General features: G+C 40.0%; 2 protein-coding genes, 2 long non-coding RNA genes and 1 other non-coding gene across 6 annotated transcripts; 2 read left to right on the top strand and 3 right to left on the bottom strand.

Annotated features, from left to right (window-relative positions):
- Window positions 1-6122: 6122 nt before the first annotated feature.
- Window positions 6123-8005, top strand: gdpgp1 (GDP-D-glucose phosphorylase 1). The gene has a single exon (XM_039773037.1). The coding sequence runs from the start codon at window positions 6157-6159 to the stop codon at window positions 7324-7326; it is 1170 nt and encodes a 389-aa protein (XP_039628971.1). The 5' UTR covers window positions 6123-6156; the 3' UTR covers window positions 7327-8005.
- Window positions 8006-30138: 22133 nt separating this feature from the next.
- LOC120541805 lies at window positions 30139-30243 on the bottom strand. The gene has a single exon (XR_005636080.1). It is a non-coding gene; the product is annotated as a U6 spliceosomal RNA (small nuclear RNA).
- A 6129-nt stretch (window positions 30244-36372) lies between these two features.
- LOC120540835 lies at window positions 36373-39392 on the bottom strand. The gene is made up of 3 exons (XR_005635886.1): window positions 39301-39392; window positions 37257-37967; window positions 36373-36507 (listed from the first exon to the last, which is right to left on the bottom strand). It is a non-coding gene; the product is annotated as an uncharacterized LOC120540835 (long non-coding RNA).
- Window positions 39393-40074: 682 nt separating this feature from the next.
- Window positions 40075-142625, bottom strand: LOC120541424. 2 transcript variants are annotated; one of them, XR_005636004.1, is made up of 5 exons: window positions 142465-142625; window positions 136001-136076; window positions 123359-123469; window positions 90057-90191; window positions 40075-40230 (listed from the first exon to the last, which is right to left on the bottom strand). It is a non-coding gene; the product is annotated as an uncharacterized LOC120541424 (long non-coding RNA). The 2 variants fall into 2 exon arrangements; XR_005636003.1 differs by lacking the exon at window positions 40075-40230 and having other exon boundaries at window positions 89445-90191.
- Window positions 142626-142715: 90 nt separating this feature from the next.
- LOC120541423 (ammonium transporter Rh type C 1-like) lies at window positions 142716-213853 on the top strand. Its single transcript, XM_039773035.1, has 11 exons — window positions 142716-143000; window positions 185153-185345; window positions 186591-186741; window positions 189488-189629; window positions 192055-192221; window positions 194254-194391; window positions 197857-197993; window positions 199350-199474; window positions 204037-204110; window positions 207476-207585; window positions 212125-213853. Exons 1-10 carry the CDS (start codon window positions 142811-142813, stop codon window positions 207557-207559), a joined length of 1401 nt encoding a protein of 466 aa, XP_039628969.1. The 5' UTR covers window positions 142716-142810; the 3' UTR covers window positions 207560-207585; window positions 212125-213853.
- Window positions 213854-244306: the final 30453 nt, after the last annotated feature.

Here is a 244306-nt window from a genome sequence, read left to right as displayed (position 1 = left end):
AAAGTCTGGGCACCCCTGATTTGGTGCCTTTTGCCAACACAGCACGTCTTAGCGCTCTGTTAATTTCTGCTGCCATCTACTGACCTTTTTTTGCATTAACCTGTTTTAGTGTTCTCTGAGCCTTTATTTTGTGAGTTATTTTATGTTATTGTATTTGTTCTGTTTCAGAAACCACACATAAATATTTGTCTGCAAATAAACATTTAGCTCTATAAAGTCATTGCAACGATTTCTTCCTTTGCGACGTTCAGCAGTTAATCAGCAGTTATCTTTCTACCTTAATTCTGGTCTGGGATTAGGATTTGGTGCCACAGACGCACACCAGTTTGACGCACGCACTGTTTAACAGCCATTGTTGAACATAGTGAGATTTATTTGGGCAGAGAGAGTGAAACCTGTTGAATTTCACCAAAGGATTGGCGATTCTAAATTGGCCCTAGTGTGTGCTTGGTGTGTGGGTGTGTTTGTGTGTGTCCTGCGGTGGGTTGGCACCCTGCCCAGGATTGGTTCCTGCCTTGTGCCCTGTGTTGGCTGGGATTGGCTCCAGCAGACCCCCGTGACCCTGTATTCGGATTCAGCGGGTTGGAAAATGGATGGATGGATGGATGTTGGTTGGCTCAGTTTGGAAGTGAAAACAGCATGACTTAACAAAAGGTTTATGAATGGGCAGAAAGGTTTAAAGCAGAAAGAACAAGTGTAACCAACGGAGCTCACGCTGGTCAGCCATCAGCATCACACACAGGCCTACATGGACATGGCAAGTACCTTCATCAGAGAAGACTGACGGATTATGTTGTCTGCTGTTGTTGCACATTTGGATATCAGTTATGGACCTGCACATCCCATAGTGCATGATGACTTGGGGTACCATACAGTTTTCATAAGATGGATGCCCAAACAGCTTACTGATTTCTGCAAACCAACATCCTTCAGTGAATTTCAGCAGTGTTCACTCCCTCTGCCCAAAGAAATCTCACTATGGTGCGTTGTTCAACAATGGTGTATATTCCACAGTCATTTGACCTCGGCCTCAGCTAAACTAACAGCAGAGTGCTGTGCTGTGCTGTGCTGTGCGTGTTTGAAGTACCCATAAGCCATTATGAATGTGTTGTATTGTGTCAGTCTCTATCTCTATATTACTGCGTCATTTTCAAATGACCTTTACTTTTTGAGTTACCCTCGCCTTGTTCATGTATACTTTCATTGCTCGATTGATGTATTTGCTTTATTGTTGACTTGAGGATTGTTTGTGGGGAGTGTAACATTCACAATAGCTTATTGGCAGCTTGAACATGTGCAGAGCAGCACTCTGCTGTTAGTTTAGTTGAAGCCAAGGTCAAATGAACATGGGTGCACCTCTGTGGGATTTCACCATTATTGAACATTCACAAGGGAAATACAGTCTGGTGAGCACTGATTGGTAAGGCAGGCTGTAATAAAGTTCATCCTGTTTATAAAAAAGCTTCTTATTTTTTGTTTTTCATCCAAATTCATCAACTTAAATTCTTCTTTGAACAATGGATGCCCTGTTGCTTCATTTCTGGATCCTTAGCATCCACCATATGCAGACTTTGCCCACATTTAATTTTGCATGAAGAATGAAGTCAATGGCTTGTTAGGCAGGGATTATTGACACCTGTCATTCAGTTTTCCAGATTGAACATCATCTCCATATGTGAATGTATTAACTATCTTCCTCAAGGGATAAGTAGAACTCTTCGTAAAGATGACCTAATGCCAGTCCATAGCAGTTCACCCTCAGCCAGTGGTAAATGGTAGGTGTATTAATGTAAGCCATAAAATAAGTCTGCCCAGTGTTCCAGGAGGGCACCACATTCAAGTGAAGTGCAAGGAGAATTTGACACACTCAGGGTTACAGTTGTACCTTCTTGTAACAACAACATCATTCCCGTGTCACATCCATATGAGCAACATGTGCTGCAATATGTCACAATTATGACCTAACTTCCCAAAACTGACAACGTGGTCCTCACCAGGCTCACTCAGTAGTGTGTACAGTTGATCACTCGGTCTTTACAGTACCTCTAGTAGTTCTAGTTGCAACGTTTAAAATGGCCGGACTCCGTCCGGTGATTGACCTTTAATGCTATGCACAATACACAGACTTCTAGCGGTAGTCATAAACATAATAGCCGTGTAGACCTAAATATTTGTGGATCAGGTCATGCTTTGCATTATCATTTTCAGGTAAGTTGGGCAACTGCTTTAGGGTGCGACTACTTGTTTGTTCTAGAGTGTACAGTAAATAAATAAAGAAGGCGCAGAATATAAAGAATGAGAGCAGACGAGTTAAAACTAGGGTCACCTGGAGAATTGCAAATACTCAAAGACAGCCATCACTTGAATCACCACAACAAACCCTATCAATAAGCCTGGGATCTGTTACTCTAAATGAGCCCCCCTTGTCAGAATCGACAGAATAATCTGATTACTGCTATCAACAATTCCATAAACAAACTGTGAAAAGGGATTAAAACATGATGACAGATACTTTATTAATCCCAAGGGGAAATTCATATAATCCAGCAGCATCATACTGATACAAAAAAAAAAACAATATTAAATTAAAGAGTAATAAAAATGCATGTAAAAACAGACAATAACTTTGTATAATATTAACAATTACCCCCCGCCGGGTGGAATTGAAGAGTCGCATAGTGTGGGTGAGGAACGATCTCCTCAGTCTGTCAGTGGAGCAGGACGGTGACAGCAGTCTGTCTCTGAAGCTGCTCCTCTGTCTGGAGATGATCCTGTTCAGTGGATACAGTGGATTCTCCATGAGTGACAGGAGCCTGCTCAGCGCCCGTCGCTCAAACTGTCCAACTTTACTCCTACAATAGAGCCTGCCTTCCTAACAAGTTTGTCCAGGCGTGAGGCGTCCTTCTTCTTTATGCTGCCTTCCCAGCACACCACTGCGTAGAAGAGGGCACTCACCACAACTGTCTGGTAGAACATCTGCAGCATCTTATTGCAGATGTTGAAGGATGCCAACCTTCTTAGGAAGTATAGTCGGCTCTGTCCTCTCTTGCATAGAGAATCAGTATTGGCAGTCCAGTCCAATTTGTCATCCAGCTGCACTCCCAGGTATTTATAGGTCTGCACCCCCTACACACAGTCACCTCTGATGATCATGGGGTCCATGATTGGCCTGGGCCTCCTAAAATCCACTACCAGTTCCTTGGTCTTGCTGGTGTTCAGGTGTAGGTGGTTTGAGTCGCACCATTTAACAAAGTCTTTGATTAGCTTCCTATACTCCTCCTCCTGCCCACTCCTGATGCAGCCCACAATAGCAGTGTCGTCAGCGAAGATTTGCACGTGGCAGGACTCCGAGTTGTATTGGAAGTCTTGTGTATATAGATTGAACAGGACTGGAGAAAGTAAAGTCCCCTGCGGTGCTCCTGTGCTGTTGACCACAATGTCAGACCTGCAGTTCCGGAGACGCACATATTGAGGTCTGTCTGTAAGATAGTCCACGATCCATGCCACCAGGTGTGAGTCTACTCCCACCTCTGTCAGCTTGTCTCTAAGGAGCAGAGGTTGGATGGTGTTGAAGATGCTAGAGAAGTCCAAAAACATAATTCTAACAGCACTACTGCCTCTGTCCAAGTGGGAGAGGGATTGGTGTAGCATATAGATGATGGCATCCTCCGCACCCACCTTCTCCTGGTGTGCGAACTGCAGAGGGTTGAGGGCGTGGCGGACATTTCAAGGTCTGAATGATAACATTATTTTGATCCTACAGAATACCTGTTACCATACTGCATCACTCTAATCCACTACAATAAATCATCATTATTCATACACAAATCAAGAAATCCTACCAGAGACCCCAAACAAAATGGAAAACAAATCCAATTTTTTCATCCCTCTCATCTAAGCTATTTACATTACAAAGCAATATGAAATACCGAATACGTACTAAAACCAAGAACAAAATGTAAAATACAAATAGGAAGACTCAAGTGCAGGCTGTGGCCAAGATGAAGAATGTCCACTTGGGAAAGCAACAGGTGAACTTTAAAATGTGACCACAGACAGTTCCTGCATACATCTCACCTCCCATTCACTCGTTCATATAATAAGCTTATCAGGCCAGGCCAGTCTGAAATAAAAACTGTTTGTATGTGGGTGGCTTAGAGTCCTATAAGGTGGCACTGCCTCTTGAAGGCAGCTTTTGAAGTGGATCTCTACAGGTTATGGTCTGGTGCTGATTTTTGAATGGTTGTTATAAATCTCTGGATTGTCTTTTTGTCTTCCAGTTTTAAGCCCACCTGACAAATCACAGTAGTGTGTAGATTACTGCCTCACAATAAAAGAATAAATAAAAAGACAGAAACACAACATAAATAAAATGTAGAGTGTCTTTATCCAATGATGATATCAGTCAGTAAAGTGGATTAAATCTGGTGGACACCTTAATGAAAAGTACAATGAAAGACCAACCTTCACCCCCTCTGTCACACTAATCATTGGTCTTGTGAAATTCACCTTGATAGAGCCTAATATATCATAGCCATGAGTTAACACAGATAACTAAAATCATGTTTCAAACACAATACATCCTGGACATACCCCAAAACACAGAAATATGGCATGTGTGACTGTGTCCTACTACTGACTGGCCCCCCATTTAAGGCTGTGTCTTGTCTCCACTGCCACTCGTACATGCCTGAATGACTTTATACTGCTACAATGAATACATGTATGGATATCTGTTTCCTTAAATTGGATAGAATGATTACTTATACAAAACTTTTGGTAAGCAAAGAGAGCATCTAATTCTGGCAAAGTCATCTGTTAGTTGTTAAATGGATTTTTTGGATGAGAAGCAATGACTGAGCATCCTTGAACATTTTCTTTTCAGGTTTATATATATATATATATATATATATATATATATATATATATATATATATATATATATATATATATTAGCCATCTCTTGCGACTCTGTTCACGTAGAAGTGGAACAGGACAGTGAGGAGGGCCCAGCCCAGCTCACCACTTCTGACATGACGCTTCCCCCTTCCCTTGGCCCACAACCTCTTTTTCGGATTAGCACAAATATATCGTTATTGCAAGCAAACTCTGTTTCTTTGCGTGATGAGAGAAGTCGCAAAATCAACCGGAATGTATAAGCAAATTGTAGAAAACCCCGATCTAAATCTGTTAAGTAGTTCTCTCGTTCTCTAGCTAAGCGGAGGTAAGGTACTCCCTGAGGCTGGCACTTGAGTGAGTGAGTGAGGGAGGAGGACCCCTGCCACCCTCCCCTCGGCCCGCTGCGTATCTCTCGGATTTACACAAATAAATCGGTACCACAAGCGAACTATGATACATAGCGCAATGAAAGAAGTCGCAAAATCAACTGGAATGTTCAAGCAACTTATTGAAAAAAAAAACCCGATCTAAATCCGTTAAGTAGTTCTCTCGTGAAAAGTGGACAGGTCACCAGTAAATTATTAAAGTCACCAGTTTCCAGTCATATCCTAAACTTTAATGGGTTATGATGTCACTGAATGCACCACTCGCTGCAGTAGTCTACACGTCATAACTGGACATTATTTAATTGTCACTTTATGGGCTTTTATGCAGCCTGTTTAGGGAGTCACTGTCACTTTGCCTTGATAGCCACTGCACTGACAGCATAAACAAAGCAGGAATGTTACACTGAAAAGGTGTCATAAAAATATTCAGTTTTTAAAGTAACTTTTATTTTTAATTATTATTATTGGGTTAGAGGCCCTTCCCAATTCCCACAATGCCACGGATGATCCTTCTGTTCCTTCGCACTTTAACGCCTACCCACAGATACTTGGCGCACATTAACAGCAATCCAGGCGCATTTACAATCAACTAACCAGGAGTTGTTGGTTTCCTCACACGCTCAACTCGTTCGACGATCGTTCCTCCGTGTCTTTCCTAGGGGGCTTGAATAAATTGGATGCCGGTACATCTGCCAGTAAACTCGAAAGAAAAGAAATTCATATGGCACAATCATTCTGTTTTTTTTTTAATCGTCAGATATAATTAAAAGCTTTAGTTTATATCTTTTTTTTTTATGTCAGGCATATTATAGGACAACCGATCTCTTTTGCGCATGCGCCGCTGAAGAGACTTTCCGGAATTGAAATAGGCATGGCGTTGCCAGGTGAAAATGCCGCTTGCTCTAGTGATTTCCAAGCTCAGTATATAAAATTTTGTAATGGTGATACATCTGTGTACATTTTTACGTATGCTGAAGAAGACTTTATCCGGGGCAGTGTTCAGTGTCTTGACGATGATGTGCATTCTCGCTTCGACAAAATTCTGAGGTCCAAGTGGCAAGAGAAGATGGAGCGAGGCTTCTTTAAATATCATCTCGGAGAATTGCAAACGCGTATCTTACCTGGATCGCGGCATTTTGTCGCACAGTTAAATATTCAGAGAGGCGCCCTAAGACGTAAACCTCAAGAAATACAGAGCATTAAGCAAGTATTCGATCCCAGTCAATTTAATTTTAATAACATTAAATCAGGCGAAATTCTCTTTGAAATTCGAAGAGAAGGACATCATCGCCCTTGTGATTTTGACTATAATGGAGTAATTTGTGATAAAATACTCTTTGTTATTAATGTCAGCCCTCTGGAATTTTGCCACTCTTTGATTGTTCCTTACCCCGAACTTTGCCTTCCGCAAATTCTGACAATGGATGCCATCCGAATTGGAATCGAGTCCGTTTTGCTAAGTTCAGACCCGGGTTTCCGTGTCGGATTTAACAGCTTGGGTGCCTTTGCCTCAGTGAATCACTTACATCTGCACTGTTACTACCTCAGTCATAGACTTCTGCTTGAAGCTGCACCAGCAGTGCCCCTGTCCCCACATCATAACTTCTACTTTCTTCCCGACTTTCCCGCAGGTTTTCTGTTTTACACTGATGGCGATGATCTGGAAAGGTTGGTGGACAGCATTTGGAAAATCACACAGGTTTTGGTTGAAAAAGATATTGCTCACAACATGTTTATAACCCGGGGCTGCCAGCCTGATCATCACCGCAGTGACACATTTCTTGTTCGATCAGGCATCCGCATTGTGCTATGGCCACGAATGTCCTGCTTTGGTGCCAAGGAAGAATCTGCCTTTAACGTTGCTCTTTGTGAGTTGGCCGGTCACTTACCTTTCAAAAATCGGAAAGATTTTGAGTCTATTACAGAGGGGACAGTAATACAGATAATCAAGAAGTATCTTCTTCCAGAAAATCAGTTTATTCAGTTACAGAGTGAACTCATCAAAGTTTTTGATGCACAAGAAGCGCCAAGTTCACTTTAAGTAACTAAGTTATTTTTCTTTTGTGTACTGTCTACAAGTGGATTTTAGATTAGAATAATTACTTGAAATGGCAAGAGTGCAATGAGAATATGATTTTCGATTGGTAGCCTAATGTTTCAGGTATTCCCCATCTGCTGCTGGAATATGCGGTATATTTTTAAAAATAGGTAATAAACCTCTTATTAACCTCAGTTATGGGCAACACATTTAAAGTCATTCCCATTTTGCACTGTTTTTTAAAAAGTGACCAGTTAATGATTATTTTTAATTTTTTGCTCCTGGGGAAAATGCTCAAAATGTACAAACCTAAGCAGACACCACATGATGCCAAAGATTGCCAGGTGTCTGTTACAAATAATTGTATTTTATTTAAGCATAATTAGACACAGCTTGTTTGAGGGGGAAAATTAACACAATGCTTAAAGGGATTCCCAATTGATCCACGAGAACCACAGTGACTGGTACTTGTTCCCTTGAGTTTTGGCCTGAACACTTAACAAATCTACAAAGAGAGGAGGCTTAAGTTTATTAATTCATGTGTGACATCGTACTAATGTCTTTTTCTTACCAGAAAGCTATTTTTTTGCCTTAAAATTAAAGAAAATGAAGTGTGGTGGTTTGCTAGTTGGCACACGTCTGCTCTAGTGTTTAAAAAAATAAAGTCAATTGTCACTTGGTCTCCCCTTGAATATTCTGCACTTTGTGGTGTTGCAGATGGTGATGATTTTGGTAGATCAGAATGATACACTGGTAGGAAGTTTGTTTCAGCCCCGGCCGGGACGCCCAGGAGGACGTGAGGAGGGCTTGTGCCTCCTCCAGACCGCGAGGGGGCATCCGTCCTGGTTCTGTTGGGAGCCACGGGTCGAGGGCATGGAAGCCCTACCCTGTAGGGGCCCGTGGTCACCGCCAGGCGGCGCCCCGATGCCGGTTTATCCCGTACGGTCCTCGGCTGGGGCTGGAGCCCGGCCAGGACGCCTTGGAGGACCAGAGGAGGGCGTGTGCCTCCTCCAGACTGTGTGGGAGCGTCCGTCCTGGTTATGCAGGGGGCCTCGGGTACAGGGCTTGGAAGCCCAGCCCTGTAGGGACCCGTGGCCACCGCCAGGCGGCGCCCCAGTGCCTAATTGTCCCGGGATCCTGGTGTGGCGGAAGTGCCGGGGGGAAGACTTTATGTGGCGCCCGGAGAGCTGCCAGGAAGACAGCCGACACTTCCGCCACGCTGGGGCGTGGCTAAGGAGCGAATGCTGGGAACACCTGGGGCTCATCCGGGAGCGTTATTTAAGGGGCCGCCTCCCTCCAGTCATTGGTTGAAGTCGGGAGGCAGAGGAGGCGAGGAGAGGCCCGAGTGTTGTGTGAAGAGGACTGTGTTTGTTGACTTTGGGGAACTGGGGGTTTGGTGGCGGTGCACTTAACATTTGTGACTTTGTGTTAATAAACGTGTGGTGATGGAGCAAATGGTGTCCGCCTGTGTGTGTCCGGGCCATCCTATTTCACAACGCATACACTTTGATATGGTTTTCATGTACTGGTACCAGATTAGCGTCAATTTTCTGAAGTGACTGCAGTAAATGTCAACTATAGCCATATTGCAGAGATTTGAAAACAGTGCAATAGAAAACTAAGTAATTACTTGTAAAAACCAACAGCTTTTAGATTTCTGAAAATCTAAGAGAACAGACACAGCAGATCATTCCAAATCAGGTTTAGTACAAACTCTGTGCAAACCATAGTGAACTACAGAATGCTCCAAAGAATAAAAGAAATGACTTATAGGTGACAAGCAAGCGGACCGTCAGATATTTGAAAACCTCTCTTAGCTAAGTGGTGCCCCAAGCTTACTTCTTCTTACACCTTTGCCAGTCTGTACTTGACCTTTTCCACAAGTGATCGAGTGTGCCCCATATCATATACTTCAACAAGGATAGGGCCATAAAAAGCTAAGATATTTTAATAAGTAATAGATTGCTTGTTTATGCGTATTGCTTAGGCATCAGAACCAAATTTCTTTGTCTAATCGAAGTGTGTTTTCTTTTGCAGCTCTTTGTTTTGTACAGAAGTACAGTAGCTCCTTAAAAAAGGCAGGCAGTGTTGTGTTGTGGTTAAGGATTTGGACTTCAAACCCTGAGGTTGTGGCTTCGATTCCCACTACTGACACTGTGTTACCATTGACCTGCCTGTGCACCAAGTGAAAAATCAAAAGTAATGTAACCAATTGTATCATAAATGTTGTAAGTTGCCTTGGATAAAGGCGTCAGCCAAGTAAGTAATTATAAATCATCCACTGAACAGAACCAGGATGGTTTTTCCTCCCTTATTTTGTACTCATGCTGCACAGTGGCAGAGGCTGGGCATCAGTGTTGCTGCCTCGTACCTACTGAAAGGTTTTCTCTGTGTTTTATTTTGTAGATGCCGTATGCCAGGGTTCCTTCCATTGCTGCCCTCCTCCTCCTCCTCTCAGGGCATACCCTCCATCACAGATTTTGCCCCCATATTCAGTTTTTGTGTTAAGGGAAGCTAAGAACCCATTCAGGCAGCAGCAGTTGGAAGAGTGAAATAAAAAGTGTAACCCAGTTTTGAGGCGCTGGAGCCTGTTCTGGCAGAAAGCAATTCTTACTAGAGTGCTGTGGGCTCCTCGCTGAGCCCACTCAGAACGCCTCTCACGCGGCTCCTTTTAACCTAACATGCGTGTCTTTGAGATGTGTAGAGAGGCTCTTGAAAATGTCTCTGTAAAGAGGTTGAATGTGTAACCACTTCCAGCAGCACAAATTTGAACCCAGGACACTGGCTCAGTGGGGCAGTAGCACTGACCACTGCACCACCATGCCAGCCTTATTTGAATAAATATATTTAGAAATAAAGGTAAACAATATCAGGTATTAGAAAATAAAAATGTTTAGCAATTCTTTACAGGTTACTGAGCACAAAGTCTTGTCAGGTATACCTTATTTTTTTACGTTATTAAGGCCTATGTGAACCATTTATAATCAAGTAAAACAATTAAAAAACAAATATTCCGTTAAAAGCAAAGTATTTCTTAGCTAAGAATATTTTTGTATCGTCTCATCCTGAACTCCTTTACCTGTTTTTGCACCCCTTTAAACCCATCTCTCATTTTTCTTTTACACTCCATGTATGACTGGCTTCATAGTCAGTAGATGGATTGGGAGAGCATAGGGGTCATGAAGTCGCTGGAAAAGGGGTGTGTGGCGCTCCCGACATCTCTGCAAAAGGACGAAGGTCCAAGTCTTCCAACCTTTATCAGATATGCAGAAGGAACAATGGGAGGATAGATATAAAAAATACATAGAGGAAAGGGAGACGAAGAGAAAATATAAAAATAGAAATAGGTTGTCAGTGGTTTTTTCTTTTGCTACTTTTTTTCTTCCACTCTCCTTAGTTAGAAGGATATAAACAAATACATAATAGAAAGATGACCAGAAATAGGGACTCGCATAAAAACCAAAAAAACAAGAGGATTGTCAGTTAAGTTAAGGTTAGCGTAAGGGAGGGAAACGCAGGAATAAAAAAGGATAGAACAAAATAAGAACAGTGTTAATTGGAAAGGGGAAATTATATAAAAGGAAATGGACCAGAGTGGACCTCAGGCACAACCATGCAGAACCACAACTGGAACCACAGCCTAATGTGTGTCCCCTGATACCAATTGATAACGTCACAAACACAAAAAGTGAATAGGACAGAAAAAGGACATTAAAACAGAGAATAGAGAGAAAGCAAAGGACATGTACAGAGGGAACGGGACCGAGAGTTAACCTCAAGCTCACCCGGGCAGAACAACTCTTGGAGCCACATCCTAGTACATAGGAATTTAATTGGATGAATAAGGAGGACAACATAAACAGATAGGGAGAAAGGGATAAGACCAGGGATGAAACCAAGCCCATCCAAGCAGGACATGCAATGGAACCATACCCGGACTGTGGGGAAAATTCCAAGGAGCATGAAACAGATAGGAAAGACAAACATAAAGCAAATGTAGGGGGGACTAGACAAATATAAGATGAACTAAAAATAGGAAGAGTCCTGGTGCTTTCTGTCTTGTTATATGTATGCGAGACATGGACGCTATCCAGTGACCTGAGACGAAGTGTACTGTGTCTCTCCGGAAAATCCTTGGGTACCATTGGTTGGACTTTGTGTCGAATGAGCGGTTGTTGATGGAGTCCTGAATGAGGCACATTACCTGCATTGTGAGGGAGCGTCAGTTACGGCACTACGGCCATGTGGCACGTTTCCCTGAGGGTGATCTGGCTTGTAAGACCCTCATTGTTGGGGACCCGAGTGGCTGGACCAGGCCAAGGGGTCGCCCACATAACACCTGGCTGCAGCAGATAGAGGGTGGGACTGGACTACATGTCTGCCAGGGGGGTTGCAGCCCGGGGTCCTGAGTTGTTTTGTCGTGTAGTGGGTGCGGCAACGCGCTGTACCAGTGTATGCTCCCCAACTTGACTCCGTATATCCAGGATAACAGTAGTGGCCTTGTCCAGGGAGTTTAGTGGAAGCTTTGTCCAGTATGGCCCACTGGAGCTTCTTTATTCACATAGCCCCCCCCAAATTTTTTAGTTGGTCTTGAAGGGCCAGGTTCTGTTGGTCACAGTTGTCCTGCACTGCGTTTTTAGAAGCTGGATGTATGGTAGTGTATCCTGATTTTGCCGAGGAGCTTTTGCAGTTGTGCTCTGACCTCTGCAGATACTGGGAGACGTATTAGAAGCTTCCTTCTTTTTATTTTTTCTTTGCTTTTTCCCCTTTGGGAAATTTTTGAGATATAATACTGTATAGATGGTAGTGTCCTGATGAAGGAATGCACGGCCAAATTTCAGGTGTAGCTTAAAGAATGTAGGATGCAATTCTGCACTTCAGTGTTTTGTTTAAATCAGTCTGGAAAGTTCTCTCAGTGGTTTTGTTGTCTCGTTAATCCAGCTATTTGGGGTCCGCATGTCTGGTGAGCTTTGTTAGAAACAAATGCTGGTCCCAGCAAATAATATTTTAGACATGACATACTGTAAGTTTCAGAACTGTCACAACACCCTTATTACTATCCACCAAAACCTGTCTTAAGGAATACCGTTTTATTAAAATGCATACAGTGTAATAAACGGGCGTTACCCCCCGGGGTCGCTTCATCCATTGTGCCTGATGCTGCCAGCCTAGGCTCCAGCCCCCTGTGACCCTGAATTGGATTAAGTAGGTTTGAAAATGTTTACAGAACATGGAACAAAGTGAAAAAATTAAGCAAAGTTCTAAAAGAATTAGGCAATAGCAAGACAGAGAATCAAAGCTGAACTCAAAGTTTTAAAGTAAAGGTCAATGCTTTTAAATATAAAACATTGAGAACAGAACCATTTTGAGAATGCCATTTAGCCCAACATAACTGACAAATTCTGATCCATCTAGTCAGTAAGTCAGTCATTTTCTAACCCGCTATATCCTAACAATGGGTCATGGGGGTCTGCTGGAGCAAAACAGGAACAAACCCCGGGCAGGGCGCGCCAGTCCACCGCAGGACACACACACACCTCACACTAGGGACAATTTAGGAACAGCAGTGCACCTAAACTGCATGTCTTTGGACTGTGGGAGGAAACTGGAGCACCCGGAGGAAACCCACACGGGGAGAATATGCAGGGAGGACCCGGGTTGGCACCAGCAGACCGCTATGACCCTGTAGTTAGGAAATAGCTGGTTGGATAATGGATGGACTTTCCCGAATAGTGTTCATCAAACAAACATTAATGAAAGGATGCAAAAGCCACGCTGGTCTATGTGTGGAAGTTCTGAGTACTTGATGATCTGCTTGTTTCTCGGCAGACATGTTCTTCCTGGTTGTATTGCCGTGAGTCTGTATCGTGGCATGCCAATTGGCCGGAGTGTCAGAGCACTGCACAATGACTGTATATTGAGGCCTGCCTCTTACTTTGACATACCTGGCTGTGCCATGTCATTTTATGGTTTGTCACTGAAGCGCATGTTTGACCTGATGCCGAGCAGTGTGTCGTGGGTCTTGGATTTTCTTCGCGGAACTCCACTGTGTGTCGCTTTCTTTGAGATGGGGCTTTTTTTGCCATGAAGTGTGTGTCTCGTCGTTGATGGTCAGCAGATGGCGCTGTTGTTGTTCTTGTTCAGGTCGTCGGACTTCATAAAACACTTCACAATGAGCGGCTGGAAATCTCACCGTCACGAAACCCTGCCAAGAATGTGGCCACCTTTTTTATGACCTGGCAGTGTCCATGGCTTTTTTGTCCGTCTTACGTGTGCGATGAACGTCGTCAGTCTGCGTTAAGCCAGACAATTGCCTGGGCTCCCCTCGAGGACGTCGATTTCCAACTCGCGACAACAACTCTGCAAGAACTCTCATTGAAGTATACGATCTCCGCTGTGAAAGTGTGGTGAATGTTACTTTTTTTTTTTAGATAGATACTAAAAAAAATGATCAGCTTAATGAATTCTACAACCACATCAACACAATATTCCCTGCAATCCAATTCACAATGGAAAAAGAAATTAACCGACACATCAGCCTCCTGGACATCTACATCGAAAGAAATAATGACGCCCCCTGACCACTAGTGTTTACCGTAAAGAATGCTACGCAGACATGATATTACACTTCACCACCAACCACCCGGTATCTCATAAATGGAGCTGTGTTAAAACTCTATTCAGAAGAGTCCACACCCATTGTAATACGAAGGAAACAAAAATGAATGAGAGACGCTGTCTCTTCCATCTTTTCACTTCAAACGGATACTCAAAAACATTCAATAATCGAAGCCTACACAGAAGACGACGAAAAACTCAGCAAACAATTGACATGAATCAGAACCCCCACCCCACCTGGCACTCACTCCCTTATCACCACAAGGTGTCTGAAGGTGCAGCGCGCATCCTGGCCAAGTCAGGTGTCAGAATAGCACACGAGCCCACGAACAATCTGCGCACGGCCCTCTTTAATGCTAAAAACAAGAAACCGGCAGCAGAAACACGAAATGCAGTGTACGGCATTCCATGCAGTTCGTGCCCAGCGGTATACATTGGACAAACCTCAAAAAGAATCGCAACACGTATACAGGAACAGCGCAACGCCGTCAGACCCACTATCATTGATCTATACGCATACTAAATCAACAGGACATATATTTAAGTGGGACAATGTACAAGTAAAATTCAAGGCCAGTACGAAAAGTGCCAGAGAGCTGGCCGAATCCTGGTTATCAAATGAGAACGCCATCAACAGACGCGTGGACATAAATCCAGCATATGCAAATTTAAGAAGAACATATTCATAATAGACAAGACTTTACACCCAATACCACCACCACACTGACTTAGCCAACCCCACCCCACGTAATGTTTTGCTGTATATTGCCTCTGATTCTTGTAAGTCTAAGCATTATCCTCTGATGAAGACCCCTGGCAGGGGGGCCCTGAAAGCTCAGGAATAAAAAAAAAGCTACTTTTGATACGTGATTCATTTTCTCCCTTTGTGAGTCACCAGCTGCAAATATTCAAACCGTATCACAGACCTTCTTTTCCATACATAGATAGATAGATACTTTATTAATCCCAAGGGGAAATTCACATAGAAAAGTTTTTATAAAAGTTAGAAGTTGATTTACACGTCTGAAGGCAAAAAGGGAGGAAAAAGAGCAGGAGGAAAGGACGGTGGGTAAGTAGTAAATAATCTGTCATGTTAACCTGGGCATATTTAAATTAGTAAGAATTAGAACTGAACTGCGGAATCGGAAGGAGCTTCTAACACACTCAGAAGGAAGTGACAGCAGCCATGGAGAATAGCTGATAACCAATCTGGAGCGAAAAAGTAATCAAATCCGCCAGTAAAATCCAAATTACAGATGGGATAAAAAACCGACATCCGAGAAGGGGAAGAAACCAACCACCTGAAGTTGATCATCCAGTCGGAGGTGAAAGCTCGAACGCCAAAGTCTCACCAGCCAGCGATGAATTTCAGTTCAGTTTGCTCTCTGCCTGCCGTGGACGCGTGTTCTGCGGTATGGACACCTTTGGGCTTTGGTCCGCAACACGCGATTTGGAAAGTTACAGTAATATGTTTACAGGACTTTAGAAAAAAAAAAAAAAATCTATTATGTATAGTTTATTTTTTCTAAATATTAAGATATGCAATTTATATTTATTTTTATTACCATGTACACCCATAATTTATTTTGCATTTTATTTCTTTTTACTCTTTAGATTTTTAAATTTACTTCATTCTTTTTCTTGATTTGATATACTTTGTTAGTCACTAGTATTATTGCATTTCTGTTTTCTCTACAAATGTTTTTATTGTGTTGTTTTATTTATACTGTTAGTGGAATGGTGAGGATGCAGGGAGTAGAGTTGGCGAAGGTGGATGAGTTTAAATACTTGGGATCAACAGTACAGAGTAATGGGGATTGTGGAAGAGAGGTGAAGAAGAGAGTGCAGGCAGGGTGGAATGGGTGGAGAAGAGTGTCAGGAGTGATTTGTGACAGACGGGTATCAGCAAGAGTGAAACGGAAGGTCTACAGGACGGTAGTGAGACCAGCTATGTTATATGGGTTGGAGACGATGGCACAGACCAGAAAGCAGGAGACAGAGCTGGAGGTGACAGAGTTAAAGATGCTAAGATTTGCATTGGGTGTGACAAGGATGGACAGGGTTAGAAATGAGGACATTAGAGGGTCGACTCAAGTTGGACGGTTGGGAGATAAAGTAAAGAAGGCGAGATTGTGTTGGTTTGAACATGTGCAGAGGAGAGATGCTGAGTATATTGGGAGAAGGATGCTAAGGATAGAGCTGCCAGGGAAGAGGAAAAGAGGAAGGCCTAAGAGAAGGTTTATGGGTGTGGTGAGAGAGGACATGCAGGTGATGGGTGTGACAGAACAAGATACAGAGGACAGAAAGATATGGAAGAAGATGATCCGCTGTGGCAACACCTAACAGGAGCAGCCGAAAGAAGAAGAAGTATTTACAAAATACAAATACAGGATTTGTGTTTATTAAATGATTTAAATTTAGTGCTAAAATAATGGTAATAAATTCTACCATTTTGGAACTTGGGGGAGGCTGAGTTGGAGGGAATTTTTTTGCTTAGGGACCCCAGACTTCTGTGTACAACTCACCTCGCCATGAGTGGCTATCTTTGCTTGTCAGATATGCTGGACCAAAGCGCCTTGTGAGCACCACATTGCTTTTCTTGAATATGAGAAGGAGTTGAACCCCGGGCTGGCACAGCCTGTTTGCCCAATTGCACATATCATGGAGTAAAGCTGCTGTTTGAGACCATGATCCAGCTTCGGGGGCCAAGGGTCCGACAGTTTTTGTCTGACAGACAGATAATATGTAGCATTTTATATATGTAACACCACACAGATAAATCAATAAAACATAAACCTCATTGCAAGCTCTGCAAAGTTGAAATAAAATACCTTGATAGCATAACCATCATCATTGCTTGCTGTTTTTTTGGTGTGTTGAATATTATTTTATTGCAGCTTATGTAACGTTACTTCAATGTAGGCTAGACAACACAGACTTTCCATTCACAAAGATGTTACTTTCATGCATGTGTGTAAACAAATCATTTCTCTAAATGCCGCTTTTGTGGTATTTAATAAATTGATCTTTTTTATTCAATTGCCTTATAATTTGCTAAAATTATTGCTATGATTTTATAGGCTATTCAACAGAGTTTGGCAGCATGGTGGCGCAGTGGGTAGCGCTGCAGCCTCACAGTAAAGAGGCCTGGGTTTGCTTCCCGGGTCATCCCTGCGTAGAGTTTGCATGTTCTTCCCGTGTCTCTGTGGGTTTCCTCCCATAGTGTGTGCTTGGTGTGTGCGTGTGCCCTGCAGTGGGCTGGTGCCCTGCCCAGGGCTTGTTTCCCGCTTTGCGCTCCAGCAGACCCTCGTGACCCTGTGTTAGGATATAGCGGGTTGGATAATGACTGATGAACACAACAGGGTTTGTAGTAGACTGCAGCGGGCATCTATCTATCTATCTATCTATCTATCTATCTATCTATCTATCTATCTATCTATCTATCTATCTAATACAGTTTATTTTTGTATAGCCCAAAATCACACAGGAAGTGCTGCAATGGGCTTTAACAGGCCCTACCTCTTGACAGCCCCCCAGCCTTGACTGTCTGAGAAGAAAAGGAAAAACTCTCAAAAAAACATGTAGGGAAAAAAATGGAAGAAACCTCAAGAAAGGCAGTTCAAAGAGAGACCCCTTTCCAGGTAGGTTGGGCATGTAGTGGATGTCAAAAAGAAGGGGGTCAATACAATACAATACACAGAACAGAACAAATCTTTAATACAGCATACAAATAAAAATTTTAGAAGTACAGAGCAGAATTTAACAGTAGATGATATCACATAATAAGATTTGATAAGATATTTTTAGAGTCCTGGAGACCTCATCCATCAAGCTGCCACCCCCATTTGGCCATTCCACGGCTGAAACAGTGCTGGGCCAGCCAATCCGATGAAAGGACCCCTTTTTCCCATGATTCCTGTGATCCTCCATCAGGGATGACTTTACCACAGGTAGGCAAACAACTTGTCAGGTGGGTCGTGGCACCAAGTGCCACATTTGAGTACCGAGAACAGAAACAGAATAGGTGAGGGTTAGTATTCAATTCTATCTATCTATCTATCTATCTATCTATCTATCTATCTATCTATCTATCTATCTATCTATCTACCATATAGTATATTCTATCTATCTATCTATCTATCTATCTATCTATCTATCTATCTATCTATCTATCTATCTATCTATCTATCTATCTATCTATCTATCTATCTATCTATCTATCTATCTATCATTGTGATGTAATAGACTTATGAAAAGGGTGCCACAGAGCTAATTGCTTCTTGGCTGCATAAAATGGAGGACACCGTTTTTGTAATTGCATGGCTCTTTAAGTGGCAGCTGAGGTGCCCTTAAGATTTTCAAGTGTTTTTCCTCGATGTTGTCCCTGATAAGTGTTTAATGCAGGTCTGAGAATGTTTAACTGTGATACGTTTCTATTACTTGCTCTTACTCACTCACTCTTATGTTAGCATTTTCTATAACCTTTTATTTTTCATCTCTTGGCCTCCTTGATCGAATATTGGCACTCTATAAAAGCGCTGGGTATCATTCTCAGTTCACACTGTCCTAATTTGTTTTTTCCTAACTACTTACTTTTCTCTTATACAAGTAAATTGTTTCCTCTTCTTTACTTCTGTGTTTGCCTCTTTTAATTTTTTGTATTCTTATTCCATCTTTCTTTCTTTTTTCTGTCATTTTTATTGTATTGTTTCTTACTTTATTTTTCCTTTTCGATTCTTTGTATCCTAACTATATTTCCAACTATCATTCACATTTTTCTTGATGTGATTATTTGGGTTTTTTCTATAATCCATTTTCGATGTTTCTCATTTCTCTCTCTTGTTACCATTTTCTGTTTTTTTTTTTTTAATATTTCTTGTTCCTGTTTGTTTTAAACAATCGGCTCTTCTCAATCGTCTGCTAACTTTTCCTAACCGCTTACCTTTCATTTTATTTGCGCAGTAGCAGAGACTAAGGGCCTGCCTATTCTTGCCCTCTTTTTTAAGGCACAGACTGCCAAGTAACCAGATGAAATGTGCGAGGCCCTTGTTGCTAAGCAACTGGCGGCACAAGGCACTGACTTGAGTAAATCCACGGGCACCGTACACTGTGGGCTTTACTCTTCCTGTAGGCTTTGTGTCAGAGGGGGACATTGTTTTGTACACTGGCTCATTCCATTTCTGTCTTAGGAAAAGAAACATGTCAATATTACATTTAAAACCCAGCAGATGAACAGGCAATAGGCACCCATTGTTGGCACTGGGGGTGAGAAGTTAAAAGGCTGTCTGCAGGATGTTGGTATTTGCTGTATTGCAAAGGAGTCGCCACTTTGAAGTTTGTGGCTGGTTGAGATTACAAACAATACCAAGTTGTGATAACAGAACTGCGCCTTCCTTGGAGGATGTCTGTATTGACCTGACTTGGCAATTAACATGTTTGACAATATTGGTTTCTAAACAGCATATCTGTACTCATTACTGGTTGGTAACAATACATTTTGTTAACTTGTGTTTTCATTAATTGTTAAACCCAGGAAATATAGATGTGCCATTGTTTAATCTGATTGTCCAGAAGTGATAATGGCAGGAACCAAAGGAGATTTAAACTTCTGGGCAGGAGAAGGCAAGAGAGGGACAGTCCACTGAGAACGCTGCCAAGATATTCACAGAGAGCACAGGGGCTCGCTGGCAGACTGGGGTACGTGGCTGGCATGATGTGAGGGACAGAGACGGCAACACTTACCCCGAGGGAGGAAGAGATAGCTCCACAAGAAGATGGTTGTGGGTCCAGCGAGAGAGGGAAGCTGCATGAGAGGACTGAGCAAAGCTGGCGGACGAGAAGTGAGGCGTGCCGAGATCACAGCAACACAAGGAGCCCAGAGTGGGAAAAAGAACGACAAGGTGACGCTGACAGGGATTCCACGATTTGACAAAACTTCTGTTGGGAAACGAGTGTCCGGTGAACAGAGTGCATCGGTGGACAGTTGGACGATTAATTGTTGGAGTAAACTGAGCTCTGCACCACTAAAGGTTGCATCCTCCAATTCTGTTTTTCATGGACTCTTAGAGTGTGGACTTTGTGTTTTCCTTTTAAAAAAAAAAAAAAAGAAAATTGTTCTTGATATTGTTAGATTTTGTTTATGCTCATTTATCTTTTTAATGTACTTATTATTGCCTGGTGCAATAGAAGTTACTGTTGCTTTTCCTGAAATTACTGTTGTGTCTTTCATTGTGTGTTTACGTACCGCCCAATTTAACCAAACCTGTGTGCTATTATCGGTAAATTTCAAGGAGTTCCCAGTCTCTTAATAAAACTGGGTGGCGTAGTCGGATATTTAAATGGTGTCTAAGTTAGATTACCTGTAAGTGTGACCAGATAACTGTCATATTTGGAAAGGTAGACGATTTTTCACGCAGAACTGTCTGTCAGGCCCCTTGGTGAAGCACATGAATGACTTTCTTTGGGGTCTTCACTTTTGTCCAACAGTCCAAAGGTGTGCTGTCTGGTAGACTGGTGCTACTGAGCTTGGCCCATTGTGAGTGATTATTCCCCATAATGGTCAGGTTTTTCACCCAGTTTCTGTTTCGTGCTGCTTTTCACATTCCAAAGCAAGAATAGTGGATATGGGAAATTATTGGATGGATGGCACACAAACTCAATGAATGAACACACATACACAAAAGACAAGGTTTTAGGTGCTCCTCGTATACAACAATCTCTGTCTTTATGACAGGAATGGAACAAAGACGACACGTTACATCTCCTCTTGTGAGTGACTGGGAGGTGAGGGTATTAATAAAGTATCTATCTATCAATCTATCATATAGTATATTCTATCTATCTATCTATCTATCTATCTATCTATCTATCTATCTATCTATCTATCTATCTATCTATCTATCTATCATATAGTATAATCTATCTATCTATCTATATATCATATAGTATAATCTATCTATCTATCTATCTATCTATCTATCTATCTATCTATCTATCTATCTATCTATCTATCTATCTATTGTATCATTATGTCCCCTAATGGCTTCATTCAGTAGATGGCTCAGACAAGTCATGTCATGCTTAACATCTTTTCATGTCATTTTTTTTCAGTTTTCCTATTGCAGTAAGTGTTTTGAATCCTTTTTGGAACAAAGATTATTGTTTATTAATTTATCCTGTAGAGCAGTGGCCCTCGGGTTTAATTTGGGGTCTCGCTGTTACTGCAGGTTTTTATTCCGCCCAGTTTCCCAAATCGGTGAGTCACTTTTATGTGTACTGAATTTAATTGTTTGATTAGCTGGCCTTTTTGCATTCAGAAGAGTGTTCTAGTATGATATTTCCATTTTGAAGAAACTCAGAATTTTACATTTTTTGCCGTATCTTTAAGGTCTCACTTTCTTTTCCCATTTTTAATTTCTCCTTTTCTGTGGATTCTCTTCATATGCCCACAATTAGTGATGAGCTGTAACTGTAAGTTTATTAGAATTCACTATAGAAAGTAACGTAACTGGAGCTTAACATAAGATAGTGAAAAATGTAACTAACATAGAGAAAATGCCTTCTGTGAGTGTTTAAAAACTCATTTTTTAATTATCTTTTTCTTCTTTGAATTTTTAAAAGAAATGTTTTTGGGCTGTTGATTTTTCGTGTGACATGTCATTGGCACATGTTGGGCCTTACCCTGCTAAGTCAGTAGCTGCATCGTTTAGGGAACTTGGAAATGAAGCAGCCGCACCTGGAAACCAAATTTTCTTATAGGACAAAAGCATAGCAGATTGAGAAGACAACTTTATTCAAGAAATTTCAAAAATCATGGTGAGCGACCTGCAGCACGGTGGCACAGGGTTTGCTTCACGAGTCCTCCCTGCATGGAGTTTGCATGTTCTCCCCGTGTCTGCATGGGTTTCCTCCCACAGTCCAAAGACATGCAGGTTAGGTGCATTGGTGATCCTAACTTGTCCCGTGTGTGTGTGTGGGCTGGCGTCCTGCCCTGGGTTTGTTTCCTGCCTTGCACCCTGTGTTGGCTGGGATTAGCTCCAGCAGACCCCTGTGACCCAGTAGTTAGGATATAGCGGGTTAGATAATGGATGGATGGATGGATAGATAATATAATATAATATAATATAATATAATATAATATAATATAATATAATATAATGTGGTGGGCTGACACCCTGCCCTGGGTTTGTTTCCTGCCTTGTGCCCTGTGTTGGTTGGGATTGGCTCCAGCAGACCCCTGTGACCCAGTAGTTAGGATATAGCGGGTTAGATAATGGATGGATGGTGACTGACTCCATTGCTCTTAAACTTAGTACTCTTGGCAAAAAAAAAAACAACTCCAAAAAATCTTATAGAGCAACAATTCCTGTCACAAAGACTGGATCAAATTAATTTTCAGATAAAAGTTTTTATACTGAAAAGTTTAGAATGATGAAGAATTACGGTAATTGTGTAGACTTACAAATAGGTTGTAAATTGTCTCACATTTCTGGTTAATGAACACTAGAGGGCAATAGTGGGGAGAAGAAACGGTTAAATATATGGAATAGCTGCTGGATTTTATGATAAAAATATCTCATTGCATGATGCCAGCAAAAAACCTGTGAAAACCTTGTGAAATCACAGTGACAGAGGGGATGGAAAGATCATGTCTATCTATCCTGCTCAAAAAAATTAAAGGAACACTTTTTTTAATCCGAGCACAGCATCAAGTCAATGAAGCTTCTGGGCTATTGATCTGGTCAGTTTAGTAGCAGAGGGGCTTGTTAATCAGTTTCAGCTGCTTTGGTGTTAATGAAATGAACAACAGGTGCACTAGAGGGGCAACAATGAGACGACCCCCAAAACAGGAATGGTTCAACAGGTGGAGGGAGGCCACTGACAGTTTTCCCTCCTCATCTGTGTTTTCACTAGTTTTGCATTTGGCTATGGTCAGTATCACATGAGGTGATATCTGGAACCTACAGAGGTGGCAGAAGTAGTCCAACTTCTCCAGAATGGCACATCAATACGTGACATTGCCAGAACATTTGCTGTGTCTCCCAGCACAGTTTGAAGGGCATGAAGGAGATCCCAGGAGACAGGACGTTACTCTAGGAGAGCTAGACAGGGCCAGAGAAGGTCCGTAAGCCATCAGCAGGACCTGTTGCTCCTTTGGGCAAGGAGGAACAGGATGAGCACTGCTAGAGTCTACAAAATGACCTCCAGCAGGCCACTGTTGTGAATGTCTCTGACTAAACAATCAGAAACAGACTTCATGAGGGTGGCTTGAGGGCCCAACGTCCTCTAGTGGGCCCTGTGCTCACTGCCCAGCACCATGGAGCTCAATTGGCATTAGCCATTGAATACCAGAATTGTCAGGTCCACCACTGGTGTCCTATGCTTTTCACAGATAAGAGCACATGTGACAGACGTGAAAGGGTCTGGAGAGGCCATGGAGAATGTTATGCTGCCTGTAACATCATTCAGCATGACCAGTTTGGTGGTGGGTCAGTGATGGACTGGGGAGGCATATCCATGAAGGGACGCACAGACCTCTACAGGCTAGACAATAGCACCTTGACTGGCATTAGGTATTGGGATGAAATCCTTTGACCCATCATCAGATCCTATGCTAGTGCAGTGGGTCCTGGGTTCCTCCTGGTGCACAACAATACCGAGCCTCATGTGGCGAGAGTATGCAGGCAGTTCCTGGAGGATGAAGGAATTGATATCATTGACTGGCCCCCACGCTCACTCGCCTGACCTCAATCCAATAGAACACCTCTGGGTGTGACATTTTGTTTCAGTCCATTCGACGCCGCCAGATTGCACCTCAGACTGTCCAGGAGCTCAGTGATGCCCTGGTCCAGATATGGGAGGAGATCCCCCAGGACACCATCCGTTGTCTCATTAGGAGCATGTCTTCCCCCCCGCCACTGTCAGGCATGCATACAAGCACGTGAGGGTCATAAAAACTGAACTACTGAGTACAATTTTGAGTTGCAGCATTGAAATTTCAGTAAAATGCACTAGCCTGCCTGCCTGCCTGCCTGCCTGCCTGCTGCATCATTTTATCACTTTGATTTTCGGGGTGTCTTTGAGTTCAGCCCTCTGTAGTTTGATGTTTTCATTTCCATCAAACGATGTGCCATCCTTTCGTTCCTAACACATTACCCAGTCCATATCAGTAGAGATATCCAACAGGATTTTGTGTTTTCAAAGTGTTCCTTTAACTTTTTTGAGCAGTTTATATAAAATGCAACATCTGCCTGCCTGCCTGTCTGTCTGTCCGCTTTTCACAAGAGAACTACTTAACGGACTTAGATGTGTTTTTTTTCTACATTTTCATGAACATTATAGTTCAGTTCTGGTACCGATTTATTCCCATGAATCCGAGAGACAGGCTGCGGGCCGAAGGGAGGGGGAGGCGGGACCTCAGAAGTAGTGAGCCGGACAGGGCCATCCTCACTCACGCGCCAGCCTCCGTTCTAGTCGCTCTACCTCTTGCCACGTGTTGTAGCGTATCTTACCTCTGCTTAGCTACCGATACTTGTTTGTTCAGCTGACATTATCATCTAGAGATTGTTAAAGAGTAACGTTTGACGTTTTTGAGAGAGACAGAGAGAGAAAGAGATAACAGCTACATGTGTTTTAGAGGGTACCTGCTCATTGGCAGAGATATCATGGCCATATGGGGGCGCTTTCTCATCAGAGCTGAACATGATCAGATACAGTGCAAAGGTTTGACCTTCCGCTTGGCCAGAGATACCTTACTAACTTTTTACATGTTTGGAAAAGAGGTCACAGCTAAATTCTTGCACTTGATAGCAAAAACAAAAATATTGTATTTCAAGAGGCCGTCGGATACGAAAGCTATCAATATAAATTGTTCATCCATCCATCATCCAACCCGCTATATCTTAACTACAGGGTCACGGAGGTCTGCTGGAGCCAATCCCAGCCAACACAGGGCGCAAGGCAGGAAACAAACCCCAGGCAGGCTGCCGGCCCACCGCAGGGCACACCCAACCACGGGACAATTTAGGATCACCAATGCACCAAACCTGCATGTCTTTGGACTGTGGAAGGAAACCCACGCAGACACGGGGAGAACATGCAAACTCCATGCAGGAAAACCCGGGTCTCCTAACTGCAAGGCAGCAGCGCTACCCACTGCACCACTGTTCCGCCCATATAAATTGTTCTCAATACAAACTACATTTTTAAAGTTTGTCCTGTATTACTACTACGTGGGAAGAGCCACAGTCTGTAATATAAGATTTCTGTAAGTACTTGTCTACATTGAAAAGCATGCGTTGGCATCTTACTGGCAGATAGATGAATCTTTTTGATCTCTGCCCTTCCCAGAGAATTTTAAGCATCTTGTGGTATTAATGAATCCATTTCACGTGGCCATGTCAGTGACAGAACACACAAAAGAGAGGGATAGACGATTCCAGCAAACTACCAGGAATCATGCAGTAAATATGAAGTTCCATTTTCACCAAACATGGAATGACCAGCAGAATAAGAGGTGTTCTTCTTCCAGTATTGATAATCTTCTGTGATTCAAGCATTTGACCTTCTCAGTGGTCCTCAGCACATCCTACACTACACACACTGACTTGCATTTTAAATCAGGACACCAACAGGTCTTTGTTGCTTTGAGGAAGCTGAAGGCGAACAACACTAGATGTGCCCTCTGTGGTGTGATGGATACCCCTGCTCAATAGATATAAAGCTTAGTTGAACCAACAGGATGACCAGGCCTTGAAAAGCTGACCAAAGATGGCAGTTTGAGTACCAAACTGAAAAAATTTCATTTGCTTCAACCTCAGCAGACATAATGATATTACAGTCCAGCTGAATGTGGAATATTAAAACATGATCTGTAAATTTTTCTTCTTTCAAGCTAGGCAGAATTATTGTCAGAAACTAAGCAGCGGTTATTACCAGTGAAATTCGAATATGGACAAGACAAAACCTGAAATGAACAATAAAGTTGGGATGTCCACTCTTGGGGAATGGGAGAGGCTTATTGATCGGGGTCATAAATCTGCCACAGTTTTTGCAAGAGCAAGCAGTCAGACCCAAGTGACATTGGCCTGGTGATACTTAGGAGGGATTATCCACTTGTTTAGGGAAACAAAAATGGGGCAGACATGACCAGCTGGGAGATGGGCAACTCAAAAATGAAGACTACACGACCACAGTGGGGATTTGGCTGACTGGCACTTTGGACAAAAAGGAGCTGAAGTAGCTGTTGATGTGTTTGGCTAAAATAGACAAGGATTAGGAAATAGAAATTCATCCCGGAGCCTCTGGAAAGAGGCTTCGTAACATAGGAGGCTGTAGAAAGCCAGCAATAACAACAAAGCACAAGCAAAATGTGATTTACATGAACACCGGAAAATTCTAGAAACAACATGAAAGCAAGGCCAAAGCCCAAGTGATAACCCTGCAAGTGAGGCATATTTTATTAGATAGATAGATTATTAATCCCAAGAGGAAATTCACATACTATTACTGATTAAGGAGACACTGACAAAGCTCCATGGACAACAAATATTTTACAAGACAGGACTTCCTATTACAGTGGACCCTTGACTTACGGACTCAATTCGTTCGCGAGGGCTGGTTGTAACTCAAGTTGGTTGTAAGTCAAGACTGTTTTTCCCATAAGAAATAATGGAAATACCCATAATGCGCTCCGAACCTCCCACAGCAACACTTACTTAACCTTTTCATAATTAAAACTGGTTGTATAATGTGTATAATTTACCAAAAACACCAATAATGTTTCTAATGTACTCACCAAAAAGTTATACAAAGTGCATAGCCTACCAGAAACAATTTCATACTGTACTCACCATTTAATTTGACATCTTTGGGAAGGGAGGAGGAGGAGAATGAAACGGAAGGTGGTTATTGTTTAGAAGGAGCCTCCTTATGCAAATCTTCCCATTGTAAAATTGTCGAGATGGTGGATTTCGACATGCTGTACATATTAGCGAGATCGGTCACGAACACCACTCTCATATTTCCGCACAATTTCCTTCTTCGTTTCGATTGTGATCGCTGTTTCTCAAGTTAATATTGACAGTAGTGGAGCACTCAGTTCAAAGCTGGTCGTGTTGTGAGCTGCTGTAATAATATACTCCAAAGCAAGCTGGTGCCGACTCAGCCTGATGACATCATCATGTGCCGCGCCAGCCCGCTAGCTAACATACCTTAACAATCGCTTTCTTTACCTTCATTACCTTCTCTTCCTTCCTTAGCAAGTATGCGTCTTGCTTGCCATGGTCCAAGTGAATTATATATATAGATAAATCACTGCACTGACCGAAATTACGTCCACAAACACATGTATCTGGGCTCCGACTGACGCTTACGAACGCTCTCGGCTGTTTGTTTACAATCGCACAAGCGGATACACGTGACCGCATTCGGGTCGTAACGCAAGATATTGGTCGTAAATCAAAACAAAAATTTTGGTCGTAAATCAAGTTGTTCGCATGTCAGGCCGGTCGTATATCAAGGGTCGACTGTACTTTTGTCGCTCTATGAGCAGTCGTTTGTTTTAACGTACGCAAAAGTATTGGGACACCTGACTGTTACACCAATATGGGAATTTAATGACATTGTATTCAAATATATGGATTTTAATATGGAGGTGGTCCCTCCTTTATAGCTATAACAGCTCCCACTCTTCTTGGAAGGCTTTCCACAAGATTTTGGCGTGTTTCCGTTGGAATTTGTGCCCATTTATTCTGTAGAGCAGTGGTTCCCAAACTCATTCCTGGGGACCCCCTGTGGCTGCAGGTTTTTGTTCCAACCAGATTCACAATTTGGCAAAGCAAATTACCTAGAACCTGAACTTTACAAATCAAACTTTTGATTTAAGAAAGGCAGATCCGTTGCATGCCACCATGGTGCTGCAGGCCACCAGTTAGCATAGCTGCTCACATCTTCAGATTTCTTGACTCAGATCCCATTAGTTTGCAATGGAGTCTGCTTGTCCTTCCTGTTTCTGTGTTTTGTCTTCTGTCCATGTCACAAACATTTGAAGAACCGTTTAATTTGTGACTCTCAATTCACTTGGTATGAGTGAATGTGAGTATGTGTTTGAATAAATGGGCTTCAACAAATTTAGAGAAGTCTTTGGGAAATAATCTAGATAGAGCATTTATGAGTTCAGGTACTCATGTTGGACGAGAAGGCCAGGCTCCTAATCTCCACTCCAATTCATCCCAAAGGTGTTCAATGGGTTTGAGGTCAGGCATCTGTGTAGGCCAGTCACGTTCTTCCATACCAAACCCATCCAACCATATCTTTATGGACCTTGCTTTGTGCACTGGGGCACAGTAATGCTAAAATAGAAAAGGGCCTTCCCCAAACTGTTTGCACAAAGTTGGAAGCATAGCGTTGACCAAAATGTCTTGTTGCACTAAAGCATTAAGATTGCCCTTCAATGGAATTAAGGAGCCAAGCCCAAATCCTGAAAAACTGCCCCACACCATGATGCCTCCTCCACCGTACCTCACAGTTGGCACAGTGCAGTCAGGCAGGTAATGTTCTCCAGGCATCTACCGAACCCAGACTCACCCATCTGACTGTCAAACAGAGAAGTGTGATTCCTCATTCCATAGAACACGTTTCCACTGCTCCACAGTCCAGTGGCGGTGTGCTTTACACCACTTCATCCTACACCTGGCATTGGACTTGGTGATGTGAGGCCTGCATGGAAACCCATTCCATGAAGCTCTTGCTGCACAATTTTGTGCTTACATTAATGTTGGTTGAAGTTTGGAATCAGCAGAGTATTTGGCGACGTTTACACACCATGCAGTTTAGCAGTTGCTGACCCCACTCAGTAACTTTATGATGTCTTCTGCTTCATGGCTCAGTTGTTCTTGTTCCTAAATGCTTCCGCTTTCCAATAATATCATTTACAGTTGACCGTGGAATAACAAGCAGGGATTAAATTTCATGACCCGTCTAATTTCAAAGGTGGAATTCTACCACCCTTGAAGTCACTGAGTTCTTCAAAATAACCCGCTTTGTTTCACAAATGTTTGTAACTGGAGACTACATGGCTAGGTGCTTGATGGTTAACACCTATGACAATGGGTTTGATTTAAGCACCTGAATTCAATAATTATAATAATACTTTGGTTCATATAGTGTATTGCCACTGTGCTTGTTGTTAGCTCCTACAACCTTTTCAGAAGCAAATCTCCCAACTTCTCGGCAAACTTACAGCCATCCTAAACCATCAGGGTTCAAATTCACTGACACACATCATTTAGTCAGCCAATACTCTCAGACTCCTTGGCTTTATCACCAGTTTGAGAGGAAATCAAGACAGTAACACACGGGTATGTGTTTGGTGTGTTTATGTTTAAGGGTCTGGGGAAACCAGCCACCTTACCTGAGCTGACAATGTCTGTGTATTATCTGAAGAACATTTCAGGCAACTAGATATGGCACACATCCTTTGAGAACAGAAGTTCTTAAGTAAACTCCCTCACAGCTCTGGTCCAGTGCTGTTTATAGACTGAGAAGCTTCAGTGTCAGTAAATGCAGCCTCCAATGTACGTTTTTAGATGGCCGCTTACACAATCACATCCTTCGAGATAATGGAAAGTACATGTTTTTCTTTCCTAGAGTGCCACAGAGTCAAGGAATGCCTACATGAAAAAGATTCTTTAACTGCAACCTGGACTCGTGATCACCTGAGGAGTCAGGATTTTGCAACCGCAGTCCTCTGATTCATCTTGTAAAGGCAAAGGTGTGTTATGAAAGGCCTAAACTTGTTAGGTTCAGGTGACACAATACTGCAATGATTAGGGCCGCTACTCATGTTTGTATATTTTCTCTATCCATCCATCCATTGTCTAACCCGCTGAATCCGAATAGGGTCACGGGGGTCTGCTGGAGCCAATCCCAGCCAACACAGGGCACAAGGCAGGAACCAATCCTGGGCAGGGTGCCAACCCACCGCAGAACACACACAAACACACCCACACACCAAGCACACACTAGGGCCAATTTAGAATTGTCAATCCACCGAACCTGCATGTCTTTGGATTGTGGGAGGAAACCCACGCAGACACGGGGAGAACATGCAAACTCCACGCAGGGAGGACCTGGGAAGCGAACCCGGGTCTCCTAACTGTGAGGCAGCAGCGCTACCACTGCGCCACCGTGCCGCCCAAAAATGAGGAACGCTTCACGAATTTGCGTGTCATCCTTGCGCCAGGGACCATGCTAATCTTCTCTGTATCATTCTATGTTTTTCTATATGTACTCTAGTTTTCCTCCCATGTGCTAAAGATGTCACACGTTAGCTCAACTGGGGATTGAAAGATTGAGTATGTGTAGGCTGACATGGTCTGATACTGTGTTCTGCTTGGATTCCCATCTTGTGTCTTATGGACGGATGAAAGGATGGACTTCTTTGATTCACTTTCAAAATAATTTATCCTCCTAAAAAACTGGCATCAATACTGATGCTTAGTCCGAACGTCTCTTCTATGGGTTTGCACCAGAGGGGAAATGGAACTGGCAACACAACCTAATAACATCTTTGACAGACTTGTGTGCAGATGTTCCACCATAATGTCACGGCTTAGTCAAATTACAGGGGCTTCAGGCAATATTGTGCCCAAGACTAAAGTCTCCATGCAAAGCTGAACTGCCTGGAATGTTAGAACCATTAACTTTGTGCTTTTAAAAATCTTCCACCACGGCTTATTGTTGACTTGCTCAATGACCATGTGGGGGCTTCCCCTATGCCATTGCTGAAGTTGGAGGTTTCCCCTTCACTCTTTAAGATACATGTGTTTTATTGGGTATTTATCAGTGACTGGACCCCAAGATCTCAACATCTTAAGACACTTTTTTCTAACTGGTTTCTGCATTTGAGGACTGGCCTTAATAGATTGATAGAAAAGAGGAAAATGGCAAGATTAGAGGTCACCACAGCTTAAGCTGTCCATCCACTCCACAATGCTTTATTCTGTAGAAGTTTCAGCTCCTGGCTCATGCCACCACAATGTGCCAAGAGGCACTGCAAGGTTTGTTTTTGCCCGCAGTGATCACACTATATTGTGTTACCCACCCTGTGCTTGTACTTAGCTTAGTCTAGCTAGTAAAAACAGACACATTGAAATTGGGACAATGTTTCTTTAGGGACATTAAATATAAACTGGGTGTATTGTGTGACTAGCTCTGGGTCCTACACTTATACATTGGTTTGCCTTTCTTTTATATCATTTTGCACTTTTCTTTATGCGTTGCTGAATCTTTTGAGATGTCTCGGTGTTTTTCAATTGCCGCTCTGTTTGACTGTTGTTCTGTCCAGAGTTTTTTTCTGCCTTTCCCCCAATTGCTTCCCACAGCCTGCTATGACCCAGACTTGGTTTGAGAATACCAGGTATGTAATTTTAATGATTATCAGGCTCCAGGACGAGGAAATAGGATGCTTGCATTTCTGATTAATGGCCACTAGAGGGGAACATTAGAAAGTGAATGAAATCAAATGCCTGCACTAATGAAGTCATGTTAAAGACGATGCATTTCTTAAGAAATATTCAGCTTTATGGTTGTTTCAGCTTATGGCATTGTGAGGTGTTCAGTATATCTGACAAACACAGTAGGTTTTCCAGTAATTATGACAGAACAGGTAAATTATTAAAAACAAGTGATCTTTGGGATTTACTAATACTGAAGTACGATCATCATTCATATACTCTATGGCAATACCTTCTATTCATTTGTTTTTAAAGTGACTTGATAGCCAAGAGCGAAAACCCTCGTCAACCTGTAAAAAGGTTTTGCTGTTGCTGTCGTACCAAAACAGAAAAAGAGCAACACACACGGAGTTCGGGTGCAGGTAAAGCACCTTCGTAGGGATATCGTTTAATAAGACAGGCGGTGTACTTATATAAAAGTGAAAAGGAATTTTTGACATTTTAATATCTAAAATGAGCAATTACAATAAATTGAGCTTTCAAATTTAATTAAAAGTGTTATTTTATCTGTTTTTTAGCTTTTGTATATAGGGGAATTATATCAAGTTTACAAAAGGGCTTGCAGCCCATTGATCTTAACTTTATAACACAGAACAAGTCACTCATCTATTTTGAATAAGAGCCTTTTTGCATCATTCTAGTCATTAAACCCCTGGGCAGTGAAATACCAGTTGAACATTTTAAAAATATATGAGTATTCAAAATTTTTACTTGAATCTGAATTGAATTCTAAGTAGTCTGATATGGTAACATTACCAAGTATATTATATTATATTATCCATCTTTCCATCACCCAACCCGCTATATCCCAACCACAGGGTCACAGTGGTCTGCCGGAGCCAATCCCAGCCAACGCAGGACGCAAGGCAGGAAACAAACCCTGGGAAGGGTGCCAGCCCACAGCAGTATATTATATTATATTATATTATATTATATTATATTATATTATATTATATTATATTATATTATCCATCCATCCATCATCCAACCCGCTATATCCAAACCACCGGGTCACAGTGGTCTGCCGGAGCCAATCCCAGCCAACGCAGGATGCAAGGCAGGAAACAAACCCTGGGAAGGGTGCCAGCCCACAGCAGTATACTAATATTATATTATATTATATTATATTATATTATATTATATTATATTATATTATATTATATTATATTATATTATATTATCCATCCATCCATCATCCAACCCACTATATCCAAACCACAGGGTCACGGGGGTCTGCCGGAGCCAATCCCAGCCAACACAGGGTGCAAGGCAGGGAACAAACCCCAGGAAGGGCACCAGCCCACCGCATTATATTATATTATATTATATTATATTATATTATATTATATTATATTATATTATATTATATTATTATATTATATTATATTATATTATATTATATTATATTACACGGGGAGATTCACTCGAAAGAGGCCCCAAATATTCTGTAATAACTCTCACTAGAACGAAGCAATCTGAACGAAAAAACATATAATGTGCTCCTCAGTATATGAAACTTCGAACAAGCCGGGATACCCCTGTGTCAGAGTGATGAGGTGGATGCCAGACAGCCATCGAGACGTTTAACCTCCGTTTGCAGCTTCTGGGTGCCTACCACCCATACCCCTTCACTCAGTCAGTCAGCTTCTCATCAGGATGGTGGTGTACAGTATTGAGCAGTATGTCTTCATGGTGCGAACCTATTGGGTCACCAATTCGTTTATGTGATGTCAGAATCAACTGGATGATCGTGAGTTAAGAGAAGGTTACTTCTTGCAAGATGGAGCAACATGCCAACTCTAAGCATGATTGTAAGTGTGTGCATGTGAGGCTTTGGCTTGATGTCCACTCCAAAATTGGCTCATACTTCTTGCATTGGGCCCAAAGCTACCAGGATAGGTATTCCCGATTCCACATTCCCGATTTGCATTTTAAGAATGTTATGTGACTGTTGTATTATCCACCCAGTTATCTACTTTTAATGTACTTTTTTATAAAGACACAGGAAGTCATATATAATAATGAGAGCAGCACAGAATCATCTATGAAAGAGACTGCATTTCATCACAGTACAAATTCACATACACGATTACACACCCACTCTCACTGAAGCCAATAGCCAAAGTTCACCTCTAATCTATATATTTAATCTTTAGTTATCACATTTCGAAATGTTCTAAACCCTGCTTTCTCCAGATTTGAAATATTGCAAAATTAAGGAGTTTTCTTATGTAGGACACAGAAAAGTGAGTTAATTTATTTGTTTTAGGCAAGCTTGACTATTGTAAAATTTGTTTATTAACTATTCAGTTGCACAATTCATTGAAAGCATACACTATATTGCCAAAAGTATTGGAATGCCTGCCTTTTCATACACATGAACTTTAATGACATCCCTTTCTTAATTGATAGGCTTTAATATGGAGTTGGCCCACCCTTTGCAGCTTCATCTCTTCTGGGAAGGCTTTCCACAAGGTGTAGGAGTGTGATTATGGGAATTTGTGACCAGGGGCCTCATGCATAACGCCGTGCGTAGAATTCACACTATAACATGACGTAAGCACAAAAACAGAAATGTGCTTATGCGCAAAAGAAACCAGATGCTTAAATCTGTGCGAATGCCAACTTCCACTCCATGAATCCCGGTCAGCGTGAAAAGTAACTCACGTGCACACCCCTGTTGTCCCGCCCAGTCTACTCCCAGAATCACGCCTCTTTGAATATGAAAGTCAATATAAATAGCCCTTAAGCTCAGCGTTCTGTGAAAAGGCAATGGCAAAAGCACGGGGTGGGGGGAATAGAAAAAGTTCAGCGAATACCAAGTGGAGGCAAAGAAAAACGTACTATTTGTTGGTTTAAACAGTAGTATAAAAAACAAAAGGAAGTTCATCGAGTGACAGAGTGTTGGAGAAACTTGAAAGTTCAAATTCACAAAGTGAGTGGCTGAAATATAAAGAAGTTGTCAGATAGCAAAGTCGAAGCGAAAAGGCGAGTCGTAGTCCACCGTCTGAGTGTCATATGAAAGCTTATTAGGGTACAGAGAAAAAAAAGGCACACAGTGGGAAAAAATTACGAAATGTTAACTTTAGTCTCGAAAATTTCCACTTTAATCATGTAGTTTATTTTAACATTAAAGTAGAACATCATAAACTTCATCTTAAAATCATTTAATTTACTAGTTTCTCAAATCCCATTGTAACTAAAGTAGCACGTTAAATGCTTTGTTTTGTATTTGATCTTCTATGTGCTCTATGTGTGTGAATCGCTACGTGCTTCCGGGCTTTCTCTTCCTCCAACAGGACATAGAATCCATTACATTCGGAATATTACAGCTCTCTGAATATTTAAAATACTGAGAAGTATACGTGATATCATTTTCATGATGATAGGAGCTAAAGCATGTTATTAAACATGGGAACATGGTGGTGCAGTGATTGTGCGCGACCTTCGATGAAATAATTTATTGCAGCAGTACTGTCTCTTTCAAATGTACTAACCTCCGATTTTTGTCCTTACTTTTTTTTCTCCAAATACCCAATTGCCACACAATCAGCTCTGTAACAGACATTAAGCCATCTGTATGCTTACAACGCCGATTCTTCAAAACTTTTAAGGAACATTGAAATATCTCCGTAGTACATGTTTAATTATTCTATCCTTCACGCCAGTCCCAGTGAAGCATACAGTGAAAGGCAGGAACAATCCATGAACAGAGCACCAGATCCTTGCAACGCAGCGACACCGTGTCCTTTAATTATTAACAATATAGATTATTTAAATGAAGTTAAAGTTTTATATGTATAATATAATAAGCATATTTTGCTGCATTTCATCTTAAAAATGATATCGTCATCATATGTAAATACGCGCTTTATAAAGTGGCTCAGGTTGTGCAATATTATAACTGTAGTGCAAATTTACAGTGAGGTGATTGTACTTATAATTCAAACAGTTCTACAAGGAGCACTTGATGGACTGACTGAGTGCGTTTAGAGTTCTTGGGATGAAACTCTTTCTAAACCGCGAGGTCCATACAGGAAAGGTTTTGAAGTGTTTGCTGTATGAGAGCAGTTCAAATAGACAGCATGGCTGAGGCAGCGTGTGCTTGATGCTGTATACCGATAATTCTCTTTCCAATCAGCTGCTCTGAGTGGTGCAGTGAGAGTAATATTGAAGAAGATGATCCGCTGTGGCAATCCCTAACAGGAGCAGCTGAAAGACTAAAAAGAAGGTGCAGGGCAACGCTAAAGCAGACAACTATGGGATACTAGCTCCAAGGGCCCTTAGAAACTCTTCAGATGCCTCAGGACATGTTCTGCGCTTTTTGCAGTATTGAGCTAGAATTGTGAGGACTAGGACATGTTTTGGAAGGGAAACTAGAAACCTTCAACTCAAGACATACTGTAGAAGTTCAGAAGTTAAGGTTGGCCTTCCATGGGCTGCTTCTGGAGTGAATTTTGGAACCACCTCTTCTGGTTACACCTGTGAGGAAATTAATCAACAAAACACAAGAAAAAGATTTGGGGAAGCTTCCCCGTATAAAATCCGACGCTTCAAGTATTCAAAAAAGGTTTGAATCTGGTCAAAAAGTTGTAAAAACATTTGACAAACAAGAAAGAGAGTCAGGGTTATTTAAATAATGGAGACAGGAAGGAAGTTGAGGGCAGACAGGATACGATGTCATCAAGGCTGACCGGAAGTGGTGTCATCGGGGTGGACTGGAAAGTGATGTCATCAGGGGTGGACTGGAGGTGACATCATCAGAGGCAGACTGGAAAGTGACATCATCATGGCTGGACAGGAAAAAAGTGATGTAATCAAAGGTGGACCAGAAGTGAAGTCATCATGGCTGGCCAGAAGTGATGTAATCAGAGGTGGACCAGAAGTGACTTCATCATGGCTGGCTGGGAAAAGTGATGTCATCAGAGGTGGACTGGAAGTGATGTCATCATGGCTGGCTGGAAAGTGACGTCATCAGAGGTAGGTCAGCAGTGGCATTTTTATAATGAGTGGTGCTGAAGTGGAAAAGAATGGTTAGTCTTCTGTTGTTCTGTTAAAAGAGGGAGAAATGGGTTAGGGCTTCATTCCAATCCCTTATCTTTAATTATTTCATGCTCACTTGGACCCTTTGACTGCCCCCTAAGTGCACATTTGTGACGCACCTTTTTAAATACTAAACAGAATTATTCCTAATGGAATTCAGTTTGCTCCACTCCTTGAACAAAAACAGACCACTCTGGTAGAGGCTGCTCTCTGCATCTTTGGATGAAATTAAATCACCTGCTAGGTTCACAGCATTGACAGAGTGACAAATAGATTGCTGATGGTTAAGGTTACCATAACATGGTTTGGCAGAAAACCCCAAAGAGCTTCAGCACAGTCATGAAGATGTAAAGTCACCAGTTACCCTAACACACGCACATTCTTGGGATGTGGGAGGAAAACACAATCATTCAACATCCAGTCCCACCAAATGTAGAGACAGAGAGAACACACAAATTCACAACCATTTGGTGTGCTAACCACTGCACAATGAAACTAAATATTCTATTATATTGTACAGTGCATGCATAAAAACCTGTTGTGTACCCCAAAAGTTAAGCAGTGATCGAGTGTGAAGATTCAAGCCTGATCTCCTATTATCCTTTTTTTAAATTTGGAAACATCTCCTGTGTCCTCATTCAAATCCCGGCTAAGCACACATCTATTTTTAAAATGCTGCCTCTATTGGTTCCTTTCTTTCTATTTATAGTTTTATTGGGTCATTATTGTCAAGTGCACAGTATATTGTTTGATTACCTTGAGTTGCAACAAAGCAATGGCAGATGTGCTCTTCTCTCTCTCTGCATTTGTGAGTAATGCTGTAGGACCGATGCTGTCCATCAGAGAGCCAGTGGACTTCCCTTAAATGCTCCACCAGTAGGCACCACAGACTAAGTAAACTTTGAAATCATTCTGCTCCATGTAACTAAGGGTAGAAAATATTCTAAGTTCAAGTTTTGAAGAACTACATTTAAGAAAGATTCATATTCATTGTTAATGGTGGATATTATATGTGTGTGTATTTGTGAAGGAAAGACTGAGAAATTAACTTCAGTAACTCCCCAAGAACAATCTTAAATATGCAACCTTGTAAGTCAAGCTACCTCAACACATTTGAAAAAGAAAGAAAGAAAGAAATAAACTCATTTAAACTTCCTCTTCTTATATAAGTTACCAACTGCACTTTAATAAACCTTAGTGCCCTGACATGCACCAAAAAATAATCCAAGGCCTTCATCAAAGACACGGTAAGATGAACGTGAATGGGGCGTCTTGGCAAGACAATCACTGTCTAGTTAATGGCATTTGAGACCAAGCAAGATGACTTGCCCTGGAAATTTCGGAGCTTGCCAAACCAGAAGATCCTGCTGCAGGTGATTGCCTTGAGTTGTGCTGTGAGTCACATTTCTTGAACACTTGGGAGTGCCTTCTTGTTATTTGCTTCATCTGTGGCTTCACTGACTTTTACTAAAAAAGAACAAAACTTCACATTAGTGCTAACAGCACAAAGAATGATTGCACTGCAAAAAATGCATATGTAAAAACTAGACAAAAAAATTTAAATAGGTGTTTTTCTCTTAATTAGCAAAAAATCTGCCTAAGGGGGCAGCAAAATTTACTTGACAGGATTTATTAACGTAGGCTAACATAGAATCGAAAGAGTTAAACGATCAGACGAATTCGAAATTCTACAGCCAATAATGGACACAAATCCGTACGTCCAAAAGTATTGCACTTTACACAAAATTTATCTGAAAACCACGGAGAAAGAAGTTTTCTTGGATTTCTATATGAATCTGAAAGATCACGCGAGTATATATGATAAACCAACATGTGACGAATTGTCAGTGATAATAGTTTTGAAAGACTGAGCTATCAAAGGCACAAAGAATGATTGCACTGCAAAAAATGCATACTGTACGTAAAAACTAGACAAAAAAAAACTCCAAATAGGCGTTGTTTTGCTCTTAATTAACAAAAAAATCTGCCTTAGGGGGCAGCAAAATTTACTTGACAGGATTTCTTAAAGTGGGCTAAATAATCATAAATTAAAATGTTTTTGGATAAATCAATAACTCTTACAATAAGGAAAACAAGATTTAATGTCATGATATAAATACTTTTCACTTGCTTAAATTTCAGTTTTTGCAATGTGATAAATATATTTGGCTACTTCAAATTTGACAACTTTAAACTGCCTAGAAGATCTTTTTTTTATATAAACACAGAATGACTAGCAAAAGGAGAAAGAAGATGGTTCAAGATCAAGAAATCGTGTCAGCCTTTTATCAGTAACATGTCTTCATGCTATAGGTTTAACATTTCCCTGACCAATATTGATTATTAAACAGAGAAAAATGTAAGTCAGAATAACAAATACTGTGCTTTTCAGGTAACTGGAAATTCTCTATTAGGTATAGCTATTCACCAGGGTGTACTGTTCACCTCAGTATATCAAATGAGGGCTAAGTGGTCCCTACATTATATAATATATATATAAAATAAATAAAAATAAATTAATCATTTCCTAAAGCTTGAAGAGAAGCCATTAAAGACATCCCCAGCCTGCCCACTCAGTCTGGATGTGGCAGTATTGCAGGCCAGCCATTATGTACTATGTAAAAAGCTTGTGTTCTAAAAATAAAATACAAATATTTTCAAATTTTCAGTGATTAAATGCTAGGCACTGGAAGTGCTTGTGTTTGAAGCAATTTTGCCCAAGAAAAGAGAAGAGAGAGAGAAAAAAATAATAAGTGTCTCATGATGTTTTGAAGCGTGAACCACAGAAGTTCAGCCTAACCTTAGAGCAGCGCTCTTCCCAGGACATATTCTTCTGTTTCTTCTTCTTCTTCTTCTTCTTCTTCTCCTCGGCTGCTTCCATTAGGGGTTGCCACAGTGCATCATCTATATCCATATCTTTCTGTCCTCTACATCTTGCCCTGTTATACCCATCACCTGCATGTCCTCTCTCACCACATCCATAAACCTTCTCTTAGGCCTTCCTCTTTTCCTCTTCCCTGGCAGCTCTATCCTTAGCTTCCTTTTCCCAATATACCCAGCATCTCCTCTGCACATGTCCAAACCAATGCAATCTCGCCTCTCTGACTTTGTCTCCCAACTGTCCAACTTGATCTGACCCTCTAATGTACTCATTCCTAATCCTCGTCACACCCAATTCAAATCTTAGCATCTTTACCTCTGCCACGCCCAGCTCTATCTCCTGTTTTCTGGTCAGTGCCACCATCTCCAACCCATATAATATAGCTTGGTCTCACTACCATCCTATAGACCTTCCCTTTCCATCTTGCTGATAACCACCTGTCACAAATCACTCCTGACACTCTTCTCCACCCATTCCACCCTGCTTGCACTCTCTTCTTCAGCTCTCTTCCATAATCCCCATTACTCTGTACTGTTGATCCCAAGTATTTAAACTCATCCACCTTCGCCAGCTCTACTCCTTGCATCCTCACCATTCCACTGACCTCCCTCTCATTCACACACATGTATTCTGTCTTGTTCCTACCATCCTTCATGCCTCTCTTCTCTAGAGCATATCTCCACCTCTCCAGGGCCTCCTCAACCTGCTCCCTACTCTCCTACAGATCACAATGTCATCAGCAAACATCACAGTCTTCCCAGGACTTATTAGGCAGGAAATATGTGAGGAGGTCCTGAGTAGATTCTTTCTCAACTTTATTTTGTTACTCTCGGAGCAGGTATCAGTTTCCTGAAAAAAGAAAAGACAATAGTTGATCATGTTTATACTCTTGAGGAATGTAAAATGTATCATCAGTGTTACTCTAGTCCTTCATCATTCCAGATGTTCCAGCCTTTCCTTGTAATTTTAATTTTTTTACACAGTAATAGAATATCAGTTTGCTATTCTCAAGGGATGCTCTGTTTTCAATTCCTCAAGGATAAGTGAAAGAAGAATCAAATAGTGGTCAAAGCTTTTGTGATACACTACTAGCTATTACTGTTGAAACTGATCCTTTTTCTTAGTAACTACTCAAGAAAGCAGAAATTGATATTCTACAAAAAAAAAATCTGTGGAAAAAAAAGAAATGCTAATCTTGAGAGTGATTGCTCAGGTTTAACTGTGCTAGTATGAGTCTGATTTCACAGAAAGCATGAATAAATACCCTCAGAATCTTATTTTCTGTGTTTATTTCCTCTCCTCAAACCTTTCCAGACGATTCCACGAACCCCTGCTACCGTTATTAATACTACATTTATTAAAAAGGGAAAGATTGTGGTGGCTTGAGGCTACTTGTGGAAATTGAATAAGAATTTGTTCAATCAGGGAACAAGCAGCAGACATACACAAATGTTCAATTTGTAAAACCTTTGTTGGCATTTAACACAACTTACATAAGCAGTGCGCTCTGATGCTGCAGACTCTCCGTTAAAACGACTACCTCTGTAGCAATGGCCCTGGTGTAAGGAGTGTGGAGTGTGGAGTGGGATCACTTTTTGGTATCTGTTGTCCTAAGACACCATTGCAAAGATTTCCTGGTGCCTTTGCACCAATTTTTAAGGAGGCATCAACATTCCATGAGTATTCACACAAGAGGTGCATTCATCAAAGGTTTTCTCCCTGGTGTCTTAGGATCTCTTGGCTTCTAGCATTAGGACTTAAGATGCATTGGTGCTTAATGAAGATTCAGTATTCTCTTATTTGGTTTCAGCTCTTATGCATCGATCCACTAGATACAACAATTTTCTTAGTTCTGATGAGGAAGGAGCATCTGGTTGAGTTTCTGCCCTTCATTATTTATCACCCCATGCAGTAAGGAGTTTCCAAAATAAATCTCTCTATTATATTAAAAAATCCTGGGACGACACAAGACTTTTTCAGAGAGATAATTTCCAGTCCTGTGAGATGAGACTTTGTGCCAAGAGATTTTGTCATGCCCACGGTCCACTCACCTCTCATTCGTGTGAGTGCTATTGTCAGACACAGTACCTGAGCTCTCAGCTCTTATACATTTTTACGTTTTCCTCATTTTAATACATGACATACAATCTATTCAATTCCTTTGATGTAGTCTTTTTCTAGTCAATAATTTTATGCGTTCTAGGTACAACGTCAACGACTAAGCAAAGAAGAAAGGGCAGCGCGTCGAAAAGAGGCGTTGGAGAGAAAAGAATTAAAGAAACAACAATAATATAAGTGCAAATTCGGAAAAATAAGGAAAGTTATAATCAGCCTGGACCAAGTGGAATTGAAAATCTAACAGGTTCAAGCTGGGGGAATAAAAGACAAAGAGTAGAAGACAAAGTAGAGCATCGTAAAGACGTTCAATAATACATGTAGAGCAGGTTAGAGATTATGAAAGTACTAAAATTAGAAAGTCTCTGATAGAAAAGATTGCATTAGTGCTAACAAATGGAAATTATTACTCAGTGAAATAACAGAACAGCGAAAAGAGAGCGACTATATGTTCATGGGTGATATGACAGAAGTATATTGTTCGGCTTTAAAGTCGGAGACTTGTAGATCATCTAATTCGTGTTGCCAGCAAGTAAAAGTAGTGTTTCTTCCCAATGAAGAGGCGTATCTGTGAGAAATAAAAGATTTGTTATTTGGTGAAAGTGAAATCCACAATCACTACAGGCAAAATATTCAAATCTACAATAATCTGTTTGCGTTCGCATCATTCAATGCTCAAAATGTGGATTTACACGATTCAGGACCATACGCGATGAGAATCTGTGATCCTGCAACAATTAAAGCTACTACAAGTTTAATTTCAAAGAAACCACAATTCGGTAAGGTTTATATTTATGATCATGGAGAAGCGATGCAACATAGAATCGAAAGAGTTAAACGATCAGACGAATTAGAAATTCTACAGCCAATAATGGATACAAATCCATACGTCCAAAAGTATTGCACTTTACACAAAATTTATCTGAAAAGCACGGACAAAGAAGTTTTCTTGGATTTCTATATGAACCCGAAAGATTACGCGTGCATATGTAATAAACCAACATGTGAGGAATTGTCAGCAATAATAGTTTCGAAAGACGGAGATATCAAAGGCAGAGTTGATATTCGTGTTTATCCAAAAGCACAGCACGATTCGTCGCAACCGGCAGATCCGGGAAATGACTAGCACGTAGGGCCTGCACAGGGGTTGGTGAGTGAAGCGAGCAGGGCCCCTAGCAATAATAATAATAATAATAATACATTTTATTTAATAGGCAACTTTCTTCACACTCAAGGTCACCTTACAATGAAGTTAAACAACATTAATAAAATAAAAAACAAAGAGAACGATAAAATCAAATAGCAATAAGGTACAGTACAGAAGTAGTAGCAAACATACAAAGATATCTGGCAGTAACAGTGTTAAATTCATAATTGGTTTGGCAGTTTGAAAAGATAACTTTTAAGGGCAGTTTTAAAGTGTGTTATTGAGTCTAGATGACGGATATGAGAGTGAAGAGAATTCCCGAGTTGAGGAGCACAATGAGAGACGCTCGAGATCCCATAGAACAGAGTTTGATGTGTGGTACAGAAAGTAAAGCTGCAGATGAGGATCTGAGTGAGCGAGACGAGTGTCAGTCTGTAGGAGATCAGTGAGGTTCTGAAGAGCTTTAAATGTTAAGAGCGGTATTTAGTATTGTATTCAGTAGTTAATAGGGAGTCAGTGAAGTTGAGAGAGAATAGGTGTAGTATGTTCAGTGGATTTAGAACAGCAGGTTATTATCCTAGCAACAGAATTTTGAATAAGTTGTAAGCGATGGATATGTTTTTGTGGGATGCCAGATAGAATAGCATTACAGTAATCTATACGTGAGGTGACTCAGGGATTAACTAATACTTCAGTACTGCACTGTGTTGCATAAGAACTGGACAAAGTATCGAAATCTTTCAGAGGTGGAAGAAGGCAATCCGAGAAACATTACTTATATAGAAAGAAAAAGAGAGGGTACTGTCTAGAATGACGCCCAGGCTCTTAACCTGGGAAGAGATGTTTGTGACAGTGTCGTTAATTAAAATAGAAGAATGGTTAACCTTACCAAGGGTGGATTTACAGTAGAACCAATGAGGAGCACCTCAATTTTATTGCTATTTAATTGGAAAACATTGTGAGTTATACATGACTTTATGTCTTGGAGACATGCCATAAGAGTATCTGGATGAAAAACAGAAGTGGTTTTAGTGGATAGATAAAGCTGTGTGTCATCAGCGTAACAATGTAATTTAATACCATGGTGCCAAAAGATATTACCTATTGGGAAGATATAAATGAGAAAAAGAAGTGGCCCCAAAACAGAATCCTGCGGACCTCCCCGAGTAATGACTGCATTCTCAGATTTAAAGCCCTTTATTTGAACAAGTTGCATCCTAAAGTGTAGGTGCGCTTGATCCTGCATGTTTTTCAGCTCGTACAGCAAGTTATGCCATGTTGTTAACTAAATAACCAGGGTATCTGCAACTTGCCAAAGTAATGAAAGAGGGCAGTGACATCTCCAGCTGACATTAGATGCCAGACCAAACGTCTGTTTTCTTTTTTAAATTGGAAGCTCTGGGGAAAACTCATTCATTTTAGTGACCATGCTGTTAATTTTTGACCAGCAGGTCCAAATGGCTGTTATGGTCACCCTTACATTTAGTGTCAGTCTCCTACAGGTCAAGTGGACCTAAGCAGCACCACGAGTGCAGTTGTGCCTCTTGAACGTGTCATTTTATGAAGTGTACATTTCTGTACGTGTTGCTGTGCCAGGAAGTGGGAGAGTGGTAGGTAAAAATTGTTACATCAGTCAACATTGCGATTGGCAAACCATTACGATTCCTGCTAATGACTTTCATTTGTCAGCTGTACTGCATTTTCTTATTAGACATTTGCCTGGAATGTCGAGATATTTTGGGTTTGGAGAGGTATGGGGTGCTGTCATTCTTTGATTTCCTGTGGTGTGTTATTTCGCAATGCAACCTCTCTTTTCTTAATACAAATATTTAAAGAAGCACATTTGTGACATATGCCGCATAGTTTTAACCCTGATTATGCAATTTTTACATTCTTAAATCTTTCATTGCATTTGATTCTTGATAAAACCTGTATGAAACTTACTTATCAGTCTAAATATTGACTGTACCTTTGTGATTTTATGAAAGACTGAATCTGAGTATGCTGTTTATCCAATTTATAAAGAGCTGCATGACATTTGAGAAAGTTCAGTGGAAGATACGTCTGTTGCTAAAGTTAGAACACACACGTGTCTAGAGGGGGTGAATGAACCATCTTTCAATAGCCCATTAGGTCTTTCCTGCCATTTGCTTTCTGGTATTTTGCTGAGATTATGATTTTGATTTAAAGCAATAAAAAGTTTAAAGTTGTTCGACTACTCTAGGACGCAGTGTCTAAGGTTCTGGACTTCAGGAGACATGATTTTAAACCCTGGCATCAGTAGCTATCATTCCCTTGAATGTTTTGGTTGCCATTCATATTTTATTGTTAGGTTGTTTGTCAAATCTTAGTTTTCTCAGTCTTTGTGTGTTAGCATGTTCTGAGAAAGACATTGACCCTTGCCTTGCTCAGCTTAGCTTCATGTTCTCTGAGACCCTAAACTGGAAAAAGCATTTTCAGATAATGAATAATGAATGCTTTACTGCTAAAACTGTATTATTTTGGTGGCATGGTGGCATGATAGTAGAACTGCTGCCTCGCAGTAAGGAGACCAGGGTCCATGTCCATCGTGATCCCTCTGTGGATTTTTTTCTCCCCGGTCGGCCGACCATCTTGTCCCCAAAGGCAATTGCTGCACCGTCACAATCCCTTGCATGCAATGACTGCTTGAAGTCTGCGATTCACAGAAATCAGCGGGTGCTCAGTATTATCTCTAGTGGTGCTCTGCCAAGCCTCTAAGGCAGCCATCTTCAGCTCCTGCTTGTTTTAGGGGCTTGTCTTCTTACGTTTTCCCTGCAGCATATGGAAGCAATGCTTAATTAGATTTAAATCAGATGACTGGCTCAACTATTCAAGAAGTATCCATTTTTAACTTTGAAAAACACCTGTGTTTGGCTTAGCCGTATGTTTGGATCATTATCTTATAGTAGGATGAAGTGCCATCCAAAGAGTTTGGCAGCATTTACTAAAACCTGAGCAGATCAGATGTTTCTGTACACCTCGGAATTCATTCTGCCACTGCCGTCAACAGTTACATCATCAATGAAGGTAAGTGTGCCAGTACCTGTGGCAGCCATACATGTCCAAGCCATAACACCCCGACCATCATGTTCAACAGATGAGCTGGTCTGCTTTGGATCTTGGGCAGTTCCCTTTCATTCTCCACACTTTCCTTTTGCCAGCACTCTGATTCACATTAATCTTTGACTCCTCTGTTCACAAGACTTTTAACCAGAATTCTGCACCCTCTTTTAAGTGTTTTTTTTTGTAAACTGTAATCAGGCCATCCTGTTTTTGTGGCTAACTAGCATATTCCAGTGTGGCATCTGTATTACTCCTCATGAAGTCTTCTGTGGATAGAAGTCTCTGTCAAATGCACATCTGCAATGTGCACTTTAATCACGTCTGCATTGTTTGATTTATCAATTTAAACTGTGGAGCAGAGAGGTAATCAAGGAAAATGTGTCTTTGTCCCAAACATTATGGAGGGCATGTAGTTGTGGACTCTTCATTGGAGTAATGTGACTGAGTGTAGATGAGTGCCCTGCAGTGGAAACTCATCCCAGTCACAACTGTTTCTGGCCTGCCTTGTGCACAATACTACTGTGATAATCTCTAGAGCTTCAAGGCTGCTCAGGGTCTCAAAAGGAGTTGTTGGACAGATGGACTCCTTTTGTGTTTGAATTATAATGACCCTTAAATGACATTCTCTACTGTTTATAGTACACATCATTTATAGTGTTCATTCTGTCTATATGTTGATCCATATCTGAGCTTTTCTATTTAATTCTAATAATTCACCAGATATTCACAAAATTTCTATCAGCTCAATTAATACCGCCAACACTTTTCAAATAATGATAAGTCATACAAACATGACATTTTTTCAGTGGGGAGAAATCTACTCAGCCTGTCTATTTAACTTGGATAGTTAATTACTAAGTTGTCTCAAAATCATATCCAAATATACTTAAAAAGCCTTAGGGTCACTATTTCATCTACATTACTTGGTATTTTTAATGCATTAAGATGGACGTGCATTTATTGCAGATCAGTAATAATTAACAAGTAGAGAAGAAAATCCTAGCAAGCAATTAAAATTTGGAGCTCATGTTTTGTTATTTTAATTAGCATATACAGTACATGCTACCCTCGTTCAGACATTTTGGTGATGTTGTGGTGTTTCCTGTTTATTTATTCATACTAGGGGGTTCTGCCCCCTGCTCGCTTCATTTGCCAACCCTCAGGTGGGCACTACGCGCTAGTCACTTCGCGGATATGCCGCTTGCGTATTGGACCTCACTCTTATTCTATGTTAATTAATGTTGACTTATTTTATTGTCTTACTGTGTCTCTTATTTTTCTATTCTTCATCATGTAAAGCACTTTGAGCTACATTTTTTTTGTATGAAAATGTGCTATATTAATAAATGTTGTTGTTGTATGGGGAAGCAGATGTACAATTTAAACAAGTTGTTATTTTCATGGGAATTGTTACATATGCATAATTAAACTAACTATTTTACATTACAGCAAATAATTAACCATAGTAAAAAATAGTAAAACGTAATAAATTGAAAGAAAATTATGTTTCATGTTGCGTTAGAGGTGTTCGTTGCGTTATACGCTTTTGTTCTGTTTGGCTTTGAAATTAACACGCAAATACTTTTTAAACTTACTCTTTTATGGTAAAAACAATTTTTGAATGAACTTTTCATCAATATCACGTTGAATTTTGATTTCATGTTTGGACTTACATCGTGACAATGCAACGTATAACTGTCTGTATGTGAATATCGTTTCTTTCTCTCAAATAAATAAATCGACTTTATCGAATGTTTGTCCCTGTGAGTTGTTAATTGTCATAGCAAAAGCTATTCTAACAGGAAACTGTAAACGTTTTAATATGAATGGCATATCAATATCTCCTTTGGTGTCTAATGTTATCCGCAGAACATGTACATTATTTTTTTTTTGTCACCTGTTACGATACATCCTTCTTTCAACAGTAATTCGGCCAGTAGTAAACCGGATGGTGTTAACGGTTATAGATATTCTATGAATTATTTCAAGATCTTCCACATGATCACCACCAACTGTTTCAGCCTAATCTACTGATACGCATTTAACCAATTTTCCGTTTAACAGATTGATAATGTTTGTGTTAATTCTTTTGACTTGTTTCTTAATGCTAGGATTGCCTGTGTACTCATTTCTTCTGTTGATAATCCTTAGGAATAAAATTCTTCAATAAGATTTTGACATAACAAGTCTTCTTTTATTGGGAACTTAAAAGGAGGAAAACGTAAATATTTATAAGAGCTAAGAGTGCAGGAACTGTGTCTGACAAAAGAAACCACATGAATGAGAGGTGAGAGGACAGTGGCGTGGTTGAAAAATGGTCAAGAGGAGGGCAGCACTTGAAAAAATCTCGTCTCAAGATTTTCTTTCATAATAGAGAGATATTTTTTAACGTGACTGAACATTTTTCTAGTGGTTCTTGGCCTGTGATAAAGATTTTTTTTTATGATTAATATTTTTCAATTAGAAATCAGATTATCAGCTAGAGTAAAAGGGAAGGTCTACAGGACGGTAGTGAGCCCAGCTTTGTTATATGGGTTGGAGACGGTGGCACTGACCAGAAAGCAGGAGACAGAGCCGGAGGTGGCTGCGTTAAAGGTGCTAAGTATTTGTATATATATATACAATATATATATATTTTATATTATTTGTTTTGTTGTTGTTTGTTGTACCGTTTACAGATGTAGCTTTCACAATTTTATTGTACTGGTACAATGACAATAAAGGCTTTCTAATTCTAATTCTAATTCCAGTTTCAGAAATATCAAATCTTTGAATATTTCCAATCTGAACTGAATTTGTCAATTTAATGGCATAGATCTTCCCCAGTTTTTATTGATTCCTTCTGGCTAGCTAGTTGATAATCAGACATTAAGTTGAGTCTCATCTCTAAATTTGAATCATACTGCACCCAAAGCTTGAAACCAATTAGATATCACAGCCTGACACAATAGATTTAGGGATTTCATGACATCAAAAATTTTCCCATATGAATATTTTAGTCAGGTCAAATGTGTGACGGAGCTTATTCAAAGGTGCAAAGCGAGCATCCTTGGAATACTCACATATCACCACTAAAATGCAAGTATAACTTTCGGAGGATAGTAAATTGGTAAAGTACCACAGCAGCAAGAAGATGCCCACTAATGGCAATTGACTCTGCCCCAGACAGCTAGAGAACTTTAAAATAGTGGACACCCCACATAAGATGTCTCATTTTGGACCCAAACTGCCAGCAGTATGGAGCTCTCGATGAAGACTTAATCTATTGAGCTAACACCTTTAAAGTGCTTCCTGAAGACTCCTATTTGTTTTTCTTTAACTTGCGTTAGGATTTAAAGGGGTGACCGGGTTGGCACCCCAGCACTTCCTTGATGTCCACAAGTGACTTTGAACCTGGAAACAATATATATAGTTTACTGTCAAATAATGCAAAGAGTACGCTACACGTGTTTTGCCCTCATTTGGGCTCATCAGATGTACACACTCTATTGTTCCCCTCTTGGGGATCGAACCTCAGACATCAGAGATGAAGCCGCTTTAGTCTGAGCTACGGTGTGTGGTTCGTTTATTTGACAGCCTGTGGGTCCGGAGTAATTACATTCATTGCATTCGTAGTATGAGTCCCGACCTGAATTGTGTGGATGGTTACCTACCAGGTAACACTTGTGGTTGGTCTGCCATTCGGCAAACATCCGCCATGGTGCCTTCTTCAGTTGCGTGAAGCAGATCATGGAATGTTGCATAACAGGTTGGGACTCAGACTACGAATGCAATGAATATACAGTATATACATATATAGTGAATAAGGCGCTATATAAAGCGCCCGGCCTGGCATAGATTCACACTGAGGCATGTGTAAATTGAATAGAAATCTTTTTTTTTATTTTTCTCTTCACCCATCTTCCCCATGTCCCACAGGCCCAACACAGTCCCAAACACTTAAACAGTTCAAACACTCTTCCCCTGTGGGGCACATCTTCCCCGTGAACACCATAGGTATAACACAGTCCCAAAGCACCTTACTTTACACACAGCAATCCTTCCGTTGGCACCACCACTACTCTCAGGCAACCTCGTCCTCTTCCTCCCGATTCTGGCCCAGAGTGGTGGTTGCTGGCTCCTTTATGGCCCTCCCGGGAGTGCTCCTGTTGCTTGTTCACCTGTTCACCTGCACTCCCGTATGGGCCTGATGATTAAACCAGCTGGGCTTAATTATCTCTGTCTCGTTTCCTGGCAGCCATCCTGGGTCCCCACAGGGTTGGGGAGAACTCCATTTCCCATGAAGCCCTGCGGGAAACTGAGGCATCATCAACCAGGGAGGCTGCCACCAAGCGTCTCGGGGGAGGTACTGAGAAGTCCATGGCTGCTCCCCTGGACCATATACAGCAGGGTCGTCCCGACCGGGCATGGGACCCGGCTGTCCATTACACCACCCCTCTTCCAGATGAGTCTCGTGGGACTCAGCGGCCCGTCCCGCGAGGGTTGATCTTCTCCATAATGGGGAGTTGGTGTCCTCAGCACTACAGATCTGCCCTGTGGAAATATAAGCAAATGGTCTGGGGGTGTTGCCCCGACGTCGCTGCCATATGGACATGCTCACAGGACAACATCGCCAGATGTGGCCACAGTTGCCGCAGTTGTAGCACACTCGACTCCCTTTGGCTCGACCTTTGCGGGAGTGGAAGCAGGCAGGAAACTCCTGCCCGTTCACCTGCTCAGTTGAGGGTTCCAAGTGTCCCGGGGAAATGTACTGCGGAGTCTCTGGTGACTTCCCCGGAACATGAGCAAAAGGGCCGGGCGTGGAACCCGGCCATCCATTACAATATATACATATATATATATATATATATATATATGAGCCCCAAACCCTAACACAATCATACAAATGAAAGCCCAGGTTCAAATAAACTTGTGTTTATTGCACACAATACCTCACAAAAGTAACAAAAGCACAAGCACAAGTAATTTACCTCATAATTCCTCTCCTATCACCAGTGCACTGCCCTCCTCCAGTCAAGTGTTGCTTTCCGTACTCACAGCTTCCACTTGCATGGGTAAGAGAGTGTGGTTCCTCTTATTGACGACCCGGGATTACTTGCCTGGTCATACGGAAGTATGTTCATTTTTTCCCTGTACTTAAAACTCATTAAAGAAAGTGTTTTTAGTGAGCGGTTCATAGCGCTATAGCGCAAACTCTTGCAGTGTTAGTTTTCTCTGTTGTTCAAGGTTTTCTCAGTGTTATTCAATGTTTTTACATTTAGTTTACTATTACGCTGTGCATTCTATGGTGTAATTAACTATATTTGTGCTTAAAAATCTTTAAATAAATATATTTACATACAGTTCGTACGGTCTGGAACGGATTAATTGTATTTACATACAATCCTATGGGGGAAATTACTTCGGTTCATGACCAAATCGGTTTACGACCAGAGTTCTGGAACGAATTATGGTTGTGAACCGAGGTTCCACTGTATATATATATATATATATATATATATATATATATATATATATATGTATGTTTTTGGTATGTTTTAGTACTTTGTATATATACTGTAGATGTGTCACACATTTGGTTTCTCCACATATTTTATTTTGCATGTTTTTTGAGTACTTAGTATTTCTAGACACAGTTGATTTAGCATTCAAAAGCATTTTGCCTACTGACTGTACTTTTTCTGAGAGATTTCATATGGGCAATGATGGAGATACTGAAATAGGCATGACTGGGAAGAATACCCTGTGTTATCTGAACTTTTATTATATTTCTGTCTTTAACAAACACCAGATCTAAATGTGTGATTCTGCCTTACATCCTGTATATCACTCTGCTCTGAGTTCAGGGCCTTAGCACATGTACAGCTATAAAATGGTATGTTTTTTAGGTTTTCCTATGCAATGGTGGAAAAACCTTTACTTTCAAATGGGATATCACTGTAAGGTGAACAGAATATTTGAAGACCTCTGAAATGCAGTGGACACTTTCTCTTTCTCTGATGGGACACTTAGGAAGTGTCTCATTAAGCTTAGCCTGTTTCTCTAAGCTCTAGGTGTAGTATAGATCCAGCCAGAAGAAGTCAAAACCCAAAAACACTGGGATAGTTTGTTGGTTTACACGCTGCTTTAATGCTAAATGTCATAGTTACTTTCCAAAGTCCACAAATATGTTGTTGTAAGCTGATGTGATTTGTAGGACAAAAGATTAACTAGGCTGGGAAATGAAAACACAAAATGTGGCAAAGCAAAGCTATAGTGATAAGACAGACCACGAGTCTAAACCAAAACCTAAACATCTATTACCTATTTAACTAAGCACAAATCATTTCTTATGAAGTTTTTATTCATTTTCTTGGATGCTGCAATAATTGCAAAATTGTCTTAAATGACATGATCATTGTGATGTTATATACAGCATTGCCATCAATGCACATGACATGCAAAAATGTTGCTGCTAACAACAATTGTCACACACGTGCGATTGGGAGAAAGCTAAAGGGACTGAATAATGGTAGCACCATGCCAGACCAGGGGGTGGTGAGCTGCACTGACGTTCTCTCTCAGTGCTCTGCAAACCATCCATGGGAAATCCCGCTAGGTTCTGGCACCATTGATGATGTCACTTCTGGTCCCATAGACGTCACTCACAAGTCCCGTGCAATGGATGACATAACTTCCGGTCATGATAACACCACTTCCGGTTCTGGCCCCACAATGACATCACTTCCTGTCCCAGCCTTTAAAGTCAGCATACTTTCAAACTCAAATCAGTTCTGTTTTAGACTCTGACTGGTGAACATCTCATTACTATTTACCCTTTTGCAGCCAGGGCATATTATATGGGTGGCTGCCCCAAACCTTTTTGATGTCGTTTTGGCTTGTTCCATTGTTTGAATTTGCATATCCAGGCACAGCTGGACTTTCTTATTTGTTTCCTATGTATCTGTACAAATGCTTTTTAACTTTTTCTTCAATCAAGAAGAAATAAATGCCTTGCAAATAGTAATACAATGTTTGTCATTTTTATTATTTCAGAGAGTCTTTTGTGTTCTATGGTACTTGGAGTGGGAGAGGAGCGCTCCTTTCAGGCATCTATACTAATAAAAGGCAAAGCCCTCACTGACTCACTCACTCACTCACTCACTCACTCACTCACTCACTCACTCACTCACTCACTCACTCACTCACTCACTCACTCACTGACTCATCACTAATTCTCCAACTTCCCGTGTAGGTAGAAGGCTGAAATTTGGCAGGCTTATTCCTTACAGCTTACTTACAAAAGTTAAGCAGGTTTCATTTCGAACTTCTACACGTAACGGTCATAACGGTCGATAACGGTCGAAAACGTTCGCCATGTTGAACTTTCTTATTTATGGCCCCATCTTCACGAAATTTGGTAGATGGCTTCCCTGTGCTAACCAAAACCGATGTACGTACTTATTTCAGTGGTATGATGCCACTGTCGGCCGCCATATTGAACTTTCCAATGTCACTAATGTTTCAACTTCCCGTGTAGGTAGAAGGCTGGAATTTGGCAGGCTCATTCCTTACAGCTTACTTACAAAAGTTAAGCAGGTTTCATCTTGAAATTCTACGTGTAACGATCATAACGGTTGACAACGTCCGCCATGTTGAACTTTCTTATTTATGGCCCCATCTTCATGAAATTTGGTAGGCGGCTTCCCTGCGCTAACCGAAACCAATGTACGTACTTATTTCGGTGGTATGCTGCCACTGTCAGCCGCCATATTGAACTTTTCAACTGTCTTTGTTACTTATGGGCCCATAAGGGTTCCCAATGCTAACTGAATCCTACTTACGTACATATATACGTCCATAGCCTGCAGCTCGGTCACCGCGTGGCGGCATTGGGTCCCCCATCCCAACACCTCCCACGTTGTTGGCTGCCTGCCTATATAAGGCCGTCTGTCGCTCCAGTCTCTACATTGCCTTCCTTGCTTCGCCACGGGATTCACGTCTCACTGCTGATAACTACAGCCTTTTTATTTAATTCACGGCTTCTCCACTGTTTTATTGTTCATTTATTACAATTGTAGATATTGTTTAGGTATTTTAGATTTACTTTACATTGTTCAGGTACCCATTTCCTTTATCATTCCAACCATACCCCTATTAACATGTCTATCGAGGTGATCACCATCGATCAAAGAACTGTCACTTACCGAGTGGTTTCCATGCCCGGAGATGGCACCTGCCTTTTCCATTCTCTGTGTTACATATTGCACGGACATATCAGGCTCACTCTTGATATCCGGAGGAACATTGTGTCTTATGTATTGAATGACTGGGACAGGTTCAAGGTGTGGACTGATGACGGTACAGGAGATAATTATACTACACAGGAGCACTAGAAGAGTGAAATGCTTCAGCTCTTCACCTATGGTTCTGCATGTGAGTTGATGGCTGCCGCTGAATTGTTCGGTTGTCGCTTCAAGTGTACTGAAATGGCCACATATTTTACACCTTTCGACAACTGCCAGTGCCTCTTAAACATCTTAGACTCTCAGGTGATGATTTCAGTAGTGGACACTTTGATGTTTATGAATGTTTAAACTCTCAAAAGCTGGATGTGATTTTATCGATGAAACTGGTTGTATGCTTACAATGCTTGACAGATTCCGAATGTCACATCAACACAAGTCCTACAAATACTGTCGTAATTGAAACAAACCATGAAACTCAAACCGATTATGACAGCAGCAATCCAAGCTGTGAGATTTGAAACAAGATTACTGTTCACATGGCCAACTGTAAGTTACATGCTCAAGAGTAAGCTCAGCGCACAGCTTGGTCATGTTACAACCGGACGGCTGAACTCACAATGTGGTATACAAAGAGATCCTTAACAAATAATTATTGGTATATTTTCCCTCAGTTTAAAAAGGTTTAATTTTCTTCTTAATAAAAATTTTAAGACAGTACTTCGCCGCTGCGAAGTGCGGGTATTTTGCTAGTATGGTATAATTAGCTATGCAGCGCAGCGCTGCAAATGCACAGGGCTCACTTTTACTGTATATATCTGGTGGCAGTACTCAATATTCTCATCATGATCATAATTTGTAGGCCCAGTTTCAATTCCTGGGTCCTCCCTGCATGGGGTTTGCATGTTCTCCCCGTGTCTGTATGGGTTTCCCCCAGGTGCTCCGGTTTCCTCCCACAGTCCAAAGACATGCAGGTTAGGTGCATTGGCGATCCTTAATTGTCCCTAGTATGTCTCTCTGTGTGTGCGCCCTGCCGTGGGCTGGCACCCTGCCCAGGGTTTGTTTCCTGTCTTGTGCCCTGTGTTTGCTGGGATTGGCTCCAGCAGACCCCCGTGACCCTGTAGTTAGGATATAGCGGGTTGGATAATGGATAGATGGATGGATGATCAAGATTTGTATCTCTCAATTAAAAATACTGCTTTTTTTTAACATATGCGGATTGGAGTACTGTTTAGATTGTGACGTCATACATGCATGAGGCAAATTGACAAACATTTTACAGTAAGCACCCATGAAAGTTCTGTGCATGGCTGCTACAGCTCTGTGATGTCATCCTGGCATCAAAAAGCATCATGGGGCTGTAGGAAAAAAAAATGTTCCTTTCAGTTGACCACACAGAGAATTTCCAGGAAAATATTTGGCAAACAAGGTCACTGGTAAACACAGCATATATGCTGTGAAAAAAATGATTTGGTGACTTTCGCCACTATTCGTGACCAAAGTGTGTAGAGATTTGGATGAGAATCAGCACCTCAGAATCTGAGGCCATGTAGTGGCTTTCTATCTGCAGGTTAAGGGGAGTTGTGGGCCCAAGAACGAGGGCAGAGGCTGCTTTGAGGTTGACCAACAAATTGATGCAAAAGCACTACACAAAACTCTGGAAGTATAGCAGAATCTAAATCATCAGATGAAGCTTTTAAAATCACTGGTCAGCCTAATTTTACAACTGTAGCTGTAGTCAGAATCCTTGGATAGTGAAAGGAAACGGAGGGTATAAGCACCCAAAACAGGGTTCCTGCAATTTGCTGGGTTTATTGTCTGTTGAAAGACAGTAACTTGAACATTATAGAAGGAGCCAGAATTAAAACTGTTGCTTTCCTGTATTGAGAAGGAACAGTGGGTTTGAGATTATAGAGAGGATAGTCTGTTTATCTGTCAAGGTGGAGTGTACTGTTCATGGTCCACTATGTGAGGATCTAGAGGTAAACTCGGTGCATACTGAAAGGATTATGTCTCTTGGCTGATAAGCTAGTGTTGTTTGGGAAGCTGACATATCTCAGAGCCACAAGAGATAGAAATCAGCAAAAAAGTGCTAGAATGCCATGGTACATGCCAACAGTTGTGCTCTTTCTAATTTCATCACTACTCCTATCACCTAACTGCTCTATACTAGATGTTGCTTACCAAGATAATAAGAGAGAAAGGATCGTAGACAGGCGACATGTCAGAGGAGGGGCAGAGTCCAGAACAATACCTGACAGAGACATAATCAAGTCTTTATCTCCTCTGCATGTTTTTTTCTATGGTTGCTTTACTAGCAGATAAAAAGAGGTCTTTGAGGTTTACTAGCCATGTGAAACAAAGAGTTTATTTATAGAAAGCATATGTTTTTCACATTGGTAGAAGCCTTTAGTTGACCTGGTGGTTGAAAGAGGAGTGAGGCGATGTGCTTATAGCATGGACAATGCTGACAAGAACCCGTGGAGCAACACAAAAACTCATTCTATAGGAGCAGAGCTCAGTTGATTTGATATTTTAGAACAAAGGAGGTGTTCCAATAACAGTGTAAAGAACACACCAATCGAATTTCCCAGAGCTCTTAAAATTGTAATAATGTCACTTGAAAAAAAAAAAAAATGCTTTAGCATTTACAAACCAGATATTCCCGTTCTATCTTTACATTTCTACAGAATACTACACAGTTCAAGTGCATATCATTTATCAACAATATGTTCTTACTGTAAATGTGGTTAGGATGGGACAGTAAAGCTTATCTTAGTCATTTTCATGTCAACAGAAATAAGGATGACAAAGTAAATTAGTGTGAGCTTCACTTAATCTTTTATTTTATTTGGCATTTACATTTTAAAAAATAGATATTTAATATTTGCCAAATCCCAAAATACTGGAAACTGTTAAAATAGGTGTAAAATATATAAGGAAAAGATTAGGCAATATGAAGTAAACATTACAATATAAACGTTGATTTATTTATGTACAAAACTCAGACAGTCCATCAGACCTCTGCTGGCAACTTGAGCCTATCCAGGCAGAAGAGAAGAACTACAGGGTGGCCCACGAGAAAGTGGCCTGCCTCCACCGAGACGACGCCTGTCTCATCTGCCACCGGATAGGCGGCTGCAGTCGTGTCGCCTGCATTGTTTCCTTGCTGTCTGACCCCTGGAAATCACTTTTGTGATGGCAGTGTACTGAAGTGGTCAGTACGTAATGCACTCGTCTTGGTGGACTTTATCGTGGGCCACCCTGTATGATACAATCAACAATCAAGCAATTATTTACCAAATGAAAAACTACTGTACTCTTTCTGGAATTTTACCTTAGACGGTAGGCAGTCAAGGTTATGTTTCATGAACTGTAGCAGTCATTAAAGAATGTCAGCATGCTGAGATTTAACAACATTTGTTTTTGAGGTCTGCATTATATTAACTCCATTATTGACTTTTTCTTTAACAAATGTATTGGAAGTCTCACTTTTAGCCCCTTAGCTTTCAAAATCCAGTCCAACAATGGAGCCAAGTTTTATAGACAAAGCAACAGTTGAAAATAATACTCTCAGCTTTCCTGTGCTGCTGTTTACTACTTTAGAAGAGTAGGACTGTCTATCAAGTCAACGTTATACGAGTCTTCAGAATTTCATAGTGCACTTTTCATTTAGTTTTACTCTTTTCACATTCAGCCTCTTTTGAGTTTACAGATAACTTGAGTTTTCGTGGTACCATAAGATTCTGAACACGTTTTTACAGGAACTACCATGTCAGTCTCAGCCCTCAGCTTAAATTAAAATATGCATAATATACAATTCACTTCACTGGTTGCATTATGATAAACACTAAACTCTGTCCGTCTACTAAGAATAATAGCAAACCTTAAGGCAAATGCATATTTAAAATAACATATTTTAAAAAAGTTCTGCTCCTTAATTCTAATCACAGATATTGTTACACCAACAAAGATGTAATAATGAACTGATATGCAGATGTCCAGGATCTGTGTCACATCTATGTTAAGTCCAAATTCCCTTGTGTGTTGTTTGGGTGACATGTTGACTCTGATCAAAATAATGCAGAAGGTTAATAAACTTTCCTGCTTTGTGGTTACATTGATTATTCTGCATAAAAACTGAAATCATCTACTATTTAAAAACCTGTAATACCTAGTTATTAAGCTAGACGATAAATCTGAACAGTTGTTGATAAAGGGGACTTTAAATGTTGGTAGATTATAAATGGTATCTTTAAGAGAATGTGATACTCCATGGATAATTACTACAAGATGCGTAAAAGATGTAAACCTGAGAATGACCTGAGAAAATACGAACTAAACCACTGCCTCTATTTTGCAGCACCACTTCTACTGAGCCATGTTTCACTTAAACTTAGAAAAGCTATTTTCCTATCACTGTTATGAATCATTGATTGCTTATTCACTCTTTCATAGGCTTGAGAACATTTTCTCTGAGAACAGTGTATTTGTTGTTGTGGTTTTAAATTATGAGGAATATGTTTTCACGTTTATTTTTACCTCGATTTTGATTGTAGACGTGTTATTTTATTTTCTAACTAGCAAAATACCCGCACTTCGCAGTGGAGAAGTAGTGTGTTTAAGAAGTTATGAAAAAGAAAAGGAATAATTTTAAAAATAACGTAACATGATTGTCAATGTAATTGTTTTGTGACTGTTATGAGTGTTGCTGTCATCAAGGATTTGATTAACATTATTTCTTTCAATCAGGTTCGTATTTGGAGGATGTGTTGTGTTCAAGTCACATTCCGTGTTTGTCAACCGTTGTAAAGATAACAGGTTTCATTCATCGAAGTGTTCACTACCCAAATCGGTACTCGTGAATCTAAGATGTTTAACAGGCATTCCCAGTATTAAGCTGTGGATTTGCCTGCGAATATTTAGCGGCAGCGTGTCTATGAACTTAATTTAAACGTAAGCTTTACACCTTGCTTTTCTATTGATATGTCTACAAAGGCTTGTTCAGCTTCAGAGGGTTGTTCCTTTCTTACTGCATCGATAAACAGCTCGTCTTCCTCTTTATCTGAGATATCACACACTGCATGCACGTGTTTACCTTTCCCAGTCCTGCAAACTTTAGCGAAGTGGTTCAATTGACCACATTTTTTACACTGTCTTCCTTTTGCTGGACATTGACTTTTTCCACTGTGTGCTTTGTTTCCGCAGTAGCTGCACTTATGAATATGGTTATCATGCGTCACTCACTTCATATTATTTTGCTGCCTTCTCAATTGTGTAATGCATTTTTTGTTCAGCGCTCTTTGGAGCTCTTGCTTGTTGTCTGCGTACTGCGTTCACAGTCAGTTCATGTGAGCCGCTCGGAGTACATGCATCGAAGGTTCTCAGCTATGCTTGTGCTATCTCGTGCGATCTTGCGATGTCCACGGCTTTATTTAATTTTAGCTCAGACCTGGCACTTAAAAGTTTCTCTCGCACTTTTGCTGAGTTTGTGCCAAACACTATTCTATCCCTGACCATCTCATTTTCGTTTGCATAAGCACAGTCCTTCACCAGCAATTTTAACTCTGTTACAAAGTGATCAAAAGTCTTGTTTATACCTTGTGTCTTCTCACTAAACTTGTATCTCACAAAAATTGTATTCGTCTTAGGCATGACAAACGCCTCGTAGCGGCAGCGTGTCTATTGGATTGCTGCTGACGGACGGCCTTATATGGGCAGGCACTCAATTACGTGGGAGGCGTGGGTATGGGGGACGCAATATAGGCAGGCAGCCAACTACGTGGGAGGCTTGGTGAAGGGGGACGCAACTCCGCCTCACATGGCGACCGAGCTGCAGGCTATGGCCCTATATATATATATATATATATACTAGCAAAATACCCGCGCTTCACAGCGGCGAAGTACTGCCTTAAAATTTTATTAAGAAGAAAATTAAACCTTTTTAATCTGAGGGAAAATATACCAATAATTATTTGTTAAGGATCTCTTTGTATACCACATTGTGAGTTCGGCCCTCCGGTTGTAATATGACCAAGCTGTGCGCTGAGCTTACTCTTGAGCATGTAACTTACAGTTGGCCATGTGAACAGTAATCTTGTTTCAAATCTCACAGCTTGGATTGCTGCTGTAATAATCGGTTTGAGTTTCATGGTTTGTTTCAATTACGACAGTATTTGTAGGACTTGTGTTGAAGAGACATTCGGCATCTGTCTATAAGTATACAACCGGTTTCATCGATAACTTCACATCCAGCTTTTGAGAGTTTAAACATTCATAAACATCAAAGTGTCCACTACTGAAATTGTCACCTGTCAATCTAAGATGTTTAAGAGTCATTGGCGGTTGTCGAAAGGTGTAAAATATTTGGCCATTTCGGTACACTTGAAAGCGACAACCGAACAATTCAGCAGCAGCCATCAACTCACATGCAGAACCATAGGTGAAGGGCTTAAGCATTTCACTCTTCTAGTGCTCCTGTGTAGTATAATTATCTCCTGTACCGTCATCAGTCCACACCTTGAACCTGTCCCAGTCATTCAATACATAAGACACAATGTTCCTCCTGACATCAAGAGTGAGCCTGATATGGCCGTGCAATATGTAACAAAGAGAATGGAAAAGGTAGGTGCCATCTCCGGACATGGAAACCACTCGGTAAGTGACAGTTCTTTGATCAATGGTGATCACCTCGATAAACATGTTAATAGGGGTACGGTTGGAACGATAAAGGAAATGGGTACCTGAACAATGTAAAGTAAGTCTAAAATACCTACACAATCACTATAATCGTAATAAATGAACAATAAAACAGCGGACAAGCCGTGGATTAAATAAAAAGGCTGTAGTTATCAGCAGGGAGACGTGAGTCCCGTGGCGAAGCAAGGAAGAGAATGTAGAGACTAGAGCGATGGACGGCCTTATATAGGCAGGCATCCAACAACGTGGGAGGCGTTGGGATGGGGGACCCCACGCCGCCTCACACAGTGATCGAGCTGCAGGCTATGGACGTATATATGTACGTAAGTAGGATTCAGTTAGCGTTGGGAGCCCGTATACCAAATTTCTTCAAGATGGGCCCATAAGTAACAAAGACCGTTGAAAAGTTCAATATGGCGTTGGACAGTGGCGTCATACCACCGAAATAAGTACGTACATTGGTTTCAGTTAGCGCAGGGAAGCCGCCTACCAAATTTTGTGAAGATGGGGCCATGAATAAGAAAGTTCAATATGGCGGACATTGTTGACCGTTATGACCGTTACGCGTAGAATTTCGAAATTAAACTTGCTTAACTTTTGTAAGTAAGCTGTAAGGAATGAGCCTGCCAAAATTTCAGTCTTCTACCTACATGGGAAGTTGGAGAATTAGTGACATTGGAAACTTCAATATGGCGGCCGACATTGGCATCATACCACTGAAATAAGTACGTACATTGGTTTCGGTTAGCGCAGGGAAGCCGCCTACCAAATTTTGTGAAGATGGGGCCTTAAATAAGAAAGTTCAACATGGTGGATGTTGTCGACTGTTATCGACTGTTATGACTGTTACGTGTAGAATTTCGAAATGAAACCTGCTTAACTTTTGTAAGTAAGCTGTAAGGAATAAGCCTGCCAATTTTCAGCCTTCTACCTACACGGGAAGTTGGAGAATTAGTGATGAGTCAGTGAGTCAGTCAGTGAGTGAGTGAGTGAGTCAGTGAGGGCTTTGCCTTTTATTAGTATAGATTCCCCGCTTCTGACTTTTTGTGTGTATAATTTTGAGTTCGAGTTTAGTTTTTCATTTTGTCTTTGGCACAGGATCATTTTATCTTCTTGCTTTGTTTAACTGACTTACAATTCACCCGACTCACACAGGTACCATCTCTATAGTTCCTTCCATTCCTGGCAAACTGAAAACTCCTTCCTTTTCTCATGGCTCCTCAGACTACACCACATCTGCAGCTGTAAAGCTGAGTTCTATAATAAAGCACTCAGAAAGAGCAGGATCTTCATCGACAAAGAATACTCTTCTCAGATTATGGACAGTGCTCCCATCCAAGACTCATCTAACAAATAATGGAGCACCAGCAATGAAACCTATTTCCTTCAATTCTTTATTTCCTTCCAAACACTCTATCTTCCCTGCAGGTCATTAACTCTTTTTAGGCTGATGTCAACTTTTGTTGACAGCAGGGGTTGAGGTTGGATGTTGACTTAAGTTGACATCCAGGGGCAGAGGGAAATAATCAGCTGTAGACATCGACAAAACTCACCATCACGTTAACAGTAGACCCTCTTTGCTAGGAGGACTGTTAGACTCATTGACTTGACATCAAATCCCTGTGTGTGTGTGAGGAGCGTAGGGTAAACAACGTCTAGAATGGCATTGGCATTGGGCAAAACAGCAAAGAGAATGCGCAAAGTAAAATCCTCTGTGGGCATTATTAATTTTTTTTTTTGCTTTTTGCTATTATTGTTGAATCAGACTCTGACTCATCAAACTCCGATTTTTATGCAAGTGATCTGGAAATCAAAAATGAAAGGCAGGTAGCTGTTTCTTTTCCAGAAAGCACCCTTCAGAATATAAATGGTTAGACGGTGTGTAGTAAGTATGTAAGCAGTGTGACAGCCGATCTTAGAAAGATAATGTTTAATGTTAAAGGCATATATAGTGTTTGCTTTGTATGCATTTTAGAAAACTGAGTTTTTGGGAAAAATATTTAGACCTGGGAGAAAATGAAAAAAATAATTAGCCCTGAAAGAGTTAAACAATTTTGTTGACTCAACCTTCCACATCAGTTTTTATTTCTTAATCCTCCATTAATAGTTTTCCATAAACCACCTGACATGTGCTGACCTCTTGTCCACAGCCTATTTACCCTCTGGGCACTTTCGGTTGATACAGGAATCACTGTATCACCTGTAAATATGTCACTTATAAATATTGTCATATCTGCTTCCTTTGGAAAATTGTATAATAAACAACGGGTCACTTTCCAGTTTAAAGTTTTACCTAATGCAAATGTTGTCAAAATTGTCTAGCAAATTATACAGGAATAGCAGAGAAATGGTTTATACATCATGTCAGGGAGCATGTTCAAGCCATTAGGTTCACAACGCCCGTTGTGGAACTTTCACATTACTTGATTATGGCCACACTAATTTATCTGTTTTCTTTCACAGATTTTCAACGGCACCTATCAGAAACAAATAGCAGAAAGTACAGTTGTGGCCAAAAGTTTTGAGAAAGACACAAATATTAATTTTCACAAAGTTTGCTGCCTCAGTTTTTATGACAGCAATTTGCATATCCTCCAGAATGTTATGAAGCGTGATCAGATGAATTGAAATTAATTGCAAAGTCCCTCTTTGCTATGAAAATGAACTTAATCCCTAAAACCCATTTCCACTGCATGTCGGCCCTGCAACGTAAGGACCTGCTGACGTCATTTCAGTGACCCTCTCGTTCACACCGGTGAGAGTGTTGACGAGGACAAGGCTGGAGATCACTCTGTCATGCTGATTGAGTTAGAATAGAGAAGTTCAATTGTTGTGAAGAAGGCTTCAGGGCACCCAAGAAAGTCCAGCAAGTGCCAGGACCATCTCCTGACGTTGATTCAGCTGCGGGCACTACCAGTGCAGAGCTTGCTGAGGAATGGCAGCAGGCAGGTGTGAGTGCATCTGCACGTACAGTGAGGTGAAGACTTTTGGAGGATGGCCTGGTGTCAAGAAGGGCAGCAAAGAAGCCACTTCTCTCCAAGAAACACATCAGGGACAGGCTGATATTCTGCAAAAGGTACAGGGATCGGACTGCTGAGGACTGCTGGGGTAAAGTCATTTTCTCTGATGAATCCCCTTTCCTAATGTTTGGGGCATCCTGTCCTGTGTCATGCCAACAATAAAGCATCCTGAGACCACTCATGTGTGTGGTTGCTTCTCAGTCAAGACAGTGCAGGACTCACTCACAATTTCGCCTTAGAACACAACCACAAATAAAGAATGGGACCAAAATATCCTCCAAGAGCAACTTCTCCCAACCATCCAAGCACAATTTGGTGCCTTTTCCAGCATGATGGAGCACCGGGCCTTAAGGCAAAAGTGAGAACTAAGTGGCTTGGAAAACAAGACATTGACATTTTGGGTCCATGGCCAGGAAACTCCCCAGACCTTAATCCCATTGAGAACTTGTGGTCAATCCTCAAGAGTTGGGCGGACAAACAAAACCCCACCAATTCTGACAAACTCTAAGCATTGATTATGCAAGAATGGGCTGCCATCAGTCAGGATTTGGCCCAGACGTTGATTGACAGCCTGCCAGGGTGAATTGCACAGGTCTTGATAAAGAAAGAAGTGCAAAATATGGACTCTTTGCATAAACTTAATTTAATTGTCAATCAAAGCCTTTGAAACTTATGAAATGCTTGTAATTATACCTCAGTACACCATAGAAACATCTGACAAAAAGATCTAAAAACACTGAAGCAGCAAGCGTTGTGAAAACCGAGACTTGTGTCATTCTCAAACCTTTTGGCCGCGACTGTAAGCTTATTCTCAGACTTGATGCACACATTTCCAAAGCAGTAAATGACTAACTTTTTTGTTGCTTCTTTTACCTTCTAAAATGGTACTTGTCTTTCAGACTTTCCTATCCATTGCCTTTGTTTCCTTCTCTTCCTACTTCTCCTGTAAATGTAACCAAATGGTTTATTTGCCAGCACACAACTGATGAGGGCTTCACTGCCAAAATGGGTCTCTAACCTTATTTTCTTATATTTAAATGTGGGACTGTCCTTTACCCATTTTCAATTTTGGAAGTCGATCACTGATACAGCCCTTCTCTAACTCCATTGTTTCTCACATACAATTTGACGGTCCAACAGTACACCTCACAATTGCAACACCAGAGTGAAGCTAAGGCCACAGCGATTCCAATCTCTATGTTTACAGAGAGTGCAGGGGACAGGCAGATGACAAAGTGAGAGATGGAAGATAGACACGTGTTATGCAGGCTGTTTTCTGAAACTGTGAGGTCAGTAATAGGCTAAATCTGATATACACAAGACTCGCCAAACAGGAACATTTCAAAATGAACAAGAGTTGAATAGGTTAAAAATTATGTTACATAACACACAGTTCCGTTTTTCTTTTGAGTCTTGGGCACTTAGGGAATTTGGAGTGGTAGAACATGCCTTCAGCACTGCTTATTATGCACTTCTTTTGCTACACAACACCAAGAAACAAATGCTGAGGGAATGAATCAGGGCCAGTCCAACAGTAATATCGGTAAGTGGAGGTGCCATCAGTGAATTTCAAGTAAAATCCTTTCCACTGCAATTTGCCTTACTTACAGGCTGCAGAAGATAAAGGTAGCTGAACAAATAATTCTACAATGTAAAGCCAAAGTTTGGAGTGGGAGCCTCAATATCCCATCAAGCCATTCTCATGTCCTTTGCTTATAGGGGGCCCTATATTTGTTTTTCGTTCAGTGTCTGGCGTAATTCATATGGTAACTGCCCACATCGTGGCATACACTGGCCATTTATTATTCACTATGGAGTTAATACCCAGTTAGGCCAAAAGAGACCAGGTAGCAACTTTCAGTGCTACCATTTGGTGGCCCTTGGATATTAAATTCAATATTTTTTCATATAGCACCTTTCACAGAGTTCCCACCTAGTTATATAACCCATTTTTTTTCTAAGTTTGTTAACAGGTAGCTTTCACCCATCATGTAAATCACTTTAAAACCAAGCAACACTCTAAGCCTTCATTTTACAGTATGTGGAGCTTTCCATAGCAGACATCATCCAGAGGTACTTTACAGGAACAGACGCAGATTACAAAACATGTAATATATGGAATCAGGAACTTTGTAGTGTAGAGCTGAACTTCTTAGGCACTACGCCTCTTAGTCTATAATGGTTGAGCAAGAGTTTGCTTAGTAGACTTGGGGTCCATTTTTTAAGATGTGTAATTTTAATGTACAGTACATGAACAAAAGGAAAAGTGCAAATCACCTTTGTTTGCTTCAGTAATACCAAAAAGGTGATCACTAATGTTTCATTTGGACCATAAAGGAAGTGGGACTGCAATTGCACAAAACCTAATCTTAGAATGACACCAGCAGGAGTGCCAACTATACTTAGTCATCTATTACAAAAACGCACCAGAAGCTGTGAAGAACCTGAAAACTCAACAGAATGTTTTGAAATCCTGACACGGAATGCCATAGACATTATTATGGCCAAAAAAAGTATGTCAAGCCTCCTTTTGGGAAGCAAAAGTCAGACATCCCAACATCCTGCTTTCAAATACACACCAGGCTTCCAAAATAAAAAAAAAATAAGGAGAGCTAATTTGAAAAGAATTTACATGCTAACTCACAACTGAATAGTTTTAATTAAAGGAGAATGAAACCGGGAAGCATATCAGATTGACAGTTCTGATTCTAATCCCAAAATGGCTAACCCTGCTTCCTGCCAGCTCCAGGGCACAGCCACAGTCTTTTGTAGACCTTGCAAGTTCTCCTAACATGTCGTTTTTCCTCCCAAATCTTAAAGTCCTGTTTGTTGCTGACTTTCTATTGCACTTGCATGAGTGTGAATGTGTGCATGGAAATCTTGTACTGATGCCCTGCCCATGGTTAGCCTTATCTTAGACCTTATAACTGAAATCAGTAGATTTCCTAAATGGATGCTTGAATCTTAACCTCGTTACAGAGATCACCATCAAATGAGAATATAGGGAAAACAATATCTGCAAACGCTCACCAAGCCACAGGTTACTGTATGCCCTGATTAGCGTTTCTGGACCCGACTCGACCCGGACCCGAACCCGCCGGATAATGACCTCAAAACCCGGACCCGAGACTCGGGCTTTAAACCCCAGGGTTCGGATACCTAGAAATTATTTCAAGGTTTAAAATTAAATATTTTTTGTAAAAATCAAAATGTATTATTACGTTTAAATTGTTTTAATTGTAACTAACAATATTTTGGAAAAAAAAAAGAATAAAATAAATAACATGAAATATTTGACCAACGAGTGCGCGTTTGAAATAGGTTTTTACTTGTTTTTGCTTGCATACCCCAGGCGAACTGCACCATAACAAAGCTATAATTAAACTCTAGAATCGATCGATTTCAGACGTACAGATGTTTGCGTTTAGCTACGGGTAACTTTACAACGTGGTAATTCGGTAGTACTATTAACGATTCGACGAAATATTAAATAAATAATATGATAATTAATAAATATATAGGATACGTAACAGCATTTATAATTATTTAACATTTAAAGTTACCCATAACTACACTGTAAAAAATAAATCTTGCATGTGTGAAAAATAATAATAAAAAATAGCTAACTATACGCAAAATAATCATTACCTTAATTAATAAAAATGGGTTTTACCCTTTTTCTTGATTATTTTAATTCTAATTCAATAAAAAAATTAAGAATAATGTTAACTTATTATTTTTCTTAAAATGTAAACAGTTTTTATAACTTATTCTATGTAACAAAATATACTGTGAATTGAACACATTTAAGTTAAGTTAAATTTAATGACAGGGCACTTCCTCTCACATCGAAATGTGAGAGGAAGTGCCGTGTCATTACCTTGATTTCTTGGTCTTTACAACAACGCATTCAGCAGTAACGCTTATCCATAAGAGATATTTTACTACGAATGTGTAAGTATAAAGCATATTAATTCCGTAATGAATAACTAGTATTTCATCTCATATAGTTACAGATGTAAGCATTTGTTGTTTTCACGAAAACTTTCCCTTCATGTGGGAAACATGGCGGGCAACGTAGCGTCTTTCTAACAACTTACCTTGTTGGTTTGCTTTAAAAAGCAAGCACATTTCTCGGATAGTTACGTATGTTCATATGTTTTTTTTTATCGTTTAAAACTTTTATTTTACACAGAAAAAGAAAATGACAATTTGAGATAAGTTTGAGAACGATATGGCGTTTGTCCTAAACTACGACCTGTAAACAACATGTAAAGACGTTTGCCTAACCGTCACCTGTATTATTTGACCTCTTATTTAATTAGTGTTCTACAGAGGCCATGTATTTTCTGGTTAATTTTTAACACTGATTTATTTAGCGATGTTTGATTTCCTATTTCCTATTTTATTTCAGGATTTTCGCTATCGCATACTGAAAAGTAGTGAAAAGGCGGCCATTCATTTAAGAGGACATGTTGGCGTAAATGCAGGAAGTGTTTAAAGAGCGGTGCCTGCTGCAGGATTTCACGCTTTCACTCTCTGTTTCCTTCCCGTTTACCACTCATTCCTGGGACATTATTTGATTGAGATATACTTTTGAAGAAAGTTTAAAAAAAGAAAAGACAATTTTCATTGACATTTGAATGTTAGTAATTCAGTAAAAATTATCCTCAGACATTTGATTTAATTTTCCTTTGAAAATATAACTCCGTTGTTGTGACTCTCTGTATGTTCAAATAAATACAGATATATGGATTTTTAGCATGTATTTGTGTTTGTTAAGTCATTACTGTCCAGCATTGCATACTCACTTTTTTTGAGTACTTTAATTCAAATGAAAATCAGAGTAAAATGAAACCATTGTTGCCACTACTTATATTTAATCAAACTCATTTATTTTAGGTAAGTTTGAGTTAATTATTAAATTAAGTTTACTCAATAGTGCAGTACTGTATATTAAATCTACTCAAAAATATTGCTTGTAATTTGTTGCCTTATTTTTTTTTAAGTAATTTTAACGCAGTATTTTTTACAGTGTAAATGCACACGTCTGTAGTGCAGCAAGCATTGGACTTCAAAGCGAGAGATAACGCTGCGTGCTCGATATACCACAAAGGCGGAATGATTTATGGCTTTTTTTATTCTTGTCGGGTCCGATGTCGGGTTGGGCATGTAGCTTGGCCTTTAGTATGTCACCGACAGCGGGACTGAGAAGGCTTATCACTGCATACAATCCGTCATCGGCCACTTACAAGAAAGGTAATTATCGAATGACATGGTCTTAAATATAAATATAATGATTATATCCTATTTAGATTATGATCAACTAAATTATTTCTAATTATTTAAAATATTTTTAATTTTTAGTGCAACCATATCACACAAGAAAACATCGAAAGTTTGGGACTATTTCACACCGCTGGCATCTTCGTCAAAAAAACAGAACAAAGCAAGTTGCAACGTGTGCAAATCCAATATAGCTATTCTACTGTAGATTCAAGTACATCAGCATTATTGAAACATCTTAAAACGCATGATTTTCATCCAAATAAAGAAAAACGAGGCAGAGAAACGACAGCTCATTCTGTGATTGAGGACCCTATTAAAAAACAAAAGACAGTATTAGATTTTGTTCAACGGAAAAGTCTAGAAGAAATCGTAGCGAAATTGGCCGCTGTAAATGGCATATCCATAACAGCAATCACTAGATCTGAGTTTATTCCGGAGTCTATAGCAAATCGTGGAGATAAGTTGCCTAAAAATGAGAGTGACATTATGAATCTGATTCACAAACATTATGAAGTCAAGAAATCGGTAATTATTTCAGAATTGTTGGAGAAAATATCTAATAATTAGTGCTTCAGTTTAACACTTGATGAATGGACCAGCACACGAACTAAGAAATACATAAATAGAAATCTTCATAGTGCCCCAACAGAAGATTCGTATAATCTCGGGCTTGTACGAATCATTGGATCGTGTACAGCAACAAACTTACTCAAAGCGGTTACTAAACATTTAAAATCGTTTGAAATAGATTACCAGCAACATGTCGTCGGATCCACAAGAGACGGTGCTTCTGTTATGACCAAATTCGGTAAATTATGTCCTACATTTTACCAACTTTGTCTTAACCACGGTATTCACCTCGGAGTGTGTGATACTTTATATAAAACAAAACCAACTGTGATTATGGATATGGAACGCGAAGCAGAAACAAATGATGCAGAAGATGATAATGCAATGATTTTGGACCCGAACCCGACCTGGGCTCCCCGGGTTTCTAAAATATTGGACCCGGAATTGTCGGGTTTTAAAAAGCTGGGTTTTCGGAAATGCTAGCCCTGATATCTTGTCTGTGAAAAAGTTGTCTCCTTCCCCACTGAGAATGATCCACACTCCCATAAGCTTCTTCCTCTTTGGGATTGGCAGTTACATAATTAACACTGCTTCCACCTATGAAGTGTGTTTTGTGTGCAGAGAAATAACTGTAAAGTAAAAATGGTTTGGCATGACCAAGCATGTAACTTGTCAACCTCGGGGAGTGATCCCAGTTGTTACACCATTAAAGGGCACGGTCAAATTAAGTGAAACCTACGTTTTCATGGGATATGGGACCCAAATATGGAGGCAAACTACACGGGTGGTGCTTTCTAATGAGTCCCTGATGGCTTGGTTGAGACCTGTAATGCCTTGTCAATTCAACTTAACCTGCTGTAAGATTTTACTCTGTTAGTTCATCAGACTTAAGGTGAAGGGTGCAATGCTAGTCAAGTGACATTAATGTGTGTGACTGAATTAGATTGAGGAGGTCAATTTTTTTCTGTGTTACATTCTATCTGTCTAATGTGGACACCAGGGGTGTGCAGCCACCCTAACCTGACACAGACAGGCAGAGACACGAGTTGAAGCAGAGCACATGTTTTCATTCATGTGGAGAATGCTATTTTCTTGCTCCCCATAGCACAGTACACAAGCACCAAATGCCTAGTCCAGTATAAAACCCTTTCTTTCTTCTTCTTCTTTCTTCACCTCCATTCCTCTCCTGGAAAGCTTCGTCCACCTCCTACCGACTCTGACTACCCGAGTAATAGTATTTGGCTCCTTTTATAGTACACCCAGAAGGACTCCAGGTGTCCAACGAGCTTCTTCTGGCAGAACTTCCGGGTGTGGCAGAGGTGCTGCTTAACAGGGATCGGCAAAGGTCTAGGCGACTCCTGGTGGTGGTCATGGGAACTAAGCAAGGTTGAGCTACCCTGCTCCAAACCCGTTGCTCCGCTACAAGCCAGGGAGACTGCCCACTAGTGTTCCGGGTGGGATAGTGTCTGGAATAAGGTCTCTCCTAACACCAACCCTTCCATTATCAAGGCATCCTGGCCTGTTAAGGGCTCCAGCGATCCACCACACTGACTGATTACCTTCTGTCAGAATCTAATAACTGCCTTCTAGAAATTCCAGGCTACTCAGTGTCTTTTCTGGTTTTATATCAGTGGTAATTTTTTAAACTATGTAGTGATACAATTCTAATAATACACACTCCATACATTAACATGTTGACTGCTAAATACAAGTTAACTCATAGTAGGTGATCTTGAGGGAGAGGCCCCGAATATTCTGTTGTAACTCCTCTTAGGATGAAACAATCTGAACCGAAAAAATACGCTATATACCTTGACGTATGTGTAATCGATTGTGCTGTGCTGTGCAATGCTGGAAGTGGTTCGTTTTTTCTGCCAGACACATTTTGCGCTCCATGTTCCTGAACGAATCGGCAAGCATCTCGGGGGAATAACAGCAATTTCACGTTGGATGTTTCCTTCAAGTCTTCCACAGTGCAAGGCTTGTTCAGATCGACTTTTCCTTTGAACATACTCCAAAGGAAGAACTCTGGTAGTGTAAGATCCAGTGATCGTGGTGGCCAAAGCACCTTTGAAATTACCCTGTTGCCAAAGAAGAACTAAATTTCTGCCATGCTCCTTGCCAATATGTAACACGTTGCTCCATCTTGCTGGATGTAACTTTCCATTAACTCAAGATCATCCAGTTGATTCTGACAAAACCTACAGACCTATAAACAAATTGGTGACCCAATAGGTTTGCACCATGAAGACGCACTGCTCAATACTGTACACCAGCATCCTGATGAGAAGTCGAGTGAGTGAGTGAAGGGGTACGGGTGGTGTGCAGCCAGAAGTTGCAAACGGAGGTTAAACATCGCAACAGCCTCATCACTCCGACGCAGGGGCATCCAGGCTTGTTCGAAGTTCCAAATACTGAGGAGCACATTGCACGTTGTTTTGTTCAGATTGCTTCCTCCTAGCGAGAGTTATTACAGAATATTCGGGGCTTCTTTCGAGTGAATCTCCCAGTATAAACAGATCCTACCTACGAGTTATCTCATACACCATCTTTGGGGCTGTAGCACCAGATATGAGCCTATTCCTGGATAGGCAATGGATGTAAATAGAGGATAGTAGGCAATGGAAATAAGAATGAAATATCAGCGTGGTGTCACACTTTCCTTTCACTTTCCTTAAGTTTTTTCTTATTATCCATATTTTGGATGACCTTTATTTTTCACAAAAATAATTTACGTACGTAGAACTACAAACATCTGAATATTCCTCCACGTTAGCGTCTTGCCACTACAAAGTTCAAATGGAAATTGCGACATTCATTTGCAACAATTGGGCAAGAAATGATGCAGTGAGTGTGCATATGGAATTTTTGGTAACACTTTAGTTTAGGTACTGCAATAATGCATCTATTACTGATTACTGAAGACCTTGACAAACACTTCTTTGGGCCTTCACAACATTTAAACAGCACCAGTAAAATGTTTATTCATCTCTGCAATGTGACCTACTAACAAAACCTCATTTTGGAGTGGTCTGAGGTGGCTTAACCGAGGTACATTTCTCTTGAATTTACATATTCAGTATAAAATCTGTGAATCATTCATATAATAAGTCATCATGTCAATATACCACAATGCACAAAGATGAATAACCCATCTGCTGAAGTTTTAGAAATGTTATGAAGACCTTAAGGTCCTTCTGCACTTTTATATTTTCATTGGAAATGTGTGTTTGGTGTGTGTGTGCGTGCCCTGCGGTGGGCTGGTGCCCTGCCCAGGGTTTATTTCCTGCCCTGCGCCCAGTGTTGGCTGGGATTGGCTCTAGCAGACCCCCGTGACCCTGTAGTTAGGATATAGCGGGTTGGATAATGGATGGATGGATGGATGGTGAAGGCGGGAGGAGGAGTAATTGGTCGTGTCTGAGAGTGTCATGTGACTAGTTCTGTCTGGCAAACTGCCCTTGCAGTTTAGTATAAGAGTTGTTTTGTTTTTGAAATACTTAATAAATAGAGTTAAGAAAAAGTGCGGAAACTTTTTGAATGTCCCTCGTATTTTCACTGTGACAGTCAACGAGTTAAAAATAGTTATTGAATATATTACTGAAAGTTTTTTGTTTTTTAAGACCCGTGTATTTAATGATAGTTTAACATCTGAGGTGTTATGAACTGATCCCAACATGCAGTGCTACAGTATATTTAAGGTTTTTAGTTGTGAAATTCGATTATCCATCTCTCTCTATATAAAATTCAATGTCTGTCTGTCCGTCCACTTTTCATGAGAGAACTACTTAACGGATTTAGATTGGGTTTTTTCTATAATTTGCCTGAACATTCTGGTTGATTTTGCGACTTCTCTCATTGCACTATGTATCATAGTTCGCTTGTGGTACCGATTTATTTGCGCGAATCCGAGAGACAAGCAGTGGGCCGAGGGGAGGGGGGCAGGGCCCTTCTCACTCACATGCCAGCCTCAGGGCGTATCTTACCTCTGCTTAGATAGTGAACAAGAGAACTACTTAAAAGATTTAGATCAGGTTTTTTTCTAGAATTTACTTGAACATTCCGGTTTATTTTGCAACTTCTCTCGTCATGCTAATAATCATAGTTTGCTTGCAGGAGGGATATATTCGCGCTAATCCAAGGCAGAGGCGGAGGGCTGAGGAGATGGGGAAGCGTGACGTCAGGAGTAGGGAGCCGGGCGGGGTCCTCCTCACTGCTCTGTTTCACTACTTCGCAGACAGAGCCATGGGGGACGGATAGTATTAAATAAAATGTAATAAATTTTATATATTACTTTTATGAGGGCGGAGTGGTGGCTCTGAGGCTAGGGATCTGCTCTGGAAATTGGGAGGTTGCCGGTTCAAATCCTGTAGATGCCAAAAGTGACTCTACTTCGTTGGGGCCTTGGGTGAGTCCCTTAACCTACAATTGCTCCATCCTGGGTATGATATTAATCTCCATCCAGCCCTACAAGTAGGCCCTCCAACATGCGGGAAAAACCCTGGGGGTTGGTGGCCGAACTGGCACTTCAATCACCGTAAAAAACTTCACACTGTTTCTTTCCATCTGAACTAGTGTGATGCTGAGGTGTCACCCATTGCATGGCTGGCACTTAGGTCCTAATCTAGGTTCCTGAAGTGGTTTGTCATGCAGTGGATGTGGCAACGCACTGTATCAGCACATGCTGCTAACCCCTCTCAATTACTTTTATGAACATCTATTATATTTGGGGTGGAGTGGTAGCTGGAGAAGATTGCTGGTTCAAATCCCATAAATGCCAAAAGTGACTCTATTTCATTGGGCCCTTAAGCGAGCCCTTAACCTGCAATTGCTTTGTTCTGGCTATGACATTAATCTGTAAGCAGGTCCTCCATCATACAGGGAAAACGTGAGGGTTGGGACAGGACTGGCACTCCAACCACTGTAAAAAAAACCTCACACTGTTATAGTGTGGTGCCAAGGTGTCACCTGTTGCATGGCTACACCCGGGTCCCAATCCAGGTGCTGGGGTGGATGTGACAACACGCTATCAGTGCATACTCCAAAATTCTCTCTCTATTATATTTATGTTTTTTATTGTAATGTTAATTGATGTAATATCTAATATAATTTTACAAGCACCTACACAATAAAATAAATTGTATTTTCTGAAACCCGCTTAATCCAATTCAAGCCTGTCATAGCAGCAATGAGTACATATGGAGAAAACCAGCCCTGCAAATGGCAGCTCTCCATCTAAGGACCCAGACACACCCATTGGAGCAGTTAGAATTGACAATCAAGCTAAGAGGAGCATTTTTTGAAACGTGGGAAGAAAACCTGGATTACCTGAAATCTACAGAGATATGCGGTGAAGTTGAAAAGTCCACATACTCTGACAGGGCTCAGGATTTGAAACGAGGGCCTGTAAGGCCCACTGTGCTGCTCTATTCTCAAATAAATACAGAACAAATACAGGGTGGTCCAGATCTAATTATGCAGATCCAAATTGTCTGGATGACTTTGATTTATGCAGGGACGATTCCAGTTCGACGTGAAGACAATTCTTCATGTCTTCAGTTCACACACTTCTCGATGGTCCGGGACTTTTTGGGTGATTTTCTATATAATAAACTTAATAAGTTATAGCGTAACCTCTGCTCCTTAGGGACAAGCTAACAGAGATGGGAGTAGATTCACACCTGGTGGCATGGATCGTGGACTACCTTACAGACAGACCTCAGTATGTGCGTCTCGGGAACTGCAGGTCTGACATTGTGGTCAACAACACAGGAGCGCCGCAGAAGACTGTGCTTTCTCCGGTCCTGTTCAGCCAACATACATCGGATTTCCAATACAACTCGGAGTCCTGCCATGTGCAAAAGTTCACTGACAACACTGCTATTGTGGGTTGTATCAGGAGTGGGCAGGAGGAGGAGTATAGGAAGCTAATCAAAGACTTTGTTAAATAGTGTGACTCAAACCACTTACACCTGAACACCAGCAAGACCAAGGAACTGGTGGTGGATTTTAGGAGGCCCAGGCCCCTCATGGACCCCATGATCATCAGAGGTGACTGTGTGTAGAGGGTGCAAACCTATAAATACCTGGGAGTGCAGCTGGATGACAAATTGGACTGGACTGCCAATACTGATGCTCTGTGCCAGAAAGGTCAGAGCCGACTATACTTCCTTAGAAGGTTGGCGTCCTTCAACATCTGCAATAAGATACTGCAGATGTTCTATCAGACGGCTGTGGCAAGTGCCCTCTTCTACGCGGTGGTGTGCTGGGGAGGCAGCATAAAGAAGAAGGACATCTCACGCCTGGACAAACTTGTTAAGAAGACAGGCTCTATTGTAGGAATGGAGCTGGACAGTTTGACATCTGTGGCAGAGTGACGAGCGCTGAGCAGGCTCCTGTCAATCATGGAGAATCCACTGCATCCACTTAACAGTGTCATCTCCAGACAGAGGAGCAGCTTCACCGACAGACTTTTGTCACTGTCCTGCTCCACTGACAGACTGAGGAGATCGTTCCTCCCCCACACTATGCGACTCTTCAATTCCATTCGGGGGAGTAAATGCTAACATTATTCAAAGTTATTGTCTGTTTTTACATGCGTTTTTATTATTCTTTAATTTAACATTGTTTTTGTGTCAGTATACTGCTGCAGGATTATTTGAATTTCCCCTTGGGATTAATAAAGTATCTATATCTAATGAAAATTGCATAGTTAGATCTGAACCACCCTATATAAGAATGAAACATCAGCGTGGTGTCACAGAACAGAATATTTCACTTTCCGTAAGTTTTTTCACAGAAAGTGAAATATTCTGTTCTGTGACACCACGCTGATATTTCATTCTTATTTAGGGTGCTCCAGATCTAACTATGCAAGTTTCATTACGCTATAACTTATTAAGTTTATTACATAGAAAATCACCCGAAAAGTCCCGGACCATCGAGAAGTGTGCAAACTGACGACATGAAGAATTGTCATGCAGTTGCTATTTTAAACGAGTGCAGTGCAGGGCTCCTTATATCATTAAAAATGATGTATACTGTACATTAGAAGTAGTCATTAGTGAAACATTCACCGTACACATTTTCAGGCACAGTAAAGTGTTTCTAATTACCGGATGGATAAGTGCAATTTAAACTTAAGTATAAAACAGATGCTCACAAGTTCTCTAGGTGATGAAAAGCTTCAATATTTGAGCCCCTTGACTCTCTGATTCACGTGTCATAATTTATTCAGTGCTGATTTTTGTCTTTTGCTATCATTGGCGACAGCACTGCTTTGTAAATATGCAGGCATATTTTAAGGTTCACTAAAGTTTCTGAATGTCTGATTACAAGCCTTGCAAATTAGATGGGCTTGAAGCCAGTTTCAGTGTTCCAGCGTTGGGAGTGGCCATTGTAGTGCTGGAGGGAAGGGGGTGCGGATGAGAACGGATATTTCTGCTTTACAATATTACACTTGTAGCAATGCAATGAAATTATCTGACAATAGTGGGCAATGACATATGGCAGTTTCAGGCCTCATTCAGCCATGGGATATTAAAGTGTAATATTTAGTTAAGAAAGCAGCGGCTTTGGCAACATAAATGAACCATACATTCTTCATAGCCACTCATGTAGAAAAAGACTGACCACTGGATATCAAACAAAAATGGGTTCCTTATCTTAGCTGTTATTTGAAGGAAAGCCATACTGTTTGTACATTCTACATTTGTGACCTAATTTATCTGACAAAGTCATTGATTTGTTCTTTTGATTTGTAGAATTTGTAGCTTCCATTTAAACCATTACAAGTAGGAAACTCAGACTGTCAAATGTAGTTGAACAATTTTCATTTTCAGAGTGCAGCAGCAGCATATACAGTGGGTACGGAAAGTAGTCAGACCCCCTTCAATTTTTCACTCTTTGTTATATTGCAGCCATTTGCTAAAATCATTTAGATTAATTTTTGTCCTCATTAATGTACACACAGCACCCCATATTGACAGACAAAAGAAGAATTTTTGAAATTGTTGCAGATTTATTAAAAAAGAAAAACTGAAATATCACATGGTCCTAAGTATTCAGACCCTTTGCTGTGACACTCATATATTTAACTCCGGTGCTTTCCATTTCTTCTGATTATCCTTGAGATCACCTTCATTTGAGTCCAGCTGTGTTTGATTCTACTGATTGGACTTGATTAGGAAAGCCACACACCTGTCTATATAAGACCTTACAGCTCACAATGCATGTCAGAGCAAATGAGAATCATGAGGTCAAAGGAACTGCCTGAAGAGCTCAGAGACAGAATTGTGGCAAGGCACAGATCTGGCCAAGGTTACAAAAACATTTCTGCTGCACTTAAGGTTCCCAAGAGTACAGTGGCCTCCATAATCCTTAAATGGAAGACGTTTGGGACGACCAGAACCCTTCCTAGAGCTGGCCGTCCGGACAAGCTGAGCTACCAGGGGGAGAGGAGCCTTGGTGAGAGAGGTAAAGAAGAACCCAAAGATCACTTTGGCTGAGCTCCAGAGATGCAGTCAGGAGATGGGAGAAAGTTGTAGAAAGTCAACCATCACTGCAGCCCTCCACCAGTCAGGGCTTTATGGCAGAGTGGCCTGTCGGAAGCCTTGTGAACTTACCCATTTATTTATGCCCCCCCATAAACATTTCCAAAAGTATTTGGTGAATATAATTTTTTTATTCTTTATCTCCAGCTCATTTACCAATGTGTAGGCTTATTTAATACACTACCAGATTTAGTTTATGGTCAAACCAAAAGGCCCGAGGCTTCTGCACGGTAAGTCCATTTAGTACCACAACCTGAATGGATCGTCCCACTCAAAGATCAGACTCCCATAACAAATAAAAAAATAAGGGTTGCCATCTATGAGTTCTCCAATAAAACCTCTAAGCCAGTCATTAAAAAGCAAGGTGATTTTCACTCGGCGTTATTACAATACTAGCTGTCCTCCGCGTAGTAGTGAAACAGGACAGCGTGGAGGGCCCAGCCCGGCTCCCTACTCCTGATGTCATGCTTCCCCCTCCCCTTGACCTGCAGCCTCTGTCTTGGATTAACGTGAATATATCTCTCCTGAAAGCGAACTATGATTCTTAGCACGATGAGAGAAGTCAGTCGATCTAAATCCATTAAGTAGTCCTCTAAGTGTGTGAGTGAGGAGGGCCTCGCCCCTCTCCCGCGGCTCATTGCATCTCACTTGGATTCACGCAAATAAATTGGTACCGTAAGCAAATTATGATGCTTGCGCGATGAGAGAAGTTGCAAAATCAACCGGAATGTCCAAGCAAATTATAGAAAAAAAACCCGATCTAAATCCGTTAAGTAGTTCTCTCGTGAAAAGAGAACAGACAAACAGACAGACAGACAGACATTGGATTTTATATGTGTACATAGAGATGAGTGCTGTGAATTGTCCAGCTTATGTTAGAAAAATGGAAGACTGCTTCAGACTACCTCAGAGGCGTAGCTAGGGTTTTCAGCGCCCAGAGACAACTGAAGATTTCGCGCCCTCTCCTGTTTGTCAAAATGCAATGGGGAAGGGAAAGAAAATTTTTTAAACTGTATTTAAAATAATAGTATTTTAAGAAAAAAATGTCATTTTTTTTTAAAAAATAGTTTTAACTTAGACAATGATACACTAATGCCTCATGTTAGTCGCATGACCTGTTTAATAACGTCAAAAATGTTTCTGGGTGGGAGTCAAGCATGTTAGAGTAGTGGAGGCTATAAATTATTGTCTGTTGGGTATATAGAACTAATACGTGCTTTGAAATCAGAAAGAGACAAAAAACATAGGAAAAAGATATCCTCACACTGATGGAGTGATGGACTGAGTATGCAAATGTTTTTTATTTACTTTTTAGTGCATTTAAGAATGGAAAACATTTCATTCTAAAATTTTGTAACATCAATTTGGCGCCCCCTGGATGCTGCGCCCGAGGAGAGATGTCCCCTCTTGCCAAGCTACGCCACTGGATTTCCTTTTCATGTTGACTAAAACAATCCAGAAAATGAATGTATTGCTTCATCTGTCAAGTGAAAAATCCCAGTACATGAGCAGTGTGCCTCATCTCCATAGTGGACACACTATGATATGGCTAGGTGGCTTGCTCTGGCTCTGTGTTGGCTGACTCAAAATTAACAACATAGCTACTCTTCTTCAAAATTCAAAAATCTATTGCTCTTTACATTAGTCTCCTTATTTTTATTTATTTTTTTTGTCTGGTGCCTCCTGACCCACCAGTATGATATACCATTCCACTCATCTTCATGTCTAATTTGCTAAGATACCTGGCTTTTTGAGGCTCCCCCTATTTTTGACCCTCTAGACCCAAATAAAAACCATTCTTTAACCATATGTTGTGCAGAAACCTTATAGAAAGTGTAAGCAATAAGCGTTTTCAGTAAAAATTAATCAAAAGGACTTGAAGTTATGCATGGCAGGATTAGGGCTCCAGTGTCTCAGAAGTAGAGGGTAAGGAACGAAGATGGATGGAAACAGCTTGAGGATTAGGTGTTGGACTGTTTTTATGAAACCTGAAGAAAGGACTTATTTGAATATTGAACTTTTAATGGACTGTGTATTTATTGTATAGTTTTAAAAGTTATTATTCTTTTAATGTCTTGTTTTATACAAGGGGGCATGGATTTGGATTTAGTATGGATTTTAGTATGGCCACACCATGAACCTTGACCACCAGTTGCACTGGTTTGGGTGGAGTGTGAGCCACCCCATGCAACTGATGGCTAATGAGCAGTGGGGTCTTTGTAATTGGGGTATCAACATCGCTCTTGCAGTGGCTGCCGGATTTTGTTCCAACGCAGTTGCTTAATTAGAAAACAATCGTTGCCAATATTTTAATTTTACGGCTTCACAGTGCTTTACCACTGCCATGTCAGGTCATTCTCATATCCTAGATTTTCTTTCCTTTTTAAGGATATCATCCAAATCAGTTGAAGAGTAAACGGATCAGTAATTCTCAGTCCTTCACTTTTTTCTCTTCACTTTACTTCTAAGTATTTAAGTAAACCAAAGAGCACACAATAAATACATACAGGTTTAAATGGAAAAAAGCTAAATGGAGAGCTGCTGGTTTATTTTGTCACTTGCTTCTTATTGCTAATAAGGATTACCACCAAATTAAAACCCACTAAAAGAACTTCCACTTCTTCTGAATATAATTCATTATTTCACTTTAGTAAAACAGTTATTTTTTGATCTAATTCAATGTTCATTAGTATGTGCAAGTATGAATTGACCCTATGAACCTTGTCACAGCTGGCGGAGGCTACGGAGGGGGTGCTGAAAAGGCAAGTCTCGGGGTGCTGGTAGGAGGGGGGAGCGCTGCCTGTGCGAGGCATGTCAGGACACTAGGTGGTGGCATCCAGGCAGCGTCTCCGCCCCTGTTTCTGTCTGTGTTGCAGGACCGGACCCTGGACGAGCAGTAGGACCCACTTCGGGGGTAAGCTGCCCTCGCGGGAAGTGCCACTCTACCCGACGGGTCTTCGCTGGTGGTGGGGCAGTATCAGAGATGGCTGGGGGGGTGAACCGGCCGGGATGCCCAGGAGGACCGGAGGAGGGCTTATGCCTCCCCCAGAGCATGTGGGGATGACCGCCCTGGTACCTTTGGGGGCCACGGGTGCAGAGCTTTGAAGTTCAACCCTGTATGGACCCGTGGTCACCGCCAGAGGGCGCCCCTATGCCTTTGGAGCCCTGGACCTCAGCAATTCTGCCACACCCAGAAGTGCTGGGGCGAAGAGGAGCAGAAACACCTGGAGTGCTTCCGAGGATGCAGCCGGCACTTCTGCCACACCGGGGAGTGCCGGTGGAAGATTGCTGGGAAGCACCTGGAGCGTAGATATAAAAGGGACTTCCTCCTTTCATACAGGGGCTAGAGTCAGGTGGAAGACGGACAAGGTCTCTGGAGGAGGCAAGGAGGCGGCCTGAAGAGTGAGAAGGCATTGTGTTGTGGCCAGGACTTTGGGGTTGTGTGGCACTATTGTAAATAATGGATTGTGTAAATCAACGTGTGTCGGGTGATTGCAACATGTCCGCCTGTCTGTGTCTGGGCCGGTCTCCACAACCTGTAACTAAAAACTTTCATTAGGTGATATTTATAAGTGTAATCAGCCTATAAAATCGATAATAATTCCTTTTTCACATTTAATAGTGAAAAAAAGAATTGTTCTTAACATTAATCTGTGTTGCGAGCCCATTACAGAAAGAGCCCACACAGTCAGAAGACCAATTGGTCGTTAGAGGGGGAAGATGGCAGAACTCTGCACTGTGAATCCTGTAGCCTCGAGCTGACATCCTGCAGCTGCAAGTGGGGACCCACAACAAGACAAACTTGCATCAAAGGCCCGGTGTAACTCCATGTGGCAATGAGACAGTCGTGTCATCCAAATTCTGTGCATATTGAAAACAATCTGATAAGCAAAAAGTGAACACACTAACAGCACTGTCTGATTAGACCCACTGCATTTTTTAGGCTGATGCAGAAAAATATTCTGGTCAATAATATCAACGCTTAAATCTAAAAGCATAATGGTGGTGGTGTTTCCTGCATCAGAGAAATATGGGATATCATTTACAATAAGGTCTTTATGCTTTTAATACATTTATTTTTTAAAACAGTCTTTTGTTAGTGTTTGACAAAGTGCACTTTATTCATCCATTTTTTTTTCTTTTGGAAAAGGAACCAATGTCTGGTCAAGGCCATTTTTAATTGTTTTAAAGTACACTCGTATAATGAGAAATCTGTTGTCAATTTTTGTAAGCGTTATTTCCTTTTACACACATGTAACTGATGAGCTATAAAAGTTATTAGGGTGACCAAAAAATTTCTAAGAAAACTCTTTATTGTAATACTCCATTTGGGTTTATATTAATGTATGTTGTTGGCTGAATGTCTTCTTAAGCAACATAATCTTACATTCTCAAGTTTGCTTAACTGAGTTTGGGGCCACTGCGGCCAGTGCCTATCCCAACAGTAATCGGTCTTAAGCATGAAACGGCCCTGGACAGGTTGCTAATCCATTGAAAAACCCATTTACTTGTACTGGTGGCAGTTTGGAATCACCAGTCTGCCCAATTAGCATGTCTCTGGGGGTGTGGAAGGAGAATCCACACAGACAAGGTGCGGGACTTGAACCCAGCATGGCGCATCTGCTAGGTGGCAACACTACCCCTGCAATGCCCTGTTGATATGGTCAGCTACATCAACGATAACTCCAAGAGATCCGTCTACCTCTTTTCTAAACTGATTAATTCAATACAAGTTCAGGGGAGAAAAGAGGTATTCCGGAAGCATTTTGTATAAGACTGGGAACGGCCCTAAATTGGACAGGTACAGCACATACACACCTCCTTCACAATCATAACACATTCCTGTGTTTGGGAAATGAAAGCCACACACAATATAAGCAAAATAAACATAGCAGACAAAGGGAGAGCTTGCAGACTCCACATAGGCAGGGATCAGGATTGAACTTGCATATTTCAGCAGAGATGTCGAAGAGCTAACCACTGCACCACCCTGCATCTATTATCAAATCAATCGGTTTATTCTTTTTTAGAGTTCTTCATTTGAGAGAGCCTCTGAATGCTCTGTATATACAAATGTAATATGGTAAAATAAAAGTGATTTCTAGCCCTGTGGTAAGTGATCCACTGATCCATTTTCTTAACACACTTATTCAGGAAAGCGTTGCGGGGAAGCTGGGGCCTATCCCAGCAAGCATCAAGCACAAGGCAGGAACAATCTCTAGACAGGGCACCAGTCTATCACATTGTGAACACACACACACACACACACACACACGCTAGGGTCAGCTTAACAATGCCATCTCACATAACCTACAGGTTTTTAAACAGAGTGAGGAAACCCACACAAACACAAGGAGAACATGAAAACTCCATGCACAGAGCACCAAGAATGCCAACCCCAGTCTCCTTATTGTGAGGTAGCAGCACTACTATTGCACCACTGTGCCACCCTAATATGATCTAATATGACACATTTGTGTAATAATTGAAAATTATTTTCCATAATTTACCAATAATTAATGTACTCATTAGAACAGCTAAATGTGGATTAATGAATAAAAGATGAACTGCACATGGTTGGGTTCAGACTAAGAAATTTCATCCATCCATCCATAATCCAACCCGCTATATCCTAGCTACAGGGTCACGCACGGGTAGTGAATCCATTCCAGGGCTCCCGATTACCGGGATCCCGGGATTCCCAGACATTTTTCATTCCCGCATTCCCGGGACCGAAACTGCTGTAATTCCTGGGAAACCAGGAACGGCCAAGCTCACATATATAGAGTGTAAAAATCGATCAAGAAATAACAGAGTTATAGTTGAAAATAATTAAGTGGCACGGTTTTTTGGCCCACGGTGTAGTGCATTGCCGATTAATTCAGTCAACCAGCGGCAGTCGTCAGTCTCCTGGCTGCCACTAAGACGGAGCACAGTGGACTGGGAGGAGTCTGCACTCTGCAGCTCATGAATGCCTGGATGGGGCAGACTTCATTGACGTCTGTCAGACAACAGCAACTTGAAATTGCAATGCATCAGTCTGTTGCATCCGCATTATCTGTGCCAAGAAACTTGCCATCACAGAATGATGACAAGAAACTGGATGCATCAGCTGAAATGGCGGTGTTTCAGAGCAACAGCAAGCGCGGGCGTTGTTTACAACAAGTGTATCAGTATCTGATGACTGTGCCGCCTACTTCAGTGGAGGCAGAGCGTGCTTTCTCAGCGGCTGGCGTACTCTGCATGAAGGTGCGCTCTCGCATGGACAACCACACGCTGGACACGTTGTGCTTTCTACACTCTGATTACCGCAACTAACTAGATACATGTACTTATATGACAGCATAAACTGCTTGTAGATAAGGTTAGTCTTTTATTGGTGTCAACATATTGCAGTAGCTTTATTAAAAATAAGTGTCGGTCATTCTAAAACCGTTCACATGTGAGATGCCCGGGAACCCGGTATTCCCGGGAATGACGTGCGGGATTCCCGAATTCTCGGGAATGGATAAACCCATCCGGGAATGGATTCCCTTGTCATGGGGGTCTGCTGGAGACAATCCCAGCCAACACAGGGTGAAAGGCAGGAAACAAACCCTGGGCAGGGCGCCAGCCCACCACAGAAGAAGAAAGTCGTGTTTTCCTAACATGCTCAAATTCTATGAGAAAACAACAAAAGGATACACTCAAAGTGGAGCTTATGATATTATTTATCTTGACTTTCAGAAAGCATTTGATAACATGTCACATGAAAGGTTGGGTATCAAACTAAAAGCGGTGGGAGTTCAGGGTGTAGAATTGACTAAAATACAGCAAGCAAAGATGGTGGTGTGAGGAACCTTATCTGAAGTTGGTAATGTTAAGAATGATGCCCCTAAGGGGTCATGGCTAGGACCTCTGCTATTTTTAATATGTATAAATAATTGGGATAGGAGTATAAATAACAAGCTAGTTAAGGTTGGCAGATGATGCTGAGCTTGGTGGATTGGCAGACAATTGAGAATCTGTTGAATCATTACAGAGAGACTTGGACAGCATACTGGCTTGGGCAGATTTGTGGCAGATGAAATTTAATGTAAGTAAATGTAAAGTACAACATAAAAGAAGTAAAAATGTTAGTTTTGAATTCATAATGGGAGGTCTGCAAATCGAAAGTACGCCTTATGAGGAGGATTTAGGAGTCGTAGTGGACTCTATGCTTTCAACTTCCAGACAGAGTTCAGAAGCCATTAAGAAAGCAAACAGAATGTTAGGTTATATAGCATGATGTGTGGAGTACAAGTCCAAGAGGTTATAACACACTGGTGAGGCCTCATCTGGAGTACTGTGTGCAGTTTTGGTGTCCACACAACACAAAAGACATAAAAGTCCCAGAAAATTTAGAGAAGAGCAACTAGTCTGATTCCAGGACTTTGGGAGGAAGAGTTATGAGGAAAGAAAATCGAGAGTGGCCTCCCCTAAATTTTCTCGTATACTCAGATATGGGGATGGATATTTGAGGAGTAAACCGCAAGACAATGATTATATTTTTATATTATGTATATTAAAGAACCATCAACAACAAATCAAATTAATAATATATTGAACAATTATTATAAAAGTTAAGTTGAATAAATTGGGTTTGCGGAAATAGCCCAAATTTTCATATAAGTGTACGGTTTTCTACCTAATACTTGTATGCAAGATTTGGTTGACCTAAGTGAAAGTGTACTCAAGTTATCGTGTTTATACACACACACAAAGACAGACATAATTCCAAAAATGATATTTTCAGACTCAAAAATCTCGACATTGAATCTTCAGACAATTACAATTCTTTCCCCATACTTCGTATATGAGAAAGTAAAAAAAAAGAAGCTGAGCCTTTTCAATTTAAACAAAAGGATATTAAGGGGTGACATGATTGATGTGTTTAAAATTATAAGTGGATTTATACTTTTATTTTAAAATGAGTTTAACAGGAACATGGCAACACAATTGGAAACACCTTCAGGGTAAATTTCATACAAACATTACAATGTCTTTCTTCACGCAGAGAACTACAGACATATGGAATTAAGTTGACAAGTAGTGTGGTAGACAGTAGGACTTCTGCAATGTTGTTGAAAATGCAGTGTGCTAAATATGACACGTAATATTTAATATGTATGCTGCATCGTTCTGCGTATGACGTTAATCTGCATGTAGGCCCTCCAACCTGGGGGTTGGTGGCAGAATTGGCACTCCAGCCACCATAGGACACCTCCCACTGGTTCCAGTCCATCTGAACTAGTGTGGTGCTGAGGTGTCACCCCATTGCATGGCTGCACTCAGGTCTTAATCTGGGATCCTGAGTTGCTTTGTCAAGTGGTGGGTACGGCAATGCGCTGTTTCAACACGCGCTCCTAACCTCTCCTCTTTATTTTCATATGCTGTTATTTTATAATTATTTAGATAATGGCTTATAAGTCATGTGACCAAGACTATAACTATGTCTTACAGTTCATAAACTGACATTCTGTTGAATTTGGGAAGTAGATCATTTCTGGGATGTGTGCAAAATAGACGTAGACTGGAATTCTGGGAAATAAGTTTAAAATTATTAAAAGAGTGGCATTTTTCATTATCATGTGCATGTTTAAGCTTAGAACAAGTGACCAGTGTGTATGCCTATAAGAATATGTGAAATGGGGGCTTTAATATTAATATGTTTCATGTCTAGCCAAAATGAACAATCAGTCAGACCATGGGAACCTATCATTTGTCCCGAATGTTTGATTGATGTTACATAAGGCAGCCAGCATCACTCTTATAAATCCTAGGGATTTTAAAATAAGCAGGAGAAATAGAGTGAGAGAAACAACTGCCAAAGACAAGACATCGCAGTGAGACTTTGCCACCTCCAGATTGCCCATTCACTTCTATGCACCATACCTGGTTGAAAAAAAAAAAAACAAAGACTGCAACAATCAAAGGTACCGATACTAAGCTTGCTGTGGGACCCCTTGAATCATTCAGGTTGTATGTCTTCATATCTAACACGTATACCGGCTGTCCCTTTCAAATAAACATAAGTAATGATTGAAATGGTTTGAATATGGCTTTGTTGAAGTTGTCTTCTTGTTTACTGACATTCAGCAACAATCAATGATCGTTCATGAAACAAACCGTGTCCGCTTAGATTCCGTAGTGTAGATGGTAGTGATTAGCAAGCACTTGGCTTCTTTTAGACTGTGTAGCCCTTTCAAAGATAGCCATCGAGATACAAAAACCAGACAGGAGTAAGCGTTCCTGGCTTTTGCTAGGGGGAGCAATGTGAAGACAGATCGACATGTAAGTGAATCCTGGCAGGGACGCTTTGTGAGCAGAGTGGTTTCTAGCTCCTGGTAAGATATCAAAGTTGAAGTAGCTCACCTCGGCCAGAGTTTAAATATCCTTGCTTTATATTTGAGCTTATCTGTGCTAAGTGAATGGTGAATAAGAAAGATTTAAAGGATGTGTATGTGAATCAAGGCTAACAGGCATTTTTGGTGTTAACTTGTCCACCAATATAAAAAGAACCGCAAGGTTAAAATGCTTTTCCTGGTCACTTTGATACCACAAAACAACTTTTCAAAACTCGACTTGATGTTATTTTGGAAGAATTAGGAGGATAAGGCTGACAGAATTGTCCAAAATGTCCAAATTGTTCTAATGTTCTAATGTAGTTTAACAGCAATCAGTGCAAGCGTAATTGTTTTCTCAGTCATGGATATGCATGTACAGTTCTTAAGGAGCCATTTCTCTTTTTCATCAGACTAGACTTTCATTTCATTTATGTGTCTACCGAGAGAAAAAGCAATGACTCTGAATCCCTTTGGTGTTTAACCTGGGGCTTTCCCGCTTTCATTACACATCAGAAGCATGTAATACTAAGGCCTTCTTCTATGGTGTGCTGCACTTATAGGAAAAGAGAAAAGCAGTGACAAGTTTTTAGAACAGACGTGAGTCCAGCATTTCTTTATTGGTGCTTTTGGTGTGTACACTTTGTAAGACACACTTCGACCTTTGCATATTTCATAGCTTCAGTGTGCACAAATGTGCAGTATTCTTCCTTCCTGTGGCTGGATTCTGCATGGTTTGAACAATTTTAGATTTACTGTGCCATGTTCTTATTTCCAGTAATGGCAGCCTTGGTTTAGACACATAATTTTAAACACATGAGAACAGAAATCAAGGTTCCAAACAAAAAATTCACATGTTAAACACACTTCAGGTGAGTCCCAACAAACCATCTCTTCTACTCTTCCATTTACTGAATCTATTTATTTCAATTTTAGCGTCCCTGGGGCTGGAGCCTATCCCAGTCAAATTCAGGTGTAAGGTAGGAAGCACACCCAGATGAGGTGCACACTCACGTACACAGTCTGTCACATCACTCTCATTCCAGCAAGGCTGCCCACAAAACCCATACTGGCTACAATCAGACACCGAAGGGTAAACAGCCTGGAATAGTCTCTTTATTATATGAAAAAAGTCCTTCGACTTTTTCGAAGAGAAATTTTTTCAAGTCCCACGAGATGAGACTTTTGCCTTGACATTTTTTGAAGTCACGCCCTCCTCTCGAACATTTTCAAACAAGACTTCAACTCTCATTCGAGCGAATGCTTTCGTCAGACACACTTCCTGCGCTCTCAGCTCTTATAAATTTTAACGTTTTCCTCACTTAAATTCCCAATTAAAGAAGACGTATTATGTCCAAATTTTATTTAAGAATTTCATCACGAAGGGATATCAACAAAAAATGAATACACACGCAATCCTAGCACCGAGAAATGAGGAAGTCAAATGAATTAACGCTAAAAATGTCAATCAGTTACACATCACATTGGTTAAAAGCGTCCAAAAATGTCGAACGGATACAGGGCAAATTGGTTAAATGCGTATCAATAGACTGTGCTGAAAGCTGGTCATGATTGTGTGGAAGATGAAAACAGCAACTTACAATATCCCAAAGAATATCTATAACCATTAACAATGTCCGAACTTACGATGCACAAATTACTGTAGCAAGAAGGATGGATCCAAGAAAGGTAATCTAGTACATCTTCCGCGGATAACATTAGACATCAAAGGAGATCTTGATATGCCATTTGTATTAAAACATTAACAATTTCCGGTTAGATTAGCTTTTGCAAAGACAATTAACAAATCACAATGCCAAACATTCGAAAAAGTAATTTTATTTAATAGACAGAAAAAACGAATTCAAACACTGGCAGTTATACGTTGTGTTGATGCATATTTAATAATTCCCATGAAAATAAAAATCTGTTTAAATTGTACATCCGCATCCCCATACGCGAGCGGCAGAGCCACAGAGGCTAGCGCGTAGCACAGGCTGGGGGGTTGGCGAGCAAAGCAAGCAGGGGGCAAAGCCCCCTAGTTTATTATATATTCATTATGAAATTCCTTTTAAAAAGGACAAATGAGCAAACATAAAGAAGCAGTAACAAGGACACTGCAAAACTGCTATCTTGTTTGCCCTAAACAGTAAGATGATTAGCAAGGCTTTAAGTTAACGCTATGATAATTGTTTCGACTTGGAATTAACTTTATGAACCCTACAAATCAAACTGAGAGGTAGATGACATTTATCACGTGTGGTCAAGTAAAGGACTGCAAGTTATGAGGAAATGTCGGGTTGCCAACCCGGTCGTTCCCATTTGATCGAACTAAAGAGAAGGTAAATGAAGGTAGCCGCAATGGGCACAAAATGAAACAGAAAACTCCAAAATAAGCACAGGAGCTGTCGGACTTTGTAATTCCAAAGTTTCAGTCACCAGGTAGGAACTTGTCTTGCGGTGTGGTTCTGTTCACAAAGGAGAAATGCCTCCTTCTGGTGGCCTCTGGTTTTTTAGGGGTCCCTCAGTGGACATCTTCTCAGTACTGTGGATGGAACAGAAGAGGACAAAGGTAGCACAGGCACCCCCTCTTGACCCAGGGTGGTAGTACATACCTTAGATGAGCGATCCACTGAGGCACATGTGTGACACATGGTAGACAGGATGGGGATATGCAGAACTGCTGTAAGTGGACAGCACTGATGTTACTGAGAAATGCTCTCCTTTTATATCACTCCTTCTTGCCAAGACTGTGAATAGCAAAGAAATCACAAACATGAAATTTACTTTATATAAAACACTTTAATGTAAATAAATCCACACAGCAACAAGTAGTAGTTCCTCAAGTCAACACTCAGTTTGGCAAAATTGTATTCGAATGTACCCAGTGTTTATAAATTGTAGTGAGGGAGGGATGACTCTAACTGAAAGGAGCACAGGGAGGCACTGCAACGACAGGCAGGTTTCCATCGTATGGATATCTCTGAGGCATTTGTGTGACCTTCTTTATGGATTGTCAGAGCTGAACTGAGACGCAATCTCCTTGAGGTATCCCATTTTTATACTGTCCAAACCAGAAGGGGAGGGTGGGGGGGTGTGGAGGGCTTCTTTGGCTTTGTTGCCCTTCAAAGGTTGTTCCTCAAGGTTGTGAGGGAAAAAAGAGACAACACTGTGCCCTCTCTCGTCTTGAAGTGGTACCGCAGAAGGCGATCCTCTGATGCACATGCATGACAATATGTTACATGGAGAATTTTTTAACTTTGATTTTAAGATTTTTATCATTATCATGATTTTCATTCTGCTGTTCTGGATAATTAATCCATCATTTACTACTGAGGATGTTAGGGGGCCTGACACTAGAGTAGATGCAGTCTTTTAGCACTCAGTGTCATTTGCCTGGGGGTTTGATCTGCTTATTGTTAATTGTCATTGACTATAGTCATGCATGGACATCTGAGGATCACCATCCATGCTCAGAGAAGGTATGCAATAACCTGCCGGGACAAGCGGGGGCGCCAACACTAACAATACCACCTCTTTTCCCCTCCTTAACTCCAAGATGCCACTCAAGAAGGGCACCCCAGTCGGTATAAATCCAAGGGTTTCTGTCAGTCAGAGGAACTATGTCCCACATGTGCGAGCTCCCAGACCAAGACCGGCTCAAAAGAGCCAAGAGTTTAGAGAAGCTGCTGAGGCTGAAGAGGCAGATTTTACACCAGTTTTCTGTTGCGCCACCACACACTCATTTTTGTTCACTTTTCTGGACATTGGTGGTAAATGGAGGGACCCGGTTGACACCCCAACTTTTCTTTGGTTCTCTGCTTCCTTATTTGCCTTTCACACTATGCAAAAAAAAAAAGTCAAACAAGGGAGCATCGAAAGAGACTTACATTTTAAAGCAAAAATACAAATGTTTCTAAATATCCAAAATGTAAAAATCACACTAGCTGCTGTGCTTTTCTGAATGCAGAATAAGAGAAGAGACATTAGATCAGATAATTAAATGAGATCAATTTGAGGTAAAATGATCCATCGATGGACAAATTGGCTGGCACAAAACCTGCAGCCACATGGGGTGCCCAGGACTGAATTTTTAGTCAGAATGTGATTTTTGAACAGCTCACTATTTTTCTCTTGATTGCTATCAGTCATTATGATGCTGGATCTTCCCTGATTTTTGAGACCATACATGAGGAAACAAAAATACAGTAACGATGCTTTGTGTTGTGATCCAAGTGAACAGAAAAATATAATCTATTCTTTTTTTGTTTGTTTTTACTCTCACTGGATTATCTGATCCTACATCTAACTCAGAGAGCCATTATTATCTGTGCCCAACATGTTGAGTAAAAAATTCATATAGTGGATTGTGCTGGGAATGAAGGCTGGCTGTTGTGTGCTGTGACAGATTTAGACTTGATGAGGCCCTAAGCATAAAAAGCTCGGAGGCCCCTTGTTAAAGAGTTCCACCAAAAGGTCTCACAAAGGTGCACACCAAAGCAGAGCCTTGGGTCACCACAAAATTTTTATATATATATATATATACATATATATATATATATATCTTTAATTATTCAATAGCAAGGTACTTAAAGTAAAAAATACAAATTATTTTTAAAAGAATGTATTTATTGGTTATGTATTGTGAAAGACGCCTGGAAAACAGGCAGAGACGGACTCAGAATGTCCAAAACACACACTTAAATTTTCTTTGCTGCCTTTTCCAATACAGAATGCACAAATCACCAATAAACAACTCACTGCTCAATCCTTTCTTTTCCTTTTCCTTTCTTTTCCTTTGCCACCTCCATTCCTCTCTCGCAAGCTCTGTCCTCTGCCACCCGACTCCAGCTCCTTGAGTGGAGTGAGGCGGCCCCTTTTATAATGCACCCGGATGTGCTTCCTGATGACCTTCCTGCAGCACCTCCTGGTGTGGCGAAGTCCTGCAGTCCATGGCTCTGGAACCATCCAGGCGCCCTCTGGCGGTGGTCACGTGTTCCCACAGGGTTGAGCTTCCCAGCTCTGTGGTTCCCATGCAATCCCGGAGGGTTGCCATCTTGCATGGGAATTGCCCTTCTCCCAGTCCCCTGCTTCTCCAGGTCTTCTGGTGGGGCAAGGCCCCTGGCCATCTATCACAGTATTGAAAAACTACTGTACACATAAAATCCTCATAAAATTTTAAAAGTCAAAAAAATTCTGAAATTTGGTGATGTTCTAAGCTGTAGCTTGTTTAGCTTATGCCTTAATCTGGCACTGGCTGGCTGGTGTTGCCACTTCAATATGGCTTAAAGGTTACCAATTTTATAGGGCTTGGCTTACAAAGTGTACATGTGATGTTTTTGTTTTGCAAATTGCTTTTTGTTTTGCAAATTTCCTTTCAAAAGTACATTCAGGTACTTCACCACTTTGGACAGGCTTGCCTTACCTGGATGGGGCTGGTAAGGCTGCACCTTGGGCATAGGAAGGACACCAGTAGTGAGTCAGGAAAACAAGTCTCTAGCAAGTTAGATGTGATTGAAATTATTATAATTGTAAACAGCTCCTCCTCAGCTTAATGGACAGAGCTGTACAAGATTTAAATGCTAGAAGAGGTTTAAGCACTATGAGCACAAGGCTGTATGAAGCTCACCCACAGTCAACCTGAACAACACATACTTCCACTAAAGCTGTGCCTGGGGCAACACCCTTCACTTCTGAGAAATGGAACAAGATATCTTCTCTCAGCTGCTGATACTTAGGAGGGAAAGCCTTTCCAAATAAATTTGGCTGATCAGTGTCCTTTGGTTTCTGATACTTTGTTAACTTTGACTGGGCATGGATGCCAAAAAGAGGGTATAGAAAATATGTTGCATATATATCATTCCAGGAAAGAAAAGGTATTCAGGGCTCAAAGTCCAAGATGCTAACTTTTAGAGTGCACCATCTGTGGAATTGTAAAAGCAATGCATTTTGATACACACATAGCAAAATTCATTCTAATAGATGGCATCCTGAGAATGTTCACACTGCTGCCAAGAGTCCAACGCCTAATGCTTGACATATATTTGTCCACAATAAAGTTTAGTGATCTAGTTCACTCTGGCTTTCACAATATTACAAGAATTAGGTTAGATTGGATAAAATATATTAATCCCAAGAGGAAATTCAAATGCATACAATAGCAGAAACATAATAAACAAGGATTAGGGCTCATGGGACAGATAATACGACCAATCAATCAATCACAAAAAAACCTAGTAAGTACATCAGGTGGAAGCATTGAATTGCTTGATAGAAGTGGGCAGAAAAGACCCCAAGAGGCACTTCTTAGCACACGGTGGTGAAATGAGCCTGTGGGTAAAAGTGCTCCAACAGAGCGCCTCCTGGAGAAGATGGAGGGGATTTTTCATGATTTTGCCTCTATCCTTTTTTCTTCAGCCGCCTCCAGTGTGTCCAGAGTTGTGGAACAGGCTTTCTTGATATGTTTATTCAGGTATTTGTGCCTCTTTTGAGCTCAAGTTGCTTCTCCAGGGGACTGTTAGCATAGAACAACACACTGGCTACTATGAAGTGCTCTACTGATTTGAAGTTTTATGCCAGATATGCGTCAATCTATAAGTTCAAGTTGAACCTCACTGAGGGCACTTTGAAGTCTTTAAAGTGCCTGGAAAACTCACCAGAACATGGCTGTATATCTGTTAAGCTGATCAGCAGACAGGTTCCTCCCTTTATCAATGTATCCTTCCTGTATGTCTTGTGAGAGAAACAGCGGCTTCCTCATGAAGGCCTTGACTAGGCTGTGCATATCATGTGCAAAGAGGCATTTGCCTTGCAATTTTGTATTCAGTTCATTCATAAGTGTAGTCACATCAACAGCAAATGCTGAATCTGATAGGTAATCTGATAGATTGACAAAACTCTTGAATCTCTGATTTCAGATCCCAGGCCTGTTTAAGCATTGTGCCCAAGCTTAGCCACGGGGCAGGTGTGTGGTAGCCCAGATCAGTGTGACCAGCCTCATGCTCCTCCAACACTGTAACAAACTGTCTGTGATTTAATGCCCAGGCCCTGATGAATTTTACAGTATTTATTATGAGATCAACCACATCATTAATTTTCAGCACTTCTTGGTGAATAATACAATGTTACAGTATAATACAAGGAGTTTTTGGGCTGAATTAGTCTCAGCCTCTTTTCCCTGCATCCTTTTTAAAAGTCCAACATTTTTATCTGTACAATTAGGAGAGCCATCTTTTCACACCAACTAACGTCTAACCTTTGTAGTCCTAAATTTTTGCATGTAAATAAGTCTTTACCAGCTGTTGGGTCTTTCATTATTCCTTTCACAACAAATCAGCAGTTCTGCTGTGTCATGACCATCACAGCTCTTATCCAAGGCCAAGGAGAAGAAGCTGACATTTTCCACCATGCGTTTCAGCTCTTCAGTCCTCAGTCCGTCTTGTAACCGTTCACCGTGAGAAGGGCAGATGTTCAAACGCAGCCTTCTTCTCTGGGCAGAGGATTGCCACCAAATCCAATAAGCACTCTTTAACAAATTCTCAATCAGAAAACGGTTTGCTTCTTTTGGCAATTTCATAGCTAATATATAGCTGTTTCTTACTGTTGCTGTATGATGCTTTGTAAAAAGACTTTGTTATTTTTGCATTTTAGTTAACAATTCCTCTGCAGTCCTCACCTTCTCCTCGTCAGATATATTATATTATAGGTATTTTTTGACATGCTTGGTCTCAAAGTAACAGCTTCAGATGTAGCCTTTAAATGCAGTTGTGTCCATTTGTACTATAGACATATGAGCGCCGACAAAATAGCGGCGATTAAAACGCGGCGTCAAAATCACGCAGACAAAATTACGCCGACAAAATCGCGAAAGTTTCATTAAATATGAATTACTAGTTTAAAGCATATATAATAATGTTTATTTTAGAAGTCAATATTATGAGACACGGCACGCAGATAGTCCTTAAGATCACGCCCTGCATATGTAGGAAGAATTGCAGCAAGACGCCCCAATAGTTGAGCGTATTTAGACTTGCTGGCTGCCTGACTGCTGGTAATTCCGCTTTGTATGCGTTATGCCAACCCTCGACTGAGTTATTTGTTTGCGGCATGCCATCCGCAGTTATAACAGTTATAACCTAGCACATAATGTGTACATAATGCGCAAGTACGCGTCCCACTCTCTTTGCCTCTCTCGCGATTTTGTCGTGGCGATTTGTCGAAAACCAGTTAGCGGGTTTGTCGGCACTCATATGTCTATCTGGAAGTCTACCACCAGCTCTTTTGTTGTGTTGTTGTCTCAGCACCACAAGATTAAGTCCTTCACAACTTTCCTGTTATAAATAAAGAGCTTAATATGAAACATAAAAGTTATGAATATTTTCATTATAAAAGCAAGTACTCCAGTACACTATAAACAAGGGCTTGTTATGATCAGTCTAAAATTGTTAATTTTTTCCCCTCTGGTAGTATTTTCTTTATTTTAACCAATATTAGTTTTTATTAAAGGTTTGAAGTTTAATTAATGCAAATGTATTAGTTTTTTCTTTCACTTTCATTTTTAACAAGATTAATATTTTTCATTTTCTCAATGCTGCCATTTTGTGTTGGTCTCTGTTTACTGTTACTATGGCAGTTGCCAGGGTAGGACAACCTAAAGTATTTGGTTGAACTTTAATTTGTCTCTCCGATCTCAAGGTCTTTTGTGAAATATTTTTTTCTCTCTGTTGTCCATCCTTAGCAGAAAGAAGCTGTCTCTTCAGTTCCTGCTGACTTGACACGCGTATGTGATGGTGAAGTTACACTAATTTAGAATTCACCAAATGAAGTAATCAAAAAGAAAGTGGAGGAAGAAATGTAGTCTGAAATAGCATATCGTATTTGGCTTCAGTGTTCTACAAGGTCTACATGGCACGTTGAGAGCTCTGTCACAAGAAAAGACGGCCAATGTCCTTAAAATAAAAACAAAAGTAAATAGATGTGAGGCATCTGAGGATATTTATTCCAAATTCTTAATGAGCATGGAGCATTTATCAGTATTTGAGAATTGAATATGGCTTATCAATGATTGCTTGGGTCTTCAACAGTTTAGAGATCTTTCATGATCTACATGGACCTACATTTATGTAGCCCAACAATTTTAAAAGCACATTTGCACATAATTTAATCTTAATGTTTAAATATGATACATTCTAATCTCAGTTGTTAGGTGACAGCCCTAATATGACACACAAGAACTCACCCAGAGCTAAATTTAAGCAGTATGCCGATGCGTGTATTAGTCTTAATTAACACTTGCATGTTTGTCTATAGGGATATGACTTGAACTGTTGAACTTTAACTTCAGTCAGATAAAACAAGAACACTCGATTGCAGAATTGAATTGCAAAACCAAATATTTTAGAACATGAAATTGCAATTTAATCCTATTGTGATCCAAGGATCAAGATAATATTTTATAATGTGGTTCTTAGCAATTCTCATCCCTTCATAGTACTAAATAAAATCAATGTCAAGTAAGAAAGCAAGAAATATCACATACAAATACATGTTATAAGACAGCAGTCTGGACTCTGATTCTGAGAAAGAGAGGAGGAGAGGTTAGGAGCACACACTGATACTGGTACACTGATACACCCACCACATGACAAACCAACTCAGGATCCAGATTTGGACCGGAGTGCAGCCATGAAACGGGTGATACCTCAGTGCCACACTAGTTCAGATGGAATGCAACAGTGTAAGGTTTTTTATGGTGGCTGGAGTGCCAATTCTGCCATCCCTGCAGGTTGGAGGGCCTACATGCAGAGCTGGATGCAGATTGAGAGACTGCCTTCAAAATCAGGAATGTGCACGATGAATCGCGATGCTACAGCTAAATTACTATATATATAGTAACTACTAGGGGCTATCAATAATCCCACTGACACAGTAATACCCACTCTTCTAGGTTCATATTAAGAATTTCTATTTGACAAAATATCTTCTTCATACAATGACAAGCAAAATATACTATACACAATCCTCCTTCCTCCACCAAAAGACCATTGCCACCTGACTCAAAGTGATTAAAATAGTTCAAATTTATATAAAATATTTGCTATCTCTTGCCCGACATGAACTTTCAGCACCTTTCCTTTCTGTTTGTGTGTATCTGAACCTTTCTTGACTGGAGCTCCCTTTTTTGAGCATGTTCCTGTAAAGTCTACTTCTCAGACTCTGTCATTATTCATTCCAGGTGCCTCTTTTGTCTCCTGTCTGATTTTAAACTTTCCATCTTTCAGGATGCTCCTTTGTGCATCTCACACTTGCACTTGTATCACCAAAGCCAAAGTGACCAATCAGGTTGCTCTTTGGGACTGGAAAAACAGACCTTGATGTTTTATTTTATAGTATATATACAGTGTCCTCCATAATGAAATGCAAAGAATTATTATTATTATTATTAATGTTTAGGACAAAGACACTTTTTTGCTTGCTTTACTGCACAGTTTATTCACAGTTTAGAATTACAAACCAAACATTTCAGATGTTATTAAAGTGTACATTGCAGAGTGTATACATCTTGGTCGCACCACATAGAAATTACAACAGTTTATATATATATATACAATATTTACTGCATTATATAGAAGAGTATACATCCATTATCCAACCCACTATATCCTAATTACAGGGTCACAGGAGCCAATCCCAGCCAACACAGAACACAAGGCAGGAAACAAACCCCAGGCTGGGCGCTAGCCCACCACAGCACACACACACACCCACCCAAACACATTTTTGAATCACCAGTGCACCTAACCTCCATGTCTTTGGACTGTGGGAGGAAACCAGAGTACCCGGAGGAAACCCACGCAGACATGGGGAGAACATGCACACTCCATCCAGGGAGGACCCGGGATATATATATATATATATATAGTCACACACGTGAGAATAGGAGGAAGGGCGGGGTGCATTAAACCTTCTTCTGCTATCTCTACAGACCAGCCGCGGGAAAACCTATCTGAATCAAGAACGTCACTTCCAGTTCCGGCGCCTAGAACGACATCACTTCCAGTTCTGACGCCCAGAAGATTGATACTTCCGGTCCCAGCACCCAGGCTGATGTCAGAGAAACATCACTTCCAGTCAACATACATCACTTCCTCTCTGACCATTTAAAACTGCCATCTTTTCAAACCTACACCAGTTCTGTTTTGGACTCTGTACTGTCATCATCATTATCTGAACTTAAAAGAATGCTTTGCAGCTAGGAATATTATACGGGTGGCTGCCCCAAACCTTTTTCTATGTGTGTCGAGTTGCTTCCTTTTACAATATATATATATATATACATACAGTATATATATATATATATAGAAAAGAAGGTCTGTGCATATTTGCAGCTGGAGATCCACAAAGGGAGAAAATGAACCACGTATCATAAAATAGTTTTTATCCTCTGATGAAGGTCCCTGGCAGGAATAAAATCTACTTTATGATACGTGATTCATTTTCTCCCTTTGTGGATCTTCAGCTGCAAATATATATATATATATATATATTGTGGTCCCAGGAGGACGAGAGGAGGGCTTGTGCCTCCTCCAGACCGCGAGGGGGCGTCCGTCCTGTTTATGTTGGGGGCCCCGATGCCGGTTTATCCCGTGTGGTCCCTGGCCGGGGATGGAGCCCGGCCGGGACGCCCAGGAAGACCAGAGGAGGGCTTGTGCCTCCTCCAGACCGCAAGGGGGCGATCGCCCTGGTTGTATTGGGGCCAGGCGGCACTGGAGCCTGAGGAATCCTGGAGCCCAGCACTTCCACCACACCAGGAAGTGCTGGGGGGAAGACTTATTGTGGCGCCTGGAGAGCTGCCGGGAGGACAGCCGGCACTTTCGCCACGCTGGGGCGTGGCCAAGGAGGGAATGCCGGAAACACCTGGTGCTCATCCGGGAGCAGTATATAAGGGGCCGCCTCCCTTCAGTCTAGAGCGGAAGTCGGGTGGAAGAGGACGGAGCTAGCGGGAGGACTGGAGGCGGCCAGAAGAGAGAGAGGCATTGTAAGGCCTGAGGAGAAAGAGAGGCATTGTAAGGCCTGGACTTGGGGAATCGGTGCAAGAGGCACTGGGAAGTTGAGCGCAGGACTGCTTGTAAATATTGTAAATAAACGAGTGTGTGGTGAATTTAAGATGTCTGTCTGCCTGTGTCCTGGTTCAAGTTCACTATATATATATATATATATATATATATATATATATATATATATATATATATATATATATATATATATATATATATATTCTTGACAATGGAAGGATTGGGGGGGAGAGGGAGCTTATTCAGACCATAGCCTCGCCTGGAGCACTAGGTGGTGCCCCCCCTCCCTGGGTGGCAGCTGTGTCACAGACTCCCACAGGGCTCCTTGGAAATTTCGGAGTAGCCCTGCTGGGTTGCGTGGGTGCTGTCAGGGGACACTGCAGAAACTGTTGAGCCCTGTGTGGCAGCACTTCTGCCCCAGCCAGTGCAGCCAGAAGAAGGTCATTGGATATCCGGAGAGATTCCAGGAGCTAGGGTCAGGAGGAGGTGGAGAACGGTTGCTGGAGGAGTAGTGGAGGCAAAGAGAAAGAGAGAAAGAAAGGAAGAAGAAGAAGTAGAGTGTGTTTTGTGCTTGTGTTTGAACTGTGTTGTACAGGTGGGAAACGGGGAAAGGCGTTTCCCACAGGGAAGAAAAAGAAAAACTAAAACCGTGTGTGCTGAACTTGCGTCCGCATCTGTCTGTTCCGGGGTTTGGGCAGCAGAAGTGCCCGCTAGTGGCCACAATGTATATATATGTATATACAGTATATAATGTATATGATTTTAATTTTAAGACTTCCACTATGAGGAAAAAGTAATGGAGGAATGTAACATAAATTGAACTTGTTTATTGAACATGTTTATTCCTAAAAACGAACACTAATCTTTTGTCTCAAGCTAAATAATGAGAGCGTTTCTCTTTGTGGCCTACTTTTGGGATATCAGTTTCTTTATTTTATTTCACACTCTGTTTCATTTTTACTTTTACTCTCTTGAAGTATAATTGTCCCACTAACCATTAAATGAGAATGACATCTGAATTATAATTTCTTTTTCAGCCTTCATCATCAATAGCTTTAATTTCATCAGATTTCTTTTAAAAGCATATTTTGTTTCCTGTTCTACTTGTTCTGTTTGTTTTTCACTTTGGGGGTTTTCTTTCTAATTGCTTGAGTTAGTTTTTTTAGGGTGCAGTATTATTTTGCAAATGGTCCCCAGTAATCTTTAGCAATATTTCAGAAACAGGAAAAAGACAACTGACCCATGTGGTAGGGTGGAAGTAACATGCCATTAGAATTGTTATTTTGGCCACTTTTGTTTAACATTTAGAAAATGTTCAGCATTTCTGCTTTGTTTTTAGTAAAAAAAAAATCTTAAACAGAATGTTCAAAACGTAACCCTTCAGGCAAAAAATCTCATCAGTCTTCCAATCCAATGAAAACACTTAACCTGATGGTATCAGTCCTAGCCTTTTGACATCACACACACCTCCAGCTTGTATGCCACTGATTGGCGGAGCCGACTTAAAAGAACAGGGCTGAGCACTTATGTCCGTTGCGTGTATTCAAGACAAATTCAAATTCTTTAGTTATGAGCTAAGAGCTTCCTTTTGAAGAAGACAATGCAGATGTGTACATGCATGCTACTGCCAAAATATAAACACACCTTAAAGCAGATTTTTTTTCAAATGAGCCTGATGATATATCATTCAAGTTGTGTTTAAGTGTTTGAAGTGTGGTTGAGTTTTTGCCACAGAAGTTCCCCAGCTACTGTAAGGAGTGTTGTAAAGTGTCATGCCAGTCTGAACTTGACTACCTTATCCGAGCCTGGGGTTTTGTCCTACTGTTTTAATTCATGATATTGATTGGATAAGTGTATGAGAGTGGATAGCAGACAATGCTAGAAGTTAGATCCTATGCCAGCATAAGTGCACATTCATTTTTTTATATTTAGAAAGATCAAGAAATCAATATGAAGGATGAATACATTATTTTAACTTTTGCACTCTTCATAGTGGATTGGCTCAGAGTGCTGTATATACCAAACATTGAAATCCACAGATAATATATGCCACCAGAATCTGAAAAGAGGTTTTTTGAAACCAATACACTACATGAGAAAGGTTCCTTCATTGGGTAGGCCAAGATCACTGGAGTCCTTTCAAAAACAAAATATGTTTTAATGTCCCAGAAATCATACTTACTCAGACATTAATGAAGGAGACAGGACTTGTGGACTAAGCAGGCAGTTGAATTGGGCTGTGAAGGTGAGATTGTGATTGAGATTGCATTGCGTTTTTATCACTCTTTAATTAATATTGTTTTTATCAATATGCTGCTGCTGGAGTATGTGAATTTCCCCTTGGGAATTAATAAAGTATCATGATGGACAGGTTGACAGATTAGACATGAGTCCCCATGAACTATGATGTTTGCTGAAGACATTATGATCTGTAGTGAGAGTAGGGAGCAGGTTGAGGAGACCCTAGAGAGGTGGAGAAATGCTCTGGAGAGGACAAGAATGAAGGTCAGTAGGAACAAGACAGGATACATGTGTGTAAAAGAACAGGAGGTCAGTGAAATGGTGAGGATGCAGGGAGTAGAGCTGGCGAAGGTGGATGAGTTTAAATACTTGGGATCAACAACACAGAGTAATGGGGCTTGTGGAAGAGAGGTGAAGAAGAGAGTGCAGGCAGGGTGGAGTGGGTGGAGAAGAGTGTCAGGAGTAATCTGTGACAGAGGGGTATCAGCAAGAGTGAAAGGGAAGGTCTATAGGACGGTAGTGAGACCAGCTATGTTATATGGGTTGGAAATGGTGACACTGACCATAGAGTAGGAGACAGAGCTGGAGGTAGAAGAGTTAAAAATGTTAAGATTTGCATTGGGGGTGACGAGGATGGACAGGATTAGAAATGAGTACATTAGAGGGTCAGCTCAAGTTGAACGGTTGGGAGACAAAACTAGAGAGGTGAAATTGCATTGGTTTGGAGAGAGAGGAGATGCTGAGTATATTGGGAAACAGATGCTAAGGATAGAGCTGCCAGGCAAGAGGAAAAGAGAAAGGTCTAAGGGAAGGTTTATGGATGTGGTGAGAGAGGACATGCATGTGATGGGTGTAACAGATCAAGATGTAGAGGGCAGAAAGAGATGGAAAAATATGATCTGTTGTAGCGACCCCTAATGGGAGCAGCCGGAAGAAGAAGAAGAAGAAGAAGAAAAAGAAGAAGAAGAAGAACTGGTACATGAATACATGCAGATTTGTTAAAACAGACAGAAAACAAGATAGAAACTGATTAAACATAAATGAAAACTGACAATATCTGTCCATTTATTAATTGACGAACTGTGGCCAGTTGACAACAAAGAACATTAAAACTGTAAAAGAAAAAGTCAAAAGCTAAGTCATAGTCCTATGGACCTCGGCCAACTGGCCACCTACCCCCTCCTGGGTTTTCAATAGTGGAGTCTGTGTTGATTTTAATAATGCTCCTTTTTCTAAAATTACTTTTCTATATGCAGGAGAGCAGCCTGGCAGTAGACCAGTGTCAACACATTTCTGCAAGTACTGTTAACGATTTGATAAATAAGAGCTAAATTAGTCAAGCACAGTTCCTGTGAGCCCAATGTAATCTTCCAACCTCTGTAAGAAAACAGAATGCTCAATGGTGTCAAATGCTGTGCTTAAATCTAACAACATAAAGTAACTGCTGTGGAATTTACTTCATCTATCTATCTATCTATCTATCTATCTATCTATCTATCTATCTATCTATCTATCTATCTATCTATCTATCTATCTATCTATCTATCTATCTATCTATCTATCTATCTATCTATCTATCTATCTATCTATCTATTGTGCTTCAAGAGGATAAGAGCTTCAAGAGTTATATTTATGGCATTTCTGTGACAGAGAAACAGTCATGAATGCAGAGTTTTCAGGGTAACAATACAACAACATGTCTTGGTGATCTGTAGAATATTTTTTATTGGCTTTATTAAAAGCAAGTAACATTCCATAGTCAAGTTTAACAAAACTAAGTTCAATCCTGACCCAATGGGTTTAGAGGCCACCAGAAAGCAGACACCACTTAGTCCAAAGCTGGGAAGTGAAATGGAGAAAGATTTTATAGCAGGTGGAAGAATGATTAGGATCAAGTAATGGAAAAAGGCAAACACAGAAGAGCATTTTTGTGGTACTGGAGTGGCTGGGCAAAGAGGCAACAATCAGAAAGACAACCATTCTTTGGTTTAATTTTCACTTTGTATTCCTCTTTTATGTGTCCTTTGTTAAAGGCACTATTTTTTAATTATTGTAGAGGGAATATTATAGGTTCAACTTCATGTTCAAGTTGTTCTGAAACTCAAAAAGGTTCTGCTAATAATTGCACAGCATTTTAAAGACTCCTTCTTTAATTCCTATTATGAATGCTGCACATCTACTTAAAACAGCAAACATAAAACTGGCACAGATGCTGTGTAACGTGCTGTAAAGCAGAGCCCACCTTGCTGGTTCACTCTCTTCTCTGCAAGTCTACAGAAGTGCCTGAAAATATTGGTTCCCTTTCCCTTAAAAAAATCACATTTTAGTCTAACATAAGCAGAAACTGACAAAATAATTTTGTATCTGCAATTCCTTATATCACATTTAATTGAACAGAACCTTTGCCTATGATTTATGACCCATCATACTCTAAGGGGCTTTGCCCCCTGCTCACTTCGCCTGCCAACCCCTGGGCCAGCACCCTGCACTAGCCTCCTTGTTGTGCTGCCGCTCATGTATAGGGATGCGGATGTACAATTTAAATAGATCTTTATTTTCATGGAAATAATTACGTACAGTATACATCAATGCAACATATAACTGCCAGTGACTGAATTTCGTTTCTTTCTCTCTATTAAATAAAACGACTTTTTCGAATGTTTGGCTCTGATTTTTGTTAATTGTCTTTGCACAAGCTATTCTAACGAGAAACTGTTAATGTTTTAATAAGAATGGCATATCAAGATCTCCTTTGTCTTCTAATGTTATCTGCGGAAGATGTACTACATTACCTTTCTTGGATATATCCTTCTTTCTACAGTAATTTGTGTAGGTTGTAGATATTCTTTGGGATAGTGTACATTGTTGTTTTCATCTTCCGCACAGTTACTACCAACTTTTTCAGCATAGTGTATTGATACGCATTTAACCAATTTGCCGTGTAACCTGATCAACATTTTTGGCATTAATTCATTTGACTTCCTCATTTCTCAGTGCTTCATGATGAAATTCTTCAATATGATTTGGACATAATATATCTTCTTTAATTGGAAACTTAAAGTGAGGAAAACATTAAAATGTGTAAGAGCTGAGAGTGCAGGAAGTGTGTCTGACAAAAGCATTCGCATGAATGAGAGTTGAGGTCTTGTTTGAAAATGTTTGAGAGGAGGGTGTGACTTGAAAAAATCTCAAGGCAAAAGTCTCATCTCGCGGGACTTGAAAAAATCTCTTTGCAAAAAAGTCTCGTCTAGCTGAAGGATTTTTTTTATGCATTAAAGAGATTTAATTGAATCAATGACAATGTTTGGGAGCATGCACTGATTGTGCGTTGCTGCACCCACCATACAACAAACTACCAGGATTGAGACCTGAGTGCAGTGGGTGACACCTCAGCCCCACACTTGGACGATGTGAGGTTTTTGATAGTAGCTGGAGTGCCAATCCCACTAAAAAAACCCTGAATGTTCCCAGTAAGTTGGAGGACCTGCTTTTAGGGCTGGATGCAGATTAACGTCATACCTGGGACGAAGCAATGGCAGGTTAAGGGCTCAAGGGCCCAACAGAGTAGCCCCTTCCCATCCCTAGCCTCAGAGCCACCGCTCTGCCCTTAATGACAATGGCGTGAACAAAAATATTCTACCCTTAACCTTAACCTAACATTTTGTAGCTCAGCCTTTGGAGACTCTAACTGCCACAAAGCACTTCCTGTGGCTCTTAGTGAGATTTCTATTCTTCTGAACTGGTTGTTTGGCCCGCTTTTCTTCAGTTCTTTCATGATTGATGGGCACCTCCTTCCAACTGTGACTTTCAGCTCTTTCCACAGATATTCAATGGGATTCCGATCAGGACTTATAGAAGGACTCTTCAGAACAGCCCAATGTTTTGCTCTCATTCATTCTTGGGTGCTTTTTGAGGTTTGTTTCTGGTCATTATCCAGCTGGAAGACTCATGACTTGCAACTGAGATACAGCTTTCTGAAACTTGGCTGTACGCTTCACCACAAAATGTCTTCTGAATTTATTGTGTCCTGCAGCAAAGCAACCTCAAAACATCTGTAACAGGTGTCAGGTCACACTTTCTGGTAATCTAACTAGACACCATCCAAATATCCGACTACGCCACCCAGTTTTATTAAGAGACTGGGAACTCCTGAAATTTACCAATGATAGCACAGAGGTTTCTTAAATTGGGCGGTGAGTAAACACACAATGAAAGACACAACAGCAATTTCAGGAAGTAACAGTAACTTCTATTACACTAGACAATAATAAGTACATGAAAAAGGTAAATGAACATAAACCAAATCTAACAGTATCATGAAGAAAATTTCTTATCTTAGAAAGGAAAGCCCACAGTCCACACTCTAAAAGTCCATTAAAAACATAAATTGGATGATACAACCTGTAGTGGTGCAAAGTCCTGTTTGTTCTCAGTGTTACCCCAACACTTAATTGCTCAACTGTCCACGGATGCACTCTGTTCACCGGACACTCGTTTCCAAGAGAATCGTGGAATCCCTGTTGGCGTCTCTTCGCTGTTCCTTTTTGTCCACTCTGGGCTCCTTGTATTGCTGTGACCTAAGGCACGCCTTATTTCTTGTCTGCCAGCTTTGCTCGGTCCTTTCATGCGGCTTCCCTTTCTCGCTTGACCCACAACCGGCGTCTCCTTGTAGAGCTGTCTCTTCCTCCCTGGGAGTATTGCCGTCCTTGTGCCTCACGTCGTGCCAGCCACGTACCCTTGTCAGCCTGCGAGCCTCTGTGCTGTGTCCGAGTGTCTTGGCAGTGCTCTCAGTGGACTGTCCCTCTCTCTTGCCTTCTCCTGGCCAGAGCTTAAATCTCCTTCAGTCCCTGCCATTATCAGTTCTGGACAATCAGATTAAACAATGGTACATCTGCATTTCCCAAACAATTCTGACACAATCAGTAACTGGATTATCCAGCCTCCTCCAAGGAAGCAGCAGCTCTGTTATCACACGTGGTATTGTTTGTAAATCTCAACAAGCCATAAACTTCAAAATGGCAACTCTTTTGCAAGACAGCAAATACTTACATCCTGCAGACAGCCATGACACAATCAGTAACTGGATTATGCAGGAAATTGAAAAACAAGGTCCCCTTCTGACACATCTCTGAGCCACCTTCATGTTTTGCGGTAGAGATAGTGTTCTTTTCTTTGAAAACATCATTTTTTTATTTTTTATTTTTTTACTTTGAACACAAAGTTGGTGTGATTTACCGAAAAGCTCTTTTTTGTTTCATCTGTCCAAAGGGCATTCTGTCAGAAGGACTCTGGCTTGTCAACATGCATTGCAGCAAACTCTACACCTTCTCTGTGTTTCTCTCATTGAAGTGGGGTCTTTCTAGGTCTTCTACCATGACGTCTGTTTCTAACCAGACAGCAATGAGTGGTGCAGCTTGAAACTGTTACACTTTGAGGGCAGCTTGGACCCGTGTTGAAGCTTTACTTATTCTTTCTCCACCATTTATACAGTCTTTCTTTTTAGTCTTGGGTCAATTTTCCTCCATGGATGTTGGCTACATCTGCCTGGGCCTTCAATTTGATGGTGATATTTGCAAAAGCAGTAGCATGGTTTTGCCTCCTCAGGCATCTCTTTTCTCCAGTGTTCAGTGTGGCACAAGACAGTTGAGCGAATTCTTTTCTTTGTTTAAACTGGCTGAATGAGCAATTACAAGATTTAAGACACCTGTAGTAATCATTAAAATGCATTAGTCTGCCTGAAGGATTACAAGACAATTATTTCTTATAACTTGTAAAGGGTTCCAATAATTTTATCCCCACCATTTTAGATGTCAAGAGGACATTCAGGTGATGGGTATGACAGGGCAAGATATAGAGGACAGGAAGATATGGAAAAAGGTGATCCACTGTGGTAACCCCTAACTTGAGCAGCCGAAAGAAGAAGTAGAGTCCTTTTCACAGTTTTTTTGTTTTGTTCCACTGCAAACTGAAGAAATGCATGTTTGGATGACAAAAGATCTTTTAATGTCAATACTTTTCAGGACCAATGGTGCAATATTTGAATAAACTGTAAAATACCTTCAGCCTGTATGCCCTCATATTGTGCCAATGTGCCTGTATCTTTTTTGCTTTTTAACAGCTGAGAAAGTCTTTACCATGATTGTCCATGGGATCCATCTTCATTAAATCAGGCTGTCACCTTCAGGTCACCTAAGGCATTCATTATTTCTTGTCAGTATTCACAATGCTAATGAGCACCTTTAAATTTTTTTCAGTAATCGTTAATCCTTTACTTGCCAAACATAATTTCTTGTATTAGAAATTTGTCATTTTTCACATACCCCAGCTTACTCTCCGGAGACCCAAGGAGTTTTAGGGTCAGAACGCAGGGTCAGCTATTTGTACAGCGCCCCTGAAGCAACTGCAGGTTAAGGGCCTTGCTCAAGGGCCCAACAGACTAGCATTCCTCCTGTCATTGCCAGGATTCGAACCGACAACCTTTGAGTTACCAGTCCAGATCCTTTAAGCAGAGGGCCACCACTCGGCAGTCACCCCAAGACTAACAGCTTTAGAATTATGATGGTAACTTCAAGAGTGTGCTGTGGGTCTTATTTGTCCTACACTTCATCACACAGTAACATTTGAACAGTATAGGGAATACAAAAATGATACAAGTGGATCTTACTAAAGGATTACAAGGAAGACATTGAATTTAAGCGCACACTGTGTAGAATTTTTGAACCAGAAATACTTGTTTTTTATTTGCACGTTTTGTCTGTTACTCATCTGAACACTAAGCCCAATATATGGCCACTATATCACATTTCTCAGGCGTAAAAAAACACTCACTCCCATTCTATGTTACACCCCTAGGTCTTTTGTTTTGCCTGGTAGCTGAAAATTCTGCCTTTGCATCATTAATATCCTCTGACACTTAAGAAAAGACCCCAGGGTGTGCCTTTTACTTTCTACTCAGAAATAAACAGCTTGAAAGCAGCTTCCTTTCTTGCTTATGTTACACAAACGAAAAGTAATCTTTTAATGAGCACCCACACATGTTGCTCACTCGACTACCTGCTACTGATTTGTTCACATCCACCCGACTCCAACTCAATGGCGAACAAATTGAGCCAAATAAAAGCAGTTCTGTCTTTTTCTTTCTTCTGTTCTCAGGGAGGGATGGCACCAGAACAAATTTTGTAAGGGGGAACTGGGTTTTCATCAGGGGCTGAAGGGTAATTACATACTCAATAAAACCCACAATATTCAAAGGGTCAATCACCATAAGTGGTTGGCAGCTTTTTAAAATAATCATTTGTTAAATAGCCTGATGCTGTTTTTTCTACCTGATCTTGCTGACCTCTTCCTCATCCACCACCAACAGCAATTCAATGTCTCCCACTGTACACACAGGTCAAAAGTAACTGCTCTCACTCACTCACCAACTCTGCAAACAGATCTATGCCAAGAACCTACCTGAGATTCCCCAAGAAAAACTGACCAGGACTAATTGATTTTGTCAAAGGAGAGACTCTTAAGTCCTTGTGTTTGAAAACAACAACAACAACATTTATTTATTTAGCACATTTTCATACAAATAATGAACCTCAAAGTGATTTACATGATGAAGAAAGAGAAAAAAAGACAAAGCAAGAATTAAAATAAGACAAAACTCATTAACTTAGAATAAAAGTAAGGTCCAATGGCCAGGAAGGACAGAAAAAACAAAACAAAAAAAAAACTCGCCGGAGAAAAAATAAAATCTGCAGGGGTTCCAGACCATGAGACCACCTGGCTAGCCCCCTCTGGGCATTCTACCTAACATAAATGATCCGTCCTCATTGTTTTTAGGGTTCTCATGGACTTGATGATGATGGTCATGTGGACTTCTGGCCTTTAATCCATCAATGTAGGAACATCATGGTGCTTTGATTAGGTGGTGGAGGCGCAGATCACCACCACAGAAAACCAGGAAGAGACCAGAAGAGATAGTAGGGGTTAGTATGGATTTTAGAGCCACCATGAATAGTTATGATAATTAATTGAATATACAGAGCATCAGGATTAAACTAAAATGAAGTTATGAGAAAGCCATGTTAAAGTAATGTGTTTTCAGCAGTGTTTTAAAGTGCTCTGCTGTATCAGCCTGGTAAATTCCTATTGGTCTGCTATTCCAGATTTTAGGTGCATAACAGCAGAAGGCCGCCCACCTCACCACTTCTTTCAAATTTAGCTCTTGGAATTCTAAAGATTGAACATCTAAGGTTACGATTTGGAGTGCAAGGTGTAAGACATTCCAAAATATAAGATGGAGCGAGATTATTTAAGGCTTTGTAAACCATAAGCAGTATTTTAAAGTCAATTCTGAATGACACAGGTAACCAGTGTAGTGACATCAAAACTGGAGAGATGTGCTCGGATTTTCTTTTCCTAGTTAGGATTCTAGCAGCTGCATTCTGCAGTCGTTGCAAATGATTTATGTCTTATTTGGGTCGTCCTGAGAGGAGTGCATTACAGTAATCTAGCCGACTGAAAACAAAAGTGTGAACTAATTTCTCAGCATCTTTCAATGATATAAGAGGTCTAACTTTTGCTATATTTCTTAAGTGAAAAAATACTGTCCTAGTGGTCTGATTAATATGAGATTTAAAATTCAGGTCAGAGTCAACAGTTAACCTTAAATTCTTTACCTCCGTCTTGACTTTTAATCCTAATGCATCAAGTTTATTTCTAATAACCTCATTATATCCATTATTGCCAATCACTAAAATTTCTGTTTTCTCTTTATTTAGTTTGAGAAAATTACTTTTCATCCATTCGGAAACACAAGTGAGACATTGTGTCAGTGAATTAAGAGTGTCAGGGTCGTCAGGTGCTATTGATAAATACAGCTGCGTGTCATCAGCATAGCTATGGTAGCTCACGTTATGCGTATAATCTGACCTAACGGAAGCATGTAGATCGAAAAGAGCAGCGGACCCAGGATATAACCTTGTGGAACACCATATAGAATATCATGTGCCATCAAAGTATAATTACCACAACTAAAAAAGAATTATCTACCTGCCGGGTAGGATTTAAACCAATTTAAGACACTGCTAGAGAGGCCTACTCATTTACTAAGGTGATGGAAAAGTAAGCGGTCTGTTTCTGCAGTCTTTCCTTTTGCTGTAAGAGCTTTATCAATGTCTGACTTCTCCATAAGGCTCCGTCTCTTCTTATTATCCACAGACACCTTAGCAGGGTCTCCCTGAGAACACTGGAACATTAGAACAATCTAGATGAGAATAGGCCATTCAGCCCAACAAAGCTTGCCAGTCCTATTCACTTAATTCTTCTAAAAAAACATAAGGTCTTGTTTTGTAAGTCCCTAAAGTCTTACTGTCTACCATGATATTTGGCAGCTTATTCTAAGTGTCCATGGTTTCCTAATGTTTGTGCGAATTTTACCCTTAACAAGTTTCCAAGGATTAAAAGTTTAAATGATTAAAAGTTGAAGTGAGACAGGTTTTGGATATCGGTATATCAGACCACCTTTTCATATTGTTTAATGTAGAAATACTGATAACTACAACTAATGAGAAGCATATTGTTAAAAAAATGTTACTTTAATACATCTGCAGCTTCAAAGTTTGATAATATTTGAAACTTTCTGTACTTTAGTTACCTCAACAATGCTAACAATGTTAATAGCAAGGTGGAAAATATTTATGCTGTCGTGAGAGCTGCAGCTGACATAGTCGCCCCTGAATAGATAGTTAAGAAATCGTCCAACACTACTATATCCTGGGAAACCCAAGTAGTGTCTGATTTAAAGAGAACATGTCAGAAAGCTGAGTGTAAATGAAGAATAACTAAATTGATAGTCCATTATGAGATACTAAAGGCTAAAATAACTGAAAATAACAACGCAGTCTGCCTTGAGAGGCAGTCCAATTTCTCTAAAATTATAAATGACCAGGAGAGGGACAATACCACATCAGGGCCACAAGAGAGCAGCTGCCCTGGTTTGCATCAGGGCCATGGGATTAGAGTTTAGAAGCTAAACCCTGTTGGGGCCCGTGGCCACTGCCAGCCTTGGAGTGTATCACTTCTGCTACACCCGGAAGTGGTGCCGGAAGTGAACTTGCGAGAAGAGGAGTAGAGGCAGCAGAAGACTTGAGAGAAGAATAAAGGAAAGAAGGGACTGTGAGCTAACTGTAGCTGATTTAGTGCATTGTGTGGTGCTGCAAAGCTAAAAAGGGAATTAAACGTGTGTATTTTTGGACATCTGGTGTCTGTCTGTGTTCGCGAGCTGAACTTCCACAGCTGGTGATCCAAGAATTTTATTCTCAACTGCTGATCGTCTTCTAAACCCATCTCACTCAATGGAGTGCCTCCTAAAAACTACTAGCTAAACTTGTGAGGCTTTCGCTACATTTTTTAAACACAAAATTAATGACATTAGAATTAATATAGTACATACCCCACAAAGTTAAACCGACTGAACCACAGTATTCCATTTTAAGCGAGTGAAATTATCTCACCAGAATAGATCTATCTAAAATACACAGAATACTTTCTCAACTGTAACTCTCCACCTGTGTCCTTGACCCAATACCAGGCTTTTTCAAAGAAGACTCTGTTGTGCTAATTAATAGTGTAGTTGACATAATGAACTCATCATTAGATACAGGGGTCTTCCCTGATTGTCTTAAGACTTCTGTTGTCAAACCCCTGCTCATGAAAAAATAATCTCAACTCTTTTGTTTTTGACAATTCTAGACCAATATCTAACCTGCCTTTTTAAGTAAAATTCTAGAAAAGGCAGTTATTATGCAGCTAAATGATAACTTGAATAAATATTCTATTCTTGACAAGCTGGGTTTGGTGGACTTCCAGATGGGCTTAACATGAAAAAGGACAAACAAATTGTAATCGCCTTTAATTCAGTATTGACACGTAGATTTATCTTGCTCAACTGGAAGAATCCTAATTCACCTCTTTTAAGTCATTGGGTAACTGATGTGATGATATTATCTGACATTGGAAAAAATCACTTAGAGGATCTGTTCAAAACTTTTTTTTTAAAACCTGGCAGGAACTAATCAATAACATTTTAGAATAAGCATTTAAATTAGGGTTAGGGTTATATTCCATTTATTTATTTACTTTCCTACTATTAAAGAGTATTAAAGTTTTACTCTGTTGGCCTAGCACTCTTTGGGTGGGGGTTGATTTGATTCAAACCTAGTTTTGTAAAATTGGACTTGCTTTTATGGAATGTTATTTGATTTTAACAAATTCAATAAAATGTTTCAACAATAAATAAATAAATAAAAAAAGTAGTAAATGACTTGTGGGATAATGCAGACAGAGGCTATATATCTGTTCTTGTTTTCTTAGACTTGAGTGCAGCATTTGACACCACTGATCCCAGTGTGCCCAGTTCCCCTTGAGGGCATATAACCTTTATAACCAGTATATGCTATGCTCAGGAATTAAGTGACACCTCTAGGAAGAATCATTTGATTGTATTTTATACACTGTGATCATACAGGTTGTCCCAATAAGAATATTGGAGTTTCAAAGAGCTATATTTATTGAATTATACAAGCATATACACAAACTGTTATATTCATATGTTTCCCACATTTCCTATACTGTAAATGTTCTATGTGCCCCCCCACGAGAAACTGTAACAATATCGAGGCGGTATTCAAATTCTTGCTAAACTCTCTGTAACATATCGGGATTGACGCTCTGAATGGCAGCCATTATCTTCAACTTCATTTTGTCCAAAGTTGTAGGCATTGGTGGTTGGAACACTAATCCTTTGATGTATCCCCAAAGGAAAACTTCATGTGGGGTGATATCTGGGGATCTTGGAGGCCAATGGTGGAGTGACAAATCTTGATTCCCAGATCTTCCTATCCAACGTTGGGGATAGGTCTCATTTAGGAAATGCTGCACTGGAAGAGACCAGTGAGGTGGTGCCACATCCTGTTGAAAAATGAAATCGGCTGGTTCTTGATCTTCCAATTGAGGAAACAGCCAATGTTGCAGCATTTGAAGGTATACAGCCCCTGTTACTGTGGTACCTTCAAAAAAGTAAGGCCCGTAAACCTTTGACTTGGAAATCACGCAAAAATGTTAGTGTTGGGGGGAGTCTCGTTCATGTTCGATAACTGCATGAGGGTTTTCTTCACCCCAAATTCGTACATTATGACGATTTACCTTCCCATTAATGTGAAAACGAGGCCTCATCACTGAAGATAATCAAGGGACAAAAATCTTCATTGGTCTCCAAATTTTACTGGATGAAAGTTGAAAACTCGACTCAACGCGTCTTATACCCTCGTCTAAGGACCTGAACCAACTGCAGATGATACGGTTTCATAACCAACCGGCGTCAGAGAATTCTCCATACACTTGACTTTGGTATCTGTAACTCATGACTTGCTTTTACCTTTACAGATACACCCAGTATCCCGAAATTGCGGGTACCATTGATGGATTTTATTGTCATTTGGAGGGTCAGTCCCATATTTTTGACTAAATGCCCGCTGCACAATAACAACCGACTGAGTTCTGGCGAATTTGCAAACGCAAAAAGCTTTATGTTGTCACACAGCCATAACTGCAAACGTAACTAATCGAAACAACACACTGTTAGCTTTTTGATAAGCACTAGCACCATCTACCAGCAACGAAATGAAACTAGATTAATTCCTCAAGACGCCACTAGATTGCTCTTCAGTCTCTGATGAATGGGTGCCAAGCTACAGCTCTTTAAAATTCCGATATTCTTTTTGGGACACCCGTTATTTTAAAAATGCATGTTAGGTTAATTAGGCTAGGTTCTAATTAGTTTGGTATTCATGAGTGTGGCCTGTGACAGACTGATATTTTGTTCATTGTTGGTTGATGCCAACATATGCTTGTGCTTTGTACAAGGATTACCCTTTCCTTCCTGAGATGAGATATACAGTATATCTGTTATATTTTTGTTTAGGACTCTTCAAAACTCCTATCCAATCATAATGAAAGATACAATATTAGAGAATACTGAACTGGTTACTTTACTGAGAAAAGCTTCCAAGTATCAGAAGCTGTGGAAAGCCTCAGGCAATCGGTGATGCTCCTGGCTCTGTGGCTTGCAAAGATATCCAGTGTAACTCAAAGGAAGTGGAGGGTCTTGCCCTAAACACAACATCACAGAGTGTGTCCATCAAGGCTGAGCTTTGTGAAGCCATGCATCTCAGGTACTTAAATCTCTTACAGCTCCAGCCACTAATGGTTTCTTACTAAGAATTATGATTAATTTCAAAAGTTGTTTTCATTCATATCTATCTGGCTAGACACTAATTTTTCTGATGCACTGCTTGTACATGCCATCTGTGCTGATGACCATGGTAGGCATTGTTAGGCTCTCCCTTTTATGATGAAAGTGAGGCCTGCCCAAAGTGGCAGAAAAAAAGCTGTGTGGGGTTTTTAAAGGAAAGTTACAAACAAAAACATAACATATTTACTTTTGAGGCATGCTGAAGTGGAAATGCCAGTCTGCCTTGTGGCTACTTCACTCTCGGTATATTCTGCTAGTGCAGAGTTAGGCTCTGGCCTCCTGTAACTCAATTATTAGAATATCAAAGCATAGAAATAAAAGGATAGATGAACAGATCTGTCCCTTAAAATCAGTCACTTAAACAAATGTCTCTGTGATTTCTGTTTATACAACCGCTGCCTTCATTTGAGTACTAATAGGCCCCCATCTTAGTAATGCCTTCTTGCCAATCTCAATCAAGCACCTTTTACATAATCAGAAGGCAAATAACAAAATCCAAACTAACATGATAAAAAGTGTAAAGGGTTTTTATTCAGTGTGTTTCATTGTGTAGAGAAAATGTTTACTCGACACAAGTTGAAGAGCTCCACTCTTAAAACCTTTGCTTTTGTGTCCATCTCTCCAGGGTTTAGTTCTGCCTCCTTGTTAATAAGCAAACCAAATATAATGCTGAGTATCCCTGGATCGTATCCATTATTTGGTGCATTTAAGGGACTGTGGTCCTAAAATACAATCTCACATGTCTGTATGTAGAATATCAGGCTTCAGGGCTGTAGGCATCTTCTCAACATTAATACACAAGTGCCACAAAGTAACACAGCAAATGGATATATTTTTAAATTATATGTTATTCATATTATCTATACATATAAAAGGCAAAGCCTTCACTGACTCATCACTAATTCTCTTTTTCTCTTTTTCCATATAGGCGGCTCGTTCCTTGCAGTGTACTTATAAAAGTTAGGTATGTTTCATGTCTTATTGCAACACCCAAGGGGGGAAACGGGTGTACCCCCTAAACTGTATATATAGATAGGGGAAACCCCTCCTCACTATTTCTGCGACTACAAATATATGTAGGAAGCCCAAATTTCCCATCCTCATCCTTTAAACTTTACTTAACAAACATTAAGTATGTTTCATTTCACGCCTGCCCCGTACTGAACTTTCGAAAATAACGTCTTCTTTTTGGCGGTTCTCACCATTATGCCGTAAGGAACTTTTGAACCTGACCTCTCCTTTTAGTGGTTTCATTTCCTTATTTCTGTTAACAGACGCTTTATTTCACGGCAGAGAGGCACAAGGGCTGCCCCCGGTCCCCATTCCTTTTTCCGCACGGCCGCTGTCCGCGCACCTACCACGTGGTTGGCTCCCTGCCTATATACATTAACGACATCCTGCACTCACGTGCCTCCTCACGCGCTTCCTTACTTTCCTCAGCTGTTTATTTTTAATAATTTTTTCATCAATTCTTTAACACACTACTCCGCTTTTGCTAGTTACTATTATAATGTTTACAAATATGTTTGTAGTTAAGATATTGTTGTGTGCATAGTACCTAATGTTTTGAGTTATATATGGTACAGTCAATAATTTCTAATACTGGTCTATCTAGGGCTTAGTGGCTGCAAGCCATTGGTACATGAATATTACAGTAAATGTATTAATATAATAGCTCTATTTGCAATGCTATGCATTTATTCACTCATATGCTTGCACTTGTTTAATGAAATTCAAATAAATGCACGAGTAACTTGTTGTATAACATTAATCAATGACACAACATCACCACATTATTTTTTGCCAAGTTCTCTGTAAAATGAAATACTACAGCACTGTAACAGACAGCTTTCCACCCTCGTCCCAATGACATTCCAGTTAGGTTAGCTAGTATCTTTAAACAGGTCTGGCCTGTAGTGAAGGAGTGCAGGCTTATGTGTGAGTCCTCTGATGGACTGGCACATTGTGTAGAGCTGGTTCCTGCTACCAGCATAGTTGTGGGGTCTACCACAACACCAGCATTGAAGTAGATGGTTTTGGAAAATAGATGGAGGGGTGAAGCATTGTTAATTTTATTCACATTGATATATGTCTGCTTCACTATCTAATTTTCCTGGAATAAGTGAAATAAAATCCTTGCATTCATTTTGTATTTGATGAGCTTAGCTTGAGGGCAGTACAGTGGCGCAGTGGTAACGCTGCTGCTGCCTTGCAGTAAGGAGACCCGGGTTCACTTCTGGTTCCTCCCTGCATGGAGTTTGAATGTTCACGTCGTGTCTACGCGGTTTTCCTCCGGGTGTTCCAGTTTCCTCCCACAGTCCAAAGACATGCAGGTTAGGTGCATTGGTGATCTGAAACTGTCCCTAGTGTGTGCTTTGTGTGTGTGCCCTGCGGTGGCCTGGCGCCCTGTCCGGGGTTTGTTCCTGTCTTGTGTCCTGTGCTGGTTGGGATTGGCTCCAGCAGACCCCTTTGACCCTGTGTTAGGATATAGCAGATTGTAAAATGACTGACTGACTGAGCTTAGCTTTCAAGCCTTTCAAATCATATCAGGGGAGTGAATTTCACTTGTTGTTCAGGGAATATCTTGCACTCTGTCAAAGAGAAGGAAGTAGGAGCTGAAATCATGAGATCTACATTGGAGGATGTTGCTATTGTAATCAAATCAAAGCAAATTGTAATCAGATTGTATTGTAATTAAATGCGGTCTAACTTCGTAAATGTATTAATATTGGTTAAATTTATGTCATGAAAATGAATAACTGCATTGTAATTTATATTTTTCCAGTGGAAAAAGTTAACTGACACTTCTTTCATAAACAACAAGGTGATCCATTTATACCAAGATGTCATTTAGACGTATAAGTTCTAGGTTCAGATTTCCTAATGCTCACATGCCTGTGATTCATTTTATACAACACATAAGATATCGTGAATTCTGGGGATAGCAAGTTTATCACTTTTTATCAGCATCCCACTTGATGCACGTTGGTCACTGTCCAATACTGATGAAGGCTTTCTAGAACTTCTCTTCTGACTTCTGGTAAGACATAAGGCAACACATCACTATTGTCTCTAGCCAGGTTTGTGGACTGTTGCAGAGTCATGTTGCATGCTGTTTTGATGTTGGCTTAACACTGGACAATGGCTCATTCACAATTGTTCCAAGATTTTGCACGTTTCTGTTCACAAAAGGACAATGATCTTCCTTGTACCTTTGACAACATTTACTGTCTTTGAGAGATATTTACTTCTTGAATGTTTTGGGCATTTCCCGTATCTTCTACAGCTATTCATTTGACCTTAAAATTAGTTCCAAACATGTGCTGGTTCATTATTCCGTGTTTTTCCCTAAAATCATCAACATTATCTTCTGCATAATCCCTATACTGTACATTTTCAAATTCATACAATATCAGCACAGGATTCAGCTGTTGCCTTTCTGTTTGGGAGCCTTTAATGCTAACAACGACTCTGTCTTGAACAATATTATCATGCTGAATCTCAGACATGGCGTGTTTTCCTATCCTATTTATGTCAGATTAAAAGCTGGCTGTATGTCTGCATGCTTATTGAAAGCACATGTCAGATTTCCCATGTTCATTATGAGTACAAAAGCGCTAAAAGCTTTTTTTTTATGGAGTATCCTTATTGCATAGGTGAAGAATATAAAGTATCCTCTTCTTAATTCTCCTACGATACAAACTGACACTTTTTACCTAACTCTTATCACTCATGGAATCCATTTGGAATCGCCAAGTCTGTTAAATCCCTTGAAGTCTGGAAGCGGCACGTCCAAACTGAACGTTTGCTTTATGGGAAATCACAAATGTATTCATTTTCATGGGATGAGCCTAACATGATATTCATTCATCTAATTCAGGGGTCCTCAATCACAGTCCTGGAGGGCAGCAGTGGCTGCAGGTTTTCCTTCCAACTAGTTTCCTAATTCGAAGACAGGCCTTGCTGATAATGAAACTTGTTTTTGTAACTCTTTGGCTTGTTACAACGTTCATTCATCCATCCATCCATCCATCCATTGTCTAACCCGCTGAATCCGAATAGGGTCACGGGGGTCTGCTGGAGCCAATCCCAGCCAACACAGGGCACAAGGCAGGAACCAATCCCAGGCAGGGTGCCAAACCACCGCAGGACACACACAAACACTCCCACACACCAAGCACACACTAGGGCCAATTTAGAATCACCAATCCACCTAACCTGCATGTCTTTGGATTGTGGGAGGAAACCGGAGCAGACACGGGGAGAACATGCAAACTCCACGCAGGGAGGACCTGGGAAGCGAACCCGGGTCCCCTAACTGCGAGACAGCAGCGCTACCACTGCGCCACCGTGCCGCCCACGTTCATTCATCCAAGAGAAATTTTAATTGCACTGTGGAGTTTCCTTCTCTGAGGACATTATCCATGTGTTTTGTGGACCAGAACAGAATTGAACTTAACGTTCCTTCCAATTCCTTCTCTAAACATTTTTTAACACAGGAAGCATGTTAGCAGGAGAGCTGCTGGTTTATTGGTTATCTGCATTTCATTATGGATAAGAAAACAGGCAACAATTAAAACTGAAATGCTGCTGCTAAAAAATAAAAGGGGCTCTGAATTGTATCAGGCAAGATGACTAAACTTTAGCCCAAAAAACATATTGATTTAGTAGTAAATAAATAGGTTGTAATTAAGAAATTGGTTGAAGTGAAAACCTGCAGCCACTACGGACCTCCAGGACTGTAATTGAGGACCTCTGGACTATAATGTAACTAAAATGTGTCATCTTTGATGAATGAAAGCGCTAACAAGGCACAGAGATAAATGTCAAGTTTCATTATCAGCAAGGACTGAGTTCTAGTTATGGCGCTTTTCCACTGCATAGTACGGCACGACACGGTTCAGTTCAGCTCACTTTTGGGGGGTTTTCCACTGGATATAGTACCTGGTACCTGGTTCTTTTTTTAGTACCACCTCAGTCGAGGTTCCAAGCGCGCCGAACCGTTACCAAAACGTGACGTGTATACTCTGCTGGTCACTGATTGGCTGGAGAAAATCGTCATTACTGCGTCACTGAACTTGCGACACGAGACACAACAGACCCGCTAGATTTTTAGCACAGCCAGTGAAGGTTCGGACGCACCATTTTATTTTAACCAAAAATGGCTGTTTTGTGGTCTATTGAGGAAGTACAGACGTTCCTCTCGTTGGTAGCCGAGGAGCGGATCCAGCGAGAGCTGGATGGGGCGACGCGGAATGAAAAAGTTTTTCAGGAGGTCGTTTGTGGCGCGTTTACGATGATGTCACGGCAGTAGAGGCGGCGCAACTATAACGACACGTGAATAATCCCACCCACTCTAAAGCGGTACTAAACTGCAGTCGAAGCGCAAACCGAGCCGAACTGAGCCGAACTAAGGTGAGCTGTACTGAACCGTACTGTGCCATACTATGCAGTGGAAAAGCGCCATTAGGAGACTGGCTGGAATGAAAACCTATAGCCACTGCAGCCCTCCAGGACAATGGCTGAAGACCCCTGATGGAAATAATCAAAGAAATCTTAATATAGGAGATTTCAGTTTACTTGTACTTTCATCATCCATCCATCCATTTTCCAACCCGCTGAATCCGAACACAGGGTCACGGGGGTCTGCTGGAGCCAATCCCAGCCAACACAGGGCACAAGGCAGGAACCAATCCCGGGCAGGGTGCCAACCCACCGCAGGACACACACAAACACACCAAGCACACACTTCATCATTTATTCTCATATTTTTGATGGGATTTTGGGGTCTTGTTCAGAAAGTGGATGCCATCTCCTTCTTGTTCTTTGTTTTAGACTGGCCTACCCCTACTACAAACCCTGAACTTAAGATTCGTGTGGGTAAGGCCAGGTACACCAGGGTCCGTAATCTTAAAAATTTAGAGTAGGTGCCTAATCTTAAAATAGTGTAAGGGTGCCTAATCTTAAAAACAAGTGGCATTTTTGGCGTCCACTTTCTGAACAAGAGTCGGATTTTGCACCGTCAGCCATTACACATGTTGTTTAATTTGTAACCAAAAGAATCTTTTGACATCAGTTTAACATTGCTGTTCCTCCTTCATTGCTGGCGTTTTTTGCTCCTGTTCCCATCTCTGTAACTACTTCACTACCCCCCTCTAGTGGTCTCTAATGAGAATTGAGGGACACCCAATGAAAAGGTTACAGAGCCCTTGGAGATATGTTTGTACTTGACAGGTTGGTGGGGCATCACTGGAGATTCCACTTTTGCTGCCAAACCTACACCAGAGAAATGCTGAGGAATGCCACTGGTGCCTTAAGATCCTCACTCGATGCCATGCCTACACATGGCTTACACAATGACAGGCTGCTTAATAAAACTTGATATTCGGAGAGGAGCTGATAATGAAGCTCAGTCCAAGTAGGTCCATTTTATTTTGGTGTCTTAGTCTGAATTTGAATCAATTCATTACATTACGGTTGTGAAAGTCTGTTTTGGGGTGTGACCTTTTCATTGTCTAATTGTCTGTTTGTCTAATTAGACTTTCCTTTAAGTGATTAATGAAGAGAGTAGAGCTCAGAAGTGCAAGAGAACCTACAGTATATTATGGATAGGGAGGGAGTGGAGGCTTAGCTGCATTTTGAATGGCAGATGGATGGCATTTGGGATCCCAAGGACTTCTCATCTATTTCAGCACAAGAGGAACCATACTGACACGACATGCAAAAGGGAATAATTGCATTTTGTTTTCTGCCTTCATGATGTTCAACATCAGGACTGGTCACATACTCCCCAGAAGGAATGCAGTTGTCATCAGTTTTTAAGCACGAGAAGTGCAAGTAAGAGTTTACTGCGTTATGTAATATATTAACAATATAAATACTCCTTTGTTTCTTAACACAACAATATTTTGAGCAACAATAATTTTATAAAGGATCTGAAAAATATCTTGTTAAAGGTCCCGATCAGACAAAACAAATAATAAGGGTACAAAGTTAAATTTGTGGAAGGACTTGCCTAGCAAGTAACAATTTGGTAATGCAAGCAAAAACACTTCTTTTCTGAAATCTTCCACGGCAAACGAGTATAGTACGTGACCAGAGCAAATTTGCCATCTAAAGTATATTATGGCTGGCTTTCCATTCTTCTGCTGTGTAACAACTCTCTCTCTCTCTCAGAGTTTCATATACAAGAGATTCAAGTACGGCCATTAGATATTATTTGTGTATATCCTAAGTGTGCAAAAAATAAAACTATATTCCAAAACAGCACCTTATTTACATAACATGCTGTAACGGACAGCCGGGGGTTCTACCCGGCTTTGATGCCTGCATAAAGGAAGGGAGAGAGTTTGGCTGGGCATTACCTCCCCCAGAACGACAGAGGGCAGTCCCCCTGGCCAAGGATAGTGCCATGGGCTTGGACGTGGAAGCTCAGCCCTGTTTAGGCCCGTGGTCACCACCAGGGGGCGCATGGAAAACTGCAGAGCCCTTCATGGCAGGAATGTGCTACTGGAAGGAGATCATGGGACACCTGGAGCACATCAGGGAGCCACCTCACTCCATTCAGAGAGCCAGAGTCAGGAGGGAGAAGACAAAGCTTGCTGGAGGAGGAGTGGAGATGAAGAAGAAAGAGAGAGAGAGAGAAAAGAAGGAACAGAAGAAGAAAGACAAAGTGCTGTTGTTGTACTGTGTTGCTGTGGGCAATGAGGGAGAAGGACTTTCCCACTAAAATAAAAGTGTGCCGTGAGCTAAAGCTTGTGCTTCATGTCTGTCGGTGTCAGATTTGGGTGGCCGGTGTGCCCACTGCTGGCCACAATGTCTATATCATTTTGGACTACGGATGTTGAAATGTTTCTGGAGCAACATGAAACACGAAAGGAATGAATTGGCAATGTCAATGTCTGGAGAGGCTGCTAAATTATTTGTGCTGCTCTTTTCAATTTCCATCTAATGAATTTGACAATAACATTTTGCTATTTCAATGAGGGCAAGAAAATCGGGTAACTTCCAAGTGCTGAGTTACTACTATGAATGCATGGAAATCATTTCTCTTAAAACACTAAAGTGCTCCTAAATTCTTTCTTCACACTTCTTTAAAAATATTCTCATTGTTATTTCAAAATGCCAGAAATTCCCATTGATATTTTTCCCCATCAAACACAAAGTATTTTCTTGTACCTTTTCTATTATTGAGCGCTTTGAGTAGTGAGAAAAGTGCTATATAAATGCAAAGAATTATTATTATTATTATTATTATTATTATTATTATTATTATTATTATTATTTAATTTAGCCTTACCTGTTTTCCCCAATGGATTCAGAAATGTTCCTCTTGTAGCACCTTAAAGCTCCAACTGTTGCTTCATTGCATTGCCGTGATCCTCATAAAACTCCTCTAAAGCTTTCCCCACTGAAAGAAAACAAATTTTGTTCTTTTATATTTCTTTTCAAAGCAATATTTTCTCTAAAAACAGTGTAGTTACCTGCCTGGCACAGACACAGTGCCTCTGAAAAAGATGGTTCCCTTGATATCATTCATTGACATGCGCATGTTTTGTGTAGGCGGCACGGTGGCACAGTGGGTAGTGCTGCTGCCTAGCAGTTAGGAGACCTGGGTTGGCTTCTCGGGTCCTCCCTGTGTGAAGTTTGCATGTTCTCCCCGTGTCTGAGTGGGTTTCCTCCCACAGTCCAAAGACATGCAGGTTAGGTGCAATGGCGAATTCTAAATTGTGTGTGTGTGTGCACCCTGCAGTGGGCTGGCGACCTACCCTGGGTTTGTTTCCTGCCTTGCGCCCTGTGTTGGCTGGGACTGGCTTCAGCAGACCCCCATGACCCTGTAGTTAGGATATAGCGGGTTGGATACTGGATGGATGGATGTTTTGTGTAAAGCACCTCATAATGTCATCAACACAAAACGCTAAAAGGCCCAAATCACAAACAAAGCAAAGAGACCAAACATTCACCAAAGCAAAAAAGCTAAGAGAGTGCAAAAACATGAATTTCTCTGAAAATATTTGCTGATGCTGATAATCATTCAGGTGTCTGCAAAGTAAGCTATGCACAAGTGAAGGAAGGAGCGAGGATTGAATACCAGCCGGGTGACCATTAGTAGGCATCACATTTAAAGGGACCCCTGAGGACGAGGGTCATTTTGGAATTCTAATCTTACTTTGTTCAGCTTTTTCTCTGCTGTATACAGATGTACCGTAGTCTGTTTTTGTGATTTTTTTCCAAACAATATCAGGAAAGCCTTGTAACTGCTTCGCATTTTATCATTAATCAACCATATAGTACTCTAAATATGCATTTAAATTATTTGGTAAAATGTTCTGTGACATGAGTTGAATTTTATGTGGTGTCTTAAAAATGACAGGCATGAATGTGTGTCTGAGCACACTGGTTAGGAAAATCATTTCTTAAACTTCCACCCTTCTGCTCCTCCTAGTTAAAAAAATCATTTTGATGTTGGTAATCTACTAACAGGCCTCAGAATTCAGTTGACCTAGCAGGGACTATTCTTAACTGTTTTACGTCATGCTTGTCAAATTCTTTTAAATATATACAGAACTAAAAAGGCAATTTTCCCTGTTCCTGCTTGCAGTTAGACTTATTGTGCCTCAGAATTCAGTCTTGGGATCAATTTATCCATCCATCCATTATTCAACCTGCTATATCCTAACTACAGGGTCACGTGGGATCAATTCACTTTTCTAAATGTACAGGTACCGGCCTTAGTAGATGTGATATAAAACTGCACTATTAGTGGATGAGTTTGCTATCATTTTAAATTTGGTTGATGCCTTTATCTGAAGTCCCTTACTGTATAAGTACAGTGATCCCTCGCTATATCGCGCTTCGACTTTCGCGGCTTCACTCCATCGTGGATTTTAAATGTAGGCATATCTAAATATATATCACGGATTTTTCGCTGGTTCGCAGATTTCTGCTGACAATGGGTCTTTTAATTTATGGTACTTGCTTCCTCAGTTTGTTTGCCCAGTTGATTTCATACAAGGGACGCTATTGGCGGATGGCTGAGAAGCTACCCAATCAGAGCATGTATTACGTATTAAATAAAACTCCTCAATGATATACGATATGCTTCCCATGCGGTGCTTCGCACACTTCAAAGCAGCACGTATTGATTTTTGATTGTTTGCTTTTCTCTGTCTCTCTCACTCTCTGACGTTCTCTGCTCCTGACACAGGGGATGTGAGCAGAGGGGCTGTTTGCACAGAGGCTGTTTGCCTAGAGGATACGGACGCTCCTCTCAAAAAATGCTGAAAGACTACTTTCACATTGATCCCTTTTTCTTGTGGCCGCTTTATTGCGGTTCTTCACATACTTAAAAGCCCAACAGCTCGTATTGATTTTTGATTTGCTTTTCTCTCTCTGTCTCTCTCTTTCTGCCATTCTCTGCTCCTGATGCGCACTCCTTTGAAGAGGAAGATATGTTTGCATTCTTTTAATTGTGAGAAAACTGTCATCTCTGTCTTGTCATGGAGCACAGTTTAAACTTTTGACTAAAGGGTGTCATATCTAGAGGGCTCTAATAATGTTTAATAAACGTATTTAGAAGGTAAACAGGTTTTCTATGCTCTAACTGCAAAAATATTAGATTTATAAATAAAGAATCCTACTTTGTGGAAATTCATTTATCGCGGCAGAGTCTGGAACGGATTAACTGCGATAAACGAGGGTTTACCGTACTTGGAGTGCAGGCAGGTTATGTGGTTTCCTTAAGGTAACAGGCAAGGAATGAGGCAGCAGCCTTCTAGTATAAAGTCCAATGCCTTAACCACTACAAATAATGGCAAAGAGTGTGACGATGTTGTTAAATTCAGGAAAAGCAGAAGCTCCTTTTGTGGGTGTTACCCATGCAGATAATAAGACAATAATGAATACTTCTAACTCCATGGCTTGAATAAATGTTTATTCTGAACCAGCCTGGATTTTAAAGGTTATTTTTGACAGGGATTTAACCTTCAATCATCACATTTTTGTGCTTTCTAAGATGTTCTTTCTCAAGCTTCAAAACATTGCAAAACTAAGGTTGTTTCTTAAGCTACAAGAAAAGCATGTTCATTCATTTGTCTCAAGCAAAATTAACCATTGCAATGCTTCCTGGGAAAGCTGTGTGAATCTTTCAGCAGTCATTTCAAAACACAGCAGCAAGGATCATAACAGAAGTAAGAAGTTTGACATTATAACTTGTAGGTGCCGGAGAGGAAGGATAGGCATCCTGGCAGGGATAAAGGAAGGATTTGTGCCCGGGTATGAAGCCATAATGGAATGAGCAGGTGAACGGGCTCACGAGGAGCAGTTCATTCCTTCACATGACAGGTGGCAGTGTTCCTCAAGACTGGACCAGTTTAAAGTGCCCACAAGGTATAATGGGAGTTGGTGTCTGGAAACGCTGCCTTGCTGGGGTCTTTGGAGACTACCAGAGGGCACTGCCTGGTGAGTTCTGCTCTGGTTTTCATAAGACCCAGAAATGTTTCAGAGGACTTGGAAAGGAGACTGGGTCTTGCTTAAAAGAAAGCCTGCTGTCTCACTTAAATCACTTAAAGCGTGGGCAACACTCTTTTGAGGGAGGAAGGAAGAATTGCGAAGTGTTTACTATGCTGTTACTTGTATCTGGAAGGCATTATGTCAAGTAAAAATCCTTTATTTGAACCTGAAATTTTTTGGGTATTGCTGCGTCTGTTATTTCGGGCTCAGTGTGGCCCCCTACTGGTTACAAACTGCAGTTCATAAATCACTTGCTGGCTTCCATTATAGTTTAGAGCTGATTTTAAAACATATAACGTTGTAAATGGTTTAGACCCACCTTTCTTACCTTACAAAACTCTATGAAATTCACTGACATCTCAAGTTGCAACCACTTGTGAAATTCCAAGTATAAAAAATAATTGGCATTAAAGCCAAACATTTAGCTATTGAGCAACCTAAATGCAGAATGATCTACCTAATGTGCCAATATTAGAGAAGCCAAGTATTAAAATCCATACTTCTATTGGAGCTTCTGCTAAAACTCCTCATAATACTCTCTTACGTTGCTTCTCAATTCACTGTAGTAATTGTTTATATTTGAACGTTTATAAATATTTTCTATTTTCTTTCTCTTCTCTGCGTCTGCTGTGCCACTCGATGGACTTCTTTTTAAAAGTCTTCTGTGAAAATTGTCGTATTTGCTCTCTCAGAAAATAAAATTAAAACCATTCTGTATGTATGTATGTATGATATGCACAATTAAGGTTGCAAAAGATTCACGCAGCCTTACCATAAAGCATTGCAATGGTTAATTTGTCTCAAGACTATGTATATTTTGTAAATGTTGCATGTGTTTTTACTTTCTCGTATACAAAGTATAGGGAAAGTATTGTAATCGTCCAAAAATTTGATGTCGAGATTTTGATGAATCTTGATGTTTCTGACCTCCCTGACTTTCTTGTATACGAAATATAGGGTGTGGAACGTGGCCCAGACACAGACAGGCAGACATTGTATTCAGCACCACCACACTTTTATTTACAAGTCTACTATTTACAATTATGCACACAACCCACAAACTCCCCCAAAGTTCAGGCCTCTCTATCCAATGCCTCCTCTTTGTCTCTGACCGCCTCCAGTCCTCTCCTCGCGAGTTCTGTCCTCTTCCACCCGACTCCAGCCATTGAATCGAGGGAGGTGGCCCCTTTTATTCCCACCTGGACGTGCTCCAGGTGCCTCTCGATTATCTTCCATCGTCACTCCCCAGTGTGGCGGAAGTACTGGCTGTGCACCCGGAAGCACTCCAGGTGTCCCTGGTCTTCTTCCCCCCAGCACTTCCGGGTGTGGCAGAAGTGCTGAGGGCCAGAGTTCCTCAGGCATTGGGGCGCCCCCTGGCGGTGACCACGGGCCCCTATAGGGTTGAGCTTCCAATCTTCGTTCCCGTGGTCCCCAAAACCCCCAGGGTGGTCGCCCCCATGAGGTCTGGGGGAGGCGTAAGCCCTCCTCTGGTCCTCCGGGACGTCCCAGCTGGGTACCACCCCCAGCCACCTGTGGCAAGGGAAAGTATTGCAATTGTCCAAAATTTCCATTTCAAGATTTTGATGAATCTCGACATTTTAGACCTTCCTGAATCCGAAAATACTATTTTTGGAATTATGTCTGTGTGTCTGTCTGTGTGTGTGTAAACACGATAACCTGTGAACGGTTTCATTTAAGTCAACCAAATTTTTCATACAAGTATTAGGTACAAAATGTAGCTTTCTATCAACTTTTGGGCTATTTCCATTAACTGGAAGTGGTACTTTATCTTTTATTCATGCAGCTGCAGAGTCCAATTTATTCAACTTTACTTTTATAATAATTGTTGAATATATCATTAATTTCATTTGATTTGTTGTTGATGGTTCTTTAATGTACATAATGTAAAAATGTTATCATTGTCTTGTGGCTTACTCCTCAAATATCCATCCCCATATCTGAGTATACGAGAAAGTCAAGGGGAGACCACTCCCGATTTTTTTCATATGTTAATGCTGTCTTGTTATTGTTTTTTCGACTTTGAGTTTCATTTTACCATTTGTTCCCTGCTCGTGGACTCCTGCTTTTGTTTGATCGGAGTCTGAGATTAGCTTTTTTGTTTTTTTCACATCCATCAACTGTTCATTTCAATTTTTAAAAAGTCCACCTTTAAAAGATGCCACTAGAAACTGATTTAAAAGAAAGTAGCCATGCAGAGAAATGAGGAGCCAGTGCACTTCAAGTGTCAATTGTTCACAGCTGCATGATAATACACAGTAATAGGTCATTTTCACAACCTCTTATGAAGACTATGGAAATGATTAGTGCTTCATGTCACTAACAGCACTGCATCAACAATTCATAGGCATGTCAGATAGCTTCAGTCATATGACTGTTTAGACGTGTTCATCATATTATACTTCTATATACCTGGCTGTCTGAAGAAGTGCTGAAATAAAACCAGACAACAACAAAGTAGGATCTCAACTTCTGCCTGGTACCAGACAATGCTGCTTTTTAAATTCACTCTTCATTCCACAAAGAGCTAACATGATCCATGTTGCCCATGGAATGTCTCCACCATAAACCACAAATGTTTCTTCTTTTGTTACAGTATGCCTCACTAGAACAATAGAAAGCTGACATGAATACTGGCATGATGACATGTGGACTAATGTGTTGTTCTGAAAAACGCAGAATTTTAAAGTGAATCTGTGTTGCTCATTCACAGTGAGAGTACCAGTGGCTCACTTACTGTATCTGATCTCCATATTTATGTATTTCTATGCGTATTTTGTGACATGCTTTTTAATGGTGCTTGACTAATAATGACTTTTGGCCTTTGTGGTTACTGACTGGATGTGCCCAAGACATTTACTTCTCTTGGATAAACTACAGTGATGATTTATGGAAGAATGTATGCCACCCACAACATAATTTTCTTGTTTGTCAGTCCTTATATGTAACAGACTAGACCTCTGATTTGCTTACAGCCCCAGCCAATCAGCACTCTAGGCACCTGTGTGGCTCTTTGATGTCATTCCATAGCATAACCTGTTTTGGTGATGACAGCCTGAGGAGACTGCATTATGAAAATATTTCTTGTATAGCTAAGAGGTCAAAAGAAAATTAACTGATTTAAAAGGGGAATGCACAGGTGTATTCCATCAAAGTCTTTCAACTAAACATATCATACATATCACCTTTATTTAGAAATATAAATCAGGATAATGAGTTTTGTGAGTCACTGTTGGGGAAGTCATTTTTCTTTTTCTCTAGTGCTATAAAGACAGATGGGTGATTAATGTTACTGCATCACAGGTTAAGGGCCTGGGTTCAAAACTCTGTAAGGGTACGAGTTCTGTGGAGTTTGTGTTATTATGGTATTTTCTATTATTATTCTCCTTCTGTGTACACTTGCCCTTTTCTTGTAATTGACTGCTTGAGTGAGGAGTAGCAGCATTTTATACACAGAAAATACAGGTTAGGTTAAATGGAGACTCTAAATTGTCTGTTGAAGAATGTGAATGTGTGTGTTTGTGAGTGTGCCCAGAGACATAGCGACATCCAGGGCTGGATTAAGGTGGGTGCTATTGAAACAGGCCCAGATGAAAACAGACAAGAATTTTCCGGAAGCTGAACCACAAAATAATTCTTAGAATGAAATTTGGAGTCCAACATTCGGACGCCTAGACACAGCGTTACTTATTATACAGTTACTATTGTTCTTTGTGCTGTAACGTAACTATAACATTGTTGTGTTTATTGTTTACCGAAGATTTCAAGTTAATGCTATCAATTTTACGTTAAACAGTTTACTTAATAATTTAGCTGCCTTTTTTTGCAATATCTTGGGGATTTTTGCCACTTTATTATTGTTCGGTAAGTGCCGCTTAGTAAATTTTTCACCTTGAAAGTCAGTTGTACAGTAAAAATCGATGGCTATTTAAATGGTTATCTGTAAAGGTAAAACTAAAAGCTGGCCCACGGGCCCGGCATGGATGTTTAGAATTTTTTAAATCCTCGACAGGATTCTGGTCTATTATGAAATTTAAAAATAGTTGACAAATTTTTACCCTCAAGAGCCTGAGCCTGAGTCACTTTGACCCAATGTCTCAAATTTCATTTTTTCTTACTCTGTTTTGGAAGATAATTGCGAAATTTTGTGTATTTTATTGTTAGGTTTTCTGCATTAAGTGCACTTTTGAGACAATTGCTATTGAATGTTGATGTTACATAGTTTGATGTTAATCTCGAGTTGTTACGATACTACGTCGTTATTATTATTCATGTTCAATAAAGGCTGGCTGGTTGCGTCACAAGCAATTAAGGCTCCTTGGTCGGTCTGAGTGCGCTTGTACGGCGAGTGTCGAATGCACATGCAATGGTGAGAAAAAATAGGCCGTTTTTGCGCTGCAGCATCAGGCCCAATTTCGTCTTAATCCGGCCCTGGCGACATCCCACCCTGGTTTTGTTCCTGCTTTGGGCTCAGTTCTTCAGGTATAGGCACTAAATCTCAACGAAAATGAACGTAACAAGATGGTTAGAAAACTGAGTGGCAGTCTGATCTAACAGCATCCTGCTCTGTGATACTGTGAATTTACCTATCTGTCCTGCAATTCTCTGCTAGTTCACCCAAAATACACTTGTGGCAAAAAACAGCTGAGCCCAGAAGCAATTGGCCAGTTCCCATGAAAATCCAGTGAGAAGTCAAGCAAAATGACACCTTTTATTGGCTAACTAAAAAGATTACAATGTGCAAGCTTTCGAGGCTACTCAGGCCCCTTCTTCAGGCAATCTTTTTTGTTAGCCAATTAAAGGTGTCATTTCTGCTTGGTTTCTCACTACATTCATAGTTGCTAATGCAGTACAACACCCTAGTACTACATGAAAGTCCAAGAACACAAACAGGTAACATGAATTAGAAATCATTACAACATAACATTTTTTTCCCAAATTATTTTTACAATTATTTGTTCTTAGTTTCTGGTAAAACCACTTTTAGGTGTACAGTGCAGGTGGCTTTGTATTGTGACGTGGTGTCATATGGATACTGAATTGAGCCCCGTAGTAGGATATTAAATTGCTTTTCTGGGAAGATGGGGTTCAGCACAGGCTATAACTGGCACCCTAGGAAATGTGAGAAATGTTCTTTCATAGCAGAAAAAAGGTAGTTCTGTCACAGTCACTTCAGAGAGATGTGGTTGAGCATTGTCATTTTGGAAAATAGCACAAAGCATGTCTGCTGAACATATAATGTCTTGTGGTCTAACTGCCTCCAGCAAGCAGTACAGATGATGGTGTCTCACATCATGGCACTTGGAATTCTGATTGTGTGCCACTTGACAATTTTATCCAGATTACACTATTGGACATGTCATCTCAATATGTATATCCAGTGGTTAGCAGTCCCAGGAAACAGCCTATGGCAGCCCAATCTAATTCATACTAATATGAGATCTTATAATGGATGGTATGAATGACTGCGACCATCAAACTCCACCTCTCCCTGTTATAGCTTTGTGGCCACCACACTCCAAAGAATGCCAAACCACTGAGCCTTATCCATCCATCCATTATCCAACCCGCTATATCCTAACTTATGAACAGCAATAATTTATATTTGTTCTACTAACAGACACACTTGTCAAGGCATTATGGGTACACTATAATGGCAATACAGGCATCCTAGGTTTAGCATGATATGACTATGAAGTTAAAACCTCAACGCATGGGCCTATAGTGTTAGTATTGAATATATTAGACGTAAAAATCTAATGTTTTGCTTATCTGGCTATTTTTAATTCCATTCCAGAGGTTTATATTGTCACACACGTGTGCATGGGAGGCAGCTAAAGGGCTTGAGGAAGGGCAATTCTGAGTCAGACTGAGATGTGGCACAGTGCACTGACTCTTTTTCTCCCTTTCCTGCCAACCATTCACGGGAGATTCCACCTGGCCCTGTTGACGTCACTTCCACGTCCGAGCCTATAGAATAAGACCCTTATGCGCCCGACCCCTTTGACCTCACTTCCTGTCTTCCCCTTTAAAAGCCTCCACCTTTTCCCTATTCCCTCAGTTCTGTTTTGGACTCTGATCTGTGCACACCAGTGCTATCTTTTCTTTGCAATTTTTCAGCCTGGAAACTGGTGGCTGCACAAACCTTGCTATGACTTGTGATCAAGTTTGTGACAATATATATGGATTTACTTTGTCAGGGTGCAAATATTTTTTGAAACCAACTCATAATGATCCATACCCTAACCTGATATATTGATTTGAAGCTTGCAAATGAGTTTGCTGTCATCAAAAATATGTAAAAAAAGTTCTAAGAGTCAGACCCTTTGCAGTCTAACATATTTTGCAACCATGTATTATAAGATAGCTTTTGAATTAAAAGGATTAAAATCTTGGAAAATCAGTACAGAAGTATATGGATCTGATTATTTTGCGTCTTTTACTGCCTTCATCATTTTAATTTTTCTTTAAGTTACTCAATAACAGAGAGATGGAAACATTTGCCCAACATCCTGAAAATATGTTTTTACTTTTCACCCATCAATACATCACCTTTTTGCTGCCAATAAATCATTGTTTATTACTGGATGTTGAACTCCTGGTCGGGATTTGCATATTGCATAAAGTGTTACTGCAGTTATCTCACCTCAAACTTCAAGGCAAGTTGTACAGGAGCTTGATAGCCAATTGAAAGTAATTTTGTTTTTTTTCAAGTATTTTTATACTGTTTATTTTCTTCTGCTTTTTTTAAACTTACAGTCCTCTCCTTCTTACTTTTCTAAAAGATTATGCTGCTGGAAAGTCAACTCGCCGATGATTCTTTCAGTGCCGTGAAGCACATGTGAGTACACACTTATTGAATATGTGGCACGTGTGTGCTGGCCTCTGATGTCCTGTTGGTCTTTGTTTTCTTATACAAAGGAGATTTATCCATCCATTAATTATTCAACCCTCTATATCCTAACTACAGGGTCACGGGGGTCTGCTGGAGCCAATCCCAGCCAACACAGGGTGCAAGGCAGGAAACAAACCCCGGGTAGGGCGCCAGCCCACTGTAGAGGAGATTCATAGTGTTGTAAATTATTAGCTTTTGTGGTCCTAGAAAGTCAGACATCTCTTGCTTCTTTTGAGTATTTTAGTAATTGCTGTTTAAGTAAAAGTTACTTTTGCATCTATTGCATGCTATGTTTTCTGTTCTTTGCCTCTGTGAGTGTGTGTGTGTCTGCTATTTTTTCATTTTTGTTTTTATACTTTCAGAAATGTGGCATACTGGAGATTGCTAGCATAAAGTTAGCTACACTAATAAGAAGCACTTACAATGACACATGTACGGGTAGAGCTGTAACAAGTAAAGTAATAAATGCATAGCTGAACTGAACCAGTGACTACAGACTGGTGGCACTCACTCCCAGTGTGAAGAAATACATTGAGAGACTGGTGCTGGAGCCCATTAAATGTAGAATTCCTCATAGTCTGGATCACCTCCTGTTTACATATTGTCCCAAGGTATCCATGGAGGACATCATATTCTGTGTATTCCTGCCAAGCCTGAATAATAAAAGCAGCAACTCCAGACTGAAGTTTATAGACTAATATTTAACAGTGTTGTATGTTTTATTCTCACATTACACATCACAATTTATTTGAGAAATACCAGTCTGGTTTCCACTCTGGTCATAGTACAGAATTAGCATTAACCCGTGTTGTAAACAACTATCTGATAGATAGATAGATAGATAGATAGATAGATAGATAGATAGATATGAAAGGCATATATATATATAGATAGATAGATAGATAGATAGATAGATAGATAGATAGATAGATAGATAGATAGATAGATAGATATGAAAGGCACTATATAATATATAGATAGATAGATAGATAGATAGATAGATAGATAGATAGATAGATAGATAGATAGATAGATAGATAGATATGAAAGGCACTATATAGATAGATAGATAGATAGATAGATAGATAGATAGATAGATAGATAGATAGATAGATAGATAGATAGATAGATAAAAGATAGATAGATATATAAAAGCATATATAGATAGATAGATAGATAGATAGATAGATAGATAGATAGATAGATAGATAGATAGATAGATAGATAGATAGATAGATGAGATAGATAGATATTAGATAGATAGATAGATAGATAGATAGATAGATAGATAGATAGATAGATAGATAGATAGATAGATAGATAGATAGATGAAGTAAATTCCACAGCAGTTACTTTATGTTGTTAGATTTAAGCACAGCATTTGACACCATTGAGCATTCTGTTTTCTTACAGAGGTTGGAAGATTACATTGGGCTCACAGGAACTGTGCTTGACTAATTTAGCTCTTATTTATCAAATCGTTAACAGTACTTGCAGAAATGTGTTGACAGTACTCGACCATTAAACTAAGAAGTTAAATATGGTGTCCCGCAGGGCTCAATACTGGGACCTTTACTGTTTTCACTTTACATGTTTGCATTGGGAACTATCATTAGAAAATGTAACACTAATTTTCATCCATTTGCAGATGACACCCAGTTATACCAAATGACATTTCTCTGATAATGTCCTTTATTAATTGTGTCAGTGAGTTAAAGAAGTGGATAGATGGGAACTATTTGACTCTGAATACAGAAACAACAGAAAAGTTAATTATTGGAGGAAATGATGCTGACTGTAACAGCAGACCTGGAATCACCTTTAGCTTTACTGAATCAGCACACAATTTCAGTGTTATTTTTGTCACTAGTATGTCAGTTAAAATACCCATAACAAAACTATCCAAAATATGTTTTCCACCTTAAAAATGTTGGAAGGTTATGATGCTTTCCAAATACGCAAGGTACTGAGAAATAAATTCATGCTTTTATTTTTAGTAGCATTGACAATTGCAATGCTTCATTCAACTGGTTGCTCAAATTGTTCTTTGTGCGGCTTTCAGTTAATTCAAAATGCTGCTGCAATAATTATTACACAAACCAAAAAATATGAACACATAACCGCAGTTCCCAAGTCCCTACACTGGCTCCCAGTTAAGATTAGAGCTGATATCAAAATTCCATTTTTAATTTATAAAGTCTTAAATGGCCAAGGCCCTGCTTGCATATTTGAACTTATCATTACTTACAAACTAGAACACACATTAAGTTCACAAGATTTCAACCTACTTAAGACTCAGAGGATTAATAAAATAACTGTGGAAAGCTGAGCTTTTAATTACAGGACCCCAAAGCTGTACAATAATCTGCCTGGTACTGTAAAAGATGCCCCTTCAGTCTCAGCTTTTACATCTAAGCTGAGGACTTACTACTTTAGTTTAGCATACCCTGTCTAGAGCTGCTGATTAGCTGTGCATACTGCATTCTGACAATCACAATATTTTAAACCATTACTAACCTTCTTCAATTCGGTTTCTTTTCTCAGTATCTGGATGTGGTACTTGATGCCACTGCTCTACTGCCAGGCTGCTCTCCTGCATATAGAAAAGTAATTTTAGAAAAAGGAGCATTATTAAAATCAACACAGACTCCACTATTTAAAACCCAGGAGGGGGTAGGTGGCCAGTTGGCCGTGGTCCATAGGACTATGACTTAGCTTTTGACTTTTTCTTTTACAGTTTTAATGTTCTTTGTTGTCAACTGGCCACAGTTCGTCAATTAATAAATGGACAGATATTGTCAGTTTTCATTTATGTTTAATCAGTTTCTGTCTTGTTTTCTGTCTGTTTTAACAAATCTGCATGTATTCATGTACCAGTTCATCTTCTTCTTCTTCCGGCTGCTCCCATTAGGGGTCGCTACAACAGATCATATTTTTCCATCTCTTTCTGTCCTCTACATCTTGCTCTGTTACACCCATCACATGCATGTCCTCTCTCACCACATCCATAAACCTTCCCTTAGACCTTTCTCTTTTCCTCTTGCCTGGCAGCTCTATCCTTAGCATCTGTTTCCCAATATACTCAGCATCTCCTCTCTACACATGTCCAAACCAATGCAATCTCACCACTCTAGTTTTGTCTCCCAACCGTTCAACTTGAGCTGTCCCTCTAATGTCCTCATTTCTAACCCTGTCCATCCTTGTCACACCCAATGCAAATCTTAACATTTTTAACTCTGTCACCTCCAGCTCTGTCCCCTGCTTTCTGGTCAGTGCCAACATCTCCAACCCATATAACATAGCTGGTCTCACTACTGTCCTGTAGACCTTCCCTTTCACTCTTACTGATACCCGTCTGTCACAAATTACTCTTGACACTCGTCTCCACCCATTCCACCCTGCCTGCACTCTCTTCTTCATTTTTCTTCCACAAGCCCCATTACTCTGTGTTGTTGATCCCAAGTATTTAAACTCATCCACCTTCGCCAGCTCTACTCTCTGCATCCTCACCATTTCACTGACCTCCTGTTCATTTACACACATGTATTCTGTCTTGTTCCTACTGACCTTCATTCTTGTCCTCTCCAGAGCATTTCTCCACCTCTCTAGGGTCTCCTCAACCTGCTCCCTACTCTCACTACAGATCATAATGTCTTCAGCAAACATCATAGTCCATGGGGACTCATGTCTAATCTGTCAACCTGCCCATCACCGTTGCAAATAAGAAAGAGCTTAGAGCCGAATATATACCAGTTCTGTACTTAGTAATTAGTATAATCTCAATCTTTAAACTATCTATAAACTATGTGCCTACATTCTGTGATGGGCGCTATACAAAAATTAAGTTGTATTTTAATGTATTGTTCCAGAAAAGCTGATCATCAAGCTTCTAGACTTTAGACAAAGCGTCACCTTTAGCAACTTAATTTTAGATTTCCTAACTGGTGTGCCTCAGAATGTGTATATCATAGATTCATCACTTACGCCACAATAATTTTCAACACAAGCACTTTTAAGTATGGAGTATTGAACCCAAAGCTCATTTACCTATGGCTGTTTGGTCAGACAGAGTTACAACTCCATCATTCAAATTCTTGATGATGGCCATCTCCACTCATATCACCACAATAAACGAGCACAGACTCCACAAAGCAGACAGACATTAGCAGAAACACTGTGTAATGGGTCACCAGGCCTTAATTTCTTAAAGTTGAACTTAACTGGCAAGCTCACGTGGGCACATGTCTTGGCTTCTGACAAGAAGGCTCACCAATGCCTTTACGTCTTCAGACACCCAAAGAAAGTCTGGAAGTCTCCATCTTTATACTCATCAACTCTTATACCTGCACAATGCAGGCCATCCTTGTTGCCTGCATTACAGTACATACAGCACCTGCTCATCTTATGTGTAGACGTTTCCCTTTTGTTTAAGACATAAAGTACGTGCCACATACTGCCTCAAAAAGATTGACAATATTATTAAAGAGATCAGTCCTTATGAACAGTCCCCTTTCTCTCTCCATTTCAAGTGAGATTAAATCCACTGATACAGTGATATCAAAGAGACCATTCACTGTCCCATAGAAGTTTTGGTGTTGCTCCAACATATTCTAGGAAATACATATAAGGTATCAATTTCATGTCTACAGAATCCTTAATTATTTTGAAATTTGGAAAATTAATTATTTAAAAATTCCATAATTTTACTATTTAGTCATCCTTAATAAGTGGAAAGGCCAGCAGATTTTTGTCCTGATTATGTATTGTTTTATATCTTTAGACTTTTCATTCAAAAAACTTTGCAAAAATGACAGGATGCATTTGTGACTTTCTTAAAGGGAGTTAACAGCAAATTTCTCCAAATACTTTTTGTGTTAATGAATAATGAATATAGTTAATAATACTTTGTTGAGTAGTTCAAAAAATACAATCTGTAAATACAAAATACACTCAAATTTGTATATGTTTTGCCTTATTCCCCGTAGCTTAATGAAATTCTTCATTTACAAAAACATCCATTGCAGCTCTTTAAACTTCTAAATAAAATTAATAAAAAAAAAACTTCTCAGAATTATACTCTAACTGTACATTTGTTTGAAATAAAGATGCCAATAAATTAAACTGAACTGTTACTAATGTACAATATTACCAACAGCCACATAGGTGTGTGATGAGCCTCATTATAAAATGCAACTTTCATTATTGTAAAATCTTTTAATACCTGGGTAACATTCTTTCTTCTTTCAGGGTGGCTGCTGCAACTTTAGAATCATTCTAGTTTACATTTCCATTCAAAAAAATCCTCTTCATGAAACCTTTAGTCTTTAACAAGTCCCCACTGCTCAAAACTGAAGCGGGCATCTGATACTCGAAAATCTCACTTTACACATTTTTGGGTAACATTTCAAATTCTTTTGCAAAAAATCCCTTAGACTGTCATACACTGTACATGTAAATATGAAGTTGTATGAATTAAAAAAGATAAAAGTAGTGTAGTTTTGCTTCCTCTCATAAGATATATTCAGAATCAAAATGTATCTCACCATAAGGAGTGAGATGTAGGGCAAGCTTTTCTATTAATTATGTGCTCTCTGGTCCTGTCTAGAGGAAACATCGCTCCTTTGGGACTCAGAACGATAAAGTGAGCTCAGCTGAGAATATATCCTGTGTGCTGGTTCAGCTTTATTCACTGTTTATCACAATTAGCAATCAGAAAGTGAACGAGTGCATGTAGTTTAAAATTCATGTATTTTAAATATATTTTTTTCATTTTCAGCTTGTGTTTTCATCTTAAAATGCTGCAGTTACTGCACCCACACTACTACATGTAGTCAGATAAACCTATGACATGTTAGGGCATTTGAAATTAAATCAATATGTATTCCTTTTACAAAAGAAAACGCTTAAATCATTCACATTTTATTAATTGAGGGGTGGCATGGTGGTGCAGTGGATAGTGCTGCTGCCTCAGGAGACCCAGGTCCCAGGTCCTCCCTGCCTGGAGTTTGTATGTTCTCCCCATGTCTTCGTGGGTTTCCTCCGGGTACTCCGGTTTCCTCCCACAGTCCAAAGACATGCAGGTTAGGTGGACTGGCGATCCTAAATTGTCCCTAGTGTGTATGTGCGCCCTGCGGTGGGCTGGGACTGGCTCCAGCAGACCCCCGTGACCCTGTAGTTAAGATATAGCAGGTTGGATAATGGATGGATGTATTAGATCAGGGGTGCCCAATGCGTCGATCGCGATCGACCGGTAGATCACAAAGGCAGTAGGTAGATCGCGTTGCATTAAAAAAAAAAATTCTTTTAACGTTAACCTATCATGTATCCTCCCTATGGCATTTACCACTTGATTGACATACAGGGCGGCCAGTCTGAGATCTCTTCTCTTCTAACACACTGGTCATCCCGCACGCACGATAAAACGCACGAGCTACTGAAAAACTCCGGCTGTGATCTAGTTAGCCTTCCAATTTATATCGACTAAAGAAGAGATTTTTAAAAAATTGTTTGGGGAGGGTATGGGCTGGATGTGGAATTGGAAGAGGATTTTTTTCTCACAATGTCACAATCGAAGTGCGTTTGTCTGATCTGTCAATCTATCATTGCTATTCCAAAGAAGGAAAATGTGGAAAGGCACTTTCGAACTGTTCATAAAAACTACGAAACTGACTTCCTTCCGAAAGCGATCTGAAAAAGAGAAAGGAGAGGGAACTAAAATCGCAGGTAATCGGACAGCCATCATTTTTCACTCGGCTGAATTCAAAAGCTCCTTGACTGCATTATTCGGCTCTACTTAATAATGCGAGTCAGCCTTTTCCCTCATAAAGATTATTAAATCCAAATACTGTAGTGGCCATAAATGTATTGAATTGCTATTGTGCCATAAAGGTTATTCAGTTATGCAAGTACGACAACATACATTTTATGTATAAAGTATACTCAGTATATATATATATATATATATATATATATATATATATATATATATATATATATATATATATATATATATATATATATATATATATATATATACACACACACACACCGGTATATATATAGCATTTTTAATGTAGGTAGATCATTTCGACCTGGTCATTTTAAAAGTAGCTCGCCAGCCGAGAAAGTGTGGGCACCCCTGTATTAGATGATATTAGATTTTCCCATGGAGACATTTCTGTCACTCAGATCCATGTGCTTCTCTAATGGTGTCATGAGATTTTTTTTGTTTACAATACAATCACTAACCAACCAGAATCTAAAGGTGACATAGGCTTGACGTGAGCTCTGCTGTTGGTTCTACTAGTAAATCCCACGGACTACAAGTTCTCATTCTAAGATAATTAGAAAAAGAGCCAGCGACATCAAGTGCAGTCATGAAACATGAAGGCAAACTGGAATAACTTAGTGACCTCCAAAAACAATCTTATCATAGAATTCTTAAACTTGGCTAATCCAGTTCCGAATGGCAGGTGACCAGAGCCTACACCAACAGCACTGGGCTCAAGGCAGGAAGTAACACTGGAAATGAGGCAAATCCATTGCAAGCCCCTATAACGCCACCCCCTCACATTAACATCAGGTTTGAGCTGTCAACTAACCTATCTAGTATATCTTTGGGGAAAACCAGAGCACCAGGAGGAAGACCCCCCATATACAAAGTGAGAACACGTAAACTCCACATAGATAAAATACAGCCTTTGTATTCAAACTGAGACTATATGGCTCTTTTAAGCAGCAACTCTAACCACTGTGTTACTGCGCAAACCCAACATAAGCCATAGTTATCACAAATATTTAAAAGTAATATGAGCAAGATTTAAGATCAGTCATTCTCCAACCCGCTATATCCTAACACAGGGTTCTGCTGGAGCCAATCCCAGCCAGCACTGTTCGCAAGGCAGGAACAAACACTGGGCAGGGCACCAGCCCACAGCAGGGCACACACTAAGGAGAATTTAGGATCGCCAATGCACCTAACCTGCATGTCTTTGGACTGTGAAAGGAAGACCACACAGACACGGGGAGAACATAAACTCCACGCAGGGAGGAGCCAGGAAGCGAACCCAGCTCTCCTTACTGCGAGGCAGCAGCGATACCAACTCACCGCCCGGAATTAAGATCACATTTCCTTAACAGAGATTTTGTAACTAATCTTGACGTAATCATTGGCAAAGCCATAAAGATGTATGAATTGTATATGGGTTATGTACTGCAGGTGTGTCATTTTGGAAGCTACTTGAAACTATAGGATCTAAAGAACAGGTTACTAAGGCCAGATGTTGACTAGCTTACACCAGAACATTCACTTGTTTTTCTTTTAAGTCAATCGTGTACATCTTTGACTGTACATGTGGGTTCAGTGTTCATTGTTCCAATGTAAAACAGATCATCATCCAGGTCATAGATCTCTTTCGATTATTTTTTGTTTCAAGACGTCTCCCAACTTCTTGAGAAAGATCAGCAATTTTCACAGCGTGTTGTTTCCCCAATCATACATGACTAAATGATGATGCTTTCTGGATGAAGTGTGGAGTCCAGCAACTGCGGTAACCACGAGAGTTCACTTTGGTTTGATCTACTTATTTAATTCTGCTCGTTTTCTTTTACTCGACCCTGACTTTGTGTTTTCATTTGCATTATGCCTTAAATTTATTAGCGCCTTCTTTGTCTATTAATCTGCGTAACATAACCTGTTGCAAAGTACGTTAATTGTACAGAAATGCATAGACAATTTTCTGAGAATTTTTTTGTCTGAATCGATGGCAAACGGATGAATACAATGTTCACCTTGACGTTTTGCTCAGTGAAGAAGAGATTTTGAGAAAATTACGCGAAATGCCACTTCTCAAGCGATACATGTCTGAGAAGGTCTTCCTTCTTTCATTACCTACCTCCCAAATAACATCACGCTTAGAACCATCTCTACATTAGCTTCAGTCTACGGGTTCATTTTGAAGGAAGTATTCTCTTAAACCTACCACTGGCTTGGGATCGCCGCTGCAGATAGAGTGGTGTACCGTGGGATGATGAGGATGATGCGCTTAGTCTCCTTTTTAAGGAATACATCGTTACGCGGATATCTAGGGTTGAGGTTCCCGGCAAGAGTCGGTAAACTTTCGAAATTCAAGTTCAAGACTGAAGGGGATGGGCTGAGGGAGGTGTGCCAAGGTGAGTCCACCTCTTACCCTCCTCGTCTATAAAGCGCCTCTGTCAAGGTGAACGAGGAGCGCTGGAGGCTGGCCGCGATCGCATTTTCACCGCCTTGAAGAGAGTGGAGAAGAGCAGCTCTGTCAAGTGTCGGCGTCGCAGCTCACCGGAGTCACCATGTCACTGTTTGACGGCATTAAGAACACCAACATGCGGGTGAAGCTTCCCGTACTGTGCTTCATCCTGGAACTTGCTATGATCATCCTCTTTGGGGTATTTATTCGATACAACGATCACGCAGATGCCCATTACATCGTAAACAACACGAACACTACCTATCTGAACGAATTTTATTTCAGGTATCCAAGTAAGTATAAACGCACCCTTGCATGTGTGCAGTGGGCGCACTTTTGGTATTTAAAGGTGAGAACTGCTATTTATATCTTCACTACTGTGTTTTTGGATGCATCAGAACATTTTTATTCGATCTGTTTAATTATTTTGAAATAATCCTCGCCAAGAGAAAGAGAATGAAAGTAGAGGGAGGAATGAGATTTAACTGATGCCACAAATGAATGAGTAATTGATAAAATCTCATGATAAAATAACTTTATGCCATTCTGTGATTGCTGTTTTACCACAAATTGCGCTTTAAAATCACATTTGAAATAGGTGTTATTGTTAGCAGAAATTAGACAATTCAAAATAATATTGCAATATTCAAGAGATACTACTAACGTTAATAATAACTAAAGAAAACATGTATAAAAAAACGAAACACTGTCAATTTTAATTAAGGATTCGAGAAATTCGTATTGTGTAACGATATACAACGCTGAATTTATTACGGGGAAGTCATTGTTAAAAACATATTTTGTTTTCTCTTGTTTTTGACAAGTAATTATTTTGTGTAACGCTTCCTTTTAGGTTTGATTCTTAATTAGTTCCTCCTGATGCGTTTTATGAGTTAAATTACTCGAAATATAATCGGTAGTCGTGTGTGGTGGTGAAGCTGTTGAAAATATCACGCCGTTTCTATTGTCAGGATCCGTTTGGTTTGCTTATTCGCGATGATTTGAGCTTTTTACCGGATAATGCGGATTGGCATTCCTTCCTGGGCGGACACCTGCCTGGCGCTTTGGAGATCTGCTTTCTGCGCCGCGGGAACCACCATTGCTTTTAGACAGTGAGTCAGTTAAGGAGAATTAACATGGAAGCTCTTGTATCTTGATGGTAACACGAATAGAAACTAAACGTGATTATTCATTAGTAAATGAACATGGCCCGGTGGCGAAGGGCTAGTGCCCTGTCCAGGATTACTCCCTCCCTCGAGAGAATACCTCATAAACGCTCAACAACACTTAGCTGGACTAAGCGTTTCGAGAATATTATAATTAATATGATTAATAGCTCTCTTACAAAAGTTAGGCGTTCATTATAAATCTAAATACGAAGCTTCATTTCTGGTTAATAATTAATATTATTTTTATTGCAGTGTAATATTGAGATGGTGCTGCAGTAGTGCACTGAGGAAGAATCCTTCTGTTTAGTGCAAAATGAAGGCTGAAGGAAGGTGCCGACTCCACTTAGCGGTTCAAGTAAAAGTTTACGCATCCTAGTAGAAGTTTATGTCAATAGTTTGAGGAGTTAACACTCTTTTGAGTACATGTATTAAAAAATATCAACCTATGAGAATGAACGCTGCATTTTCTAAAGCCAGAGTAAGTGAAATTCTAGTATGCATTATATATTTCTTTCGTTTTTCATTTTTGTTACGTTTTAATAGTTAACCCAGCTCATAACAATCATCATCCATCCATTTTCGATGCTTGTAGAAAGGACACAATCCACTGATTTTTCAGATGCGTGTGCCAGGCTATCTGTTTTCAACGTGACTCAGGTTCGCTTCCCGGGTCCTCCCTGCGTGGAGTTTGCATGTTCTCCCCGTGTCTGCGTGGGTTTCTTCCGGGTACTCCGGTTTCCTCCCACAGTCCAAAGACATGCAGGTTAGGTGCATTGGTGATCCTAAATTGTCCTTGGTGTGTGTGTGTGTGTCCTTCGGTGGGCTGGTGCCCTGCCTCAGGTTTGTTTCCTGCCTTGCGCCCTGTGTTGGCTGGGATTGGCTCTAGCAGACCCCTTGTGACCCTGTAGTTAGGATACAGTGGGTTGGATAATGAATGGATGGATGTAGTAGTGTGAACATAGCCTGAGTTACCCTCTGTAGAGACAAAGATTAATGACCGTAGTTGATGTCATCTGCTCACATTGACATATTAAGATGGTCTAGAATGAGTTTTCCTCTCCCTTTCTCTGTTTCTCTTTCTCACTATTGGGTCCTTTCCTTGTCCCATGCAGTAAGGTTGTTACTTTGGTCCTTCTCCACCATTGGTCCTTGGATAATGGATGGATGGATGGATGGATGTTTTCAACTTAGTCCATGCCAGTCTCTTATGTTATGAAATTATAAAATTGATTTAAAGGTTTGTTTTGAGCATGGCATTATGTAAAGTGCTGAGATCGTTTTTGATGTAATTTAACTTGGCACATTTCCATTGGGATTGGCACGTTGGCACAGATCACAGAGTTGTCCCCTCACAGCTCTCTGCCCTTCCTTTAAGTCCTGGCCCGAAGGTCTACTCTATGGAATGTTGAGATGAATTTCAAAGTTAGGGAAATTGGTGGCGCTGAATTAGCACGAACAGGTGGGTTGAAAAGTACAGCAAGAAATTACTATGACATTTCATAATAGCATTTATTCCTACACTTTATGATGCTAGCTAAATACTAACTACTACTACAAGCTCTGAGATGCATGAATGTAAAATCCTAAACTATAATTGTTATTTTGTTACCTTAGTTGGTTGCAGGCTGTTGGGGAATGCTGATTATCTTTGTTTCTTGGTGTACAGCATGTTACAGGAGATGTTTTATTTGTTGAGCTTCTCCAAATCAAACTCCACTCAAATGAATTTTTTATGGGTGGCATGGTGGCGGAGTGGGTAGCACTGCTATCTCGCAGTTAGGAGACCTGGGTTCGCTTCCCGGGTCCTCCCTGCATGGAGTTTGCATGTTCTCCCCGTGTCTGCATGGGTTTCCTCCCACAGTCCAAAGACATGCAGGTTAGGTGGATTGGTGATCCTAAATTGTCCTGGGTGTGTGTGTGCCCTGTGGTGGGCTGACACCCTGCCCAGGGTTTGTTTCCTGCCTTGTGTCCTGGGATTGGCTCCTGTGATCCTGTTGTTAGGATATAATGGATGAATTTATTATGGCCATAAAGAATTTAATTTAATTACTTAGATGAATAAACTGATTCTTGTAAGATATATAAGAATCTAATAGTATACCAGATGTGAACCTTGTAAGTTATCTGCTAAAAACGTTTTAAGCAGTGTGAAAAATTCTTTAGTCTTAATAGAATATGCAGTGGGAGAAGTGACTTTAAGAATAGGCTGCTGCTTTAATCCAGGAGGCTTGGAAAAACTGGAAACTGTTATAGCAGCAGCGGAAAGGAGCTTGTGAAAACCAAATGTACATATAGAGTACTCGAGCAGAAGCTCCAGATAATCGCATCCATTTATGTGTCTATCTATCTATCTATCTATCTATCTATCTATCTATCTATCTATCTATCTATCTATCTATCTATCTATCTATTATTGTAAAAATACATAGGAGTGATGACATTGTGCCAGCTGTTCAGCATTTTGCCTCTTGCTTTTATTTCCATTCAGTATTTTTGCATGGAAATTCCATCATGTGTTTCCTTACTAGAAGGACAGGAAAGATTTTGAAAGTGTTCTGAAAATGACAACAGTACATTCTATATGAGAGTCAATATTTCTTATTAAATATACTTTAATATAAGCATATAACAAACACATAAAATAAAGTTTTCAGATTCAAATTAAGAAAAATCTAAAATGGTATTTTCTTTGAATGATGCTGTCATTTCTATACACATTTCGAAATCATTTTTAACCTAAAATTAATCTGCGGTGGGCTGGCACCCTGCCCGGGGATTTATTCCTGCCTTGCACCATGTGTTGGCTGGGATTGGCTCCAGCAGACCCCCATGCCCCAGTGTTAGGATATAGTGGGTTGGATAATGACTGGCTGACGGGCCTAAAATTAATATGACTGTGCCTGCTCATAATTTATGGGTTTCTATTTTCAAGAGGAAGGGACCTTAAAATGAGAGGTTCATCTCAGGGCATTGAAAGATGAAGTCCTACATTGCTGGGTCTGTCCGGGCTGGTGGTCTCATCATGTTGACTGTAGCTGGTGCACAGCAAACCTGCTTCCATGTGTTCAGGTTGATGGGCCCCCCGGGAAGTAATATTATTATTATTTTTTATTAATCTCAAAGGAAATTACTTGGTTTTCACATACCCCTTGGGGTCAGGGTGCAGGGTCAGCCAATGTACAGCACCCCTGGAGCCATTGAAAGTTAAGGGTCTTGCTCAAGAGCCCAGCAGAGTAGGATCGATTTTGGCAGTGATGGGGATTCAAACCGGCAACCTTCAGGATGCCAGCGCAGATCCTTAGCCTCGGAGCCACCACTCCACTATCTAGCATTTACAGATATTTCTGAGTGACCCCAAGATGAGGGTGTAAGCTGTCGACTCACAGGGATAAGAGGGAGGCATTAGGAGAGTATGAGGAAACAAGCCAGCTACTCCATCTACTGTTTTGTCTTTACTTTTGTCTTTGTGGTGAGAATCTTTTGTGTGGCCAAGGTATGACACAATAATAAAATGAAGTTAAAAAACGGTGGGAATGATTTCAATTTGGAGACTTTAGATTATCAAAATCTTAAATTGGTTTAAAAAGTTTTTGCACACCATGTATTTATTATGTGACACCTCCTTAATGTCCTCATAATGCTTATATACCATTTCATTTTCTGAAGCCATTCTGTCTTGTACAGGATTAGCAGCACTTGCCACATTTGGTATATGGCAGGAACTGGATGGGCTATCTCCACAATGCAGGATATGTTCACTCTTACACCTCTACACACACACTTATACCTGACCAGTTGTAGGTTGGAGGTTCACCTAACAGTCAGGTTTTGGGATAAGAGAGCAAACTAGAAAACGCAGAGAAAGGTTGCTTGAATATTGAGAAAATGTGCAATAGACAGTGGCTTGAACACAGATCCCTGGGGTGTGGGGAACAGCCCGGGCACAGACAGGTAGACATGATGTTTTAGCACCACACACGTTTATTTACAATCTTATATACAATTATAAATGTGCACAAACCCAGTGCCACAACACCAATCACCCCTTAAGTCCTGGCCTTTCACAATGCCTTTACTCCTCTCTGGTCCGCCTCCACTCCTCTCCTCCAAGCTCTGTCCTCTTCCACCCGACTCCAGCCCTCGAATGGAGGGAGGCGACCCCTTATATACATGCCCAGATGGGTTCCAGGTGCTTCCCGACACTCCTCCGCCGACACTCCCCTGTGTAGCGGAAGTGTCGGCTGCACACCCGGAAGCACTCCGGGTGACCCCGGTCCTCTTCCCCCCAGCACTTCCAGGTGTGACGGAAGTGCTGAGGTCCAGGGCTCAAAAGGCACTGGGGTGCCCAAACCAACCTGGACGGTCGCCCCGACATGGTATGGGGTCGCCACCCCAGCCATCTCCGACAGGGGCTAAAAGAAATCAACACACCAGAGTAACACAATGCCATTCTAATTATGTTATATCAATTACAAATATCATATTTTACTTGATGTATGTAACAATATCTTTTTAAAATTTCACAACACACAAAGTAATTCTCAGACAAACTCGGTCTATTTCAGGGTTGATGGAGACCAGCATTGAAGGAGAGGACAGTCAATCACAGGTTTAAATGTGGATTATTTAATGCTCTAAATTTCTCTTAGCTTTTAATTTTTTTAAATTGAAATGATGATGTTATCCAGGTTATTTACCAATCAGAAGCGCATTGTACAATAGTTTCATACTGTGACGTGAAGAGGGCTTAGAAATTAGCACTCCCTCAGTGTAATTATTCCAATGTATTTTTCAATCTCTCGATGTGATCTTTGCAGGATCATCATGAGTTTTAGAAAAACTGAGTTCATGTTTAGACCATCATCAACCTGGCATGGGTTCAAATTAAGTAACCACACCATTAAAGAAGCAATCAAATTAACTTTGCAATTTGTATTTAGTCCTGAACATATTTAGTATGTAGTGGATTGCTCCAGATTTAAATGTTGTGAACTAGCTAAACTTTTAGCAGGGCACTCTTTGGGCCAGTTCTGACCAGTCTCAGGGTAGCTATGAAGCTCAACTAAGAGTAATAATGGATAGTAGACATGTTTTCCCTTATGCAGGAACTGGTTTAGCTTCAGGCAGATTGGGCAGTTCAAGCAAAGAAACAATCACAATTAATTAACCATGGAAAACATACATTTAACAAGGCATTAAAATGCAGTGATCTGGAACTTCTGTGGCTAGCAAAGTGTATACCTGAACATTTGTAACAACCCGGCATGGATTAACAGGACATATGGAATGGAGGAAATCGATAAAAAATACTTTGGGAAAAAAATCAGATGAAGGAAATCTGTGAATCTTCAAATGTTCAAATATATAAGAAGAATAAGGTCACCTAGGAAAGAATGGATGCAGCACTGATCAGTTTTATAAGCACATAACATAATGAAGTGTTTGAAAACAACCAAAAACAACTTGTTAACATACTTATCTCCTAATGTGTCCTCAAAATGTTACATCTAAAAACACATCTTCTATGAATTTTTACAGTTTTCTTTGGGAAGGGACAGTTTGTATGAATCATATGAGTTTACATTTAACCAGCTTCCATCTATACTCCATGCCCATGCTGAAGACTGCATTTCAGATTAACATCTGGTATCCACTTTAATTACTACCTTCACATTTTAAACCTTTTCATCAGATCTGTTTATATATCTTTAAATTGAAAAGACTCCTGGTTCTTTGATCATTTTCATTCAATAATGCACTATAGCTCTGACATATGTTTATTTATTCTTCTATAGACTTTCCCAGGCATGGATTTGACAAAAACTGCACCCACTATTCCTCATAAGCATATTATATGCCTAAAAATGGCTTCTCTTTACTTCTATTCCACACAGTACTGCTGTGTTTTTCTACATTCAAACATTTTGTTACTGTTTGATTGTTTGTTTTGGTCTCTGTCTGATTTCAGCTTTCTATCATAACTGGAATAATTATTTGCTGGGTTACAGAAGTTGACTTGCCTTTATATATAGGAGCTGATTTCTCTGTTAGAATTTTGACGAAATCAGTCTGGGATCTTTGCCAATCTACAGGATGTCTTTTTGTTAAAAACAATTAGAAAACCTTTAAATTTATAGAGTTTGCTAATGCACAAAAAGAGGCTCATATGTGCATATGAAAATTCCCACGTAAATGTGTTGCGAATTATAAGAGAAAACTTGAAGGGGGAATGTGTGTATATTTACAGCAACTCTGACCCATGCGTACGCAACATTTTGGTTATACTGGCAAATGACAACACCCTTGATTAAGTTAGGAAACGCAGTCAAATGCAAATGGCAGGGTCTCACTGCCTCAAGAGCGAGGCTGCAATACCAGCCAATGAAGTTGTGTAGCATATTCTGATTGCATATGCGTGAGGTTGATTAGCATCGTCCATATATGGATGTCTCAGGGCAGCATTTGATATGCATTTCCTTTACACCTATTTACAAGGAGACTGTGATTTATAAAGGGTAAACTGCGTAGAAATGTGTGTACACCAGATTTTATAAATTCATTTTTTTTCTTCCATGCACATATTTTGAGGTTCAAATCAATGCAAAGTTTTAAAAATGAAGCCCCACGGATGAGTAGAAAATCAAGGAAAACATTAGAGAAAGAACATTTGTTTAGCACATCTTCACAGTGCTATTTTCTTTGACTATTGACATCTCGTTGTGTAAATTCATTTCGTTAGATATTTTTTTGCTTACTACTGATTTCCTAGTTAGTTTTTGGATTTAGTTTTTCTCCTCATCTATTTTAAATCAATATAAGACCATCTAATCTACCTAACAACAAAAACATATTTTGTTTTGTTTTTATTTGCTACACTATAAGAAAAAAGCTGAATTTAGTTGAGAACTATCTTTAAGTTTTAGGATTAAAATTTCTTATATTCAGTTTGTTTTGTGAAGGCTACAAATGTAAGCAATGTGTTTCTTAAGAATATTATTAGAAAAACATGAAAGGTTCGGCAAGAAAAAGCCATGCAGCCCAACATGACTTGTTCATAATCGACTAACTTAGCAAAACAAAAAAAAAATGTCACATTGAGATCTGAAGGTCCCTAAAGTACCACCACAACACTTGGTGACTTGTTCCACATACAGTATCTGTGGCTCCTTGTGTGAAGGAAATGTTTCTAATTTTGTGAACAAATTACCTTAAACAATCTTTCATTTGTGCCTCCTGTGTTTTGTCAAAGAACTCCTTTTAAAGTAATAGCTGGCGTCCACCATCTTGATTCCCGTCATAACTTTGTACAGTTCTATCGTATTTTAAACTCTGCTTGCTTAAACTGAAACAATTCAGCTCTTTCAGTTGTCCATCATAGTTAATAGATAGATAGAATATACTATAAGATAGATAGATAGATAGATAGATAGATAGATAGATAGATAGATAGATAGATAGATAGATAGATAGATAGATAGATAGATAGATAGATAGATAGATAGATAGATAGATAGATAGATAGATACTTTATTAATCCCAAGGGGAATATCCCACTGTTCTAATTTAAATCTGGTTAATAGTCCCGGGATTGTCTCTGATGCTGCTGAACATAATTCAGGGGCCCAGACAGCCTGCAGTTTTACAAATGAGGACTCACCTAGTGCTTTGTATTTCTTACGAATAACTGGCGTAGATTTGTATGTGACATGATATTTTGATAAGTAAACTAACATCTGCTCAGCCTTCAGTACATTTTCTGGATGTGGAAAATGGCAGATCCAATATGACTCCTACATCTTTCTCATAAAGTACTGTCAAAAACAATTTTTAAGAAATATTCCTATGCCACTGCTACATTTTTTTTGTTCTTTATTCTTTACACAGAATAGAAATGCTGAGTTAGTGGAAGAATGCAAATAGCTACTGTAAGAGTAACTGGATCTGATATACAGTACCATGAGGGGCTCAAAATGTTCTGAGCCTAAACCTGAAATAAGTATCTGATGGTGCTAAGTTTATCAGTGACCAAAGATGAGCTCCTATGTACTAAAATATGAGAACTACAAGCTTCTAGCTTTTGCGGTTTAGAGTGTAGGTTCCTTGTTTCAAAGTCAAGTCAACATTCATGCCAAAAACAGTAAAAAGCTGTAATGGTGCCAAATATGTTTTAGATTCTAATCTTGTCTTTTGACAGTTTCTGTTTAATGGTTGTGTTTCTTGACCCTCTGCCAAGCAAAGGGCGTCTGCATCTTCAAGGGAAGGGAAGATGCCATTGGACAGGGAAATGAGCGAGCTGTAGCTTTACCAGACGTTTTTATAAGAAAGGAATGGTGTTCATCAGGAGATTAGATTATTCCTTTCCAACCAAATGCTGTGGTCATTACATGAAATAAGTGGAGCATCCTTTGATCCAAAGAATTAACTGTCTGAAAGAAAAATCCAAATTCCTGTAAGCTAATTTGGGGTTGTTATTTTCTTTGGAACAACCCTTGCCTTCGTGACATAAAAATGGAGACTCCTTTCCAAAGTTAAGCTCGTGGAGTAGGCCATTTCATGGCCAAATCATCACTGTGATAAGATAGTAAGTTTTGGAGGTGGTCTCTAGTCACCGCAAGTGTCTTTAGACTTTAATGGATTGTCCATTTACAGATACACCAGAGCTATTGAAAGATTTTCATTTCAATAATTGGAAATTGTGTACCTTCATCAAAAAACACATGTGAACAGCTAGCATGGCACCTTTTATTTAGAGCAGAAACGTCATTGTTTTCAGCTCTGCTGAGACACAACATGAAACTATTCATAATCCTCACCCTCATGTCTAGACACTCCTCTGTTGTAAATCCGCTAGCTTGTAAATTCTCAGACTTTAATTGTTAGAAATATTCTGATTATGAATATTTTAATAGAAAACTAATCATTAAACATACTAATTTCCCAATTCCTAGGCAAACTGTTTACCAGTTCTGAATAACACTTCAGATGTAATTCCTGATCAGATCTACTATTGAATTTCTTAAAAACTGTTCACCAATTAGCCAAATAATTTTTTTTTTGCCCATAAAACCCTAATTTTCTCCTTGATGGATTCAACATTCATTAGATGATTCGACTGCAGGCACTTTTGTGACACTGATAGTTATAAGTACACTGCCCTTTGTAGCAGAGCTTGGAAATGTCACACTTAGAAACACAGCTGCTGCACTTGTAGGAAGTTAGCTCTTACACGTCAATATCTGACTTCTTCTAGATTTTCGTTCTCCAACATCCATTCAGTGAATACCACTTCCCCACTTTTTGAACCCGCACTCTGGAAGTAGACAGTGTGAGCCTCTCTGCTGCTGCTGCTGATGGACTCTGGGTCTTCAGTATCACTGGTAAATCTGGTTATTTCTTCTCCACCACTTCTCTAATGGCCCCCTACTTTTGTAATGTGTAGTTATGGAAGTGAGACAGTGGGCTGACTTTTTCAGCACATAGTTGCCTAAAAATCCCCCATGACTTCATCTTGCATGGTTTCTGCTAGTTAGTTATCCACCTTACCTTCGCAGTCCAGAGTACCACTGAGTTGGCTGTCAATACTGTCAGAGCACCAGGTTCTCAGGTGGCAATTTAACACAACCATATCCATCCATCCATGCATCCATCCATTATCCAACCCACTATATCCTAACTACAAGGTCACGGGGGTCTGCTGGAGACAGTCCCAGCCAACACAGGGCACAAGGCAGGAAACAAACCCCAGGTGGGGCGCCAGCCCACCGTAGTACATGACCATATGCAAGAGTAAAAGTCCTGAGGGTGACTAGGGTCACTCTACAATCTAGCTGGCTTTTCTAAAAAAGCAGTCGCCAGCATTTCAATTAAAATGTGTCGGTCTCAAGAACGTGTGAAGCCAACCCGGACACAGACAGGCAGGAGACACCTGTGCACATACACCAGCACCAAGACACATGGCTCACAGCCCAACATAGTCCCTTGACTGCTGCCTGCCAGTCCATCCACCTCCACTGCTCCTCACGCATTGTCGTCTTACTCCTCGACTCTGGCCCCCTGAACGAAGTTAGGTGCACTCTGATCTTCTTCAGGCAGCACTCCCGGGTGTGGCGGAAGTGCTGTAAAGGTCCCAGGAAGTACTCCACATGTTCCCGGATCCTCTTCCAGCAACACTTCTGGGTGTGGTGGAAGCATTGCAGTCTACGGCTCTGGGAGTGTCCAGGCACCCCTGGAGGTGACCATGGGCACCGACAGGGTTGAGCTTCCAATTTCCGAGCCCTGGCCCTGATGCAATCCAGGGGAGCTGCCCTCTCACATCCTGGGGGAGGTATTGTTGTGGATATGTCCTCTCCCCTTGTTCTTCCATCAGAAGGGAGTTCCGACCAGGCAAGTCCCCCCTGGCCGCCTGTCACAAAATATATAAACAAATTCTGACGTATAAAAAGAGAAGGCTGTTATGTCAGAAGAACTGCTAAAATATTCAAAATGTATTGCCTTTTCTATTTTTGTTTTATATGTATATGAGCATTAATCTTTCCAACAACAGAGTTAATGTTGTTTTACATCCCTCAGATATGTGGAAACAGTGAAATTACATGCATAAAGACAAGTCATGCCTAATATAACCATTAAAGTCAAAATCTTTTTAGCGCATAGCAGTGTTGACTCTTTGTCTTTTCAACTTTGAATGCTAATCTCTAATAAAAAACACTTTTTGATGGCAAAGTTAAATGATCCCGTACTGTACTCTTCTGGCATTAAGTGGTATTTTACATCCTCATAAATGTCAAGAACATTGATAACACCAATGTTTCCTGTCTAAACCTGTGCTGGTTGGCCTCTAGCACACATCTACTGGATAGTTAGCTCTTTTTTATAAGTGGGCCTTTGCAGTTATTCACGTGTAACAGTTAACCTCTAAAAGTTAAGTTCATTCACCTGTAATTACCAAGGTTGGTCTGCTGGCCCATTTTGTATAATAGGACAAAGACGTCTAATGTTCAGCTCTCAGAAGTTTTAACTGGCCTTGGAAAAATACACAATAAAGGTTTGTATTTGTAGCCAATTGCTTCTGTGAGGACTATAAGATAATTATCACTTGGTCCCAATTAGTTTTCAGGCTTTTGGTACTTCAGAACTCACAACTCCCTGTTACTTCCAAATCATTTAGCATGGCCTAAATATCCTAGTAGTCTCCTCATTAGTGAAAACTTCAGAAAACAGTAATTGTTTTCATTATAACAAACATTCTTATTTTTTTGCCCTGATTCTGTTTTTAATCTATTACCTTTTCCTTGTGGACTGCAATGCGGGTAAAGAGCTTAGATTTCTTTCTTTTTTAAATTTTATTCGAAGAAAGTAATATTCTACTTAATTAAACAGAATTCAATCCCTACCCAAGAGAAAGAGGGGAGAGCCAACATCATGGACAAAAATAAAAAAAAGGATAGAGAATATGTTCATCCATCCATCCATCCTCTTCCTCTTATCCAAGGTCGGGTTGCGGGGGCAGCAGCTTAAGCAGAGAGGCCCAGACTTCCCTCTCCCCGGCCACTTCTTCCAGCTCTTCTGGGAGAATCTTAAGGCGTTCCCAGGCCAGCCGGGAGACATAGTCCCTCCAGCGTGTCCTGGGTCTTCCCCGGGGCCTCCTCCCGGTTGGACGTGCCCGGAACACCTCAACAGGGAGGCGTCCAGGAGGCATCCTGATCAGATGCCCGAGTCACCTCATCTGACTTCTCTCAATGAGGAGGAGCAGCGGCTCTACTCTGAGCCCCTCCCAGATGACTGAGCCCCTCCCCCTATCTTTAAAGGAAAGCCCAGACACCCTGCGGAGGAAACTCATTTCAGCCGCTTGTATTCACGATCTCGTTCTTTCGGTCACTACCCATAGCTCAGGACCATAGGTGAGGGTAGGAACGTAGATCGACTGGTAAATTGAGAGCTTTGCCTTACGGCTCAGCTCCTTTTTCACCACGACAGACCGATGCAGAGCCTGCATCACTGCGGACGCCGCACCGATCCGCCCGTCAATCTCACGCTCCATTCTTCTCTCACTTGTGAACAAGACCCCGAGATACTTGAACTCCTCCACTTGGGACAGGATCTCACCCCCAACCCTGAGAGGGCACTCCACCCTTTTCCGGCTGAGGACCATGCTCTCGGATTTGGGGGTGCTGATTCCATCCCAGCCGCTTCACACTCAGCTGCGAACCGCTGGAGCGGAGAATATGTTTTTCCTCAATATAAATGCTTATTCTAAAATGTTATTAATTAGATCTTGCCATATTTTTAAAACATTTTGAACAGATCCTCTAAGTGAGAATCTGAATTTTTCCAATTTCAAATTGTATAGACCATCACATACCGACTGACTTATTAGACCTTAGGTTTCTACTTCATCTACTGCATATCTCCACTTTAAACTTTAGGCTGGGCCAGGAGAAAACGAGATTGTGAGTATATGTCTGAATTGAGACACTCTTCTAAGGAAAGATGGTGTCCAAGAGGTCCTTTGAGTGCCACCACTTCTGCTCTGAAACCAGTTGTGACAACTGATTTGCTTTCGGCATTTAACAAGAATGCTCGCTAGACACCTACAATGGGAGATGCACAGAGTATGGCCCACTCTGAGGAGAATTTAAGGGTGCAGGACGTGAGGAAGCTAACCTAGGAGTGACTGGGAATTCTCCAGCAGGAGCAGGAAACTGTTACTGTGGAAACAGAATTATAATTTGCCTTCTCCTACTCATTACCATGATAACCATCTTCATCTTTCTTAGCTCTTCCAATTGTTATATGGGGTCACTATGTCTGACTAAACTTCTCAGTTACTAATCGTACATAGCATTACAAAACCTTACAAAAGCATCATGGTCGCTCTTTTTCAAGTGTAATCCATCTCAAAGATATATGCCTATCAGTCCAATTAGCCACCCCAACACCTCATTTACATGTGCTCTTTCATTGAATGGCACATTCTGAGACACACATTTAATATTCTGATCACCACAACCTTATGCATTTGAATGTGTGGAAGAGCAGAATATCAGAGAAGATCACCATGTCAGTCCTGGCCTTAGAGTTTCACCTTGCCCTTAAAATTCAACTTGTAGAACTGTATTATTAGATATTTGTTTTACGCTGGTAGTTGCAAATCTAGTTACAAGTATTAAGAAATACCTTATCCCAAGAAACTGATGGGAAGCACTCTGTTAATTTACATTTCTTTAAAAGTTGAGATTTAGATTGTATTAACTTTATTTTGGAATTTGAATATTGTTATGTGTTACTAATGCAAGTTTCACTTACGAGATATATTGACTTCCTTATATGAGCCAGTCTGAGTATTTTGGAAAACTGTTCATTAACCATTCATTACTTTTTCTGTTTTCTAAATCTAATATATAAAGCAGAGTCGATGTATGTGTGTGTGTTTGTTTGTTTGTTTGTCCGCCATACAAATCTGCACCGGGTGTCTAATCACCACCAAACTGGGCATGGGGCTACTTTTTGACCAGGAGAAAGTCATGGGGAATGTTTGGTTCAGAAAAATGTTTGGGATGAACCGCAGGGCACCTTTTCACCGACACAACGTTCGGCACACTTCCCCGTACTTAAGATGGCCGCACGTTGTAACAGAACTTCACTGCGGCGCCATCCAGCGGCAGCTTTGGTCCCTGTACGTCACTCTTTACCCATGTTTCTTTAAATTGCCAAGAGATGGCCGAAGTGTCCAAGTATAAGAAGGCCGACTGCTTTGATCGGGTGAAGGGGAACTTCGATGTAAAATGTGAACGACCCAGTAAGCGTGACCAGCTGACACACCCGCATTTCCACGAGTCACACTCCCACACGCACTGATAGTGCTGTATTTCTTTCACCAACATCCGTTATATAGCAGCACATTTGAACAGAGACTCGCCTTAAAAAGACAGCATCCTTCCCCCGCCATTTTCCACACACGCAGCAGCGGTTTTATGTCACTTTTCTCTGTGGTTACCATTGACAACGTCTGTTAGATAGCAGCACGGTTCAACACAGACGCTCCTTACTGTGTAATACCACTCGCATTTGTGTCAAGACTCTCTCTATACAAATATTACTGAAGCAACTATCGTAACACGTTGCACAAGACGTAAAGATGTTTTCATACCAAAAATACTGCTGATTCCAAATTTATTTACCCTTTGATTTCAAACTGCTCCAATTTCCTGTTTGTTTGGCTTTTGCTATGTCAGTTAATAAGGCTCAAGGGCAATCACTACAAGTTGCAGGCATCAATTTCGCAAATCCATTCTTTTCACACGGACAACTCTACGTAGCATGTTCTACAGTGGGCAATCCTCAGAGTTTATTCATTTTCTCACCACAAGGGAAAACAAAAAATATAATGTATATAAAGGCTCTGGAATGAGCACTTATATTACCTATTACAATAAAATGTGAATCAGAAAACTGTTTGTTCTGTTTCTATATTCTGTTTATTTCATTTCGGAAATTCACCGGTTATAGATTCCTGGGCAACGCCAGGTACTCCTGCCAGTGTGGTATAAAATAGCAAATGAAAGCTGTAGATCCTCTTACTTCCTCACAGAGCTTGGATTCCGAGTTGAAAGCTGAAATGGAATGCAGTCTGGCATTTTCACATTATCCATGTAGTTGCATCCGTGGTCAAGTGAAAAGCTGTGTAGTTCACGTTCAGTGCAAGAAATCTGATCTTTAACAGGTTGGATGGCTGTTCAGAGTGAAAGTTTATATTTTGTTCCCACAATTTAACAGTTTAGGAAAAGAAAACACTGAATTGAAACATCTGAATCCAAACTGTGAGACTGAAATAATACAAATGCATTTACCATTAAAAACTGAAATACGCACTTTATGAAAAGTCAAACGGCATACTGAAGCTTGCTCCGTGTGAAGTGCTGCTGTTTTCTTTCTGACATTTGCTAAATTTCTTCATCACATTGCCCTTCTTCAAGAGTGGCAGTACTTGTCAACCATGTATTTGTATATTGTCCTTGAACACTTACTGCTCCTTAGAAAACTTTGAACTCTAGCTTCTCATCATTCATTTAACCCCTAAAAATGATATGAATAAACTCAAAAGTTGTTTTTTTTTTTAAGTTGAGCTTGTTTCTTTATAAAATCTTAGCTGATCTACTTTTAGACACATTTTCTAAATCTATGACAAGTTGTTGTACCCAAATACCAAATCAGTCCTCACCTGAGTACTCCTAATTTCATGTTAAGCTCAGTCTCAGTCTTCCTTTTTAGTCTTATATTGCCCTCTGTGTTCATCACATGCAACACTATATTAATTACAATTTATGAATTTGTTAGGGCACTGTCAAATACCAATGTCAAAAGACATGCTATATAAAATAAATATTGGTAGGAGAATTGGTTTGAAGCCTGGCCAAACTGCCAATGTTATGTCAGCTGGCCCAGAATAAAACACTTTGGGTGTGTGTATGAGGGTGTCCCGCAATGAACTAGCACTCCATCTTGGTTTGGTTTTGTGGTTTGTGCTCAGTGTTGCAAGGATAAGCCAAAAGCCTCCATGGCCCTAAATAGTTTAACCTGATGTGAATATGGATGATGGCATAAGTTGTACGTCAATCAGTTTGAACATAACAGCATAAGTACTTGAGAAATATGACAAATGAGAGGAGAGCATTCACTCCATCAGTGTCATTTGTCTAGCTAATAGCTAAGTTGTCCCAAATGCTCTAAAAAATTGTCAAGGTTTCTGCTTCAAGTGCATTTCTTGGTATTTTATTCCAGATTCCCACAACAGTTTGTGTATATAAGTATTTTTTGTCTTCAGTCCTAAATGCACTTCCCCTTAATTTCTTCTAATGTTCTTACACCATGATACATGATTCACCCTTAAGCTCATAGAGTTCTGCTGGATCTCCATTATCAATGCCTTTGGATTAGGTGCCTGTGTAGTCTCCTCTGCTCAAGACTAAACCGGTTTGATTCTCCGAGTCTGTTAGTCTGTCTATTATTGGGATGCACTTGGTTGCTCTCCTCTGTGTGCTGCTATGTCGCTCTTGTAGATTGGTGACCAGAATTGTACACAACATTCTAGATGTGGTCTCACTGACACTACTGAATTGCATAGTTTGAGCATAATGTCCCTCAATTCATATTCAATAATTCTAACAACAAAACGTAAAATTTGATTTGCCTTATTAATCATTTCTGCAGATTGCTTAGATGAGGTAACTGTTGTATCAACATAAACCTCTAAATCCTTTTCAGAGGTTGCTTCTTGTAGGACATTGTCTCCCATCTTGCATTAATACTTGATGTTTCTTTTGCCCATGTGTAGCACTTTGTACTTTTTTATATTAAACTATATTTTCCAAGTGTTGTTTTTGCTGCCAATCAGTATCTGATATTCCTTCAGTTTTACCATCTTCTGCAGATTTCTCAAGTTTACTAACTGTACCAGAATCAATGGCATTAATATAAATCAGAAACAGTAAAGGTTCAAAGGTCTGGCAATTTAATAAGCTGATCAATTAACAAATCCCTCACAGTCAAACCATGGAACAGACAGAATACAGTTCTCAGCCTGTAGGGTTTTTCTGAATTCTTGGTCCTGAAAAAGTAAGTGGCGTTTCATGTGGTGATTTATCATTTCACCTAACCTGAACTTGTTTAATCAAATATTTGTGTTATCGCAGGCCATGAACTGTTAATGCAGCATTATGGCCCAAGGTGACAACCTAGAATATTGGAAAAGATAAAAGATCATAGGGATACATCATAAATGTGAGGGAATGTGCATTGTCATGTGTATTATGTCTGAGGGCTTCTCATTCCAAACATAATTCTTCTTTTGAGTCAGCAAATGTAAGCTGGAGGGAGTGACCTGCAGCATTATTTTAGATTGCAGGTCATTACTTTTATTTCAAGAGACTAACACCTCACCCCATGTGTATTTGATTTAAATCAACTGCTAGTTTGATGTCTTTTAGCTTACATAACCATACGCAGTAACAGAAATATGCAGCGGCCACAATTCTTGGTATTGTGAGTAAGAAACGTGGATGTCTGGAAATATGCCAATTAAACAGGATAATGGAGTTTCTGATTCCAAGAACACCTTAATCATTATAGTTTAAATTTGTAAATTTGTGTTTTCACTTAAGTTAATTGGTAACTATCTTAAAGATGTATTCCAGTTAATTATTTGACAGTATGCTTCAGGCTTGTTTATAGTATTGACAGAAGATTAGGAGGAAACGATAATTAGATTTGAGTTAGTAAACTGTTCTTTAAGCACACATAAACACTCAAATACAGAGTCAGCTTGGCACATTTTTGCATGACTTAGTACAAAAATCTTGATGTATTGGGTGGTAAGGTGGCACAGTGGGTAGTAATACTGCCATAGGAATTTAGCACTCTGGGTTAGAATCTCATGCCTGGCAGTATTTCCTGTGGAGTTTGTACATTCTTTCTGTGTTTGTGTAACTGTTCCTCTGAGTATGTAGGCTTTCCCACAAGCCAAATGATTTGCAGATTACTTTAATAGGTGACTTAAAACTGTTCCAGTTGGATTAGGTGTCTTTGAAAATGACGTCTTTGTTATCTTGGAGTGTCAAGGCAAGGATTATAAGAGCACTCTTTTTTGTGAGTCAACAGACAGCAGCTATGTCACGAATACTGAATGATGGAAATAGCAGGTGCTTACAGGTTTAGTTTGTTGACTCAGTCTTCGACTTTCTGACTTTAGGGTTTGTGAATTAGATCTGTGTTCTGCCTTCTTGACTTAGTTTATACTGGCAGCATTTGGTAGCAGCAGTTTGGAACAATAAAGAGTAGTATGCTAGATTCTCTAGTGACAGCAAGAACAACGTTTATTTCGACAGCACATTTTCATACAAAGTGCTTTACAAAATGTCAAAGAAGTAGTTACAAGCAAAGAAAAGCAAACTAAAATTAGATAAGAATAATATTGCTAAATAGAATACAAAATATATAAATAATGCACATTAACATAAGATATAATTAAAAGGAGTATAGTCCTTAAATATATAAAATAGCAATGATAAGCTCAGTTGGCCAGGGTGGACAGAAAAAAATAAAAAACAAAAACTGATGGAGTTTCAGGCCAAAAGACTGCACAGCCGCCACTGGGCATTCTGCTTAACATACAGTAGATGTGTTTTGTTTTTTAAGGCTTTGTCTTAGACAATTCAACACAGTGGGACTCATGCCCGGTTGGGGTATCCGCTTTCATTCAAACATTCAAGCATCATAGGTAGCTGTGCAGGACTTTGGTCAGGTTTAGTGATGCAGAACACCACCACAGAAGAACCAAAAAAGAAAACAGATGAAAGTAAAGACTAGATAGATAGATAGATAGATAGATAGATAGATAGATAGATAGATAGATAGATAGATAGATAGATAGATACTTTATTAATCCCAAGGGGAAATTCATACTCCGGCAGCAGTATAGTGATACAAAAAAAACAATATTAAATTAAAGAGTGATAACAATGAAGGTATAACAGACAGACAATAACTTTGTATAATGTTAACGTTTACCCCGCCGGGTAAAATTGAAGAGTCACATAGTGTGGGGTCACCTCAGTCTGTCAGTGTATCAGAATGGTGACAGCAGTCTGTCGCTGAAGCTGCTCCTCTGTCTGGAGATGATCCTGTTCAGTGGATTCTCCATGATTGACAGGAGCCTGCTCACGGATGTCAAATTGTCCAGTTCCGTGTCTACAAGAGAGCCTGCCTTCCTCACCAGTTTGTCCAGATGTGAGGCATCCCTCTTCTTTATGCTGCCTCCCCAGCACACCACCGTGTCGAAGCCGTCTAATAGAACATCTGCAGCATCTTATTGCAGGTGCTGAAGGACACCAGCCTTCTAAAGAAGTATAGTCGGCTCTGTCCTTTCTTTTACCAGTATCAGCATCAGTATTGGCAGTCAAGTCCAATTTATCATCCAGCTGCACCCCCAGGTATTTATAGGCCTGCACCCTCTGCACACAGTCACCTCTGATGATCCCAGGGTCCATGAGGGGCCTGGGTCTCCTAAACTCCACCACCAGCTCCTTGGTTTTGCTGGTGTTTAGTTGTAAGTGGTTTGAGTCGCACCATTTAACAAAGTCCTTGATTAGCTTCCTATACTCCTCCTCCTGCCCACTCCTGATGCAGACCACGATAGCAGTGTCGTCAGTGAACTTTTGCACGTGACAGGACTCTGAGTTGTATTGGAAGTCTGATGTTTATAGGCTGAACAGGACCGGAGAAAGCACAGTCCCCTGCGGCGCTCCTGTGCTGCTGACCACAATGTCAGACCTGCAGTTCCCGAGAAGCATCATACTGAGGTCTGTCTGTAAGATAGCCCAATGTCCATGCCACCAAGTATGAATCTACTCCCATCTCTGGCATCTTGTCCCTAAGGAGCAGAGGTTGGATGGTGTTGAAGGCGCTAGAGAAGTCCAGAAACATAATTCTTACAGCACCAATGCCTCTGTCCAAGTGGGAGAGGGCTCGGTGTAGCATATAGATAATGGCATCCTCTGCTCCCACCTTCTGCTGGTATGCGAACTACAAAGGGTCGAGGGCGTGGCGGACCTGTGGCCTCAGGTGGTGAAGCAGCAGCCGCTCCATGGTCTTCATCACATGTGATGCAGGGCGACAGGCCGGAAGTCATTCAGCTCACTAGGATGTGATAACTTTGGGACTGGGGTGATGCAAGATAGGTTAATTGAAGAATATGATCATTCTATGAATATCTAGTTTATTAAGGGTAGAACTAAGAATCTAGATTTAAAAAAACAAATGAAAAAAGTGGCTTTTTAGGAGCTTTATAGAGTTTAGTAAGAATATTTATAAAGAAACCAGAACAAATGATATTGTCAGAATCAACCACGCGGTTACCAAACCCAAATTTAAAGTCAAAAGAGTCAAGCTCAAGTTGAATCCAGGAGAAGGCTATAAGAAAACAGATTTAAGAAAAACAGAAATGATTGACAAAAGGGTGTTTTGAATCTGCCGACCTGGATGAGGAAATGACTAAAATGGCAAATTTGTAAGCCGTCGTGTCACTACTGAGGACATGCCTTCTAACAATGGGGTGGCCAAACTGTCTGCAATGTATATAACCAAAATGATAGCAAAAACAGCACTAAAAATAAGACTCTGACCACAAAACCAGGGTCTAAAAAACTCTCCATTTCAACAAACAGGCAAAGGAAAACTCATTAAATTTAAATTAAAACAGTACTCACAACAAACAAAATAAAGAGATAATCATGGTTATGTACAACTAGTCAAGGTCAAAACCAAAAGAGCAAGGATCAATAAACAGAGCCCAGACTGTCAAACAATATTTTTAGTCAAGGTTTGGAATGAAAGAGTCAAACCAGGACTGCGGTGGTCTGGCACCCTGCCCAGGGTTTGTTTCCTGCCTTGTACCCTGTGTTGGCTGGGATTGGCTCCAGCAGACCCCCGTGACCCTATAGTTAGGATATAGTGGGTTGGATAATGCATGGATGGATGGAGTCAAACCAGGAATTTACATGCTAAGTAAGCCAAAACATAAGTGAAAGATAATTTTGAAAAGGGCAGTAAAGAGTTTGCAACCAGAAATCTATATTAGGTTTCAACGAAAACCGCACTAAATTTTGAAATTGTATCCACAGATTTAAGACAACCAGGAAGTGAATGACTCTGACCTAGCAACACTGATCTATGTTTAAATACAGTGGAGCATGATTAGCTTTAAAATATTAATTAAAATTATGTTTCAGAAATTCATCCCCTAATGGCAACAAAATGCACCAATCCAGGGCCTTCACATTTTAATATAATCATCATTTGGCTGATGCATTTATCTAAGGTGGCTGCGACATTTGAGAGAGACAATCGTTTACATTTCCTCCGCTTTTCTAATTGGAGGACAGGGAGGTGAAGTGAGTTACTTACGGTCACACGGTGGTAGTAGCAGGATTTTTTTTTTTTTTATTTATTAATTTTATTACAATCAATACATAGCAATCAAGTTTTACAAAAAAAGAATTATGCTAAGAACAGATCGATCCCCACCCTTGAGAGAGAGAGCAAGCCAAACGGTGTAAAATTTAAGGCTTTTAAAAATACCTAAATCAACAAATTCTCTGTGCTTTATAAAATCATTTCAAAATATTACTGATTAGATCCTGCCATGTTTTGAAAAAAGTCTGCACAGATCCTCTAACTGAGTATTTGATTTTTTCCAATTTTAAATAATATAACACATCAGTTTCCCACTGACTTAAAGAGGAGAGTTTGGGTTCTTCCAGTTTATCAGAATAAGTCTGCGTGCCAACAGTGTAGTGAATGCAATCACAATTTGTTTGTCTTTCTCCACTTTAAGACCCTCTGGAAGAACCCCAAACACAGCTGTTAATGGGTTAGGAGGGATTGTGAGTCCAAGACTGTCTGAGAGGTAATTAAAATTTTTGTCCAGAATAATGTTAATTTGGAGCAGGCCCAGAACATGTGACCTAGTGAGGCTGGGGCTTGGTTGCAACGTTCGCAGGTTGGATCATGCCCTGGAAACATTTTGAGAGTTTTAGTCGAGACAGATGTGCTCGATATATAATTTTGAGTTGTATAATTGTATGCTTTGCATATGGAGCTTGAGTGAATTCTCTGCATTGCTACTTTCCACTCCTTTTCTGATATATTAATTGAGAGGTCATTTTCCCAGTGTCCTCTTGGATCTTTGAAAGGAAGGGATTGTAAAAGGATTTTATATATTGTAGAGATGGAGTCTAACTCCTTGAAATTGAGCAATAATTTTTCCAGCGTGGATGAGGGTGCAAGATGAGGAAAATCTGGAAGGTTCTGTTTAACAAAGTTCCTGATTTGAAGATAGTGAAAGAAATTTGTAGCTGGAATGTTAAATTTGGAATGTAATTGTTCATAGGATGCAAAGACGTTGTCTATATAAAGATCTCTAAGCAAGTTAATTCCAAATTTTTCCAGATATTAAAACTGCATATGTTTGTGAGGGTTGAAAGAGGTGGTTCTTTTGCAGGGGTGCCACAGAAAGAAGCTTCTCCGTCTTAAAATGCTTTCTACATTGGTTCCAGATTCTAAGTGAGTGGAGCACAATTGGGTTATTAGTGTATTGCCGATAGCGTGTGTTTATTGGAGCACAAAGCAAGGAATACAAAGAAGTACTGCAGGATTTTACTTCTATTGCGGTCCATGCCTGTGTATGTTCTTCTATTTGTGTCCAGGTTCTTATCGACTGTATATTTGCCGCCCAGTAATAAAACTGGAAGTTAGGTAGAGCCATGCCACCTTCTGCCTTTTGTCTTTGTAGGGTCGCTCTTTTGATGCGTGGATGTTTAGAATTCCAAATAAATGAGGTTATTGTTGAATCTAATTGCTTAAAGAACGATTTATTAATGTATATTGGTATGTTTTGAAATAAAAAGAGGAGCTTAGGAAGAATATTCATCTTAACAGTGTTAATTCTTCCAGCTAGTGTGAGATGAAGGGTTGACCATCTATGCAAGTCTTGTTTAATTTTTCCATACAGAACACGAAATTTTGTTGATAAAGAGCTTTATGTTTACTTGTGATGTTTACAACCAGGTATTTAAACTGTTCTGCAAAGATAAAAGGAAGGGTGTCTAATCTAATATTATATGCTTGAATTCACGGAAAGAGTACACTTTTATTCAGATTAATTCTGAGACCAGAGAGCTTTTGAAATTCTGTGAGTGCTGCTAAGACTGCAGGCACAGAATTTTCTGGGTCCGATATATACAGTACCATGTCATCTGCATATAATGAGATTTTCTGTTCCAGTCCTTCTCTGCTAATCCCCTTTATCTGATCAGTATTTCGACAATGTATTGCCAGTGGTTCAATGGCAATTGCAAACAGCAGTGGTGACAAAGGGCATCCTTGTCTTGTGCCACGTTCTAGTTTAAAGTAGTCTGAGCAAATGTTATTGATGCAAACTGAAGCTTCTGGGTTAGTATACAGTAATTTAATCCATGCACAAATGTTCGGGCCAAACCCAAACTTCTCCAAAATAGTAAAAAGGTATTTCCATTCAATCATGTCGAATGCTTTTCTGCATCCAATGATAATAATATTTCTGGGGTGTTTGATTTAGTTGGTGAGTATATTACATTAAACAGGCGTCGAAGATTTGAAGATAAGTGTCGGCCCCTAATAAATCCAGTTTGGTCTTGTGATATTACTGAGGGAGCACTTTCTCCATCCTTCTAGCTATGATTTTAGAGAGTATTTTAACGTCGTTATTCAGAAGTGAAATTGGTCTGTATGATGCACATTGTAATAAGTCCTTATTTTGTTTTGGAAAGACAGTGATTAGTGCTTGGCGAAAGGTTTGTGGAAGAGATTGGTTATCTCTGGCTTCTGTAAATGTTGCTAATAGGAGAGGAGCTAGCTGAGCGGAGAATTTCTTGTAAAACTCTGCAGGGTAGCCGTCAGGGCCTGCTGCTTTTCCACCTTGGAGTGACTTTATAGCATCCAGTAATTCTGATAATGACAGAGGTTTATCGAGCTCCTCCACACTAATAGCGTCAATTTGTGGTATCTGTAATTTATCCAGAAATGCATTAGATTGTATATTGTCTTCTTTAAACTCAGTAGTATATAGGGATTTATAGTAGTCTCTAAAAGTGTACATTATATTTTTGTGTTCGATGATTTTATCTCCATTCGTGTTAGTAATTACCGAGATTGCGTTGCGTACATCTTGCTTGTGAATTTGTTGCGCTAAAAGCTTATTAGCTTTCTCTCCATGTTCATAATAATGATGTCTGGATTTGTAAATTAGTTGTTCGGTTTCTTTAGTTGTCAAGAGGTTTAATTCTGAATGTAGAGCCTGCCTCCTCTTATGTAGAGTCTCGCTTGGTAGTCTGGCATGTTCTTCATCTATTTTAGTAATTTCGCTTTTTATCTCTGCTACTTTCTTTCGGATTTATTTCTGTGGGAAAGATATGAGATAATCTGTCCTCTTAAGAAGGCCTTAAGAGTTTCCCAGAGTATTCCTGCAGAGATCTCAGGGGATGTATTTGTCTCTAGAAAGAATTCAATTTGTTTGGATATAAATTCAGTACAATTCTCGTCAGCTAATAGAAGCGGATTGAGGCGCCATCTGCGGGTGAGTGTATGGGGCTTAGTAATTTCAGCTCCAAGATCATCGGAGCATGGTCTGAAATAACAATAGCATCGTATTTACAAGATTTAATCTTAGGCAAGAAGTTATTATCTATAAAGAAGTAATCAATCCTTGAGTAGCAATGATGTACTGGTGAGTAGAAAGAATATGTTCTTGAATTTGGGTTTAAAACCTCCAGGGATCTGATAAGTTGTGATCAGTTATAAACTTTGTAATTATCTTTGCGGTGTTAGTTGCGTTCCCCTGTGGAGGAAGTCTTATCTAAAAGTGGATTTAGAACACAATTAAAGTCCCCAGCCATTATAAGTTTATGAGTGTTCAGATTGGGAATGGATGCAAATAAATTTTGTATAAATTCCTTATCATCAACATTAGGTGCATAAACATTTATCAAAATCATTTTACAGTTAGATAAGTCTCCCATGACCATCACATATCTCCCTTCAGGATCCAATACTACATCTGATGCTACAAATGGTACTGTTCTATGTATGAGAATTCCCACCCCTCTAGTTTTCTTTGTAAAACTAGAATGGAACATTTGGCCAGTCCAGTCTTTTGCAGCGGAACTGATCCTTACTTAGTAAGTGGGTTTCCTGTAAAAATACTATTTTAGCATTTAGACCTGTTAGGTGAGAAAGTACTTTCTTTCTCTTTAATTCGTGATTCAGGCCTTTAACATTCCAGCTTACGAAGTTAACTGTCCCATCATGGAGACACTGATTCTGAGTTTTTGGTGTCATATTATAGTCTTAACTGGAAGTGAAATAGTTTAGGTCTTAATTTCCTATTCCCCCAAGAGTTGTTGCCATGCAGCTTATTATTACGTTGATAGTTATAATTATAAAGATTGAGATGATAGATTAGATATAGATCAAGCCTGCTCTCTTTCTCTTCCCCCCTTAACCCCCACCCTCCCTTTTTGCCTCCCCAGGTGAGGCTAAAACCCACTTCATGCAGTCCCAGTCCTCTGACATACCCAGAGACAGAGCACGTCCAAAGCACATCAAGCCCCCATGCAGTGGCGCTTTAAGGTTAAAAGATAGAGATATCTGTTACCAATATAGTCTTTAAAAGAGGAAAAAAAAAAAAAGAAAAGAATTTTGCACACTATATATATATATATATATATATATATATATATACACATATATATATATATATATATATATATATATATATATATATATATACATACACATATAATCTTCATCAATTTTAGTGCATTAAGATGATATCCCCAGATAATAAACCCAGGTGATGGTGTTAAAGATGTGTCCAAAACAAGCATAACAAGTCTTAATGCAGTAATAGCAATAACAGCAAACCAAGGGTATGATATTGAACAGTCTCATTTAGGGTACACATGAAATAATTAGAAAAGAAAAAAGAGGAGGAAAACGTAATTAAGCACAATAAAACATAAACATTTAGCCCTAGTAATACTAAGTAATGATAAGTAATAAGTAAGTAATAATAATATAAGAATATGAGAATATATGCTGATAAAAACCCGTATTTTAAAACAAATAGATCAGACAGTAGATTATTAATCCTAGCTTTATCATTTACCGCCATGACTCACAATTATGTATCAGAATAGTCCCGGGATCAGCTTTCTTAACTCATTTTCTGCCTCCTCCTTGCTAGCGAAAACATAGAAATGACCCTGCCATTCCACTTTCAGTTTTGCGGATACAGGAGGCCGTATTTGACATTGGCTTGCCGTAGCAGCTGTTTAATATTATAGAAGGCGTTTGATAGCTGTTGCTGGAGAGAAGTCAGGGAAGACGCGAATGTGGCAGTCTTCATATATAATATCTTCCTTTTTTCCTGAGGAGTTCCATCACCTCTAACTTAAATGATAATCGTTCAAAACGAACTATAAAAGATCTTGGTCGGGGTCTGACGGTGTTTGATCCGCGATGCGTAAGCCGCTGCTATCTCAGATTCTGCTTTAAAGTCGCCCCGATTATTTTAGAAAAAGTTCAGTTGCGAATTTCACGGGTTTAAACTTTCTCGATTCTCCGGCAGCCTTCAATTCTGACATTATACCTTCTATTCCCATCTTCTAAAGCAGCCAGTCTGTCTCCAAGTTTTTCTCCGAGTTTTTTACATTCCGAACTGACATTTACTGCTCTTTCCTCGGCACTGGCAGCTAGATGTTCGGCTATTTCGATCCGATTCGTGAATGTCTCACTAAGATGCTCCAATCGATCAGCAAGCGTGCTCAGTTTAGCCGAGTTTTTCTCAATGCGCTCTTCAATTTTACCCAGCACCTGTCGAAGTTCAAGTTGTACCTCTTGACGCAGCCTTTCATTTGCCTGTTGGAATTCCTGTCGCAGCCTTTCATTTGCCTGTTGGATTTCCTGTCGCAGACATTCATTGGCCTGTTTCATCTCCTGTTTTAATTCCTGTTTCAGTCTCTCAAGTGCCTTTGCCGTTGCTTTCTCATTAGCCTTCTCGCTTTTCTTTATATCTTGCGTGAGCTCAGCGAGCAACACTTTCAGTTCAGATAGCTCAAATGTGCCTTCTTGTACCGTAGATGAAGCAGCAGACTCTGCTGAAGCCGGTGTCCCCGCTGCTCCAGTCCCGCGTAATTGCGTAACTGAAGCCGCGGACCTCCCGCCTTTTCCAGTTTCAGGTAATCCTCTCCAATCGGCGAGCTATCCACATCTGCACTCACAATCGCACCTTCGCTCCCCTTTTCGCTCTCAGCCGGCGACGATGTAGCGGACCGTGGTCCCGAGGAGTCTGTACTTTCGCCCATCTGATCCAGGTCTGTCTCTGAGAGGCCGTATCTCGAACTAGGGCTTGCTGATCGCAGCTTGGATGTAGCTTTAGTCTTCGATTCTTTGGACCCCTTCTTGTTGGCCATGTTTATATGTGTTTACATATACTGTAGCGGTCCCTCTCGGGTTGAATAAATACAGGATATCTCAGAATAATAAGCAAATAATATGAAGTATTATGGTAGTAGCAGGATTTGAACCTGAGCCTCAGTACTTGAAGTCCAAAGTCTTAACCACTAACCCACACCTCCTCTGTTAGATCCTGTTGGCTGCTGTTTTTAATCTAACCAATTTCTGTTTTTAATTGGATTATTACCTTCATTAAGTATGTTGTTATTTCCTAGTTTTTACCTTTATTGTGTGAGTCAAGATACCTGGCTTGGTTAACTTTTATAATACTGTATCGTAGAGGTGCATTAGTTTTCAAGATTTTGGTCTTAGACTCCTAGTGACTGTTTTTGTTATCGGTATTTAATCCTTTGCTAATTAATAAGCATAAAGTGGGATGTAACATTGAAGTAGTGGCTCCCCTTTAGCATTTAATGTTACTTACATTTTATTTTATTATGTCTAATATTTAAAGTTAAGTATGTTGAAAAAAGTCTTATAAATATTAACTTCATTGTTCCATGTTTCTGAATACAAGAGTACAAAAACAAATCACCTTTATTTTATATGACAAACCTCCACAGTGAAACACTATCCCAGAGCTCATTATAATTACAGAGATACAGTATGAATGTTTAAATGTATTTTTTTGTAAATAGTTTGAGTACAGAGAGGTTACGAGTGCTGCTAAGGACCACAAAGAATCAAAGGTAAGAATTTAATGTGTAATCGGATGGTTTAAATCCAAATATGTTAGCCACTTGCAATGAAAACAGGTTGGTTAATTAAACAATAAGAGTGAAAGTAAAGTAAGAGTGTTTCAATTATTATAATACTATTTGGAACACAAATCTGAAGCTATGAGGATCCCTCAGGACTGAAAGTGAAGATCCCTGGTATAGTGAAAAAGAAATAATTAATGGAACCTCCATTTTTACCTCAAGAGCATTGCATTTATTATTTCTTAATGAAACTAATGCATTGTCACAAACTCGACAAAAAGACACAAAAAGGTTTGGAGCAGCCACCCGTATATTGTTTTCCTGGCTGCAGGACAGTGGTAGTACAGGTTAGAGTCCACAAAAGAAGTGATTTGCTAGCATAAAGATGGTGGCTTTAAAGGAGACCGGAGGAAGTGATGTCATCTTTGGGGCTGGAGCCGTTAGCAGTGTCATTGAGGCTGGGCCAGAAGTGACGTCATCATTTGGGGGTCAGAACCGGAAGTGGTGTCGTTGTGCCCAGGACCAGAAGTGACATCATCAGTAGGGGTGGGACCGGTAGTGATGCTATTGGGCCCGGAACTGTTTCCGATGGGAGTGTTAGCTCTTTGGAAATATGTTCTTTTATATTGCGGCGTTTTAATAAACCTTTTCTTTAAATAATTATAAATAATAACGCCGATATCCCTCTTTTCAGCGATAGGCGGCGAGAAAGTCACAGAAAAGACAGAATATACAAGTCAGTTTCTTTTTCTTTCAGGGATTTGGTCGTGTAGAAACTGCTTTTTTTGTCACAACGGAGGTGGCTTTTGGATCAATCTCTTCCATTCACACAGTTTCTCAAAGATTGGCAAGGTTCCAGCTTCTTTTATATTGTTTCCACACAACCAAACCCCCAGTACATTGCCAAACAAGGTAGACAAACTTGTGCTAAGCATGAAACAGGCAGGTCAAATAACACTTAGTCCTTTTAGGGCTGACAACAGCTGTCCCTGTCTGTCTTTATGCTTTGCTTGGCCCAGCAGTTGGGAATGCTGACACTCTGTGCTAAATCTGGCTCAGCTCTTCATGGCATGTTACACAGAAAAATGAAAAATACATTTAAAAAGATCTAAAACAGATACAGTGACACAATTCTTAATATTATAACAAACTTATTATAACTGGAACCAGAAGTGATGTCATTGGAGCCAGGCAGAATTTCTCCTGACTGGTCTGCAGAGAAGCGAGAGAGAGAGTTAGTGCACTCCGCCACCTCTTGGTCTGGCATGGAATTGCTCTCATTCAGGCCCTTTAGCTGCCTCCCATGTGCACTTGTGTGACAACATGAACTAAGTTTTATGTAACTAGCATTGTGAGAAACTGCTTTACATTTTCTGGTTTTATTTAAAAAGCCAGACTTACAGAAGATAACTCATAAATGTCAGTACAGATAACAAGAAACTTAACTTCCCTGAGCATAAAGCTGACAGCCCCACCATATATTTTTACAGAACTTTACTCAATAGTTTAAGAATAATTAGTTATAAGATTAGCTCTTGTTTTATCTCACTGTAACAATTAATAAGACCGTCAATGGCACAATGGAAGGAACATCAATAAAACTCTTTGATGCAATACGTATTGTACAGCCGAGTGCTATTAATATTAAAATAAACAAGAATATTGTATTTACAATTATGTCTTTTAATGGCAACGAGCAAAATAACATGTTTCTTTTCCCTAAACGGCATTACTGTATACCTAACTTCAGAGAGGAAAAATCTAAACTATACGTACAAGATTTTTAAACATTAAAATGATGAATATGAATTGATATATAAGAACAGTGATGAACAGTCCAACAAGCTGTTTAGGTCAATAATTTCATAAAGCTGTGATTGACTCTAAATGCATTAAAGCCTCAAATATCTTTTGCAGCACAATGTCAGGCAGTCTCTGTCATGTTACTAGAGGTAAAGAATACTTTTTCAAGAGACTGAAAATTCATTCTTTTTTGCTCATTGAAGCCTAGAAGACTACTATAATTTGAAAGCTTTCCAAGCACATATACATTTTAATGTTTTACTCATAGCACAGACGAGGAAATGCACCTTATAAGAAAGAAACTGAATAAGCTAAGGATGTGCTTGCCATTCCAGACTTACTTTAACACTCACTCACGAGTCTCTTATACTGCATGTGCTCAATTTAAAAATTCCACCAAAGTTGCAATTAGAAAAAACGTTTGCTCTCTCTAATAAAGAATTGGTATGTTTTCAAATCTTTAATCAAAATGGAATATTACATAAAAAGCACCAGAGGAAACACTTGTTAAATCTTATTTCATTTACCTAATGAACAAAGTTATTTAATCAATGTTACCAAAGTAATTTTTTCCATGATAAAATAAAAAGAAAGGATTAGGAGATCCTAGAGATAAACATGCAGACAATCTTTACACATAAACACATTGCCCAGTATAGAAAAACAAAAAATGTAATCTGTAGAGAAAGATAAATATAATAAGGTTCAGTATATGGAAGTCTGCCACACCCTTGTTATTGAACAACACCCAAGAAAGAATTGGCATTTGAATGTAATGCTTACATGTCTCTCGATGCAGAGTGCAGCATATTTTTTCCCATAGTGCTCTGGATCTACTATACGTATCTCCAGTTTTAGAGCAACAAAAAGATTGAAGGGGCGTCCAAACACTGTATGTGAATGAGCATGTCTTGTCTTATGTGCTGCGCCCCAAAATCTATAAATAAAAGTACAGGCTTGGCCTTCTTAAATCCAATTCAAGATTGAGATAAAAATCAGGAAAACCATTTGCATAGGTGATCAAGCAATTAGATCAACTGCTTATAGAATTGCCAGAGCGGGACATAACATTGGATTTACACAGGATTGATTTGTAAAATGTAAGACATTTTTGTAGTACACAAATTGGGAATATTTTTAAATGAATTGTAAACGATGTCATTCACAGACATCAAAGTCACCTCCAGATAACATGTATAGTCACTTAAAAGAGAGTTTTATTGGATGTTTTATGAAAGTAAAATACAAATAATCTGCATGACTATTTACAAGAATTAGTTCTTGACCAAGAATTTAATTGGAATGAAAGGAGCAACACTAGTTATTACCAGGAGCAAGTGTGAGAATTACTAGTTTAGCTCAAATTAGGACAACAAGCTGTTCATTTTATTGATTTCAAGAAATATCTGTATAATAAGGCAGTGTGTTTAGTGAACGGAAATGTGGATATTAGGCATGCAGCATATGACAAGTGTGGAAGAATAATTTTAGGGTAACATGGCATTCATCTTAAAGAAATAGCATAAAGGCTTAATAAATGTCAGAAACCAGATAAAGGTCAAGTGAACAATAAAATGTACACTGAAATATAAGAATTGGTTTAGGAAAAATACTGAGATGGTCAAGTAAATGATGTACCAGAAGAAAGGTTGATGTAATATACAAAATGTCCTGAAGGAGGACAAAGAAATCAGCAGATGTCCTATAAGCGAGAATGGACAGTTGTTACATGCACAGAAATTTCAAGGGTACGAGAAGAATCAGAATATAATATAACAGACTTTTATTTTATATAAATCATTTGGGTGTAAACCAATGAAGCGACCAGAGTAAAATGTATGCATTGATTGACGCTGTATGTAAATTCAGTAGTTTATAAAATGAACCTCTCTGATCATTCTGACCATTGCTGTAACGGACTGCTTTTGAAAAATGCCCCCCTCTAAGGTATTTTGCCGAGGAGTAATTAAAAGATATAATGAAAAGCTATTATCCTGCCTGATTACAGAATTGTCCTGTTAGAGGATGTTTCTTTCTTTAATAAGATGTTAAATTTCGACCACGCAAGGCTTCCTTGAAGTTTCCTGCTGCTCATGGTACCATCATGATGATTACATTTTCATATATCAACTGCTGCTTTGTTCGTTTCTTTTCTTTGCTGTTAATGTTGCTTTATGGTGCTAAAGTATATTGTACTTAACTTTGAGGTTGCAATGTAATCAAAATTGAATTTCTATTCAAAACATGGACATATTACTGCTTTGGATTGCTACTCTTTCAAATGATACTTTGCATTTCTGCAACTGTCATAACTTTGAAATATGACCCTTTGATTATCTTATAGAATACAGTTTTGGCATTATAAAGTGAGCAGACGATTGTTTTAATAAAAATGAGGACTTTATTGAAATGAAGTGTTAGTAACAAAAACTAATAAATATATTAAAAAAACTAATAAAAAATGATATGAAAGATAATAACTTTCTAGACTACCTACAGTAGCTACTATATGTTAGTAATAGCAATGAAAACCATGAAACAAAAAGATCACCGTGTCCTCCGTTAAAGAGCAGAGTGGTTTGTATTAGTTTTAACTTGATTTCCAGGGCTGTTTATATAAAACACTGCTTCAATTCAATGAACTGAAAATAACAACACAACAATAGTAAAATAGGCCTGTCATACTAAAAAACAATCACATAGCTGACACATGGTCACTTAGGTGGAGTGATGGCTCTGAGGCTAGGGCTCTGCACTGACATTCGGAAGGTTGCCAGTTTGAATCCCATAAATGCCAATATTGACTCTGCTCTGTTGGGCCCTTGAGCAAAGCCCTTAACCTGCAATTGCTGAGCGCTTTGAGTAGTGAGAAAAGCACTAGATAAATGCAAAGAATTATTATTATTACTTACACATGGCAGACATAAGTGGATAGAAGAAAAAGACAAATTATTTTTATGTGCGGGGCCCATCCCTATCAGAATACTGCTTCTCTAGTACAGATGTTGTCAGGGATGCCAGGGGTGACAACCCGGCCGGGACACCCTAAAGGACCGGAAGAGGGTCTACACCCGCCCTGGATCACGTCGGGGCCGCCACCTTGGTTGCTTTGGGGGCCACGGGTAGAGGGCTTGGAAGCCCAACCCTGTAGGGGCCCGTGGTCACCGCCAGGGGGCGCCCCAATGCCTTGGGAACCCCAGACCTCAGCACTTCCGCCACACCAGGAAGTGCAGGGGGGAAAGAGAAGCAGGGACACTGGGAGAGCTTCCGGGAGAACAGCCGGCACTTCCGCCACACTGGGGCGTGTCAGCGGGAGATTGCCGGGGAGCACCTGGAGCACATCTGGGTGCGGATAAAAGGGGCCACCTCCCTTCATTCGAGGCTGAAGTCGGGTGGAGGCAGGACAAAGCAAGAGAAGAGAGAGTAGAGGAGGCCCGAAGAAAGGTGTTGTGTGGCCAGGACTTTGGGTGGGTAGACTTGTAAATATTGTAAATAAACGTGTGGTGGTAGAAAAGAACATGTCTGCCTGTTTGGGTCCGGGCCACGTCCACAATGTTTTGGAACATGTTCATCTTTTCCTCTAATCACAAAGTGGACTTGTGGTTTTCATAGAAAATGAGAGCTTATTCTGTTTGCCCTTTTAATCATTTTCTTAATGTATTTAGTTGAATGAAAGGTCAGGGGAAAAACTTGGTTAACCCTGCAGCATTACAGCCCTAGGTAGGGAGCAGGACTATATCACAGATTACACTCTGTCGCCCGCAATCATTCATATTGGGCCATTTTAAAATCATCAGCTAATCTAACTTGTAGGTTATTGGCTGTGGGTGGAAAGCAGAGTACCATGAAGACACCCATGCAGAATCAGAGAGACACAGCAAACAGCACATAGCCTGGTGGATTCGTACTCCACCTCCAGGAGCTGTGAGGCAGAAGCTCTGAAGCTCTAACCTCCACAGATGGAGCAGGGAAATCTCCGTTTAAACACATTGCTTTCTCTCAGCCAAGTTCCTAGAGAAAATAAGCCACTTGTTCACTTAGTGTGCAGACTTAAACATGCAACAGAGGGGAAGATGTAGTGTTGCAAGAAATGTACCAAAGGTGAGTTGTAGCTTTCACTACCTAAGAAGAGTCTATTGATATTTCTTAATCCTAGTTTTCACATCCTTTTAAATGTTTTTTACTTGTTAAGGTGTCCCCATCTCTCTCCATGCGAGTGAATTCAATAGCTTCTGCCACAACTACTCATCCTCCATATAAAATCCCTTTTGTTTTGAATCTGAAACTCTGGAGTCTCATGTATCAATAATTCCATGCATGTCTTCTTTTTTTTTAATAAGTGAGGTGTTTAACAATTAATCATATAATCTTGTGATATGAGTAGATGAAAAAGTTTACTAATGGACTTCCCAATTATCTTCTTTTTATTTCTGTGTTTCTTTTTTCTTTTCCTTTTTGTTACCAGATAATAAGTTTACTAATAGACTTTCATTTTGTCTTCTTTATATTGCTGCATTTCTTTTTACTTTTTCCCTTTTTGTTACCAAACAATGAGTTTACTTTTGTTTTCTTTCTATGTCTGCATTTCTTTTTTCTTTTCTTTTTACTTTTTCTTTTACTTTTCCATTATCAAATAATAATGATTGTCCTTTGTTCTTCTAGTCCCAAATAACATAATGCAAAACTAAACTGTAAGGGTTGCAGTTTAAATGCTGACCATGCTTGTGGTAAATTATCCCTTATCAGTATCGGTTACAAAGCAAGAACAAACCAAGAACAGCATGCAAGGTACAACGCCACAAGGACAATTAATCAACACATCCATTAACCTAACATGCAGGATGAAGGTGTAGTATCTGGAGGACAACCCATACTGGCCAGATCAAGACTCCTACATTGGACCCTGGAGTTGTGAGACAGCAGGACTAAACACTGCACTCCCCACTCTGTGCCTATAAATACGTATACTATAGTTTCTTTTTCATTTTTTGTTTAATTTAGTTTCCCATTAGAATGGAGAGGAAGTATGAAATGCACATTGAAATATCGTAACACAACCAGTTTCACAAAAAACGGGACCATTTTCAGTCTCCCTCACTTGTTTTAGATACCTAGTTGTAAAATGCTTTAGGATTGCCTGCAGTATTTGGACAGAATATTGACGGGGGACGGACTTCATCCATGAGAACGAGCAGAATATCCAACACTCCCACGATCACTTGTGATGAAGTGCCTCTTGGGTATCATGTTTAACAAATTTCCTTGTTATTGAATTGCCATCTGACTAAGAGATTCACTATTTAGCTAAGTAAAACTAACCAGAATGACTAATTAATACCTTTTAAAGACTTTTAGCAGTGCTAAAATATATACATTTTTGTTGGAAGTCACATGATTTGCTCCTTATACTTTATCTATAGTTTCACTAGTTCACTGCTGAGTGAAAAAAATAAATAAATCTTGTACAACTTTCAAAATATATTTAAAGCAGCTATTTAGTTCTGCTGCCTAACATCTCCAGGTAACATTTTATTTTCAGCTTGAGGAATTTCAGCAGGTAATTTGCTCATTCTCCCCATATGTAAATTGCTTTTGTGCATTTGTTTCTACCTACATCCTACAGACATGAATGTCCGGTTCACTAGAGTCTTCAAATTGGTCGGATACTACTGAATAAATGTTAGATATGAACAAACCCAGTAACACTTTCAAGGTAATTTAGTTATTTTAACTAATACTAGGGGGCTTTGCCCCCTGCTCGCTTTGCTCAACAACCACCACCCTAAGGGCCTGCACTACGCACCAGCCAGTTCGAGTCTCTGCCGTTCACGTTGTGAAGAGGGGAGCTGAACACACCTCGAGGAGATGCGGTCGTTCCCCCTCTTAAACGGTGATACAATGGGAAACAAATACATTTTTTTACCTCCTCTTTGCTCGATCAGCTGCTGGCTTGCTGCTGCTGCCGTGCCACGTGATCTGCATCTCGCGAGGCACACTTCTGTCATATCACCTATGTCCATATATTAAATCTCTTTTCGCTTTTACCTTTTTTTCAGTATCGCACTGAATTTTGATTCCGTGTTTGGAATTACATCATGACAAAGCAACGTATAACTGCCCATGAATGAATATCGTTTCTTGTGATTGACTGGCGCCTCTACACTGCCATTTGCTGCCCTGTGCTGAGTGCTGCTAGGACAGATTCCAACTCCACATGAAAGATCTTTCTTCTTACATTTAAATGATCTTTTATTGCACTTACCTGTTTTGCTGGTTTCACTTGTGTGATTGTGTGATAATAAAGTCTAGCTTAGGTTATCATCAACTGAACTAAATACGTTGATTTCAAAATGGTTGGATTGATGGATGGTTGGCATTTAATCAACATATTCAAATTTATACTCCTATTACTTGCCTGAGCAAACAGACAAAAATAATTAACAGAGATTAAATATAAGAGAACTGTAATAAAGTAAAAGTCAAAGAGTAAACCAAAGAAAAGCAATCATATAATCAGTGTCCCATCATGACACATCAAGTCACATGACTAAATTGTTGTTTAATCATTTTTCTGGGGGTTTATTGTCATTTTAATATTGAGTCAACCATAGGATTATGACTTTGGGTTCTGGGCATCTAAAAATCTTGATTGTTAGTGTTACTGATAATGATAGAATATCTCAATATTGTGATATTTATTTCCAATAACTCTTTAGATGACCTTTGTGCGGCTTAGTGGCATTGTTAGGCCACATAGTAATGGCACAAATCAGAATATTTTCTTGAGAAATATATTAAAAGGTTTCCTTTCACTTGACCTGTATTTTCTTGATTGCCTCAACAAGTGACAGCGTTGACAGAGACAGACATGTATGCTCCGTCAAAAGCACTATATTGTACGAAGCTTGATTGATTGATTTATTTACACATATTAATACAATATTGGCATTGTTATACAGATTTAAAATAATAATTTAATAGTTTATGTAGAAGACTTGGTCAGATGAATTGTTAGATGGGACCTGACATAAAATAGTATAAATCCTAAAGAATTATTTCATATAGAAAAATATGGAGAGACATGCGTTACAAGTTTATGGTGTCCACCAATTACACTGAAATTAAGATTGCTATGACACAGTTCTGCACACCAAAACCCAGGCTCAAACAAACACATTTTTACATCTGCATTATGAAATTGTGTTAAATATTTAGATTTCTGCAAGAAAAAACATGTTACTTTATATAATACAATTTGGAATACAAATCTGAAGCTGTGAGGATCCCCCAGGACTGAACTTGAGGATCCCTGGTATCATGAAAAAGACATAATAAATGGAACCTCCATTTTTACCTCAACAGCATTAAATTTATTATTGCTTATTGAAACTAATGCATTGTCACAAACTTGACAAAAAGACACAAAAAGGTTTGGGGCAGCCACCTGTATATTGTTTTCCTGGCTGCAAACTTAGTTGAATAGTGGTAGTACAGGTTAGAGTCCACAACAGAACTGATTTGCTGGCGGCTTTAAAGGAGAGTGGAGGAAGTGACGCCAGCATTCGGGCAGGAACCAGAAGTGGTGTCATTAGTGCCGGGGACCGGAACTGAGGTCGTGATTGGGGTCGGAACTGGAAGTGTTGTCATTGGGGCCAGGATCAGAAGAGACGTCATCTGTGGGATCAGAGCCGGAAGTGGTGTCATTTGGGCCAGGCGGAATTTTCCGTAACTGGTCTGCAGAGAAGTGAGAGAAAGAGTTAGTGCACTTTGCCACCCCCTGGTCTGACATGGAATTGCTCTCATTCGGGCCCTTTAGCTACCTCCCATGCGCACTTGTGTGACAGCATGAACTAACTTTTATGTAACTAGCATTGCGAGAAACTGCTTTACATTTTCTGGTTTTCATTAAAAAGCTAGACTTACAGAAGATAACGCATAAATGTGAGTACAGATAACAAGAAACTTGACTTCTTTGAACATAAAGCTGACAGTCCCATCATTATATTTTTACAGAACTTTTACTCAGTAATGGAAGAATAATTATAATAATATATAAGCTTATTTCTTGTTTTATCTCACTGTAACAGTTAATAAGACAGTCAATGGCATGATGGAAGGAACATCAACAGAGCTCTTTGATACAATACGTATTGTACAGCCGAGTGCTGTTAATATTAAAGTAAAGAAGAATATTGTATTTACAAAGATGTCTTTTAATAGTATTTTCAAAGAAATGGTCAGATTAATTGTAAGATGGGACCTGACATAAAACAGTATAAATCCTAAAGAATTATTTCATATACAAAAATGTGGAGAGACATGACTTAAGGATGGCTTCTTTCACCTGCATGGAGAGCTCCTTTGACTGCATGTTGTCTGTTCACAGCAAAATCTTCCACATGCAAGCACCACACCTCAAATCAACTCCAGGCCTTTTATCTGCTTAATTGATAAGGATATCACGACGGACTTGAACACACCTGCCCATGAAATAGCGTTTGAGTCAATTGTCCAATTACTTTTGAGCCCCTGAAATGAAGGGATTGTGTTACATAAATGCTTTAGTTGCCTCACGTTTTTATGCAATGGTTTTGTTCACCCCACTGAATTAAAGCTGAAAGTCGGCACTTCAACTGCATCTGAGTTGTTTCATTTAAAATTCATTGTGGTAATGTACAGAACCAAAATTAGAAAAAAGATGTCTCCGTCCAAATATTAATGGACCTAACTGTAGGGACTTCAGGTGGTTTTTGAAGCTGAATGCTTTTAAGGCAAGCTTTGCCTTAAAACTAAACTAAAACTAAACTAAAAGAATTCAGAACACAAAATGTGTTCTAAACATTAAACTAATTTCTTTCTTTCGGCCTAACAGTATTTTTTTATCTAGACTTGTGCATATGATAAAAAATATAGTTTTCTATTCATAAATGTTAAATATTGCATACAGTTTATGGTAAAGTGCCTCAAGAAACAAAGGCACAATCTTTACATATGGCATCAAGGCTATTTGCTTGTGTGAGGTTTGTGTCTTGTCTCTGATTATATACATTTAATTCAAGGGTTCTGGCTTATTTCAGGTGTTGTGAGATTAGGCCATTGAGCAGTTCTGTGTCACTTATTGCAGTTTTTAGTACTCATTGTGAATTGTTATGTCATCCATGGTGGAATTCTTGTCTTTGACATCATCATCGTTTAGCTCAATCTCCCCCAAAATCTCATGTGCTGAAGCAGATGGATAAATCATCCTAAATATATAATGAAGATACTCCGACACATTTTAGAAATTATGCTCTTAAATGATGCGACTTAAATATTTTTATTAGTAACACTTTTAAATACAGATATGCATCTGTCAATCTTAAAGTTTCAATGTTGTGTAAAACAGGAATAACTTGGAAGATCAATTGGTGTAATAGCATGCTGTTCCTTTTCAATACACACTTAAGCCTCTTTTCACGCTGCCACAAATGAACTTTGATATGTAGGTGTGAAATGGTCACTTTCCCTGAACCCAGAAATCTATCTCGAATTGAACTTGAAGTACTACCCTCCCTTGTCATGAGTGTTGAAATTTAAGAGGCCAAACTGAATACAAACAGGAAAAGGTAGGATTATTTCCCTCCTCACCTCAGATGAATTAATCAGTGATGTTCCTAAGTAGAAGGTCTGAAGCTGAAGAAATACCAAGCATAGTTGCTGCCCATCATTTTGATGTTCCATAATAACACCATGGTAGTGTAGTTTACTAATGCTTAACGTAACTTCAAGTAATGAACAATAGGTATCAGGTTAGGGTTGGGTAAGGGACAGTGCCTCTGGAATGGCAGACCATGGTGGTGGTCTATCTCTTTAAGAAGTGGGACCAGATGGTGTGTTCCAACTACAGAGGGATCACTCTCCTCAGCCTCCCTGGAAAAGTCTATTCGGGGGTCTTGGAGAGGAGGGTCCTTCAGATAGTCGAACCTCGGATTCAGGAGGAACAGTGTGGTTTTCGTCTAAGTCACGGAACAGTGGACCAGCTCTACACCCTTAGCAAGGTCCTGGAGCGTGCATGGGAGTTTGCCCAAACAGTCTACATGTGTTTTGTGGACTTGGAAAAGGTGTTCGACCGTGTCCCTCGGGGAATCCTGTTGGGGGTGCTCCGGGAGTATGGGGTACTGGACCCCCTGATAAGGGCTGTTCGGTCCCTGTACAACCGGTGTCAGAGCTTGGTCCACATTGCCAGCAGTAAGTCGAACTCCTTTCCAGTGAGAGTTGGACTCCGCCGGGGCTGCCCTTTGTCACCAATTCTGTTCATAACTTTTATGGAATCAGCAGCTCCAAATCCGAGACCATGGTCCTCAGCCAGAAAAGGGTGGAGTGCCCTCTCAGGGTTGGGAGTGAGATCCTGCCCCAAGTGGAGGAGTTCAAGTATCTCAGGGAAGATCTTGTTCACGAGAGAGGGAAGAATGAAGTGTGAGATCGACAGGCAGATCAGTGCGGCGGGCTCTGCATTGGTCTGTCGTGGTGAAAAAGGAGCTGAGCCTTAAGACAAAGCTTTCAATTTACCAGTCAATCTACGTTCCTACCCTCACCTATGGTCATGAGCTATGGGTAATGACCAAAAGAATGAGATCATTAATACAAGCGGCTGAAATGAGTCTCCTCTGCAGGGTGTCTGGGCTTTCCCTTAAAGATAAGGCGAGAAGCTCAGTCATCCAGGAGGGGCTCAGAGTAGAGCCGCTGCTCCTCCGCATCGAGAGGAGTCCGATGAGGTGGCTCGGGCATCTGATCAGGATGCCTCCTGGACGCCTCCCTGGTGAGGTGCTCCGGGCATGTCCAACCGGAAGGAGGCCCCGGGGAAGACCCGCTGGAGGGACTATGTTTCCCAGCTGGCCTGGGAGTGCCTTGGGATTCCCCTGGAAGAGCTAGAAGAAGTGGCTGGGGAGAGGGCGGTCTGGGCATCTCTGCTCAAGCTGTTGCCCCCGCGACCCGACTTTGGATAAGCAGAAGAGGCTGGATGGATGGATGGAGGTATAAGGTTACTATAAAATCAGCCAAATCACACAGGAATCTATTCATTGAAAACACAAATAAAGTCACACTGCCATGTCTCAAGTTTTTATTCTGTTTCTGAAAGGCAAGAAATATCAGCAGCAGCAAAAAATCATGTTTGGGTGGACATGGATAATACTCTGTTAGAAGTGTTCAGATTTTCACAAAAGACAAAATTTATTTAAAAAATAAAGACTATCTATTATTCTATTACATAAAGGATGTTCAGGATGTGTAGAACACCCCCATGAGTACAAGGGACTGAGCAAAGTGAGCAGCAGATGTCATTCAATTCATTTTTGTATGCCATTGGCTAGTTACAGCTGATAAGCTCAAAGAATAATACATGTTTATAAATGTATACTTAAAAAATAAAATTAAAGAAAAACTATAAATCTTTCAAAAAACACAAGGACACCATGCATCATGTGCATACATTAAATAAATACACACAGTACAGTACATGCATCCATAGACTTGTTTTTTGTCAAGGTTTATTAATCTTAGGCTAAGCTGGCCTCATTTTAGTATTAATTAACAAATACTAATATGGATTTTGCTGTACTCTCTACATGTGGCAATGCTGACTCATGGATCTATTAATTCTTTTTTTTCTTTTTGCATTTTTTACAGGCTTCCAGGATGTTCATGTCATGATATTTGTTGGCTTCGGCTTTCTTATGACTTTTCTGCAACGATACAGTTTTAGTGCAGTGGGCTTCAACTTTCTGGTTGCTGCCTTTGGAATTCAGTGGGCTCTCCTAATGCAGGGCTGGTTTGGGTCTTTAAACTATTCCACTGGAAAGATCCTTATTGGAGTAGAAAAGTGAGTCAATTGACATGATCAGAGTGGTTCATTATTACTTACATGGGCTTTTCTAAGTATGTTTTCATGATTTTTATTCCTTGCTGAACAATTCTTTATGCTATCTTATTAAACTGAATTGTACCCTTTGCTATCTTAAATATCTTGTGATTGTGAACATAGTAATAGAGTGCAATAAAAACATGATGAATCACTTGCACTACCAACAGAAACAGCTCTGCTTAAATGAAGTGTAAGGACATAGTAGCTCAACGACCCCGCTAAATCCCCAATCAAGGTTACGGGGGCACAGGATTCAGTATGACGACAAAAGAAAATTGCAGTCAATGTAAGAGCATATCTTCAGATGGTAAATGTTTACCAGTTTGCTTTGTATAAACCCATATACTTTTCCAGAAAGAGCCATTCTCGATGCTGAATTGTGACAAGTTGTGACATCAGTTAAAGTGTCCTTTACTTTGTAAAAGAATGCACAAATGTATGATTAGAACTCACATCCATGTTTACACTAGTCAAATATACAAAAATACCATTTAATTTGGAGGAGGGTCCTATAGAGCGACAGAAATCATGTTGTGCACTATAGATTGTGGACGCTAGGTGACACTGTTGCCCCTTTAAACCCAACAGACAGACACGCAGGACACTAGGTAAAAGCACCAAGAAGATATTTTAATTATTTTCTTCTTTAACAGTGCCCTTCAAGCACAACAGCCACAATACACAGGCAAGTAAATCAATCAAAATACATTCATCCACGTGACTTGTCAGCAGTTCCAGGTCAGGCAGAGAATTAAAATTATTTATTCAGCCCGGAAGTACTTCCATTAGTACTTCCGGGCTAGGTGAGAATTTATTCTCCCACCATGTTGCCGAACTCCATGTCTCATAGTGCCCTGCGGGAATCCCTGGCACTGCTGCATTCCAGGGGAGCTGTCAGCTAGCGTTTTGAAGGAGGCAGTGTCCTTGAAAAGCTGCCTTTCCCCATTCATCCATCTCAGGGGCTTCCACCCGGCCGTCTCTTACAAGATGTTGTGCTATTTATGTTAACTCAACAATAACAACATAAATAAATAAATAAAGAATTTGAAATTCTATTGTTGTACTGAGATAAAATAACACATATATTATTACTGTATGACTATACTGTATTTACTTATTAATTATAATTAATTATCAATATTCATACTTAAAACATCTTTTTCACAAAGTAACCAAGTACTGTTTCTTATTGTGTTTTCCCAGCTTGATCAATGCAGACTTTTGTGTAGCCTCTTGCCTGATAGCATATGGAGGAGTGCTTGGGAAAACAAGTCCTGTTCAGCTCATGATTATGACACTTATTGGAGTAACACTGTATGCAGTGGAAGAACACATCATCTTAAAGTTGCTTCATGTGAGTAAGTTTTCCATCTAACTAGACATGGTAGAGGATCTGTGTACTTCAGTGATGGTTGAGTTTGTTATTTGGAGGTATGAGTTATTAATAATACAATTAATAATAACAGATTTGTTGAAGAGGAGGAGCCAAAGGACATTTAAAAAAGAAATAAAACTCTAAGGATGTCACTAAGTAAATGTAGACCAAACTTGCCTAGAACAGGGGTCTAGGGGTCCATTCTTGGAGCAGGCATGGGGTTGTGCTCACCAAGAGCACATTAATTAAGTTTAATGACTACTAGTACACTTGTGACATTGTTCACAAAGCTTGTCTGTTTCCTTGGTTATGCAATCACCAGGTAACTCTTCGGGATTAGAGAACAAGTAGTACAAGGAGGGCCATGGAGCAAGTGGATTGTTTCTATTCACTTACCCACAAGTTACAACAGATACTAGAAGTGGTGCCCGTTCACGGTTATGCACCTTTGGGTACATCGGAGCATGCTGGCTAATACTGCTCGCAGCTCTTCAATAGTGATGTTGCGGATAGTGTTTGTGATGTTTTCCTTGAGTTCATCCAGGGTATGTGGATTGTTGGTGTATACTTTCTACTTTAAATTTCCCCACAGATAAAAATCACATTTGGACAAGCCCGGGGAACGTGGTGGCCATAACCCCTTGTTCACAGTTCACTCCTCTGTAAACAGTTCATGAACCCATGCCAGTGAGTCACGTGAGGTGAGGCATGTTGCCCCATCTTGTTGGAAAAAGCAGTACATTTTTTCTTTTGATGTTAGTTGGTCGTAAAATTGTTCAAAGATGTCCAAGTAAACCGCAGTATTCACAGTTGATTCAAAGAAAATTGGGTCCACTGTTCATGTTCCTGACACCATACACCAAATGCCAATTTTCTGGTCGTGAAGTGGCTACATCCTCCTCCAAAGAGCGTGGCACCAGTATTGGAGGCGGGCTACTTTTACATGGGGCAAGGTCCAAAAAACTAGGGTGAGTGTAGCAGAGCAGCCTGCACAACCTGTGCACTGTGAGCAAAGTTATCATGAAGTAGAAAACAGATGGTGGACAGCTTTCTTCCCTGATTGAAGGCTGTTAAGCATCAAAGTGAATCAGCATAGCACTACTATTTATGTGGGCCATTCGAGGCATACAATCAATGTAATGAATACAGACCATGTCCTCAACATCCTAAAAAATTGCACATAATCTTACTGGCAGGCTTATTTAATTTCTTTTGTGTTGGAGAATCACAATGCTTCCATTGTTTTCATTGTTATATGGGCACTGGGTCATAGTCCCATGTTAAAATCCATCCATCCATTTTCCAAATCCGAACAAAGGGGTCTGCTGGAGCCAATCCCAGCCAACACAGGGCAGGAATCAATCCTGGGCAGGGTGCCAACCTACCGCAGGACACACACAAACACACCAAGGCCAATTTAGAATCACCAATCCACCTAACCGGCATGTCTTTGGACTGTGGGAGGAAACTGGAGTGCCCGGAAGAAACCCATGCAGATACGGAGAGAACATGCAAACTCCATGCAGGGAGGACCTGGGAAGCGAACCTGGGTCTCCTAACTGCGAGACAGCAGCACTACCACTGCGCCACCGTGCCGCCCCATGTTAATACTAATACTAATATAATTCTCTTTTGGAAAATTGGGTGTAATGGGCTTCATTCCAACAACAACAACAACATGCATTTATATAGCACATTTTCATACAAATAATATACTGTAGCTCAAAGTGCTTTACATGATGAAGAAAAGAGAAATTAAAGACAAAGAAAGAATTAGAATAAGATCACACTAATTAATATAGAATTTGAAAAAAACAAAAAAAAATCCAGACGGCTGGAGAGAAAAAATAAAATCTGCAGGGGTTCCAGGTCACAAGACCACTCAGTCCCCTCTGGGCATTCTACCTAACATAAATGAAACAGTCCTCTCTGCATTTAGGGTTCTATTGGAAGGACTTGATGATGATGATGGTCATGTTGACTTCTGGCTTTTAATCCATCAAATTAGGAACATCATGGTGCTTTGATTAGGTGGTGGTGGCGCAGGTCGCCACCACAGAAATCTGGAAAAAGAAACAGAAGAGAGAGTAGGGGTTAGTATGGATTTTAGAGCCACCGTGAATAGTTATGATAATAAATTAAATATACAGAGTATTAGGATTAAATTAAAATGAAGTTGTGAGAAGGCCATGTTAACGTAATGAGTTTTTGGCAGGCATCCAGGCATTAATTTTCTAAGCCTTCAATTAGCAGAGGTCTTGATCTCATTTAGTTGTTCAAGAAGAATAAAAGCAACTGACAAATAACTAATCTATACAGTATCTGCTATCGTATGTGCCATCATTTTTTATTTCACCATTAAGATTTTCTCTTCCACTCTTGACCATGAATGGATTTTGATTTTAGGACAAATATTGTTGGAAATTAGAAGTGTAGGCTAATTATGTTAAATGTGATGTATTAAAATCAGATTGGGTTTATAGTTAAATATGATGACCTGCTATGCAAATTTCATAAATATGAATTTGAAATTGAGATTTTTGTTTCCCATTGGTACTTTGCCCACTTCTTTGTGTTGTGCTATAATTCAAGCCCATTATCTGCAGCATCTTCACAATTTTTTATTCTTGTGCATTTTTTTTGTTTAATGTTTGTAATGTTAAACAAAGGTGTAACATTAGTTTCATAAAAACATAGATACTATTTTTTTTTGTTTTGTTATTAGGCTCGAGATGCTGGAGGCTCCATGGTCATTCATATTTTTGGAGCATACTATGGTTTAGCTATCAGTCGTGTTCTTTACAGACCTAAATTGAATCAAGAGAAAAATGGCTCAGTCTACCATTCAGATGTCTTTGCTATGATTGGTATGTCATTTGTGATTTAATTTAATACTTTAGGAATAAAATGCAATTTATGGTTCTAGTTTCTTTTAAATGTTCAGCCAACAACAACAACATTTATTTATACAGCACATTTTCATACACACAGTAGCTCAAAGTGCTTTACATAATAAAGAATAAAGACACAATAAGAAAACAAAATAAATCAACATTAATTAACATCGAATAAGAGTAAGGTCCAATGGCCAGGGGGGGACAGAAAAAACAAAAAACTCCACACGGCTGGAGAAAAAATAAAATCTGTAGGGATTCCAGACCATGAGACCGCCCAGTCCCCTCTGGGCATTCTACCTAACATAAATGAAACAGTCCTCTTTGGATTTAGGGTTCTCACGGAAAGGCTTGATGATGATGATGGTCACGTAGACTTCTGCCTTTTAATCCGTCCATCATTGTTGGAGCATCATGAAGCTTTGAGTAGGTGGAGGTGGCGCAGGCCACCACCACAAAGAAACCGGAAAAGAAACAGAAAAAGAGAGTAGGGGTCAGTACGGATTTTAGAGCCACCATGAATAGTTATTATGAGGAAATTGAACATACAGAGTATCAGGATTAACTTAATTTAAGTTAGATTGAAGTTATAAGAAGGCCATGTTAAAGTAATGTGTTTTCGGCAGTGTTTTAAAGTGCTCCACTGTATCAGCCTGGCGAATTCCTATTGGCAGGCTATTCCAGATTTTAGGTGCATAGCAGCAGAAGGCCGCCTCACCACTTCTTTTAAGTTTTGTTCTTGGAATTCTAAGGAGACACTCATTTGAGGATCTAAGGTTATGTTTTGGAATATAAGGTGTCAGACATCCCGATATATAAGATGGGGCGAGATTATTTAAGGCTTTATAAACCATAAGCAGAATTTTAAAGTCAATCCTGAATGACACAGGTAACCAGTGTAGTGACATCAAAACTGGAGTAATGTGTTCAGATTTTCTTTTCCTAGCTAGGATTCTAGCAGCTGCATTCTGCACTTGTTACAAACTATTTATGTCTTTCTTGGGTAATCCTGAGAGGAGTGCGTTACAGTAATCTAGTCGACTGAAAACAAATGCGTGAACTAATTTCTCAGCATCTTTCAGTGATATAAGATGTCCTACCATATTTACAACAGCAGAATCAGTATATTAGCCAAAACTAATTCCAACACATGTCAGATAGTAAAATATGCAGATTATTTATTTTATTTCATTTTAAAATATTAACTTTGGATATTTTATGCAGGTAAAAATGAGTATCCAAAAATCTATAAATTCTCTTTATCACTTTTTTAACATACTTAATCCAATTTTAGATCACGAGCAACTGGTGCCAATCTCAACAGCACTGGATGCAAGGTAGGAACCCATCATTGACCGGGCAAGTGCAACCACTGACCCACAGTCACTTGCACTAGACATACTCAGGGTTTCCAGACAACTAAACTCACACGTCATTGAGATCTGAAAATAAAGACAGAGTAACCAGAAAAAAACTCACATAGAAACAAGAAAAATGAGCAAAGTCCGCACGTGCAGTGACCACACTGGGGTTTGAATTCAGTCATGTGAGACAGCAGCACGAAGCACCAAAAAATATTAATGTACCCTAAATTGACACAAAGATGTGGACAAGAGACAAAGATAGAGCTATGAGTTTCAGTATAGTAGAGTTAATTGTACCGGGACCGTCTTTCTAAGGACTCTGCCAAATATGTTATCAGCCCAGCAGTGACAGCTCTAGTAAATGTTATCTGATACGATATAATTGAGGCTGCGTAACATTGTGAAGCTGTTAGAATGTTTCAATTTAATATTGTTTGTGGCAGTAGAGCTTGGCTTTTAAAATCAGCTTGCCTTATTATTATTATTATTAACTACTAAGTCTGCATCACAAACATTATTCAATAAAATGTGTAAGAAGATAAAATTGAAAATATAGATTTTATTCAATTCCAGTTTTAGGCTGTATTTGCGACCCGAGTTTTCATAACCGTTTTAATCGCGCCACCCCTAACATTTTTTTGAAATGTAGATGCATATTTTATCATATTTACTTAACTTTTATCGACATTTATCTACCTCTATATTTATTGTTCTAGTATCGGAATGTAATTTAAGTTAATTTGTTTTGGTTTCAACAGATGTTTTTTTCATATTTTTGATTCTTGTTTTCTTTTTTTCACATCTTTGCTCCCCCCTTTCTGTTACTTTCGCCCTCCTATGGGGACTCGCCCCGCAAGTTGAGAACCACTGCCCTAATAATTTTTTCACTAATAACTTGGTTGCTTTTGTTTCAGCAATGTTTATGTGATGTTTTCAGTAAAGCTTAGGCCGCAGCAAGCCATACTCTAGCGCCACCGCAGTCACCAGTGTCAAGTGTATCCACTTCCCTGACTCGTTATTATTTATTCCAACAGGAACCCTGTTCTTATGGCTGTTCTGGCCAAGCTTCAACTCCGCCATTTCAAACACTGGGGACGGTCAACACCGAGCCATGATTAATACCTATGTGTCGTTATCTGCTTCAGTTGTAACTGCTGTTGCTATCTCCAGCTTGACACAGAAGAAAGGAAAGCTTGACATGGTATGAATACAGAATTATGTTTTTGAGGTGATCTACACAACTGGCTAAATGCATTCCAAGTTTTGTCTTATTTAAAGTGTCTTACTCATCTTTTTTGATACATTCGTATTTATGCATTTGTGTGTGTGCAGTTTGTGAGGATAGTATAGTTGTTTCAAATTAGTTTTGATGTGCTGTATTTTAGATGAATTAATAGCACATAACTGTGCTAGAACTACATTTGAAACCTGGCCCCAAAGACTAAAAGGTATTAACACCCAAGGAAAAGAATTAACAACACGTCATTACCATGTACACCAGAAGAACTACATGTAAATGTTTCCTATTTCTATATGATTTAAAGATTGTAATGCAAAAAAATAAGAAACTAAAACTAATGTCATAAGCAGGCAGACAAGTGAGGCTTTCAATTAACCACATTGTCTGAGGTTGCTTGCCTGGGAACTCAATTCCTAACCTAACCTCTTAGAATGTGTCGATGTACGTATTCGTTTGGTCCAATATGGTCTTATAAAAACTTTCCTTATTTACAAAGCACATTCATTCATGTTGTGTTGTTCACCCATACATCACTCTCTGTTTCTTTAAATGCTCATTTCACCTTCTGTTACGTGTTTCTTTCTTCCTTGCTCAATATCTATGTATCCGAAGGGTATATTACTCTTCTCTTCTCTTCCCTCTTTTTAGTATACTTTGTTTATAACTTTAGGCAACTGTGTTTAACAGTGGTTACTAATGCAGCTTTGAAACTTTGCAGACAAAGGACCAGCTGTTGTTGATTTCTCTGTGTGTCTTCATGGGTTTTCTGGTTTTTCACCATTCCAAGGATGTTAATGTTGGGTGAATTACCAATTAAAATAAGTTGTGAATAAGTGAGGGTGAGTGGCCGTGAGAACTTGCCCTGGGGTGGACATGCTTACTGTCCACTTTTGGGTCCTGTCACATGCTCTGTCGATGTATGATAGACGTTTGGGGACAAGGTTAATAACTCTAGTCTTCTAGTTTAGCATTGTGATTCTCCGCTAATGTCACCTTGCACTTTAACTTGTTTGAAAATAATAAACCAAAGAGACAAAGTCAACAGAGCGTATGAACAGCTCTTGACAAATTCCAGCCTTCCTTCCCTCAGAACATTCATTTTAACAGTACACGGAGTATTCATTTAGAATCTAGCATTTAGCAGCATCCCTACAAGTAACCAAATACAAAATCCTTATAGCTCTAGGAATAAAATAATTGTTAAGTCTGTTGCTCTTTACCATTGACAATCTAAATCTGCAGCCTGAGGGCAAGAGCTGAAACTTCAGGATAAAGAGGATGGCTACTGTCTGACAGAACTGAGTCAGCCTTCTATCGAACCCTGTTTGAAATACAGTGACAGAGGTGTGCTACAAACCAATAATTGTACTGGTAATGTTTTTAATGATGTTAAAATGATTTATATTATTTAATGCTGAGGCTGCCAAACCAATAAATAAAAGCAAATGTGACAGAAGAGTCAATAAAGGACTTATAATACAGTGTCATGATAGTTTTGTCCACTTCAAAACAGTTGAGCTTCCTTAGAAAGGTTTTAAGCATTTAGCGTGACAGGCACTGAAGGACAAGCCAATAGAAAAGATATACAAATACAAGCTGAAAACGAGACAATGCAGCAAGCACAGTCAGTCAGTCTCACCGACTGTTCAAGTGAAACCTGCCAATGCTCGAAATAATTCATTTTTGGATCTTCACATTGTAAGCTGGAAAGAAATTTGTTCTGAATATACTTGGAAGCCAAAGAGCATTGATCACAAAACATTATAAGACATATAATACATATCTGTCAACATGAATATGGTCTAATTTGCTGGGGTTTTTTTTTTTGGTTATGTGCTGATATACTTTTTTAATAAGTTTTGCTGTACTCACCTGTCCAAATTCTACTTCCTCGAGTTTAAATTGAAACTCAATGCATGTGGTATTTTACAATTTGTTGTACGCAATACTCATAAGGTGACATTAAAAAAATATTTTTTATGTTTTAATCAAGGTGCACATTCAGAATGCAACATTGGCAGGGGGTGTTGCCATGGGAACGGCTAGTGAAATGATGGTGTCTTGTTATGGTTCCTTGATTGTTGGATTTTGCTGTGGCATCATCTCCACATTAGGATATGTCTACTTGAGTGTAAGTCTGAATAAATTATAGCTTCTGTACTGCCTGGAAATACTGTGTACTACTATGTTACCAGGGTCTCATTGTATGACTTGGATAATGCTGAGGTTTCCATGAAGCCCATGGTTGCTGCAGTTATCAGAGGCTAATTCTTTCCTGTAAATGTGTAATTGATTTAATTAGATTTAAAATATTTCTTCCATAGTGTGTATGCGTAGAAATTATGAAAGCCCTTTATTCTTCTAAGTTGTCTATGGATTCCCTAAATTTCTGTTTTTTGTAATGCTAATTATTATTTATGACACAGTTGGAAACTTCAAACAAATGTTGGAAAGGTTTTCTTCATGCAAAGAACCATAGATGTACTGTATGCTATATGTTACTTGGTAGTGTTGTGTACAGTAGGACTTTATGGACCTTCAAAGCTTGAACTGATGTTATTTTGGAGGATTTCAATGGATAGGATTGGTAAGCGTCATTGAGCTGAATGGCCTGTTCTCCTCACAATTATTTTAGTGTTCTAATTCAGTTTCGAGTCTCTGGTGACTAAAGACTTCAGTGCCAGCACTGGGTGAAATGCAGTGAGCAGCTCTGGACAGGGTTTGAGTCCATTGCAGGCCCCAGTTACACAGGCTGATTTAAGAATTGCCAATCATCCTAACCTTCATGTCATAGGAAATGTTGAAGGGAAAGCCACAAATATGTGGAAAAAAACATGAATACTCACACAGACAATATCTGAGTGTAAGTTTTGAACCCAAGACCCTGAAACTGGAGAGCTAACCACTTTGTCACCCCAGAAACGGGAAGAACATGTGTAATGTTCTTTAGGCCGAAGTAGAGACACACTCGGAATAACGTTTCGAATGCTATTTATTTTCTAACCCAGTTCAACCAGCTCTCCATACAGCGTTTTAGAAAATCACACCCTTACCTCAAGATGTCATACGTCCCAAAAGACGCAGACCATAGTAATCAACACCTGAACATAAAATAATTGAGAAAAACATTATTGCAGTGGTTCTCAAACTGTGGGGTGGGCCCCCCTGGGGGGGCGAGAAGTAACATAAAGGGGAGGCGCGAAGATGTGAAAAAAAGAAAACAAGAATCGAAAATATGAAAATTACATCCATTGAAACCAAAACAAATTAACTTAAACTACATTCTGATACTAGAAAAATAAATATAGAGTTAGATAAATGTCGATAAAAGTTAAGTAGGTATAATAAAATATGCATCTATGATATATCCATCCATTATCCAACCCGCTGAATCCAAACACAGGGTCTGCTGGAGCCAATCCCGGGCACAAGGCAGGAACCAATCCTGGGCAGGGTGCCAACCCACCACAGGACACACACACGCGCCAATTTAGAATCACCAATCCACCTAACCTGCATGTCTTTGGACTGTGGGAGGAAACCGGAGCGCCTGGAGGAAACCCACACGGAGAACATGCAAACTCCACGCAGGGAGGACCCGGGAAGCGAACCCAGGTCTCCTAACTGCAAGGCAGCAGCGCTACCACTGCACCACCGTGCCGCCCTCTATGATATATCATTAATTAAAAAAGAATAAATTGGTATTAGTGGGCTCCTTTCAAAAAATTGTTAGGGGGCGCGATTAAAACTGTTATGAAAACTCGGGTCGCAAATACTTAAAGGTTGAGAAATGCTGCATTATTGAACAATCATATACAACATGCAATATCTATTCAGACAGTGGCCAATTGAGACTAGCAAACCCCATACTTATTTATAGCTTAGCAGTTTTTCAAAGTCATTGATATCTGTTTTAGAAAATTTGAAACTAGAAAAAAATAGACACACAAAATTCTCATCAGGTTAATCTGTCTCTTTATAATAAATGCAAATATCAGCCTCCTTCATGTATGCATTTGTAACGATTTTTTCCGCTACACTTTACTAAGTTTAACTGAAGATTGCAAGACAACCTCCAACTGCCATTAACCCCTTCCCACAGCGCCGAAAGGTGATTTATAATAATAAAAACACTATTAACAAACCCACACAGAGAAAAAAAAATGCAAAAACAAAAAACTATAATGAATACACTTTTACAACACCCTCACTTCCAATATATACTATGAACACAAAGCATGAAATTATACTTCCAAGAACTTTCCCCTCCACCTTTTAGATTTAGTGTTTTTCTCGTTTTACTATTTCTCCATAGTCCAGTTCATCAGACATGCCAATCCCAGAATAAAAAGATTTACCGCTCACACTGTTTTCGATCCTTTTCCTAGTATCTTCGAGGTGGCCACCCCAGACTGCAGCTGACTTGTGGTGCTCCCCGAAAACAAATCTTTCTCCTGGACTAAGAATGGTCATGTCCTTTCCTCCTTTGCCATAAAACTCGGACTGTCTTTTCTTTCTCCCTTCCTGCCTTTTCCCGCCTCTATTTAAATAGTGCGTCTGTTTCCATGGCAATCCTGGAAATTGTAAATAACAGCCCTGTGCCTCCCAAAAGCTCATCTCTATTCAACCCGCCTATCTTATCTTCCATATTTTTTAAATGACAACAGGATTTTACATAGAGAAAACAAGAAAAAAAATATATACTTTTTTATGTGGCAGTGCTACACATTTATCCATATTCTGAGCTCTCCTTTACTTGTACACTTCAGCAGGCAAACAGAGCTTATCTCAGCACCAGGTTAGCACAGCAAGAATAAGCTGAGCAAGGAGCCCAAGAAGAGCCGCCAAGCAAACTCATTCAGTCAGCTACTCACCCACAGACCCACATCTCTTCAAAAACAGAACACTTTCAGCAGTTGGTCATTATATCAGAATTGTGCAATGAAACTGGACATGGGGACATGGAGAGAGCGTGAACACTCTGTACAGGGCATTAGCCAGGTTAGAGATCTCCAAAGCCGTATCAGGTATGTTTGCTTCAATACTAGCAGAAGCAGAAACAAACCATCTGCGGTAATCTAAACAGCTAAACATGGGGGCTGACCTCTTCCTGTTGTTGTTTTTTTATCTTGTCAAAATGATATGAAGATAATAAGAAGAGACAGAAATATTGCATCCTTAAAGTACAACAGAAATACAATTATGCTAACGCTTCTGAATTGCTTATGAAAGGAAAGAGTACAACGTAAATCATTATAATAGGAAAAATATAAATGCTGTAAATAATAGAATATTTTGTTTCTTGTTTAATCAAATTTTGCTTTATTATGAGGGATGTTCAAAAAGTATCCATACTTTTTTTTTTTAACTCTGCTTATTAAGAATTTCAAAAACAAATTACATTACTTTTCTATATAGTCACTTTCATTTGTGATGCAATCTTCCCAGCATCATGGCAACATTTTAATGCCCAATTAGTACTCCTCCCACCTTCACCGTTTCCAATGAAAATATAAAAATGTGGAAACTTTTTGAACGTCCCTCAATCATTGATAAAACATACATTTCAGAGTTTATTTCAATCTTATCTTTGCAGCCTTTACTGGAGTCTAAACTGCACATCCAAGACACCTGTGGCATCCATAATCTTCATGCTATGCCCGGGTTGATTGGTGGCATTGTGGGGGCAATCACAGCAGCTGCTGCCACAGAGGGAGTTTACAGCAAAGAAGGGTGAGCTGTTATTCTTGGATTTTTTTTTTAATTATGACCATACAGTATTTAATCGTAATGTTAGAATGTAGAGTATATTCAAATGTTCTCTGGGAGGTACGAAAGACACAAATCCAACATGTACAATACTGGAAGCAAAGCAGAGGTCAGACACTCGTAGGCAGTCATATCGCCCATAGTGGTTTGCTCCATACTGGCCAGTGATGGCTTAGCCTACTAAATGGCTGTGTTGTATCTACATAAAACTCAACAACGATACTGTAGGTTGAAACATAAACTCTGATATTTTTTAGAGAAAAACTTCCAACAAGTGAAGGCTTTAAACCATTTGAGGCATCAGGCCTCTTAACCAATGAATAGCCTGAGGTTACAAATGTTTGTTGAGTGTTATTATTACAAAACAGTTACAATTAACCATTCCAAAAATATGTTTTTATAAATAAATCCTAATTTAAATGTGTGTGTCTTGTAGTAACACTGAAATGCAGATATGCTGTATTATGGTTTGTACAGAAAAAAATATTCATATTTGTTTGCTTTAGAGACTTCTACCTGACAAACAGTTGATGATGTTAAACTCACTGGATGTGCGTGTTTGCATTGTGGCGGGCGGCCGGGGTCCATGCCCATGTACAGTATATTCAGGGGGAGAAGCCTGGACTGTGCAATACCTCCCCCTGGGTGCTAGATGGCCACCCCCCTGGGTTGGAGCAGTCCCTCGGTTTCCTGCAGGGCTCCATGAGAATTTTAGTTGGGTGCAGCCCTGGTGGGTCCCACAGGTGCCGCCAGGGGGTGCTGCAGCTGAGACTCCTGAGCCCGTATGGGCAGCGCATTTGCCAAACCCGGAAGTGTAGCCGGAAGTCGGGTGGACTATAAAAGGGCCCAGCAACCACCTCTCAATGGCCAGAGCAAAAGAGGAGCGTGGTGTGCTTTATTTTGTGTGTTTTGGGACTGTGTTGTGCCTGTGGGGGTCACGGGGAAGACGTGCCCCACAGGTGAAGAAAAATAAAAAGTTCTTTGTTTTTACGAGTGCCTTCGGTGTGAGTCTGTGTCGGATCAGGAGCCTATATAGTGTGTGTATGAGGGAGGGAGTGAGTGAATGAGGGAGGAAGGGAGTGAGGGAATGACTGAGGGAGTGAGGGAGTGAGTGTGGGAGTGAGTGACTGAGTGAGGGAGTGAGGGAGTAAGTGAGTGAACAAGCCCAGTAACAGACTGGCGTTACATTTAGAACTTATTCCAGGTCGTGTGCCAGTTGCAGCTGTGACAGATCCCAGCTTCCCATTGCCCAGTTTTGAAATGAAAAAGTAGATGCAGAACATGAATGGATGAATATTTGTTTTTCCTCTTTCATCCTAGATTGGTTGATTTATTTGAGTTTAAGGATGCATTTGCAAATCGTACTACCAGCACACAAGGTGGATATCAGGCAGCAGGAATTTTTGTTGCTTTGGCTTTTGGACTTGTTGGGGGGACAGTGGTTGGTAAGTAAACATTTATAGAGATGACAAAATATATAATTATACAGTACAAATCAGTTTTTGTAGGTCATTTTCTTGAAAATGGAAACCTCAAAACACATGACATTAATCTCATGGTCGTGCATTTAAATGGCTGGGTTGTTTTTTCTTTATTTTCCATAACAGAGAGCATGCTGGCTCATCTGAAAAGTGTAAATGAAAGTCACTCCAAAGCATATATACAGTGAAATGTAAAGCATTTAAATCAGTGCACAGAGAAATTAAAAACCTGAAACATTTATTCAAAAGATACATCACACAGTGATAACATTTTGAATTCTGGTCATCTGTAACAGGGGTGGCAGCAGCACTTTGTGATTCAATATTAAAATAAATGATGCTGTTTATATAGAAAATATTACATTGCTTTTCAGATCCCTTAGGATCCACTTTATCAACCTTGGTGTGCATTCAACCCACCAGGACTGATAACTGTGTCATAAGTTCACTCTCTTTTGTCTCTTTTCACATCTTCACTTACTTATACCCACTTTGTGTGTACAGAGAGTGGAAAACCTCAGCATTGCCTATAAAAACGCAATGCAAACCATCAGACCTGAGGGATTCAATATTCTCTTCTTCTAATAATTATAATTTATAAATGATGGACTTCAGATTGACCTCATCTGTCTTCTAGTTTTGACCTTTAGCCACATCAATTGCTCCTTTTTTGTGATCTCCATTTCTAGCTAATGCTTCAATAAATCGTGTATGCTGAGATGAAATTCCAGACTCAGGTTTTAAATCCTTTGGAGTCTAAGTGGAAAAACAGCACAACATAACAACTGAAATCTATCTCATCTCAAACCATTGCACTGAATTCTAGCTCATCCTTTATAGAGTTCAGTTCTGTATGTGTAGTGTAGTGTATAGTACTGAAGCGTCCTGTACTTACCTCCACATATTCATGCCGCAGGTCTTTTACACTGTCAGAATTCCTCTCAAATGGCACTCTGCTTCATCTTTAACTGAGGTTTTTGAGGATTATCCCTAGGGTTGATAATAAGAACTGATTAATGTTGTTTTAAAACTGTTATCATTTAGGGTGTGTGCTTGAATGTATCTGAGGTGTATAGATTGTGAACGCTGGCCCCGGCACAGACAGACGGACAACATATTTTGCACCCACACACCGCTTATTTACACTATATACAATGTCAATATCACGTGCACTCACAACCCCAGTGCTTCTCGCACTGAATCCCCCAAAGTCCAGGGCCCACAGTCTCTGTGCCTTTGCTCTGGCCGCCTCCTGTCCTCTCGAGCTCCGTCCTACTGCCTCCCGACTTCCACCCCTGACTGGAGGGAGGCGGCCCCTTTTATGGGAACCCGGACGGGCTCCAGCTGCTTCCCGGCACTTAACGGTGGCCACACCCCTGTGTGGCGGAAGTGCCGGCTGCGCACCCGGAAGCCGTCCGTGTGTCCCCTTTCGTCTTCCCCCCGGCACTTCCTGGTGTGGCAGAAGTGCTGGGCTCCCGGGATCAATAGGCACTGGGGCGCCGCCTGGCGGTGGCCACGGGTCCCTACAGGGCTGGGCTTCCAAGCCCCCTACCCGAGGCCACCTATCTAACCAAGACGGACGCCCCCTCTCGGTCTGGAGGAGGCACACGCCCTCCTCTGGTCCTCGGCGTCGGCCGGGCTCCATCCCCGGCCAAAGACCACACGGGATAAACCGGCATCGGGGCGCCGCCTGGCGGTGACCACGGGTCCCTACAGGGCTGGGCTTCCATTCCCTGTACCCGTGGCCCCCAACATAACCAGGACGGACACCCCCTTGCGGTCTGGAGGTGGCACAAGCCCTCCTCTCCTCCTCCTGGGCATCCCGGCCGGGGACCACAAGATTTATTGGGCAAAACCACATTTACTATTGCTGCTCTATCTTGTTCTGTTGAGAATATGGAGCTACTTACTCCTTTATGTACTTGACCTTCAGTCCTATGGAGATCAATCAAGACACCAAGGATGTTCGGTTGCAAAAAGTGCCTTTTTTTTGGCATCTTTCTTATTAAGGTTTCCATTGGACTCAGACCACTGGAGGTTTCATAGACTCAAAAGTCCAGTTTTCACCAATGAATCCACAAAGCCCTCAAATTTTATTCAGTCATCTTGCTACCCAGTCTTTGTGTTATGTATTAATTCTAAAAATGCAAAGGCCAGAATTTTCTAAAAGTCTTGCCATGAGAAATCATCACATAAAATTAAATAAGAAGATTAGCAAATTAAGGAAGAATTCCAAAATACAACATTCTGGATTCTTTTTCAAAAAATCAGAATTCAAAAATGCAATGTTCAAAAACGTGATTTTATTAATAAGTGATAAAGGAAGGAAAAGAAAATAAGTGCCAAGGGTGAACACTATTAAGAGAATCTAAACTCCTCAACCTAATAATAGAAAAGATTAAGTTTTAAATAAAATAATAAATGGTTGAAGTTTATAACTATAAAAAGGTCACAAACTAAAATCTCCAAATCCTTAATACAGACACTATATATATATATAAAAATAATAATTAGACCATACATAAAGTAAATGCAAAATAGATCAGTGATGAGCCGGAGGCCACTGCACAGTACTGTGGCTGTAACCCAGTGTTTCTCAAATAGTGGGGCGCACCCCGTGGCTCCGTCAAGGGCGTTTGACCTCGGGAACATGCTTTTTTATTTTTCTTTTAAATTTTTTTTGAATTTAGAATTCACTTTAAATCTTTTCTGTTACATTTAATAAAGCTATTCTTTGTTGTAAATTGGTCCATATTTCTTTCTTTTTTTATTCTCTTATACGTTAATAAGGATACAGTGTTATGCAGAGGTGTACTTATAACAATTTTATAGACAAATGATACTATTTATAGTCGCGCGGGGGGCGCGAGATGTTTTCTTCTTCCTGGGGGCATGACAGAAAATAATTGAGAAGCACTGATGTAACCACAGGTGTCTTAAACAGCCTCCAGATAACTGAGACCTTAATGACCCCAATACCTGGGGGCTTTAAATTCATTAACGAGCCTCTTTAAAGGAATTTACTGATCTAAAAAACTCAAAAGACAGCAACAACCGCAGCATTTATTTCTTTTGCACATTTTCATACACAGGATGTGGCTGAAAGTGTATAACAAAATGTCAAAGAAGTAGATGCAAGAAAAGAAAAATAAATTGAAATTAGGTAAGAATAAAAATGAATAAATAGCAAAAAATTCAATCAATACAGACTTGCATAAAATAGGTACAAAATTAGTAGATTGCTGGATTCCTTATACATAGTATAATATTTTAAGACTATAAAGATGAGTCTGATGAGAAGGTCAGATAGCTGGGAAAGACACCACATCAGAGAGGAAAATAAAAAAATAAAAACAAAATCTGAAGGGGCCCCAAGACCAAAAGACCAGCCAGCCCCCACTAGACATTCGACCTAACATAAATGAACTTAAGTTGTTTCTAATTCTTTTCAGTAGTTAAAGCTCTAATGGTAAATAACATAAGAGAAATAATAAAGCAACAGTGCAGTAAGCATGTTAGACACTAGAATGTTATAATTAAAGAGAAGTTACAGCCAGTGAATTCCATGTCCAGTTATGCAGATGTGCAAAGTTATCTTTATATGCAAGGTAGTCTTAGCAGACCCAAAAGTAAATAAGAATGTGTCTTTACAAGTTTGCTTAATGAATTCCGAAGCGCCAGCATGGCATATGTCTGTTGGCAAAGCATTGCACAATTTAGGGGCGTAAGCACTGAATGCCACTTCATCAGGTTCTTTGGTGGATCTCAGATTGCAATATGAAACGTAGAGTGAAAGACACTTCTGAATATTGCCAGGAGTGAGATAATAAAAAGAAGAAGAAGAAGAAGAAACCCTGTGCCCTGTGTTGGCTGGGATTGGCTCCAGCAGACCCCCGTGACCCTATGTTAGGATATAGCGAGTTGGATGATGACTAACTGACTGACTAATGGAAAATTTATATGTTTTAAATGAAATCTACAAAATGTGTAGAAAGTTAATCAATCTAATGTCTTATTATTGTTTGTGTTGTTGAATTGTATTTTATCATTGGGGTTTGTTCCTGCCTTGCGCCCTGTGCTGGCTGGGATTGGCTCCAGCTGACCCCCGTGACCCTGTGTTAGGATGTAGCAGGTTGGAAAATGACTGACTGACTTAGCACAATAATTAAGCAGTGTATAGTTTACTTACAAATTTTTTCTTTGGTTTCAATTATTTTTTTTCATTATGAGAGATGTAATTGCATTGGTACAGTGCAGTATCTAATGCTCAATTTGGAAATTAATAAAACAGATTCAGCAGTTTACAAAACAATTAATGGTGAATATGCATTAATTAATGTGAAAATGAATGTCTCTAATACTTCCTATTGCTGTCAGGTACCATTTCTACAGAGTGATTAACTGTTTTGATTCAGTGTGAAGCATGACAGGATTTTTAAGATGCTTGTGCCACCTTGTGGCTAAAATGTATAAATAGTTTTTCAGTAGTGCCATTATTAATCTGTTTCAATTTTCCTCAATTACAGGTTTCATTTTAAAGCTTCCCTTCTGGGGAGATGCACCAGATGAAAATTGCTTTGAGGATGAAGTATATTGGGAGGTGAGCCTTCTTTTGACTTTGTATATTCTTGCTGTACTGACATATCAATCATTTACAGTGTGATCTACATGATACATTGTCTATCCATCCATCCATTATCCAACCTGCTATATCCTAACTACAGGGTCACGGGAGCCAATCCCAGCCAACACAGGGTGCAAGGCAGGAAACAAACCCCGGGCAGGGTGCCAGCCCACCGCAGGGCATGCACACACACACAGGACAATTTAGAATCACCAGTTCACCTAACCTGCATTTCTGGAATATGGGAGAAAACCCACACAGACACGGGGAGAACATGCAAACTCCATGCAGGGAGGACCCAGGAAGCAAACCTACCCACTGCGCCACCATGCCGCCCATTATACATTATAATTGCAGAATTAATTTGTGCCTGAAACAAACGTCAGGCTATCAAACTATTGTTTGTAGTGGTGAAGAAAGATTCCTAATCAGGGAAATGATTTGTTTTCTCTAGCTGAATGTCAGATTATTTTTTTTTATTTTTATCAAAATGCCAATTGCCTTATTATCAACAGTGGCTACTGTAACTTAGTCATTTGAATTATGTGCCGAAAAATATCAGAAGTTTTAAATTCATTGAACATTTTGTTGAGTCAGTTTATTTCTACTTTTAGAAATTCTTTTTTAATAGGGAAGCTCACATGGTTGTATAGATAATCTATCCATCCAATGTCAAAACTATTTAATCTAGTTCAGAGTTTAGGGGAGCAACATTTTGCACAAATCAAGTATAATCCCTAGACAGAACAAGATCAGATTGACAAAATGTGAATTAGAACAAATTACCAAATTAGTTTTCAAATTCAAATTATTTATAGAAGTATTAAAATACAGTCAGGTGGCACGGTGGTGCAGTAAGGAGAGTTGGGTTCACTTCTCGGGTCCTCCCTGTGTGGAGTCTGCATGTTCTCCCCGTGCCTGCGTGGGTTTCCTCCCACAGTCCAAAGACATGCAGGTTAGGTGCATTGGTGATCCAAAATTGTCCCGTGTGTGTGCCCTGTGGTGGGCTGGCGGCCTGCCCGGGGTTTGTTCCGGCCTTGCGCCCTGTGTTGGCTGGGATTGGCTCCAGCAGACCCCCGTAACCCTGTAGTTAGGATATAGCGGGTTGGATAATGACTGACTGACAGACTGACGGACATAAAATACAGTCAGAAGGCTTATATAGTCAGGTATGTTATACGAATCAAGTCATGAATGGATTGTTAAACACAGAGGAAATCATATTGGAAATTAATACCTACCAGATGTGATCAGGGCCGGATTAAGACGAAATTGGGCCTGATGCTGCAGCGCAAAAACGGCCTATTTTTTCTCGCCATTGCACGTGCATTCGACACTCACCGTACAAGCGCACTCAGACCAACCAAGGAGCCTTAATTGCTTGCGATGCAACCAGCCAGCCTTTATTGAACATGAATAATAATAACGACGAGGATATCGTAAAAACTCGAGATTAACATCAAACTATATAACATCAACATTCAATAGCAATTATCTGAAAAGTGCACTTAATGCAGAAAACCTAACAATGAAATACACACAATTTTGCAATTCTCTTACAAAACAGAGTAAGAAAAAATTAATTTGCAGAGACATTGGGTCAAAGTGACTCAGTTCAGACTCTTGAGGGTAAAAATTTGTCCACGATTTAAATTTCATAATAGACCAGAATCCTGTCGAGGATTTTAAAAATTCTAAACATCCATGACGGGCCCGCAGGCCGGCTTTTAGTTTCACCTTTACAGATAACCATTTAAATAGCCATCGATTTTTACTGTACAGCTAACTTTCAGGGTGAATAATTTACTACGTGGCACTTGCCAAACAATAAGAAAGTGGCAAGAATCCCCAAGATATTGCAAGAAACGCAGCTAAATTACTAAGAAAACTGTTTAACGTAAAATTGATAGCATTAGCTTGAAATATTCGGTTAACAATAAACACAACGACGTTATAGTTACGTCACAGCACAAAGAGCAATAGTAACTGTATAATAAGTAACGCTGTGTCTAGGCATCCGAAAGTCGGACTCCAAATTTCATTCTAAGAATTATTTTGAGGTTAATACAGCAAAGGAAAACTGTTCAGCTTCCGGAAAATTCTTGTCTGTTTTCATCTGGGCCTGTTTCAGGAATGGGCCTAATGCTGCAGCATCAATAGCACCCACCTTAATCCAGCCTGGATGTGATGACAAGCAACTGTGGTGAACATCTTCTTTGTCTTTTTTTACATATGCTTAGGCAAAATGGAAACAAAACAAAGTGTTCTGAAATTGAGCAGTCGGAGTGTTAGAAACAGTTTTGCTCTTTGCATCTTCCTGAATTTTTCTTTGATATTTCTCATTCTCATCATGATGCAAAAGCAGTTTGTTATAGAAATAGAATTGAAAGCGATTAATATAAGATAAATGATAAGAAGCAAAACCAGGGTATTTTCAAATCTACATCACCCAGTGTCTCTTCTGTTCAGCAAGTATCATGAGCCAAAAATAATAATAATAATAATAATAATAATAAAGTAGCCAAGTCTGCTTCTGTTTTTGTTCATCATACTTGTATTAACATCTCACATGAACACATCTGGCTATGGGTGACATATTTGGCAGTAAATATTGCAATAATTCAGTTCAGCTTCTGTGAGAATATAGCAAAAATATAGCAGAGATTTTGAATAATTTACCCCTTTACTGTTTGCAATACGGTTTCTGGTAAAATGGAAAGTTGTAAATTAATGTGTGCAGTTTACCTGTGAAAATAAAATCAATATTAAAAAAAAAACAAGTAAATAAAATGAGTTTTGTTTTTTATAATTCTTGTGAGCCTTTTTGACTGCATACTAATTAAACTACAGATGGCGCTATAGGCCTTCTTTTGCAAAGCTCAAAAATTATTAACAAGATGAGCACGCGTTTTTATTTTTGTGCTTTATGGTTTGATCCCATTATAAAACAATTAATCATAAATTGCATGTGTTTATTTTAAAAAGGTATGGAGTAGTCAATTTTGATCCAATTTTTAAACACTGATTTCTAAAGTAATGTTAGTTCAGCCAATAACATAAGGGTCTAGCTCTATTGTGTGACACATGGATGTCTCAGTTCTGAATTGTCAGATACCGCTCAGCAGCATTTATTTTAAATGGAAAAGTAACCTTTAGTCCACTAATATCTTCCAAGGACATATGGCTAATGTTCATTCAAATATTGCTAGTTGCTTCCTCGACCTATTGCTTGTAGTCCCTGTTAAGATGGCTGTACTGTGTGTGCAGTGTGTTTAACTCTCCTACTGAATGATGTTACAGCAACATCTTTTTTTCAAAGTGCCTTTACTCTCCTATGTCAGGTTCCTGAGGAGGAGGACGAGAAGAGTCCACTGGCAGGTGCGACATACGTCAACCATGGAAACAACAAACCGGCTGAACCTTGAATGCAAGAGCACTGAAGATATGAAAGGTACAGTAGGCAACAAATCAGAATAAAGAATCTCCATATGGTGACAAACAAGGACTCAGGCATCTAGAAGAGAGAATTTAGTATTTACAAGAAATCGTTTACATTTGAATTCTGCCATTCAGTGTTGACAGTTAAGTTCCAAAAATTAACAGAAAAAGACATAAAATCTGAAAGGAAAAAATAAGTCAGTTCTAAACAGCAGCTTCAGTTTTAAAATTTATTAAGCATTATGTGTAATTAGAACTAGAATCTTGTGCTCTATGCTGTTTTCAATTACAGCCAAATTTACTCATGAACATACGTATGCTGTTATAATTTCTGTAATATTTCAGCACTTTCCATATAGGAATGTTATGAGTATTTGAATTCAATCCAGTAAAGCAGAGTCTGCAGTAGTATACATAAAAATAAATGAGCAGTCAAGAGCTTAGGCCTTGCTCTCCTTTTTGTCTCAGTGAGTGTGCTTTGTTGTTGGAATTTCTAGAAATGCTATGCTTTCTGTATCCATGTAATTGAACAGCCATGTGATATAATATTTACTATCATTTAAATGAAAAAATAATCTTGCTGTAGGACTGGAAAACAAACCAAAAAAAAAAAAAAAATTGTGAACTACTCAATATGTCCTTAAGGGGGCAGTAGACACCATAGTCGTCTTCATTTGTATTTTTTTGTAAAGTGAACAGCTTTTTATTAAAGTATGAATGAAATGTCAAAACGTGCTCTTTAGAGCATTAGAAATATTTAAGGGATAAAAACAAATATATCTGTATCCTTCTCTTTCGATTAGTTGCTATCTTAAACATGTTTTAGGACTGAAATCTAAAGGTCATGGTACATACTAGATAGATAGATAGATAGATAGATAGATAGATAGATAGATAGATAGATAGATACTGATACAAAAAACAATATTAAATTAAAGAGTAATAAAAATGCATGTACAAACAGACAATATCTTTGAGTAATGTTAGCATTTACCCCCCTGGGTGGAATTGAAGAGTCACATAGTGTAGGTGAGGAACGATCTCCTCAGTCTGTCAGTGGAGCAGGATGGTGACAGCAGTCTGTCTCTGAAGCTGCTCCTCTGACTGGAGATGATCCTGTTCAGTGGATGCAGTGGATTCTCCATGATTGACAGGAGTAGATAGATATTAATGTTAGTATGATAGATAGATAGATAGATAGATACTTTATTAATCCCAAGGGGAAATTCACAAAATTCATGACAATATCTCAAAGATGGCAAATACATTTCCGTGACAATTTTTTCTTTTTCTTTAAAATTAACAACATACAAGTCTCAAAGTTTTAAACTGTGAATATTACCTTCTCAGTGAGGACACAAGTCACTTTTATGTCCATATAACTGCAGCTCATTAGTAGATGAAATGAATAAGTTTGGAGGTTTCCTCCGGGTACTCTGATTTCCTCCCACAGTCCAAAGACATGCAGGTTAGGTGCATTGGCGACTCTAAATTGTCCCTAGTGTGTGATTGGTGTGTGTGTGTGTGTGCCCTGCAGTGGGCTGGCACCCTGCTCGGGGTTTGTTTCCTGCCTTGCGCCCTGTGTTGGCTGGGATTGGCTCCAGCAGACCCCCGTGACCCTGTATTTGGATATAGCGGGTTGGATAATGGATGGATGGATGAATAAGTTTGGAGGTTTCCTCCGGGTGCTCCGGTTTCCTCCCACAGTCCAAAGACATGCAGGTTAGGTGCATTGGCGACTCTAAATTGTCCCTAGTGTGTGCTTGGTGTGTGTGTGCCCTGCGGTGGGCTGGCACCCTGCCCGGGGTTTGTTTCCTGCCTTGCGCCCTGTGTTGGCTGGGATTGGCACCTGCAGACCCCCGTGACCCTGTGTTTGGATATAGCAGGTTGGATAATGGATGGATGAATACATTTGGAGCATTTTGTTATTCAGAGAAAGAAGGCAAATAATAATAAAAAACACTTAGAAAAATATCTTTTTTATTATTTAAGATTTCAAAAGAATTCTCTTTAGTATCTTCTAAGCACTCAGTAATCCATCCATCCATTATCCAACCCGCTATATCCTAATCACGGGGGTCTGCCAGAGCCAATCCCAGCCAACACAGGGCAGGATGCCAGCCCAGCACTCAGTAACACAATGTAAATTTTTTTTGTTTATTTTGAACGCTGCCTGTGATTTTACTGGCACAGAAAGTTTCTGTTTGGCTGTGAAGATTTTACTGGGGTGACCCTAATTACAACAAATACTGGAATCCAGCATTAGCCATAAAGAGCATAATCTATACTTTATTGTCTTGGACAATTCTTGTCCAGCCATTGAGGGAGGTGGCTGTCACAAAAGAGTGAGGCTGCTCCTGGAACTGTTTTTTTTTTTAATTTATTTTACAGATTGTGTATGATCAGTTGGGTTCAGAGGCCCTAATAATCCCAGTACTACGATCACAATGCGATGGGATCAAAGGCTTAAATACAGGCCATTCATACATGACATTAGTAGCTGACGGGCATAAAATTTTCGAAACACGAGCTTATGGCTGTCTTAAATTGTAAGCAAATCAACTGTGGTTAGTGTCTGATGTCCATCTCTGAATGTCATTTGACTCAATGAAAGTAAACAATCCCAGTTTCTCTGGGGCTGCCAGAGTGCAAACACTGAATATATACTGAAGCAATCTAGAAACTGCAGAACTGGAATCTTAATGTAACTTGTAGGGAAACAAATCATGCAATGAATGAGATGGATATAGACCTTTTTTGAGGAGAAAAAAAATAAAACGTTATAATATATATCTTATAATGATGGAGAAAAGTTGAAGTGAAAGGTTGCTCTCGGCTCAGTTTCATGGTCAGTGTCAAAACAGAGTCCAATTATTGACCAGGGAGACAGTTTCAAAAGAATAATAATACATTTGTGACTTGAATTGCTTTATCCGAACTGTATTGATTTGGAGTCTTAGAATCAAATCTTTTTGTCTTTAGTTAACATCGGTATGTGTATAAAAGTTATGAGATGGGAAAATGATTGAACCTACTGAAGAATTTTACACAATCCATCTTTCTGTTTTCTGAACCTGCCCTCACGTAAGGTCACAGAAATGGTTGGGATGGCAGTGTGTCGAAGGCTCCATTCACCCACACACCCACACTCTTACTGGCCAGTTTACAGTTGCCACTTAGCCTAATGTTAACGTGCCCATGTTTGAAATGTGAAATAAAGTTGGGGCAGTCAAACCCTAAAAGGAATATGGAAACTAAACTAACGGGTCTGGTCCACCCTACTACTTATTTTTCAAACATTTAGCAAAATAGCAGTAACAGTAAATCTAGTATTGCTTCCATAAAGTGATCTTTCACCACAGATTCCTCTTTCATTTTTTTTAATTTCCTGTGTCTGATATGTTGTCACAAGAACAACAAAGAGACATTGGAAAGGTTTGGGGCAGCTACTCATTTAATATTTCCCGGCTGCAAAAATCGATCAAAAAGAACAGACATGTTCACACGACTGAGTCCAAAACAGAACTGACTTGCTGCCTTAAAATGGTGGCCTTTAAATGCAAGTAGAGGAAGTGATGTCATCAGGGCCAAAACCGGCAGTGACGTCATTGGTTGCCCCGGAACTGGGCGGGACTTCCTGAGAATGGTCTGCAAGGAATTGAGAAAGAGAATCAGTGCACTTCACCGCCCCCTGGTCAGGCGTGGAATTACTTTTATTCAAGCCCTTTAGTTGTCCCCTAAGCACACGTGTGTGACAATGCATATAAAGGTAAGTACACCAAGGTTACACCTTGCCTGATGAAGGGGCTTTAGCTGCCTTGAAAGCTTGCATTTGTAATCTATTTAGTTAGCCAATAAAAAGTGTCATTTCCCCCTACTTTCTCCTGTATCAATCTATGGCTAACATGGCACAACACCCTACTGCTATAAAGGTAAGTAGTGGCACTAAACTGACCCAGTGTGACCGTGAGTGTGAGTGATTGAGTTCTGTGATAAAACTGGTGCTCCATCCAGGGTTGCTCCATTCCCTGTGTTCAGCCATGCTGGGATTGACTCAAGCCTCCATTACCCATAAATTGGACTAAATGGGTTTGATATCATTGGGAGATTATTTGGATTACATAAATGGTTGTAATAGAAAAACATTACGAATAAATCAAAACCTCTGTGAGTTAAAGGTCAGAGAGCAGCTTTAGGTTGTAACTGATAATCAATCACTTTTCAAACCTATCCCTTATGAATACAATTATGTGGTTCCCCCAAGGATTTTACAATAAAAAACTTGTGGCACAAGCTGTTTTATTAATAAACGTATCAAGATACTATCATAACATGGAGAATTACATTAAAAGTAGATTTTAAAAAGAGTTTGCACCTCCATTATCCTGCCCTTGAAATGCATCTTATTAGCATTGTGTGATAGGCACTTACACACACGTACATCCAAATCATTTTTGATTTCTTGGAGATTTGGTGGTCCTGGCAAGTTGGGCCTACTTCAGCAGAAGTTGTCATTTCTTAATGATTTCATTCTGTCTTTCTTTCTCCCCAGGTTGTCACTGAAGCAGTTATTTCACCAGTCCCGTGTTTCTTTCGCTGCACACACCCCTTCTTGCTGACAATGCATGGGATGTAAAATCATGATTGGGATCAAGAAATTTCTATTTATTTGAAAACTTTATGTGTCCTTGGACATATCCGCCACCTTTTTGTTTAATTTTATATAAGGACTTGACTTGTTTCATACCAAGTACAGAAAAGGAGCCTCAGTTATAAAGTGAAGTTACAAAGAAATGCAATAATCAAACAGCTGAATCCAGACAGGAAGTCAATTCCAAAAAGCCTAAAAGTTAATGGTTGATTATTATGTTTCAGATATTTTCTTTAAATATAATTTATATACAGCTGTATATTTAAAGGTCATCCCATTTTTCTTTGTAAACCAAGTGCTGAAAAATCTCGCTCAAAATGATCTTTTCCAATATGCCTTTAAATATATTGTTATAGGCCTCCATTTTCATTTTTAAATGAATATCTTGTATTTAGTTAAAGTAATTCACACGCATAATGTAGCTACACAAAGCTCACCATAATCCCAAAGTTCTGTTTGATCTTTCTGACACATAATATAGAAAATGCAGCCATTCTGTAACAGTGAAAGGAAGACTTTACTATTGGGTTTATGTGTATAGTTCACATTAGCTGGTTACTTTGGTAATATTTATTACCAAACTCCATTTTAATTAAACAATCTACCTGAGATTTTATATATATATATACTTTTTTTCAAAAAAGTCCCAATTGAGTTTATATATTTGGAATCTAAGGGCCAAGAGAGAGAATACTAAAAAATACAAAATTATATCCGGCTTGAATGTATTATATTCTTCTTCTTCTTTCGGCTGCTCCCGTTAGGGGTTGCCACAGCGGATCATCTTGTTCCATATCTTTGAATGTATTATCTTGCTTTCCAAAAAAAAAATCTTCTATCCTTCTCCTCATTCAGGAAACACTATAGCGAGGCATAATTAGCTGTCAGTAGTCAGCTTTTTGGCATGCTGAGTTACGCCACGATGAGGGCTGAGACCTTTGTTTTAACTCTTTCTGCATTTCGAGATATTTGATTCAGAATCAGGACACCATCCGGGAGGAACGACGGTTTATTTTTTGAATGTATTGTGTATGGTGGTACAACACAATATAAAGGTTCTTTGTTTATGGGGCACAGCAGAGCAGCTGAAATCTCTGTGTGCCACACTATACATCTAATTGATTTGAACAAATGTACCCCTCCTGCATGCCATCAAAGCCCTGTGTAGACGTCACCCGCACTACAGGCAGTACCATTCATTAAACCGATGCTTCTCTGAGTGGTTTCGTCCTCCATGAAGCCCTCTCAAAGCCTGGCAAATCTGTAATGATTCAAAACATGAAGCCATCAGTCACAATGTATGTGTTCGTGTCCAGCACCTTTTACTACATCCATTCTACATTCAACACACTAGACATCATATGTTTGTTAGCCATATACTGTAGCTGGGGCAAATGAAGCAAGGTCATTCTTCACACTTCTTGCAGATTAAGATAATATTTTGTACTATTTATATTGCACTATTCCTTTAAAGCATCTTGTTTTTGAAGTACGATATTGTTATACTGCAATTATTATTTTACAATTTTGAAGAGACTTTAATTCCTGTCTGTTTTTTAATGGACAGTATCCTCTGGAGACTGCTGTGTATTCAAAATCAACAATAAATTTGAATCATGGCTGAACACTATTGTGTTGTTCAATGTTGTTAATTATTTTGTATTATGTAACATGTGTGTCATATATAATTTATAGGAAGGGTAAAAATTGTTGCCCACTGTTGTCATTCAAACACACTTGGTACAGAAGCTAAAAAACATGCACTGCTTTAGAAAGCACATTGGGGCACAAATAAGGTGCGTACTGTAAATATATTACAAGACAAGATGGATACTGAGGCCTGTTTTTCTTAATCACAAACGCTTGGGTTCACTAATCTGTTTTGTAACTCATTGCAGTGTATTCTTAACAAGAGCAATTACACATGTAACCCCAAAGCACTATACAATAATTAAAAATACACCAATAACCCTAACCCTAACCCTAATAAAAAACACAGAAACATCTTTTTAGGAAAGTAATGCTAACCGTAACATTATATATTATTTGCTTCAACAAACACATTCTCCAAACTTCCATATGAAGGATTAATGCATGCAATTGATAATTGAAAATTACTTATAAAATAGCCTGTACAATTGAACTGACTTGGAAGTGACACATTTTGTTTGCCGAGACACTTGAGTCTTACTCATCATCTTTCTTCCCATAAACCCCCCTTCCCCATCCCATTCCTTTACGTCTCTCCTCAATTTGAAAAGGCCCATTAAAGGCTCATTTGTTTTGCATACTGCTGATAATCTCATGTTGGATGAGCATGAATTTTGTTATCAGTGGATCTGCTGGAGTCATCATCACCCTTCTTGCAGCTCTTCTGCTTGGCTATTTAGCACTTACTGAACTTGAGTGAAGCCAGACTTCTTTTCAGTCCCTAATGATGTTGCTTATTCACAGATGGGTGCTTTTGCCAAGGGTAACACTGAGAGGGCCTGCTCTTTTAATGTTTTTACGTCTATCACTGTAAAATCCACCTTTCATCCTTCCTTTTTGGACCATGAAATAATTAAATCCTCTCCCCTCTACAAACTTGACTTTCTAATCCATTTAGCTTCTGAGTAGCGTCCACCAGGCATGTCAGCTTCATAAATGCCTAAACACTTGAAAGGCATGCTGTCCACTCAGAAATGCTGGCCCTTACTCTGCCATTAAACCCCTCAATCCAGAATGCTAAAACTGCGTCTATGTGTCCAGTATGCCTATAGCGCATCTTAAGCTTGGGTCTGTGCAGAACAAATAGTAAAGGAACCATATGTCCTCTTAAATATTACTTGAAATCAAAAACAACAATGAGCTCATTTTCAAGCCAAATTAAAGGCTGGTAGAGACCTACCTTCTCCGTCTCTAATTGGAAATCGAACTTGTCCTATCTCGTCTTCCTCCGCAGAAAATATTCCCCGTGGAATACTTAATTACCCGAGGCATTGTGCCCTGTCGAAAAGACACCATTCACAGCTTTGCGATCATGATCAGCCTCGCTTCTTCCAATGGAGAGAGCATGGGGTGATGAGCGGCTGAGGTCAGAGGTCAAATGGGTCTCAGTGGTTTAACAAGGTCACCAACTTGTGCTTGCCCTGGGCTAGTATTGTCAAGGGAGCTGCTCACACACTTTATTGCTGTTTGCTTAGCTCATTTGTCTGACAAGCACTTGGTCAAAGGTCAGCTTTTATGAACTGGTAGAACTTCATTCTAACAGGTAGACTGATTGTGGCTCAGTATGGGGATTTTAATTAATCAATTTATAGTTTATTTTCAAAATAATTATCTTTATTGTTCTAGGGTAAATGCTGCTGTGCATTAGAAAAAAATCTGAAGATACAAAAGGAATACAATTCAACATTTAAGTAATGTTACACAATATAGGGCTTTATTATCCAGTTTGTATGCACTAGGTACAGCAAGGGACAGGGGAGGTGTTATAGTTGTGCTGAAGTATTAAATCTGAAATGTCGGCCCGCTGGTATGAGAGTGTAGCACCAGAAAAATGGGGTTTTGCTCAGGCCAAGGTGATCTGCCTAGCTGAGGCAGAGATATCGCGCCAGTAATTGCACTTCTGTCATCACCCTTGCGTGAACACCTCCTTGTTCTGACTCCTGTCCTTGTGTGTAATGTCCCAAATGTTTTCAGAAAATGTAATCAAATAAAGGAGCTGCTGTATACTAAAAAATGAGGCAACACTGCATATGTATTGTATTATTGTGGTAATAAATTTTAAATCTCAATAAAAAAAAAACGCCTTACATGGTGTTACAAGTCATTATATAAACTGGTCAATCTCAGATATTATTACGAAGCGAAAACTGCTCATTTGTCAGCAAAGAATTTAAATATGTGTACCATTTGTAACAAAGGCGCTATATATGCACCCGACCCGACACAGACTGACACTGGAGGCACGTATAAAAGCGAATAAACTTGTATTTTTTTTTCACCTGTGGGGCACGTCTTCCCCATGTCCCACAGGCAGTACACAGTCCCAAAAGCACAAAACACACACTACTCTTTGCACCACCACTCCTCCTCCTCCCAGCTCAAGCTCCTGGAGTGATGGCTGCTGGCTCCTTTTATAGTTCACCCAGAAGTGCTTCAGGTGCTTGACCACCTGCCTCCGATTGCACCTCCGGGTGTGGCTGAACTACGGCCCAGATGGGCCCAGGAACCTCTACAGCATCTTCTGATGGCCACCCCGGATCCCAACAGGGCTGTTTAGAACTCCATCTCCCATGGAGCCCTGCGGGTATCTGAGGCACCACAGTCACCCTAGGGGGCTGCCACCAAGTGGTCCGGGGGAGGTACTGTGCAGCCCATGCTTGCTCCCCTGGCACATACACAGAAGGGGCGTCTCAGCCGTCCGTCACACATTTTAAAAAACATAGGAAACTGTGCAGTTTTTAAAAAGCCACAGATCTTATTCACATCACTCTTTTAATTCTGTGACTACTGTACATGTATACAAAATATTGTGTTTCTCGGCTGTCGCTTTTCCGAACATTAGATTGCATTGTGCAAGATTTATCAATTTGTAACAATAATTGGTCTTGATGAGGTCTAACTGCAATCCAGGAGTAAGAATCAAAAAGATTTGAAAAATACTCTACTAATAGCTCCAAAGACCAAGGAGTTTGCTTTTATGGTGGGCTTGAAAATATGAGAGACAAGAGAGGAAGATTGGAACAACTTTATCCACATGCTTCCGAAGATTAATTACTTTTCAATGGAAGTTTTCTGTGAAAGGGCAGCTAATGGTGACATTTTTAACGTCACATTAGTGTTCTGGGGAACATTTTCCTGAAAGCAATGTAGTGCTAAGAGCATTATAAACTCCATCTTGATATTAATTGTTAATCTATTAATATTACTCATAACCCATTATAACTATAGTAGCATGTTAGATCTTTCATAATCTACTGTATGTACTCCACAGCCTAATTATTACTTAGAACTTCTTAAACTGGCTGCCTCTTAAGACAGCTGCAGTCACTGACACTGGTCACCAGAGTACATTAAGCTTGAGTCTTTCTGAAACTTTCATGTGGATGGTTCCCAAAAGAACCATAGAGATATATTGTGAAGAAATACAAGAAACACAGAAAAATGGCAGGGTTACCCAAAGGTATGCCTTGTGTAGAGGGAAATAGTCATTAGGCAACTGTACACAAGTAGGTAGACCATATAAGTCATATCTAGTCAAAAAAGAAGGTGGCTCACGGTACCAAATGTGACACTCACTACTGAACGCCAACCTCTGGTGATGAAGCTCTTTATATTTCATCTGGGAAAGAAGTGACGTCAATGCTGATCAGTCCTGGAAGTCACATTTTATTACTGACAGCACCCTCTGACATTCAGAAGTGGTATCAAGTGGTATCTTTTCCTAGCCCTGTATTAGTCCAATGCATTCGTTTCAAAATTACATATATAGTCACACATATGAGCTGTCGGAGATGCCTGGGATGGCGATCTGGCGGGGACACCTAGGAAGACCGGAAGAGGGCTTACGCTCACCTCAGGCCACATGGGAGCGACCACCCTGGTTCCTTTGGGGGCCACGGGTACAGAGCTTTGAAGCTCTATCCTATAGGTGCCCGTGGTCACCGCCAGGGGGTGCCCCTGTGCCTAGAGAGCCCTGAACCTCAGCACTTTCGCCACACCCGGGAGTGCTGGGGGGAAGAGGATCGGGGACACCCGGAGTGCTTCCGGGTACACAGCCAGTGCCTCTGCCACACAGGGACGTGTTGGCGGAAGGTCACTGGAGGACACCTAGAGCACATCCGGGTTCATATAAAAGGGGCGCCTCCCTTCAGACAATGGCTGGAGTCGGGAGGAGAAGGAGACAAGGTCTTAGGAGGAGGCAAAGAGGCGGCCTGAAGAAGGAGAGAAGGACTTTGGGGACTTAAGGATTGTGTGCACTATTAAACATGGATTGTGTAAATAAACGTGTGTTGGGTGACATTAATGTGTCCAACTGTCTGTGTCCAGGCTGGCTTCCACAGAGCTTAGAAGACAGTTTACAGGCTCAAAATTAAGTGATGTTTCTCAGCTGAGTGTTCTGTATTTTCTCTCTCCTCTTTTCCCTCTGCGGACCCTCAATAGAACCCGACTCCTAATGAAGTCACTTCCACCAATCAAGATCCCTCCGGCTGTTGACATCACTTCCGATTCCAGTTCCACAAGATCCCTCCTCTTTCTGGCTCCAGATTATACAGTATGTCCACCATCTCACTTATGTGTATCAGTTCTTTTTTTTTTAATTTGCATCTTTTGAAGTATAAAGGGTACAAAATCCCCAAACCTTTATGCTTGTTCCTGACTATTATTAGTAATATATACAGTATATCTATATAATTATGATATCATGCTCACTTCATACTATCTTTCACAACTTTATTTCAGTCCAGTATAGGATCAAATATATACAGGGTGACACATAAAAACGGGAACTTTTGAATAACCCAATAAAAATAAAAGAAATGCAACAAAAAAACTTTATTGACAGCAATTGAACCACTACAACTTGCCTTTTAAGAGACAGTAATCCAAATTATCAATGTCTGAAAATTACATCCTGTAGATGGCCTCCTGTACGTATGCATTCTTCCAATCTGCTGTTGAGGTTCCCCATTGATCGCTGCAACATCTCAGCTGGGATACCACGAATTTCGTCTTAAATTCTTTGTTTCAGTTCATTCAGTGTCCTTTGCCGAGTCGTGTAGACCCGACTCTTAAGGTAGCCCCAGAAGAAAAAATCACAAACAGACAAATCCGGTGATCTTGAGGGCCAGGGAATGTCACCGAATCTTGAGATGACACGGTTACCGAACAATTCTCGCACAGCTGCCATTGATTGCCTTGCAGTTGATTACTAAATTACTAAATGGCGAGATTGTTTACAGCTCAAGGTCCCTGTTTCGCAGTGCTGCCAACTGTACATGGCTGCCACTACGCATTTCAAAAGTTCCCGTTTTTCTGTGTCACCCTGTATATATCACCATATTATGCAGTATTGTAGATCTTCTTGTTATCCCAGCTCGTCTGTTAAACTTAGCACCCCATCTCTGTTCTGCTTAGTTCATTATCAGTAACACCAAGTCTGTATGCATCTTTGGGGTGATAATCAGTGACCCGCTGTCCTTCACTGACTATGTTGTAACAGTCTCTCAGTCTTGTAGATTCATTCTATACAATATCTGCAAGCTCAAACCATATCTGACAGATCTGGTCCAGGCTTTGGTCTTATCATATATGGACTACTGCAACTCCCTGCTGGCAGGAGTACTAGCATGTGTCACAAAGCTGCTGCAGATGGTAATAATAATAATATGTTTTATTTATATACAGCGCCTTTTCAAAATGCAGTGGCATGTCTGGTGTTCTACCAGGTGAGACAGGCACACGCCACTCCTCTTTTCAGATCACTACATTGTCTTCCTTTAGTAGCACAAAAGAAAGTTGGAGAACAAGTGAAAGGAAAAGATAATACTGTAAGGTAAAAATTAAGGAAAATACCTGCTAACAGATTGTTTACTGTGTAAGGGACAGCTGGCAACTCAACCCGGCCGGGACGCCTCAAAGATAGAAGAATGGGGGACCGCAGCTACGTTTGGACACTGCCTCCACCAAAGCGCTAGATGGCAGCTTCCCTACAGTGTAATGGTGCCCCAGAATCCCGCAGGGCATTGTGGACTTTGGAGTTCGGCATCGCAGCCCTGCTGGGTATCGTGGGCGCTGCCAGGCATGCCGTGAGAAGACCTTGGGACTCTTATTTCCTACATAGCCCAGAAGGATGGTAGTCCAGAAGTACTTCCGGGCTAATGAGAAACTCAGGTTTTCCATCTGACCCGGGTCGGACCATATATAAAGAACTGCTGAAAACCCAGCAAGTGAGCCAGAGTCGGATGGAGGTGGACAAAGCCTGCTGGGAGGTGTGGAGGAGAGAATAGATAAAGAGAGAATTGTGTTTATTGTATTTCTTGCCTGTGTTATTGTGGCTGTGGTGCTTAGGGCACTGTTTATAAGAAGAAGAAGAATGAAAATACCTCTTAGTGATTTTACCCTGTGTCCGGAGTGTCTGTCTGTTGGGTTTAAAGGGGCAACAGTGACCTCTAACACCCACAACTGTTTATTGTGTGCACGGACCATACTTATGCTATACTGTAATTCTGAACAAGTGAAAGAGATGAATACTTTCAAGAAACCTCACATTTCACTGAGTACTTAATAGAAGTTCTAGACTTTAATAATCAATCTGTTGTTTGTATCAGAAAGCCACCAAAAACAAACCATTGGTCAACCCAGTCCTTTATACTGTACTGTTCTAGCCATGGCTAACATAAGTCATGTTCATACAAATATTAGATGTGTTGGGTGTTAAATAATTAAATTCTATATTATGTTCAATTAATCATAAACACCCATCTGATTACTGTAACATTTTTGAGAGTATAGTGCCCTATGCCCAAAGTGAGCTGCAGCATCATGGAAGAAAAAGCCATCATGCCTTATTTTTGGTACTGCCTGTGCAGATATTAATGATGATTCTTTCACGGTTGCTCACTATGTCAATAAAGCATTTGCAGGTGTCTGTTTTCTTTAGTAACACAGGTTTTAATAACATGTGTAGTGAGCAAAATGTTGTGGGTACCAGAGAGGGGCCAAGACAGCTGGAAAGGCGCTGACTGTAGGAGATTTAATGATTTGAAACAGATGGCAAGTTTTAAAAGGAAAGGCTAGATGTTTACATCAGTAGTGAGTAATGTTGCTGTTCATTCTGCACAACTGTGACTTGTAGCAATGACATAGATAATAAAAGCAATATCTGTTGATGTGCAGATTTTGTTTTTTTAGATTTATTTAGAAATCTAAATCAAACTAGCAGGTTTCAGTGGTGTCATTCTCTTTTGACTTTTCATGCTTTGGAGCCGACTCTCCTTACCCACACACTTACTGCACTATTATCCCTGGGTCACAGCATACTGCCTTTGTTCTGTGCCACTAGCTGTGATTCCCATCTGCAGCAATTTGCCATTTGCAGAAATTGGCAGGCAGCATGGTGCATTCAAGTGAGGCCTTGCCGATGCCGTTAGAACTTTAGAGTGACCAAGACACATAATGAAATGAAAAGAAGTCCAGAGGCTCCGAGTTTAAATGGATCACGGTCCAAAGTTCTGTTGGCATAATAGGATGTTGCCCACATTTCTCCTCTCCTTTGTTTAGATGTCATGACTGCTTTCATCCTCTTCCCTCAATCTATCAACAAACACTGCAACCAAACGGTCATTGGAGCACCACTGGCACTGTCAAGAGTAACAGCTCTCATCACGCGCACTGCTATCGAATGCTGGACGTTTCATGTCATGGCTTCTCCTATGTGAATTTTTTTTTTTAATTGGAAATTCCACAGAATCCATACATTTCAAGCAGTATATAAACCTTCTCGGTTGAAATGAAGGTTGCCTTTGTTCTTATGTCAAGCATATGGTGCCTTGCCTGGGGCAGGATTTAAAGACGTTTCAGCGCGCTGAGCCTGCTATACAGAAATTAACTAAATTGAAATAAAAGGAATATGCATTTTAATAGTTAACAATGGTCACTACATTTCTTCAGCAAAATCCAGGACTGTTTATTATTGCTAGAATTAGGAAAATAGGTCACAAGTGCTAAATCTGTCAGTCATGTCTATCTTTTATTTCTCACTTTTACGGCATCTTCATTGTTTGATACCTCCCTATATTGCACCATGGAATAAAATTTTTTTTCAAAACAGAAGCTAAGTTGGGTTGATTTGCTATTGATAACCTTGACTTTCTTGTATGGAATGTAATTTGATTTTAATAAAATCAATAAAATGTAAAAAAAATAAATAAAGCTAAATAAAGATGGAGATATCATGAGGCAGTTGTCTCAGTAGTTACCTCTGTTATTTTGTGGATCCAGTATCCTAGATCTAAATCTCTGGCAGGGGGACGTCTGTGTAGATTTTACGTGTTCTCCCCACATCACCATGTTGATTTATCTCCTGGAATTTAGTTTTTCTTCCTACGTTTAAAGAGATGTGTGTGTTATATTAATTAGAAACTGTATATTACCTCCAATGTAAGTGTGAGAGGACTGGCACCTTGTCCATGGCTGCTTCCTCCCTTCCACCTGGTGCTACTGCAATCATCTCCGGACCACTGTGACTTTGAGCTGGGTAAGTTGGACTTGAAAATCCATCCATCCATCCATTATCCAACCCGCTATATCCTAACACAGGGTCACGGGGTTCTGCTGGAGCCTACCCCAGCCAACACAGGGCGCAAGGCAGGAAACAAACCTCGGGCAGGGTGCCAGCCCACCGCAGGGCGCACACACACACACCAAGCACACACTAGAGACAATTTAGAATCACCAGTTCACCTAACCTGCATGTCTTTGGACTGTGAGAGGAAACCCACACAGACACGGGGAGAACATGCAAACTCCACGCAGGGAGGACCCGGGAGGCGAACCCGGGCCTCCTAACTGCGAGGCAGCAGCGCTACCCACTGCATATAAAATGAACCAAAACATGACCAACATTGTCGATCATCCATCTATCCATCCATCCATTATCCAACCCGCTATATCCTAACTACAGGGTCACGGGGGTCTGCTGGAGCCTACCCCAGCCAACACAGGGCGCAAGGCAGGAAACAAACCTCGGGCAAGGTGCCAGCCCACAGTAGGGCGCACACACACACACCAAGCACACACTAGAGACAATTTAGAATCACCAGTTCACCTAACCTGCATGTCTTTGGACTGTGAGGGGAAACCCACGCAGACACGGGGAGAACATGCAAACTCCACGCAGGGAGGACCCGGGAGGCGAACCCAAGTCTCCTAACTGCGAGGCAGCAGCGCTACCCACTGCGCCAGACTTAAAAATGTTATGTTATAATTCTTTATGAATAAAATATTTTCATATGTAACTTACTCAATTCAAATAAAACCAAGAAATTGTGCATGTATATTGTCTGAGTCAAATTTAAACTTGAATTGCATATCCCTATTGGCTCTGTGAGTGAGTTGAACTGCAATGGACTGGCACCCTGCAACCCTGAATTGCATTAAGCAGCAGTGAGAATGGCATGTTGCGTTAAAATATTTAGAAGTATGCAAAAGATAGGAAAAAAATTGCGATGGTATGAAAAATGCAAATACAAACTCACTTTGACTTATAGTCCATCACAGAATGTATCAAGACAAGATAGTGCATGTCATTTTTAGTCTGGTCACCTAAACAACCCATTCCAAAACCAGTTGGGATGGTCCAGTTTAGGGACACTAATGATTTAAATAAAGAAAAATAATGTTGTGTATAAAAGCAAATGATGTGCATTGGTATAAATGCTGTATCCAGGAAAGACCTTGTTCTTTTGGAGCAATGAAGGGTGGAGGATTGTTAATTTTCCCACAAATGCATGTGAAAATCATTCAAAAGTTTAAAAGCAATGTTTCTGAAAGGCAGATTGTAAGGAATTTGAGTATTTCACCCTTACCTGTGCATATTTTAATTAATCTCTAGAAATGTTGGTGCGCAGAGGCACAAGCCTGTGATCTCTGATCCCTCGGACAACACTGCATTAAGAACCATCGTTCACCGAGAAGTGACATGGCCTCAGGAGGACTTTGGCAAACCTTTATAAAGTAAAATAATACGTAGTAACCTCCACAGTTACCACTTTACTGTGCAAAAAGGAAGACATATGTCAACAGTGTCCACAAGCAGTGTCAGCGTCTCTGGGAATGTGTATTGTAGACAGACTAAATGACATTTGAGGTCTTTTTTGGAAGAAATACACGTTATGTTCACTAGGCCAATGAAGAAAAGGACAGTCCTGTCTGTTTCTAGCCACAAGTCAAGACCCAGTATTTGTGGCGTTATGTGATTGTGTCAGTACCCTGGGTAAAGGTCATTTCCATTTCTGTGAAGGCACCATTTTTGGTAAAAGACAAAATCTCTTTGATGGATGCAAATACCTATTTTTTTTTTTTTAATTTTATTAATCCTGAAGGAAATTACTTGTTTTTTTCGCATACCCCTTGGGGTCAGAGTGCAGGGTCAGTCATTGTACAGCACCCCTGGAGCAATTACAGGTTAAGGGCCCAGCAGAGTACGATCTATTTTGGCAGTGATGGGGATTCGAACCGGCAACCTTCGGGATACCAGCGCAGATCCTTAGCCTCAGAGCAAGACAATGTAAAATGAAATTCTAAGAGGAATCATAATCATAATCAAAATCATATTCTAAAGCAGCGATCTCAAACTCCAGTCCTGGAGGGCCACAGTGGCTGCAGGGTTTCATTCTAACCCTTTTCTTAATTAGTGACCTGTTTTTACTGCTAATTCACTTTTTTTGAAGTCATTTTAATTGACTTGCTCTTGAAGACTCAGACCCTTTAATTGTTTCTTTTTCCTTAATTAGCAGCCAAACAATACTGAGATTCAAACTGAACCAAAACATGACTAGCAAACTGTGACCATCATACGATATCTGAAAATAAAAAGAGTGGAGGTCTCAGGAATGTTGATTTGCTCAGGTCCGCAAAACATTTTAACAGTTGCTTTTAGAAAAATAAAGAAAAAAATCAACAATTTTGACAATGTCTGCTATTGCACAATAAGAACAGACAACAAGCCATAGAATGAAAGAAGGGCTTTAATTAACAGCAAGAGTGCCTAATTAAGCAACTGGTTGGAGTGAAATTAGTTGGAGTTTGAGGCCCTGACGTAGTTGCTCTTCTGTTGGCTCACTCACTTCATATTTCAGTTCTGTTTAAGGAAAGAAATGAAGCAATTCAGAGGAACGACGAACAAATCTTAAAAAACAAGACAATTAAAATGAATTTAAAAGATGTTAATTAGCAGCAAAAAATGGGTCACCAATTAAGAAAAGGGTTAGAATGAAAACCAGCAGCCACTGTGGCTCTCCGGGATTGGAGTTTGAGAATCCCTGTTCTAAAGGGAACAAAGGCATGGCCGCATAGGACAAGGGTGTGGGTGCTCGACTGGCCTGCCTGCAGTCCTGACCTGTCCACAACTGAGAATGTGTGGTTCATTATGAAATGCAATTATACTGTTGTCCATCCATCCATCCATTATCCAACCTGCTATATCCTAACACAGGGTCACGGGGGTCTGCTGGAGCCAATCCTAGCCAACACAGGGCGCAAGGCAGGAAACAAATCCCGGGCAGTGTGCCAGCCCACCGCAGAATTATACTGCTGTACACCTTAAAACTTCCATCCATCCATCCATTTTCTAACCTGCTGAATCCGAACACAGGGTCATGGGGGTCTGCTGGAGCCAATCCCAGCCAACACAGGGCACAAGGCAGGAACAAATCCCAGGCAGGGTGCCAGCCCACCGCAGAATTATACTGCTGTACACCTTAAAACTTGTTTACAAGAAAAATGTGACAAAATTACACCTGATACGCTCAGTAAATCAGTGTCTTCAGTACTTAAATATTTATTAAGTGTGGTCAGAAGGAAAGGTGGCACGGTGGCGCAGTGGTAGTGCTGCTGCCTCGCAGTTAGGAGACCCCGGTTTGCTTCATAGGTCCTCCCTGCATGGATTTTTCATGTTCTTCCCGTGTCTGTGTGGGTTTCCTCCCACAGTCCAAAGCCATGCCAGTTAGGTGGATTGGTGATCCTAAATTGGCCCTGGGGTGTGGGTGGGTTTGTGTGTGTCCTGTGGTGGGTTGGCACCCTGCCCAGGATTGGTTCCTGCCTTGTTGACTGGGATTGGCTCCAGGTGACCCTGTGTTTGGATTCAGCGGGTTGGAAAATGAATGGATAGTCAGAAGGACAGGTGATGCTAGAAAGTGGCACATGTTTTACTGAGAAAACCCTTTTTAGAATACATTGCTAGTATCAAAATCAAAATAAGTGTTTATTTTTGAAAAACAAAACAATAAAATGCATTGGTGGCAACATCAAGCAATAGGCTGTTATATTGTTTTCAGGTCAATTACTAATCAGTGCTTTATGTTTTTACTTGTATTTTCCATACTGTCCAAACTTTTTCTGAGATGGGGTTGTATTTATTTTTGAGTAAATAATTTTTGCATACTGAGTATTAATGTTTTTTAATTAGGTTACAAATGTAATAACCATTTTCTTAAATTTGTGCTAAGATATAATCTGTTACAGTTCTTCATTTAAATACAGAAACTCTTTCATATTTAATCATGTTAATCAAAATCTTAATCATCCATGCACTTTTTACTTCTTTCCTCTTCTGATTCCCAGTAAAATGATGCTATTATTATTATTATGTTCTGTTCAAGTTAAGAAAAACTATCCCTTTATATTTTTCCACTCAACTTGAAAAATTGTACTAATTGAACAAAATTAGTAAAGTACAAAAAAATGGAATTACTTCATCAAACAAAGCTTTGTTAATTCAAGGGCTCTGCTATTGAGACACATCCCACATTTAAAAAAACATCCATCCATCCTGATATATCCTAACTACAGGGTCACGGGGGTCTGCTGGAGCCAATCCCAACCAACACAGGGCACAAGGCAGAAAGCAAATCCCAGGAAAGGTGCCCGCCCACCGCAGGGCACACACACACACACACCAAGGACAATTTAGAATCGTCAATCCACCTAACCTGCATGTCGTTGGACTGTGGGAGGAAACCCACGCAGACACGGGGAGAACACGCAAACGCCAGTCAGGTCAGGTCAGAACCCAGGTCTCCTAACTGTGAGGCAGCAGCGCTACCCCTTGGGATTAATAAAGTATCTATCTATCTATCTATCTATCTATCTATCTATCTATCTATCTATCTATTATATAGTGCCTTTCATATCTATCTATCTATCTATCTATCTATCTATCATATAGTATATTCTATCTATCTATCTATCTATCTATCTATCTATCTATCTATCTATCTATCTATCTATCTATCTATCTATCCTTGTATAGTGCCTTTACATATCTATCTATCTATCTATCTATCTATCTATCTATCTATCTATCTATCTATCTATCTATCTATCTATCTATCTATCTATCTATCTACGTATCTATCTATCTACCCACTGCGCCACCATGCCGCCCTACAAGCATCTATTCCATGTTTATTATAGAGACATATGCCTTTAGTGGACTTTCTCAGTTAGTCTTGAATTTGTACAGAAACTTTTCTTGTGTCATACAGTGCCCCCTGTAATGGGAATTTGCCGTTATAATAGTGCAAGCAAAAGACATTTCAACCAATGGTAACTACTTCTAGAGAAAAACAAGGAATTTGAAAAGGGATTTAAAAAACAGCAACACCTAATAAGAAAATCAAAGTGCATACACTAAAATAGAATTAAACTATTGAGAAAAGATCATAGGGAAACACTTTATTTAAATGAAATAGAAATGCATTTGACACCTGCCACATGTTTTTTGAACCCACTTTTGATTTCAATCTCCTTCAATTTTCCTGTCCTTTTAGGTTTGTGAAGCAGTTTAAAGAAAAAAAAATAATAATAAAAACACTACAGAATCAAAGTGACATTAATACATTTAGTGTATGGTCCTGATTACATTGCTTTGCATATTTTACTGAATACATAGATAATTTCACTCCCACCATCTGCATCTGAAACAGATAATAGAGAACATAATAAAAGTTCAACAGATAAAGTAAATTTTAAAAGTATTAAAAATGACAATAGTGTCCTTTTTGTCAACAGAATTTTAACTGGCACCCAAATGGCTGACTGAATGAGCAAAGGGAGAACAATTGTAACAAACCCGATTATATTGATGTCGATCTATCCAGTCTGTTTCTTCAAGCCTATATGCAATGTGTTTGCAGAAAGAAACAAATATTCAGTAAAGAAAAACTGGCTAGCTGAACGTCTCACTGATGAAGTATGAGTTTGTATGGTGGTCTCTGTTCAAGGACTGTGGGAAGCTCACCTACGCAACCGATACCAAAATTTTTATGATTTTTAGTTGGTTCATTAATCAACCAAACAAACCTACAAATGGCTGATTGACCCATCAGTGAATGAATGCATCAATAAGTGAAGTGCTTGTAGCCTGTCAAAGTCTTTTTTGACTATCGTATATTCTCGCGGTTAAGTTGGGGCTTGATTTCACCGTATAATTTCTGGTATTGTATAATGTAGGTCGTACGAGCGTATAAGTCTAAAGCAGAAAACTCGCGCTATTGGTCCAAGAGATTATGATATGCTGATGCCCACCTGACAGAGTAACCACGGAGCACACCGCCTTTTTTTCTGTGTATTGTGCCTACGTGACCACACAGTAATACCCAAACTATTCCAAAACGACGACACCTTTATCATAAGAGCATTTCTTATCTACGATGGAGCGTTTGATCAGAAGAAAGTATGAAGCTTGTTTTAAATTAAAAGTCATTAAAGTGGCAAAAGAAATTGGGAACTGCGCTGCTGCACCAGAATTCGATGCGTCTGAGAAATTGCTGCGAGATTGGAGGAAGCAAGAAGATGTTAAAAAAAATAAATTAAGTGTCGTATTTTTAAACGGGTGTATAAGTCGGGGTCTGATTTTATGATCGATTTTTCAGGTTTCAAGATTTGACTTATACGGTATTTTGTGGAATCTCATGGCATTAACATAAAAATACTCAAGGTAAATATATTATTGTAAATGTGTAGTAATCAAACAATGATTTGAGATAAATATGGATATGGACACACGATCTACCTGTCATTAAAAAACTAAAACATTAAATAATAAAAGTTTAAATTTCAGCCACATAAGTCCACACATAACATCAAGTTTCAATGACCAACCGTGGATCCAAAAATCTGATGACAAACAAAATTGCTCAGCTAACATGTTGACTCAATCCAAAGGTTCAATTACAAATTATGGAAAGACCGGTCTGAGCATACAGGTATGTTAAAAATATGTTGTGGGGTAGGTTTCATGCTCCACAACACTGGATTTAGCATATTTGACAGTAGGTAGATGAACAGACGAAGGCTTATCAATTAATAATCAAAAGCATATAAAATGTATTTAGAGAAAGAAAGGAGGAATAAAAGGACAAAATTAAAAGAGAGCAGTGTCAGCCTAGGTCATGCAGATGACAATTTATTAGTATGGCGGGGGGTATTGAGTTTGTTTTTAATAGCCCTCCAATTTTCCCATGGCTTAGTTGACTGAATTCTGGGCAGGTGTTGAGAGAGAGAGAAAGAGAAGGAGAGAGAGAGAGAGAGAAAGAGAGAGAGAGAGAGAGAAAGAGAGGCAATGACGAAAGGACAGCCAGGTCAATCTCCTTTCAGATGGAGGACGAGCAGAGGTGTATGCTTTAAAGGACAGTTATTTTGGTTGGGTGTCTGTTGAAGCACATAGAAGTCTTGTGCTAACGGAGCTTTTTCATCCCCCCTGCTGAAGTACACAAGCAGACTAGCAAGCAGGTGGCAGTGGGCTGTAGCTGACACTGAAAAGGATTGCCAGTGGATGTTTAGAAGGAGAAGGACTTCCACTCAGATCACATAGCCTAGTGAGTGCTTGTCTGAAACCACTTGCTCTGCCTTTGTCCTCAGTGTAGACCCCGTCTAAAGAGCTGCATAAAGATTGTAATCAGATTAAGTAGAGCCAGCACAAGGGGTGGTGGGGGTGGGGTGGGGATCTATGGGCTGGAGAGTGGGGGTAATATGTGGTGCTTTTAATCAGCACCTGCTATTGAAATGATGGAGAACAGCAAAATAGCTCTGTAGGGGGGCATGGGGGTGAAGTTGGGAGGGCAAAGGGCTGCCTCAACAAATTGGCCTCTTGTCATCATTCTGTGGATGTGGTTTGTAGATAAAAGCTGGACAATATTTATTCCAGATTCTTGCTCATCATCTCTCACCCTCAGTGCTTTCAACTCTTAGTAATTATGTCATTTGGGGAGATGGATTCTGCACAAGGGATTTAGAAATACAAAGTGATGGGCAGCACTGAGATTTGATCCCTACCTTGCAAAGGGTCTCAAACTCACTTGCTAAAGCCCACTCTTCAGAGGTCTCTTGAGCAACATCAATTCTTATGAGTCTCTTTTCTCTCTCAGTTGCTTATTAATTGATTTAAACTCACTTACAATGTCTTGCGATCTACTGCCTAATGATCATGATAACAGATTATTTTAATAAAGAAATGAAATTTCATTTTTTCAGCTAGAGTACTTCTTACCCAGATAACATGATGTGTATACTGTATTTCTGTCTGGGGTCATCTACAAAGCTTTAAAGTGTTTGTGAGTACAGTGCTCAAAATGCCTATGACTATTTGTAATTGGCAACTGTAAATTACTCTAGTGCACAGAGTTTTGATGTGCGTTAAACTGGAGCCACTTCAGGGATGGTTTCAGTCTTTGTGCCCCATGTGTCTGGGCCATACTTCAGTTCCCAGTGATTCTAAAATGGAACAATGCATAAATAAACTGATATTTTAAGAAAAAACCTATTAATACAAGTCCATGTATAGACTAGTATTTTTGCATTTTTTTTGTTTGCATGTTTACCTTTGTTAAGATTCGAAACACCCTGAGCTTCTTATAGAGCTTGTCATTTACAATGTAAAACAAATTTAACTGAGTTGAATTAAATAATGGGAGAAAGTGCAATGCTTCGCACTGCTGAATCTCACCTCCAAGAGACTCCTTTAAGCTTGCCAATAATTTTTGTGGCACTTGCACATTCTCCCAGTGTCTGCATCAGTTTGTCTCCAAATATTCCTATCACCTTACCCATCTATGCCTCAAAAACATGCATGATAGGGTAAGTGTTGATGTGTATGAAGAGTAGTGTGCCCTGAGATGGACTAGTGCCTCATCCTCCCTTACAATGCAAGCTTCTGGGATAAGATTTCACTCCTAGAGTTCCTATAATGTGATTAGTTGGGCTTTGAAAATAAAGTTTAAATACTTTGGGGTCTTCTTCACAAGTGAGGTAAGAGATGGTCCAAATCAGGATCAAGGAATAAGTCCATCTGCATTAGTTTTGTGCATGTTGTACTGGACTATGGAGGTGATGCAGAAGTGAAGTCTTTAGAGAATTCTTTTGATTTACCAGTAAGTCTGCATTTCCATCCTTACCTATACTCAAATAAGCTCTTAATATTGACAAAAAGAATGACACTGCAAAGACAAGAGACTGAATAAAGATAACTATGTGGGCTTAGCAGACTCACAGGTTGAGGAGCTCAGCCATATGGGAGGATTTTGCAGTTGAGGTGCCACTTCTTTGGATTAATAAGAACCAACTGAGGTAATTTGAAGAATAAAGTATATGTTCCCTGACTCAGTAATCATAGATAGATAGATAGATAGATAGATAGATAGATAGATAGATAGATAGATAGATAGATAGATAGATAGATAGATAGATAGATAGATAGATAGATAGATAGATAGTGAACAACACTTTGTACTATATACACTAAATACAATTAACTTGATAGATAGATAGATAGATAGATAGATAGATAGATAGATAGATAGATAGATAAATGTGAAAGGCACTACAGTAGATAGATAATGTCTCACTTGTGTTTCTGAATGGATGAGTAGTAATTTTCTCAAACTAAGTAAAGATAAAACAGAAATTTTAGTGATTGGCAATAATGGATATAATGAGGTTATTAGAAATAAACCTGATACATTAGGATTAAAAGTCAAGATGGAGGTAAAGAATTTAGGGATAACTATTGACACTGACCTGAGTTTTAAATCGCATATTCATCAGATTACTAGGACAGCATTTTTTTAATTTTCACTGAGAAATATAGCTAAAGTTAGATCTCTTATAACACTGCAAGATGCTGAAAAATTAGTTCACGCTTTTGTTTTCAGTCGACTAGATTACTGTAACGTTCTCCTCTCAGGACTACCCAAAAAAGACATCAATCGACTGCAACAAGTGCAGAATGCAGCTGCTAGAATCCTAACTAGGAAAAGAAAATCCGAGCACATCACCCCAGTTTTGATGTCACTACACTGGTTACCTGTGTCATTTAGAATTGACTTTAAAATTCTGCTTATGGTTTACAAAGCCTTAAATAATCTCGCTCCATCTTATATATCGGAATGTCTGACACCTTATATTCCAAATCGTAACCTTAGATCTTCAAATGAGTGTCTCCTTAGAATTCCAAAAGCTAAACTTAAAAGTGGTGAGGTGGCCTTCTGCTGTTATGCACCTAAAATCTGGAATAGCCTGCCAATAGGAATTTCCCAGGCTAATACAGTGGAATACTTTAAAAAACTGCTGAAAACACATTACTTTAACATGGCCTTCTCATAACTTCATCTTAGTTAAATCCTGATGCTCTGTATATTCAATTAATTATCATTATTATTCATGGTGGCTCCAAAATCCATACTAACCCCTACTCTCTTTTCTGTTCGTTTTCTGGTTTTCTGTGGTGCACCACCACCACCAAATCAAAGCACCATGATGTCCTTACATTGAATGGATTAAAAGCCAGAAGTCCACATGACCATCATCAACAAATTCTTCCATATAAACCCCTGAATACTATGTGGACTGATTGAGGTCATTTATGTTAGGTGGAATGCCTAGAGGGGGCTGGGTGGTCTCATGGCCTGGAACCCCTGCAGATTTTATTTTTTTCTCCAGCCGTCTGGAATTTGTTTTTGGTTTTTCTGTCCTCCCTGGCCATCGGACCTTACTTTTATTCTATGTTGATTAGTGTTCCCTAATTTTAATTATTTATTCTGTCTTTTTTTCTCTATTTTAATCATATAAAGTACAGGGTGGCCGACGAAAAAGTAGCCCGCCTCCCTGGCGAACAAAGGCGCCCTTCCGTAAAGAAAGAAAGAACTTGAAATGCAAAAATCTTTACTCACTCTTTACAGAAAGTGCTGAAAATGATTTCCTTGTGCGTCAATGCATTTTTGGCCGCGCCTTAACATGTTTTCATATACGCGACGCAACTCTGGGGCGGCAACGCTCCGAATTGCATTACGAATATTGTCTTTCAACTAGTGTAAAGTTCTCGGATTATTAGCGTACACTTTTCCCTTCAAATTGCCCCATAGATAAAAGTCACAAGTGCTTAAGTCTGGCGATCTCGGTGTCCACGATCCTTTGGTGACAATCCTGTTTTCTGTAAATGTCTCCCGAATTCGTGACAGTGACATGTGTGACGTGTGACAAGTCGCGCCGTCCTGTTGGAATACATGTCGCTCAGCTCGTACTCACACGTTTGCACTACGTCTACACAGCTTTCGTGATGAGGGTAGTCAATCGGTGTGCCACTCTGGCAGGAAGGAGGGCTACTTTTTCGTGGGCCACCCTGTACTTTGAGCTATATTGTTTGTATGAAAATGTGCTATAGAAATAAATGTTGTTGTTGATAGATAGATAGATCGATAGCACATTTTCATACAAAAAATATAGAACAAAGTGCTTTACAAAATGTCAAAGAAGTAGTTACGTGCAAAGAAAAGCAAACTAAAATTAGATAAAAATAATATTGCTAAATAGTATACAAAATATATAAATAATGCACATTAACATAAGATATAATTAAAAGAAGTATAGTCCTTAAATATATAAAATAGCAATGATAAGCTCGGTTGGCCAGGGTGGACAGAAAAAAAATAAAAAACAAAAACTGATGGAGTTTCAGGCCAAAAGACTGCACAGCCGCCACTGGGCATTCTGCTTAACATACAGTAGATGTGTTTTGTTTTTTAAGGCTTTGTCTTAGATAATTCAACATGGTGGGCCTCATGCCTGGTTGGGGTATCCGCTTTCATTCAAACATTCAAGCATCATAGGTAGACGTGCAGGACTTTGGTCAGGTGGTGGTAATGCAGAACACCACCACAGAAGAACCAAAAAAGAAAACAGATGAAAGTAAAGACTAATAAAGATTAGATAGATAGATAGATAGATAGATAGATAGATAGATAGATAGATAGATAGATAGATAGATAGATAGATAGATAGATAGATAGATAGATAGATAGATCTTTCACATTTAATGCAAAATCTATTTTTCTTCTTATACCACAAATAATTCACTGATAAATGAACACCCTTGCACAATTTGTACCTTGCACAGCTTGTACTGCTTTAAATAAAATGATTAACTTCAGCAACTTGTTTTTCTTTTCTTTTCTAATTCTTTCATTAATCCTATGTTGGGGTGAATGTACAGTTCTTGGAGAATTTTTTTTTGTAATTTTTAAACAGAAATGATCCTGACGTGTCTGAAGATTAACCAAAACTGAGCTGAGAATGTATAAAGTTATCCCCAAGCCCTCTAGCAAATATATGTTATAGCCTTGTTCTAAGTAGAACCAAGCAGCTGGTACTGATTGTTCCTCTTGTGTGAACAGTAGGCCGCTAATTACATGGATTTTTATTCCACGGGTTTAAGGTTACATGATTTGCTCTCATCTTCCCCTTGAGGAGAAAATTCAACTTCATCTCAATTCACTATTCTTTTAAATGTACTTGGCCCAGAACCATAAAATGTGCTCTAGTGGCACCATCAAGATATCCATTGCTAAATCATTACAATGATAGTATTTTGAAATACCTAATTTGCAAAATACGTTTATTGATTTGCTTTCTGAATTGATTAAACCCAGGAGCTATCAAAGCCTGCCATAGTTATTATGGAATGTTTGTGTCATGCATGTTTTCGTACCTGTTGATTGTTATTTCCCAGCTCAGCAATGGAGCTGAAACAGATTTACGGTTCTTTACAACTGTATAGATGTACTGATAAAGGAAAACCAGAGCGACTGACTTAAAACATGCGTGACATACACCCAGTACATTTTGAAATGTATCAGAAGTCATTCAATCGTGATAATTATGGTGGACTCATAGAAATGAACTTGAGGCTGAATTTAGCTAATTTAAGTGACATGGAAGTTCACAACACCAAACTTATCATTTGAGGCCTACTGCATTTGGTGAGTTAGCATTTCCTGTTTCGTGTAGGGTTTCATTTGTGCAGATGTAAGAACTTTGGCACTGGACTGTCATATTTAGTGCCAATTAAAAGTTTAGGGAGAAAAGGAGAATGTTAATGGAACTTTTAAAATGACAGAGGCACATGCACACTGAAGACTTATTGAAGGCACAGACTTTTTGGTGTTAAGAATTAGTTAAAAATTAAAAAAAAAGGTTTTTCCAGCTTGGAAATTCTAAACATAAGAATCAGAAATTTAGGTGATACAATTCTACATTTTAAAATAAAGTTGTTTGTTTTTCTAACCATTTTATTCTATAGATCCATTTAAATGACTTTTTGCTTATATGAGAGAGAAGTAAAACAGATATATTTTGAAAACTTTACACATATAGTTGAAAATACATGTTAGATATTAGTATGGACCTCCCGTTTCTTTGAAGGTGTCATCTTTAAAAAGAGTAAAAGATAAAGGCATACAAATGTCTTGCTCTTGTGGGTGGGTGCTCTGGTCTTCCAACCCCATATTTTTAGATGAAAATTAGAGCTTGCTGTTACACTGGAAATAGGTAAATGGATTAATTATGTTCGGATCAGTGATACAGACTACATAACTACTGCCACTACCAGTACTGTAATTTCCTAGCAATTCTATTTGAAGAATTTATCCATCCATTGTTTATAGGAAAATTGCCAAAATCATTCTTTAGCACAGTTGTGACACCCACAATTGACATAATGTAGGACAAAAGTTCATCTGAAGGCCACAGTCTAATGCCTTCAATCCAAATGAAATCCCTTCTTGTGAATGCAAAGGAAATCGGGCACCTGAAAAGAAAACCTACGTCAGCAGAGGGAAAAACGTGTACAAAAGGAAACCCATTCCAGAGGATCAAGAAACGGAAAGCAGCAGTTTTGCCTGCTATTCATAATAGCACCTTACTGGGATGCTAAGCATGTGCCAGTGTATCAGTTAACTATGTGATGCCCCCTAAAGCTCATTCATTATTGCTTATTGCAAATGACCAGCTCTACTAGAAAACTTTAAAACTTTAAGGAGGCTGGCATCGAGAAGCCTTGTGTTCATTTTTATTTGTCATTCACAGATCAAGTGTGATGCTTAACGATGCCAAATAGAAATAAGCGCAATTCTGAAAATGAAACTAAATTAATGTAAGTGCAATCTACAATAACATGTTAAACACTTTTCTTTGGTGCTCCACTAAAGCAGCTAACTAGATGACTTATCACATATGCAGGCTGACAAAAAACAGATCCCTGGTTTTGTCTTTATATCACCAAATATACTGCTGTGAGAAACATTTCCCATCTCCTGAATCTAGCTGCCTTTCTAAATGAGTCATTGTGGTCCTTTTTGTAATCCTTTTTCCCTGATGAAGAAAGCAGGCCCTGGGAAAAAAATTCCAATTAACCGATTTAGTTTCTTTAAGAAATTTTAAGGGGCGGGGAGGGGTTTCATGCCTTTTCCTTACTTCCTCTCCCCTTAAGCCTCTCTCTCGTCCTTTTACTTGCCCCAGTCTGATCTTGTCATGTTAATGTCCTTGCTATGTTCTCTTGTGATGAAGGGATTACTGTTTACTTCCTAACACTTGTGTGTTGGTTATTCTTTCTGTTGTCTTCATCAGAGCTATAGCTTTATGAATATTCATCAGCCACTTTAAAGATGGACTTTAGACCTTGTTAAAACTCCATCAAGCCTTTTGTAAGATGTCATGAATCCGTCACCTCTGTGTCAAAGGGTTTGGTCTTAGGGGCCATAACCCTTGCAATAGGACTAGACAATGAGTTCTGGGTGCCTTGAAAGAGAGAAGGAGAGAGAAGGAAAGTGTGGAAGATAGCGAGAGAACATGAAACATTCATTTGTGGCAACCAAGAACTCTCACCCAGGCAGACAGGCAGGGCTAAAGACATGTGAAAAGGACAGTGCTTTAAAAAAAAAAAAAAGAAATGAATGAAAGAGAGAGGAAGACAAAGAGAACAAGAGGCTGAAGCTGAAAGATTCATCCAATTAGAAGATCCACCTGCTTGAGATGCCTTGTGAAGGGGTGTGTGGGAGAGAAAGCCTCTCATAATGGTGGCTAATTGGAGAGCTGATTACCAGCCTTCCCAGTCAATCACCATGCCTGACTGACAGGGTGTGAGGATGGAGGTGTGGGAGACGTGCAGAAAATTCCAATTTCAAATTCTCCTTTGGACAATGCTTCAAATTTGCTGAAAGTAAAAGCAATGTCAGTATTGAAAATGAGAAGTAAATTCACGTAGATTGATGTTTTTTTTTTCAGAGAAAATATAGACTCTTTGGACTGTTTGTACAGAATATGGAGAGCAAAGCTTGCCAGTAATATTTTCAAAATGCTTAAAGGAATAATCAAAAAGAGAATATAGAATTGGACACGGCCTCTAAAACAGCCACTCACTACACAATCCCAGCCTGGGTTATTCTAAAGTAGCTAAGATCAGCCATATTAATATGGCCTGCTTATAAGATTAGAAAGGTTTTCAGGAACAAAGAACCTTAAAAATGGTTAGAGACAAGCCTATAGGGTCATCAGATCCCTCCATCTATTCAACTTTCATTTATAATTTCTTCAGCATCTATCTCATTTCCATTCAGTTCATTTCCACAAATAACCTTGAAAATGCCTTCTTCAAAGCAAGATTTTCCAGCAGCCAGATGCAGGATAAGCTTGTCCGAATCCCTTCCCTTTACAATCCAGTGACACGCCAGCATGCTTTGACCGTTAACGAGTGTCCACTGCTAGATGCTCTAAGCCTGCTTGGTTACTTGTATGAAAGGGTTTAATATGGTGTGATAAATCAATTGTGAAACCTTATCTTTTATTGTACAGTATGTTGGATGTTCGCAAGACTTTTCTCAGTAAAATTGGGGTATGTGGTAATATTGCACAAAAAAACATTAAAAGAAACTGGAACTTTTGAAATGTGTTTAGACGTAGAAAGTGCCAACAATCTGAGTTATTAATTTTGTTAAATGGCAGAGAAGTCATAAAAGCTGTGTAGAGTTCAAACCAAAATTAAAGATTAGATAGATAGATAGATAGATAGATAGATAGATAGATAGATAGATAGATAGATAGATAGATAGATAGATAGATAGATAGATAGATACTGATACAAAAAACAATATTAAATTAAAGAGTAATAAAAATGCATGTACAAACAGACAATATCTTTGAGTAATGTTAGCATTTACCCCCCTGGGTGGAATTGAAGAGTCACATAGTGTAGGTGAGGAACGATCTCCTCAGTCTGTCAGTGGAGCAGGACGGTGACAGCAGTCTGTCTCTGAAGCTGCTCCTCTGACTGGAGATGATCCTGTTCAGTGGATGCAGTGGATTCTCCATGATTGACAGGAGTTTGCTTAATGCCCGTCGCTCTGCCACAGATGTTAAACTGTCCAGCTTTATTCCTACAATAGAGCCTGCCTTCCTAACAAGTTCGTCCAGGCGTCGGACGTCCTTCTTCTTTATGCTGCCTCACCAGCACACCACCGCGTAGAAGAGGGCACTCGCCACAACCGTCTGGTAGAACATCTGCAGCATCTGATTGCAGATGTTGAAGGATGCCAACCTTCTTAGGAAGTATAGTCGGCTCTGACCTTTCTTGCACAGAGCATCAGTATTGGCAGACCAGTCCCATTAAGTAGATCCACTAGGCATTGTACAGAACAAAAAGACTGACCGAACATTACAGTGTTTCCAATTCACCCAGTGCTCTGTAATTTGAGGACTGTACCTATCTATCACAGTCACATCATACATTTCATATTTTCATGGATCCTAATTGGTTGTCTGTCTGTCATCTGCTGAAGTCATATGGGCACACAGCTAGTTAAAGCCAAACCTATGCTCAGATGGGTAAGCTGCCTATTGAAATATGAGCGCCTGGAAAGGTCAACATAAGGTAGAAGGTGTCAGATAGACTGGAAGGAGAAGATATATACGCCAGAGTTTTCTATGCTTAAATTTTAATTAACATCAGAAAGAACACAGGCCTATAGATATTTTTACTGATTCTGTATTGCCTATCATTTTAAACTAATGGGTATTTACCTTACCCAAAAAACCTTGAAGCAATATTTAAATGGCTTGTTTCAAACATAAGTTGAGGCAGGAGAGTTCCCTTTCAAGTACTGGCTTAATTTTTATCCTACCGAATAACAGGACAGTTCTATAACAATAATAATAATACTAATACTAATAATAATAATACTAGTAATAATAATAATCTTATATAATACGTTACCGTGGCTGTCCATTTGTCAGTCCATTATTTTAAGGCACCTATAGCTTACAAAAAACGTTTGACCTATTGACCTGAAATTTGGTACAGATATACTACGTGACGTCTACTGTCTGCTTTCAGGGTGATTAATTTTATTCCTCTTTTTATTTATTTTTTTATTTTATTTTAAAATCAACTCTCAGCAGCGGCCAGCAGGGTGGCTGTGCGGCACATGCGTACGGGCGCCATTCTCATTCCCTACCACCTTCGCCGTCACGTCCCCTACCTCTTCATATCTTAAATCATTCTTGAGGCAGATTGAAGACTTAACTGCCAGCTTAAGTGAGAAATGAAAGAAAACGTACAAAGTAATTGCAATACAAAAACTGTCTTAATCAGTTTTAACGTGAAAAGATGCGGATGAAAGAAGAGAAGAAGCGGGCTGCTACAGTGGATAAAAGAAGAGCTGCTCAGGAAGCAGCAAGCGCATCAACCTCTGAGCAAACGAATGCTAAACAGAGACAGAGAAAGAGTATGAAAACTAGGAATGCTGAAGTCAAGTGTATTCACTGCATGGTATCGTGCAGTGCGCCATTACTGGTAATAATAATAATTAGCATTAACAGCCAATGATAACAGCACTAAAAGGTCAGGAAGATAGTCTAAAACACCAGAAATGAAACCCTTAAGTTGATGTTATGTTATGCGACTTTTAGTCATAGTCAGAGGTGGGTAATAATGAGTTACATTTACTTGAGTAACTATTTTAAAAAATTGTACTTCTACGAGTAGTTTTACTGCGCCATACTTTTTAATTTTACTTGAATACATTTGTGAAGAAGAAACGCTATTCTTACTCTGCTACATTGGGCATCACTCGACTCGTTACTTTTTTTTTCATTTACACATTTATATACGCTATATTTTAGTTGGAGAGAAGTCGCCAGTGGATCTACTGAATGACTGTTTCACCAATCAGACGTAGCACCAATAATGACATGACTCAGTTTCACCAATCAGACGTAGCAACAATAATCACATGACTCCGGTTCACCAAACAGACATAGCAACAATAATCACATGACTCCGGTTCACCAAACAGACATAGCAAAAATAATCACATGACTCCGGTTCACCAATCAGACGTAGCCATGCAGTCACATGACCACACACAAACGTCCTGCGTCTGCAGCCTGTGAGAGACTTTTTAGTCATACTGGGCTCCTGATCACTGCTAAATGGTCACAGCTTCACTGCTTCAACTCCTGCTGAAGCGTAAACATCACTTCACTGAATGAAGAACAAGCTTGTTTTAATCAAACATGCACAGTGTAAGAAAGGTGTTATATAGCACCCGACCCAGCACAGATAAGACACAGGAGGCACGTGTAAAATTGAATAAATTTTTATTTTTCTTCAGCTGTGAGACACGTCTTTCCCGTGTCCCACTAGCCCAACACAGTCCCAAGCACAGAATAAACACAATCTCTTCCCACTCCACCACTCCTCACCAAGCTTTGTCCTCCTTCCACCCGACTCTCGCCTTCTAGTGGTGGTCGCTGACTCTCTTTATAATTCACCCGGAGGTGCTCCAGGTGCTTGATCCCTGATTTCCGGCTTCACTTCCAGGTGAGACGAATTGGCTGCCCACATGGGCTCAGGAGTCCCAAATACAACGCCCCCTGGAGGTACCTGTGGGACCCAACAGGGCTGCACCCAACTCCAATTCCCAGGATACCCTGTGGGAACCTGAGACACTGTTCCACCCCAGGGAGGTGGCCAACTAGCGTTCAGGGGAAGGCATTGCAACGTCCATGGCTGTTCCCCCTGAATATAGTGTGCAGGGGTGTCCCAGCTAGGTAAGTCCCAGCAAGTCCCTGTCACAACAGACACATACAATCAAGGTAAAGCGAGACTTCTTGGACGTGCACAAGCTGCCTTGTTCTAATGTTATTTTCTATCAGCTGTGCTATTTGAAGGGCAAGTGAATATGCAGTATTATATTGTCAGTGTACAGTATATCTTGTCACTGTAAGTAGTTTGCACTGTTCAAACATACACGTTACCTACTGTAGATATTGGCTTCAAAAGCTTTGTTGTGAAAAACTGAGATTTGGAACTTTGTGTTATTTGTGCATCTTTATTTTTACTCATTTTTTATTTTGTTATTTGGAAATAGCAGAATTTGCACATTATTTTATATTTTTGTCTGTCTTATTACATTATTAAAAAAAATAATAATTTATTATGATCAAACAGTTACTCAGTACTTGAGCAGTCTTTTCACCAAATACTTTTTTACTCTTACTTGAGTAATTTTTTGGATGACTACTTTTTACTTCTACTTGAGTAATATTATTTTGAAGTAACGCTACTCTTACTTGAGTACAATTTATTTAGTGACTGTGTGCCAACCTTTTTTGCAACAGCCAACAACATGTTCCCTGAGGGAGCTGGTGCTGGAAGAAGGGTTAACAGATATGGTGAGCTCAACCAAACTCTCAGCCTCTTTTTCATTCTGTCGTGGCACATAAAACGCAAGATACCAGACGGGTGAGCTTCTGTTCAGTTTGTAAAATCCAAAACACCCCATTCCTTATTCCTCATTGCCGTATTTTATGGATCATGCTTCTGCATAAGCATTTGATGATTGTCAGCTCTCATGCAGACAAGCCTGCCCCTACAACTAGAGATGAAACTAGTTAGAGTGAGTCACTGGGCATGTTACATTTGATTCTTGGGAGGGCACCCCCAACTGCCTCCAACTATGATCATGTAAGTGAAGGCTATGACTGAAAATCACTGAAAAAGTTGTCAAATGTAACATGTTCTTTAGATTGTCAAGCTGAACAGTCTTTGCTGTGCCTTGTTATCCTTTCTATTGCAATCGGAAACAAAAGAGAAAACTAAATCCATCTTTGAAAGTTTCTAAAGCACATATTGAATGGACTTGGATTAATGGCAAGCATATGAGCACAACAGTTGCACTAGAATCAGATCCCCATCCTCTTGTTGCACCTCCCACAAGAAACCTGTGAGTACACAATCAAAAACTGACCCAAGTCCACAAAATATATCCAGACAGAATTGGCCAGGATGGAATGTACATTGCACCTCGGGGATCTGAATACCAGCTATTAGATCCATTCAAGTATCCTAGAAAAGGTATTCAAAGGTAGGTTTAGGAATTTGACTCTTTGGTAACTGAAACAAACCCTCTTGACCTCTTTATAAAAATTGTGATCACCATCCCAGACTACCAGTTTGCAGCCACTGTCAACACCTGTCACATCACACTGATGAAAAATGTCAGCCAAAATACTCCACAATATCCAATAATGGAACGCCCTGGCAGGAAAAACTGATGTTTTATTTTGTCATGACATTTTTTCTCACTATTGTCAAAAATCTTAGCAAAGAACAAAATATCCTAGCAGGAAACGTCCATTATAGTGGCCATCTCTGTTGAGGCTGAGTAAAGCGTCTGGCAGGAGGAGAGGAGAGGATGAGATCTCAGATTTGCTAATCTTCTTTTCAATGGAACCTAACCCAAGAACTGTGTCTCAAGGATTGGATTCCTCAGCCATGTATAAAGGTCATGAAAACATTAACAGATATCATTCTCATTTCAAGGGACCGTGCTGCCTATACTAATGACCGGGCTTTTCATTTCTAGTTGTAAATGGATGTAAGAACACCCTTGTTTCTCACCCACCACTTGTTTATAAGCCCTTTTTTTGATTCAACATTCTCATGCCCCACACATTTTTATGCACACTATTGTTTTGCCATTTGTGCATTTTTGTTTAAATTATGCACTTGTTTTGTAGCAATCCAATGATATTTCCATTGTATATTTATATATTGTGGCACGCGACTGGGGGTGGTACCCAGCCAGGACACCCAGGAGGACCGGAGGAGGGCTTGCGCCTTCTCCAGTCCATGAGGGGGCGGCCGCCATGGTTGCTTTGGGGGCTACGGGTGCAGAGCTTTGAAGCTCAACCCTGTAGGGGCCCATGGTCACCGCCAGGGGGCGTCATAATGCCTGGAGAGCCCTGGACCTCAGCACTTCCGCCACACCAGGAAGTGCTGGGGGGAAGAGGAGCAGGGACACATGGAGTGCTTCCGGGGATACAGCCGGCACTTCCGCCACACTGGGGCGATTCGGGGGAAGATTGCTGGAGCACACCTGGAGCACATCCGGGGGGACATAAAAGGGGCTGCCTCCCTTCATTCAGGGCTGGAGTCGGGTGGAAGAGGACGAGGTCTGGATAGAGAGAGAAGGAGGCGGTCTGAAGGAAAGGCATTGTGGACAGAGGCCTGGACTGTTGGGGTGATTGGTGCTGCGGCACTGGGTTTGTGCACTACGTATTGTGTAAATAAACGTGTGCTGGACTTGAAATTATTTCTGTCTGTCTGTGTCCGGGCTGTTTCCCACAATATATATCTACTCTCTCTCTCTGTGTATGTATATATATATATATATATATATATATATATATATATATATATATATATATATATATATATAAATAAAATCCTAAGCCTAAAAGTGCAACGGTTTTGTGCAACGATTTTATGTGACTTTTTATGTCACATTTTAAATCAGGCTTACTTTAAAACCTACAAATATATGTTTGGTATCATTCTTTTCAGGATTTATCAAACTTTAAGGTGATGTTGTTAGATTTTCAGATTCTATTTCCATTTTTAAATTATAAACTAAAAAATATGAAGAACTCACATCCTACGAGACAAGACTTTGTGCCAAGAGATCTAACCACGGCCGGAAATAAA

This window comes from Polypterus senegalus, chromosome 12 (assembly GCF_016835505.1).
Source record: "Polypterus senegalus isolate Bchr_013 chromosome 12, ASM1683550v1, whole genome shotgun sequence".
NCBI lineage: Eukaryota > Metazoa > Chordata > Cladistia > Polypteriformes > Polypteridae > Polypterus > Polypterus senegalus.
This window is presented reverse-complemented; position numbering and strand designations above follow the sequence as displayed.

What these genes read in the sequence shown, in the direction of transcription:
- gdpgp1 (XM_039773037.1), top strand. Translation starts at nt 6,157, where the DNA reads ATGGCGTTGCCAGGTGAAAATGCCGCTTGCTCTAGTGATTTCCAAGCT.
- LOC120541423 (XM_039773035.1), top strand. Translation starts at nt 142,811, where the DNA reads ATGTCACTGTTTGACGGCATTAAGAACACCAACATGCGGGTGAAGCTT. An exon ending in ATTTTATTTCAGGTATCCAA is followed by an intron (nt 143,001 to 185,152) that starts GTAAGTATAAAC and finishes CATTTTTTACAG; the next exon opens with GCTTCCAGGATGTTCATGTC. An exon ending in AGAAAGGAAAGCTTGACATG is followed by an intron (nt 192,222 to 194,253) that starts GTATGAATACAG and finishes GTTTTAATCAAG; the next exon opens with GTGCACATTCAGAATGCAAC.